The 288358-nt window shown below is 45.0% G+C and overlaps 1 protein-coding gene across 5 annotated transcripts; it reads right to left on the bottom strand.

Annotated features, from left to right (window-relative positions):
* Positions 1 to 58785: 58785 nt before the first annotated feature.
* eepd1 (endonuclease/exonuclease/phosphatase family domain containing 1) lies at positions 58786 to 256421 on the bottom strand. Of its 5 annotated transcripts, none has more exons than XR_013500904.1 (10): positions 256157 to 256315; positions 248454 to 248517; positions 178596 to 180194; positions 129497 to 129548; positions 102852 to 102962; positions 96081 to 96215; positions 92439 to 92565; positions 77131 to 77325; positions 73719 to 73987; positions 58786 to 59199 (listed from the first exon to the last, which is right to left on the bottom strand). XR_013500904.1 is itself a non-coding variant. In XM_078241983.1 (9 exons), exons 3-9 carry the CDS (start codon positions 179456 to 179458, stop codon positions 73788 to 73790), a joined length of 1683 nt encoding a protein of 560 aa, XP_078098109.1. In that variant the 5' UTR covers positions 179459 to 180194; positions 248454 to 248517; positions 256157 to 256421; the 3' UTR covers positions 72792 to 73787. The 5 variants fall into 5 exon arrangements, 2 of the variants coding, with proteins under 2 accessions (XP_078098109.1, XP_078098118.1); XR_013500905.1 differs by lacking the exon at positions 58786 to 59199 and adding an exon at positions 64280 to 64593; XR_013500906.1 differs by lacking the exons at positions 58786 to 59199; positions 256157 to 256315 and adding exons at positions 64280 to 64593; positions 255821 to 255914.
* Between the last annotated feature and the right edge of the window lie 31937 nt (positions 256422 to 288358).

Here is a 288358-nt window from a genome sequence, read left to right as displayed (position 1 = left end):
ACGGTGTGGTGATTGTGCCTTTATGGGCAACATAGCAGAGTAAGGGTCACATGATCCAGGCGGCACGGTAGCACAGTGGTTAGCACTGCTGCTTCACAGCACCAGGGACCTGGGTTCGATTCCCGGCTTGGGTCACTGTCTGTGTGGAGTTTGCACAATCTCCTCGTGTCTGCGTGGGTTTCCTCCGGGTGCTCCGGTTTCCTCCCACAGACCAAAGATGTCTGGGTTAGGTTGATTGGACATGCTAAAAATTGCCCCTTAGAGTCCTGTGATGCGTAGGTTAGAGGGATTAGCAGGTAAATATGTTGGGATATGTGGGTAGGGGCTGGGTGGGATTGTGGTCGGTGCAGACTCGATGGGCCGAATGGCCTGCTTCTGCACTGTAGGGTTTCTAGGATTCTAGGATTCTAGGACCTGACACAATCAGGAGCAAAAAATCTTGGCCAATGTCTTCCCTCTTTCTCCATCTGAACTTCTCTTTTATGGTTGTGTATGCAAATTGTCTGTTAAAATTCACCACATTACAAAAGTGACTATTCTCCAAAAGTATATAATTGGCTGCAGAATTGTTTTGGAACATCTTGAGGTGATGAAAAATGCCTTTTGATTTATCTGTGAAACCTCCTTTCTCATGAAACCTCTCTGTGACGGAAACTTTGCTCTTGTCCTTTGCCTTGCCTCATTCTGTGCCTCGATCTTTCATATAATCTCTTCTGTTTCCTTGTCTTGCTCTTCCATTTCATTACCTTCCTCCTACTCCCTTTCTCTTTTCTTTAGCCTCCCTCCTCTTCTTTAGCCTCCTTCCCGCCCTGACTTCTCAAATCCTTCTCTCTCTTCTTCAGTCTCTCTCTCTTCTTTCTCCCCCTCCCACTCTCTCTTTTCTTCTGCGTCCCTTTCTTCCTTCCTCACTCTTCTCTCTCCTCACCCCAACTCCCTTGTTTCCTTATTCTCTTCCTGATAAAGAAATGACTTATTAAGCTTTTCTGATTTGTCTTACTTAGGCTGTTTTAGCAAAGACCAAGGGTGGAATTTTCCTGTCCCATCCGCCACGGGAATCGTAGCAAGCGGGGGGGTGGTGGGGGTGGACCATGCAAAGGTCCATTGACCTTTATTTAAAAAAATAATAATTTGGGTCAGGGGTCGGCAAAAACTGACCCAATCCAACACCCTAAACCCTTCAAGGGGTATCAAGTGGCAAAGAATGGCTGATCACCCATTCGCAACACCCGCAATGCAAGAGCAATGGGAATTTCCAGCCTTGGGACGAGCATGGATGGCGTCTTAAAATTCTGAGACACAGGGATAACATTGAATTCCAGCTTTTCCCATAGAATCCCTACAGTGCAGAAGGAAACCATTCACCCCATCCAGTCTGCATCAACTCTCTAAAAGAGCATCTTACCAGACCTCACCCTCACCCCAGCCCACCCCAACTACACCCCCTCCACTCCGCCATGACCATGAAATGGTCAAATAATTGATACAACCTTGCTGAGGAGAGGCCAGTGTGGACCCTGTCACAGATGTCCATCGAGCTTTGACCTCTCTTCATTCAGTCTTTGCTGGTCTCAGATTCACGAAACAGCAGCAAGCCCCAGAATATAAAACAGGACAGTAAAATTAACAGCTTCCAAATCCATCTTCATTGGATTGGGTATGAGTTGTCTTGTTTAGAACTGAGACAGTGTAAATTGTCAGACTCTCTGTGACAATAGACAAATAATTATCACCTGGCTTTCAAAATGAACCAGGGGTATTAAATTACCAAACTAAAGACTAGTGTCATGAACCTAACAAATGATCACTTTAGGTTTTATTCGGACACTTGATTGACATGCAACAATGGTATTTTTGTTCATTTTTTATGATAGTGGTCCACAAGCACGCAATGGGAAACTGACAGAAATTTCCTCGTTCTGCTATTCAATCCAGTCACCTGTCCAAGTGTCAAATTTCTAAGTGTTAAATTTAGCAGTTAGCATTTCTGCCGGATGCTGAAAATAGAACGAGGTGCCCAAATTGGAAAGCTTGTAAATATACAACACATAAAGCTCACTATGTAACTGGTTCCGAATGCCTTCAATGAGACCAGTTTTAGCAAACAGGTGTCATAGGACCACAACACCGGATAATACATAATTGACATTCACACTTGGAGAGGCCCCGGGATTACTGAATGGAAAAATGTCAACCTAGTCAGTCAAGGTAGTCTCAGATTGTGCCTGAAGTATATTGTTGGGGTAGAGTACAAGGAGCTTCATTCAGTCCAGGAGGAACTGGAGGAATTTCATTCTGATTCTTGGTGCCCAATGTGGAAGAATTTTCATCTGCTAAAATTCACCAGAAAAAATGATTGACTACGTCACTGTATTTTATTTAATAATGCTGAGACATGATTGTTATAAAGCTTTAATTTAAACACCTTCCAAGCATTCCAGTTTAATGACACAAACAAGGACAGTAATTCAATTATTTCTTTATTTAACACTTCTAGTACCAACTCAAACAGAAACAGTTGCAACTCATTAACTCATTACTGAACTTTAACTTTAACTGAACATCAACTTTAACTAATGATCAAATTTAATAATTTAACTGAAAATAGATATTACCAAGTTTAGGAAAATCTTGCCAAGAAATATCCTCGATGTAGAATCCATCCTTTTGTTCTCTGAAGCATCCTTCAGGGTATACTTCTTCTTGCAATGGTTGGTCTCTTCGAATTATTGCCGGCAAACAAAGACTTGGATGTCTCTTTATCCACAATTCTCCATTCACTTCTGGAAGATTCTCTGCCATCCAGCCAATGAATTGATAAGAAACTGATCACATGGCTCGAACATTCAATGAAATTACTTTTGAACTGCGCCATTATGCTTTGTTCATTTGACATGTCCCATACATAGCAACCATATAAATCGAAGACACACTGTCTCGATTAATGTAAACAACTTCCCTTATTTGGGAAGCTTCAGATCACAGCTCCCAGACTAGAGCAACTTTATGACCTGCATTTGGTTTTAATCTATAAGTTGACCAAAAATCCCAGCATGCTTAGCTCTCAGCCAGAGTAGCCATTTTAAAGCCACTATTGCCATTATTGTTAAATCATTGTTGTAGCTATTCTTTCTCCATCCACAATGATGCAGGAGGGAGGCTACAGATTCCTGGGGCATTGGGAACCGATGCAAGTGGAACCGATTATACGTCAACGGGACTGGGACCAATGTCTTGGCGGAGGTTCACTAATGTGGTTGAGAAGGATTGTAACTAAACTGGTGAGGTGTGGGCACTTGCATATAGAAGTAACAAAGAGGAATAAGGTGCACAAAGTCAAAGAGTTGACTGTGAGTAGAAAAGGAAGTAGTACCTTATTAGATAGGAGCAGACTAACAAGGACTATGAAGGCAGATTTAGAAATTATGCATCCGCATGCACAGTGTGTGGTGAATAAGATTGGTGAGCGAGAAACACAAATATGGGAATATGATGTAGTGGCAATAATGGAAATGTGTCTTGAAATGGTAAAACCGGAGCACTTATTTTCAAAGTGTTCAGAAAAGAGAAAGAGGGAGATGGGTGGCAATTCTGATTAGGGACGATATTGTTGTGTTAGAAAGAGAGGATATCCTTTTGAAGGGTGGGAGCTGGACCCATAGATCCTTCTGTGTCACTGATTTGGATCAATACTACAACTGGGGTAGGGGAGTATAGGGCTCGCCTTCCCCCTAGTACCCACACATCAGTGTTTAGCTGGACAGCACTATGCTGCGGGACTCATGCAACTCTGATTCTGGATAGGAGTGAAAGTAACAGGGTAGTTGTTATGGGGGACTTTAACTTTGCAAATATTGACTGGAAAAGCTATAGTTCGAGTATTTTCGATGGGTCAGTTTTTGTCCAATGTGTGCAGGAGGGTTTCCTGACACAGTATGCAGATAGGCCAACAAGAGGTGAGGCCACATTGGATTTGGTACTGGGTAATGAACCAGACCAGGTGTTAGATTTGGAGGTAGGGGAGCACTTTGGTGATAGTGACCACAATTCGGTTATGTTTACTTTAGCGATGGAAAGGAATAGGTATATACAGAAGGGCAAGAGTTATAGCGGGGGGAAAGGAAATTATGGTGCGATTAGGCGAGATTTAGGATGCATAGGTTGGGGAAAGAAACTGCAGGGGATGGGCACAATTGAAATGTGGAGCTTGTTCAAGGAACAGCTACTGGGTGTCCTTGATAAGTATGTACCTGTCAGGCAGGGAGGAAGTGGTCGAGTGATTTACTAAAGAAGTTGAATCTCTTGTGAAGAGGAAGAAGGAGACTTATGTAAAGATAAGACGTGAAGGCTCAGTTAGGCCGCTTGAGAGTTACAAGTTAGCCAGGAAGGACCTAAAGAGAAAGTTAAGAAGAGCCAGGAGGGGACATGAGAAGTCTTTGGCAGGTACATCAAGGAAAACCCTAAAGCTTTCTATAGGTATGTCAGGAATAAAAGAATGATGAGGGTAAGATTAAGGCCAGTCAAGGACAGTAGTGGGAAGTTGTGCGTGGAGCCTGAAGAGATAGGATAGGCGCTAAATGAATATTTTTTGTCAGTATTCACGCAGGAAAAAGACAATGTTGTCGAGGAGAATACTGAGATACAGGCTATTGGACTAGACGGGATTGAGGTTAATAAGGAGGAGGTGTTAGCAATTCTGGAAAGTGTGAAAATAGATAAGTCCCCTGGGCCGGATGGGACTTATCCCAGGATTTTCTGGGAGGCTAGGGAGGAGATTGCAGAGCCTTTGGCTTTGATCTTTATGTCGTCATTGTCTACAGGAATAGTGCCAAAGACTGGAGGATAGCAAATGTTGTCCCCTTGTTCAAGAAGGGGAGTAGAGACAACCCTGGTAATTATAGACCAGTGAGCCTTACTTCTGTTGTGGGCAAAGTTTTGGAAAGGATTGTAAGAGATAGGATTTATAATCATCTAGAAAGGAATAATTTGATTAGGGATAGTCAACACGATTTTGTGAAGGGTAGGTCGTGCCTCACAAACCTTATTGAGTTATTTGAGAAGGTGACCAAAGGGGTGGATGAGGGTAAAGCAGTTGATGTAGTGTATATGGATTTCAGTAAAGCGTTTGATAAGGTTCCCCACGGTAAGCAATTGCAGAACATACGGAGGCATGGGATTGAGGATGATTTAGCGGTTTGGATCAAGAATTGGCTAGCTGTAAGAAGACAGAGGGTGGTGGTTGATGGGAAATGTTCATCCTGGAGTTCAGTTACTAGTGGTGTACCGCAAGGATCTGTTTTGGGGCCACTGCTGTTTGTCATTTTTATAAATGACCTGGATGAGGGCATAGAAGGATGGGTTAGTAAATTTGTGGATGACACTAAAGTCGGTGGAGTTGTGGACAGTGCGGAAGGTTGTTGCAGGCTACAGAGGGACATAGATAAGCTGCAGTGCTGGGCTGAGAGGTGGCAAATGGAGTTCAATGCGGAAAAGTGTGAGGTGATTCACTTTGGAAGGAGTGACAGGATTACAGAGTACTGGGCTAATGGTAAGATACTTGGTAGTGTGGATGAACAGAGAGATCTCGGTGTCCATGTGCATAGATCCCTGAAAGTTGGCACCCAGGTTGATAGGGTTGTGAAGAAGACGTACAGAGTGTTAGCTTTTATTGGTAGAGGGATTGAGTTTTGGAGCCAGGAGGTCATGTTGCAGCTGTACAAAACTCTGGTGCGGCCGCACTTGGAGTATTGCGTACAGTTCTGGTCGCCGCATTATAGGAAGGATGTGGAAACATTGGAAAAGGTGCAGAGGAGATTTACTAGGATGTTGCCTGGTATGGTGGGAAGGTCTTATGAGGAAAGGCTGAGGGACTTGAGGTTGTTTTCGTTAGAAAGAAGAAAGTTAAGAGGTGACTTAATAGAGGCATACAAGATGATCAGAGGATTAGATAGGGTGGATAGTGAGAGCCTTTTTCCTCGGATGGTGATGGCTAGCACGAGGGGACATAGCTTTAAATTGAGGGGTGATAGATTTAGGACAGATGTCAGAGGTAGGTTCTTCACTCAGAGAGTAGTAAGGGCGTGGAATGCCCTGCCTGCAGCAGTAGTGGACTCACTAACATTAAGGGCATTTAAATGGTCATTGGATAAACATATGGATGATATTGGAATAGTGTAGGTTAGATGGGCTTTAGATTGGTTTCACTGGTCGGCGCAACATCGAGGGCTGAAGGGCCTGTACTGCGCTGTAATGTTCTATGTTCTATGTTCTAACCACTGCAGCAAAGGTCCGAGGATCGACTGGAGTGGAGTGTGAGGTGAGACCAGGGAAGACAGGTGTTGTTGCCTGATGGATACGAAGGGGACAATGTGGAAGGAAGACTGTGCAAAATGGGGAGGAGGGTGAGGCTGAGGGCTCACAATGGTTGGCAGACGGGCAAAGAGATGGGCAAACAAGTGGCAGATGAAATTTAACACAATGAAGTGATACATTTTGGTAAAAAGAATGTCAACAATATAAAGTAAAGGATATAGTTCTAAAAGGGGTGCAGGAGCAGGAGCAGGACTCCTGCTTTATCAGCAGGGGTAGAGTACAAAAGCAAGGAAGTTACCTTCAACTTATTTAAAACACTGGTTTGGCCTCAAGTAGAGTATTGAATCTGCTTCTGGGCAGCACACTTTAGGAAGTATATGAAGGCATTAGAGAGAGTGCAGAAAGATTCACAAGAATGGATCCAGGGATGAGGAAACTCAGTTATGTGGATAGATTGGAGAAGTTGGGGCTGTTTTTTCTCAAGAAGAGAAGATTAAGAGGAGATTTAATGGAGCTATTAAAAATCGTGAGGGGACTGAGTAGATAGGGAGAAATTGTTCCCATTGGTGGAATTGGGATCAATAACAAGAGGACACAGAGTTAAGGTAATTAGCAATGGTGACATGAGGAAAAATGTTCTCATACAGTGAGTGGTTAGGATTGGAATGGACTGCCTTTGAGTGCGGTGGAGGTAGATTCAATTGAGACATTCAAGAGGAAATTGGATTATTATCTGAAAAGAGAGAATATGCAATTTTGAGAAGAGCATTTTGATACTGTGGCAGGGGTGGAAACCTGACTAGGAGAAATTAAATATGAACTGGGAAAGATGGTGTGGATTTGGAAAGTGGAATCATGTTCAAGGACTTTGAAGATAAAAGAGAAGTTGTTTTTTTGTGAAGAGAGAGTTGAGGAATGCAGATTTAAAGGAGAAGGGATAATACCTGGTAGGAGAGAACCATTAAACAATACCTTCACTATTGCTGAGTCAAAATCCTGGAACTCCCTTCCTAACAGCACTGTGGGTGTACCTACACAACATGGATTGCAACTGTTCAGGAAGGTGGCACATTTTCATCTTATCAAGGGCAATTAGGGATGGACAATAAATGCTGGTCTAGTTAACGATGCCAACATTCCATTAATAAATAATTACATTTGAAAAAGGTGACATGATGATCAGGAAGGGAAATTGTTTGGTCAAATGTTTGGTAGGACTAGGATTGGGGGAGCAGATGATGGGTCTTATGGACAAGATGAGCTCGAAAACAGCATGAAGAGAGATAGGAACATAAGAAGGAAGGAAGGAGCATGGCAACAATAGGTAAAGGAGAAGGCCATTCAGCCCATTGAGCCTGTTCCACCATTAAGTATGTTCATGGTTGATCGGACACTTCAATTCCTTTTATGCTCACTATCCCATAACCCTCATCGTTATTGTTCATCAGAAATCTATCGATCTCTACTTTAAACATACACAATGACTGAGCTTCCACAGCCGTCTGAGGTAGGAAAAGGAGAGGAAGTAGAGAAAGATGACATTTCAGGGCTATCATGGGGCAACTTTACAAGTTTGGCTCAATGGGCTAGAGGAAGAAAGGGAAGCAGCAGAGGCAATCGATCAGGCAGTCTCAATCTTATGATAAAAAGTGCATGAGAACCTCACACTTATTGTTGGAGGTGAGGGTGGAGGAGACCGTGGAGTGGGATTGAAGAAGACAGTTTACAGCAGAGAAAAGAAGTCAGATATTATCTTGAATTCCAGATAAAGTCCTGGAATAGTGAGCCATTTTAGCATTCGAGAGCAAGACCTGATAATGTTTCATTTGTCCCAGCCAGATCTAATGGTCAATGACAAAAATAATTGTTCACCATAACTGTTCAAGTCTGCATCCCTTGGATTTAAGGGAGAGGAGATGGGGGTTGTGCCAGGGGGAACCTCCAAGTTGAGAAGGAGGAATAGTTTTGATGGGGATCATGGCATCAAGAATGGAGGTGTGGGTTCAGTTGGACAGTCAGCAGCAGAAATGTGGTGAACACAGAACCAAAGGTGAGGCAGATGAAATTTTGATAGCTCAGTTGGATTTAGGATTTAATTTTTCAATCTAGTCCATTCCAGACTTAATTAAATACAAAAAACTAAGTGATTGTCCTGATGGGAGACTCACTGGGAGTGTCCCTTTAAGAGATAGCAGCGTTTTATAAGGCCATTGGAATAGAATGTCAAATGTCCTACACTTGTAGTTAATAAATCACCGAAAGACAGCAAGTAATTTCTAATTGAGGGTTGAAATACTAAATATAGCAGATTACATAAGCATATTTTGCTTATGATATTGAAATGAAAACTGAATACTTTTTCTTTTGTTTTGTCCTATAGGCCCAACTATCTTCAGCTGCTTCTTCACTGACCTTTCCTCCATCCTAAGGTCAGAAGTGGGAATGTTCACTGATGATTGTACAATGTTCAGCACCATTCACAAACTTCTCAGATGCTGAAGTAATCTGTGTTCGTATGCAGCAAGATCCGGACAACATGCAGGCTTGGGTTGATAGGTGCCACGGTGGCACAATGGTTAGCACTGCTGCCTCACAGCGCCAGGGACTCGGGTTCGATTCCCAACTTGGGCCTTTGTCTGTGCGGAGTCTGCACGTTCTCCCCATGTCTGCATGGGTTTCCTCCGGGTGCTCCAGCTTCCTCCCACAGTCCAAAAACCGTGAAGTTTAGGTGCATTGGCCATGCTAAATTCTCCCTCAGTGTACCCGCACAGGCGCTGGAATGTGGCAACTTGAGGATTTTCACAGTAACTTCATTGCAGTGTTAATGTAAGCCTACTTGTGACACTAATAAATAAACTTTAAAAGTAAAAAGTGTGCCACATAAGTGCCAGACAATGAACATCTCCAACAAGAGAGAATCTCCCCTTGACATTCAACGGTATTACCATCACTGAATTTTTACAAGTTTGTTCATGGGATGTGGCTGGCGCTGGCGAGGCCAGTGTTTCTTGTCCATCCCTAAATGCCTTTGAGAAGGGGATGATGAGCTGCCTTCTTGAACTGGTGCAGTTCATGTAGTGTAGCTACCCCCACAGTCCTGTGAGGAAGGGAGTTCCAGGATTTTGACTCAGTGGTAAATAGGGTCCCAATTAAGTGGTATCTTTGTCCTAGATGGTGTGGAGCCTCTTGTTGGAGCTGCACTAATCCAGGCCAGTGGCAAGTATTTAATTACGCTCCTGAATTGTGCCTTGATGACAGTGAACAGAAGTTAGCAAGGTGAGTTACTCTTTGCAGAATTCCCAGTCTCTGACCTGTTCCTATAGCCACAGTATTCATATGACTGGTCCAATTCAGTTACTGGTCAATGATTCCTCCACTATCAACATCCTGGGGCTACCATTACTTGGTCCTTTACTCCCCGGCATCACCGGTCCCTGGGCCCCACTCCCCAAACTCACAACTTTTAATGTTTACTGCTCCTCCAATCAAAGTTTGCTTCACTCTCACATTTGCTGGGCCTATCAGCAGTGAATGAGGGAGAGAAACGATTTGCGATTGGAGGATCAGCTTCATGCAGAATCCTTCATTCAAACTTCAGCTTTTTGATCCACATTTATTTTGAAAACTGGTTCAGGGAGGGGTCACATGGAGGGGATTGGCAGGCTACATCCAGCCCATGGACTGTACTTTGGACAAGCCTCCACTATTATAATTCAAGTCCATTTACTGTAATAACTGCGTGAGCTAGCAAGCAACCAAAAGCTCATAAAAGGTTGACAGCAGCTGAACATTTACTTCTGAGTTGACTCATTGTGGGAGCAGGAGACCAAAACTGTACATAGTGTTCTAGGTGTAGTAATCAATGCCTTGTGCCGGTGTAGCAAGACTTGCCAATTGTTATGCTCTATCCCTCTTGCAATAAAGGCCAGCATTCTATTTCAGTTCCTCGGCCCAAACCGCCTCCTCTTCACCATGGATGTCCAATCCCTCTACACCTCCATTCCCCACCAGGATGGCCTGAGAACTGTTCGTGTCTTCCTCAACAGAGGCCTGGACGTGCCCCATCCACAACCACTCTCCTCTATCTGGCTGAACTGGTTCTCTCACTCAGCAATTTCTCCTTTAACTTGTCTCACTTCCCCCAAATAAAAGGTGTGGCTATGGGCACCCATATGGGTCCCAGTTTTACCTGTCTCTTTATGGGTTATGTGGAACATTCCCTGTTCCATTCCTATTCCAGCCCCCTCCCACAACTCCTTTATCGGTATATCGATTACTATTTCGGTGCCACTTCATGCTCTTGTCTGGACCTGGAAAAAATTATCAATGTTGTTTCCAATTTCCATGCCTCTATCACCTTCACATGGCCCAACTCTAACACTTCTCTTCCTTTTCTTGACCTCTCTGTCTCCATTTCAGATGATAAACTGTCCACCATATCTTCACTGCTTTCCTCCTCCAGCCTCTGCACCAAGTGATCTCTCATCCTTGGTGATTTCAACCTGCATTGCAATTGACCATGTCCTCTGTCCTCTGAGTTCATTGCACGTCCTTCATCTCTCCCTTCCAATATAGTTCCCCAAGCTATAATCATGGCCACCCTCTTGATCTTGTGACATCATGTAGCCTTGCGACTCCCATTGTAGATAAAGCCATTCCTGATTGTTTCCTGTTATTGCTCACCATCCATATCACGTTCCTCCCTCTCAAACCAATTTCCTTCTGTGTCTGCTCCAGGATAAGACAATCTCCTCATTCACTTATAATTTCATGTTCAAAATCCCTACTGTTGAACCTTTAGCCCTCTATTCATTGTAACCTCTCTTCAACTACCAATCTATAAAATTACTTCTACCTTTTGACACCCTCATTCCCATTAAAATCATGGGCAGAATTGCATAGTCCTGATGGTGGGTTAGCAGGTCAGGGGCACCAGTAAAATTCCTCAGGTGGTCTTCTTGCTGCCCTCCCACTGGCTTCTGACCGGTCTGCATTTTAATGGAGTGGGGAGGGTAGTGAGGCTTGGAGTGACCTGCCTGCTCTCACTCCAACTGAGGTCCTAATTGCCGAATTATTGGCCACCTAAGGCACACCGTGCCTGATATCAATTTTGAGGCTGGTGAGAGTGACTGAGGAGTAGGGAGAAGCCAGGAAGAGACCTTGTTTGGACAAGGTGGGAAGCGGAGTGCGCCTCCCTAGGGGCTCTCCTTCCATATTGGGCACCCTCTGCCAAGGGTCTCCCCCTATCCCCACCACCACTTTCCCCCTGTCCCCAACACCGCATTCCCTCCTGTGCACTCACCAGCACTAACCTGGTCCTTGGCTAAGGGACTGAGAATCTGGGGACTGTTTATGATCTCAGTGCTGACCATTACTACTGGCACTGGGGGGAATCTGATTGGCCAGCTGCTCCCTGAGGTGGCTTTCTTCAGAATGTTAAATAACTTTACGGTCGCCATGATAACCGGGATGCTTCCATGCTGACTTTTCATTGGTAATGTGGGAAGCCCTACCATCCAAAAACCCTTGCCCATGGCTCTCTCTCACCCTGGTTATTTCCCCAGTTCTGCTCCCATCTCAATTCTCTTAAATCAAAAAGACACAAATTTGAATGAAGAGGTGGACAACAGGTTTAACCTCTCATTGCTAGATCTGATTGGAGCACATAAAGCTGGATCAAGTCCTGCTCTCAGCTACTAAAACTAATAACTGTTCATCCTGAAATACAAAGATAACTCTTTATTTTCTTCTGTACTAAAAACTATCTCCCTAAGTTCCCCTCCTATATCTCCTTCACTCTCATCTCCAACAATCGGGCGGCACGGTAGCACAGTGGTTAGCACTGCTGCTTCACAGCTCCAGGGTTCGATTCCCGGCTCGGGTCACTGTGTGTGTGGAGTTTGCACATTCTCCTCGTGTCTGCATGGGTTTCCTCCGGGTGCTCCGGTTTCCTCCCACAGTCCAAAGATGTGCGGGTTAGGTTGATTGGCCAGGTGAAAAATTGCCCCTTAGAGTCCTGATGCGTAGGTTAGAGGGATTAGTGGGTAAATATGTGGGGGTAGGGCCTGGGTGGGATTGTGGTCAGTGCAGACTCGATGGGCCGAATGGCCTCCTTCTGCACTGTAAGGTTTCTATAATTGGTATAAGGAGCTTATGGACTTTGTTAAGTAAGATTCAGGTCATCCAATCAGCTGGCTCTGCCGCTTCTCTCTCCTTCCCAGTCCACCAGGCCAGATGTCCTCTAGCTTGGACCCGTATCTTTGTCTAGTTTCTCTCCTATCTGCCATCATGCCTGCTCCGAGCTCCTCTAGTCCATGCCTCAACCCTATTCCAGCACAACTGCTGACAACCTCCTTTCCGTTCCTTACCCCTGTGTTAGCTGATATTGTTAATAGTTCTCTATTTTCATGTCCTGTTCCCGCTCCTTCAAACCTGCTGTCAAATTCCCTCTTCTCAAAATAATAACCCTTGATCCCCCCACCACGCCCCCCCCCCCCCCCTCCCCGATCCTTGCAAACCTCTGCCCTATCACCAGCCTCCCTTTCCTCTCGTCCTTGAATGTGTTGTTCCCTCCCAAATCTGTACATATCTTCCCCGGAACTCCATGTTGGAAGCTCTCCAATTGTCTTTGTCACAGTACAGAAGCAGCTCTTAACAAAGTCTCCAATGACATTCTATGTTACTGGGACAAAGGTAAACTATCTCTCCTTATTCTTCTTGACCTGTCTGTAACCTTTGGCAGGTTGTCCACATCATCCTCCACCATTGCCTCTCTGTCATTGTGCAGTTGACTGAGGCTGCACTCACATGGTTCTATTCTTAACTATTTAATCAGCTGCAAAGGTTTCTCTTCTCCCTCCTGCACCATTACCTCTGACCTCTCTCAAGGATGTATTCTTGCCCCCCACATACTGCCCACCTCCACATGCTGCCCTTCAGTCACATCATCCAGTCGAAAGTATTTTTCTCCACATGAATGCTGACAATGCAGCTCCCTGTCACATCACAGTCTCTCGATTCCTTCACTGTCTCTATGTTATCAGATTGGTCGTCCCGTATCCAGTACTGTGAGCAGAAATTTCCTCAGCTAAATATTGGGAACATCAAAGCCATTGGATCGAATGTTCCATTTTTGTAGGTGAAGTGAGACCCCAGGCGGGGGGGGGGCTGATGGGGTACCCATGTCAGGGGGAGGGAGGGGGGCGCGGAGGCCACCTAGGTTTCTAAATTGTATGTTGCTTTACGCTAATGCCTATGTCATGGCATTGATGGGGGCTGGGGACAATCGAGTGGGGAAATCTCACCGGTATAAAAGGTGTTTTGGGATTCCCCCTTCAATCCTCCACCTCATCATCATTCCTGCCCATGGGGGCCTCATGGGCCGGAATTTTACCACCCCGTCCGTCACGGGAATCGGAGCGGGCGAGGGAGGTGGACCGTAGACAGGTCCATTGATCTCAGGCAAGATTAGACAGTTTCGGGATGAGCAAGGCCATAAAATCCCACCCATTGTTTTTGGTCCCCTCCACAAACTCCATTTCTTAGCCATTAACTCCATACCTCTCCTTTGCAACTGTCTGAGGCTAAATAGACCGTGCAATATCAATGTCACATTTGATCTTGCGATGAATTTCCAACCACACAACTGTACCATCTACTAACTGTGTAAAGAAGACACTGATTACTCATATAAAATACACCAAATCATAGAATCCCGACAGTGCAGATTACCCCAAAAATCCCCTAACCTGAGACGGCACGGTGGCACAGTGGTTGGCACTGCTGCCTCACAGCACCAAGGACCCGGGTTCAATTCTGGCCTTGGGTCACTGTCTGTGTGGCGTTTGCATATTCTCCCCGAGTCTACTTGGGTTTCCTCCCACACTCCAATGATGTGCACGTTAGGTGGATAGGCCATGCAAAATTGCCCCTTAGTGTCAGGGGTCTTGCAGCGTAAACGTGTGAAGTTGCGGTTACAGGGCCTGTTTGGGATTGTTGTCAGTGCAGGCTTGATGGACCAAATGGCCTCCTCCTGTACTGTAGGGACTCTATGATCCTGGGACACTAAGGGGCATTTTTAGCATGGCCCATCATTAGCATGGCTAATCCGCATATCTTTGGAGTGTGGGAAGAAATCAGAGCACCTGGAAGAAACTCATGCAGACACGGGGAAAACATGCAACATCCACTCAGACAGTGACCCAAGGCTGGAATTGTACCCGGGTCCCTGGCGCTGTGAGGCAGCAGTGCCACCGTGCTGCCATCACACCAATGGAGTAAGATCAGGGGACGTAAATGGAAACTGATATTCATGAGGTGGGCGGTGGTGGGTGGAGAACTTTGCTGATAAATGTTTGGAATAATCTGCCAGGCAAGGCAGCTTCATTTGCTGCAGACAAAATTCAACTGCAAACCATAACAAGAGTCAATGTTCTGGAGAGTGAGTTTTCTTTGGGCCAAATTTAACTTTGACTTTTAATGAGCTCATGATCTGTGTGGGGGTGGAGGAAAGCAGTGTAGTATATATATCAGGATGTTGTCTTCAACTGCGCCCAAGGGAGTATGAATGGCCTCTGAGTGGAATGCTTTCTCCCCCATTTTATTTACACACTGGGGACTGGTTCCAACATCATTTGTTTTATGATACTCTCCTTCTTCATGTAAACATTTTAATGTTTGGGTTTTAATATATTTTATGGAAGGAAGTTCACAACATAAGCTTTTAGCACCTCTGTTTATCTCCACGTTGTGTGATGCTACTTATCTTATCGTGCGTCTTTCTTCCTTCTATGATTTCTCAATGCATAGTAAGTATCTTGCATTATCACATATCCGTTATACGTATTTTAAAAATGCACTGAAATCTTTTGTAAAGAGGTGACATTTGTCACAAGTAATTGCGGATGTTAATTCTATTTGACAATACAAAGCAATCCAAATTGAGGCCACACAGTTAACCTCTCTAATGTGCTGGGTAATGCCTTTGCTATGGGTAACACCCTAAGCTGGTCATGACATTCTTCTTCCCATCGTTACCAGCAGTGGGACAGCAAACCCCGTTCAAAGAAATGCTTAGCAGTAATGTTATCTTGCTGAGCAGATTGTGATTTTGAATTTCAAAGCTTCCTGTTACCAAAACCCAATCACTATTTGAGTTCTCAGCCAAGCCATTCAGTAGAATGTTTGAAGTAGTGTTTCAAATGGATACTGTCAATCTATTTCCTCCACCCACCCATAAATTTGTGCACTCAGGACTTCTAAACATTGAAAATTGGCTGAGGGATTTCCTTCCCCTTTCAAACTAAGATGGTGGCGAAAAAAGATTTTACAAGTTCTATGGGTTACTTTCATTGTTAACATTATATAACTTGAGAATGAATGACTTAGGTTTACTTTTACTTCCCAGCTTAAATTTCCAACAAGGGAGCACAGAAAAATACCTATGCCGGAATTCTGCTGCCCTGCTCACCACGGGAATCGGAGCGGGCGAGGGGCAGACAATGGGAAGGTCTGTTGACCTCGGGCGGATCTGCCGGTCTCAGGTCAAGTGAGGCCATAAAATTCCCACCCCTATTGGTACTTCAGTCGGCCAATGAGATTGACTCTACTCTTGTAATGTGTACAAAGCACATACAGGCTCATGTTGAGTGGATCCAATACAGGCTCATGTTGAGTGGATCTGCAAACACCCAAACCATCAACATCCAAAAGCAATGAGTATTGTACTTGTACAATATATTAGTTTTTCTGTCCGACAAATATATCACCATCTGGCAATGAGGTTAGGATAACCAATTCTCCAGACTAACAGCAGAGAAACTGCAAGGTTTTATTTTGCTGTGGAATAGGCTTAAAAATCTTAGTGCTGAATGGAGCTTTGGCAAGCATTGAGGTTGACATGGGTGCATCAGTAAGTGTGATTCCTGAATCGCCACACCATGAAAAGTTGAGTCAGCATCAGTTGGAGAAATCACGGGTAGAATTATCAAGTTCTGGAGGAGAGAAAATCCCACTTGGTCCCAGTCACAAACAAAGAGCAATGTGCAAATTTGCACAACATTGCAGTGAAGGGTGGAAAAACCAGCCTTGTTAGAAAGGAACCAGTTAACGGCATTTATGTTTTTATTTGATTTATTATTGTCACATGTATTAGTATACAATGAAAAGTATTGTTTCTTGCGCGCTATACAGACAAAGCATACCGTTCATAGAGAAAGAAAGGAGAGAGTGCAGAATGTAGTGTTACAGTCATAGCTAGGGTGTAGAGAAAGATCAACTTAATGCAAGGAATGATCATTCAAAAGTCTGATGGCAGCAGGGAAGAAGCTGTTCTTGAGTCAGTTGGTACGTGACCTCAGAATTTTGTATCCTTTTCCCAAGGGAAGAAGGTGGAAGAGAGTATGTCCGAGGTGCATGGGAACCTTAATTATGCTGGCTGCTTTTCCGAGGTAGCAGGAAGTGTAGACAGAGTCAATGGATGGAAGGCTGGTTTCAGTGATGGGCTGGGCTTCATTCACAACTCTTTGTAGTTTCTGGCGGTCTTGGACAGAACAGGAGCCATACCAAGCTTCAGTTATGAAGAACAAAGAACAAAGAACAAAGAACAATACAGCACAGGAACAGGCCCTTCGGCCCTCCAAGCCCGCGCCGCTCCCCGGTCCAGGATTGAATCCTGAATCCAGGATCCCCGCCCAATTTTCCAGCCTATCTACATACCAATATCCTATCCACCGAGCTGTCCCTCACAGCTACGATGCTTTGTTCATTACAACCTATTAACTTACCCCCACCCCCCCATTCCAGACCATGTGATCTCCAGATGAAGAGTCATATGGACTTGAAACATTGGACAGAGTGTAGCAGTGAGCATGAAAACTGGGGTGAAAGCTGTTGGCCCCAAGGGTGTTTCCTCCACCAAATATTTGGGTTCTCTGTTGAAAAAATGGGAAGGGGCGGGTCCCATGATGCCACACAATTCGTTTTTTAAAATAATCCGGGTGCCCCGATTTAAAAACCATAAAAGCAGAACTGCTACCCCACCCTCACCCCCCACACACGACAGCTACCCCTCCCACCATGGCATTTCTACCTCTGCCCTCCGTCACATCCCCCACCAACAGAACTCCCTGACACCCCCCAACGGAACACTTTGGGCTCCCCGTAGGATTGTCCAAGCCTCCACCGATCCCACCTCCACAAATCAGGAAAATCCCCCCCCCCCCCCCCCCGGCTCCCATTAACTCTGTTTCTCCACAGATGTTGCCAGACCTGCTGAGTTTGTCCATCATTTCTGTTTTTATTACATGCCGATGAGTTTAACTACCAAGAAGTTACCTTTGGCGAACAGGGCTAGATAAGGACATGGAAGAAGCAGTGAAACCGTGTAGCATATGTCAATCAATGGAAAATAAACCACCAAACTGCACATATATTTTGCAGAATTTCATTGTGATAAATTGCCATTTGAAATGTGTTCAGGAATTCCCGATGAATTGAACATTGAGTAGAAAACTCCAGATATTTTGCATCGTTTGTTTGCTGCCCAAGGGTTGAGAGGAAATTGTGTCCAAGGTCTTCATTTTGTCCAATAAACTTTCTATATGTATGATAATGAACAGCTTACACTGCGGTTCCACCATCTCATTGTGGTTCAGATGAAGGAGCAGAGCACACAATACACATTGTCGAACAGGCTCCTGCTCAGAAATGCTAGATCGGAAGAAAGATCAGTTGCCATTGAATTGCAATTTTTAGTTAATTTATCGTAACATATCTTGCACTATCTGGCAGAGCTCCAGCTGAATCATTTCTTGGCAGACAGTCAAGAACAAGATTTTGATTGCCGAAGCCACATTGCTGAAAACAAACAATCCAGACAGGGAGAGGGTTATGATCAGGGTAAGGTGAGAGAAAGAAGTCTGAGGTTGAACTAGGAGGCTAAGGTGAAAGAACATCATCATAAGTGATTGAGTTGGATACTCCGAAGAGTTGTGAAAATATGCGGTTGTTGCACCAATTTGGAAAAGATGTTTGGTAGTGGAAATGATGATGTGGAGATGCCGGCGTTGGACTGGGGTGGGCACAATAAGAAGTCTCACAACACCAGGTTAAAGTCCAACAGGTTTATTTGGCGTCACGAGCTTTCGGAGCACTGAGTGGAGGTTAGTTCACACACACAACATCTATAGGGTAGTGAAAAGGTTAGGTTTGAACATATGGATTTTTTTTTACCTTTAGAGTTTCATGAAGAGAAAGAACGTTGGGGAGAATCAAATTAACCTGATGAATTGGATAGTTGAGATAGGAGTAAGGTATCATTGGTTAATTCAATGCAAATTTGCATCTGAAACTAGTTCAGATCTGAGTCGGAATCAAAGTCATGTCTAAAGTGGAAACTTCAATTGGAGGTCATGGTGAAAATATGTATGTTGGAGAAACATTTCCTCAGACTCAGGCCAAGATGAGTCAAGGGGATTGTCAGAGTAACTTCATTGCAGTGTTAATGTACGCCTACTTGTGACACTAATAAATAAACTAAACTTAAACTTTTAAACTTGTATTTCTGTCCTGCAAAGATATCACAAATGCACCCTATAAAGAATTGAAGGTTAGTTGCAAACATGTGTTATTTGTTAACTACAGAATATCAGAACTAGTTACTAGTCTGTTGCATGAATCATTTTGTGGCTAAAGTCTTTATTTGCAGTGGCAAATTGATATATGCATGTAAGTAACCCAAGAAATAAAATCTTGCAGTATCATGCTAGTTTTTGAAGCTGTAACAAAATCAGTTGCTATGTTTCCAAGGCTTGTTAATGTTCTTGCATTGTTACTTATAGGTAGGATCACCATTGGATCAGTGGGTGTTCACTTGGTGATCCGACTGTGGATTTATGTTGTAACTTTAGGATTGTTGCAAATATGTTTCAGCTTTGCACATTGTTGAAATTGCAGTCAACCTCTGAGTCTCTGTATGGAGAGAGGTAGTGAGGGGGATTTTCTTCCCCTGTTTTCAGTGGGTGGTAAGGCCAGAGGAGGCGTAGAATCCAACAGGATTTATGCCAGTGGGATTTCCCATTGAAATAGTCCCTGCCCCCTGCCAATGATGTAATGAGGTTCCTGCCATGAAAGGTTGGGAACCTCATTATCACACATTTAAATGTTATAAGTGGGCTTCCCTGCTGCCTATTCCCTCACATAAGGAATTCTCTGCCTCCCTCCCCCGTGCCGACGTGACATCACATCGGTGAGGTTTGCAACAGGTCTGGACAAATGGGGACCTGGTGAAAAAACCCCACAGGGGATGCACTGGTAAGTGTAGCCCCTAGGGAGGGGAGGGTCATGCCTCGACAGTATCCTGGCACTGCACCCGGAACAGCCCCTGGCACTGTCACCTGGGGGGGCGTTTGTGGGGAAAGTTCAGATGTGGTGTCCTGTGTCTGTGTGAGGGGGTGGGGGGGAATCCTTTCTTTATTTTTTTCAGATCAGAATGCCATTTTAAATTGTAGTAAGAAGTCTCACAACACCAGGTTAAAGTCCAACAGGTTTATTTGGTAGCAAAAGACACTAGCTTTCAGAGCGCTGCCCCTTTGTCAGGTGAGTGGGAGTTCTGTTCACAAACAGGGCATATAAAGACACAAACTCAATTTACAAAATAATGATTGGAATGCGGCATCCAACGCCGGCATCTCCACATCATTTAAATTGTGCCATGACCTTTCAGGGGCAGACATTGCTGGTGCCAATGTGACACTGTGGGACCTGCTGCCAGGGCTTCCTTGGACTATCTGTCAAAAAATATGGTGGGTAAAGTCAGCAGTGCAGCCAGCGGGCCACACTCCACTTTCTTGCCTGACTAATCCCTCTACTTACACATCCCAGGACACTAAGGGGCAATTTAGCACGGCCAATGCACCTAACCTGCACATCTTTGGACTGTGGGAGGAAACCAGAGCACCTGGAGGAAACCCACGCAGACATGAGGAGAACATGCAAACTCTACACAGACAGTGAGCCAAACCGAGAATCAAACCCGGGTCCCTGGAGCTGTGAGGCAGCAGAGCTAACCACTGCCACCGTGCCACTCACGTGGTGATTTTAATGTTTCAGCCCTCACATTTGCACTTCCTAAACTTTTCAACCAAACCCATACAGACCAGTGTCCTCTCCTGAGCAGAATTACAAGATGAGCCAATAGAAAAGTGGTATTGCCTGACTGACCCCAGTGTCAGCTTGGTATTTATCGCAAATATATGCAATAAAGGAAATAGAGCCTCATTTCGCAGCTTGTGGATGCAATGCCCACTCTAATTAAATGCAATCTGGTTCACCACCCCCCAGAAAAGTGCAGCCAATATTAGCATCCCTATGCCAACACACCTGAGATCATATAACTCTCAGTAGAACAGTGGTCAAATTAGGGACCTTCTCTGGATCATCGTTGGATTGTTTTAATGTGTTGTCAAGGTTAACTTGTCCTGATCTAACATTGATCCTGTCTCACAAACCCCAATGTATTAATCTCCGGAAGCTTCATTGAAAATTATAGCTTTTTAGTCAAATAATCCTCGGATGTCTCTTACTTGTAGTGATTAGTGGACCTTTTCTGTTGAGGGAATTAAAGAATGGATTTCCTGGAACAGTTTTGTAAGCTGTAATAAGCAGGTAGCGTTGGGACATTGCCAACATGTCAATACTTTGGATTATTACTCTATTTTTTAGATATAGGAAATCATTTGCAGCGCTGCTTAACTCATGATGTTTGAATATGATTTTTCTGGTGCGCCAAACAACCTAACTTTTGTATCTCAAAAATACCATTGTATTTAGACCACAAACAAAAATTCAACACAGCAATAGCAATCCACATGTAAGGACAGGTTAGATGTTTCCATCTTTCACAGAATCTGTGGCAACAAAGCAATAGCTACATCTAAATGTCAATTTACACTGGTGTTGGCCATGGTTCCAGGAGACATGACAATGTTACCATTGCTGGGTGCAATAGCCACGGCCTAGGAATGTTATTGGCAACTATATTGTAGTGGAGGGTGCAATGTTAACATCAAAGAACTGATTGATGCATGGGATTGACTACAGATCCTGAATTGTTCTTAGTACTTCGGGATCTAATCCCACCTTCCAATGGCGTAAAAATTAACAACACTGAAGTAAACCATTTGGCCAATTTGTCTGAGGCAGCTGAGGAAGAAACTACTTCCGCTACCCTGCGTCCTCTCTGTATCTCCTAATGCTTCCAATATTCATCCAATTTTCAATTAAATGGTGCAAGTTTTTGAGTCACAAAATAATAAACAAAGCATGAAAGCTAGATGATTTTCTTTCCCCTTCATGCAATGTACGTCTAGGCTATGAACAACGTTTCTTCATCACTGGTTCTCAATCCTGAAACTCCCTCCTAACAGCACTGCGGGTGTACCTACATGGCAATGGACTGCAGCGGTTCAAGAAGGCAGCTCACCATCACTCTCTCAGGGGCACTTAGGGATGGGCAATAAATGCTGGACCAGCCAGCAACACCCACATCCAATGAATAAATGGGTGAGGGGGGAGGCAAAACTAACAAGTTGGCACAGCCCTAAAGAGAACACAATTCAAAAACAGTCCCAAATGTACAGGATACATGAAAACATGGAGTTAGTCAGAAAACGGTGTACATTCTTGTAAATTGAGCAAATTGTAGTGACATAGGCTAAGAGCAAGAATCAAAAGCTGTGACGTTATAGACTGCCTTGTTTAGTTGATGTTTTAAAATAGAATAAGAAACCTATGGTCTTGATTGCAACCATTGATGCTCACTTTGTGACCACTCTTTAATTGTAAATAATAAGCTACCTATCCACAGCCGGGCAAATAGCTGATTTTGTTCCATATCCTTTCCCTGAAAGATCCTTTGAAGGTAGGAATGCATGGGCCTGCTAACCTGACAGTGACCTTTCAGATTTCCCTCCTAATATCATCTCCACGGATCTCACATAATTCCGCCCATAGGCAGCTGCACAGGTTCAGAAGGGCCTTAAGTAAATTGTAACATATTAATACACAAGGGAAGCATGAATTATTTGGTCCAACTGCAAGAAACAAGTTCTGCTAAGTGATCTCTTCAAATGGCTAAAAATTAATAACCTATTTCTAAAAACTCTTGATTCTCCAAGTTATCCAGATGTTTGCTGCTTAGTCATTGCAAACTTTTTTTGTTCATTCATTAAATGTGGCTTTAGCTAGCAAGGTCAGCATTTACTACTCATCTCACCTTAAGAAGGTGGTGGTGAACTGTTTAAACTACTGTAGTTCATGTGGTGTGGGTACACCCATAGTGCTCTTAGGAAGGGAGTTCCAGAGTGTTAACCCAGTGACAATGTGATATATTTTCAAGTCAGGATGATGTGTGACTTGGAAGGGGATTTGCATATTATGGTGTTCCCATGTGCCAGAAGTTACAGGTTTGGAAGGTACTGTTAAAGGTGAGTTGTTGCAGTTCATTTTGTAGGTGACGCAGATTGGTGGCAGTCTGCACTGGTGGCAGAGGTAGTAAATATTCAAGAGGGTGATGCAGTGTCAATCAAGCAGCTTCTTTTCCTTGATTGTGTTGAGCTTCTTGTGTGTTGCTGGAACATGCTCATTAAGTGGGGAATGTTGCCTCTCCTCAGCTCCTCAATGTTACCACTTAGAGGAATCACTAAGGGTGGAAAGGGCACAGAATATGCTTTGTGTGGGGGACTTCAATGTTCATCACCAAGAGGGTCTCAGTAACACCACGACCGAATGAGTTGGCCAAGTCCTAACGGACATGTCTGCGAGATATGTACTGCAGCAAGCAGTCAGGGAACCAACAAGAAGGAAAAACAAAACATACTTGACCTTGTCCTCACCAATCTACCTTTTGTTGGAGGTTAATCATCTCAGTTCCAGGACACCACTGCAGGAGTTCCTCAATGCCAGGAGTGTCCAATGCCAAACCATCTTCAGTTGTTTCATCCATGAACTTCCCTCCAGCCTAAGATCAGGTGAGGATGTTTGCTGATCACTTCTCAAACACTGAAGCAGTCGTATCCATTAACAGCAAGTCCAGAACAACATTCAGGCTTGGTTAGCAAATGCATTGCCAGGCAATGACCATCTCCAACAAGAGAAGATCTAACCATCACACCTTGACATTCAATGCCATTACCATCATTGAATCCCCACTAACAGCAAGCTGAGGGTTACCATTGACCAAAAGTTGCACTGGACTAGCCATATAAATACTGTGGCTCCGAGAGCAGGTCAGAGACTAGGAATCCTGTGGGGAATAGCTCACCTCTTGACTGCCCAATGCCTGCCCACCATCTCAAGGCACAAGTCAGACGTGTGATGGAATACTCTCCACTTCCTGGATGACTGCAGCTCCTGCAACACTCAAGATGCTCAATATCATCCAGGACAAATCAGGGGACCTCAGGAGGAGAGTGAGATAGAAATCCACACCCTTGACCACCAATGCACAGTGGCAACTGCGTGTACCATCTACAAGATGCACTGTAGGAACTCACCAAGGCTCTTTTGACAGCAGCTTCCAAATGCGTGACCTCTACCACCTAGCAGAAGAAGGACAGGTGATACATGGGAACATCACCATCTGCAAGTTCTTCACCAAGCCACACAGCATCCTGACTTGGAAATATATTGCTGTTCTGACACTGTCACTGGGTCAAAATCCTGGAATTTCCCCCCTAACAGCACTGTGGGTGTACCTACACCCCATGGACCGCAGCGGTTCAAGAAGCTAGCTCACCAGCACCAACATGAGTTCTATAGACCAGACTTTAGACCAGTTAGTTTAACATCTATCATTGGAAAATTGTTGGAATCCATTATTAAGGAAGTAGTAACGGGGCATTTGGAAAGTCAAAATGCAATCCATCAGAGTCAGCACGGTTTTATGAAGGGTAAATCATGTGTGACCAGTTTGCTGGAGCTCTTCAAAGATGTAACAAGCAACTGGATAATGGGGGTCCTGTAGATGTAGTGTATTTGGATTTCCAGAAGGCATTTGATAAGGTGCCGCACAAAAGCTTAATACACAAGGTAAGATTCCATGGGGTTGGGGGTAATTTATTAGCTTGAGTAGAGGATTGGTTCACCAACAGAAAGCAGAGAGTGAGGGTGAGTGGGTCTTTTTCTGGTTGGCAAGCTGTAACTAGTGGGGGTGTCACAGGGTTCAGTCCTCTGGTCTCAACTATTTACAATCTATGTTAATGACTTGGATGCAGGGATAGAAGGTACTATAACCAAATTTGCAGATGACACTAAAATTGGCGGGAAAGCAATGAAGAAATAAGAAATTTACAAACGGGTATGGATAGGTTAGGTGAGTGGGCCAAAATCTGGCAGATGGAATTTAATGTGGATAAATGTGAGGTTACCCATTTTGGTTGGAGGAATAAAAAGGTCACTTATTATCTAAATGGAAAGAAACTTCAAAATGCTTCAGTGCAGAAGGATCAGGGTGTCCTCATGTACGAATCGCAGAAAGTTAGTTTGCAGGTGTAACAGGTAATGAGGATGGCAAATGGAGTTTTGGCAATCATTGCTAATGGAATACAATATAAAAGTAGGGAAATGCTGTTGCTACTGTATAGAGCATTGGGGAGAATGCATCTGTGCACAATTTTGGTCTCCTTACTCGAGGAAAGATGCAAATGCATTAGAGGCATTTCAGAGAAAGTTCACGAGATTGATTCCAGGGATGAAGGAGTTGTCTTATGAAGAGAGAATGAGAAGTTTAGTCCTACACTCACTAGAGTTTAGAAGAATGAGGGGAAATCTAATTGACGTATATAAGATGTTAAAGGGGATTACAGATTAGGTGTAAAGTGGATTTTTCCCCTTTTTGGACATTTTAGAAAGAGAGGCCGTAGTTTTGGTCTAAGGGGTGGCAGATTTAAAACAAAAGTGAGGAGGAATTACTTCACTCAAAGGGTTGTGAATCTATGAAATTTTCTACCTAAGAGTGCAGAGAACGCCTGAACACAAAACAAATTTAAGGAGAAGATAGGCTTTTAATTAGTAATGGGAAGAAGGGTTATGGGGAGCAGGTAGGAAGGTGGAGATGAGGCTGAGATGAGATCAGCCATGGTCGTATTGAATGGCGGAGCAGGCTTAAGGGGCTGAATAGCCTACTCTGCTCCTAATTCTTATGTTCTTGCTCTAACATAACACATTAAGAATGACATGTTTCACAATAATACAGCTGAAGTTACTGATGGTGTCCTTGTGGACCATTCATTAACGTTGATACTCGAAGGCCTTGCTTTCTCTCAAAGGCCTGGGCTGATGTATTCCCAAGCTAATACTTCTACCACCTGAATGTTGCTCTCAACTACACCTGTAACCACAATTCCCAAGTGCTACCGTCTTAATGCACAACAAGGTAATTCTCCCAATGCAACTGGGAGACTGCTTCATCCCCTGCTTCTTTCTGATCTTAGTTTATTTTGTTTTCCAACTGTTGAAATGGGGCGAAAGAATGAATGGTAGGTTTTGGATTGTTATAATTTTACAGACGTTTACTCTTTATTTTTATGAGGAGGTCTAACATGGAGCAAAAACAACAGTTGTATTTTCTCCAGTTTACAATCTTTGATCCAATGCCAGTTTTAAGGGGCGAGCAGTTGACTGGGGCCCTGGGCCAATGGGGGATTCCATCAAGTAAAGGCTGGTCATAACTTCAGAATCATGGAAAATGTAAATTTAACTTACATCATCTTAAGATGGCAGAGTCTAGTTCATTACAGGTGGATTCTGAGGAATCGCGGTAGACCATTGAGGTCGGAGATGAGGAGTCATTTCTTCACCCAAAGAGTGGTGAGTCTGTGGAATTCATTACCACAGGAAGTAGCTGATGCCAAAACATTGAAAGTATTCAAGAGGCAGCTAGATATAGCACTTGGGGCAAATGGGATCAAAGGTAATGGGGAGAAAGCACGATTAGGCTATTGACTTGGACGATCAGCCATGATCGTGATGAATGGCGGAGCAGGCTCAAAGGGCCAAATGGCCTCCTCCTGCTCCTATCTTCTATGTTTCTATTGTGCTGTACAGTTTTACCCATCATGGGGAAGGTAGTGGCTGGCTTGGAGATCTTGGTCCAACAGGTTTTAATGGATTTGTACTCAGACCATCAGTACATAACTCTAGGCATAGTGGGATCCATCAGTGGATAGGTGAGAAGGGGACAGGGCACCCTGGACTTCCTACAAGTGCCCCCTTCTCCTCAAGGAGTCAGGCAGGGGCCCTCGGGCACCCAAAGGGAGGAGGACCTTCAAATGGACACCCTGTGGCCATTTACTCAGGAGATACCAAGAGTGTTGAACCCCGATGCCTGTGACACCATCAGGTACAGGCGAGGGTGGTACACCTACCCCACAACAGAAGACCCAAAGCAGGCTGGTAGGTGTTCAGAAGACACCATCCAAGGTCATCACAAACAACAGGGCATAGCAGTCAGCAGGCTACCTCCACCTTTGCTGCAGATGTCGGGGATGCACCTTGGTGTAATAGTAGGGTAAGAAAAGATAAATATGATGCACAATGGTGGCATTGGTGTTCACTCGCTTTATAGATCATCCACCTTTGTAAATACATTTTGAGTTCATGATAATGGTCTCAGCGTGTGAATGTGTCTTGCAGGTGAATCAATGTGCCCTTGTATTGCGAGAATAATCCAGCTCCCACTCCATGATTGGCTCCTTTTGTGTGACTCAGATTCAGATGTTTAGCAAACTCATGATGGTCTCTCACCTCTTGAATCATACAAGTGAGATATAAGCATACCCTGAAAGTGACTGCATGTTGAGATTTATTCCTTTAAGCTTTGTAAAACACCATACAATTATGTGTACTTGTTATGTGTCTTAGAGGGTTAAATGTAATGTTGTTTTATCAACACACGCTTGTGTGCATTGGGAGTGTGAAAACACAAATCCTGGAGCTGTTATGGTCTCTGTAGTCATGTACAAATCTCTGTCAGTGTCTCCTTTGCGTGGCAATGACTGCACGATGTGTGCGGTTAATGCTGGCCGGGTGCCAGTGTGCTGCCTTTCACCTCACACACTGGCTAGATGCAGCTTTGGGTGCTGACCTTTCCAAGAATGAAGTCTTTGTGATCCTTGAGGGTTACAGTTCCAAGGCCGAATGCTGATCTTGCTTGCATTGTCACTGCTTATAAAGGCCTTTCGCACCACTGGCATGGTGCTAAGGGACAAGGAGAAATGCGCTTGGGCCTCCTTGCATTGGACCTTGCTCCAGCTGGAACCTCGTGGCTCTCAATGTGTTGCGGGCACATCTTCCACATTTTGTCGCTGTGTTAGCATCCTCACATTGAAGCTGACCATCACTGTCCTCTTCAGGTTCCTGCCTGCAAAACCTTCCTCGCCTGAGGAACTCTTCGCCTCCTCCAGGTCTCCCCCTGGCAAGTGATCTCCCCTTTTAAGTGCCAGGGTGTGAAGAGTGCAACAGACCATGATAATGCAGGACACCCTCTCTGGAGGATGCTGCAGAGCCCTGTCTGAATGGTCCAAACAACGGAAGCGCCTCCTTTATACATTTATGTGTTAAGGCCTGAGAGATGCTGCGTGGATACTCTGTGGATCAAGCTGCTTGCAAAGAAATTGAGTGTGGTGGTGACTTTCAGGGGCCCTGTCAAGGTATGTCCTCCCTGTGCAGGTGACATCAGATCCTCCTGCAGAATGTATCAGATGTTTCTTCAGGAGGAATTCTTCAAATGCAGACAACAAAAATATAACAAAACTTACTTCAACTTATAAATCAAAGAAAGAGTTTAATAAAGAAACGTCATTACTCCAAACTTGGGGCCTCGCCCTGGGCCACTCCAAGCTCTGCACAATTCCCAGCAGGTTCTTATTTATAGTGAGTCAGCTGACCATCACATCCTTCTGTAATTGGTTCCATGGTTTATTGGGTCAGCTGACCCTTACAGCTTCTTACCATTGGTCACATTACATCCAATACGAAGTTTTACTGGTTACATTCTAACAGATTCCCTATATTTTAATTTTTTTTTCAAAATAATTTAAGACAACCATCCTCCAGTATGCTTAATAACTTTCCAATACCTACGTCCCTTTTCGTATAACAATAGGATACCTGTAGATTTGCACCAACCCAGTTAAGTTTGGAAACTTACTTGTTTTCCAGCATTTGTTTAATGCTGGCCAAATCAATTCTTAGTCGTTTTTCTGTTACACTTTTTGTTGAGTGAACATTGTCCCATAAAGACCGATTGCCCACAAAGCACTCAATTGGTACTTTCTTACCCGATGTGCTCATAAAAAATTATTCTGTTAATATGTCAGACAAATATATCCCCATATCAAACGCCTCCACTAATGCTAAGGTTTTAGCCGCCAATGTATTTTTGACTACCCTTTTTATTTTCTTTGCCTCCCAGGCCAAGAGACAACATTTTCCTTCCTTACCCACCAAGAATATTATGAATCCAGCACCGCTTGAATGTCCATCTGGTAGATTGGCATGTGAAGCATCACTAAACACAACCAACTTCGTATCTTCTGGTTCTCTTAGTACTGAAAATGTCATCACACATTCCTCTAATTTTAACTTTTTTAATGTTTTATTAGCCTGCAAGATCTCTCTGACTGTGGCGCACCTGAACATATTACTGAGCTCTGGGACATAAGAGCTCCCATCCGATCTTGTCTGTGCGCATAGCCAATTTAGCTGTTCTATCATACTCCTCAACAATTCTGTTTCTTTTTCATTGACCCGTTCCTCTTTTTCCATTGACCTTTCACTAGTGATGGGAATGGAATCAATACTGTTTAGATATCCCTGTTGACTCAGCATTACAGGAGAGGTACTTTGTCGGATATCAAGACCAAGATATTGAAAAGCACCATCTGCCTGACTCCCTACTTTAAATTCTGTTTTCAGCTTCTTAATTATCCTTTTTCCAAACTCTTCTGTGTCACCCCATCGGAAATCATCCACATGCATCACAAAAATTCCAGCTAATTTTCCTTTAGCCTTCCAGTAAAACATTGCTGGATCTACTTTTAACTGGACACAGCCAGTCTTCAGCAATACAGATCATGCAGAGAAATACCAAACCCTTGATGCATCACATAACCCATATATGCATTTGTTCAATTTCCACAAATGTCCCTGTGTATTACCTGCTTCTTTGGGCAGCCTCAAAAAAACTTTTCTCTGAAATGTTTCGCCCTGCAGAAATGCTGCTGTGATATCTATTGATTTACACATCCAATTATTAGATGATAGAACAGCGAAAAAAAATTTCAGTGTCACTTTCCCTGCTGTGGGTGAATCAACCCAAATGTCTCTCCCATCCAAATGTTCCTCATACCCAGCCTACTAATCTGGCTTTAGCTTTATACATCCCATCTTGCAAAACTTTCTCTGTGCAAACCCACCTATGGGACAAAGTAGATTGCCCTTCATCTGGCACCTCGGTGTACACCCCAAACTCTTTCCAACTGTCCAGCTCTCTTTGTTGGCCTCTCTCACTTCCGCGAGCTCCATTTTGTTTGTAGCTATCAATACTTCCTCATCGTGGGGCTTCTACTCCTATTCCTATCATTGGCTTGATTCCTAGCCTTCCTCGTTAAACTTCGGCCTCGACTGCCATGTCTGTTTCTGTCAGGGATGCTACTCTCAGACCACTGTTCTTTGTTGACACACCTTTGGTCACAGATTTGTGACCTTTTCCTGGGTTCACGAATGCTTACTGTCTCATCCTCAGGACTTAGGTCTCGCTTTTTTTGCTTTCATCTGTCCACCCCCTTTTCCCAATCTATAGCTTTGGCTTCTTGCCCTCGCTCTTGTATGTTGAGCCAGTGTTTGTACTTTCCTGAGGCCTTTCCTACTTTCCCAATTATAATGGCCTCCCTCCACTCTCTTGATCCTTCGAGTATGTATGATACCACTGTGCCTACTTTGGGCAGCTGAACCTTTGAAGTTGCAGCTTCATTCCCAGGTATGTTGTTGATCATCAGATTCCCTCTCATCCATTGTTGACTTATCTTCACAATAGCTCAGGGTGTGTGCATGTGAGGTACAGGGTGTCTCCTGCACTTCTGCATCTTGCTCAGATGCTCCAAATTCATACCCAATTCCCACTACTCTCGAAGAGTGGTCACGGACTGTCTAGTTACCGTGTTGTACTATAACTACCTTGCCGTCTGTTCCTATCGCTTTCCCAGGCCCTTTCCACGCTTTTTTGCCCTCTCTTTTATAGTAGGCCCTATCCCCTTTCTCGAAGTATACCTCCGATGGTCTTATGCGATGTCTTCGGGCTCTTCTTATCCGTTCTAAAACCACAGCCTTAATGAAGGCCTTTCTCCCTGCATGCATAGTGTTTAAGTGTGCAGAAAACATGGAACTAATGCTTGTCCCTTCTAGCGCCGGGGGAGCATCTGTTAATACTGACGGCAACTTTGGATTCCTCTCATTTAGCAACTGGTATGGACTATCGCCCCCCACCATCTGTAGAGAATTTTTCGCGTGCACTGCCCATGCTAATGCAACCTGCAATTTCCAGTCCAGTTGATCCGCCAAAATTTTATGCAATACGTCATCTATAACTGTGTGATTCCTTGCATAGAGGCCATTGCTGAATGGGCTCTCTGCTGCAGTGTGCATTATTACAATATTTAATTTTTCGCACATACCTTGAAACTCATCATTTGCAAATTCACCCCCATTGTCCGTCAAAAATTTAGACGGTACCCCCAATCCTGTTCCAATCTAATGGGTCATAATTTTATCCATAAGGGTACTCTTTGCTGTAAATCACTGTGGATATGCTAAACCAGGTGGCCATGTCCACAAAGTGCAATAGATAGTCGCCTTTGTTCTTGTCCCATATCTTTAGATCATTCGCCACTACATAATTGAAATCTCATGCTAGCAGTAGACTCATGACTGGGCACGAGGGTGTCCTTCTATATTTTATGCAAATTTCACACTGGGCTGATATTTGTTCTGAGATCATTATATCCTTTGTCCAGCACACCTGCATCCTGCAGCAGTGCTCTCAGTCTCTGTGGTGCTGGATGACCAAACTACTTATGGAGTTTCAGAATAATCTTCTTTTTGTCTATCATGTTGTTGACTGTTAGCGACACTAATGCCTCATGAATCCTTTAGTCCGATAATTTCGGTTCGCTTAAAAGGAAGACAATAATGGCCAGAGCTTGTAAAATGTAGGTCCACAGTTTTCCCAAATACCACAGCTTAATCCTGTTTCAAATCGATGGTCATCTGAGCTTTCTTCATCGCAGACCTGCTTAACAACAAAGGTATATCACTGGAATCTACATCTGTACTTATAAATAAACTGATTCCCGCAATCTTACAGGGAAATATAACCCTTTTGGTGGACATTAAAGTGTTGTCATCTCCAAATTTAAAGCAGGTGGAACTATCATGTTCTTTTACTTTCTTTTGGTCCTTATGATCAAGAGACCCTAAAGAACAATTTAGCCAATCTTGGCCACAGACAGTGGACGTACATCCACTATCGAAAACAGCACAGTTAAAAGAGTCTATCATCAGGATGCTCATTATGGGACTCAACTTCTCTGCCACCAAAACAATGCCTTCCTGGCCCTTACCCTCATCACTGTCGGTTTCCACGTATTCTGTGTCACATGTGGTTTCAACGACACGATTTCTTCTTTTCGGACAGTTTACAATGTAGTGGTATGAGGAATCACGTTGGAAACAGCGATTCACAATCTCTCTAGCATTCCTTCGATTTAAACGTCTTTTATCAGTATCCCATGTGCATCTTCTTTCCCCATTTTCAAATCGGTTATCACTGTTTTCAACACTAGGGGCCCAATTTTACCATTTTCATTCTAAGTGCTGAATCTGGGCGCAATTCAGATCCGACTTGGAAATCTGCTCTCAGGTGCCCCCATACACACAGCCTGAAAAAAAAATTGCGGGTCTGAATCCAGGCTTAGCGCATCCGAAACGATCGGATCTCTGAACTGCGCATGCAGTTAGAAAAAAAAATTGAAAATCGCGCAAAAAGCGGATAAAGCGGCCCGGGAGTGATGGTCCACACAGACATCACCCCCATCCCTACAACATAACTTTCCCCCTTATCCACCCACTACCCCACCCAGACCGATCGCGGCCCTCTGCATCCCTTCCCTCCCACCAATCGCCCGCAGAGTGGCAGCGGACCCCCCCGAGATCTATCTGGCCTCCCTCCGCCAGACAATGATCTGCCCTCTTCCCCCCCACCCCCCCCCCCCCCCCCCCCCGCCACCAGACAACGATCGGGCCTCCCTCCTCCCTCCCCTCTCCCCCTCCTCAGACAACGATCGGGCCTCCCTCTCCCCCCACCCCCCCGCACCCCCCTTACCCCAGACAATGATCAGGCCTCCCTCCTCCCCACCAGAGAATGATCTGGCCTCCCTTCCCCCGCCCCCAAACCCCATCAGAGTCAGAGTGCCGTTGGAAGATCTGAACTTACCTCTTCAGAAGCTGGAGCGCCCGAAACAGGTCTTTGCCGAGCATGTCTGTTTTGTGCCGAATCTGGATGTGCGAACGCGATGGTAAAGGGGGAAATGCTGATAAAGTTGGGCGGGTAGTTGGTTAATTCAATTTAAATGTATGCAAATGCACTTAAATTGCCGTTGCGCCCGTTTCAGGCGTGAATCGGATCGCGGCCATTCCTGGGCCTCGGTAAAGTGGCCATCTGCGCGAACATGGGCATGGATTGCGTTAATGGCCTCACGCCCGACTTTACCAGGTTTTTGGGCCCAAAAACGGGCACAACGCAATGGTAAAATTGGGCCCTAGGTCTGTTATGAACGTAATTGTCTCTGTCTAAGGGCTTTTGTGTACCATTTGGTCTGGCATGTGACTGAGTCACCATTGACTCCTCCGTTCTGGCCGCTATGACATTCCGGTCTGTGTATTGAACAAGGTGGCAGGGAATGATTGTTTCCCGAAAAACTTTTTTAATGATGCTGCCAGTCACTAACAAAAGAGTATCCATTTGCGACAGACATGCACAGTCCAACAACTTAAAGGCCAATACCGCATCTGGAATCTCCCAATTAAATTTCATTAGCCCGTTACGGCCCCTATCAAAATCCATGATATACTCTTCCATGGACTGGGTATCTTGTCTCCTAATCCTGTCAAACATCACCCATCCTTCATAACTCTCTAAGAACTCATCTTTCTGGTAAAACTTCTCTAAGTATTGTAGCAGGAGCTATAGCCCTTCTTCTCTATTTAGGGCATCTGCAGTCCAATCAGAAAATACTTTGCTCCTTATCTTGCTCCTAATTGGAAGTGACAAAGCTAATGCCATACCTTTTTTTTCAGTATCGAGGTAACAAGGGTCCACATTCCCACCGCTGCCTTCCAATGCCGATATGGTTCGGAATCTGAAAAGACAGGGGGACAATCCAATGCCACCGGTTTACTTCTACCTTCTACTATGGGTTGTAGCGCTTCTTCAAAAACAAACACAAAGTTACGATGGGTTTTCCTCTGCTACCAATGTTTCTTCAGAAGGAATTCTTCAAATGCAGACAATAAAAATATAACAAAACTTACTTCGACGTATAAGTCAAAGAAAGAGTTTAATAAAGAAACTTCATTACCCCAAACTTGGGGCCTTGCCCTGGGCCACTCCAAGCTCTGCACAATTCCCAACAGCTTCTTATTTATAGTGAGTCAACTGGTCAGCTGATCATCACATCCTTCTGCAATTGGTTCCATGGTTTACTGGGTCAGCTGACCCTTACAGTTTGTTACCATTGGCCAGTACAAAGTTGTCACCGGTTACATTCTAATATCAGATGTGGGCCACCACATCCCTTGCGCCTTGCTAATCCCACCCATAGCTCCTCCCGAGTCAGTGTGCACCCCTCCCCCACCCCGGTTATTCTTTTGGCTACCAGCCCCCCACCCACCTTCCCTTGTTCATTATACTCCCACCCACACCCAATCATCCTTCTGCTTGCCTTCCCCACCCTACCACCCTAGTTCATAATCCCCCGACCCAACCCCTCAAACTCAGGAGTGAAGTGAAGGTTAGCAGGTGTATGCCATTTATATCCGGTCATGAATCAGACAGGTCTAATTTCCCACTGGCACAGCACACGATTAGGAGGGGGCACGTGATTCCAGTAGGTTGTGTTTTTAATGAGCATTCATAGTATGTTAATGCATGCAAATGGAGTTTCTGACATTGATCAGCCCAAGAGTCGAACTGCCATTAGGCAGCCATGAAGGTGCTGAGGGGAAATTTCCAACTTGCTTTCCCATCACTTTTGGTTTCACTCTGAATTTTCTGCTCCCGCCAGCCATGAGTCCCACCACTGGCGGAACCATAAAATTCTGCCCAAAGTATGAATGTTTCGCATAGCTATTCGAACCTGAGAGGAGCAAAAAGCTTGATTTAAAAACCTCAGGCCAATTAGGGAGAGAATATGCAAACTCCACACAGATAGTGACCCAAGGCTGGAATTGAACCCGGGTCCCTGGCGCAGTGAGGCAGCAGTGCTAACCACTGTGTCACCGTGGACAGGAGCCCGATGTGAAACTGAGCCAGAAAGACTGAGGACTACTGGCTCTACGGTCAAGCAGCCTGCAATAAACTAATTTGAATGTTATACCCATGATCAGTGCCTACATGTGGAAATACATGTTATCAGCCAGGCTCAGAGGATAAATATTGAAGTCTTGAAAGCAAAATTGGAAGAAGAATCATAGAAGCAAGAAGAATGAAACCTCAAGCTCTAAGCTTGATGAAGTCTAACCCCTCTCCACACCTGTCTAGCATGAATGGGTAGAGACACCCCTACAGATCCATTAAATAAGTATTAGTTGTTGAAAATCTATGCTTGTGAACTTATTATAGTAGATTTATAGGGGGTGGAGGAGCATTTACTTGTGATACAGTGTAAGAGAATCAGTCTTGAAGCCGTAATAAGTATTTAGGGTTTCTTTACGTTTTCCAAATAAAGATGTGATATAATTGAAAGATAATAGGGGTGATTTTCCTGGTTAGCACAGCAGGCTGAGAGACTCAAGCAGAGGCCATTTCACTGGCTCACCACTGGGCGCCACAAGTCTCCGGCCACCAGATTTCCAGCACCATCAGCTCCATACCAGAAATTGGCACGGAGCTGTATAATTTATTTAAATGAGGTTTTGCATTTCATTAGTGGGCCTGGGATTGAGGTCTCTGGGCACGCTAGTGTCCCCCCCCCCCCCCCCCCCCCACCCCAACCAGGAGTGTTTCTCTCCAGCGGGGTTTACAAGAACTCACCACTAGTGGGGAGCTGGTGGCCCGACCCCACTGGTGGAGGCCCCCCAGGAGGATGGGGTTAAGAAGGGGGGTGCCCCTGGGCAGTGCCACCTTGGCAGTGCCAGCCTAGCCCTCTGGAACTGTCCAAGTGGCAATGCCCAGAGGGCACATTGGCACTGCTGACTGGGCAGTGGGCAATGCCAAGGGGCAGGGCCTAATGGAGGCAGGGTCTCTGGGAGGGGGCGATCAGTGGAGGTGGGGGGTTCCTGCTATCACTCTGTACTCGGCGGTGACAGAGGGAGGGTGAACAGCGATCAGGGCTGGCCATCGGGGGTGTGGGGGGGGGGGGGGGGGGGGGGGGGGGTGTGGGGGGAGTGCGGTCGGCCTGCCGGGGGATTTCGGACTCGGGGGGTTCGGGGCTGCTGCTGGCGGGGGGGGGGGGGGGAGTCGGGGCTGCTGGTGTGTGGAATCGGGACTGCAGGGAATCAGGGCTGGGCGGGATCAGGAGATCGAGGTGGGCTGGGGCAGGGATTGCGGGGGGTTGGGGGAAGGGGGGGGCGCGGTCAGGGCTGGCCCAGACATGTCCAGGAGGCCAGCAGTGGAGGAGGGGGATTGGGGGGGGTTGCAGCGGTAACATTGCAGGGTTGCGGGGCTCGCCAGCAATGGGGCTTGCCAGCGGTCGAGCTGGCCAGCAATCAGGAGGCTGGCAGTGCACTGATAGGTCAGTGCATGCGCGTTGGCCCACTCAGTGCTATGCTGCCAGCTGTTCCAATGGGAATAGGCCCCTCTTACTGATTTTTAATGATATTCACTCTAGTGCACTCTGCAGTGCACAGATATGGGAGATTCATTTTGAAACTCCCGCTGATAAAAACAACAGGATTATTCCAGTTTTTACACAAATTCGACACTTAGAATTTTTTGGGGAGAATCCCACCCAGTGTTATTGTGTCTATCAATTAACTGGAGCATGGGTCTAGGTTAACAACCTATTTCACAGGTTTCATGTTTTCTGTGAAAAGAACAAGCTCCTAACATCTAATCCAGTTCTGGCCTCACGTTTCCTGCCTGCTAACTTTGTCCAGATCAGCCATTTTGGATTACAATCCTGTGTCAACTTTTCCCATTATTTTCATGTGAAGGGGAGGCGATGACCTAGTGGTTTTATCCCAAGACTATTAATCCAGAAACTCAGCTAATATTCTGGGAGACCAGGTTCGAGTCCCGTGGCAAATGGTAGAATTTGAATTCAATAAAAATATCTGGGATGGGTAATAAACGCTGGCCAGCCAGTGATGCCCATGTCCCATGAATGAATAAAAAAAATCCCATTCAATTTTACAATGGTAACTTCCACTCTTTTGTTACTGCCACATCCAGGATCCCTCCATTGCTTCCCAATATCATGGAAGGTCTTCTACTTATTAAGTTGATTTACCCGGAACCTTACCTTTCCTTTCTCCTCCAAACAGTAGACAAGAAAGTGAAGTTGAGGTAGCAAATCAGCTATGATCACATTGAATAGCAGATTGGCTGAATGGTCTTTTCCTGCTCCCATTCCTTACGTTCTTAGAAGAGTCAACAAAATCAGTGTTAAGTGTATGCATTCAAACTAAGATGATGGCAGACAGGAAGACAGGAGATTAAAAAAGAGGAAGCTATCAGCCTGATCCCTATATGATTGAAAGCTCAAACAATAAGGGTTCCCATTCCCATAACATGTAGGGGAGGCGATGGCCTAGTGGTATTATCGCTAGACTATTAATCCAGAAACCCAACTAATGTTCTGGGGACTTGGTTCGAATCCTGCCATGGCAGATAGTGGAATAAGAATTCGATTAAAAAAATACCTGGAATTAAGTATCCACCAATGACCATAAAACCATTGTCAATTGTTAGAAAAACCCATCTGGTTCACTAATGTCCTTTAGGGAAGGAAATCTGCCATCCTTACCCAGTCTAGCCTACATGTGACTCCAGAGTCATAGCAATGTGTTTGACTCTCAACTGCCCTCCAAGGGCAACTAGGGATGGGCAATAAATGCTGGCCAGTCAGCAACACCCATGTCCCACAAATGAATAATAAAAACCACACCCATCTATCTACAAGCGAAAGTAATAAGTTTATAAAGCCCACCAAGCTCCTCAAATCCAAGGTCAAATCAATCAATAAAACATACTAGATGGTACACAGTGAACGAGCAACTTATTCGTGGCTCCACCAAGCAGGAAGGCAGGTACCAACATGCCCTCTAAGTCAAGAGCAATGATCCATTAATGTTTGTGGTGAGCAGCTGTTGTATGTGGAATCTGAGATGCTCCTTTAAAAACAATAAACCACTGTAAACTGGGAGAGCACAATTCATCAACATCCAAAAACAGAGAAAACAAATAGATCCAAACAGTTAATTTGCACAGCCACAAAATCATCCACAGTTATTTTGCCACTGGCTATTAGCTTTGGATTCCGTTGCTAGATATCACATAATGTGGAAATCTCTCCATCTGCAATGGAAATGGAAACAGAAAATACACTGCATGTCATGGCAAAAGCTGGATGAGATAGTGTGCATCAAGAAAGGAACTGGCTGGGATCTTAGTCCTTGTTCCGATGAGGCACAATGGAGGGGGATGAGAATTCTCCGCTCCCGGTTTTAGCGGCAGGAACATTGGAGGGGGTGTAAAATCCCGCGGGAATCCCAAAATGGCTTTTACCCCAATTGATTGTCCCCCACTCATCGCAACGGCCCAACAGGAACCCCCACTTTGAAAGTCAGGATCTCTATGTGCATACATTTAAATATCGTTATCAGGAATTTACTCTTGATAGTGTCCCCCAACTGGATAGTCCATTCACGTTGGTGTAAGGACACGCTGACCTGAACCAAGACAGATCCCCCAATGCATACCTAGCGAGCAGGGTCCACTGGAGGTGCACAGCTGAGTGCCAGGGAGGAGAGGGTCATGCCCAGGCACTATCCTGGCACTGCCCTGGCACACTGCAGAGATTATCGAGAATTCTAATTATCATTCTGAGAAAATGCTGATACTCTGTCAGTGAGACACAGCCTACCAAACCCACATTACTTCCACAGCATTGACTAATTCACAGGTTCAACATTTCCAATCCAAAATTTAAACCCTGGGTTCTTCAACTCTGACAGGGCAAAAATAAAGATCTCATCTATTCCTGGCTTTTCTTCATATTGCATTTACAAAGTTACAACACAGGAAAATCTAGTCATAGATTATAATGTTAAACCTAATTGTCCAATGTATGTACATCAATATATATCATGGGGCTGTTATGCCAAACCAACCACAGGCCAGGCACAATTGCAGTGTGAAATAAAATAGATCCTCGGATGCAAAAGAAAACTGGCAAATGTTTGAGAAAATTCTGGGATTAGAGAGGAAATTGGCCACCATTTGAAGAAAAAGACCCGTTGCTGGAGATTGACAGCTAGTTGGAAATTTTAAACATTGACCACTCTTCTCTCTTTCCAGATTCTGATTCTTTCCAGATTAAGATTATGAGTGGCATAGACAGAGTGGATAGTCAGATGCTTGTTCCTAGGGTAGAAAAGTCAAGTACTTGGGGACATAGGTTTAAGGTCCATGGGGAAAGGTTTAGAGGAGATGCGAGAGGCAAGTTTTTTACACAGAGGGTGGTGAATGTCTGGAACGTGCTGCCCGGGGAGGTGGTGGGAGCAGGTACGATAGCGGCATTTATGGGGAAAAGGCAGGAGAATGGGGATGAGAAAAATATCAGCTATGATTGAATGGCGGAGCAGACTCGATGGGCCGAGTGGCCTAATTCTGCTCCTATGTCTTATGGCATTTAAAGGGAAACTAGACAAATACATGAATAGGATAGGAATAGAAGGATATGGACTCCATAAATGCATACGGTTTTAGTTTGGGCAGGCATCATGGTCGGTGCAGGCTTGGAGGGCTGAAGGGTCTGTTCCTGTGCTGTACTGCTCTTTGTTCTTTGTGTCTGTCGAGTATTGGCTGCCTTGGCCGATACCCACTATAATCGCCATTAAATGACGACCGGGCCTGTGATACATAAATGTGGCTTTGGAAGAAGGCAGAAATTGGAGCAAATCTAGGGTGACTTTTACAGTTTTCTGAACAACTTACCCCTGAATGGACACCGAAGGTAGGCTCATCCAGTGACACTTCATGCCTGGCTTTGCACAAGTGTGAACTCTGACCTGATTTCAGAATGTGGAGATGCCGGCGTTGGACTGGGGTGAACACAGGAAGAAGTCTCACAACACCAGGTTAAAGTCCAACAGGTTTATTTGGTAGCAAATACCATAAGCTTTCGGAGCTCTGCTCCTTCGTCAGATGGAGTGGAAATGTGCTCTCAAACAGTGCACAGCGACACAACATCAAGTTACAGAATACTGATTAGAATGCGAATCCCTAAAGCCAGCCAGGTCTTAAAGGTACAGACAATGTGGGTGGAGGGAGCATTAAACACAGGTTAAAGAGATGTGTATTGTCTCCAGACAGAACAGCTAGTGAGATTCTGCAAGCCCAGGAGGCAAGCTGTGGGGGTTACTGATAGTGTGACATAAATCCAACATCCCGGTTTAGGCCGTCCTCATGTGTGCGGAACTTGGCTATCAGTTTCTGCTCAGCGACTCTGCGCTGTCGTGTGTCGTGAAGTGTACCGACAACTGCACAACGAGGAACACTACAGACAGTTACCCACAGATCCGACCAAAGAACACACCCGTCAACTCAACACTCTGATCAAAACCTTTGATCCGGAACTTCAAAACACCCTCCGTGCTCTCATTCCACGTACTCCACGCGTTGGAGATCTCTACTGCCTCCCAAAGATACACAAGGCAAACACACCCGGCCGTCCCATCGTTTCAGGCAATGGAACCCTGTGCGAGAACCTCTCCAGCTATGTCGAGGGCATCTTGAAACCCATTGTACAAAGAACCCCCAGCTTTTGTCGTGACACTACGGACTTCCTACAGAAACTCAGCACACATGGAGCAGTTGAACCAGGAGCACTCCTCGTCACAATGGATGTCTCGGCACTCTACACCAGCATCCCCCACGATGATGGCATTGCTGCAACGGCCTCAGTACTCAATGCCGTCAACTGCCAGTTTCCAGATGAAATTTTACAACTCATCTGCTTCATCCTGGACCACAATGTCTTCACCTTCAACAACCAGTTCTTCATCCTGACACATGGAACAGCCATGGGGACCAAATTCGCAACTCAATATGCCAACATCTTCATGCACAGGTTCGAACAAGACTTCTTCACCGCACGGGACCTTCAACCGATGCTATACACTAGATACATCGATGATATTTTCTTCCTTTGGAGTCACGGTGAGCAATCACTGAAACAACTATATGATGACATCAACAAGTTCCATCCCACCATCAGACTCACCATGGACTACTCTCTGGAATCGGTTGCATTCTTGGACACACGCATCTCCATTAAGGACGGTCACCTCAGCACCTCACTGTACCGCAAGCCCACGGATAACCTCATGATGCTCCACTTCTCCAGCTTCCACCCTAAACACGTTAAAGAAGCCATCCCCTATGGACAAGCCCTCCGAATACACAGGATCTGCTCGGATGAGGAAGATCGCAACAGAAACCTCCAGACGCTGAAAGATGCCCTCATAAGAACAGGATATGGCACTCGACTCATCGATCAACAGTTCCGACGCGCCACAGCGAAAAACCGCACCGACCTCCTCAGAAGACAAACACGGGACACGGTGGACAGAGTATCCTTCGTTGTCCAGTACTTCCCCGGAGCAGAGAAGCTACGGCATCTCCTCTGGAGCCTTCAACATGTCATTGATGAAGACGAACATCTCGCCAAGGCCATCCCCACACCCCCACTTCTTGCCTTCAAACAACCACGCAACCTCAAACAGACCATTGTCCGCAGCAAACTACCCAGCCTTCAGGAGAACAGTGACCACGACACCACACAACCCTGCCACAGCAACCTCTGCAAGACGTGCCGGATCATCGACATGGATGCCATCATCTCACGTGAGAACACCATCCACCAGGTACACGGTACCTACTCTTGCAACTCGGCCAACATTGTCTACTTGATACGCTGCAGGGAAGGATGTCCCGAGGCATGGTACATTGGGGAAACCATGCAGACGCTCTGACAACGGATGAATGAACACCGCTCGACAATCACCAGGCAAGACTGTTCTCTTCCTGTGGGGGAGCACTTCAGCAGTCACGGGCATTCAGCCTTGGATCTTCAGGTAAGCGTTCTCCAAGGTGGCCTTCATGACACACGACAGCGCAGAGTCGCTGAGCAGAAACTGATAGCCAAGTTCCGCACACATGAGGACGGCCTAAACCGGGATGTTGGATTTATGTCACACTATCAGTAACCCCCACAGCTTGCCTCCTGGGCTTGCAGAATCTCACTAGCTGTTCTGTCTGGAGACAATACACATCTCTTTAACCTGTGTTTAATGCTCCCTCCACCCACATTGTCTGTACCTTTAAGACCTGGCTGGCTTTAGGGATTCGCATTCTAATCAGTATTCTGTAACTTGATGTTGTGTCGCTGTGCACTGTTTGAGAGCACATTTCCACTCCATCTGACGAAGGAGCAGAGCTCCGAAAGCTTATGGTATTTGCTACCAAATAAACCTGTTGGACTTTAACCTGGTGTTGTGAGACTTCTTCCTGATTTCAGAATACAGGACACCAAGTACTAAGCACAATGAAGTAATTCTGCTTAGCAGGTCTCATACAATCCAACTATTAGCTCATCCAGTATGAGCTTTTAAACTAAAACATAAACTGGTCAATTCAGAGATTGTTTATAATACTCAACATTCAGTTGGCCAGCTAAAGGCAATTGTGTCATTTGTTTGTCTGTGAGCAGTTATTTGGTGTTAATTGAAGGAGTTGAATGTTAATTAAAATGTATGAATCATTCTCTCACTATGAAGTAAGAGAGAAAACGACAATGATCACCTTTCCAGTGTCACTGTGTCTTTGACGCTGTCTAAGTCATTTGCTCCAATAAATTTCTACATTCAATTTCCAACACGCTCACAGTAAAATACACACTCATTATAATAACAAGCACTATGACATTTAAAAATGTCTTAAGCTGCCATTTACAACTTGAAATTCTTATAGCCACACAACATCTAACAAAATAAGCTCCGTAACCTTGAAGTGTGGTGTTCCATCAAAACAAGAGACACACAGACACACTAACAGCAATTTATAGGAGTGAAGCTTACTCATATTGTTCTTCTCAAATTAATTTGGACATAAATACTTTTATTCATTGATGGAATCCAAAGCTTTCAGATAACACCAAGCAGAAGGAACAAATTAAAAGTCATCTTGTTTTCCTACTGGCAAAATACATTTATCCAATGAGTCACTATATACACCTTATAAAGCCCCAGGATTCATCCCTGACCTGTGCTGAATTAGCATGTTTCACTTGGAGTAGTAATAGTGGAACTACAATTGAGCAGCCTTGTGGAATTCATGTGGAATGGAGAGAATGGTTCAGCATCAATCTCTTTCAGATACTCTCAAAAGGAAATGCAAGGATTCACATTCATATAGAGCCTTTCATAGCGTTAGGATCTTCCGAAGCTGCGTCCGTAGCAATGTCCACTACGACTCTCACCAACTTTTACAGACGCACCATAGAAAGCATTCTTTCCGGTTGTATCACAGCTTGGTATGGCTCCTGCTTTGTCCAAGACCACAAGAAACTACAAAGAGTCGTGAACGAAGCCCAGTCCATCACTCAAACCAGCCTCCCATCCATTGACTCTGTCTACACTTCCCGCTGCCTCGGAAAAGCAACCAGCACAATTAAGGACACCACGCACCCTGGACATTCTCCCTTCCACCTTCTTCCGTCGGGAAAAAGATATAAAAGTCTGAGGTCACGTATCAAGAACAGCTTCTTCCCTGCCGCCATCAAATTTTTGAATGGACCTACCTCGCACTAAGTTGATCTTTCTCTACACCCTAGCTATGACTGTAACACTACATTCTGCACACCCTCCTTTTCTTCTCTATGAACGGTATGCTTTGTCTGTATAGCGTGCATGGAACAATACTTTTCACTGGATACTAATTCATGTGACAATAATAAATCAAATCAAATCAAAAGCCCTTTACAACTTTTTGAAGTATAGTCATTGATGTAAAATAGGAAACGTGCCAGACATTTTGTGTAGGTCTCACAAACAGCAACAGGATGATGATCAGATACTCTGTTTTTGGTAGTGTTTTTTGGGGAATAAAAATAATGTTAATCGGGCCAGGGGACGTTCTGAAAGATTAGAAATCATAGAAGAAACCCTACAGTGTAGAAGGAGGCCATTCGGCCCATCGAGTCTGCACCGACCACAATCCCACCCAGGCCCTACCCCCACATATTTACCCGCTAATCCCTCTAACCTACACATCCCTACACATAGGTGCAACTTTGGTTTAATGTTTCATCTGAAAAACATAGAGAATAGAAAATAGAAGCAGGAGTAGGCCATTCGGCCCTTCGAGCCTGCTCCGCCATTCATCTTGAACATGGTTGTTCATCAAATTCCATATCCTGATCCCCCTTCCCCCAAAACAGCATCTCCCATTGTGCAGGAAATGAGTATTACATGATCCAGATTCAAATGAAAGCTCGTCTACCTTCCCAAGGATATGGTTCATTCACCAGTTAACAGAGCTTCCCCATGGAACATAAATAAACCTATATCCCAGATTACTTAAGAAGTCAACTGATGTGGAGTGGTGCTGGATTTGGGAAATAAGATGCCTAGGCTGGGTATTTTTATATATTCATTCACAGGATGTGAGCATCGCTGGATGGTCAGCCTTTGTTGCCCATCCCTAATTGCCGTTGAAAAAGCAGCAGTGAGCTGCTTTCTTTACCTGCGGCAGTCCAGGTTCACCCACAGTGCTGTTAGGAAGGAAGTTCCAAGACTTTGAGCCAGCAACAGTAAAGGAATGACAAAAAAGTTCCAAGTCAGGATGCTGTGTGGCATGGAGAGGAACTTGTAGGTGGAGGCGTTCCTATGTATGTCTTGTCTTTGTCCTTTGTGGGTTTGGAAGGTGCTGTTGAAGTAGCTTTGATGAGTTCCTGCAGTGCATCCTGTAGATGGTATACATCGCTGCCACTGTGCGTCAGTGCTGGAGGAATTGAGTGTTGAAAGTGATGGGTGGGGTGCCAATCAAGTGGATTGCTTTGTCCTGGAGCTTCTTGAGTGTTGTTGGAGCTGAAGCAAGTAGAGAGTATTTCATCACACTTCTGACTTGTGCCTTGTAAATGGTGGACAGGCTTTGGGGAGTCAGGAGGTGAGTTACTCACCACAGAGCTCCCAGCATCTGACTCGTTCTTTGAACCAAATATTTCTATGACTGGTCTGGTGTGCACAATGGCTAATGGTAACTCCCAGGGACGTTGATGGTGGGGGTATCAGTGATGGTAATGCCATTGAATTTCAAGGGAATATGGTTGGATTCTCTCTTGTTGGAGATTACTGCCTGACACTTGTAGGGCACAAATGTAACTTGCCACTTGTCAGCCCAAACCTGAATATTGTCCAGGTTTTCTGCATGTCGACATGGACTGCTTCAGTATCTGAGGAGTCATGAATGATACTGAACATTGCGTAATAATGCCACCAGGTCATCGCCTCCGCTAGAGATAGATTGAGGTGTAATCTGCTGGATTGAGGAGGTGACTTAATGTTGGATGACACTTTGAAAATAGCAACTGCATTGGAAACAGTGGATGGAAAATTTCACAACACGAGACTTGGTCCCACCTCTGCCATTGACACGACAAAAGTTGAAGTTAACTGACTGTCACAATGATATCCAGGTACGTGTAAATGTAAACAGCAAAACTCTGAGAAAGCATGTTTCAGGTATGGCAACTTGGGACACTATGGAAAAAATGCCTGCTATCCTGCTGAGGGAAAGATATGCAGAAAGTGTGGGAGTAAAGACAATTTTGCCAAGAAATGCAAGAGCAAAACAAAGAGAGGGAAGCATGAAGGAAAGAGATGAAAGTATCACAACTGGAAGACAAGTTAGAATCATAGAATCATAGAAACCCTACAGTGCAGAAGGAGGCCATTCGGCCCATCGAGTCTGCACCGACCACAATCCCACCCAGGCCCTACCCCCACATATTTACCCGCTAATCCCTCTAACCTACGCATCCCAGGACTCTAAGGGGCAATTTCTAACCTGGCCAATCAACCTAACCCGCACATCTTTGGCCTGTGGGAGGAAACCGGAGCACCCGGAGGAAACCCACGCAGACACGAGGAGAAAGTTGCAGAAGATGTAGAGTGAGGACATTGATGGCAATCATGGATACATGTTTTCTGTCAATGGGTGCAAACATGAACAAGTGGATTGTTTGTGGCATTGAAGTGAGCGTTGTTGTAGATTCAGGCAGTGACAGTAATGGCATTGACAGAGAACTGTGGGAGGAACTGAAGGCAAAGAGGATCAAGTTCACATCTTGAAAATGTGTCAAAAAACTCTCCCATTACACACCTAAAACTCCCCTTCAAACTGTTCAATGTTTCATTGTGGATGTGAGAGCTGGGGCTCGCAATGTATAGGCAGAAAGTATAGTGATTCGAGGAGGATGGTGAGCCTCCTCTGAGCAGAGAAACTTCCCAGGTTTTGGAGGATGGGTGGGGTGCCACACATCAGATTGAAAGTTAATTCTGTGAAGTCCTATGCAAAGGTTGGGGAGGAATTTGCAGCAGTATTTCAAGAAGTTGGGAAGTTACACAAGTGCCAAGTGAGGTTAACCATTGAGGAGAATGGGAAGCCTGTGGCTCAGGCTTTATACAGAATGCCTTTCGGTCAGAGAGGGAAAGTTGAGGCAAGGTTCAAGGAATTGATCCAATGAGATCTCATAGAGCAGAAAGATGAAGGACCAGGTGAGCATGTTATGGTTAACCCTAAAACAAATGGTGGCATTAGGCTCTGTGTTGATATGCAATAGGTGAATGGAGCAGTAATGAGAGAACGTCATTCAATTCCCATGGTGGGAAAAATCTTTCCAGAGCTGTCAACAAGCAAGGAATTTTCCAAATTAGACTTAACATGGGATACCACCAGCTGGAGCTTTTTCCTGATTCAAGGAAGGTGACGATTTTCATCACTTATTGTGACCTTTACCGATATAAGAGGTTGCTATTTAGCATTAAATTGGGCAAGATGGTGGCACAGTGGTTAGCACTGCTGCCTCACAATGCCAGGGATCTGGGTTCAATTCCGGCTTTGGGTGACTCTCTGAGTGGAGTTTGCATGTTCTCCCTTTGTCTGTGTGGGTTTTCTCTGGGTGCCCCGGTTTCCTTCCAAAGTCATAAAGATGTGCAGGTTAGATGGATTGGCCATGCTAAATTATTTCATGGTGTCCAAAGATGTGTAGGTCAGGTGGATTAGCCGTGGTGAATGCTGAGGGTTATGGGGTTAGGGCTGAAGGGTTACAGGGGTAGGGCAGAGGGATGGGCCTGGGTGGAATGCGCTTTCAGAGAGCCGGTGCAGACTCGATAGGCCAAATGGCCTCCTTCTGCACTGTAGGGATTCTTTATGGATTAATGCGGCACCAACAGGAAACCCATAGGTGGCACAAGGGATCCCAATATCTCACATTACATCATTATTCATGGAGACAATAGAGAGGAACATAACTAGAGGCTGAGATTAGTATCGCAGTTAACAGGAATTAGTGTAAATGCAGACAAGTATTTGCCTGAGATGCCAGAGCTAATCTTCACGCTGCATAAACCCATGAGCTAGAGAATAAATCCAGCCAAAGGTAAGATAGAAGCAATAGCGGAGACACATGGACACAAAATGCCAAAAAAGTGATTCATTTTCTGGGACTTGTGAACTATAGTGCAAGGTATACCCCAAACTTGACTGCCCTGGCTGATCCATTGAGGAATTAACCAGAAAGAATGAATAGTTCAGATTTGCTGAAGAACAGAGGGCTGCCTTCAAAGCTTCTACAAGCAGCTTGACAAGTGCTTGTATCTTGGGATTCTATGATCCAAATGTACTAATGAAAGCCATAGCAGATGCTAGTCCAGAAGGATTAGGAGTAATACTGGTGCAAGTGTGTGTTGCGGGCCTGAGAATCATTGCCTATACAATATATCTCTGACATGTGGGGAGGAGATATTCTCACATGGAGATAGAACGCCTACAATTGGCGCTGGCATGCAAAAGATTCCATGCGTACGTGTTTGGCATTGAGTTTGATTTCATGATGAATCGCAAGCCATTAGGGATGATTTATTTTCCAGTGGTACTGGAATCTGAAACAAGAACAGAGAAAGCTGGAAAAATTCAGCAGGTCTGGCAGCATCTGTAGGGAGATCTCTCCCAACAGATGCCACTGGACCTGCTGTATTATCCAGCATTCCCTGTTTTTTGTGCCGGAAACAGGAGATGGGAATTGGGACTCCAGTAGTACAAGTAAGAGGTGATTCACAATGCTGGGAAAATGAACATCACTGACCCATTGTCACGACTACTGAAGAAGGATCAAACACACAGATCCTCACTGGAGAACAAAGCTGAATTGTTTGTGCTATGCTGTGCAGTTTTGTGGCAGTTTACACTCAGAGCAATGACAGCTACAGGGATTGAAAGGAAGTCAGACAAACATCCAGAATTAGATTATTTCAGTCGAAGAATCCAAGCTGGAAACAGTCAAGGAGTTATATAAGATGAACTGTGCGCAATTGGGAAGTTTGTTCTCCATGGCAACAGACTTGTAGTTCCACAAATGCTTTGGCTGAGAATGGTGGCTCTTGCTCGTGAGGGTCACTTGGGAGTGCTTGGTACTAAGCAAAACCTATGAAACAAAGTGTGGTGGCCAGGGATGGAGAAAGATTCGGAGCAGTTTGTCAAATGTATCATGGTTGTCAATTTGTCAGCAGATCCAATCCCCCGAAGCAATGCACAGCACACTGTTAGCGGCTGGACCGTGGGAGAATGTGACTGTTGACTTCTTTGGCCCACATCCATCAGGAGAGTCTATACCATTGGCAATTGACTACTGCAACCATTACCATAGTTGTGATGTGATGAACTCTACAACAGCAGAGGAAATATGTTCGCAATGACTGAAATATTTGCACGGCATGGTTTACCTTTCACTCTATATTTAGACAATGGAATGGTTCATTTCACAGATGCTTGCAGACCAAATGTAAATCACAGTTCTTCACCATCACAGGGTAAACACTTAAATGGCCACAGGCAACTGGGGAAGTGGAATGACAAAATCAATCCTTCCAGAAACGGATGAGGTCTGTTCAGACAGATGGTGGAGGTTGGAAGGAGGCGTTGGTGTCTTATGTGGCCATGTATAGAGCAACCCCACACACTGCAACAGGAAGAGCCTAGGTCAGCTGCTGTTTGGATGCAAAATACACATCAAGATGCCAAAGCTGAGGGACACGGGTGTTTATCAGGAGGTTCTAGGTCACGAAAAAAGGTGCTGTGAAATTTTATGTAGACCACAGAAAGGGAGTTCCATATCCTGATGTGATGCCAGATGATGAATTACTAGTGAGGCATGATAGTCCGGGTAAGATGGATACACCATTTTACCCCAAGCTGTACACCGTCTTCACCAAGAAGGGAAATAGTGGGTGGAATTTTCCCGTCCCGCCCACCACAGGACCATACAAAGGCCCATTGACCTCAGGTGGGATTTTCCGGTCTGGGGGTGAGTGTGGCCAGAAAGTCCCACCCAGTGTATCTGCATGGTTGCCAGAAGGAGTATCCTTCATGTGTCGGAGAGTATCATGGTAACAAAGACACAGCAGGAGATGAACCAGATGTAGGGGCTGAGGCAAAACCATCATCCGACAATCCAGAGGTCCAAGCCAGTATGTTTATGGCAGGCAGAGAGCTTGCTTTGGAAAAACAATTTGCAAATTTACGTGATTTTAAGTTGATAAACAGCAAAACTTGACACAAGGCGTCAAGTGCCTAGATGTGAAGTTTTAAGTGTGTGGTGATTATGTTCAAAACATTAAGGGTTTGTACCGAATGCTTTGGAAGTTCCTGTTTGTGGCGATTCCAAGTCCATGAAAAAGCATTGGATTGGATCACTGAGGAGCATCAAATTATCTACTGATGGTTATCAGGGGAAGCCACAGTTAAATAATAAAAGATAAATAATCGTTCCAGAAAGTGAAATACTGAAATTATATTGGATTATGATGCATGAAACTTACCTGACATTCGTAATTGAATAAATTCATTTACTCTGTGAGTTTTTAAAAATTTATTCGGGGGGCATGGACATCGCCGGCTGGCCAGCATTTATTGTCCATCCCTAGTTGCCCTTCTTCAGAGGGCAGTTGAGAGTCACCACATTGCTGTGGCTGTGGAGTCACATGTAGTCCAGACCAGGTAAGGACAGCAGATTCCCTTCCCTAAGGGACATTAGCGAACCAAATGGATTTTTCTGACAATCGACAAAGGTTTCATGGTCATCAGTAGATTCTTAATTCCAGATTTTTAAAATTGAATTCAACTTCTGCCATCTAACATGGAGGGAATCAAATGCAGGTCTCCAAGACATTAGCTGAGTTTCTGGATTAATAGTCTAGCAATAATACCATTAGGTCATTGCCTTGCCTAGTTAGGGAAATAATGATTTTTTTATGCTTGTTTGCAAAATTTATTGCAATATGTTTAGCAAGGGATGATGTCTAAGCTTCATCCATTAAGCAGACTATAGGAGGGAAATAAAACGAGTCGAGCCTTGGAGACCATGTTGAACTTCAAGAAAAGTTTTTATTCCACATGCATGAGGGAGAGCTGGACTCTAGGCTGAAATCTAAGGTTGCCTGCAAGCCTTCTCTGCCCCTGGTAGATTTTTTACAGGTTATTATACTTTTTTGAGTCACAAAGGTTTACATTAGCATATTAATTCCTTGAGTTGGATACAAAATGGTTCTTCTAATCTTGTTAAGCAGACTGCATTGTTCAGTACAACTTTGTTAATCAGTTCTTTGGACAGTTCCATTTACCCGATTATACTGTCAAAGCATTGTATTTGCCCAACCAATTTACAACGATGCGTTCATTGTCCCCCCCCCCCCCCCCCCCACCCTGTTAGGTGATCATGTTTTACAGAAGACTATGCCCTCCCTAGACTACATGGAGCCTGGCTGTCATAATACCGGTTCTCCCATTATCATGATCATTCGGAATGACCTCTTGCACGTCAGAAGTTGATAGCATGCGTTACTCATTATCTGTTGGCAGAGCAGGCCTCGAGCTGTCTATGTTAACCCTTTCCTTCCCTCTGGTGAGGCCTGACTCTCTGGGCTTGCTCTATGTAGCCCTGCATGTATTACACTGAAATTAAATAAAATATGAATGGATATACAAATTAAAATATAAAAGACACGATCCCTGATATTGTCCTACAACAATCCCCCCTGATGGCTCTTGGTGATACCCAAGAAAGCCGCTAACAGGCATCTATTGGTGTCCATGTACCCTATGGTATTCTAAACTACACTTTGCCTGTCCTCATGGAAGCTCTCCTGCCTTGATCATTGTTGAAGACACGGTACCGGATCCTTTGGGTGGCCAACCCTCCAGATCATGGAAAGGGTCCTAAACCATTCTGCTCTGAGTAACAGCCACTAGTCTCTCCCCTTCCCGAATGTTAAGGGCTGCTGATGGGGTATGTTAAAGGACAGTCTGAGTTTTACCCATTTTCCGTTGTAGACAGCACATAACCATTGTCCACACCAGCATTATGCCCGTACCGATAGTCATCCCTATTCTAATTATCTCCCACCCGTCTGTTAATCGGTTGCCTGCTGACCGTGGAACGGGTATATCTTACCAACGTTGTGTCCCGGAGGCTCCACCCGTGTGGCGGTCTGGATAGCTAAGTCCACCTGGATCCTTCCCTTGCTTATCTGATCTGTTGATTGCGTGACATATTCCTGAGCGAGCTCTGTTGCTTGGTGCGTGGCCTGTCGGATTATCCTGCCCAGTGTTTTGTCAATGTGCAGTGAGTCATCCCACCAAGCCCCAAATAGGTAGCCTGACATTTGCCCGAGGAGGTGAAATTCCCCCACTGTTAAAGAGTCTGTTACTTGCAGACAGAAGCTGTGCTGTTGCCACACAGGAGGCCCCCTGAGACTATCTCCATATCTGATGTGATGAAAAACCACTGCGTCGGGCCGACCTGTATGGCTTTGAAAGCTTCTTTTATGGCAGAACATCGGCTATTACCTTGCTGTTATTTGACAAGAGTTTAAGGGTCCGACAGGGGCACACTATGTAATGTGCTGACTCCGAACAGCACTCCGCAGTGCTCATGTATGCAGGTCACTTTGATGTGCTATATCCCTTGGATCCAGTCCAGTAAACCCAGCCCTCCTGCACTGTTCCCAATGACTCAAACCGATAGCTGTCCCTAACGGTTCCTTTGGATAGATTCTCCTGTGGGACTGCCATAATAAATTTTATCCCTCCCTCTAATGGCCCGCTGCCTGGTCTAGTGACCACCAGTTCGTGCCTGTCCCTGTGTATGCTAAGAAGGTTTACTTCATTTAGGGAGGTGAATAGGTGCCATGGGATAGTCCCGAATCTCAAGTCTTCAATGTCAGCCCGGATACCATCAATCGAATCTCTAGCCAGAGTAACAGGCTCTCCCCTTTGCTTGTGCTTGGTGGTGTTAATTATACCCGCAGATACCTTGTCCAAGGCCTGCAGGAGCCCCTCTCCTTGTAGAGTCTATGGCAGTCAGTGCATACTCGGTCCCGTATGCACCATATTGTAGCCCTTTTCCGACATCCGCGGCTAACCAGGAGGCATAACTATTTGTCTCAGCTAGCTGCACTGAATTCATGACTGAGTTTGCACTGCCAAATAATCCTCCAATATCTCCTAAAGTGCTCCTTTTACTCCGCTTGCGTCCCCTAGATTCCCTTTTATTATAGTCGTCTATGGTCTCCTGTAGTCTAATTTTTGCCCATTTAATGGCTTTGGGTTGATCATGGCACTTGGAGTGTAAAACTTCCAACAACCTGGAGACATTATATGTTATTTCAAAGGATACCATCGTGACATCGTGTAGTAGGGTTTTAGGTTTCCCTATCCTAACTAGTCCGTCCAAGGGGAGGTCAACCAATTGAGGGCATCGGGTAGGCTTTTGATATCCACAAGTACTAAGGTTATAACATCTAATCTCCCTGCATCCGAGTCTATCTATTACATGGATACAGTATTCCTGACAGTACCGACCTTTAAGGCCGGATTCCCATACAAAGGGAGGGAGATCGGCCCATCCCACCATTAAATTTAAATATGGACCGAATATCCACATCCCCTGTCCTGGTCCCGTAATGTTACATGCATTAGCCCACATACCCAATCCCATGGGTCTGTCATATATCACCTTAATAACCAAGTGTCCCTCTGAGTCCGTTTCTGTTTTTAGTCCCATTTCAGAAGGTGAGGAACCAGTGTCCCCCTCGCAGTTCGTGCAGGAAGCGCCATCCTGTAGAGTGTCTCACAGCTTCCGATCCCCGGTCCATCTTGGCCCATCCGCAGCCCGGGTCTTTGATCCTAATCGGCATTCCAGGTCTCTTGAGGGGCACGTAGACAGTGCGTTTTAGCATGGTTTTTCCCCACACTGGCGTGATCACTTGCGTCCAGTGGCTAGCAGGGATCACTCGATCCGAAATCCAGGTGTCTGGTTTCTTAATCAATTCGCCTGCCCACCCCGCCCCCCCCCCCCCCACCCCCACCACACACCCCCGCACGGGGGGCTGAACGTATTGTCCTGAATGCAGGCACATGTCCCCCTCCATGCGGACTGTCGGTGCCTCCCAAGTCCCCGTATGGCTCACCAACGAAAGTATGAATCTGGGGAGAAAGGGGAACATTATCCCCACCAGTCGGGGGAAGGTTATGTTTCTTTAGGTTATTTGTGAGGTTTTAGTTGTTTATAGTATTTCCACCTCGGTGAACCTTTCATGTCTACCAAGGCGCATGTATCCCCTTATGAGGTTCTACCCACTGGGGCTGCAGACCTGCTCATTCAGGAAGAACTTTGACCATTACCTTATCCCCTGCCTTGGGGTTCTGGGTTCGGATAGTTTCCTTCTCTTTTTCCCAGTCCCTGATTTTTTGCATATCTACCATTGTGCAGCTGGACAGCCAGGTGCCGGACGAAATTGAACACCCCTCCCTTACATTACTGACCTCTGTGCTCCCGGTCACTACATCCTCGGGAAGTGCCATGACCCTCCTGGTCATTAATTCAAAGCGCGTCAGTCCCGTCCCTCTAGCCGGTGTTGCTCGCATTTTTATTTGTATAGCAGGCAAGACTTCCACTAAGGCTTTTGTCAGACTGTTTTATAAGAGTCCTGTTCGTCCTTTCTACCATCCCTGAACTTTGCGGGTGGTGTGGGACATGGAATCGCTGCTTGATTCCCAGCAGGGCACAAGCCTGTTTCATTACTCTTCCTGTAAAATGGCTGCCTTGGTCTGAGTCTAATTGAAGTAGGACACTCCACTGTGGGATTACTTCCTCTGCCAGTGTCCTAGCCACTGTTCTGGCTGAACAGTCCGTGCAGGGAATGCTTCCACCCACTGGGTGAATTTATCCATCAGCACCAAGTAATACTTCTTGTTCTGTGACTGTGGGAGCAGTCCAGAAAAGTCTGCCTATAGTTGTTCCCATAGCCCCTGTGATTGGAGTCAATACCTCAACCTTCTCTCTGATCCTGCCCTCTCTCAATACCACACTCTTTGAGAATGAGGAGCTGAATTTGCCTTCATTGTTAACAGAACAACAGAGGCACAAGTGCTGTGTGAAGGAAAAATAAATGTCAAGTATGTAATAAAAAATTTAATTCCCCAATCACTGGCCTACTAATATACCAGAGGAATGTACATATTCAAACAGTCGGCATAAAGTTCAATCAAAGGCTTTAGGGTATAATTTATCTAGGACATTCATATTGGAGCAAACAAAATGTATTATAGGTGAGAGGGAAGAGAGCAAATGTTCCTCTGCTGTGCACATTGCCACCACATTGAAGCTTTCTTTTCCATTAAATGGATCAAATCCCACAAGGTTGGTCTACATATTATTTTGGTAAATTAGCACTGCAGGAAAAGTATACCAGGACTATGTGGGATCTATCTGCCCTAATGCGAGACAAACAAGAATACATGACAAAGCTTAAGACTGCATAAGCTGATTCTTGGCTTCCTAGAAATTAGAGAAACTTCATGTGATACTAGGATGTGTGAGTCAAATTATTAATTAAGGGCACAGTGTAGTTTTTTTGAAATCTCAAATATTTGATTGACGTGACAATTTCACAATGCTTTTGACAAATTTAAACTTCACAAGCTATAAAAAGGCAAAGCTGGGCTATTCTAAAACAATGCTTTTGTAGGTTTTGTTTTATATAAAGGAAGTGTGGTTCAAAATAATTAAGCTGAATTTGGCCAATTCATCTCCTCACCTTCTAGCATTTTTAAACTGTACATTAAGCCTTATAGGTGCCGGGTTCTGGTATGGTACCCTGCTCGCAGCGCCAATTATAGGAGGGAAATAAAATGAGTCAAGCCTTCAAGACTGTGTCAAACTTCAAGAAAAGTTTTTATTCCACATGCATGAGGGAGAGCTGGACTCTGGCCTGAAATCTCAGGTTATCTGCGAGCCTTCTCTGCCCCTGGTAGATTTTGTACAGGTTATTATACTTTTTTGAGTCACAAATGTTTACATTAGCGTATTAATTCCTCGAGTTAGATACAAAATGGTTCTTCTAATCTCGTTATGCAGACTGCATTGTTCAGTACAACTTTGTTAATCAGTTCTTTTGACAGTTCTGTTTACCCGATTATAATGTCAAAGCGTTGTATTTGCCCAACTGATTTACAACGATGTGTTAATCGTCCCCCCCTCTGCTGGGTGCTCATGTTTTACAAAAGACTATGCCCTCCCTAGGCTACATGGAGCCTGGCTGCCTTAATACCGATTCTCCCATTGCCGTGATTATTTAGAACTCCTGCACATCAGAAGTTGATAGCATGTATTAATCGTTATCTGTCAGCAGAGCAGGCCTCTGCGTTAACACTGTCTGCATTAACCCTTTCCTTCCCTCTGGTGAGGCCTGGCTCTCTGGGCTTGCTCTATGTAGCCCCGCATGTATTACACTGAAATTGAATAAAATATGAATGGACATATAAATTAAAATATAAAAGACACGATCCTTGATATTGCCCTACAACACAGACATTCTTGGTCTAATAAGGAGGGATATCATGATGATAGCTGGTTGTGTGTGTGTACTTGAGTACAACATAGTACTTGGATAAGATACTGTCAGATATCTCTGTACTACAGATGGAATCACTTAACTTGGGGGGGGGGGCATTGAAAGTCATATGATAGGATATTGACCATCATGGTAGATTAAATGATGCTGTTCTTGCTGTTAAATCTGTGATGGTGGGTATTTTTCTTTCAGTCGGAGATGTAACCCAGAGAACAGTGGATGCTCAGAAGAGGAAGATTGAAAATTTCAACATAGAATCATAAAGGTTTACAGCATGGAAACAGGCCCTTCGGCCCAACTTGTCTATGCCGCCCTTTTTTTTGAAAACCCCTAAACTAATCCCAATTGCCCGCATTTGGCCCATATCCCTCTATACCCATCGTACCCATGTAACTCATAGATTCATTCGCATTCATTCCAAATTCGATGAGCCTCCCTGTGTGAATCATTTGCAATGAAAAATTTATCAACAGGAAGAAATCAGGTACTGAGAGGTGTTTCACTTAAAAAAACACAGTTCCTTGGCCAAAGGTTATCCAACCGGAGGAGCCTGAAATAAAGGACTTCAGGAGCTGAAGAACAAGGCAGGGAAATGTAGTGACATGTTCGCCAAGCGTCTGACATCATCAGGCAGCTAAACTGCTGCTATTTTGAGATTGTGAGATGAGAAAAGCTGTTTACACCTGGTGACTATGTAAAAAAAATGCATTATCCATGTCTCATGGCAGCTGTAGAGATTTTAAAACAAAAAAGAAATTATTCTAAAAAATAGGGACAGATTAGTTAAAATAGCCAAAGCTATCACCAGCCAGTAGACTGAGGCCACATAACATGATCCAATTTATACTTATTCTTTCATAGAATGTGGGCATCGCTGACAAGAAGTGGAGATGCCAGCGTTGGACTGGGGTGGGCACAGTAAGAAGTCTCACAACACCAGGTTAAAGTCCAACAGGTTTACTTGGAATCAGGTAATGAAGGAGCAGTGCTCTGAAAGCTCATGATTCCAAATAAACCTGTCGCACTTTAACCTGGTGTTGTGAGACTTCTTACATTGCTGATAAGGCCAGCATTTGCTGTCCGTCCCAACTGGTCCCCGACGATCAAACCAAGAAGAATACTTCTGTTCACTGTGTATCTGCTTTTTCTTCTTTATTCTTTCATGAGATGTGGGCCAGCATTTGTTGCCCATCTCTAATTGCCCTGAGTGGCTTGCTAGGCCATTTCAAAGGGCTTTCACATTGTTGCAAGTCTGCAGTCACATGTAGGCCAGACCGGGTAAGGGTGAGAGATTGCCTTCCCTAAAAGGCATTAGTGGACCAGATGGATTTTTACAATTTGGTGATAGTTTCATGGTCACCTCTACCAAGACTAACTTTGTTGTGCTGGCCATGAAGGACACGGTGGATCATCAGTAGATCTCCCCATGGGCTTTATGGAGCATGATCTCCCCTACTGAACGGGTGGGGGCTCGCCCAATGGGAAATGAGCAACGGGGGTTTTAAACCCGCTACCTCAACTTGGACCAGTAGGTCTTCAGGCTCAGCCTTGTGAGCTGTAAGCATGGACACAGCCCTTCTCCACTTTGTAAGTAAAGGATTATGGTGATGGAAGACTGGTCTTGGCAAGATTATTACATTCCAGATCGATTAACTGAATTTAAATTGCACCAGCTGGCATAGTGGGATTTGAAGCCATGGCCCCTGGGCATTAGGCTGGGCCTTTGGACTACATGATCACCATGCCACCATCTCCTCATAAATAGAAATATGGCGGGGGGGGATGGGGGGGGGGTGATCTGGACCCCGCTTTCTCCATCCACAGGATCAATGGCAGGATCCCCGAAACCCAGAAACCATGAATCTCACCAGTGAGATTGCAGTTTCCAATTTGTGCCACTCCCTCCCCACCCCCCCTCACTGGTAACATAATCAAGTTCACGCCTCTAATGGGCAAGAACCTGATTTTTAATACATTTAAATACATTTTTATATAATAATATATCCCCCTCGCCATTTATTCTTCCTTCACTAAATGTGCATACCTCGTCGATGTGAGGCACAGCTGAGTATAGCCCCTGGGGGAGAGGGACGTGGGCAGGCAGTGACCTGGCACTGCCCCTGGCACAGGCCCTGTGCCAGCGCTAGTGCCAGGGTGGGCCCTACGGGCAATCTCACATGGAGACTCATTTATTTGTGGTGGTTGGTGAGTGGGGGGGATGTAGGAACGATGAGGATACAGGTGATAACTGCTTTTGGAGATGCAGCCTCTGTGGCCTCCCAGGTGAGATGGGGAGAGGTTAACGATCAGGGCACAGATTAAAAAGAGCTCAGCGCAGCCGGCGTGTTTATGCCCCACCCATCAACATGACAGCGTCAAACACCCTCCCCCCAGCCCCCCGTTTCTTTTTGACAAAGTGCCAAAGGAACTGGAGGCAAAACCTGCCTGTGTCTCAGGAGAGAAACATACCGGTTTTCAGTCAGTCCCTGACACTTCGCCATTTTTTTGGTAAGATTCCACCCATCAATTTAGCTCCAGTGAGAGAGTGGTTTGAAGTATGAATTTCACCCAAGGTTGGCTGAGAAGCCAATGGAGCAATGAGAATTTACAGTCCAACTTGACCAAAACTGCAACGTACCGTTCAGATATCAACGACAATCCAAAGAAGTCCAAATGCAGAAATCGCAATAAAAAATGTTCACTTAAGAAAGGAGTTTGTTTTGTTGTTTTAATCTTTTATTAACATTGTACTTGTAAGAAAACTTCATTCAATGAACAATTTCAAAATCAAAATCCTTAAAATGTTGCTAATCCAACGTTCTCTTTTATTTGTGTTAATACATGTGACTATGCAGACGCTACAACAGCGGATGAATGAACACCGCTCGACAATTGCCAGGCAAGAATGTTCTCTTCCTGTTGGGGAACACTTCAGCGGTCACAGGCATTCGGCCTCTGATCTTCGGGGAAGCGTTCTCCAAGGCGGCCTTCACGACACACGACAGCGCAGAGTCGCTGAGCAGAGACTGATAGCCAAGTTCCGCACACATGAGGACGGCCTCAACCGGGATCTTGGGTTCATGTCACACTATCTGTAACCCCCACGACTTGCCTGGGCTTGCAAAATCTCACTAATTGTCCTGTCTGGAGACAATACACATCTCTTTAAACTGTGCTTAACCCTCTCTCCACTCACATTGTCTGTACCTTTAAGACTTGATTACCTGTAAAGACTCACATTCCAACCATTATTTTGTAAATTGAGTTTGTGTCTTTATATGGCCTGTTTGTGAACTGAAATCCCACTTACCTGATGAAGGGGCAGTGCTCCGAAAGCTAGTGGCTTGTGCAACCAAATAAACCTGTTGGACTTTAACCTGGTGTTGTGAGACTTCTTACTGTACCTTACTAGCCAGCTTTCTTCATGAATTTCTGTGGGTTCACCTCCGTCTCCTCATCTGTTGCTGGCTCCCTCATTCATGCCCTTTGTCATCTCTCGACTTCACTATTCCAATGCACTTCTGATTTATCTCCCATCTTCTACTCTTTGTAAACCTGACATCATCCAAAACTGTGCTGCCCACGTTTTAGTTCATTCCAACTGCCATTTTCCTTTCATCCCTGTGCTCACTGACCCACACTGGCACGCGCTAATGCAATGTTCTCAATTTTAAAATTCTCATCCTTGTTTTTAAATCCTTCCATGGCCTCGCCTCTCCCTTTCTCTGTCATCTCCTGCAATCCCACAGCCCTCTAAAGTATCTGCGCTCCTTTATTTCTGACCTCTTATGAATGCAAAATCTTAAATCTATGGACGGCACGGTAGCACAGTGGTTAGCACTGCTGCTTCACAGCTCCAGGGACTTGGGTTCGATTCCCGGCTTGGGTCACTGTCTGTGTGGAGTTTGCACATTCTCCTCGTGTCTGTGTGGGTTTCCTCCGGGTGCTCCGGTTTCCTCCCACAGACCAAAGATGTGCGGGTTAGGTTGATTGGCTATGCTAAAATTGCCCTTAGTGTCCTGAGATGCGTAGGTTAAAGGGATTAGTGGGTGGATATGGGGGTAGGGCCTGGGTGGGATTGTGGTCGGTGCAGACTCGATGGGCTGAATGGCCTCTTTCTGTACTGTAGGGTTTCTATGATTAATTCCTCCACCATTGGTGACCACTCCTTCATTTGCCAAGTTTTAGACTATCCTCCTTATACCTCTCCACCTCTGTACCATGCTTCCCTTCTTAGAACCTACCTCTTTGGCCAAGCTTTTGCTCATCTGACCAAATATTTTCTTGTGTGGTGTCATATTCATTTTTGTAATGTTCTTGTGAAGCATAAGGGCGGCACAGTGGTTAACACTGCTGCCTCACTGCACCAGGGACCTGGGTTTGATTTCTGGCTTGGGTCACTGTCTGTGTGGAGTTTGCACGTTCTCCCCGTGCCTGCGTGAGTTTCTTCCGGGTGCTCCAGTTTCCTCCCACACCCCAAAGATGTGTGGGTTAGGTGGATTGGCTATGCTAAATTGTCCCTTAGTGTTGGGGGACTAGCAAGGTTAAATGCATGGTGTTATGGGGATGGGGCCTGGGTAGGATTGTGGTCGGTGCAGACTCGATGGGCTGAATGGCCTCCTTCTGCACTGTAGAATTCTAAGACCTTGAGATGTTTCATTACATTAAAGGTGCTATATAAATGTAGGTTGTTATTGAGCTGTCGCTTCTTTCATTCCTTTCGAAAGAGATATAATTTTTCTTTAAAATAGCTATTCATTCACATCACTCATCCAGAGTGATATTTAGTCGAACAACTCCATTGCAGGAATCCTCATTTTGTTAATTTCCTCCTTCCAGAACTAATAACCTTGGCTCAATCACTTCAAATGTCTTCTGCAAGAGCTAATTTACCTCGCTTTGAGGAACGGGGCCCATTCTTAAAAGATACATCAAAGTTTCTGGGTAAAAATACACATGTTTCCCAGAAATTGTCTTCACTTGCAAGGCTATCTTGCGTTAAACACCTGAACCTTTAGGGCTTCTTCTTGACAATGGATCCTTGACAAGTACCCTCCTTAAAACACCAAGGGGCTCAAAAGATTGCTTCCTTAATTTGTAATGGCTGCTTTACCCAGATCAATACTTCTTACCCAATGACACATTTTCATAAAGATCAAAGCAAATCTTCTTCAATTTTACAGCAAAGTTGAGTCCTAAAATCGAAACAAAATTTAATCTGGCCAATTTTACCAGGAAGCATATTGTAGAAGCCACCGTTTACTTCTCAACAGTGACTTTAAAACATCAAGCTTGTTGTAAAGACGGATTTAATTGTTGCATTGATAGTTCCTGTTCAATGTCAGCATCATTGATTACAAATTACAAAGATCTGTATGCCCTCTTAAGAACAAAAACAGTCAATGTATATGCTTTTGGTGAACAAAATATTCTCCTGTGAGGCAATGTGCAATTGATTTGCAACATTGTTGTGGGGGCGATTCTCTGGGACCACTAGCCCCAGCCGGGAATCCTGATGGCTCACTGGATCGAGCGAGAGGGTCAAATTGGGATTCCCACCAGGCATCGATCCTGTCCCAAGCTTTCCCCCATGCCCCCCGCTATCAGCATAAACTCAGATTCTTTTCCAGAGCGGGCGAGAATCTGGTTGGACTGATTTAAGGAATCTGGGTGTTGGGGTGCTAGGGGTTGGGTGGGTCTCAGGCTGGTGGGGGGAAGGGCTTGACCTCGGGGGTCTCCCCCAGGATAGGGCTCTCATGGCTGGACTCCTTCTTGTTGCTTTGGGAAACGTGGTAATCACTCTCAGGATGGCGATTTCAGACATCATTCTGGTAAAGATCTTTATTACTGCCTGCGTTCTTCAAAACATTAAAATCCCCTGCACACCTGGAGGCCTTCAGAATCACAGCAGCACTCCATTCTATAGAAGAGATTGCCCTTGGTTAATTTCATAGGTCCGGTGTGGGACTCGGCCTCTTTAAACTGCTCTGATTTAAAAGACCTGTCAGTTTCAGTCGGGTGATCCCCCCCTGCTTTCTCTCATAAGCCCCAGCTGCTCTGAAACCTCTTTCAACAGCTCTGATTGACAGGAGGCTGTCAGTTTCACGAGGGAGATCCTCTTTTAACTTTGAAAGAGCAACAGCTACTGCATGGTCTCTTTCAACTGCTTTGATTGACAAGAGGCTGTCAGTCATTGGGGCTTGTTTATACAACCACTTTTTGCTCCATTGAGTTGTTTGAGGCTGCTTGACTGACAACCCAAACCACATAAAAGAAGGGACTAGCCGACTTGGTTGGCATAAGGAGCAGATGGTGCATTAACAGCTAAAAACTTTCCCACTGACAGCTCCAGGGGAGATCAAAGCCTACATTGTTGGTACAATCACGTCTCAGTAACCCTGAAGTACTTCCTCTTTTCACCACAGCTGTTCTGTCTGGTCCCATTCTTTTAACACTGCACTTCTCTTTCCAAGTTTCAGGGTGACTCTGACTTGGCTTCTCAGAATCACTTTTATCATTGGCTTTTCGCTCTTGCCTGCAAAGCTTCTCAATGAACCCGTTTGCTTCATTTTTCTGCTTTTTCACTTTTTTTTTTCACGCTACCAAGCGTCATGATTGGATAGGCTGGGGTTTTATCTTTGAGATAGAAGAGGCTGAGAGAAGCTTTAGTTTAACTGCATAAAATGATGAGGGAGGTCTCGACAGAGTGGATATGTAAGGATTTATTTCTCATGGCAGTGGGGGTCAGCGGGGGCATGGATTAAAAGAGTATGGCTCAGAAATAAAGGAGAGTTGAGGGGGAAAATATTGTAAGCTAAGAGTCGTGGCGGGGGGGGGGGTGCTGGGGGGATGGCGGGGTAGGGAGGGGATAGAGGCAGACAGCTTATGAAACATGCAAGGCATGTTTATGCATTAAACGTTGCAAGATCTACAAGGCTACAGCAAAGGGCTATGAAATAGCTTCTCTTTCAGACAGCAGACACCTGATGGGCTGATTGGCCACCTCCTCTGCTTGTATTCTCTGTAATCTTTAGCCATTCTCCTCACATCATCCAATGAGATCCTCAGAAGGACCATTCATATAAATTAAGTCAGACATCAGATTCATGTTGTCAATGACATATCAGGTGAGGATGTAGAATCTTGTCCATTTGAACAATGGCTCATGAGGTTAATCATTGGCTCCCAGAAGTCTCACAAGTCTGGCCACTGCTGTGGCTCCCTTGGATTTGAAATTGACCTTAGAGTAATGACAATATTCTACTTAACAAACATGTCAGATCCTTAGTGAAAGAATTGTTAATTGAAGCACCGGACACCTTCTACATGATTTTGCTTTCCCCTGATCAATGTTCACCTCCTTAGACCCTGTTAATACTGTATCAATATCATTCATTGCCATTCTGGGACATCATGAGGACATGACAAGGTGCTATGCAAGAACGCAGGTCTGCTTATTATGGTTCTCTCATCATTAAATGGGATTGGAGACTCATGAGGCATTATATGCGTCAATCTAAATCTCTGCTTTATTGCCTACAAGCTGAAAACCCTGCTTTCATGCACCCCCCTCATGCTCATACACTAGGTCCACTTTCAGAATCACACCTCATTCTATTATCGTGGGTTTGTCCGAAGGGTAGAAACATTAAGATGCTGTTGTCATGGGGAAAAACTACAGATTTGCTTTAGCTACATCACATTTTTTCATGGACAGTGCGTTTAATATCTATTCAGTCTTATAATGAACTACATTTTCAGGGATCAATTCAGTTACAGAAGGCCGGATTTTCCAACCTCACCCGAGGTGGGATCTGCTGCAGTAAAAGGGAATTTGGCTGAGTGCCGGAGAGAATTCCGGCGGAGAATTCCAGCCAGGGATGAATGGTTTTTCCCGGGGTCTTGCTGCAGTACAGACTTTCAGAGGTTAGTCCATAGTACCAAATCAAACAATGTGCTCTGATGAAAGAGATAACATAAGAACATAAGAACTAGGAGCAGGAGTAGGCCGTCTGGCCCCCTGAGCTTGCTCTGCCATTCAATTAGATCATGTGTTGTTTTCTCTTTGGTTTTTTGATTTGATTTGATTTATTATTGTCACATCTATTGGGATACAGCGAAAAGTATTGTTTCTTGCACGCTATATAGACAAAGCATACCGTTCATAGAATACTAGGGGAGAAGGGAAGAAGAGGGTGCAGAATATAGTGTCACAACCATAGCTAGGGTGTAGGGAAAGAACAGTTTAATATATGGTAGATCCATTCATAAGTCTGATGGCAGCAGAGAAGAAGCTATTTTTGAGTTGGTTGGTACGTGACCTCAGACATTTGTATCTTTTTCCCAACAGAAGAAGGTGGAAGAGAGTATGCCCTGGGTGCGTGGGGTCCTTGATTATGCTGGCTGCTTTTCCGAGGCAGCGGGAAGTCATTTCTTTTGACACAAAGAAAAGCAGGGAGTGGTCTTGACTGTCAGCTAAGCAGTTGATGGCTGATTTCAGCGGGGTACACTCCTGGACTGTTCAGCGCAGCGTGATTCCTGATGGGGGGAGAGATAGCTAATGTAAACAAGCTGAATAGGATCAGCGAAACGCTGCCAGGGCCAATGGGAGTGTCTCCGACATTCCCGCTGGTGGCAGCACTTAGAGTGGGATCCGGAGAATTACTGCTTATGTCTGTCAGACACACCACCAGCAAAGAATCTTAATCCGCAAATAGTAACTCACAGAAAGGAACCACAAAATCCTTGAGAAAACAAAAAGGCTGAAATGAGGTTTATTGGTTGATATTCACAAAAATGATTTGGTGTTAATGAAAATGAAGTAAGAAGTTTAACAACACCAGGTTAAAGTCCAACAGGTTTATTTGGTAGCAAAAGCCACACAAGCTTTCGGAGCTCCAAGCCCCTTCTTCAGGTGAGTGGGAACAATGTTTTGTTTCTTAAAGACTTGATTAGCTGTAAGTATTCGCATTCCAACCATTATTCATGTAAATTGAGTCTGTGTCTTTATATGCCCTGTTTGTGAACAGAGTTCCCACTCACCTGAAGAAGGGGCTTGGAGCTCCGAAAGCTTGTGTGGCTTCTGCTACCAAATAAACCTGTTGGACTTTAACCTGGTGTTGTTAAACTTCTTACTGTGTTTACCCCAGTCCAACACCGGCCTCCCCACATAATGAAAATGAACACAGTAAGAAGTCTGACAACACCAGGTCAAAGTCCAACAGGTTTGGAATCACGAGCTTTCGGAGCACTGCTCCTTCATCAGATGAGTGGGGGTTAGTTCACAAACATGGCATATATTAGAATGATCTGCATTCCACCTGTATTCCTGCATTCCAATCTGGAATTATCTTGCAATTGTGTCTTTGCCTATATATGCCGTGCTTGTGAACTAACTTCCACTCACCTGATAAAGGATCAACGCTCTGAAAGCTCATGATTCCAAATAAACCTGTTGGACTTTAACCTGGTGTTGTGAGACTTCTTACTGTGCCCACCTCAGTCCAACGCCGTATCTCCACCTAATGAAAATGAAGCATATTTCCTGTTATCCCGCTGTTTATAGAGATGTCCTTTGTTTGCAATGCAGAGGACCTCATCCTTAGCAAAGTTGAGGACATCAACGTGTCCAGTTATAACAATATGAAAGAGGGGCTAATGCTGATAGTAACACAGCAGTAGTTATGTATGGGTTACTAAAGGAAATGCTTTACATACTCCCTCCGATCCCAATGAGCTGAAGACATTTAATATAAAATGTAAATGATTCTTGAAATAAAGTACATTTGGTTAATGGTTATAATTAGTTTCTGGCCATTCTACAGTAGGTTTTAATGATAGCCTGTATTTTGATTGAAGTGTCTGCCCGAAACCGCGTACTATCCTCAGCAACTGGACCATGAACTGTGGTGAGCTACACAACAAACTCTATACTTAGAATAATTTTCTTTACTTTGAAGAGGGAGACATTAAGATCAAGTTCAATGGGGCCTTTTATGAAAAGGGCCACAAATGAAACCTTTTGTAAGATAATCAGTAGTTAGGACAAAAACAAAATATTGCAGATGTTGGAAATCTGAAATAAAACAACAAAATGCTGAGATGCAGGTCAGGTAGCATGTCTGGAGAGAAGGGCAGAGTTAACAAGGGGTGCACCCCACCCCCTCCCGGCCCCCCAAACTTTGGAGTTGGACTTGGATGTGGGAAGGTCAGGAAACAACAAATGACATGTTGAGTGGGCTCATTGATGTGTTCCCACCTTCTTGCACTTTTCTAGGAGACAGTGACAGCAACATGCAACAGGAAACTGATTAAGATAATTGCAGAGGCAATTAGTGGGCATTTTTAGAAGGCTAGGGAATATAGCTGCTGGTGTTCCGATCCCGTCTGCTAAAACTCGTCTACACTCAGGAGCTGAGAGCAGAGCAGAGGAGGTCAGAGAGCCATGTGCAGTTGTCACTTTAAAGGACAATCCTCAACTCCTCATCCACAGGCAAATCCTTGCTTGATCCACCAGATAGCGGTTTGAGTGAGGAACTGGCTGCCAGTCCCATCAGCAGAACACTGCCTCCTTCTGGTGCCCCGTCTCTTGTGCCATTTACCTCAACAGCACATGATATTCACTGGGGATCGGCCACCCAGCCTTCACTACAAAAGCTCTGATTAGCCCGCTGTGCCCTCAGATCGCTCGCCCACTGTCCTTAATTGGACAGCACTCCCGAGGCAAGCTTCTTAATTGGCCTCCTCCTAGAAGGTTGCACTCAATTTCCTGCCACGCACACATCTGCATGCATGACCCAGAAATCAGCCCAACATTGGGCTTGCGAATTAAACAGGAAAATGGCTCCTGCTCTGCTCAAGATCACAAGAAACTACAAAGGGTTGTGAACGAAGCCCAGTCCATCACGCAAACCAGCCTCCCATCCATTGACTCTGTCTACACTTCCCGCTGCCTTGGAAAAGCCAGCATAATAAAGGACCCCACACACCCCGGACATTCTTGCTTCCACCTTCTTCCTTCGGGAAAAAGATACAAAAGTCTGAGGTCACGTACCAACCGACTCAAGAATGGCTTCTTCCCTGCTGCCATCAGACTTTTGAATGGACCTATCTTGCACTAAGGTGATCCTTCTCTATACCCTAGCTATGACTGTAACACTACATTCTGCATTCTCTCCTTTCCTTCTCTATGAACGGTACGCTTTATCTGTATAGCGCGCAAGAAACAATACTTTTCACTGTATACTAATACATGTGACAATAATAAATCAAATCAAAAATTTCAGCTCAATCTTTCCATTCTGACATTTCATCAAAACTCAGAAGTTTTGATGAAATTGTGCCTTGTAGATTGCACTCAATGACCTGAAACATTGGACAGAATTTTCTCAACTTAGTCCCTGGAAGAATGGCAGGAGCATAGCAAAAAAAGCCCAGCAGAAGGCTTTTCCCTGGCTCTCTAACTGAGCCACTTCAATAGCTTCCTGTTTCTGAGTTCCACAACCAATGAGGGAGGGAGGTGAGTTTTTTATATTTGTTCAAGGAATGTGGGTATTGCTGACTAGCTCAATTGCCCATCCTTCATTTCCCTTGAGAAGGTGCAGGTGTGCTGTCTTCTTGAACTGTTGCATTCCATGTGGTTTAGGAACACACACACTGCTGTTAGGAAGGCAGTTCCAGGGTTCTGACCCAGTGGCAGCGAAGGAACAGTGATATCGGCCAGAATTATTCAATGTTGCATGTCCCGCCATTACTGCCAACAAGAATGGAGAATTTGGGGCTCAGCATAGAATCCCTAAAATGCAGACACAGGCCATTCGGCCCACTGAGTCTGCACCAACTGTCCGAAAGAACATCTTACACAGACCCTATCACTGTAACCCCATGTATTCACCCGCTAATCCCCCGAACCTATGCATTTTGGACAGTAAGGGACAATTTAGCATGGCCAATCCACCTAACCTGCACATCTTTGGACTTTGAGAGGAAACCCTCACAGGCACGGGGAGAACGTGCAAACTCCACACAGTTACCCAAGGCTGGAATTGAACCTGGGTCCCTTGCGCTGTGCGCCACCATGATGTGGGTATGGAAGGAAGGTCTTGTAGATCGTGCATACTAATGCCACTGCCTGTCGGTGGTGGAGGGTGTGAATGTTTATAGTGGTATATAAAGTGCAAATCAAGTAGGTTGCTTTGTCCTGGATGGTGTCAAGCTTCTTGTGTGTAGTTGGAGCTGCACTCATCCAGACAAGTGCAAAGTATTTCATTACACTCGCGACTTGTGCCTTGTAGATGGTGGACAGAATTTGGGGAGTCAGGAGGTGAACTATTCGCTGCTGGGTTCCTAGCCTTTGACCTACTCTGATAGCCACAGTATTTATATGGCTAGTCCAGTTCAGATTCTGGTCAATGGCAACCCTGGGGTGTTGATAATGGGGGATTCAGCAATGTCAATGCCATTGAATGTCAAGGGCCAATGGTTAGATTCTCTCTAGTTGGAGATGGTCATTTTCTGGCACTTATGTGACACAATTATTACTTGCTACTTATTAGCACAAGCCTAAATATTGTCCAGGACTTGCTACACATGGACATGGACTGCTTCAGTATCTGAGGAGGTGCGAATGGTGCTGAACATTGTGCAGTCAACAGCGAACATGCATTTATGACCTTATTATGGAGGCAAGGTCATTGTTGAAGCAGCTGAAGGTAGTTGGGAATAAAACACTATCCTGACGAATTGCTGCAGTAATGTCCTGGGACTGAGATGATTGACCTCCAAGAACCACAACCATCTTCCTTTGTGTTAGGTATGACTCCAACTAGTGGAGAGTTTTCCCTCCGATTCCCATTGACTCCAGTTTTGCTCAGGCTCCTTGATGCCGCACTTGGCCAAATACTGCCTTGATATCAAGGGTAGTCACTCTCACCTCACCTCTTGAGTTCAGCTCTTTTGTCCATGTTTGAAACACGGCTGTAACGAGGTTTGGTGCCGCATAGTCCTAATGGAACCCAAACTGAGCCTCAGTGAGCAGGTTATTGCTAACTGCCGCTTGATAGCACTGTTGATGACCAGTTCTATCACTTTGCCAATGATTGACAGTAGACTGGCCATGATGGTTAAAGCAATCAGAGCCAGAAGAACAAAGAACAAAGTACAGCACAGGAACAGGTCCTTCAGCCTACCAAGTTTGTGCCGATCATGATGCCCTAACTAAAAAAAACCTTCTGCCCATATTCAGTCTGTATCCCTCTATTCCCTCCCTATTCATGTATCCATTCAGATGCCTTTTAAATGTTGCTAATGTGCCTATTTCCACCACCTTCTCTGGCAGCATGTTCCAGCACCCACCACTCTGTGAAAAACCTCCCCCGCACATCTCCCTTAAACATTCCTCCTGTCACCTTGAACCTGTGCCCCCTTGTAATTGACACTTCCACCCTGGGAAAAAGCCTCTGACTATCCACCCCATCTATGCCTCTCAGAATTTTGTTGACCTCTATAATTCTCCCCTTAGCCTCCGTCTTTCCAATGAAAGTAATCCTAGTTTATTCAACCTCCCTTCATAGCCAACGCCCTTGAGACCAGGCAACATCCTGATGAACCTTCTTTGCACTCTCTCCAAAGCTTCCACGTCTTTCTGGTAGTGTGGTGACCAGAACTGCACGCAATACTCCAAATGCAGCCTAACCTACAGATGCAACATGATTTCCCGAGTCAATGCCCCGGCTGATGAAGGCAAGCATGCCATATGCCTTCTTAATCACCTTGGCCACCAGTGTTGTCATTTTTAGGGAACTGTGGACCTGCACGCCCAGATCCCTCTGTATGTTAATGTTCCAAAGGGTTCTGCCATTTACAGTATAATTCACACTGAAATTTGATCCTCCAAAATTCATCGCCTTGCATTTGTCCGGATTAAACTCCATCTGCCATTTCTGTGCCCAAGTCTCCAATTTATCTATATGCTGCTGTATTCTCTGACAATCCCTGGCATGATCAGCAACTCCGCCAATCTGCGTGGTATCCACAAACTTACTAATCAGACCATCCATATTTTCCCCCAGATCATTTATATATACTACAAACAACAGAGGTCCCAGCACTGATCCCTGTGGAACACCACTAGCTACAGATCTCCATTCTGAAAAACACCCTTCCGCTGCTACTCTCTGTCTTCTATAACCAAGCCAGTTCTGTATCCATCTATCCAACCCACCCCAAATCCCATGTGATTTTAGTTTTTGTACCAGTCTGCCATGTGTGACCTTGTCAGAAGCCTTGCTAATGTCCATATAAACTACATTCACAGCCCTTCCCTCATCAATTATCCTTTTTCTTGAGAACAGGAGAAGGCCAGTCAGCCTGACCTATCTGGTGTGGCGGGAGATTGCAGAGGCTGTCTGCAGTCGAAGCGTGGTCCCAATAACCTGGATCCAGTGCCGTGAAAGGTTCAATGACCACATTAGAACTGGCAAACTGTCCTAGCATGTCCTGATGGCTATCATTCTCTCAGCGCCCTCACGTTCTCCTCTGCGGCACTCTGATACACCTCGCAGTAATATACCACATCCCCTCGCTGATGGATGCCACTTTAAATCTCCTTCTCAGCACACACCAACTCACACTACCCTCACTGTTTCACCATCTCACACCCAATTCTTCAGTCACCTCCCTCAAATGTTTTCATTGTATTCTCAAGGGCAATGTGGACAGAACACAGTGGGGGACTGGAGGAAAGACATGGGCAGGGGGAGTAAGGGCACAGATGCTTAGGGAAAAATGATAAAGGCAGGGGGAAGAGAACATGGGTTAGACTGAGAGAGTGAGAGGGGGAACACGGGTCGCAGAGGGGGAACACGGGTCGCAGAGGGGGAACACGGGTCGCAGAGGGGGAACACGGGTCGCAGAGGGGGAACACGGGTCGCAGAGGGGGAACACGGGTCGCAGAGGGGGAACACGGGTCGCAGAGGGGGAACACGGGTCGCAGAGGGGGAACACGGGTCGCAGAGGGGGAACACGGGTCGCAGAGGGGGAACACGGGTCGCAGAGGGGGAACACGGGTCGCAGAGGGGGAACACGGGTCGCAGAGGGGGAACACGGGTCGCAGAGGGGGAACACGGGTCGCAGAGGGGGAACACGGGTCGCAGAGGGGGAACACGGGTCGCAGAGGGGGAACACGGGTCGCAGAGGGGGAACACGGGTCGCAGAGGGGGAACACGGGTCGCAGAGGGGGAACACGGGTCGCAGAGGGGGAACACGGGTCGCAGAGGGGGAACACGGGTCGCAGAGGGGGAACACGGGTCGCAGAGGGGGAACACGGGTCGCAGAGGGGGAACACGGGTCGCAGAGGGGGAACACGGGTCGCAGAGGGGGAACACGGGTCGCAGAGGGGGAACACGGGTCGCAGAGGGGGAACACGGGTCGCAGAGGGGGAACACGGGTCGCAGAGGGGGAACACGGGTCGCAGAGGGGGAACACGGGTCGCAGAGGGGGAACACGGGTCGCAGAGGGGGAACACGGGTCGCAGAGGGGGAACACGGGTCGCAGAGGGGGAACACGGGTCGCAGAGGGGGAACACGGGTCGCAGAGGGGGAACACGGGTCGCAGAGGGGGAACACGGGTCGCAGAGGGGGAACACGGGTCGCAGAGGGGGAACACGGGTCGCAGAGGGGGAACACGGGTCGCAGAGGGGGAACACGGGTCGCAGAGGGGGAACACGGGTCGCAGAGGGGGAACACGGGTCGCAGAGGGGGAACACGGGTCGCAGAGGGGGAACACGGGTCGCAGAGGGGGAACACGGGTCGCAGAGGGGGAACACGGGTCGCAGAGGGGGAACACGGGTCGCAGAGGGGGAACACGGGTCGCAGAGGGGGAACACGGGTCGCAGAGGGGGAACACGGGTCGCAGAGGGGGAACACGGGTCGCAGAGGGGGAACACGGGTCGCAGAGGGGGAACACGGGTCGCAGAGGGGGAACACGGGTCGCAGAGGGGGAACACGGGTCGCAGAGGGGGAACACGGGTCGCAGAGGGGGAACACGGGTCGCAGAGGGGGAACACGGGTCGCAGAGGGGGAACACGGGTCGCAGAGGGGGAACACGGGTCGCAGAGGGGGAACACGGGTCGCAGAGGGGGAACACGGGTCGCAGAGGGGGAACACGGGTCGCAGAGGGGGAACACGGGTCGCAGAGGGGGAACACGGGTCGCAGAGGGGGAACACGGGTCGCAGAGGGGGAACACGGGTCGCAGAGGGGGAACACGGGTCGCAGAGGGGGAACACGGGTCGCAGAGGGGGAACACGGGTCGCAGAGGTGGAACACGGGTCGCAGAGGGGGAACACGGGTCGCAGAGGGGGAACACGGGTCGCAGAGGGGGAACACGGGTCGGAGAGGGGAATGCTCTCTCTCTCTATGTTTTCCTTTTTCCCATTTTATTCTGCCTATTTTCCACACCTTGTTTTCTTTCCACTCCATTATTTTCACATCCTACAAGTGGTAAAATATTCCAGCCTTTTCCTTCTTGGCTACGTCAATAACCTGTGCAGGTCCCAGCACATTACTAAATTACACCAGAGTTGTTGGTGCCAGAACACGCAGGACCAGGAGAGGAATTTCCTTTCCTCCAGAGGAAATCAGAGCTCACTGCAGCATTTGAAAGCTAGCGTTTTGTAATCAACATACGGCGAATATTTAAATGGTCTTTATATCTCTGACAATGACGGGGGCATGAACAATTTGCTCACATTTGTTAAGTTTATTAGCTCTTTAATCAAAGGTGCAATTTCAGAGTAACATACAGTCTCATATTACAAGTTGTAATTATAGTAACAGTCATAAATGGTACCGTTTTGGCATTCTAGTCACAGGCTAACATGAGCCAGTCGACACTCAAACGTCAGACTGTGGAAGTGACTGCACTGTGCTAGCACCATCTTACCGTAGAGCACATATCCTTCCCTTTTAACCCTCTGGGCTCAGGCAAAAGCTACGTTTGCCGACCCCAGCAGTATGTTACTAATGTGCAACAGACGCAATCTTGGCGTACCAAACATTCGCACTCTCTGAGAAAGTACTGTACCATTGCAAACTCAGTACAAATAGAATCTATTATTTATCTTATTTTTTTAATATATTGCTAATACCAGAATAGGAACAAATATATCCTAAAGTTCTGTGCAAAAAGGGGAAAAAAAATAATCACAAAATAAAATCTTTTTCGTTGAACTATTTTGGGGAAGGTTGACATACAAATACAACCTGTTCACTTGTGTTACCCAATGCACAAAATGCTGGCAGCAGCTGTCTCTCTCGTGTTTAGCTTCTCAATTCAAGCTACGTCAGTGGTATTGAATGAAAATAGTGCAGTACTTTGAATATTTTTGAGCTGTAGGGAAGGAGGAAGGAACTAAATGACGCTCTCTTTTTTTTCAAAATCAAGTACATTAATAACGTACTGTTAAATCCCCACTTTGGCATAAAATATCCTTTCTTCCACTTAAAAAAAAAATCTCTCCTCTTCCTAGCTACCCCTCAAAAATAAACAAGTGATTATGTTTGTTTTTTTTTAAAAACATACTTATTTGCAGCAGAAACGAATCACATCACAACCGAAGGTTAATAGTTAAGAGGCAGATTAGATCCTTTCACATTCTGTCACTCACGCGCTTCATGGACGAATAGCGGTTCTGTGATAACTGTCCAGTGACATGGCGGCGCACGGTCGCTGTGTGTCACCGCTCGTCCTTTGTGCTCCCATCTGCTTGCTCAACAGTCACTGCGCTGCCATTTCCAAACGGCACTTTCCTACCAAAGTCTTTATCTATGTAGAACTCGGCCCACAACGGGCAGTGGGCTGATGCGACTCCGCCCCATGACCAGCTGTCAGGAATCCAGGGGTTGGTGAGGCCTTCCCTAACAATGGCCCAATGACCTGCACGAGAGGGAAAACAAAACATACTTAGGAGGGCCAACCGCACACGCAAGGATGAAGGAGCTGCAGGGAGGGAAAGTAAACCCCTTTTTCTTCTTGACCTGATGCAGTAGCATGTGTTTGGCGTGTGTGGCGGGACGGCACAGTGGTTAGCACTGCTGCCTCACAGCACCAGGGACCCAGTGCCGCATAGGAGCAAAAGGAGCCGCATAGGATTCTGTTAAATAAGTGCCCATAGTGTTAAGGGTAAGATCCTGGCGTGGATAGAGGGTTGGCTGACTGGCAGAAGGCAGAGAGTGGGGATAAAGGGGTCTTTTTCAGGATGGCGGCCGGTGACTAGTGGTGTGCCTCAGGGGTCAGTGCTGGGACCACAACTTTTCACAATGTACATTAACGATTTGGAGGAAGGAACTGAAGGCGCTGTTGCTAAATTTGCAGAAGATACAAAGAAATGTAGAGGGACAGGTAGTATTGAGAAAGTAGGGGGGCTGCAGAAGGACTTGGACAGGTTTGGAGAGTGGGCAAAGAAGTGGCAGATGGAATACAATGTGGAAAAGTGTGAGGTTATGCACTTTGGAAGGAGGAATGGAGGCATAGACTATTTTCTAAATGGGAAAATTCTTAGGAAATCAGAAACACAAAAGGACTTGGGAGTCATTGTTCAAGATTCTCTTAAGGTTAACGTGCAGATTCAGTTGGCAGTTAGGAAGGCAAATGCAATGTTAGCATTCAAGTCGAGAGGGCTAGAATACAAGAGCAGTGATGTAATTCTGAGGCTGTATAAGGCTCTGGTCAGACCCCATTTGGAGTATTGTGAGCAGTTTTGGGCCCCATATCCAAGGAAGAATGTGCTGGCCTTGGAAAGGGTCCAGAGGAGGTTCACTAGAATGATCCCTGGAATGAAGAGCTTGTCGTATGAGGAACGGTTGAGGACTCTGGGTCTGTACTCATTTGGAGTTTAGAAAGATGAGGGGGGGGGGGATCTTATTGAAACTTATAGGGTACTGCGAGGCCTGGATAGAGTGGACGTGGAGAGGATGTTTCCACTAGTAGAAAAACTAGAACCAGAGGGCACAACCTCAGACTAAAGGGACCATCCTTTAAAACAGAGATGAGGAGGAATTTCTTCAGCCAGAGAGTGGTGAATCTGTGGAACTCTTTGCTGCAGCAGGCTGTGGAGGCCAGGTCATTGAGTGTCTTTAAGACGGAGATAGATAGGTTCTTGTTTAATAGGGGATCGGGGTTATGGGGAAAAGGCAGGAGAATGGGGATGAGAAAAATATCAGCCATGATTGAATGGCGGAGCAGACTCGATGGGCCGAGTGGCCTAATTCTGCTCCTATGTCTTATGATCTTATGGGTTCAAATCCTGGCTTGGGTCACTGTCTGTGCGGAGTCTGCACATTCCCCCAGTGTCTGCATGGGTTTCCTCCCACAGTCCAAAAGACATGCTGGTTTGGTGCAATGGCCATGCTAAATTCTCCCTCAGTGTACTCAAACAGGAGCCGGAGTGTGGGCGACCAGGGGATTTTCACAGTAAGTTCATTGCAGTGTTAATGTAAGCCTACTTGTGACTAATAAATAAACTTTAAAAAAACTTTGTATTTTAACATTGAAAGAAAAAAAATTGGACTCTTCAGCAAAGGCAAATTCAAATCGCAGGTAGTAGCGAGCACCGAGAGGTGAAATTTTTCTGCATTATTTAATCTCCAACGATGTGCGGGTTAGGTTGACTGGCCATGCTAAATTGCCCCTTAGTGTCAGAGGGACTATTAGGGACAGGTGCCGGAGTGTGGCGACTAGGGGATTTTCACAGTAACTTCATTGCAATGTTAATGTCAGCCTACTTGTGACACTAGTTAATAAACTTGAAACAAACTTAAATTTATTTACCTGATGGATTTCAGACACACTGAGGGAGAATTTAGTATGGCCAATGCACCTAACCAGCACGTCCTTCAGACTGTGGGAGGAAACCAGAGCACCCGGAGGAAACCCACGCAGACACGGGGAGAACGTGCAAACTCCACACAGACAGTGATCCAAGCTGGGAATTGAACTCGGGTCCCTGGCTCTGTGAGGCAGCAGTGTTAACCACTGTGCCACCAAAATCACCCTTGCAGGAAGTGGTGAGACAGAGGAGGATGCTTCCATTGCTCCTAGCAAGAGGAGAAGGTGAATAAATGGTCGTCTGGATTCTTTCAGATTGTTTTCAGTCCTCCCTGGTGGGAAATGCATCTGCTCTGAAGGTTAGGAAAGGACAAGTTCAGGTTCAGCTGAGAAACTTCTGTGGAACACAGAAAGAGGAGTGGGCTACTCAGCTCCTGAGCCTGCACTGACGTTCATGGCTCCATTTACGTGCCTTGGCTCCGTATCCCTCGATTTCCTTGTCTAACAAAAATCTACTGATCAGAATCCTGAAACCTCTAATTGTCCCAGCACTCACTATCTGATTTCTACTACCTTTTGTGTGGAAAAATGTTTCTTAATTTACCTTTTAAGTGGTCCAGCCTTTAATTTTAAGACTATGTCAGCCTCCACCCCCCACCCGCCTTCCAAAAAGATCTGATCTGATTTGATTTATTATTGTCACGTGTATTGGGATACAGTGAAAGTACTAATGGATGGCACAGTGGTTAGCACTGCTGCCTCACAGCGCCAGGGACCCAGGTTCACTTCCGACCTCGGGTCACTGCCTGTGTGGAGTTTGCACATTCTCCCCGTATCTGTGTGGGTTTTCTCCCACAGTCCAAAGATGTGCGGGTTAGGTGGATTGGCCAAGCTCAATTGCCCCTTAGTGTCAGGGGGATTAGCAGCGTGAATATGTGGGGTTGCGGGGATAGGGCCTGGGTGGGATTGTTGTCGGTGCAGGCTCGATGGGCCGAATGGCCTCCTTCTGTACTGTAGGGGTTCTATGATGGGTCGGGAGGGTCGGGCTGTAAAACCCAGCCCCAAGTCACCAAATGACTACATAGCATCATGCTAGTAATTACCACAACTAACTAATTGGAAAAGGACATTCAAACAATTTAATTTAATCTCCAGTTGTTCGTAAGATCTGCAGAGGTTTTACTTAAAATAAGTAACAAAAAGTGTACTGTTCCTGTATCTGTCAATCTGCCTTCATCAGGTCTGATGCATACCTGAATACGTTTTCTTGAGTGAGCGACTGATCCAGATGTTGTCTGTGGACTTTGAACCCTGAGGGTTCTTAGTGCTAATGTTTGTGAAGGCATTGGCTGGAACACAGTGAAGGAACTTCTCTTTGCGTAGAAGGTCAAAGTCAGTCACATCAGGTGACAGGTTGAAGTCCCCCAAAATAACAATGTCCTTTTCGCCTGAAAAAGAAACAAAGCACTTTAACAAATTCAGAGACACTGTCATTACCAGCTGTATCCAGCTCATTAACAGTTTAATAGTCAGTCACAAGGGAACATCCTGGGTGGAATCACTGAGAATGAGAGTGAATTCAGTCTCTTCAGCAGGCCAGAGCTACTACTGAAACTGGCTTTGACTCAATGTATTGTTTTTTTTCCACAATAGAAGCTTTCAGAGATGCAAACTTTCCCCTGCTACTGCTCTGAAGGAACAAACTGGTTAAGTCGGCACTTTGGCACAGTGGTTAGCACTGCTGCCTCACAGCGCCAAAGACCCGGGTTCAATTCCCGGCTCGGGTCACTGTCTGTGCGGAGTTTACACGTTCTCCTCGTGTCTGCGTGGGTTTCCTCCAGCTGCTCCGGTTTCCTCCCACAGCCTAAAGATGTGCGGGTTAGGCAGATTGGCCATGCTGAATTGCCCCTGAGTGTCAGGGGGACTAGATAGGGTAAATGTATTGGATTATGGGGATAGGGCCCGAGTGGATTGTGGTCGATGCTGACTTGATGGGCCAAATGGCCTCCTTCTGCACTGTAGGATTCTACGATTATCTATGAAGTCATCTTGACTTGACGGAATGTCACCCTCATCTTCTCCCCTTCAACAAAAATATATTTCCAAAGATGCTAACCAAGACACAGTGCAACATAAGACATGAACAGGCGACTTTCTTACTGATATATATTAGAGGGGTCCTGACCATCACTGACCTCTTCTTCTCCTCTGGAGATCTTCCCAAACATCCCCTTTCACCCCCGCACCCTAACTCCACCATTGCCTCTGACCTCAGTCCTACACTGCCCACTTCTCCCTCATTTCCAAGATCCACAAACATAATTTCTTTCCTATGGATCTCATTTCTTCCTAGCTTGACTATGCTTTCTCCCATATCCAGTCCCTTCCGACTGAAATCCATGACTCTTTCAACACTACCTGCCCTTTAACAGTTTCCTGGCTCTAGTCATCTCCTTTTCACCATGGACCCATCCATACCTCTGTCCCCAACTAGGCTGGCTTGAACATTTGGTTCCTTCCTTGAACGAAGACCGAACCAATCCCACCTGCCACCATTCTCTCGCCCTGAAATTACTCTTACATTGTCCAAATTTTGTTGACTCCCCTCACTTCCTCCAAGTAAGGGGTTTTTACTCTGGGTACCTGTGTAAGTGCCAGTTAGTTCTGCCTTTTTTGTGATATGTAGAACATTCTGTGTTCCAGCCTTACTCTGGTCCCCTCCTTCAGTGATGACTGTATCAGTGCCACTTCCTGTTCTCATGTCAAACTAGGAAATTTCATTTACATCCCTTCAACTTTCTACACTTTCTTTGCCTTCCTTGGCCTCTCTATCTCCATTCCTGGGGATAATCTGTCAACCAATCTCTACTATAGTCATACCAACTTCCACAGCTACACCTTGACTACATTCCACCCTGTTTCCAGTTTCCCTGTCTCTGTCACATCTATCTGATGATACTACCATCCACACCAGTCCTTCTGATATATCTTCCTTTTTCCACAACCAAAGACTCCCCCACCTCTCCACCCACCCCCGAATCTCTACTGGTGGTTGACAGGGCCCTCAGCAGTGTCTATCCCATTTCTCACACTTTTCTTATGCCTTCCCCTCCCTTCCAGAACCATAATAGGGTTCCTCTGGTCCTCAACATCCACCCAACTAACCTTCACATCCAGTGGATCCTCCTTCACCATTCTCCACCAGGATTCCACCAGTAAACTCATCTTCCCCTCCTTTCTTTCCAAATTCCAAAATGACCTGTCCCTCCAGGAAACTCTAGTCCTCTATCAAAGTGCACTTCCCTTCCCATTTAGCACTATCACATGAAATTAGAAATGTAATACTTGTCCTTTCACTGTCCAAGCCCCTAACAATTCCTGCCAGGTAAAACGGGGATTTAGTTGTTCTTTTAGTTTAGAATATTGTTCAATGCTCACAAAACGGTCTCCTCTAAAATTGGAATGATCATATGGAGATTGGGCGATCTCTTTGCTGAACACATCCACTCAGTATGTTAATGTGACCCTGAGGTCACTTGCCGTTTTAATTTCCTACACTGCTTCCACTCTGATCTCAACCCCCTACAATCTTCCAACAAAGCTAATCAGAAACTCGAGAGCCAGTACCTCATCCTTTGATTAGGCTATTTTACAACTTTCTGATATTTTCCAGATTTGATGAAATGTCATTGACCTGAAATGTTACCTGGCATTCTGCTCACAGATGTTTTTTTAAAGTTAAAGTTTATTTATTAGTGTCACAAGTAGACTTACATTAACACTGCAATGAAGTTACTGTGAAAATCCCCTGGTCACCACACTCCGGCGCCTGTTCGGGTACACAGAGGGAGAATTTAGCATGGCCAATGCACCTAACCAGCACATCTTTCGGACTGTGGGAGGAAACCGGAGCACTTGGAGTAAACTCACGCAGCCACAGGGAGAACGTGCAGACTCCACACAGACAGTGACCCAAGCCAGGAATTGAACCCGGGTCCCTGGTGCTGTGCGGCAGCAGTGCTAACCACTGTGCCACCGTGCTGCCCCTACTATGCATGCATGAATATCAGAATTTCATTTAAGGTAATCCTTTTAATGTTGGTGTCCTCTATTTAGTTAAGTTTGATTTTAACCCTTCAGAGATAATGAATGATGTGATTATTTAAAAGTGTATCATTTACTGTTACCTTTTGGTTTCAAGTACTTAGGTCTGCCTTCCCCCTTCTGCATCAAATTCCCTTTACCATTCTGTATAACAGATTGACCCAACTCTATGCATTGCCCTGTGCATCAGCACTAATAAATAAACTTTTTTTTAAAAATGTGCACATACATACCATTTCAGAATCACCCCACAGCTACAGGAAGATACTAAGACTGCATGGTAGGAAGAGGTTGACCGTACAGGAATCCCCTGGCTGTGTGCCATACTCAAACTGATTTTTGATGCTAATACTGGTGAGAGTGACAACATCTCGGAGAAGTGCAGTCTGGAGGACATCCAAGGCACCATGGGGTAAGTAACTGCACACCACCTTTCAGTAATGCTATGGTCAGAGAACATCTGATATTCAGAGGATAAACAAGTACTTCGGTCTGGGGAATTTGATGCAGAAGGGGCAAGGCAGACCGAAGTACTTGAAACCAAAAGGTAACAGCAAAGAAAAACTTCTAAATAATCAAGTCATTCATTATATCTGAAGGGTTAAAATCAAACTTAACTAAATAGAGGACACCAACATTAAAAGGATTACCTTAAATGAAACTCTGATATTCATGCATGCTTAGTATAGGCAGCACAGTGGTTAGCACTGCTGCCTCACAGCGCCAGGGACCCGGGTTCAATTCCCGGCTTGGGTCACTGTCTGTGTGGAGTTTGCATGTTCTCTCCATGTCTGCGTGGGTTTCTTCCAGGTGCTCCAGTTTCTTCCCACAGTCCGAAAGACATGCTGTTTAGGTGCCATGCTAAAATTCTCCCTCAGTGTACCCGAACAGGCAACAGAGTGTGGCGACTAGGGGACTTCATGGCAGTGCTAATGTAAAGCCTATCTGTAACACTAATAAATAAAGTAAAAGTTTATTTATTAGTCACAAGTAGGCTTACAGTAATACAGCAATGAAGTTATTGTGAAAATCCCCTAATCGCCACATTCTGGTGACAGACACACACACACACACTTTTAGAATCACCCCACAGCTACAGGAAGATACTAAGACTGCATGGTAGGAAGAGGTTGGCCTTACAGGAATCCCCTGGCTGTGTGCCACACTCAAACTGATTTTTGATGCTAATACTGGTGAGAGTGACAACATCTTGGAGAAGCGCAGTCTGGAGGACATCCAAGGCACTATGGGGCAAGTAACTTCACACCACCTCTTAGTAATGCTGTGGTCAGAGGAGATTTGATACTCAGAGGATAAACAGATGTTCCTGTAACCACCACCCAAGAGTTCCACCTGCCTTCCTGAAGACATGGGTCAAGGACATCTATGAGAGGATGTGGAATATTTAGCGGAGTGGAGAGTTGGGGAAGTTAGTGTTAAAACCCTCTTGTCTCTGTTAAAAATAAGTTTAAAGTTTATTTATTCGTGTCACAAGTAAGCTTACAGGGGAATTGAATACAAAAGCAAAGAAATTATGTTAAATCTTTATACTGCTTAGGGCTCAGTTGGAGCAGTGCGTTCGGTTCTGGGCATTATCCTTTGGGAACAATGTCAGAACCTTAGAGGGAGAGAAGTGGATTACTAGAATGGTACCAGGCATGAGACATTTCAATGGTCTGGAGAAACTGAGGTTGTTCACATAAAGCAGAGGTGGTTAAGGTGAGGTGTTCAAAATCATGAGCAACTTGATAAGAGTAATTAAGGAGGAACAGTGTCCGTGGCAGAAATGCCGGTAACCAGAGGACACAGAGACAACACAAAGAAACTTTTGTTTTTAAAAGCAGTGAGTTGGGATCTGGATCTGTGGTCTTCCTGAAAGAGCAGTGGAATCAAACGCAGTTGCCACATCAAGGGAATTGAATAAATGTTTGAAGTGGCAGTGTTATGGGAAAGGGGCAATGAAGTCCGGCTAATTGGATGTCTCTGCACTGAGCCAGCATGGCTATTAACATAGAAACCCCACAGTGCAGAAGGAGGCCATTCGGCCCATCGAGTCTGCACTGACCACAATCCCACCCAGGCCCCACCCCCACATATTTTACCCGCTAATCCCTCTAACCTACGCATCCCAGGACTCTAAGGGACAATTTTTAACCTGGCCAATCAACCTAACCCGCACATCTTTGGACTGTGGGAGGAAACCGGAGCACCCGGAGGAAACCCACGCAGACACGAGGAGAATGTGCAAACTCCACACAGACAGTGACCCGAGCCGGGAATTGAACCCGGGACCCTGGAGCTGTGAAGCAGCAGTGCTAACCACTGTGCTACCGTGCCGCGGTTGAATGGCCTTCTTCCATGCTGTATCCTTCAACGATCGTGTTATTTAAATTGGGAAAAATAATCAACAGAAAGCAATATTGTGCCTTTGGGATTAAATTCCAGTGGCAGCAACTGGAGTCTGCATTATGAATGAAGTCTGACAAATATTTTCTTTTCATTTTTAAAATAACTTGAAGTCTTCCAACTGAAATGTTTTTTGGCTAAACTATGGCCGATTGAAAATACTAGAAGACACAACAAATGATCTATTAAATATTAATTTTCTGGGACTGTAGGCCATCCAATATCCCCACAAGAAAAATAGTCTTTCATGTCCAACCAGACTCCTCCACTCAGCACAATGTAAATAATGTAATGTTGGGTATACTGGCTGTTAAATTTATCATAAACCTGCAAAAAAAAACTTGCATTTCTGTCATTCCATTCACAACCTCACAGCCTCCACTGAAGAACTTTATTGTTAACAGAATTTTTAATAGTGCAGTCACTGTTGTGAAGTGGGGAAAATAAAGAAATGGTTACCTGGCACACAAAATGGTTACCTGGGAAAGGGACATTAACAGGCACTAGCTTTTAGCACAGACAGTTACTTAAAGTTAAAACGTGCAGTAACCGAAATGCTGCAGGAAGGTAGTCAGAGCTTGAGGCACTTTAAGATAAGGGCAGACCCAGAACAATAAGACTGATAATAAGATCAGCCACAGATGGGAACATAAATACATAAATGCAACAACATCAGCCACTGAATGTATAGATCAAATCCAGTCATTGATAGAGGAAATGTATCCATTCTATGAACAATGCTATGTTAACTGCCCATGTCTGTACCTGTCTGCTTGTAATGATGTGTTAACTGTCGATCACCATGATCTGCCTACTCAACCTATAACGATGTGTTAAATGGCTAATATCCATACTACCTATTGTCTAAAAGATATAAAAATGATCAACTGCAATTGTATGATTGAGAAGGTAGCTGCCAAGGACTGCGGAGTACCAGTGCTTTCTCCTGAAGCTTCGTGTCCGAAATAAAACTGTGTTATTGAACCTCCAGTCTGACTCCAGTGGTAAATTTCCACAACAATTGGCGTAGTCGGCAGGATCTTATTACTGGTAAGTTTCGATCGATTGGCCACGATCGGAAAGCCGGGGTAGAGATCACTGAATCTGTGGGAGTCAGACAAGGGCAAGAATACAGTTTGGAAGGGGTTAAACTTAAGGGGTATTTGTAGTAATAAGTATTGAGTGTATATGGTATAGTGATAAGTATTAACTGCTGATAGTGATAAGTAACTGTTACTTGTGCTGACCGACTAGAGGACAAGGTAGTGTCTGTCTCAAACGCGCAGCCTTCGACCGGCTGTTAAGAGGGGAAATCCCCCACACGAAGGTCAGGAACCTGAAGTGGACATAGAGGCACCAAGGGCACTTAGGATTGTGAAGCACAAGTAGCAAAGGTCGGTTAACATCGAACACTGTAGTGGCGAACAAACGCAGAGTTGCCACCTGTTTGCATGAAAGTTTGTAAAGTTGGGTACTGGACTGTCAATGTCGTAAAGCGGTGCAGAAAAGGAGCTGATCAACTCTGACCTAGAGCCGGACTCCGGTGGAGAAGCACATTGCCGAGGCGGTAATAGTGGGAGCCGTGAGTATAAATTGAAACCCTGCGACGGTAGTGAAACACGGTGCTAGAGTAGTAACAGTGGCCGGGGGTAGTGAAGTCCCTACGGTAGAGAGCACACTTTACTAGAGAGTAATCGTGGCCGTACGGTGCCTAAAGCACATTGCCAAGGTGGCTATAGTGACCGGGGGTAGTGAAGTCTGCGAAATGGCAGATAAAGAAGTTAAGAGAGGACCTGCAGGTTCTCTCATTGAAGTGTACATGACAGACAGGCAAGTGTTAATAAAGAGGATGCAAAAGGATGGCTGGGATACTTCTCAGACCTTAGAGCAGCAGAGAAAGTGGATAGATGGAGAAAAGAGAAACAAGACAAAGAAGACAGGGGTATTATTAGTACATCAATTAGCTGGACTAATTGAGCAAGTAGTCGCCTCTAATAAAAAGTGGAGTGAAGATAAAGAAAAGATTAGAGTTAGCATTCAGAGTAAGGGAATTGGAGAAACGAAACCAAGTGTTAGAAGAGAATCAATGGAGAGGGGAAACTGTTCCTCTACCTCCTTATGAGTCCACACAACAGGGACCAACCGCTCCTCCAGAGGAGTGGGAAGTGCTAGCACACAACTTAGCACCAGTAACCCGAGGGGGAACAGATGCGCAGCCAAAAGCGAATTATAATCCCTTCAACCCAGGTGAGAGGCAACAGATAATGGCGTCCCTGGGTAAATTACAACCTAGAAGCGCAAACACTAAATTCTGGGAAGAATTAGATACAATTTGAGTAGGACACCAATTACACCTGAGAGACGTACACCAACTGGTCAGGGCAGCCTGTCCAGCGGATAAGTGAAGGCAGATAGCAGGTGGACCTGCCGCTCCTCCGGCACAGGAATATAGTGGGGGACGGTGGACACATGTAGTTACCCTAACATCAGAAATAGATGCCCAACAGGCACCTTTCACCCAGTTTAAGGCAGAAATTCAGAGAGTATTAGGGAATGCTCCTACTAACTGGAGCAGAATTACCACAACAAAGCGGCTAAAAGGGGAAGGAGCTTCTGAGTACAAGGAACGATTGTTCCAAGTATATCAAGAGTGCTCAGGGCAAGGAAACCCAGGTCGTGGGGATCGAGCGTTCATCCAGGCTTTTAAGGATGGACTCTCTAGTGCTCACCAAACCATCCTAAAAATGGGAGTGATTATGTCCCAAGATTACGATGAATTGGTAGAATGGGCTAGTGGCATACCTGGAGGCGGAGAGGAGAAATCTTAGTTTTTGTATTTCAGTGTGTTTGTGTGGTCTGGTTGCTTGTCGAATGCAGGTGGTTGTTGTTGCATTAGATTGAGAGCAGGAGCTGTTGAAGCCTGCTTGTTCTTGTGGAGTGTTTGTTGCAGGCAGTGGATGCGGTGCTTTGCACCTTAGTTTAACTTCGGGGGGGCTGGGTAAGTGTTAAAACTGTTAAAGATTAAAGTGGTAAGATTTCTTGAATTTACTTCTGTTTTGAGTTTAATTACAGTTTGGAAGAAAGAAGAATAAAAGCGACTGTCTTAATCAACGTTCTGTATTCTCTTTAAATGTTTTACTTTCATCCCAGTTCAAAATGTTAAGTTTGAATGAAAGAGGAAGTGCTGTGGAATGAATGTTGGAAGCTTCCATGTGTGTCTGTGTGTGTTTAACAAAGTGGTTGCATGGATGTTTTTGTTGTTGTTTGCTTTAATGTTTTAATGTTCTTCCCCTAATTGTGATTTTACAACAGTGGGTTTGATACAGAGTTTAAATAAAAATTGGAAAGTAAATTGAAATTTAAGAAAAGATTTAAACCTTGGAGGGAACCATGTGCTCTTTCCTTTGTCTCGAAGTAGAAATTATGGGAGAGTTAGTTGAGAAGTTAGGAGAAGAAAATAAGTAATTCTGTGGAAAAGTAGAAAAGCAGGGGCAAAAGAATGAGGTAAATATATTGTCTCACCAATGCAAATTGCCCAGTTAGAATGCAGTATTAAGGTCCACAGAATATCGCGATTTACGAACGTCTGATAGTTTAGTGTTCTGTAACTGGTTAAAATTATGTACTGCTGTCGTCATGTGCCATCTATTGTTAAAAATAGAAACAACTTAAATTAAAAGGGTTTGGATATCACGGTTACGATGTGCAAAGTGGTATGATACAACTGCCGCTTGATTATTTTTATTATGGAGTATAGCACTGCCATATAGACCCGAGAATAAAATCAAATCCTGAAAAGCCTTAACCAATTTTATATAATATATATTGTGTATTGATAAAAACATAATTCTGTAGGAGCTTCCTGTTTTCCTCAATGAAAAGGCTATTTATTCCAAGCATTTAACCATTCTTTGCTATAGTTTGTAATAACTTGCACAATGCTGCTAAATGTTGGTGCTAGGCATTTGAATGCACTTCTTTGTAGGTAGGGTAGTGGCATTTTGTGAAGTACTGTAATGCGGCGCTTGCATGCAAACAAGTGATCAAATTAGATATAATGTAAGAGTACATCATATAAAGATTGGAGCTGTATGGCACGTGATTTTAATGGGGAAAGCGATGGTCTTTTGATGGGATTACATACAAATGAATGGATGTCCAGCTGCAGCCAAAAAGTCAGTGCAAAGTGTTATTTGATTCACACTAAGCTTTCTATGGAAGGGGGATATGTAATTAAATATTTTGCACTACTGACGCATAAGTGAATTGACTTCAGTATTCAGTATTCTAAGGGTTAATGTGACTTGCCGCTTCTTATGTCTGAATACTGTCCTGGCTTTGTACTTTGATAGAGGAGGAATGGGCAGAGAGAAAAGGCTTCGTATTCTGGTCTAATCAGAGCTACCACAAACCGGACAACTGGATTAACCCCTTATGAACTAATGACAGGACAGGCGATGCAATTACCAGAAAGCATCATAACAGGTGGGACCGATGTAGGTCCACTAAAAGATAAAATCAGGAGATATGTTTTGGAATTAAGCGCCCAACTAAAAGGGATGCGCAAATTGGTAAATGCTCCCTGACGTCCCAACAGCGGGAAGTCGCGCCCTAGTAAAAACATTACCTGACAAACCAGGGTTTGCACCAAAATGGAATGGGCCATATGAACTTATAATTAGTGGAGACACCTGTGCCTGTATAGACATAAGAGGGAAAGGTGTATGGAAACATTGGACCAAGCTGAAATTACACAAAGAAATGAATGAATGAATGAAGTGACCTGATTGCTTTCCTCAACACAAGTGAAGACTGCAAGCAAGAGTAATTGGCGCGTTCGGGTTGACAGTATAACTTTTGAAAATTGTATAACTTACAGTATTAGGATTGATACTTGCGTGTTGCGGATATGTATGAAATCGCGTATGTAACTGTATTACTTTGCGTTGTCTGGGCTGGAGGATAACCTATTTTACAAGGTTCATATACACTTACATGGGAATCGAATTGTATGTTACCCGTTAGCACAATCGGTAGAAGCCCTATTTGTAGCCACACCTGGGTGGACCCCTCATGACTTATATACAGTAGATACATCAGATACACCCTGTAAGGGACAAATTGGCAAATATAAAAGAGGTATACAGGGGAAATGTGTGGGACTTGTAAACCCCACAGATCCTGTGTGCAGGGGCTCCAACAGGTAGGAGGAAAAGCTTGTTCAGATACTGCAAGCTATTCGCTTTGTTTTACGGGGCAGAGATGGGGATGTGCCTATGCCTTCGTCCCCAAGAATAATTCCTGCGTGCAGATGCAGTGTATCTGTCAACATTGTCGGGTTAATAAGGGTCAGTTTACTTGCACTTGTGATGAACAGAAATGCCTGAATGTAACTGCAGGAAGACAGCTCATTTGTGGACAGTGTAATGGGACCCATGTAAGCTCAGCCAAATGGACATACCCATTTGATACTTACCAGGTGGTGGGATCAAACGGGGAGTCAAGTAAACCGCGCAATTGGCAGTATAAACAAACTAATAATCGGGACACTAAATGTTACCGGGCTAAGAAGGGATATGTGTTCCTCTTCAGTGGTACTTACACGACAGAAACACGAAACCTCCCAAACCTTTTTGCAGTAGGAACAATAGGACCACACACTGTTCCATGCCCTCAGAAGGGGCATGTCCGGAGGAGAATAGTAACCCGGGCTATCAGCAAAAGATTCTGCGCTGATTGGGAAACCCTGGGCACAATGGGATCATCACTGGGATATGGGTTCCTTGGAGCTCTATCTCTGGGGGTGGGGGGGGGGGGGGGGGGGGGGGGGGTGGGGGGGGGGCAGCAGGAGTAATTAGTGCAAAAAAAAAAGGAATCATATTGTTTGTGGTCTAACAGTCCTGGGAAACAGCACTTCAAAAGCACTGGAGGCTGTCAACCAAGAAATGGCTGAACTGAGATTATATGCACAGCAGACACGATATGCAGTGGACTACCAGTTAGCACAACAAGGGGGAGTGTGTACAATTATAGGCAATAAATGCATAACCCATGTCACAGACGAATCCTATAACATTACCCAAGTCATTAATAGCATCAGAGAACAACTTGATAACTTCAGACAGAGACCCAAGAAAGGAAGTAGCTGGCTGGAGTGGCTAGTGGGTGGATCCTGGGGATCTTACTATTGTATGGATTGGTCATACTCATTTCAATTGTAATTGTCTGTTGTCTAATTGTCGGATGCCTTAATGTCTGTTGTAAAGTAATGGTAACACAAATTGTGCCAGGAGCCAGTGTAACCATCGAGGAAGAATACATGATGGAAGCCCCTGAAGACACCAGAAGATGTGGAGATGCCGGCGTTGGACTGGGGTAAACACAGTAAGAAGTCTAACAACATCAGGTTAAAGTCCAACAGGTTTATTTGGTAGCAAAAGCCACACCAAATAAACCTGTTGGACTTTAACCTGGTGTTGTTAAACTGCTTACTGTGAGACCAGAAGAAGCAAAGAAGGAAAGATGAAAATCGACCTCTACATGTGAATATGCAGCTGTTGGTCTGGGGATTATTAAAATCATAATCCTGACCAAAAGAGGGGAATGAAGTGGGGAAAATAAAGAAATGGTTACCTGGCACACAAAATGATTGCTTGGCACACAAAATGGTTACCTGGGAAAGGGACATTAACAGGCACTGGCTTTTAGCACAGACAGTTACTTAAAGTTAAAACATGCAGTAACCGAAATGCTGCAGGAAGGTAGTCAGAGCTTGAGGCACTTTAAGATAAGGGCAGACCCAGAATAATAAGACTGATAATAAGATCAGCCACAGATGGGAACATAAATACATAAATGCAACAACATCAGCCACTGAATGTATAGATCGAAACCAGTCATTGATAGAGAAAATGTATCCATTCTATGAACAATGCGATGTTAAATGCGCATGTCTGTACCTGTCTGCTTGTAACGATGTGTTAACTATCGATCACCATGATCTGCCCACTCAACTATAACGATGTGTTAAATGGCTAATGTCCGTACTACCTATTGTCTAAAAGGTATAAAAATGATCAACTGCTATTGTGTAATTGAGAAGGTAGCTGCCAAGTACTGCGGAGTACCAGTGCTTTCTCCCCGAAGCTTCGTATCCAAAATAAAACTGTGTTATTGAACCTCCAGTCTGACTCCGGTGGTAAATTTCCCACAACAGTTGTAATGTAGCAAAGGTTGCTACCGAGATGCACACAGCAAGATCCCACAATGCCACACAATGTGATAATAAAGAGATCATTTGTTTTTGTGATGCTGGTGGAGGGATAAATATTGGCAGGACACCTTGTTTTTCAAGTTAAAGGTAGCAATTTTTAATAGCCATAATTAAATGATAAATGAGATTGACTGCTGGACTCCCACACTGTCCAGCAGTTTTGTATATCATAGAGTGGAATCCCCACAGTGCAGAAGGAGGCCATTCGGACCATCAAGTCTGCACCGACTCTCTGACAGAGTATCTTAGCCAGGCCCACCCATCGCCCGATCTGCGTACCCCAAGCATTTAATCTGCTAATTCCCCTAACCCACACATCTTTGGACACTAAGGGGCAATTTAGCAAGGCCAGTGAACCTAACCTGCACATCTTTGGACCGTGGGAGGACGAAAACCACGCAGACATGGGGAGAACGTGCAATCTCCCCACAGACAGTCACCTAGGGCTGAAATTGAACCCGGGTCCCTTGCGCTGTGAGGCAGTAATGTTAACCACTGTGCCATCGTGCTGCCATTCAGTTAATAACCTTTGCAAATGTTGTTTTTAATGTATTAGGATCAATACACTGGGCCTGGGACTTATTCTGCCATTATTCTTCAAAGTTGATACAATATTAACTACTGGTTGAAGTTAACTAAAAACCACAGAAATATTCCGCGTGTATAGAGGAACAGATTTGTTGTATGTAACATAGTGACCTTGTAGCAAGATTTGTGTCTTCATCCTCCTCACCATGAACATAAAGGATGGACATGAGGTACAGGAAGGTGGAAAGGAATCGATAGGAGCCAACTCCTGCATCATAGAGACAAAAATCTGAGGTCCCTATCTGCTTTAAGAAGACGGCCACCATCCCAGTACCTAAGAAAAACCAAGCAGCGTGCCCCAATGATTATCGTCCGGTGGTTCTGACATCCATCATTATGAAGTGCTTCGAAAGGCTAGTCATCAATTCCAACCTCCCAGACCACCTGGATCCACTACAGTTTGCCTACCGCTGCAACAGGTCCACAGCAGACGACATCTCCCTGGCCCTGCACTCAACCCTGGAACACCTAGATAACAAAGACACCTATGCCAGACTCCTATTTATTGACTGCAGCTCAGCCTTCAACACTATCAGTCCCACAAAATTCATCTACAAATTCCATAGCCTGGGCTCTCGACCCTTTCTACTTCGTCCTTGTAGATTTAGACTGGGTCCTGAACTTCCTAACTCACAGACCACAATCAGTAAGGATAGGCAACAACACCTCCTCCACGATCATCCTCAACACCAGTGCCCCACAAGGCTATGTTCTCAGCCCCCGACTATACTCCTTATACACCAATGACTGTGTGGCCAAATTCCCCTCCAGTTCGATTTTCAAGTTTGCTGATGACACCACCGTAGTGGGTCGGATCTCAAACAATGAAGAGACAGAGTACAGGAATGAGAGAGAATCTGGTGAACTGCTGCGGCAACAATAATCTCTCCCTCAATGACAACCAAACGAAAGAGATCGTCATCGACTTCAGGAAGCGTAAAGGAGAACATGCCACTGTCTACATCTACAAGGACGAAGTAGAAAGGGTCGAGAGCTTCAAATTTTTAGGTGTCCAGATCGCAAACAACCTGTCCTGGTTGTTAGTTATGAAAGTGCACCAACACCTCTACTTTCTCAGCAGACTAAGGAAATTTGGCATGTCAGCTATGACTCTCACCAACTTTTACAGATGCACCATAGAAAGCATTCTTTCTGGTTGTATCACAGTTTGGTATGGCTCCTGCTTTGATCAAGACCACAAGAAACTACAAAAGATTGTGAATGTAGCCCAATCCATCACGCAAACCAGCCTCCCATCCATTGACTCTGTCTACACTTTCCGCTGCCTCGGCAAAGCAGCCAGCATAATTTAGGACCCCATGCACCACGGACATTCTCTCGTCCATCTTCTTCCATCGGGAAAAAGATACAAAAGTCTGAGGACACGTACCAACCGACTCAAGAACAGCTTCTTCCCTGCTGCCTTATATTAAGTTGGTCTTTCTCTACAACCCTAGCTATGACTGTAACATTACATTCTGCATTCTCTCGTTTCCTTCTCTATGAACGGTATGCTTTGTCTGTATAGCGCGCAAGAAACAATACTTTTCACTGTATGTTAATACGTGATAATAATAAATCAAATCAAATCAAACATAGAAAACAGAAGCCTAAGTAGTCCAATTCAGCCCTTCGAACCTTCTCCGCCGTTCATTTTGATCATGGCTGATCATTAAATTCAATATCCTGATTCCGCTTTCCCCCCATATCCCTCAATTCATTTAGCCCCAAGAGCTATATCTAATTTCTTCTTGAAATCACATGTTTTAGCCTCAACGACATTCTGTGGTAGTGAATTCCACAGTTTCACCACTCTCTAGGTGAAGAAATTTCCCCTCACCTCAGTCCTAAAAGGTTTACCCCTTATCCTCAAACTATGACCCCTAGGTCTGGACTCCCCCCACCATCGGGAACATTCTTTCCGAATCTACCTGTCTCGTCCTGTTAGATTCGTCCTGTTAGAATTTTATACCTTTCTACGAGAACTCCTCTCACTCATCTAAACACCAATGGATATAATCCTAACCGTCTCTCTTCATGACTAAACGTCCTCAGGTTAGGAGGGGAGGGAGTTTCAAGAAAAATAACAGTTGTACAGCTGCTGCGCCTCAACCCCGATTCCTCATGAGAAATTACTCCGAGAGATCAGGTGAGGGAGATATTTGTTTTGGAAAGAGTACAGTGCTTTACCTTTCAGTGTTTCCTGAAGAGCGTCTGTAAACAGCGAGACATAATGGCCTTCAGCGTGAGATCGCTCTTCCCCAGGGACCGCTCCTTTCAGATGGATATTTACCAGGGTAACATTGATTGTTCCAACCTGGAGAGAAAAATAGACAAGTATTAGAATGGGACAGTTAAGGCCAACCGTCCGACTTCATACTGGAGCTTAACCTCCAAGACACAGCTCTGGCCATCCCTGAAGGAAAACAGTCAAAGATGGCATTTGATGAAAGAAATGATGGGGGTGATTCTCCCAGCCCGCCTGCGCTGCTCTAGCAGTGAGGTGGGCTGGGAGGCATCCGCGTAGGCCGTGTATCGGGCTTCCCGTTGGGCACCACTGCCTCCGCGCATCTCCGGCCGCCAGATGTCCGGCATCGTCAGCTCCGCACCAGAAATCAGCGCGGAGCTGAATAAATTATTTAAATCGCGATTTGCATTTCATTAGCAGGCCCGGGACTGAAGTCTCTGGGCCCACTAGCCTCCCCCCACCCCACCTCCCCGGCCAGGGGCCTATCACTCCAGCAGGGTTCACAATAGCCCCCCCCCGCTGGGAGCTGGCAATCTGACCCCACTGGAGTGAAGGGAGGCCATGAAGGTCTCGTCTCCCCAGGAGGTTCCCCCAGGAGGTCGGGGATAAGGGGGTCCCCCTGAGTATTGGCAGCTTGGCAGTGCCAGTCTAGCCCCTTGGCACTGCCCACCGGGCATTGGGCAGTGCGAAGGGGTGGGGCTAGAGGGGGTGGGGCCTAATGGGGCAGGGCCTCTGAGGGAGATTGGTGGGGGGGGTTCTGCTGCCAGTCTGCACTCAGGCAGAGTGACAGAGGGAGGGAGGCTAGCAATCGGGGCTGGCCATTGGGGTGGGGGGGGGGGGGGGGGGGGGGAGAAATCAGCCTGCCAAGGGTGGGTTGGGACTGTGGGGTGGGGGGTCGGGGCTGCCGGTGGGCAGCCGATCTCGCCCCATGCGCAGTGGCCCGCTCAGCGCTATGCTGCCAGCCTCTCCAGCGGGAATAGGTCCCAGCTTTTCAGCGTGAATCACACTAGGGCACTCTGTGATGCACAGAGTGGGGGAGATTTTTAAAATCCCGCTAAAAAAGCAGCAGAATTTACTCCAGCTTTTACGTGAATTCGGCGCTTGGAATTATTAAGGGAGAATTCCACCCGATGCGTTTCGGTTTTTTTTGAATACTTTTGTTTGTTAGCTGTGGAAGTATTGGAAACGGTTAGAGGCTGTGCGACTGGGAGAGAAAGTTGAGAAGTCATGTGATAAAAGATCCTGAAATACATCCAAGCCAGGCTGTCAACCCTTTGAATGGCTGGCAGAGGGTGGACACTGAAAATGGGTTACCTCTATAAACATTTCTGTATAAGGAGATTATAGTAAGACAAATCCAGTGCATAATCCCAAAAGAATTTATTGCAATTGACATAATAAATTTAAGTACAAGTACAGAATAATAACTTTATGGAGACTTGCATGATCTCTCTTTTCATAACTTTCAATTTAAAAAGCTCAGCTGGTAATACTCTAGTCTGAGTCAGAATGATGAGGGTTCACATCCTACGCCAGAAATCTGAACACAGAATTGAGGCTGATGCTTCAGGACAGCACTTACGGGAGACAAATCAGAAAATGCTGGAGAAACAGCCTGCACGTTGTCCAGCTCCCTTTGAACTTGGAAATGCCCGCAGCCTCTTCACACGAGGCTGAAAGAAAAATGTGGGCTTGCTCTCCCCCCACCCCGTGCCAGAGATATAGGTGAGTTGGGAGGTCAGAAGTGAAGAGGCGGGCTTGAGGGAGGGTTTAAAGGTCCAAGACACTGAACCACATGAGGAGCGGCACGGTGGCAGAGTGGTTAACACTGCTGTCTCACAGCGCCTCGGGTAACTGTGTGGAGTTTGCACTTTTCTCCCCGTGTCTGCGTGGGTTTCCTCCGGGTACTCCAGTTTCCTCCCACAGCCCAAAGGTGTGCATGTTAGGTTGATTCGCCATGCTAAGTTGTGCCTTAGTGTCAGGAAGATTAGCAGGGTAAATACTTGTGGTTACAGGGATAGCGCTTGGATGGGATTGTTGTCCGTGCAGGTTTGATGGGCCGAATGGCTTCTTTCTGCACTGTAGGGATTCCATGACTCAGCAGGTCTGACAGCACCTGTGGAGAGAGAATGGAGCCACAGATGCTGTCAGACCTGCTGAGTTTCTCCAGCATTTTCTGTTTTTGTTTCAGATTCCAGCATTCGCAGTAATTTTGCCTTTATACTAAAGTTAAAGTTTATTTATTAGTCACAAGGCTTACATTAACACTGCAATGAAGTTACTGTGAAATTCCCCTAGTCGCCACAGTCCGGCACCTGTTCAGGTCAATGCACCCTAACCAGCACATCTTTCAGAATGTGGGAGGAAACCGGAGCACCCGGAGGAAACCCAGGCAGACACGAGGAGAACATAAAAATTCCACATAGACAGTGACCCAAGCTGGGGATCGAACCCGGGTCCCTGGCACTGTGAGGCAACAGTGCTAACCACTGTGCTACCCTGCCGCCCACAGGGAGGTGTTGCCTTCTGGGTGAGATTTTAAACTAAAGCCCAATATGTTTGTTCAGTTGGATATAGAAGATCTGGTGACACCACTTTGAACACTTCTCTGCCTCACCCTCGAGACTGGACAGTTCCATTGCTTTTGAATTTATGCTTTCCTGAATCCACCCAACCACCACAATGACAATGGGGTCCTCTCCCTCCCACTCCAAGTACTTCTTCAACCACAAGGAAATGCCTTGAATCCTATCTTCAGTGCATATACACAATCTCCTCCATCGTCACAACCTGAATCGTTCCAAGGGAACTTGTTTGTAAAAAACAAGTCTTACTTGAAGAGATTTTTTTGACACGGAATAGAAATGGGTATCAATGGGGTGGCACAGTGGTTGGCACTGCTGCCTCACAGTGCCAGGGACCTGGGTTCAATTCCAGCCTTTGGGTCACTGTCTGTGTAGAGTTTGCACATTCTCCCTGTGTCTGCGTGGGTTTCTTCCGGGTGCTCCGGTTTCCTCCCACAGTCCAAAAGATATGCAGGTTAGGCGCATTGGCCATGCTAAATGGTCCCTTAGTGTCCCAAGATGTGTAGGTTTGAGGGATTAGTGGGGTAAATACTTGGGGTTACGGGGAACAGATCAGGGTGGGATTGCCCCTTCGGGTCAGGGGGATTACGTGGGGTTACAAGGATAGGGCCTGGGTGGGATTGTGGTCGGTGCAGACTCGATGGGCTGAATGGCCCCCTTCTGCACTGTGGGAATTCTATGATTCAATTGTTGTTACCTTCCCCAGTTGGTGTAAGTTTTGGATTTGGCACAACCAGAGAGCCATTGTGCACACTGGAGCCACGGGCTGCTTTAATCGGAATGGTTGGAAAATTAAACCCTAGTGCCAACACGTGCTCCCAGTTTAGAATGGATCCCTCCCCCTCGGGCACTGCCATGTCCAATGTTCGTTTGCAGGGTGAAGTAGGTAACTGGTGAAACCCATATAGCTGCTCACAATTCCTTAAGAAGCCAACACAATTCTTTGGGAGTGCCACAAGAGCTGGGGTGTTGAACAGGCACAAATAAAAAGGTATTCACCTTGAAATGTGCAAGATAAGGTTTGGAAACGCAGGGTTTCCCATTCCCGTTGCTTTGCGCACTCTCCAGAAGGTAGGCAGTTTTCAGCTCCACTCCAGCACTGCTGTCCCACAGATAACCAGCATACTCCGTACTCTGTGAAAAAACAAAACATTCATACATCTCAACAGACAGAGACCAGTTTGAATCTAATTGTTGCTCTCTGAACTTGCTGACTTGTGTAGGGATGCATTTCCACAGGCAGTTTCTATTGCCGCATCCAAGTGACGACTCTTCAATTGTGAGTCTGAGAAAGCCAGAAAATAATTTGCACTTATATAGCAGCATTCATTACCTCCGGACATCCAATTGTGCTTTGTAGCAATTAAGTGTAGTTCAGTGCTGTTGCAATGTGGGAAACGCAGCAGCCAATTTGCACACAGCATGCTCTCACAAGCAAAATTAAATAATGACTGCGTAATCTCTTTCCGCAATGATAGTTGAAGGATAAACATTGGCCAGAACACCAAAGAAACTCCCTTACCATTTTGTTTAAATAGTGGTATTGGACCTTTCATATCAAATTGAGAGGACAGCTAGGGCAGTGTGTCGGCATACAAGCTAGAGAGGGAAGATGCTTCACAGCCAAGTAAGATCCTGCCCTTAACACAATAGCTCTATCTGCTATTGCTTCCTAGAAAATCAATCAGGAGTGGAAAAACAGGCTGATTTCTTCTCTTTCTCTCGGTCAAATGTCGATACCCCTACACGGCAAGGTCCAAGGTCAGTTAACTCAGCATGGATCAGATATTGAACAAGAACCTTCTGGTCTGCATTACTGAATAGGGTAGTCCATTTACTCATCCGATTTCGAATCATACAACCACGGTGTATCATTGTTACGGAACACACTCTGTACACAGTGCACTGCAGAAATTTGTGAAGGCTCCTTTGATAGAGTTTCCTAAACTCATGACCACCACGGCCAAATAGTAGGGAATGGGGTAGGTGAACACCATCCCCTCCACATTCTGTGGGTCAAACACCATTGTGACTCGGACCCACGTCACTCGCTGTTCCTTCATTGTCTGGGTGGGGGGGTTGTCAGAGTCTTGGAACTCCTTGCCTAACACCATTGTGGGAGCACGTTATCCAAACAAACTGCAGGAGTTCTGGAAAAAAACAGCTCACAAACACTTTCTCAGGGTAACTAGGAATGAACAATACACGGTGAACATTGATTTCCCAAAAGTTATTTTTTAATTAAAAAGGTCTAAGGATAAGCTTCTGAATAAAAGTTAAGTGATGCCCAGGATAGGAATTACTGCCTCAGCACACTCCCAATACTCTATAAAAAATGATTTGACAAAATTCTGATTACTGAAACCAATTACCAAATGTTATGATTCACCAGCAGTGAAAGCACAGAAATGGCCAGCGCTACTACAAGTATCATGAAATTACAACAGTCACTGCCAAATGTAAAAAGTTGCCACCACAGAGAACAATCCCTGAAATATGTATCACTGCACGTTCCCTGCTGTGCCCAGGGGAAGCTAGTCAAAACATTCACACAACATCCTGGCAGCAGGACTCTGGGTCAACAACACTAAGGTTTCCCTAAGCACAGTGAGACAAAGCAGATCTCAACCCAACAAACAGCAAGAACTTACGACCAAGCAGACTGAAAGAAGCTGCCATTTCAGACCAATGAATTTGGTTGGATTCAAACCAGGCAATGATAAGGAAGACGCAACTGACCCCTAGGCTTTGATGTGAAGAGCCTGCCCCCTGGTTCACAGATGAAGAAAGGATGATCACTTAGCAAATTAAGTACGACTCTCACCAACTTTTACAGATGCACCACAGGAAGCATCCTTTCCAGATATATCACTTGGTACAGCTCCTGCTCTGACCAGGATCGCAAGAAACAACAAAGAGTTGTGAACGTAGCCCAGTCCATCACGCAAACCAGCCTCCCATCCATTGACTCCATCTACACTTCCCATTGCCTCAGAAAAGCAGCCAGCATTATCAAGGACCCCACGCACCCCGACATACTCTCTTCCACTTTCTTCCGTCAGGAAAAAGATACAGAAGTGTGAGATCATGCACCAACTGACTCAAGAACAGCTTCTTCCCTGCTGCCGTCAAATTTCTGAACCTTATATTAAGCTGATTCTCCCTACATCCTAGTTATGACTGTACCACTAACATTCTGCACCCTCTCCTTTCCTTTCCTTTTCCCCTATGTACTCTATGAATGGCATGCTTTGTATAGCGTGCAAGAAACAATACTTTTCGTTGTATCCCAATACATGTGACAATAATAAATCAAATCAAAAGTAAGGTCGCAGACTATGGTTCAGCAAAAATCTAACTGCATACAAAAAACTATCCTTAATTAAATGGAAATCAGCTGGAGTATTGTCTGACAGCAAATATATTTTCAGCATTTAGCATATTTTCCTTTTATGGGGGGGGGGGGGGGGTGAATCAGTCATTTTGTGTTTGCTTCACCTGACTTTGGACAGGCCTGGAATTTACAAGGGGCTGCCAATTTGGAAAAAAGCAAGGAAAGATAGATTTTTGAACAGTAAAGGAATTAAAAGAGTTACGGTGAGCGGGCGGGTAGGTGGAGCTGAGTGCACAAAAAGATCAGCCATGATCTTATTGAATGGCGGAGCAGGCTCGAGGGGCCAGATGGCCGACTCCTGCTCCTAGTTCTTCTATTCTTAAAAACAATCACTACCAACCGTACAATCCCCACTCACTGAAGTTATGAATTGACCAATTTTCCTGCAATTAACCTCAAGAGGGGAGGGTGAGGAGGTATTAGATCAGATGACCAAAAGCTTGGTCAAAGAAGGAGGTTTAAGGAGTGTCTCAAAGGAAAGCAAGGTGAAGAGGTCTGCGAAGGTTTTATTAGAGCTTGCAGTCTAAGCAACTGATGTCTATCAAGGGTGGAGTGATTAAAATCAGGAATGGTCAAGAGGTTAGAAAGGGACTGACTCTCAGTGTGCTGAGAGGGTGAGGTCAAAGTTTGATTTTTTTTTTGAGGAGAGGGGTAATGATGGAAGATAAAGGAGAGAGGGACAAGGAGAGAAAGAACTGTTAATAATATCAGCTACCATGAGGACCAGAAGGAGAAACTGGGTGTTCAGCATTTCAGTGGGCATAGGGCCAATGGTGCAGGTGGGCCTCAGGAACAAGTTGATCTTGGAGAGGGCAGGAGGGGAGCTGGGAGAGAAATTAGAGAAAGTTGCGTACACGGTAGGGCAACAGGAAACTTTGGAGGATGTGATGGAGGCAGCTGATTGGATTGTCGTGAACTCCTCGCAATGATTGTTGGATGTGAAGGTGGAAGAGACAAAGCAGAAAGGTTTAAGAAGACAGCCTGTAGCAGAGAAAAGAAGCCAGTGGTTACCTTTGTATTCCAGGATGATCCAATATGAACAATTCTAGCAGACGAGAGCAGGAGCCGATAGTGCTTTATTTGTCCCAGACGTGTGTGCCAATGGAAGGCTAAATCAGTAGTCCACCATGTCCTTTAAAGTCTGCATCCTTTGGAACTTACCACCAAAATGGCCAGGGTGAAAGAGGTTAATAGTTTTAATGGGGACTAGGACATCAAAGGTGGTGGTGATCTGAGCAAATCTGAAGCTGTAGTAATGCAGTGGAGAATGGAGGACCAAAGGCTAGACAGTTACAATTTTCAAAGTGCAGTTCTAAGTAAATTAAAGGATACCATAAGACCATAAGATATAGGAGCAGAATTAGGCCATTTGGCCCATCGAGTCTGTTCCACAATTCAATCATGGCTGATATGATTCTCATCCCCATTCTCCTGCCTTCTCCCTGTAACCCTTGATCCACTTATTGATCAAGAACCTATCTATCTCTGTCTTAAATACATTCAATGACCCGGCCTCCACAGCCCTGTGGCAATGAGTTCCACAGATTCACCACCCTCTGGCTGAAGAAATTCCTTATCTCAGTTTTAAAGGAGGGTCCCTTCACTCTGGGGTTGTGCCCTCTAGTCTCTCCCACTAATGGAAACATCATCTCCACGTCCACTCTATCTAGGCCTCTCGGAATTCTGGAAGTTTACGCCTTTCCAGGAACTGACACAGAAGGAGGTAGGATTGGGGGGATGGAAAGAGAATGTGGTTAGTGAGTGATACAAGGAAGTTATCAGAGAGGGCTTTGAGCTGATATGCTGGGATTAGCAAAACCACATGAAATGGCAAGATTAAAGTGCTGGCTATGAACATGGGTTGCGGAATTTACATTGAAGGAGAGATTTAACTAAGAGGGAAGTGAACTCAGGGGGAGTTAAAGAGCATTACGAGTTGAGATGGAGATCAAAATCTCTGAGTAACGATATCTCAGAAAATATTTTCTTGCACTTGGGAGGGTGGGAGAAAGCAATGATTTTGAATGAGAAAAGTGAACAAGGTGAGATACTCAAGAGGAGGAGAGAATCCCAGAGGCGTAAGGAGTCAGTCCAAAGTGTGATCAGATGATAAGTACCACACCGTCACCATTAAGATGCAAAGGGTCATCACCCTCAGCCAGGTTTCCATTAAGTTCATGGTGTTGGTGCCATCATTCACAAAACGTTCATGAGTGGTAAGATTCTTGCTCAGAAGTAAATGGACATTCTGGAGGGAGATGTGTAGAGGTGCAGTGAGAATTGACTTTACTGGCAGAATATAGAGAGCAAGCAGTGGGAGGGCTGAGTCGAATCGAAAGGCGTTTGGTTAGATCAGGCCCTAGCAGGGAAAGTCAATGAGAAAGTGGAATGAGAAAATTGGGAGTTGCTGCTCGTAATGAGCCAGTGTCAAATGCTTTGATGAGTCCTTTGGAGAAGACTGAGAGAGACACGGTAGCACGGTAGGGTGGCACGGTAGCACAGTGGTTAGCACTGCTGCTTCACAGCTCCAGGGACCTGGGTTCGATTCCTGGCTTGGGTCACTGTCTGTGTGGAGTTTGCACATTCTCCTCGTGTCTGCGTGGGTTTCCTCCGGGTGCTCCGGTTTCCTCCCAAAGTCCAAAGATGTGTGGGTTAGGTTGATTGGCCATGCTAAAATTGCCCCTTAGTGTCCTGGGATGCGGAGATTAGAGGGATTAGTGGGTATAATGTGTAGGGATATGGGGGTAGGGCCTGGGTGGGATTGTGGTCGGTGCAGACTCGATGGGCTGAATGGCCTCTTTCTGTACTGTAGGGTTTCTATGATTTCTATGACACAGAGGGACTGAACTGCTGTACTGGGGGGCTTCTATATCAGTACAGTGCAGAAGGAGAGCTTGAGTGTTGGAGAAGCCATCTATTAGGTGAGATATTCGACTGAGGCCCTGCTTGTTTCTAGGGTGCACACATAATATCTCATGATGCTGCTTATCCTTCAACCATTTGTGTGTGTACAAATTCATAGAATCATAGAAACCCTACAGTGCAGAAGGAGGCCATTCGGCCCATCGAGTCTGCACCGACCACAATCCCACCCAGGCCCTACCCCCACATATTTACCCACTAATCCACGCGTCCCAGGACTCTAAGGGGCAATTTTTAACCTGGCCAATCAACCTAACCCGCACATCTTTGGACTGTGGGAGGAAACCGGAGCACCCGGAGGAAACCCATGCAGACACGAGGAGAATGTGCAAACTCCACACAGACAGTGACCCGAGCCGGGAATCGAACCTGGGACCCTGGAGCTGTGAAGCAGCAGTGCTAACCACTGTGCAACCGTGCCGCCCAATTGACTGACACTTTTGCCTACAGGAGAAGTGACTGCACTTGAAAATGATTAATTGGCAATAAAGTAGTTTGGGCTGTACTGAGGATGTAAATGACGCTATATAAATGTAAGTTATTTATGCAAAGTGCCACTATTTGGCAGGTTCTTTGGCCAGATTGGAAGCACCAATGGTTTTTCCCTTATTCGTATTGAACGAATGCTCGTCAAACAGAAAATGGCTAGAGTGGGGAAGGGAAGAGAAAAAAAACCAAATACCATAGCGGATCACGGTCATCCATCATCTTGTGAGATGTTCTTGCACAGAAATAAACATACCATATGTTTTTCATACCTTAACGTTGAAAATAAAACCTTACTTCAGCTATAAAATGGGGGCCAATAAGATGAACATCAGTAGAAGACTTTGCTACAGCTGCACAGACAATGCCAGTCAGAAGTAAGTGCTGTATAAACGGGGCGGCACGGTGGCACAGTAGTTAGCACTGCTGCCCCACGGCACCAGGCTTGATTCCAGCCTTGGGTCACTGTCTGTGTGGAGTTTGCACATTCTCCCTGTGTCTGTGTGGGTTTCCTCCGGGTGCTCCGGATTCTTCCCACACTCCAAAGATGTGCGGGTTAGGCTGATAGGCCGTGGCAAATTGTCCATTAGTGTCGGTGGATTAGCAGGGTAAATACATGGCGTTATGGGGATAGAGCCTGGGTGGGATTGTTGTCAGTGCAGGCTCAATGGGCCGAATGGCCTCCTTCTGCACTGTAGGGATTCTATGGAACTTCAATGAAACATGAATCAGAACTAAAGTGATAGCTTAGGTCAATCACTGGCACAACCACACCAGAAATGACCCTTGATTTAGCCAATTTGCTCTCATGGCTAAATTATAGATTGAAAACAATGTTACATATTCAAGTGAGATTGCCTGTTTTTCAACCCATTCAAGACTGGGTGTTTCAATAAAATATTATGCATTTTGCCTGGTCGATAGTTTATATTTAAGCCAACGTTTCCATTTGCTTGCAGAGAGCGTACCTTGTGCATCTGTACTGATGGTTTCTCAGAGACAGCACACTTCCAACATCCTCTGGGGCCTTTCCATTTGCGAACGTTTGGCAGCATTGGTTGATTCAACTCTGCACAAAACTGCAAAACAAAATTTTTGATTGGGTCACAAAGACTTGTCTGTCATTAAAACTGCAACTATTTTTCAACAGTTTCGTAAAACCTGTGAAATATCAGAGCTTCCTCATTTCATGTTGAGGTCCTCCAAGTGTTCATTAAAATTGCCGCAGAAGAGCTAATACTGCTCCATGTTACATAAACCAGTGGAGATTGGTGTTCAATGAACTGCAATTGCCCTAGGTACTGACCTATAATTGCAGTACCATTATACAAGAGATTGAGCTAAGAGCGGTTGGCTTTATTTTGCCCACAAGCTGCTGCTCTACAAATAACTCTAATGATTTCCTGGAGAAATGTTTCATTCATCCCAAATAAACCTCATCAAATGGATGAATATGTAAAATGAAAAAGACTTATTGTATAATGCCTTTCCACAATCTCAGGACATGCCAATGCAGTTTGCTGTGTTAAGTGTTGCAAAGCAGAAATTGTGGTAATCAAACTGTGCACTGCAAATTCCTACCATGAGAAAATGACCGGATAATGCTTCAGTAACGGTGGTTGAGGGATAAATATTGTCCAGGACATCAGAGAGAATTCCCTTCCAAATTGTGGCATGGGCTACTTAACATCCACCTCGGGGGTGAGAGAATCGACAGGACCTTGATTTAACCTCTGATCCAAAAGATGATGGGGGCGATTCTCTGGGGCCACTAGCCCTGACAGGAATAGTCATGACTCGTTGAATTGGGCCTTGGGCAAAATATGGGATTCTTACTGTGGGGTCAAATCTGTTTCAAGCCTCCAGACCCATTGCACTGGCCCTGATCAGGTTCCCAGCCAGTGTGGGCGGGAACCCACTGAATAATCATAATTGGCAATTTAAATGTTGTTATCGGGCTGGCATGTCACCGCCACAGAGCCAGGGCATCATAGCCAGGGTGTCCCTGCCAGGGTGTCAGTGCCACAGTGTGACAGCCAGGGTAACAGGGGAGTGGTGCTAGCCTCTTCTATGACTGAAAGCCACCTCCAACGCAGGTATGCGATTCCAGCATGAGTGTTTGAAGAAATCTCACCATGGAAGAAAAACAGTCAGCCATGGTATTCAGATCAAAAGATCAAAGGACAAATCGGTTTATAATCATTGCAGTTAGAAAAGAGGAAGTGAAATCTCTTGCCTATTGTTTAATAGCCTTGACCTGTCAACCAGAACAAGCCTGTTTATAAACATTGCAGTTAAGAACAAAAGCAAGTACATGAGATGCATTCAAATATGAAGGGAACCAAACACAAACAAAGTTGCTGCTTTGTGTATAATGGCCTCAAGCTGCCAATCAAGAGGTTAGTTAAAGATACTGGAACTTTAAATGGAATTTCAAAGCATTTGAGCTTTCTTGGAGGGCTCAGAGACTTAAAAAGCAGTATTAAATGAATGGGTTGAGTGAGCAGGTGTGCAGAGAAAAGGAAGTTCTTGAATTTTATTGGATTGTATCACCAATAAACTGTTTGATCTGCTCTGGAGTTGTCAATCAGAGCAGTCCAAAGTGGCCGGCTGAATTTGCTTCTCATTCAGGCAAAAAAAGGGAATTCCCCCAGAGTAAAAACTGACATCTCCTGTCACTCAAAGCACTTCAAAGAGGTCTCCTTACACTTGGTGCTTCTGAGAGAGAGCAAGGGAATCCGACTAGTGAAATTGACATCTCCTGTCAGTCAAAGCACTTCAAAAGGGTCTATTCACATCTGGGGCTTCTGAGAGAGCGCAAAGGAATCCCTTCTGCAGAATGGTGTGCTGCTGTGATTATGATGGCTTCCAGATGTCCAGCTGGCATGGATATTAAGGTGACCAGACCACTTCAAAGGTTTCACAGCACACAGACAAGAATGGAGATTTTGAACAGAAAACTGCCTGAGATCACCATCCCAAGAGTGATCTCCACTTTTCCCAGGGCAAGAAGGAGCACTCCGCCACGAGATCCCAGGTGAGAGCCCCGAAGTCAACCACTTCTCCCGCAGTCCAGATCCACCCAAATCCCAGATCGCTTGCTGGACCCCCCCTCTGCAGCTTAGCACCAGCAGAGGGGAACATGGGCACAGGACATACCTTCTTGCCCCACTTGGAGTCCAAGGTGGGTTGTCATTGCCAGTGTGTCGGGGGAGGGGGCAACACAAGGTTGGCACTGCCAAAGGCTGGAGCCTGAAAGGGGGGGCGGGGGGGGAGGCCTGAGGGGACCCCTTATTGGAGCGTCTCTCTCTTGTGGGGCGGGGAGGGGTGAAGCCTCTGTCTGGATTGCGGGGCGGGGGGCTTGGGTCACCCTCATTACTGGAGTGTGTGGCAGGAGTTGGATGCCCCTCTGTGCTGAGGCGTTGGGGATATTCCCCTTGTCAGCGGGGGGGTCGCCATGTCTGTCATTGGGGGCTGGGGGGCGGGCAGGGGGGGGGTGGGGAGACAGGATCTCTGAAAGCTGACATCGGAGCACCCATGATCTCTGTGAAGCCGGGCTGGTCGGCGTGTTTTATTTCTTGTACATTTTTCTATGTCAAAGTTGGTGGAATCCCACCTCAGCAGTGCTGCCAGTGCCAGCGGGAACCATTCCAGCCTTCCCGCTGGCAGTAGTACTGAGAACAAAAATCGAGAGAATCATACCCGACATCTGTTAGAGCAAATGCAGCACACTGCACTGGAGCGCCAGCCTATAGATATTGTGTTCAAGTGGCTGGAGTATCTTTGAATCATAGAATCCTTACAGTGCAGAAGGAGGCCATTTGGCCCATCAAGTCTGCAAAGACCACATTCCCACCCAGGCCCTATCCCCGTAACCCCACATATTTATCCTGCTAATCCCCTGACACTAAGGGGCAATTTATCATGGCCAATCAACCTAACCCGCACATCTTTGGACTGTGGGAGGAAACCAGAGCACCCGGAGGAAACCCATGCAGACACGGGGAGAACGTGCAAACTCCACACAGACAGTGACCCGAGGCCGGAATTGAACCCGGATCCCTGGTGCTGTGAGGCAGCAGTGCTAACCACTGTGCCACCCACTGGGATTGAACCCATGATTTTCTAACTCAGAGCAAGAATACAACAACTGAGACATTGCTGGTATCAATATGAACCAAGGGCTTGGATGCACAGTAGCTCACTCTCCCTGAAAGAGAACACTCAGACTTAACTGCAGATACCAGCTCTGTTGCTTCCCCGGGTTTAGGACAAATATGTTTTCAGGTCACATACTGCAAAAATTAGCTGTGACGTAGCATCTGAAATGCTCAGTCAGAGATAATCTAGATCAGTCTTAAACCAGGAAATATCCTCCATATAAAAGTGATGGTTATAAAAGTTGTACAGAGATTGCTAATCTTATTTAAACAGGGTCAAATACAAACTAATGTTGCACAGAAATCGCTGGAAGGGCGATTGACCAGAAGCTGACCTGGACTCGCCATATAAATACTGTGGCTACAAGAGCAGGTCAGATGCCAGAAACATTGCAGCAAATAACTCACCTCCTGTCTCCTCACCATCTACAAGACACAAGTCAGGAGTGTGATGGAATACTCCCCACTTGCCTGGATGGGTGCAGCTCCAACAACACTCAAGAAGCTCGACACCGTCCAGGACAAAGCAGCCACTTGATTGGCACCACATCCACAAACATTCACTCCCTCCACCACCGATGCATAGTGGCAGCAGTGTGTACTATCTATAAGATGCACTGCAGCAACTCACCAAGGCTTCTTAGAGAGCACCTTCCAAACTGACAACCACTACTATTTAGAAGGACAAGGACAGCAGATGCATGGGAACACCACCACCTGGAAGCCACTCACCGTCCTGACTAGGAAATATAATCGCCATTCCTTCACTGTAACTGGGTAAAAATCCTGGAACACCCTCCCTAACCACTGCGGGTGTACTTACTCCACACGCACTGCAGCGGTTCAAGAAGGCACTCACTACTATCTTCTATAGGGGACTTAGGGATGAGCAATGGATGCTGGCTTAGCCAGGGAAGCCTGCATTGAATTATCTTTTTTTTAATTCTTAATATTAATCAAGCTGTTTTCCATAAGCATGTATGTTCAAGTTCTGGAAATGACCATCTACATGGTTATTGACTTCCAAAGGAACCTGAAGACAGGCATAATGCTGCTGGACTTCACAACAGCCCAGCTACAGTGCAGCACATTAGCCTGCTCATAAAGCTGTTCAGGATGCTTCCAAGCTGGATTGGTACCGTTGTTGAAACATTTCTTCACAACAGGCAATTCAGAGTCCACCTTGGCCAAAGGAGAGCTGCAAAGGGAAGATAGGCCAATGGACTACAACAGGGTTCAGAGTTAGCCCCAATCCTCTTCAATGTCTATACGAATAACCTGTCAACAACCACATCCTACAAGTTCATCTATGCTGATGACATCTGCTCAGCTAATATTCTGGCGACCCCAGGTTCCAATCCTACCACGGCAGATACTGGAATTTGAATTCAATAAACAAAATCTGGAATTAAGAATCTACTGATGACAATGAAACCATTGTTGAAAAAACCCATCTGGTTCACTAATGGTCCTTTAGGGAAGGATATCTGCCATCCTTACCTGGTCTAGCCTACATGTGACTCCAGCTCCACAACAATGTGGTTGACTCTCAACTGCCCCCCCCCCCCCCCCCCCCCAAGGGTAACCAGGGATGGACAGTAAATGCTGGCCAGCCAGCAATGCCCATGTCCCATGAATGAATTAAAAAAAATACTGGGAGTGACTCTAGGTAGGACTCTCTGTCTTTCTGGGAACATTTGAAGGAAACAGCAGCAAATGTCAGAAGCAACTGACTAATCAAACTTGCTGGATCTACCTGGGGTGCTGTTGCCACAACACTCTGGACCTCAGCAATTGCCCTATCACACTCTGCAATGAAGTAGTGAGCATTTGTCTGGCAAAGGTCATCACACACAACTTGTGCTTAATTGAATGCAACAACATCCACCAACTGAAGGAAACCCACAGGCTGGTTGAAACCATTCATACTGCATCGCACTTATCACTCCAAGCTGACCTGTTTAACCCACCTACTGCCCAGCTTCGATCTCAGCACCCCATACAGCACATCCTTCCTGAACAAGGTCTACCAGCAGCCTTTGGATCAAGAAATGGGAAACAGGAGGATCATGGACATGTCCCTTGTGACAAATCCCATCTGTCGAATGGCAGCCTTTGAACCACAATGGTCCTTGCTGAATAGGTTCAAGACGGGTCAGGACCTTAGTGCAGCCAATGGTGGGGCCTCAGTACAAAGCCCTATGCACTTACTGAAAATACACCAACAATGGTGCACATTATTGAGGAGTGTCCCCTCTACAGACTAAGTGGTGAATTCTCAGCAAATGAGGAGACTATCGTTTGGTTTCGGGTGTTTGCATTCGCGAAATAAAATAACATGTAATTTATAGTCCCTCTTTTGTATGTTTTAACTCCTGCCTTGGAATGCCAATGTCTCATCACAAAATCTAATTGGTTGAAGGAGCTCTCTGCTGCATGCTCTACAGTAAGAAGTTTAACAACACTAGGCTAAAGTCCAACAGGTTTATTTGGTAGCAAAAGCCACACAAGCTTTCGGAGCTCCAAGCCCCTTCTCTTCAGTCCACAGCATGCTCTACCCACAGACAATATAGGTCCTCTTCCACAGCCATTTCAGACCATGAATTCTGTCCTCGATTTTGATTATTTTTTTTGCCAAAGTGCGAGTCTGTAACTTGTTTTTATTTTCAGTCCGAGTTGACCTTTATTCTGTTATGAACATCTACATGGGACCTATGCTTTGTTTCTTTACAGCAACCATTACCACTCGGTTGCCTTTTGTTGCAGGATATATGTGATATTTTACCTCCCCCTTTCTCTAACCTATCCCTGACCTTCCCTTTTGTTTCACCTGACCCTTCCTCTTTATTCAACAGCACAAAACCCATCACATCTCTCTTCAGTTCCAAAGCAGAGTTACAGTGGACTCAAAAGGTTAAGTCTACTTCTCTCTGTATAGATGGTTCCAGACGTGCTGCATTTTTCCAGAATTTTCTGTTCTTATTCCAGCTCCTCCTGTGGAACATCCCACACCGGGTCAGACGCTCGATTACTAGAAATTTCTATTGACAAAGCCCTGGGCAACTACATGCAAAGGTGAGCAACAGAATTTGTTCCTTCTACATCCTCAGGAAATTCCAGGCCAACAAATGTCACGTAATGACATAGAATCATAGAAGGACGCCATTTGACCCATCAAGTCTGTACTGATAACAATCCCACCCAGGCCCACTCCCGTAACCCCACACATTTACCCTGCTAGTCCCCCTGATACTAGAGTCAATTTTAGCATGGCCAATCAACCTAACCCGCACATCTTTGAGGACTGTGGGAGGAAACTGGAGCACCCGGAAGAAACCCACGCAGTCACGGGGAGAAAGTGCAGACTCCACACAGACAGTGACCAAGGCCGGAATCAAACCTGGGTCCCTGGCACTGTGAGGCAGCAGTGCTAACCACTGTGCCATCGTGCCATGTAATAACCTGTTTTATTTTGCCACATGAATGTGGCTTTTAAACCAGTGACAGGCAGCTTCTAGATTAATTAACAATCACGTACATTTTTAATGTGCTTCCGCTGGAGAAAGTTTATCAACTCAAAGTCTGCACATCTGCGAACCATGCAAACCTCTCCAAGAAAACCCATGACAAGCTCGAGTTTCGCAACAACACTTTGTCTCATGCGCATAAATCGAAAGAACGAGGAATGATCCAATGCTGCCATGGTGGTGGAAGCGAGTCTTAATTGAAACCAAAGGGCATCACTTAATTACAACAAGTGCATCCAAATTAAAATCAGATCAGCTGCACCGAGGTTCTTGCATATTCTACATGCCGCGTTTCACATTTAACCATTAGTGAGATCCCACAACTGTACCGGAGGTTCAAATGGGCTTTTGGAACTTGTCAGCAAGCTGAACATTGACGGATTTTGACTGCAGCTACAGATACTTGATGAAGTAGTGCCTGTTACACAGCAGATTGCTTCCTGGCTTTTTTTGGCTAAGATCAAACATCAGATCAAGCCTAAGATGAGGCAATGCCTCATCTTGTCAGAATGGATCTTGTTTGTCCTTTTTATGGGGACCATGGATTGGATTCAATTAAATTTTGAATTTGGTGTTTAGAGCAAGCATGGAATGGGTTTGCCCGCTCCATTCTGAGCATTGGCTTTGTAACTTTAAGGATGGAGTTAAAAACTTTTTTTTTTAAAAGCCTCTGTTACATAACATATCCAAAATCTATCTTAGTGTAAATGCTGATAACACCGCCATGGACCATTAAACATCAAAGCTTTTCATTTAATCTTGAAAGAAGACAGAGTATCAGATTACATGATCTGTTATATGAATACCTGATGGCTTCCTACCCAATCATGCTAGACAGTAGGCAAGCGAGCTTTCAGTGGAAGCAGAGTATAACAGAAGTCTCATTTCACGGAATGGACTTCTTTCAAATGTAATTATTGCCTTGTTTCAATAATTCAAAGAAATCATAGAATGCCTACAGTGCAGAAAGAGGCCATTCAGCCTATCGAGTCTGCACCAACAACAATCCCACCCAGGCCCTATCCCCGTAATCCTATTTACCCTACTAATCTCCTTGACATCCCCCTAACACTGAGGAGCAATTTAGCATGGCCAATCAATCTAACTCACACATCTTTGGATTGTGGGAGGAAACCGGAGCACCCGGAGGAAACCCATGCAGACACAGGAAGAACGTGGAAACTCCACCCGACAGTCACCCAAGCTGGGAATTGAACCAGAGTCCCTGGCGCTGTGAGGCAGCAGTGCTACCCACTGTGCCACCGTGCCGCCCCCTACAAATATTGTTGTTTGAAGAAATGTGAACTGTACAATTATGAATTTGAATTAAGCAGGAATTTAGAACGAAAACAAATTAAATCAAGCTCACTGAACTCAAATTGATCCAAATCTTGTTTTCAACTTTCACCAGAGCCAATTAAACTTAATTATTGATTTTTAAATGTTTTACTTAAGCATTTGCTAAAACCAAAATGTCAGTTTCTCAACAACCCTCTACTAGCTGGTCTATTCAGGGTGCTATCCTGCAGCTGCCACCCAGTACAGGGCATTTCACTGAGAAAGCCAATCTCCACATTAGGTTTTGACTCAGGCCTATCAGTAGATCTCTGGAACAGAAGAGGAAGGATTACATTGCATATTTTAATTTTAAAAATGTAATTTCTCCCTACCCAAGCATAAAGCACTAGGAGTTTAAATTCTCTGCTTTCTAAACTGCATGTGTCAGCCATGGCTCAGTTGGGAACCGCTCAATTCTGAGTCAGAAAGTTATGGGTTTAAGTCCTAAAGTTTATTTATTTATTAGTCACAAGTAGTCTTACATTAACACTGCAATGAAGTTACTGTGAAACTCTCCTAGTTGCCACACTCCGGTGCCTGTTCAGGTACATTGAGGGAGAATTTGGCATGGCCAATTCACCTAACCTGCACATCTTTGGACTGTGGGAGGAAACAGGAGCACCCGGAGGAAACCCACGCAGACACAGGGAGAATGTGCGAACTTTACATAGACAGTGACCCAAGCCGAGAATTGAACCTGGGTCCCTGGCGCGGTGAGGCAGCAGTGCTAATCACTGTGCCGCCTGCTCTGTAGCTTGGGTACAAAATTCAAGGCTGACACTCCAGTGCAGTACTGAGGGTGTGCTGCACTGTCAGAGATACCATCTTTCAGATGAGACACCGAATCAAAACCCCTTCTGCGTGCTTGGGTGTAAGAGATCCAACAGCGTTATTTCAAAGGAAAGTACCAGAGTTATCTCTGGTGTCTAAGCCAATGTTTATCTCTCGATCAACATCTCCCTTTGTCACAGAATTATCTAAGGAAGTTTGCGGTGCATCACATTAGCTGCTGTGTTTCCAATGTTACAACGGTGCCTACATTTCAGAGATACTTCATTGGCACTTTGAGATGTTCAGGGATTGTGAAAGGTGATATATATGCAAGATTTTCTTTTCTTTTAAGGCAGGATTGTCCACTGATGAAGTAGTTCTCTTTATTTCAACATGCAAATGGTGGTGACTTGACCTAAATTGCCAAAGTTAAAGATATATAACTTGCATTTATATAGCACCTTTCATGAAATCAGTATATCCCAAGGAGCTTCACAGTCAATGGAGTAATTAAATATTGGCACTGTTTTAATGTAGGAAATACAGATACAAATTTGTACACCGCAAAGTCTCATAAATGGCAATAAAATAAATGACCAGATAATCTGTGTTTTGTTGTGCTGGTCGTAAAGAATAAATGTTGGCCTGTTTCCCCCGTCTGTCTTTGATCAGTGCCATGAGGTCTTTCATGTACAAACTGAAAATGCAACATTCCCTCAGCACTGCAGTGAAGCCTCAGCTTTGACTTTGCATTCACGTCTCTGGCATCGAGCTTAAACCCATAAACTCTGACACAGAGACAGAATTATTACCAGTGAGTCAAGACTGCCACAAGTTGGATTCAAGGAATCTGTAGGAAGATTTCTCTTAATGGATCTTCCCTTTTTGCAACCAAACCATCAGAGGAACACAGCTAGGAAGAGGGAAGACACTTATCAATAAAATAACTCCTTTTAACAAAGCAGAATAGATCATTAAAAATACAAGAACTTTTTATGTGCTCACCCTCTTCATTGGTTGACAGAAAACCTAAAATCATTTGGGAATTATATCACAAGAACTCAGGATTCTTGGAGCAATCCCATAAAAAGAGCTGCATCACATTACAGAATATTCTAGAGCAGTGGCTTTGAAGAAAACAAGCTAAACAATGAATTTGCAACTAGGTACCAGAACAAAGCTGCAACTAAGGTCCCTGAAGGGTTTAAAGTTTAAGCTTATTTATTAGTGTCACAAAGTAGGCTTACATTAATACTCCAATGAACTTACTGTGAAAATCCCCTAGCCACCACACTCCGGCGCCTGTTCGGGTACACTGAGGGAGAATTTAGCACGGCCAATGGACCTAATCAGCACGTCTTTCAGACAGTGGGAGGAAACCAAAACACCCCGTGGAAACCCACGCAGACACGGGGAGAACGTGCAGACTTCACACAGACAGTAACCCAAGCCGGGAACAGAACCCCGATCCCTGGCGCTGTGAGGCAGCAGTGCTAACCAAGACCGCAAGGAACTACAAAAGGTCGTGAATGTAGCCCAATCCATCACGCAAACCAGCCTCCCATTCATTGACTCTGTCTACACTTCCCGCTGCCTCAGCAAAGCAGCCAGCATAATTAAGGACCCCACGCATCCCGGACATTCTCTCTTCCACCTTCTTCCGTCGGGAAAAAGATACAAAAGTACAAAAGTCTAATACCAACTGACTCAAGCTTCTTCCCTGCTGCCGTCAGACTTTTGAATGGACTTACCTTGCGTTAAGTTGATCTTTCTCTACACCCTAGTTATGACTGTAACACTACATTCTGCACTGTCTTGTTTCCTTCTCTATGAACGGTATGTTTTGTCTGTATAGTGTGCAAGAAACAATACTTTTCACTGTATGTTAATACATGTGACAATAATAAATCAAATCAGATGTGCCACCGTGCCACCCATGTCTTTGGTTGGAAGGCCTGAGTGCAAAAGATGAGAGGTCACATGACACCAGTTTGTAATCCAACAGGTTCATTTGAAATCACAAGCTTTGAGAGTGCTGATCATTCATCAGGTGAAGTGGAGAGAGGCGCGGGCACAGGATATATAGGCGGAGTGACGATAGCCTGACATTCACAGGTAAACAAGAGTGTCAAAGGATAAGTACAGACAATGTAGTGCAGTGTAGGCAGGCTGAATAACAAGTCTTTACAGGTAATGGGGAGGTGATGGCCTCGTGGTATTGTCGCTAGACTATTAATCCAGCAACTCCTGCTAATGGGGACCTGGGTTTGAATCCCTCCACGGCAGATGGCAGAATTTGAATTGAATGAAAAAAATCTGGAATTAAGAATCTACTGATGACCATTGTCGATTGTCGGAAAAAAACCCATCTGATTCACTAATGTCCTTTGGGGAAGGAAATCTGCCGTCCTTACTTGGGGTCTGGCCTATATGTGACTCCAGAGCCACATCAATGTGGTTGACTCTCAACTGCTCTCAGGCAACTAGGGATGGGCAATAAATGCTGTAAGTCATCTCACAACACCAGGTTAAAGTCCAACAGGTTTATTTGGTAGCAAAAGCCATTAGCTTTCGGAGCGCTGCCCCTTCATTAGGTAAGTGGGAGTTCTGTTCACAAACAGGGCATATAAAGACACAAACTCAATTTACAAAATAATGGTTGGAATGCGAGTCTTTACAGGTAATCAAGTCTTAAAGGTACAGACAATGCGAGTGGAGAGAGCGTTAAGCACAGGTTAAAGAGACATGTAATGTCTCCAGACAGGACAGTTAGTGAGATTTTGCAAGCCCAGGCAAGTCGTGGGGGTTACAGATAGTGTGACATGAACCCAAGATCCCGGTTGAGGCTGTCCTCATGTGTGCGGAACTTGGCTATCTTGGGTTCTTGTCACACTATCTGTAACCTCCACAACTTGCCTGGGCTTGCAAAATCTCACTAACTGTCCTGTCTGGAGACAATACACATCTCTTTAACCTGTGCTTAACGCTCTCTCCACTCACATTGTCTGTACCTTTAAGACTTGATTACCTGTAAAGACTCGCATTCCAACCATTATTTTGTAAACTGAGTTTGTGTCTTTATATGCCCTGTTTGTGAACAGAACTCCCACTCACCTGATGAAGGAGCAGTGCTCCGAAAGCTAGTGGCTTTTGCTACCAAATAAACCTGTTGGACTTTAACCTGGTGTTGTGAGACTTCTTACTGTGTTTACCCCAGTCCAACGCCGGCATCTCCACATCAATAAATGCTGGCCAGCCAGTGACACTCATGCCCCACAAACGAATTTTTAAAAAATCACGAGGGCTAATAAATAAATGCAAGCAGTTAAGCAGAGGGCAAAAGAGGCAGCAAAATTGCAATTCCTCTATAGATTCCTGGCATCCATCTCACTTCATCCTTTGGCAGTCTTCTACCTGTGACTACAAATTTCCAATCTTGGAACAAGCTAAACTTGAAATGATAACAATATGAGATCAATGCAACCCCAGAAGATAAAAGAGTGGTTGGAAATCAAGAGGCAGGATTCTAGTAGCATCCAACCACCAAATGGTATTCGAGGTACTGAGCAGTGCGGGATTGGTCACCCTACAATTCTCCAGCACAAGAGAGGTTATGAACAGTAGAACTGCCCTCAAAATCACTGCAAAACCAGAAGATATTGCTGCAGCAGGGAATCCCACGATATGTCCCATCAGTTCTTGCTCGAGATGTTCTTGCTCTAGAGGGAATGCAGAGAAGGTTTAACAGACTGATTCCTGGAAGGGCAGGACTAACGTATGAGGAGAGATTGAGTCTGTTAGGATTGTATTCGCTGGAGTCCAGAAGAATGAGGGGGGAATCGTATAGAAACTTATAAAATTCTAACAGGACTAGGCGGGATTGGTGCAAGAAGGATGTTCCCGATGGTGGGGGTGTCCAAAACCAAGGGTCACAGTCTGAGGATACAGAATAGACCACTTAGGACAGAGATGAGGAGAAATATCTTCAGCCAGAGAGTGGTCAGCCTGTGGAATTTGCTACCACAGTAAGTAGTTGAGGACAAAACATTGTAAGTTTTCAAGAAGCAGTTAGATATAGCATGTGAGGTGAAGGGGACCAAAGGAGGTGGGGTGAAGGGGATCAAAGGAGATGGGGGGAAGGTGGGATCAGGCTATTGAGATGGATGATCAGCCATGATCAGAATGAATGACGGAGCAGGCTCGAAGGGCCAGATAGCCTCCGCCAGCGCCTATTTTCCATTTTTCAATGGTCGGTTCATTGGTGCATATTTAGGTTTTTAAAACGTTATCCTCCAAACTGTTGGATATGCGAGCTGACAATGTCGTGGCAAAGGCAACAGAATATCTGGGATCTTTCTGAACAACAGGACAAACATTTCACTGCCTTAACCAATGAGATTTAAGGATTGAGAAATAAATAGAGCACTGAGAAGGAGGGTGAATTAGAGTGGGCAGATCCACCATCAAAACCAGGAACAGAAACAATTAGAAAATTTGGATTAAGGGAGAAAATTAAAAATTGCCATTATTAATTCACAATCAGAAGATGGTGACCCCACACTTCAAATTGTGAATTTTCTGGGCATGAGAGGCTGATTATCATGATCATTCATGATTTACCACATAATTAAAAGGGTACTTGCACTCTTCATTATTAGACATAACTTTGTGGCAAGTTTAATGAGCCATTAATGTACAAAGGGTGAGATACTGTCTGCAAAGATAATGGGAGAGCGGCAAGAACATCTAACGATGAGTTTACGCTGCAATTGTAATGTTTGCAGAACATCACCTTCTCAGTGATGCTGCTGTTTGGGAATGTAATCGCAGACTGGCTCCAGATTCACAGTTCAATCTGACAAAAGGCAAAGGAATGGACAGCAAGATCTCCTGGCAGGGGGAAATCTCTCTGCATTTGTCTGAAAGGTCAGTTTGATTTGTGACATCTGATTTAGGCTAACTGCAAAACCAAAACCTCTATTCTCCACTGCTAAACCTAAAACTCTTGTTGATCTTATAAAAGCAGGTTTGTACACTTAGCAGTTAACATTCTTATAACTGCTTTTTCCCACGTACATAATTTTCCCAATTTTGCAATTTTTAGCACTCTTATTTTTAAAATGAAAGTCATACGAGGAGAGAGTGCAATTTTCTCCAGTGCCTCAATGGGTTTTATACAGAAAACCATTAAACCAATGAGGCCAGGATTGTTCCAGCTTCCAAATCTGATCTGTGGGCTGGAACTCTGCCACCCCGCCCGTCCAGAATCGGAGCAGGCGAGGGTCCGACCACGGAAATCTCCGTTGACCGCGGGCAGGAATTTCCGGTCTCGCCCGAGCAAGGCCATAAATTCCCGCCCCATCTTGCCAATCTCAGCAGCCTTGCATGGACGCCAGGTGAGGACGAGATTGGTTTTGGCCTGGCAACCCCCAAGGTAGAAGATCATGGATCTTTGCCATCACACCTCCCACATGAATAACGGATGCTTGGGTGTGGTACCTGAGGATAGTGGTTAAGGTGCACCTCAAAATTCTGCTTTTCTTTTGGCAGACTGACAGGTGCAGGCTGGGAAAGGAACACCGAGTACCAGAGACAATTCCAAGTTTGTGAAGGAGTGTTGCATGTTTTAGGTGTGGCGTGCTTGGCAGGAACGTTGGACCTACAGTTCCCACAGCTTTCCCTTGTTGGAGGTTTCCTCACTTCATGTCTGTGTTAATATATTGGCAATTACATTGTTAACATTTGTTAATGTCATGTCAGTTACATTCAGACAGGATCAGAAGTGCCCCCACCCTGGCCAACCGGCCTTTGGCTGGTCTGTCAATTTTTCCACAAATATTCCCATTGTGGGCGGGGCTGGATCGGCAATTAGATCGGCTACCCAGCTCTGCCTCTCAATCAGCTCTCTTGACCCTACCACAACGTCTGTGCTTATCGGGCATCCAAATTTAGGTGAGGTTTAATTTTCTTTAGCTAAACACTGGGAAGGTCATTGCAAATTGTCTTTGACCCCATCAGCAAAGCCTTACCAATTGCATTCCCCTCCTTGACCACCGTCTCAAGCTGAAGTCGACCATTCACAACCTTGGTGTCCTGTTTACTACAAGCTGAATTTCCAATCCTAGGCATCCAACATGCAGAGCACCTACTTCCACCTCTGTAGCACTGTCCAGCTCCACCAGAGCCCGTCTCCTTCCCAAACTCTCATCCAGTCTTGAACCCAATTATTCCAGTGCCCTCGTGACAGTCTTCAAACCTCAGCTCTTCTCTCCTCCAAAGCTCTGCTGCTCCTCACTTACCATCCACAAAGTTCCACTCCTCTTTGGCCTCGTTTATCTACATTGCTCCAGGTCCTCCAAGATCTCTTTTAAAATTCCCATCTTTGTGCTTAAACCCCAAATGCTGTCACCTCTCCTGCTCTAGCCTTCTGAAGCCCTCATTTCCAATCTCTTTCTTTCTCGGATGACCTTGTGCATGTTTTCCACATCCTGCGGAACTGACAGCTGTGCCATCAATTCCCTAGACCCCAAACTCCACAATTCCTGCCCCAAGTCCTTCTCTCTGGTAGCATGATGACACAGTGGTTAACACTGCTGCCTCACAGCACCACGGACCCAGGTTTAATTCCGGCCTTGGGTGACTGTGTGGAGTTTGCACGTTCTCCCCATGGCTGTGTGGGTTTCCTCCGGGTGCTCCTGTTTCCTCCCACAGTCCAAAGATGTGCAGCTTAGGTAGATTGGCCATGCTAAATTGCTCCTTAGTGTCCCGAGATGTATAGGTTAGATGGATTAGCCATGGTAAATGTGTGGGGTTATGAGGATAGGACAGAGAAAGAGCGCCTAGGTAAGATACTCAGTCAGAGGGTAGGTGCAGACTCGATGGCCAAATGGCCTCCTTCTGCACTGCAGAGATTCTATGGTTTCTGTGGAAGACACTCCTTAAAACCCAACCTGCTAACTCCTTATTTGGAGTTGCCTCAACATCTATTACTCCCCACTTAAGCCTCTGAAGTTTTCCAACAACAGCAACAACATGCATTTAAATAGCACCTTTAACATAATAAAAGTGATGCGAGGGAAAAGCTTTTCACCCAAAGGGTGGTTGGCGTTTGGGATGAATTTCCTGAGAGGGTGTTGCAGGCTGGTTCGATATGAGTGTTCAAAAGGGAATTGGATTGCGATCTGAAAAGAAAGAATGTGCAAGGTTATGGGGATAGGGCAGCAAAGTGGGTCTTGGTCAAATGTTCTTTCAGAGCCTGTGCAGACTCGATGGGCTGAATGGCCTCCTTGGGCACTGTAAAAATTCTGAGATTCTGTGAAGCATCCCAAGGCGCTTCATGGAGTATTATAACACAGTGTATAACACAAAGCCACTTAAGGTGATATTCTGACAGATTACCGAACGCTTTGTCAAATAGGTTTTGAGCAGGAAAGCAAAGTAGCAAGGAGGCAATTCTGGAGCGTGTTGCCTAGGGAAATGAAGACACAGCTACCAATTACAGAGCGATTATTATTTGGAGTTAACAAGAGGGCAGGATCAGAGCAGGCTATTTCAGGAATTTTTGCTGTGATAAAGGCATTTCATAAATATAAATTGGTATGATAGTGTAAATAGCATGTCATGTTCTTTTCACTGCTTGACTACATTCAATAAGTGGATTATTACACTCCTATTCCCGTTAAGTTTCTGATCGATGGTGACTCCATACCGGCAGCAGCAGTTCATGGTGGCTCACCACCACTCTTTTTTAAGGGATGGATTATAAATGCTGGCCTTGCCAGCGATGTCCACAACCCCTGAATGTACAAAAAAGAAAACCTTTTTTTCCTCAATGTTGCCAATTTCATTAAACAATTTATAGCTTAGATGTGCGGGTTAGGTTGATTGGCCGTGCTAAACTAACACTTAGTGTCAGGGGATTAGCAGGGTAAATATGTGGGGTTACTGGAATAGGGCCTGGGTGGGTTCGTGGTCAGTGCAGAGGCCGAACGGCCTCCTTCTGCATTGCTGGGATTCTACCTATTTACATCTTAATTTAAGAAAAAGCAACATTTAAATTCCATTTCTTATGCTGACTCAAACGATATATATAAAACAATACATATCGTTTTATTTTTGATACAGAGTGATTGGGCTATTTTTGGAATGTTAATTTTATTTTTTAAGGATGTGACAGTCTACCTGCAGTTACTTATCTAAGTGTATAATTATAAACCAAATTTTTTAAAAATCTCTCCTAGTAGCATCAGTCATTTGCCTACTGACAGCATGAACTGCACACGGGCTGATGTTATCGACTTCCTTGTATCAGGCTGGAAGGAGCTGGAAGGCAGGGAAAGAAATCGAGAGTGTAGTGACCTTGACTGAGCAAACTCTAGCAGTGGATTTCAGGTTATGTTGCAGAAGGTGATGCAGTTCAGTCCTAGCCTCCTTATGAACCGCTTCTCAAGGAGCGACAGGTATACTGTGTTGGGTCAATCTGGGAGGGTGTGCTTTCCTGCAAACATAGCCTTTTCTATCTGATCTCTCTGCAGCAGCGCCTGCTTTGTGGGGCGGCACAGTGGTTAGCACTGCTGCCTCACAACGCCAGGGGCCCGGGTTCGATTCCGGCCTTGGGTGACTGTCTGTATGGAGTTTGCACGTTCTCCCCGTGTCTGCGTGGGTTTCCTCGGGTGCTCCAGTTTCCTCCCACAGTCCAAAGATGTGCAGGTTACGTGGACTGGCCATGGTAAATTGACCCTTAGTGTCTCAAGATGTGTAGGTTAGGGGGATTAGGAGGGTAAATATGTGGGGTTAAGAGGATAGGGTGGGCCTGGCTAAGATGCTCTGCCGGAGAATCAGTGCAGACTCAATGGGCTGAATAGCCTCCTTCTGCACTGTAGGGATTCTATGATTGCTCCCATCACTGCTCCTTCTCCTCTAACCCAGTTCTGCACCCTATTCTTTCCCTCTCCCCTATGTATTCTATGAACAGTATGTTTTGTCTGTATAGCGTGCAAGAAACAATACTTTTCACTGTATCCCAATACATGTGACAATAATAAATCAAATCAAAAAAGTGATTCTGTAGCACTGTTTTGAACAACTGTAGGTGACTTCTCCCCAATGTCCTGATCAAGATTTATCAGCCAACAGCCCTAAAACAGATTGTCTAGTCATCATCTCACTGCTTTCCTGGGGAGTTTTCTGTGTGCAAATAGGTTACCACATTTGCTACATTACAGCAGTGACTAGATTTTAGGAGTAGTTAATTGGCTGTAAAGCTCTTTGGGACATCCTAAAGTGCTATATAAATATATGTTTTCTATTGGTACCCAATAAGATGGGAAACCTGCAAGGGTATGCCCAGTGGGACTCCTCCATTTCAGTTAGTGACACTGCCCCCTCTATCATGTTGATGCTCCTCGACTCTCCACCCACTCTTTACCCTCCGCTTCTCCCACTCGACCTGCTTCTCATTCAGACCAGAATCAAACTGTAAATTAGCTGTTCCTTCGAGCGATGGGGAATGGCGTCAATGGTAAGGGCTGCTCCAGTCTCCCAGTGGTACATGCTCTGTACCACTGACCTTCAACCATCACCAGAACAGAAAGACTCCACATCACAACCGTGTCCAGGGTTTAATGAATCAGATCAGGCGGACGGGAATGACATGGTGACGGCGTTGATAACTAAGTGACTGCGGTATCTGACAAGAGACACACTATTGACTATAGCGCGTCAGCAGCAGTGCCAATCATATCAGATCACGATTAATTAACTTGTAGCAATATGTTAGCAGCACAGGCACTTTGAGCATTGGGATGCGGTTTGAGAAGTGCAGTTTCAGAATCTCAATTATAATCTCATGACAGGAACCATTGCAGTGAATGACAAAGGCCTTTTGCTCAAAAGTATGCAGATCCACAGGATATACCCAGCGATGAAGGGTTCAATACAGCAAAAACAACTACAGACAATAAGACGTTGGATTAAAAACCTGTTTTTTTAATTTATCGGGCTTAAAGACTGGAATCTAGCAGGAATTATTTTGGGATTGTGGCCGATTTTGGGAGACCTGTCACTGAGGAATCACTAGCATAAATATGCATCAGCACCCACTTAAAATAAACTTTGGTTGCAATGCCCAAGATGAAATACATTAGGGCAGGCTCAGCATAAAAGGCCAAAGATAGGTGAAAATAGCTTGGTAAGAAGTCTCACAACACCAGGTTAAAGTCCAACAGGTTTATTTGGAATCATGAACTTTCGGAGCACTGCTCCTTCATCAGGTGAGTGGCTCAGAAGACAAAAACTGACATTAGTACATTGACATCTGCATTGCTTTAAAGCAAAAGCCACTCGTCTGAAGAAAGAGCAGTGCTCCGAAAGCTCGTGATTCCAAATAAACCTGTTGGACTTTAACCTGCTGTTGTGAGGCCTCTTACTGTGCCCACCCCAGTCCAACGCCGGCATCTCCACATCATGAAAATAGCTTGGGCATCCTTAAGCAAGAAGCTAAACAACATTGTGCCAGATGAGCTCATATTCCCGTGACTTGTAATAAACAGGTTTCCTCCTCCCCTCCCCTGTAGACTCATATTTTTAGTTTTATTAAAAATGACTTACATACGACAGTTGGAATTTGATTTGGTGCACCAATCCGGCAACAGAATGCGGTAACATATTGGTGCGGCAATCTTTCTTTCAAAAACAATGTAATACCCCAAATTATTCTGCCAATAATCTTACTCCTTGAGAAAAGCCGGAATAGCATGGACCCTCTTTGAGAAGTCAACACATTTGAAAGTAGAGCAAAATGATGTATTATAGAGTGTACTTTGTGAAAGCCCGGGGTTCTTTTAAAACTGCAAACAAAGCAATTTGGCCTGAAGAAAATGGTCATCAACCAGGGATGTGGAGTGCGTTGTTTGGAATGGGTTAACTACTACCTTCCACTTCACGCCTAATTGGTATGCTAATTGTTTAATCATACTCACCGGGATATATAAAGGGGTCACAGGTGACACTGGGTGTTGGATGTGTTTGTGGAGTTGAATCAGAAAATAAAGTGAGTTTATGGAAAAAGAAAGTTTTGATATGCACGTGCAGAAATTCTCCACTGAGCCATTTTACTCAGTGCGGAGTCTGCACGTTCTCCCCGTGTCTGCGTGGGTTCCCTCCGGGTGCTCTGGCTTCCTCCCACAATCTGAAAGACATGCTGGTTAGGCGCATTGAACAGGCACCGGAGTGTGGCGACTGGGGGAATTTCACAGTAACTTCATTGCACTGTTAATGTAAGCCTACTTGTGGCTAATAAATAAACTTTACTTTTTTACTGAGAGTGGGACTGCTTGACCTTGGTTGCACTACAATTATATTATACAACACAGGAAATGGCCAATCAGCCCATGTGTTTGTGCCAACTATTTGAAAGAGCTCAGATGAAGCAATTTTTTAAAACACCATCTCGGCCTTTTGGCTAAGATGAAGCTCAGATCAAACACCGGAGGGGGTGCCAATGCCTGCTCCTATCAGCTTGGATTTTGTTGATTGAGCCCAAGACAGGAAGAATGGGGCCTGTCTTGTCAGCTTGGATCTGCAATGTCTTTCTTATAGGGACTTTGATTGGACCAATTTGGTCTTTGATTGGATAAAAATATTTTTAAAACTATTTGAAAGAGGTCAGAACAGAGGACCGGGACTTCCAGCATGATTCCACAATTTTTCAAGTATATATCTAATTTATTTTTGGAAGTTACTATTGAATCTGCTTTCTCCACTCTTTCAGGAAGTGTATTTCACGCCATAACAGCATCTTGCAGAACAAGGTTTTGCCTCATCTCCCTTCTTCTTTTGCCAATCATCTTAAATCTGCTTAATGTCCAATCCAAATTGGCGGAACAAAGATGACATTTCGGACCTTGTACAACTTGTTCTGCTCAGGGAACCTCTATGAAGCAGTTCACACACAAGATGCCCTGAAGGTAGCTGAAGAAATGTCGCCTTGTACTTTGAGGCAATGCCAGAGAAATGCAAGCTGTTGCATCTTTCAAGTACTGTAGGGCACAGATAACCGAGATGTGTAGTGAGCCACAAAATGGTAATAGAGCAAAAGCTCCCAATTTGAAAAATAGTGACTCACTAACAGTGGTGAAGTGAAGCCTGAAAGAAGCATTCACCCTCCCCACTATTCTCCACCTGTTCCACCTCTGGGACTCGATTCCTAAGAAGTTAAACAATGAGTGTAAACAGTAGTCAAATAAAAGAATTGTGATCATGATGGTCTCGATACTGTTAATATATTCTTAACGTCATCACTGGAGTTTCAACAACAACACAGCACGGTGTTGAGGGCGGCACAGTGGTTAGCACTGCTGCCTCACAGCGCCAGGGACCCGGGTTCAATTCCGACCTTGGGTGACTGTCTGTGTGCAGTTTACACGTTCTCCCCATGTCTGCGTGGGTTTCCTCCAGGTGCTCCGTTTCCTCCCACAGTCCAAAGATGTGCAGGTTAGGTGGATTGGCCATGGTAAATTGTCCCTTAGTGTCAGGGGATTAGAAGGGTAAATACATGGGTTACAGGGATAGGGCCTGGGCGGGATTGGTACAGACTCGATGGGCCGAATGGCCTCCTTCTGCACTGCAGGGATTCTATGAAAAGAAAATTCTGTAAACCTCTCCACCACAGCATACAGTCTTTTTAAACAACTCCAGAGCTTTGCTTGCAATATACTATCTAGAAATCCATTACAAGTATTATCACTGTTCGACTGAAGACCTTCATGACATCAATCCTAAATTTGCCTTTTGTCAGTGTGTGCATTTCCATAATTTATCACAAATGTACTTTGCACTTCTATCTCTCTGACGCTGCTGTTTAATTCTAAAAATATTCTATCACATTTAGCCCACGCTAGCTTCAGTGCAATCTGGGTAGAATGACAGATTTCCTTACCAGTGTCCTGACTCTAAAGCACATTTCGATTTTAGTGCCAGTGAAATAGAGACAGAGGCTGAGAACAGCAAGTTGCTAAATACAGGATAGTTCAAAGAAATGACTGGAATAATCTTGGAGTCAATTATGCAAATGACAGTCTGCACAAATATCTCTATAAGAAGTTTAACAACACCAGGTTAAAGTCCAACAGGTTTATTTGGTAGCAAAAGCCACACAAGCTTTCGGAGCCTTAAGCCCCTTCTTCATGTGAGTTATCTCTGTCCATAGGTCACACAAATCCCTATCGCAGTTTACAACCACAAAGTTAATATGCACTCAATAACGCTAGGCAAAATGAAACACGCTTCCTCTTCTGGTACCCAGAATTAGTCATCTCAAAATCAGAGTCTTCTGCTGTATTCCATTCCAGCTAACTCTCCACATTCTGAATCCCCTCATCTGATTTTCTTGCACTCGGCCAGTCACTGCTACCTCCTTTATACTTGTGAACTTTACAAATCCCGCCTTCCCCCTTCACCTCCCTTTTCATCTATTTTAATTTACATTGCTCCAGTGCAACAAAGGACAACAACTTGGTGGTGGGCGAGTGGAATTGGCTGCCGTCAGTGGTGGTGGAGGCAAACTCAATAGGGACTTTTAAGAGACTCCTGGATGAGTACATGGGACTTAATAGGATGGAGGGCTATAGGTAGGCCTAAAAGGTAGGGATATGTTCGGCACAACTTGTGGGGCCGAAGGGCCTGTTTGTGCTGGAGTTTTTCTATGTTTCTAACTTCCATATTTGGATTTCCAATAAATACACGATATCCATTTATTCATGACAGATCAATGCTCTCAAGGTAACCTCTGACCTTGTTACTAATTTCTGAATCTTTCACACATTAATGATATTGCGTGCCTTAAACGCTGCCTTTTTTTAAAAACAAATTCTCGGACACGGCCAAGAAGTAGTAACTCAACTCAGAGATTATCTCACTTTGCATTGAAGCCTTCTTTCAATTTTATGTTTCCTTATTTTCAGCTGGCAATTTGAAACTTACTTGAACCGTATACAACATTGCTGTTTCTTTTATCAGCTGCAGGTCTTTAAACTGGTTTCTCTCAGATCAGAAGATTGAGAGGAAAGAAGTTGACAGAGACAAGCAGCTGTCCTGTACATAAAATCTTAACTATAAGATAAGGGGGACCTAGCGAGGGTAAATGCATGGGGTAACGGGGATAGGGGTTGGGTGGGATTGTGGTCGGTGCAGACTCGATGGGTCGAATGGCCTCCTTCTGCACTGTAGGGATTCTATGATTCTATGATAAGGGGTGGCATGATGGCACCGTGGTTAGCACTGCTGCTTCACAGCACCAGGGACTCGGGTTTAATTATGGCTTAGAGTGACTGTCTGTGTGGACTTTGCACATTTTCCCCGTGTCTGCGTGGGCTTCCTCCGGGTGCTCCAGTTTCCTCCCGCAGTCCAACGATGTTTAGGTTAGATGGATTAGCCATGGTGAACGTGCGGGGTTAGAGGGATAGGGTGGGGAAGAGCACCTGGGTAAGATACTATGCCAGAGAGTCGGCGCAGACCCGATGGGCCAAATGGCCTCCTTCTGCACTGTAGGGATTCTATAATTCTATTTGATGATTCTATATTGGAAACCCCGTCCAATCATGACTCAAATTTTAAATTTCTAATTCTTGTATTCCAATTGCTCCATGGCCTCACTCCCCGCTCCTTTTGTGCCTTTTGCATAACCTGCATTCCTATGGTCCACAAGCAGCTGGGCCTCCATCCATCCAGGCTTACACTCTGGATATCCTCCCTAAATCTCTGCCCCTTTCAAAACCCTCAATAAAATGTCTCTTTGACCAAGCTTTCAAATCATCTCTCCCAATGTCTTTGGCTCACCCTGAATTTTTTTTCTGATTATGCTCCTGTGATGTGCCTCAGTCTGCTTTTAACCACACTGTGATTGCACGTTGTTGCATTGTCAAAAAGTACCACCATGAAAAATCATACTTGTCGCCAACTCCTGCTATGAACATTTCCTTTAGCCCGAGGGCTCCGGACCATGTTGTGGTAGTACTACACAAAAAATCAGCAGTCCACCTCTACCTTAACCAAACGTCACTTTATTTACACACAGGCAGTACAGACAGTAAGTTGAAAGAGGCTATTCAAGTGTAGATGTTGTTTTGGAGGCATTACAGCTAAGCCTAATCCTACTCTCTCAAGACCCAGACAGGCAAACTAAACGCATCCACACTTGTCAACAGGAGTAATTCATTAGCGATGAGGAGCCAGAACCTTGACAGAGATTTTCCCTCCCTTGCCTAAGGATGTTGAGGTCAATTATAGCATTCCCACTACGGCTAACGTCCGGGCTAACAACAGATAAATCAGAGCAGAGATCAGGTCAGGAATCTTCTGGTACTGTGCAACTTAATGCCATCACATATGGTGCGCTGATCCTCAGGATAACTTGCTATGTCCATTTCTAATGGGGAATGTATTAAATACTAAATCATTTATATATATATATATATATACACATATATAAAGATATGCTGATGACTATAATTGATTGTGTCACACCTTCAATATTTTGCTTTTAAAACGGTTAACTACCTAGCATACACACAATAAAAGCAGCATCAAAATGCTGATCTGATCCTGTTGAATGATGAATTTAGAAGATTAAATAATTAACTGCAAAGCGGATTCCTCCTTTTCATTCATTGGATTCCTGCATTAAAAAAAGCTGCAAGTCCCTAACATGTTTCCTACCATGAATTACAAATTTATTCAAGTCAATGAGTGAAATATTAACTGAGGTTCAAGGGATGCCTCACATCAGCACTGCAGGACAAGGTCATATCAAGGAGTGAGGAACCTGGGCATACCTGTGTTATAGTTTATGATGAATCTACATTACTCCTAAACCTTGTACTTTGTAAGAGAACAACAAAGTAAATGCCTGCTAATGGTATAAAATGCGATGCTGATTATGTAGAGGTCCATTAGTTTTAATTAGGTCACTGAGGTTTACTGGATGTGGGTGTAGATGCACAGTTTGCTTTTGCACAGTAGCTGGGAATGACATGTTTCCTATGCATCTTAAACAGTTTTCATCCTTTCAGCTTCAGTAGTCTGAAGCGTCTGCTTCAATGCCGAGCCACTTCACAGGAGCAGGCAGGCAGGCAAGCTCACAATTTAAGGCCAATGGCTTCCTCCCCACAAAACACCACACAACCAGTCACCCCCACTCCCCCACTCATTACAAATCAGTGGGTGAGGATCCCTTAGTACTGCCGCTGGGAAGCTAAACTGGTTTCAAATCAAACAATGCTTCAACTTAAAGGACCACTCTGAACTGAAAGCAGCATGATGTGTACTTCTACCATTGTTGGAAAACCCATAAGCTCCAAGAAATAAAAGGATCCACATTTGGGTGGTGGAAACTGTCCAGTGGCGAGTTCCTCCTCTTTCCTGCCTGGGAACAGAAACATGTTTCAGAGCAAAGATGTAGTACTGTTGATAAAATGTAATTCCAAATTAAGGCCAAAGAAAGAATCGGAGCTCTCAATGCATTGAGAAAATTGGAAGCAAATGTTCAAACCCCTGTACACAGAATCCAGTTTCTCTGGTTAATGAACCTATAGCCCAGAGGAAATTAGAGTACTTTTTATCGTGCCTAGGATACCATACAACAATTTCTGTATTCCATAATCCTTTACTCATAACTAAATATGAAACCCAAACTGCATTGAATTTGTGCCACATACAGTTTATACCTGCCAAGTTTGTAAATACACTGACGCACTGCCCAAACGGCACTGTTATATATATCACTGAATGTTGGAGTGAACTATAAAACTGTCAATGAACCGAAATAGCAGTATCATGACACTCTGTACTCAGGTCTTTAGTCTTATGGTCATCGGCAAAACACATAAAAATCTTCAACTTTTATTAAACAGAATATGTAATAGTAACCATTACATGCAAGGTGAATCTGGGCTTTCCTGTTCAGGCTGTGACTCTAGGTGCAATTACTGCTCTCATGGCCAAAGCTTACTATGTGTTGGCTCTGTAGTATAAAGGGTTAACAGGTGGATATGTTAAGATATGACATGGACGATGTACCACTGACACTAGTCAGTCAGATGTTAGACTCTCTCTTTCATGCCTACTCTGTAACCTGTTTAGATATAGCACTAATAAGCAGATACCAGAGTATGTCTCCAGTCTGTCTGAGAACCAAGTTCCATTCCCAGTGGTAAATTTTCCAGTCCTGCCCATCATGGGAATCTTCACTGGTGGGATGGACCATTTAAAGGTTTATTGACCTCAAGTGGGAATTTCCGGTCTCAGGACGAGGGTGACTGAAAAATCCTGCCCCCGAGAGTCCAAGACAAAATGACCCATCTCAGAACAGGCTCCACTGGCTGTAAAACACTTTAGGATGTCCTGAGCTTGTAAAAGGCAATCTATAGATGCAAGTCGTTCATTTTTATCTTCCTATAAGTTGTGCTCTGCACCACAGAGAAAGAGGTTATTATTACCACTGTGGCTTCCCCTGAATCATCTCCAAAAAGGAGCAGTGTAAATCAACATGTATGTACCCCGACCTGGGCATTACATTCATAAGAGGACACTGCCCCAACCCCACTGCCGCAATCCATGGCATATCCCAGGGGGTTCAGCTGGTAGACATAAACCATTTTAGCTTTACTCTCGTTGTCTGTGACATTACCTGAAATGGCAAAGGAGTTAATGGTTCTCCACAGAAGTCCAGTCATCCACTATCTGTCACACACAATTATTGACCCACTCCTTAAGATTATACAATGTTCAAAGGCGACAGCTTTTTTCTGTATAAACCTTTACCTTTTCTAGAGCTTCCCGGTCAATAATGTCTTGCACCGCCAATAACTTGATGCTGGAAAATAGGAAAGGCAACACTTCAGTAAATTAAGTTCTCTCATCCAGCATAATATTTGCATATTTAAGACATTTATTAAGGCATCTTTGGGGCTTCCTAGGTCCATCAGGCCACCCTGTCATAAAATTCATGGAAAAGAAGGTAGTGGAAATATTCCCCAAGGGACCATCCAGGCTGCTTTTTTTTTGAAAAGGTGAAGCTACGAACATGTCCCATTGTAGGAAAAATTGTAACAAAAATCAGGGGCAAAAGCATTGCTACTAAATTTTACCCCACAGAAAGTACAAGATTATTTCATTCTTGATGAAGTTGTCAGGGTTGGTAAACCATTTTTTTAATATATTCATTCATGGGATGTTGGCATTGCTGGCTGGACCAACATTTATTGCCCATCCTTGAGGGAATTTGAAAGTCAACCACATTGCTGTGGGTCTGGAGTCACATGTAGGGGCGGCACGGTGGCACAGTGGTTAGCACTACTGCCTCACAGCACCAGGGACCCGGGTTTGATCCCCGACTTGGGTCACTGCCCGAGTGGAGTTTGCACATTCTCCGTGTCTGCATGGGTTTCCACCGGGTGCTCCAGTTCCTTCCCACTGTCCAAACATGTGCGGGTTTGGTGGATTGGCCATGCTACATTACCCCTTCAGGGCCAGAGGGACTAGCTAGTGTAAATGCATGGAGTTATGGGGATAGGGCTTGGGTGGGCTTGTGGTTGGTGCAGACCCGATAGGCCAAATGGCCTCCTTCTGCACTGTAGGATTCTATGGTTCTATGTAGGCCAGACCAGGTAAGGACGGCAGAATTTCTTCCTTAAAGGACATTAGTGAAACAGACAGGTTTTTGCGACAATCGACAACGGTTTCATGATCAGATTCTTAATTCCAGCTTTTTTATTGAATTCAAATTTTAACATCTGCCATTGTGGGATTCAAACCCGGGTCCCCAGAGCATTACTCTGGGTCTCTGAATTATTAGTCCAGCGACAATACCACTACGCCACCGCTTCCGCTACAACCTGAAACAGTCCATATTCCTCTCTCCAATGACACTACCTGACCTGCTAAGTATTTTCAGTATTTTTTACCTTGATTTCAGATTCCCAGCATCCAGAGTATTTTGCTTTTGTCAGCTGCACCTAAAGTGTATTTTAAACAGCAGATGATGTAAAACCCAGACAATTAGATACCGAAGGTTACATTCCAGATGGAATGAGGAAAATTACACAAATTTTTATCCGTTGCGCTGTCATGTCAGCTGTGGTCGCATGGTGTAAAAGCACTTAAAATTGCAGAAAAACCAACATCCACACTTCCAGGAAGGGCTTTTGGATAACAAGTCAGCAGTGGGAACCCTGGCAATTTTTCCCCTGACTCTGGGTGCTGAGGACGGCCGCAACCGGGATATTGGGTTCATGTCACACTATCTGTTACCCCCACAACCTGCCTGGATGTGCAAAATCTCACTAGCTGTCCTGTCTGGAGACAATACACATCTCTTTAACCTGTGCTTAATGCTCCCTCCACTCACATTGTCTGTACCTTTAAGACTTGATTAGCTGTAAAGACTCACATTCCAATCATTATTCATGTAAATTGAGTTTGTGTCTTTGTGCCCTGTTTGTGATCAGAACTCCCACCCACCTGACAATGGGACAGCCTGTTCCGAAAGCTAGTGGCTTTTGCTACCAAATAAACCTGTTGGACTTCAACCTGGTGTTGTTAGACCGTGTTTACCCCAGTCCAACGCCGGCATCTCCACATCTGGGTGCTGAGGCCAGTGGTCACATATTTGTCCCAGGTTAAGACAAGTGCAGAGACCTTTACTCCATCCACAGGTCTCAGCTACACATTGCCATAGAGACCAAGGCCGCAAAACTGAAATGAGTGCAAATGGTACTCCTTGTTTGTTGTTTCTGATGCAGACTGCATGCAAAGTTTGTGCTGCATGCTAATTTAAATGATCACAGAGTGTAGCCAGCACTGAGCAAGCTGTTGAATGGCTATATGCCTGAGGAGGAGATGTAAAATCATGAGAGACTGGCACAAATGAAAGCTAGTCTGCATGGCTCAAAGCCAGTCTGCACCTCTTAAAGGGGAAGTTTATTCTCGCTGGAGCAGGACGTGGAAATCATTCTGCATTGGAGAAAGAATGGTGCAATGAGGCAGGAAGTGGACTCCAAGATTCTCTGGCGTTGCACTAGAGGCCTTGGTGGAGAAGGTTGGAGAGATGTCATCCATCAACAGGGGGGCAGGAGACCCTTGAGACAAACTTTGCAAAGACAGTGAGACCACATGGCCGTGGATGTCAATGCCACCCAGCTAGGCCCTAGGACCTCGAGGCAGTGTTGCAAGAAGTTCAATGACCTCACAAGCAGCCAAGAAAAGCGAATGAATCTTCAAATACCATATCCACTTGCTTCCCACCCTGCTCAATGCGTCACAACCCCCATCACTCACCTACTAACAATTCGGCAGGATTCTTAGCTAATGGCTTTTACTTCACCTCACCTTTGCAAGCTTAGCACACAACCATACCTCAGCTTGCACACACTGCCAGCTATTCAACCAGGACAGCCTCAACACTAAACATACTGCACCACACTCAATTACATTTTGTTCCCTCTAGGGGGACGGGGTGGGCACATAACCAGCAGAGGACAGTTACAACTACAGGCTCAAACCCCAATACAAGAGACACCGATCACCTTCATTGAAGTGGCCATAATTGAGACAAGTGCCAAGTGGCGGGGCTGAAATAATTGAAGATAACAGTATCCATGCAATAATCCCTGTTCACCAGTGAGGTAAATAAGAACTGCAACATTTATTTAAAGATAACTATAATAGAGGCTTGTAGCTTCACAGCTGCAGGTTAGCTTCTAGGATCAAATTGATACAAAAGCCTGCACTTGCTAGGGTGGATACCCCACCCTGGTCCTTGATTGGTTACCTGGGTCACGTGACCCTCTCAGTCGATTTGCCCCTTAAAGGGGACAAACACCACATCCCTCCCCCGAGTTCTTTTATACATTGATAATAATGACTCAGTCCCCAATAATGAGAACATTAAACATATGCAATCTATTCATCATAAGTTGAATCTTTTGGTGGTTTCTGATTTCTAGGGGAGCAGCATAACTCCTCTGTGTTTCCACTGGGGTGCTTTCTGCAGAAACCACTATACCCGGCACTGCCTCAGGTACTGGTACCTCAGCTTCATTCATTTCCATGACACATTGGACAGACAACACTTCCCGCTGGCAACATGCTTTCAGATGGCCGTACTGGCTGCTGGGACAACTCTCATCCTCGTGAATGGTCCACATGCTTCCAGACAATTCTTCCTTGTATATCCACTTCATAACGCAAAGATCCTGTTTTTGATACAGCAACTCTTGGGACCCAACTCGAGCCACATGCAAAATTTCTGACATACTCAGTTTCTTCCAATGAAAGTGACCTTACTGATCTGCCTGAATCATGACTGCTCTTCTGACTACATTGACTGACCTCGACTCTCCCCGGCAAATTCGGAAACACCAGGCTTAGTCTGGTCCTGAGACATTAACAGCTCTGCTGGCACCACTCCCGTTGTAGAGTGCGGAGTATTCTATAGTCGTAGAATCGTACAGTGCAGAAGGAGGCCATTCGGCCCATTGAATCTGCCCCGACCACAATCTCACCCAGGCCCTATCCCCATAACCCCATTGCATTTACCATAGCTAGTCCCCCTGACACAAAGGGGAAATTTAGCATGGCCAATCCACTTAACTAGAACATAGAACATAGAACATTACAGCGCAGAACAGGCCCTTCGGCCCACGATGTTGCACCGACCAGTTAAAAAAAAACTTTGACCCTCCAACCTAAACCAATTTCTTTTCGTCCATGAACCTATCTACGGATCTCTTAAACGCCCCCAAACTAGGCGCATTTACTACTGATGCTGGCAGGGCATTCCAATCCCTCACCACCCTCTGGGTAAAGAACCTACCCCTGACATCGGTTCTATAACTACCCCCCCTCAATTTAAAGCCATGCCCCCTCGTGCTGGATTTCTCCATCAGAGGAAAAAGGCTATCACTATCCACCCTATCTAAACCTCTAATCATCTTATATGTTTCAATAAGATCCCCTCTTAGCCGCCGCCTTTCCAGCGAAAACAATCCCAAATCCCTCAGCCTCTCCTCATAGGATCTCCCCTCCATACCAGGCAACATCCTGGTAAACCTCCTCTGCACCCTCTCCAAAGCCTCCACATCCTTCCTGTAATGTGGGGACCAGAACTGCACACAGTACTCCAAGTGCGGCCGCACCAGAGTTGTGTACAGTTGCAACATAACGCTACGACTCCTAAATTCAAGCTCCCTACCAATAAACGCCAAGACACCATATGCCTTCTTAACAACCTTATCTACTTGATTCCCAACTTTCAGGGATCTATGCACACATACACCTAGATCCCTCTGCTCCTCCACACTATTCAAAGTCCTCCCGTTAGCCCTATACTCAACACATCTGTTATTCCTACCAAAGTGAATTACCTCACACTTCTCCGCATTAAACTCCATCCGCCACCTCTCGGCCCAACTTTGCAACCTGTCTAAGTCTTCCTGCAAACTACGACACCCTTCCTCACTGTCTACCACACCACCGACTTTGGTGTCATCAGCAAATTTGCTAATCCACCCAACTATACCCTCATCCAGATCATTAATAAATATTACAAACAGCAGTGGCCCCAAAACAGATCCCTGAGGTACACCACTTGTAACCGCACATCTTTGGACTGTAGGAGGAAACCGGAGCACCTGGAGGGAACCCACACAGACACGGGGAGAATGTGCAAACTCACACAGAGCCAAGCCGGGAATCGAACCCGGGTCCCTGGCGCTGTGAGGCAGCAGTGCTAACCACTGTGCCGCCCCCAGAAGGAATCGTGAGATTCTGATCTCTGGGGTCACCCTGACTGCTTCTTAATGCCAGCCTTGAAGGTTTGAACTGCTCGTTCAGCCAGTCTGTTGGATGCTGGGTGCTAAAGTACAGTCCTGATGTGTTTGATACCATTTAAAGGAGGTGAATTTTAAAAACTCAGTACTTGGAAAGGCTGTTCCATTAACCAAAACTATAACCTGAATTCTACCCCCCCAACTGCCATGGAGCTGGAGCGGGCGGACAATGGAAATGTAAGTTGACCTCGGGTGGGATTTTCCGGTCTCACTCAAGCAAGGCCGTAAATTCCCACCTATCACCTCAGGTATCCCGTTGGTTGCAAAACACTGATGCAACTTCTCAATTGTAGCGTGCAACGTCATAGATTTCATTTCAAACTCTTCCAGCCACTTTGAATAGCCATCAACAAGGAACAAAAACAGTGTGTCCAAGCATGGCCCTAGATAATCAACATGAACTTGTACCCATGGCAGCCCGGCCATTCCCACAGGTGCAGTGCGGCTGTAGCGGTTCTTGCAATTGGTACTGTTCACAGTGACTCTCAATGTCAACATCGATACCAGGCCACCATATATAACTCCTGATGAGCATCTTCATCTGCGATATACCCAGATGGGCACTGTGCAACACCTTTCCTTGCCCAGGGATGATTACTCTGGCTCCCCAAAGTATGATGCCACCTTCACAACTTAATTCACCCTTTCGTTGATAATATGGTTTCAACTCAATGGTTCACTGGCCCAACCTTTGGTATAGAAGCTGCCCAGTGTCTGGGGGCTGCAGTGGAAGCTCAGACTGCACTCAGCAAGCTCGGTGCTGTCTTCATTGCTGTCATATGAGTATTCAAAGGAGCTTGCAGCATGTCATAGCAGTCCAGCAATCTGCCTTCCAACACATTACTAGAACTGCCCGTGGGACTAGCAGGGATCCCATGGAGCACAAGCTTGCTGTCCTCTCTCAGGATTGCAGCATTTGTCCTCCCAGCACTGCCCCTCAACCAGTGCCCTTGCCCTTTCCCATCAGTCAGGCTGCTGCCACCCATGCCAAGATGGTGCAGTCCAAAGCCGGACCCTTCTGGATCTGGGGATGCTTGGGGTCGTCCACCAAGGCCATCTGCAGTCTTCTCCACTCAATCAGTACTTTAGCACAGACCAGGCTGCAGGAGTAAGAGCACTCGGTCAGACAAAGACAGGCACTGAGGGAATGCACAAGATCATTATCACAGAATCCCTACAGAACAGAAGGAGGCCATTTGGCCCACCGAGTCTGTACCGACCACAATCTCAGCCAGGCCCTATTCCCGTAACCCCACACATTTAACCTGCTAATCCCTCTGACACTAGGGGCAATTTAGCACGGCCAATCAACCTCACCTGCACATGTTTGGAGTGTGGGAGGAAACCTGAGCACCCGGAGGAAACCCACACAGACACGGAGAGAATGTGCAAACACTACACAGACAGTGACCTGAGGCCAGAATTGAACCCTGGAGCTGTGAGGCAGCAGTGCTAACCACTGTGCTACCCTGCCGCCTTTGTTACTTTTCTACGCAATACGGCATGGTTTGATTGATAAATGTGATTTGGAATGTGCATTTCACAGCAGCCTTTACCGTTGCATTGTGGGGAATCAGACACTGTGATGCTCAGCAGTCTGACTGATGGGAAAGAGCGAGGGTACTGGCCAATGGCAATAGTGGGAGGACAAATCCTGTCACCCAAAATTGCGGACAGCAAGCCTGTGCTCAGTGGAATCTCTGCTAGTCCCTCGGGCAAAGATAAGGCGTGGGACTGCGGGCGACCGGGGAATTGGGTTTGCAGTTACAGGTACCACAGACAAATCAATCGTGGACAGCCCGGCTAGTGAGGGGTTGTATTGCATTTCTTATCCATTCCTCCTCCCCTTCAACTTGTTGATGTTCAACTGGTGGTGAGGGCTGTGACCTCACAATGGTCAGCTTGTGCAGCGAGCAGCAGACCATCACAAACCTTGACACCCACTCTGCTGACTTCAGAAGGCTCCTTCAGAATGGTCCAGGGCAATGGAAGCATTAATTAACCACGCAACGTCATTCCATGTGGCAACATCACTTTCACTATATGCAGACTCCCTATGTGAGCATGGGCTGCACATTGGAGTCTTGATACAAAGGACAGCCCTTGTCACCTAATAGCCACTCTCTGATGTGCTGTGATTTCTCAAACGCAGAGCAAGCTGATGCAGAATGAATGCATTTCGAATGCTATCAGGATTGCAGGCATTGACCTTCATGATACATTGCGTACAGTCACTCACCACTTGGGTATTGAGGGAGTGGAGTCCCTTTTGTTTGCAGTGCATCTCACGAGTTGACATGTGGTGCCTGCAAAACAAAGTCCATACAGTGGCACTCTGCACCATGAAGGAGCCTATAATCCTCATGAAGCCACAGGATTACTCTGCCACCTTCCCTCTGTCAAGCTGGAATGAAATGTATTCAGCTCTCTCGAACCCAGAGCTTCAGTGATCTCTACCTTGTGTAACAGTGGATGGCACAAACAGAGATGTTGCGAGTATTGACTATGGCCACAAACTGGAGTAGACAAGTCCACAACCACTGGTACTGCTGCCCTTGCTCTGAGGCTGCAGTTCTGGCTGTGGAGGTCCTTGGTGAAGTGGGGATGTTTGACACTCACTCAACTTTCTGAACATCCTGGGTGGCAATGACCTCCTGCTGTGAGCCCTTCTCCAAGTCCTTTTCCTGCCTCTTGTCTTGCTCTGTGTTGCCTCTGCTCATTCTCCAAGGTCATGCATACCACTGCACCCACGTCTGTGAGCAGAATCCTTGATGTCCGAACAAAGTCCTATAAGTATGTGCCACATGACTCCCTGTAGCTTTAACAACTTGAAACAACTGTGAAAACCACCAAATATTTCAACAATCACAGCAACCCAGCCATTAGAAATCTATCAGCAGCTCTGGTGGGAAGTGGTCGTATAGTGGTATTGTCACTGTACTAGTAGTCCAGACACCCAAGGATAAGGCTGGGTTCGAATCCCACATCTATCCCAGATAGTGGAATTTGAATTCAACAAGAATCTGGAATTTAAAGTCCAATGATGACCATGAAACCATTGTCATAAAAAACACCCATTTGGTTCACTATAAAATCTGCCTGGTCTGCCCTGTGAAATGGCCTAACAAGCCACCCTGTTGTATCGAACCACTAAAATCCTAAAAGAAATGAAATTGAACGGACCATCCAGCATCCACCTAGGAACCAGAAATGACAATGGCAAACCCAGTCCTGTTGACCCTGCAAAGTCTTCCTTCCTAACATCTGGGGGCGTGTGCCAAAATTAGGAGAGATCTGTCTCAAGCAACAGCCTGACATAGTCACACCCATGGAATAATGTCTTAGACACCACCATCACCATCCATGCCCTGTCTCGCCACCGGGACAGACCCAGCAGAGGTGGCAACACAGTGGAGTTGCTCTGGGAATCCTCAACATAGACTCCGGACCCCATGAAGTCTCATAGCATCTTGACAAACATGGGCAAGGCAACCTCTTGCTGATCACCATGTAACGCTGATGAATCAGTACTCCTCCAAGTTTTACAAGGTGGTAAGGTTGCAAAACGTACTCTGGGTAGGTGAATTCAATGTCCATTACCAACAGTGAGTCGATAGCAGGAATACAGGCTGATCTCAAACTAAACTGGACTAGCCATATAAATTCTGTGGCTACAAGAGCACATCAGAGGCTTGGAATCCTGTGGCGAGTAACTCATCTCCTGACTCCCAAATCTTGTCCACCATCTGTAAGTCATAATTCAGTTGCGTGTGTTGGAATACTTTCCATTTGTCTGGATGAATGCAGCTCCAACAACACTGAAGAATCTTGGCGCCATCTAGAACAAAGCACCCCGCTCGATTGGCACCCCATATACAAGAATTCACTCCTTCCACCAACAACAGACAGCAGTAGCAGTGTCTACTATCTACCAGACACACTGCAGATACTCACCAATGATCCTTTAACAGCACCTTCCAACCACAAGACATAGAAGTAGACATAGACCATTCAGCCCATTGAGTCTGCTCTGCCATTCAATGAGATTGTGCCTGATCTGATGTGATAATCCTCAATTCCACTTTCCCAGTTTACCCCCATGACCCTTGATTCCCTTTCTGATTAAAAATCTGTCTATCTCAGCCCTGAACATACTTAACAACCCAGCCTGTATAGCCCTCTGCAGTAAAGAGTTCCACAGCTTCACTGGGAGAAGAAATTCCTCCTCATCTCTGTCTTAAATGGATGATCCTTACTCGGAGATTATGCCCTCTGGTCCTATACTCTCCCACAAGGGGAAACAATTCTCCTGTGAATCCTATACCTCTCAGTCAGGCCCCCTCTCATTCTTCAAAACTCCAATGAGTACAACCCCATGACCAGGACATGGGCAACTGATACATGGAAAACCACCGCCTGTAAGTTTCTCTCCAAACCACTCACCATACTGACTTGGAAATATATCGCTGTTCTTTCACTGACAATGTGTCAAAATCCTGGAACTCCCTCCCTAACAGCCCTGTGGGTGTACCTACACTACATGGACTGCAGCGTTTCAAGAAGGGAGCTCACCACTAACTTCTCAAGTGCAATTGGCGATGGGTAATAAACGCTGGCCTAGCCAACGAGGTCCACATCCCATGAGTGAATAAAAGAAAACCTGAAGATAGTCGATGGCGCCTTTAAATGACAGCGGGGAGTTTATCCAGCTGCTAATTGTATGTTCAGCTATGTAAAGTTAAGAAAAGTAAAGTTGAAGTTTATTTATTAGTGTCACAAGTAGGCTTACATTCACTCTGCAATGAAGTTACTGTGAAAATCCCCGAGCCGCCACACTCCGGTGCCTGTTCGGGTACACTGAGGGAGAATTTCGCACGGCCAATTCACCTAACCTGCACATCTTTGGACTGTGGGAGGAAACCGGAGCACCCGGAGGAAACCCACGCAGACATAGGGAAAACGTGCAAACTCCGCACAGACAGTGACCCAAACTGGGAATTGAACCCAGTCCCTAGCGCTGTGAGGCAGCAGTGCTAACCACTGTGCCTTCCTAGTGGAGCACTGAGTTCCAAAATGGCAGCAGTGACATTGCACGCTGATTGACATTGTGATCTGCCTACTCCTGATGGATGCTCCCTGTGCCCTGAACAAAATAGCATCTGGCGCCGCTGGCAGCAGAGATGTGCATGCCACTGTGGACATCACCTTGGGAGACAAAATGACATTCGTGGTGTGGAGGAACTGGGGGCTATGGAGCTGAATTTCACAGCCCAAGTACCTCAGACAGACTGTGTACTGAACCAAGGAACTTGGCAAGGCTGGCTTTATTTCTGCTGCCTCGAATGAACACCACTGTCTTCTTTCAAAGTTCTGCCTCAATGGACGCTGACTATGTTCTGCTTCTGATTTACTGGCCTCAAGATTGAAGCTCTCCAGTAATCAACACAAAGGCAGATTTCCCTTTGTCCCAGAAGATGATCACATTTAGTTCACTTGACACTGCCAGCTGGCAAGAGTTCAACTCGGTTTTTTTGCACATAGTTCACTCCAGCAATTTGAGGAAGTCTCAAATATTTACGCTAATTTGGGGGAAGTATAAACTAATTCGTGCTCAAATTCGGCTATTAAATGTTCCCAGCTTGTATGCTTCATATATGATACTAAGGCTATCAAGCCAAAGGTATAATACTTTGGAGATAAACATTGGCTTGACAACCACATAAAATTTAAAAGAAGCCTACAGCTTCTTAGCAACATAGACTTGTGAATAAAACCAGTAAATCTGAAGATGATTTATTTAAACAAATGCCTTCAGATAAAGTACATGGTAAATTTTTTCTGTTGCCTTTTATCAAGGGAGCTTCAAATAACTTCGAAGACATTGAACAAATTGTCCATTAATGACGGGGGGAGGGGAGGAGAATAATTTCTAAATTGCAAAGTTCAGCCAGAATTATAGGAAGCACTTGAGTAGAGGAGGTTAGATTGTCCATTGGTAATTCTGAGCTCTCTCGTTGCTTTAACAGTACTTTCACCAGTTCCTTCACTCACACTCAGATAGAATATTCATAGGATCTCTACAGTGCAGGAAGAGGCCACTCGGCCCATCCAGTACGCACCGACAACAGTCCCACCCAGGCCTTATCCCTGTAATCCCACATATATACCCTGCTAATCCCTCTAACCTACGCATCCCGGGACACTAAGGGGCCAATGCACCTAACCCGCACATCTTTGGACTGTGGGAGGAATGATGTGGAGATGCCGGCGTTGGACTGGGGTAAACACAGTAAGAAGTTTAACAACACCAGGTTAAAGTCCAACAGGTTTATTTGGTAGCAAAAGGCTTTTGCTACCAAATAAACCTGTTGGACTTTAACCTGGTGTTGTTAAACTTCTTACTGAGGGAGGAAACCAGAGCACCCAGAGGAAACCCACGCAGACACAGGAAGAATGTGCAGACTCCACACAGACAGTGACCCGAGCCGGGAATCAAACCTGGGTCCCTGGCGCTGTGAGGCAACAGTTTTCACCACTGTGCCACCGTGCCGCCCATAAAGCAAGGCTTCACTGAGATTTCAACTCGGATTGCTAGAATATTGTGTATTCTCCTTTGGGCGAGGAACCAACTAGGAATCCTCTTCCTTTTTAAATTCTAATTAAAATTGCGAACAGCAGAATGTTCCAGAACTTTGGTTGTTGACAGAGTTGCATCGGCAGTCAATTAATCAGAATTTTAAAAAAGGAAGCAGTTTTCTTGTACATGCAGAAGCCCAATCAACAGAATACAGTTCCCTTCTGTCTCTTTCCCCACCCTATCCCCACAGTTTATTTGAAACAAGCCACATTTGCGTCTGTGGGTAAAAGCCTCAAGGTTTAGGGCTGGTGGCCAATAATGTTGAAGTTTTCTTTAAACTGCTTTGGCCAAAGACAAAATTACTTTCATTTCCACCTCTATCAATGTTTGGACCGTTGAGTTAGGATTTGTTGGTGCAACGGAAGGAAATGCCATGGCAACCATCAAAACTAAATGAAACAAAAGGCTCCCAAAAGCTGATGACACAAAATTTCCAGGGGAGAGTTGGGGGTGGGGGAGACAGAGGAAGAGAGCAAATGAGGGGAATACTGAAGAGTAGGAGGGTGCTGGTGATTGAAGTTCTTCATGTCACTTTTGAATGAAACATCAATGAAAGATTCAGCAGAAGGAGTTGTCTTCTACTATGGCCAAGTGGCATCAGGGCAAAATGAATGCTCAGACCGTAATTATTACAACTTCAGACGTGCCGAACACCACCCTGAAGAACTCGAGCAGTGGTTCAAAGCTGTAATGCTCTCAGTATTCTTCAGGTCGCTTAAAGGTGCACTCACTCTCCTCACCAATGTTTGCAATGTGGCCAGCATGTGCCATCTACTGACTCCACCTTTCATTAACATTGACAAACCTCAGTCAGGAGGTCGTCAACAGCTTCACCGACAATGGATCAATGGACCACCAGTGACCTGCCCCTTCATGCAGAGAGCAGCACCAGAGTTGCAAAGGCCGCAGCAAGTCAAAGCTGAGAAGGCAAGAGTAGGCCAACAGCAAACTGCCCAAAAATACAAACGTCTGCATATACTCAACATCATAGAATCCCTGCAGTGAAGAAGACGACCGTTCAGCCCATCGAGCCTGCACTGACAACATCTCCACCCAGTGGCTAAACACTGTGCCACTGTGTTGCCTGACTTGTATTCTCAGTACCATATTTTACAATAGCAAAGCATAAACAACTTACACAAGTCAGGAAAAGTGGCCAAACAGCTTCCATCTCCACTGCCACAGATGAATATTGGGCATCTCCTGGCGGGACAGTGTGCCAAGTACAAAAGTACACCGGCGCGCTGGGATTCCCAAGATGTTGGACCTCTCGAGTCAGTGATGGCTCCATTGGCTGGGCCATATGTGCCAAATGAGTGTTAGCCACATTCCCCAAGATATACCCTGTGGTGAGTTTGCTGGCAGCATAAGGGTGAAAAGCCACCCATGTCTGTGATACAAGGATGTCTACATGTGAGACTTCAAGTTGATCGGGATCGAAGTCAATGCGTGGGAAGTCCTTGCTGCTGACCGGAATGTCTGGAGACAAGATGTCAGGAAGGGCTTGGAATGAGCAGAGAACAAAAGGCAGGTGGTAGAGAGAAAAAGGCAGGTGGAAGGAAAAAGCACCAGTTTATCTAGGGCCAACACTATTTATCTGTGTCAGCTGTGGAGGGGACTACCAGTCATGATACGGCCTCCACAGCCACAACAGACAATGTTCAAGCCAGAAGTGGCTTACACTCCAGACACAGTGCACCGTCTCCCAAAAAGGAAGGAGGCCTACTCTCCTTTGCCATTGGCTATAACGTGGCCACAGTGTACCATCTACAAGATGCGCTGCAGAATCTCTTTTTTGACAGCACTTTAATTGCCACTTAAAAGGACAAAGACAGTAGATGCTTGGCAATAGCATCACCAAGTTCACAACTTGAATATATATATCCTGACATGGCCATATATCCATGTTCCTTCATTTAATTCCCTGCTTAACAGCATTGTTAGAGTCCCTTTCCCTCACAAACTGCAGCAGTTCAAGAAGATATCCCAACACAACCTTCTCAAGAGCAATTAAAGTTAAACAATAAATATCAGCCTTGCCGGTGACACCCACATCCTGAAAATGAATTTTTTAGAAATGTGAATAAAAATTCAAAAAGAGGTGTGTGAGATGTATGAACTTGGGAATATATATTACAGAGATAAAGTCCACGCACTGTGCAACTAGGAGAAAACAAGCTGCTTTAACACGGAATCATATTGCGCCCCGTGCAAGACTATGGGGTGGCTCAATGGTTAGCACTGCTGCCTCACAGCGCCAGGGACCCGGGTTTGATTCCTGGCTTGGGTCACTGTCTGTGTGGAGTCTGAACATTCTCCCCGTGTCTGCGTGGGTTTCCTCCGGGTGCTCCGGTTTCCTCCCACAGTCCAAAGATGTGCGGGTTAGGTTGATTGGCCATGATAAATTGCCCCTTAGTGTCAGGGCAAATACGTGGGGTTACGTGGATAGGGCCTTGGTGGGATTGTTGTCAGTGCAGGCTCAATGGGCTGAATAGCTTTCTTCTGCACTGTAAGGATTCTATGATTGTATGGGGAAAATAGTGGCATAGTCCGACCGTCACTGGTCCAGTAATCCAGATACCCAAACTTACTCTCTGGGAATGTGTTCAGATCCCAGCATGGCAGCTGATGGAGTTTAAATGCAATTAATAAAGTTTGGAATTGAAAGATAGTCTCAGTAATGGTCTCCTACATGAAACTATCACCGTATGTTGTAAAAACCTAATTGGTTCACTAATATCTATGAGGGAAGGAAATCTGCCTCCCTTACTCAGTCTGGCCTACATTGACTCGGACCCACAGCAATGTGGTTGAGTTAACTGCCCTCTGAAATGGCCACTTGGTTCAAGGGCAGTTTGGGCAACAAATACTGGTCTCGTCAGCAAAGCTCACTTCCCAGGAAAGAATAGGTTACAAAATATACCGATCTATCCTCTTATCTGACCAATAGCACCAGGGATCATTTGGCTAGTATTAAGTATCAAGCAAACACTTTTGGAAACATTCAGTGATGATTTGCGCCCTGCAAAGTATTGGAATATTGACGTGTGTGCCAGAAGATTCCCGAAACCTCTGAAGGTTTGAGTGCTGCTTCCTGTTTCCTACATGATGCTGAGATCACAAACCGCATGCATGGCTCAGTTTGCCTGGGATAACCACTGTAGTTCCAGTTCTGTGAAAGTCTGCACAACCACTAACAGAAAAAAAACATTGCAATCCACCATGAGTCACATGCCGTCAACTCAGCTGATGATCCTCAAAAGCTTAACAAATGCAAAAGACTTGTGTTTTGTGGTGTGTCTTGTTTGGCTGACTGTGTGCTGTTTGTGAGCATGTATGGAATATAATAAAGCAATTATCTGTCAATTATACCATCGCTGCTGGTGGGACCTTGGCCTTGGACAAATTGCTTGCTGCATTTCCTACATTACACAGTGCCTACATTTCAAAACAATGCGTGGTTAGCACTGCTGCTTCACAGCGCCAGGGACCCGGGTTCGATTCCCGGCTTGGGTCATTGCCTGTGCGGAGTCTGCACATTCTCCCCGTGTCTGCGGGGGTTTCCTCCGGGTGCTTCGATTTCCTCCCACAGTCCAAAAGACGTGCTGGTTAGGTGCACTGGCCGTGCTAAATTCTCCCTCAATGTATCTGAACAGGCACCGGAGTGTGGCGACTAGGGGATTTTCACAGTCACTTCATTGCAGAGTTAATGTAAGCCAACTTGTGACGCTAATAAATAAACTTTACTTTTCAATGGCTGCAAAATGCTCTCAGATCCTGAGGTCCTGAAATGCACTACAGAAATGCGATCCTTCCTTCTATAATGTACAACTGAAGAGAAGTTGAGCAGGAATCTTTCACGTATTCTGATGACAGGTCATTGACCTCAAACGTTGACTCTGTTCCTCTCTCCACGGATGCTGCCTGACCTGCAGAGTATTTCCACCATTTTATAAAATTTAATACCATCCTTGCACTGACTAGCAGCATACAACGCAATCTTTTCAATTCCATCAACCGTGCCTAAAACCTCCAGTCTTTTACTTGTCTGCGTCACCGAACGACACTGGCTTTTAAGCCCAAAAGAAAAAAAATCCATCTATGATTTATCAAATAAATATTTCTGCATCAAAGACAAGCTGTATTGCTATCGGAGGTTCTGAAGACAACATTTCCAACCACATCTTCCCAGCATTGATCATTCAAATGAAGCTGACTTTGCATTTGACTATGCATGGATCCTGTGGGAACTACTCCAGATACAGCACTTTAACCTACTTAGCTCCACTGAGCTTAGAGTCTTCAGTAAAGGTAGAAACTAACATAAAGAAATATTTCATATTCATATCTATTAGATTCGGCAGCAGACATCTTTAGAATCATAGAATCACTACAGTACAGGAGGCGGCCATTAGGCCCATCGAGCCTGCACCAACAACAATCCCACCCTTCCCCATAACCCCACATTTTACCCTGCTAATCACCCTGACAATAAGGGGCAATTTTAGCACGGCCAATCTACCGAACCCGCACATCTTTGGACTGTGGGAGGAAACCGGAGCACCCGGAGGAAACCCACGCAGACACGGAGAGAATGTGCAAACTCCACACAGACAGTGACCCAAGCCGGGAATCGACCCTGGCACTGTGAGGCAGCAGTGCTAATCACTGTGCACCATGCCGCTCATTGTGCCACCGTGCCGTCCATACTTGCTTATTCACACCTGTTAGTGGTTTACTCTTGGGACATACACCCAATGGCCCAAAATTTCACACTGTACCATGCCTATATGGGCAGCACGGTGGCACAATGGGTGGCACTGCTGCCTCAGTGCCAGTGACCCGGGTTTGATTCTGGCCTTGGGTGACTGTCTGTGTGGAGTTTGCACGTTCTCCCCGTGTCTGAGTGGTTTTCCTCCGGATGCTCAGGTTTCCTCCCACATTCCAAAGGTGTGCGGGTTAGGTGGATTGGCCATGTTCAATTGCCCCTTAGTGTCCCTAGATGTGTAAGTTAGGGGGATTAGTGGGGTAAATGTGTGGGGTTACGGGGATAGGGCCTGGGTGGGATGATCTGTCAGAGAGTTGGGGCAGACCCGATGGGCTGAACGGCCTCCTACTGCACTGTAGGGATTCTATGATTCTATTCTATGATTCCATACCCAAGATAACAGAAGTCAGTGTTAATAAAATGTTAAATAAGAAAATTGTGAAATTATCAAAGGTAAGATGCTCTGATCTCCCTGCGGTGTCTTTCTCGCAGTGGGAGGCAATGCGCTGTTGGCGGGCGTGAACAGCCAGTAAGTTCCAGCCCAAGTTACAGTGATAACACTGCAAGATGTTAACTAGTCAAATTCAGCCACATTTTTGGGATTCCTTTTTGCACTCTTTGGTCTGGATATTTTTGCTTTCAATGTTTCAAATTACTCTTGGAGGTGAGCAACAGTTTCCAAGAGAGTGTTACCTCCTGCTCTGAAATCTCAGTAAAATTCATAGTAAGCGTATGTAGCGAGCAAGGCCCATTTCCGAGACCGTTCCATCTCCCACACGCGATCTTGTGCTCTTTGCCTTCATACCAAACATGAACATGAACATGGGCTTTAGCTACTCAGCAAATTAATTAAACTACAACAGCAGCAGTAGCACAACACATATTTTTACAGGAGTTAAGCTTAGTTAATCTTCACAATGGACTGTAACTGGGACAATGCAAACTGTCTGTAAGAGATAGAGTTAAACAGGCAGAGGTTGCATTCTCCTCTTTGTCACAGGTTTCCAAGCAGCTATTGCAGGAGATGTAGTGGTGGGGAAGGGGCAGTTGATTGAATAAAACGGGGGTCTTAAAGGCAGGTAACTGCACCTTAACAAGATGCTTCAACAGTCCAAATGTGCCACCATGATTAACACTGTTTAAGCTTTGCCTTTGCAACTGACACCTATGGCATTGGGGTGGCACGGTAGCACAGTGATTCGCACTGCTGCCTCACAGCACCAGGAACCCGGGCTCGATTCCCGGCTTGGGTCACTGTCTATGTGGAGTTTGCACGTTCTGTTCTCCCTGTGTCTGTGTGGGTTTCCTCCCACAGTCCAAAAGATGTGCTGGTTAGGTGCATTGGCCATGCTAGATTCTCCCTCAGTGTACCTGAATAGGCGCCAGAATGTGGCGACTAGGGGATTTTCACAGTAACTTCATTGCAGTGTTAATGTAAGCCTACTTGTGACACTAATAAATAATAGTTATAATAAATATCTAAACTTTAAACAGACATCCCCATTTGCCCGATATAAGCATCTGTCAGTTAGAGACGATGGAAGTGGTGTGGTTTCTATATACCTACAAAAATGTGACTCGGACCAAATAGATTTAACCAGCTGGTTTCCAGACAAACTGTTTGATTGTTACAACAAGACATGAAGTTAAACTGAGGTATGATTTGTTTGCGAGGTTGACTTTTAAAACATCAAAAGAATTAAAGCTAATACCAAGCTCCATTTCAAATACTTTTGCCAGTCAATACTGCTTGTTAACTTGGTAATATTTTGTTGGAAAATATTAAGATCAGCCACTTGCATATAATTGAAGCAGATTAGCTGCTAAAAATACACAGTGGTTACTTGTACTTGAGGCGAGTGAAGCAGGTAGGGTAGCATATGTGTGGGTGGGGATGAAGTCTGGGGGGGTAGTGTGGCAGGTAAATGGGTGAGTTAGTTGGATGGCAGGTGGATGGGTGGGTGAGGGGACAGACTGAGCCGGGGAGGAAGTGAGGGATGGGTGATCTTGAGTGTAGTGGCGTGGTTGAGAGGGAAGCCGGATGTTCGGGGGTGGTGGTGGGGCGGGGTTGTCGTCGGGTGTTCGGGAGGGTAGTTGGGGGGGTGGGGGGTGTCCAGTGGGAATAGTTGGGACATGGGGGGGGGGTGCGGGGGTGGAGATCAGGTGTTCAGGAAGATAGTCAGGAAGTCCAGTGGGGAGTTGGGGGGTCAGTAGCGCAGTTAGCCAGGAGTTGGAACTGGTTTTAGTCCTTCTAACGTTTCCTGGGCAACTATTTTGGTAAGTGAGTCGAAACTATCTGAAATCTCCAACTCTAACTCTGAGCTGCAAAGGGTTCCAAACACAGAAGAATTAGCCATCGAAAGTGCAAATATTCAGCCCAATTTTTGCACAGTGGGTTGGGACTTCAGAGGAGAGACCCCGCACATCTTGGAGGCGGGGTGGGCACCTCCAGGATGGGCACAACCATCCAGAGATCAGAGGTTCTGCACCATTTAATTTGATGGGTTTTAAAACACTTTGATTGGGTTAAAGGTATCTTTGTGTAATTCATTCACTTAATAAACCTTGTGCCATTTTATTTTAACATGAATTATCGGTGTTTATTTTCACATGGTGACCACTGAACAGCGGTGGTTCACAGTTTTTATTGGGCAGCAAGTCAAACCCCATCTTTAGGAAGGATTTCTCGAGGCTTCAAAAGGTCGACTTATAAACTACAACCTACGGTAACAGGAAGTCCTTACGAAATTCCACTGGCGTATTGGTAAAAGAAAACACAGAGGGCAATGTTATTTACTCACCAAAAATGAAACTATAAATTAAGAAATATTTGCCTCAAGGACAGCAACAAAAATGGGTTGGAGGGGTGGGGCCTCGGAATAGCGGGGGAGGGGGTCAGACTTCAGGGGCGGAAGAGCTTTGGGGAGGAAGCAAGTGGTCAGAGGTTGAGGAACAATGGGGGGGGAGGGGGATCAGACCTCTGGGAGGGGTGCTGTGAGCTTAGGTGTGGGTCGGAGTTCAGAGGGTGGGGCGGTGTTGGACCTCACGGCAGGTCTGTGGTTGGCAGGGAGTCAGAGGTTGGGGGTTGGTTGGATCTCGTGTGGGTGAGGGTGGATTGGGTTGGGAGGGGGATGAGCCTGTGGCGGAAGGGGTCTTGTCTGGACAGGGGAATCCCATGGGGAGTCAGGGGGAATACCATGGTGTGTGGTTAATATAGGGTGTGGGGGGGGAGGGGAAAGAGTATTTGTAGAGTTCCCTGGGAGGTCAGAGGATGTGAGGGACACTGGGTAGCACCAAAGTTACGGCCTATTATTTCAGTGAGTGAGTGGTCAGTCCATAGTTCAAACTCCCAAGGGAGACAGCGGGAGCAGTTAATGCTGTTTCATTCAAAGTGGACAGATTTTCAGAGAATATCTTTTTGAGATACAGTATGAGTAATATGGGATCTCTCAAGTGTGGCATGCTTGGGAAGAACAACTGACTTTGGATGTTTGAGCCTCTCGGTTGCAGTTCAGTAAAGGAGACGCGAGTTCAGCTTCTTCATAAACCCCCTTTATTTCTTTGATCCAACTCCACATGGGCGGCACGCTAGCACAGTGGTTAGCACTGCTGCTTCACAGCTCCAGGGACCTGGGTTCGATTCCCGGCTTGGGTCACTGTCTGTGTGGAGTTTGCACATTCTCCTCGTGTCTGCGTGGGTTTCCTCCGGGTGCTCCGGTTTCCTCCCACAGTCCAAAGATGTGCGGGTTAGGTTGATTGGCCATGCTAAAATTGCCCCTTCGTGTCCTGGGATGCGTAGATTAGAGGGATTAGCGGGTAAAATATGTAGGGATATGGGGGTAGGGCCTGGGTGGGATTGTGGTCGGTGCAGACTCGATGGGCCGATTGGCCTCTTTCTGTACTGTAGGGTTTCTAAGAATACTAAGACATACAATTCTCCCCAACCCCCAGTGCCACCTGTAACCCGTTTATATATCAGTGATTTCTATTGGATAATTGACATCAAATTAGGACTGAATTGGAAAGTCTGTTAGCCCATTCCTAACAGTGGACATATGGTTCTGAAAGCTCTCAACAACTGGGGTTTCTCTCCCCTCATGACTGTCTCTCTTATAAAGCACTTACATTTATATAGCGCCTCCCATGGCCTCAGAAGGTCTAAAAGCCAGTGAAGCAAATCTGTTGGCACCGATGGAATGTAGGAATTGCTGCAGTTCATGTGCCTGCAGCAAACTACCTCCCAAAGGGGAATGTGAGAATGATGAAATAATCTGAATTAGCAATATGGATTGAGGGATAAATACTGACCTGGACACCAGGAATAATATTCTTCTTCAAGATAGTGCCATGGGAGCTTTTATATCCACCCAAGGGCAGACGGATGGGGGAGGAGGGGTGAATTTTCCCGTCCCATCCGCCAACCACGGGAATTGTAGTGGGTGAGGGGTGGACCATGGAAAGGTCCGTTGACCACAGGCGGGATTTTCCAGTTTTTTAAGGCGGACGCAGGCAGAAAATCCCACCGGGAGTCTCTGTTTAATGTTTCATCCTTGGGAAGGGACCTCGGACAGTGCAGCATTCAGTCCCTCAGTACTGCACTGAAATGTCAGTCCAGGGCTCTGGACTCGCACACCCCGCCACCGCCGCAAGCGGGAACGGAGAATTTGGCGCTCAGCCAAAAACCCATTCGCTGTGTCGGGTTTGGAAAATCCCAGCCAGGTCGGAGAATTCCAGCCTGTATCTTTGTGCTCATGTTCCTAGAGGGAGACTCTAACCCCCAACCTTCAAACTCAGAGGCGCGAGTGCCACCAACTGAGCCACAGTGACACAACCAGTTGTAGATTAATTGGTAAAGACCAACTGATTTGATTATTCAACAACTTCACTGTTATAAATAAGAGCAGGAGATTGGCAGGAGGCAAACTAAATGGACTGCAGTCATTTTCACCCAGTAGCTTCCAACTTAGAGACACGTTAAATATAAATAAATCTCCAGTTTTCTTCAGCAATATTTTCCATTACTGAAAGCCATTTCTATTAAGACTTCAAACTAGAAAAGCTAATGCATTACGTGATGGATCTGCTTTCTAGAGCTATTAGACGGATTTATTTTTCTCTTGGGATTAATTCCACGATGCAAAATAACCACATTGCAATGTACAGCTGTCAGATGAGCTGTTGAGCTTGTGGATGCATCCGCGTGCCATCCCTCCTGGGGCATCTCTGCAACTGCCTGTACACAGGGGGATTCCACATTATTAATACAAAAATAAGCTTTCTTCAAAAAGTGAGGCATCCTTCTGAGATCTTAAACCACTCCCTAATACTTCCGAGCTTTAATCCTCACTGCTGCTGGAGCCTAGTTACCACCGCCTGCCCGGCCCTCCCACCCACACTCCGACTCATGGGCCAGTGCTGACAAATTTATTTACTGGCTCTATTCCTTTTCAGGTTCCAAAATATCACGTGCCTCTTCCTTTATTTAGTTATATTTATTTATTCCTCCTTACAATCTCCCAGCTCTACACAACTAGTTTGGTGAACAGGTTGGTCTGAGTCAAGGATGTCTTCATAAGCTCCCTGCAAGGTTAAGTTCTTGATCATCAGAAGGTGCTCCATCTACCAGTCCAGTAGCAATTCTCCTTCATTCTAATTGTACCGGACCAGAGGATTACCTACCACATTTGAAATAAGGCATTAAGTGAAGAGGAAGTGGGGGAGGCGGTACAGTGGCCAGCACTGCTACCTCACAGCGCCAGGGACTCAGGTTCAATTCTGGCCTCGGGTGACTGTCTCCGTGGAGTTTACACATTCTCCCCGTGTCTGCATGGGTTTCTTCTGGGGGCTCTGGTTTCCTCTCAGTCCAAAGATGTGCAGATTAGGTTGGTTGGCCATGCCAAATTGCCTGTTAGTATCAGGGGACTAGCAGAATACGTGAGGTTACGAGAATAGGGCTTGGGTGGGATTGTTGTCAGTGCAGACTCGATGGGCCAAATGGCCTCTTTCTGCACTGTAGGGATTCTATGATTTTGCAGAGCGGTTGGGTGCACAAGTTAGATTTGCTGCATTTTGGGTTGTGACAGTAACTTCAATGTTTGGTTAGATTTCACATCTGAATTGTCAACCTTGGTCTTTTCCACAAATTTAACATTTCATAGAATCCCTACAGTGCAGATGGAGGCCAGTCAGCCCACTGAGTCCCAGCTCTTCGACAGAGCATTTTACCCAGGCCCACCCCCATAACCCCACGCATTTACCCAGCTAATCCACACATCTTGTTTAGTTTCCTCTGTCAACCGAGCTAAAGTGGCTGGATCTGGGACATAAACTCAGGGTCATCCAGATAATCAATGCCACACACATTAGGCTCCTGGCCTGAGCTACTGCCCATACTGAGTTCTTTGTTCTATTTAACAGAGTAAATAATTATTTCAAACTCCTCTCATCACTGCAAATATAATTTTGAAATAATGTTCAAAAATTGTGCAACAATGTTTGTCGTTAGTTGCTGCGAACTAAATGGAAATAGTATGTGATTCAGTTCTTCCTCATACTTGGTCGCAACTTGCCATTTTGTCTCAATTTCCATCTCTACCTAGATCTGCAGAGGGAAATTCTCTGCCTTCACTCGATACAGTTTGAAAATATTGGATCCAGTCTTGAGGTATTAAACCAAGGTTCAGTCATTACATGCTTGCCTCAGAGTCAGACGGTCATGGATTCAAGCCCCACTCCAACAGACTAGAAGGCACAGCCAGGGGAGACTAACCCAATGCAGTACCAGGAGAGTGCTGCACACTCAGAGGCACTATCATTCAGATGAGATGTTCACCCGAGGGCCCAAGTGAGTGTAAAAGATCCCATGTCACAGCTTTGGCAAAGGGCAAGGGAGTTCTCTCTTTGCAACAAAATCAGAAAATGCTGAAAAATCTCAGCAGGTCTGGCAGCATCTGTGGGGAGAGAATAGAGGTAACATTTCAAGTCTAGATGACCCTTCGTCAGAGTTCTCTCTATGGCCTTTTATCAACATTTATCACCCAACCAACACCAAAAACAGAGGATCCGGTCACATAGCTCACTACTGTTTGTAGAACTTGATGAAGGCAACTGGGCTGCCATATGTCTCAAGTACAAGTAACCACGGTACCAAAGCACTTCATTGGTTATAAAGCACTTTGGGATGCCATGTGATTGTTAAATTTGGAAACAATGTGGGCAAACATATTTGGGCAAAGAAATGGCAGATGGAGTTCAATCCTGATAAATGCGAAGTGATGCATTTTGGTAGAAATAATGTAGGGAGGAGCTATACGATAAATGGCAGAACCATAAAGGGTGTAGATATGCAGAGGGACCTGGGTGTGCAAGTCCACAGATCCTTGAAGGTGACGTCACAGGTGGAGAAGGTGGTGAAGAAGGCATATGGTATGCTTGCCTTTATAGGACGGGGCATAGAGTATAAAAGTTGGGGTCTGATGTTGCAGATGTATAGAACGTTGGTTTGGCCGCATTTGGAATACTGCGTCCAGTTCTGGTCGCCACACTACCAGAAGGACGTGGAGGCTTTGGAGAGAGTACAGAGGTGGTTTACCAGGATGTTGCCTGGTATGGAGGGGCTTAGTTATGAGGAGAGATTGGGTAAACTGGGGTTGTTCTCACTGGAAAGACGGAGGATGAGGGGAGACTTAATAGAGGTGTATAAAATTATGAAAGGCATAGATAGGGTGAACGGTGGGAAACTTTTCCCCAGGTCGGTGGTGACGTTCACGAGGGGTCATAGGTTCAAGGTGAAGGGGAGGAGGTTTAACACAGATATCAGAAGGACGTATTTTGCACAGAGGGTGGTGGGGCTGGAATGCGCTGCCAGGCAAGGTGGTGGAGGCGGACACACTGGGAACGTTTAAGACTTATCTAGATAGCCATATGAACGGAGTGGGAATGGAGGGATACAAAAGAATGGTCTAGTTTGGACCAGGGAGCGGCACGGGCTTGGAGGGCCGAAGGGCCTGTTCCTGTGCTGTATTGTTCTTTGTTCTTTGTTCTTTAAAGGTATGATATAAATGAAATGCTTCCTTTCTATTATTTCTGGGTGATGTCAGGTGGGGACATGTTCACTCTGTCCCAGAGTGGAGTTACTTACTGTATTTAATGGACCTAAACCTCTTTCCTCTCTTTACTTCCTCCAGACCCCCCTCCTTCCCAAAATATGAAAAGCACCGCCACCTAGCCAACAGTAAAAGAACAAACTGACCAACTAGAGGGAAACCAGAACAAATCCACAACTGATAATACAAAGATCCAATTCTAAAAATGGGATTCATCAGCCATGAACCCTCAAAACCTGGCACCTAGATGGGAGCTGTAGGGTGTGAACGGAAAAAGCTTTCTTCTGGCACAAGCCCAATTTAGATGCACTGGCCATGCTAAATTCCCCCTCAGTGTACCCGAACAGGCGCCAGAGTATGGCGACTAGGGGATTTCATTGCAGTGTCAATGTAAGCCTACTTAGAACACTAATAAATAAACTTTAAAAGCAATGGGCTTCGAATACCTGCATGAGAGGGAAGGAAAGTTCAGTGCATTGAAATAACACATCGATTTACTTGGAGGAAGCAAGTTTCTATGTCTCATCTTCTTAAGTGTCTAAAACATACAATAACCGAATTGCAATTGCACAGAGGTGAACACATCATTCAAATACTTTTCTTTAATACCTCCATCCTCTGTCCTCTCATTCCGATTGATGATGGAGTCTCATTTTACAGCAACCCACAAGCCTTTGTTTCTATGGAATTATTTTCACAAACTGAAGAAGCTCCTATCTTAATTTGAAGAAATGAATATAGATCTATGCACTCAGATTTGACACCACAGAAAAAGTCCCCACCATTTACACTGCCCATGTTGGGCACAGGCATTTATTTACCTTTATTGGGCAAATGGTGCAAACCACTTTTCATTACCACAGACAAATGCAATGGCGAAGTTTCTAGAGTACTGAGCCTGCTCACCGTTTAGCGCCGTTCCATCAGTTCTTACTTCATACTTACTCATTTGAAAGATTATAGAATCCCTACAGTGCAGAAGGAGGCCATTCAGCCCATCGAGTCTGCAGTGACAACAATCACACCCAGGCCCTATCCCGGTAACCCCATATATGTATCCCGCTAACCAACGCATCCTGGGACACTAAGGGACAATTTAGTATGGCCAATCAACCTAACCCGCACATCTTTGGACTGAGGGAGGAAACCGGAGCACCCGGAGGAAACTCACGCAGACACGGGGAGAACGTGCAGACTCCGCCCAGACAATAACCCAAGCTGGGAATCGAACCCAGGTCTCTGGGGCTATGAGGCAGAAGTGTTAACCACTGTGCCACCTTGCTGCCCCCATGCATGACTCGGCTAATTTCAGACAAAGTTAGATCTTCAAACAAATATAATCAGCTGTTTGCACCTTGCCTCAAGTCTAGACAAAGCATTTAATTTTGTGTTTTCTAATAATTTATTTTATTCTTTATTCCTTCGCAATACCTGGGCATCATTGTCAAGATCAAGATTTATTGCCCTATGCCTAGTTGCCCTTAAAACGGTCGAGGCCAGCATTCCCCTAGTTCCCCTCAAAAAGATAGAGTCCAGCCTTTTTCTAGAACTGCTAGTCTATGAGGTGAAAATTCACCCACTGCGCTACTGAATCATAAAACCATAGAATCCCTACAGTGCAGGAGGCTGCCATTCGGCACATCAGGCCAACTTTCCAACCTATTCCCGTAACCCCACATTTTTTTCTCCACTAACACCCCTTACCTACACATCTCGGATCACAGAGCATTTTATCATGGCCAATCCACCCAAACTGCACATAAAATCATAGAGGTTTACAGCATGGAAACAGGCCCTTTGGCCCAACTTGTCCATGCCACCCAGTTTTCAATCATTAAGCTAGTCCCAATTGCCCGCGTTTGGCCCATATCCCTCTATACCAATCTTAGCCCTGTAACTGTCTAAATGTTTTTTAAAAGACAAAATTGTACCCACCTCTACTACCAACTCTGGCAGCTCATTCCAGACACTCATAACCGTCTGTGTGGAAGAATTGCCCCTCTGGACCCTTTTGCATCGCTCCCCTCTCACCTTAAACCTATGACTTCTAGTTTTAGGCTCCCCTATCTTTGGGAAAAGATGTTGTCTATTTACCTTATCTATGCACCTCATTATTTTATAGACCACTATTAGATCATCCCTAAGCCTCCTACGTTCCAGGGATAAATGTCCCAGTCTATCCAGCCTCTACTTATAATTCAAACCATCAAGTCCCAGTAGCATCCTGGTAAATCTTTTCTGCACTCTTTCTAGTTTAATAATATCCTTTCTATAATAGAGTAACCTGAACTGTACACAGTATTCCAAATGCGGCCTTAAATGTCTTGTACAAATTCAATAAGACATACCAACTCCTGTATTCAATGTTCTGACCAAGAAACCAAGTATGCCGAATGCCTCCTTCACCATCCTGTCCACCTGTGACTCCACTTTCAAGGAGCTATGAAACTGTACCCCTAGATTGCTTTGTTCTATAACTCTCCACAATGCCCTACCATTAATTGACTAAGTCCTGCCCTGGTTCGATCTACCAAAATGCATCACCTTGCATTTATCTAAATTGAACTCCATCTGCCATTCATCAACCCACTGGCCCAATTGATCAAGATCCCGTTGCAATCCTAGATAACCTTTTTCATTGTCACTATGCCACCAATCTCGGTATCATCTACAAACTTAGTAACCATGCCTCCTAAATCCTCATCCAAATCATTAATATCAATGACAAATAACAGTGGACCCAGCACCAATCCCTGAGGCACACCGCTGGTCACAGGCCTCCAGTTTGAAAAACAACTCTCTACAACCACCCTCTGGTTTCTGTCATCAAGCCAATTTTGTATCAAATTGGCTACCTCACCCGTGAGATTTAACCTTATGCAACAACCTGCCATCCGATACCTTGTCAAAGGCCTTGGTGAAGTCTTTGGAGTGTGGGAGGAAACAGGAGCACCCAGAGGAAACCCATGCAGACACGGGGAGGACGTGCAAACTCCACACAGTCACCCGAGGCCGGAATCAAACCCAGGTCCCTGGCGCTGTGAGGCAGCAGTGCTAACCACTGTGCCACCCCTATTGGATTGAGATTATAACCCAGTGACCTGAAGATTCAGAAATACATGTCTAAGTTGGGATTGTATGTGGAATTGGGAGGACAGCTGTGATGTGATGGTGTTCTCCATACAATTGCTGCCCTTGACCTTCTATCTTGTAGGGGTTTAGAAAGTGCTATGGTGTGTGCCATTTGCTTAGGATGACTGCTCCAATACCTGCATGGTAGGACAGCAGTTCATGAACGGTTCAGTAATCATCTATTTACATTTTAATTTGCATGCTATGCACCATTTGAAAATGAAACCTACTGAGATAAACAAGTGCTGCTTTTACATAATCTGTTCCCACGTGCATTTGCGGCATCTTCGCAAAACAGCAACAGCATCTATTTGTTTCGTACCAACAGCAGGCCACCTGGAACAGAGGGTCAAGTGCAAAATCCAGCAACAGAGAACAATTCATATTAAAATCTTCTGTTCCTTCCTATCTGAACAAACGGTTGTGGCACAATTGTGGAGAAGGGACACGCACGCATATTTTTGTCATTCATTCATGGGACATGGGCGTCGCTGGCTGGCCAGCATTTATTGCCCATCCCTAGTTGCCCGAGAGCAATTGAGAGTCAACCACATTGCTGTGGCTCTGGAGTCACAAGTAGGCCAGACCAGGTAAGGACGGCAGATTTCCTTCCCTAAATGACATCAGTGAACCAGATGGGTTTTTCTGACAATTGACAATGGTTTCTTGGTCATCATTAGATTCCTAATTCCAGATATTTTTTATTGAATTCAAATTCCACTACCTGCTGTGGTGGAATCAAGCATATTTTGTGCTGTCATTCCTGAGGGATGGGGCCTAAAGATGCCGGAGGGTGTCCAAAATTAAATTAAAGGTGCCATTCCCCATCGTCACCAGCATCGGGGCATTGCCCCCCACCCCCAACGTTGGCATCTCTCCACCCCCTCCCCCCCATAATGGGAAAACCACAATGGGTAACCTAGAGGCCTCACACCTGGCCACACCCCTCAGAGTGCCAGGGGGCAGTGCCTCGCTGTTTCCCTCACCACCCGGGGGCTAAACTGACCTTTGAGCCTCAGGCATGGTCATCATGACTGGTTTCCATGTTTGGAAGTCAGTAGTGATTCCATCACACCGGCTGGAGTACGCTATGGACATATGGGAAACCCAGAAGCATTTCTGCATATTTAAATATATTTACATTGATGGAATCAGGGTGTAAAGCTGATTATAGATAGAAGATAAGAGCAGGAGGAGGCCATTTGGCCCATCGAGCCTGCTCCGCCATTCATTATGATCATGGCTGATCATCCAACTCAATAGCCTAATCCTGCTTTCTCCCCATAACCTTTGATCCCATTCGCCCCAAGTGCTATATCCAGCCGCCTCTTGAATACATTCAATGTTTTGGCATCAACTACTTCCTGTGGTAATGAATTCCACAGGCTCACCACACTTTGGGTGAAGAAATGTCTCCTCACCTCTGACTAAATGGTCTACCCTGAATCCTCAGACTGTGACCCCTGGTTCTGGACTCCCCCACCATTGGGAATATCCTCCCTGCACTTATCCTGTCTAGACTTGTTAGAATTTTATAAGTCTCTGTGAGATCCCCCCTCATTCGTCTGAACTCCAGTGAAAACAATCCTAACCTAGTCAATCACTCCTCATACATCAGTCCTGCCATCCCCGGAATCAGCCTGGTAAACCTTCGCTGCACTCCCTCGAGAGCAAGAACATCCTTCCTCAGAAAAGGAGACCAAAACTGCTCACAGTACTCTAGGTGTGGCCTCACCAACGCCCTGTATAATTGCAACAACACATCCCTGCTCCTGTACTCAAAACCTCTCGCATTGAAGGCCAACATACCATTTGCCTTCCTTACCGCCTGGTGCACCTGCATGCTTACCTTCAGCAACTGTGCACAAGACACCCAGGTCCCGCTGCACACTCCCCTCTCCCAATTTACAGCCATTCAAGTAGTAATCTGTCTTCTTGTTTTTGCTTCCAAAGTGAATAACCTCACACTTAACTAAATTATACTGCATCTGCCATTGATTTGACCACTCACTCAACCTGTCCAGATCATTCTGGAGGATCTCTGCAGCCTCATCACAGTTCACCCTCCCACCCAACTTGGTATCGTCTGCAAACTTTGAGATGTTACATTTTGTTCCCTCATCCAAATCATTAATATATATTGTGAATAGCTGGGGTCCCAGCACCGATCCCTGTGGCACCGCACTAGTTACTGCCTGCCAATTTGAAAAGCACCCATTAATTCATACTCTTTGTTTCCTCTCTGCCAACCAGTTTTCTGCCCAAGGTAGAAAGGCAGATGAGCCACTAAAATGTTGGTTGATGGGATGGGTTGGCCCGGTTCAGTGCATGCATGTTGTCTTCCCAACATGTTCAGCCCCACAGTCAGTGTGACTTCATTCAAAATAGGCACAGGAGGCCGCCAGCCCAGACAGGTGAGGGGCTACTTTACTGTCACCACCCCCCCACTCCCCCACCTCCCAAGATTAAATCATCAGCCCAGCATCTCCAGGGCCTCTGATTTTTCTCTGCCCATTTTTCTGAGTAATTCTACCTCCTTCAGCTTACCAAACCGCTCCAGTGTTTCCCCAGATTTACTGTTATGCATTTCGTTCTTGCTTTTAACTAATTCAAGATTTAGCATCTTCCCAATAATCCTTCGCTCATTGTTACTGAGGAACACTCAGCTGAATAACATTTCACTGATCTAATGCTGAGTTTGACTCCCCAAAACTGCTTGGAAGGTGGGCTTGAGGTTTTTCCTCATCGCCAGGTTGATCTGAGTTGGGATTTCAGTGTCTCAGAATCAGGGTTTGGTGAGAAAATGTTTTGCAGGTTCCGATAGCTGGAGAAGGTGGTTGTACAGAAATGCGAAAGAGAACGATGTCAGAGAGTATCAGAGAAATCTAAATCATGCCCTGAAATATTCAGGGTAATCAATACCGAACACTGATTATCAGCGTGTGGAGGATGGATCCCTCACTTACGCTCACAGATTACTGGAAGGAGAAAACATTAATAATGCATGCTTTTCGAAGGTCTTGCAGCATTTCTACAGGAGCCGAATGAATGGAGGTAACTGCAGGTTTGCCACTGTGTGCTAACCACTCAAGTCACAGATTCACATCTATGTTTCATGGCAATTAAAATCATCCATTAACAAGAGTATATGACATCATTTCTTGCAGAATTAAATCACATTTCTATGTAGACAATTTAAGTAAATCTAAACATGAACAACGGATTTCAAATATTAAAATGTGAAATCATCAAAGTTTTTGAGGCACCCAGTGTCAGAATCGCTGTTCCAGAAACATGCTTCAGCTGAGCATGGATTCAAACCCCACATTATGCGGGGACTGAGGGAGTGCCGCACTGTCAGAGGGTCAGTACTGAGGGAGTGCCGCACTGTCAGAGGGTCAGTACTGAGGGAGTGCCGCACTGTCAGAGGGTCAGTACTGAGGGAGTGCCGCACTGTCAGAGGGTCAGTACTGAGGGAGTGCCGCACTGTCAGAGGGTCAGTACTGAGAGAGTGCCGCACTGTCAGAGGGTCAGTACTGAGGGAGTGCCGCACTGTCAGAGGGTCAGTACTGAGGGAGTGCCGCACTGTCAGAGGGTCAGTACTGAGGGAGTGCCGCACTGTCAGAGGGTCAGTACTGAGGGAGTGCCGCACTGTCAGAGGGTCAGTACTGAGAGAGTGCTGCACTGTCAGAGGGTCAGTACTGAGGGAGTGCTGCACTGTCAGAGGGTCAGTGCTGAGGGAGTGCTGCACTGTCAGAGGGTCAGTGCTGAGGGAGTGCCGCACTGTCAGAGGCTCAGTACTGAGGGAGTGCTGCACTGTCAGCGGGTCAGTACTGAGGGAGTGCTGCACTGTCAGAGGGTCAGTGCTGAGGGAGTGCTGCACTGTCAGAGGGTCAGTGCTGAGGGAGTGCTGCACTGTCAGAGGGTCAGTGCTGAGGGAGTGCCGCACTGTCAGAGGCTCAGTACTGAGGGAGTGCTGCACTGTCAGCGGGTCAGTACTGAGGGAATGCTGCACTGTCAGAGGGTCAGTGCTGAGGGAGTGCTGCAGTGTCAGAGGGCTAGTGCTGAGGGAGTACTGCACTGTCAGAGGGTCAGTACTGAGGGAGTGCTGCACTGTCAGAGGGTCAGTGCTGAGGGAGTGCTGCAGTGTCAGAGGGCTAGTGCTGAGGGAGTACTGCACTGTCAGAGGGTCAGTACTGAGGGAGTGCTGCACTGTCAGAGGGTCAGTGCTGAGGGAGTACCGCACTGTCAGAGGGTCAGTACTGAGGGAGTGCTGCACTGTCAGAGGGTCAATGCTGAGGGAGTGCTGCACTGTCAGAGGGTCAATGCTGAGGGAGTGCTGCACTGTCAGAGGGTCAGTGCTGAGGGAGTACCGCACTGTCAGAGGGTCAGTGCTGAGGGAGTGCCGCACTGTCAGAGGGTCAGTACTGAGGAAGTGCCGCACTATTAGAAGGTCAGTACTGAGGGAGTGCCGCACGGTCAGAGGGTCAGTGCTGAGGGAGTGCTGCACTGTCAGAGGGTCAGTACTGAGGGAGTGCCACACTGTCAGAGGGTCAGTGCTGAGGGAGTGCTGCACTGTCAGAATGAATACACTAATTATATATTTGTTTGTTCATTTGTGGGACATGGGCGTCGCTGGCTGGCCAGCATTTATTGCCCAGCCCGAGTTGCCCTTCGAGGGCAATTGAGAATAAATCACATTACTGTGGCTGTGCAGTCACATGTAGGCCAGACCAGGTAAGGTTGGCAGATTTCCTTCCCTAAAGGACATTAGTGAACCAGATGGGTTTTTCTGACAATTGACAACAGTTTCATGGTCATCGGTAGATTCTTAATTCCAAATATTTTTTACCAAATTCAAATTCCACCATCTGCAGTGGCGGGATTCGAACCCTGGTCCCAAACATTAGCTGATGTTCTGGATTAATAATCTAGCAATAATACCACTAGGCCAGCGCCCCCCCAACCCCAGCAGGGAAGTGGGAGGACACAGGGAAGATCCCATTCTGAGATCACCCTGGCACAGATCCCATTATGGCCGTAACAGAATTGGTGTCCGCAGTGAATGGGACTGGAAAATGGTTTCATGTGACGGGGTCCAAGGTAGGTGTTCAAAAGCTTCAAAGGACCAAGAAATCATGAGTCATCTTGCCTACAGTTCGTTTGGTCACTCCTTGAAACCTGCCTCTTTCACGTCAATATATGTAAGCACAGCTAATTATCAAACTTTGTTTGATAATGTACATGTGAAGTACTTGGGATATTTTCCTATGGTAAAGGCACCATATAATTACCAGCAATTGTTATGGAGTTCCTTGCATATGTTCCAGACAAACTACTCATGAACATTCTTGGGCGGCACGGTGGCACAGTAGTTACCACTGCTGCCTCACAGCACCAGGGACCTGGGTTAGATTCCCGGCTTGGGTCACTGTCTGTCTGGAGCTTGCACGTTCTCTCTGTATCTGCGTGGGTTTCCTCCGGATACTCCGCTTTCCTCCCACAGTCCAAAAGGTGTGTGAGTTAGGTTGATTGGCCATGCTAAATTAACCCTAGTGTCAGGGGGTTAGCAGGGTAAATATGAGAGGTTACGGGAATAGGGCCTGGGTGGGATTGTGGTCGGTGCAGACTCGATGGGCCGAATGGCTTCTTTCTGCACTGTAGGGATTTTATGATACTATTCTATGATTCACGCCATATGTTTAGGTTATACATGTCAAATGTTTTACAATCAAAGCAAATACAACATTAAGAGTATCTAAATAATATTTTTCTCCATCACATTGCACCTATTCCCTATCCCTTTTCCAGGCACAACTGGGGAGCTCAAGAGTGGAGACTCATTTTCTCCCCTGTTTGTATTTGTCAGAGAGGGATTGTTAACGCATGAAATATTTTGTATGGCCTTGTTTTTGTCAGTATTGGTGTTTTCTGGCAATCTACCTCACTGCAGCACAAGACGTCAACTTGAAGATTTCACTGACAGTAGAGAGAGGAAATGAGCAAATGGGACGTGATCCAGGCATCAGGAACCTGCTGCCACTTGGAAAAGTTATAAAGAAAGCTGACAACTTCACTAATCTTGGATAGCACTGTTGAAATAACAAAACATTTCACATTAGTGCTCGAGAAGTTGGAAAACTAACAGTGCTTCACTACTTCAAACTTAACATCTTCCTAAAAACATGGAAGGTTATTTAACCCACTCTTCCCTACAACTCCACAACTACTCAAGGATCTAACTGCTTCTTGAATGACTTCAGAATTTCAATCTTCATTTTGATATGCAGCAGACAACAACTTGCATTTATATAGCATCTTTAAATGTAGGCAAATGGCCCGTGGCCCTTTGTCAGAGCGTAATCAGACAAACCTTTGACATGAAACCAAAGTAAGAATTATTCGGACAGGTGACTAAAAGCTCAAGCAAAGAGTTAAGTTTTAAGGCCGTCAGCACAGTAGCACTGCTGCCTCACAGCACCAGGGACCCGGATTCGATTCTCGATTTGGATCACCGTCTGTGTGGAGTCTGCACATTCTCCCCGTGTCTGCATGGGTTTCCTCCATGTGCTCCAGAATCCTCTCACTGTCTGAAAGATGTGCTGGTTAGGTGCATTGCCCTTGCTAAATTCTCCCTCAGTGTACCTGAATAGGCGCCGGAGTGTGGCAACTAGGAGATTTTCACAGTAATTTCATTGCAGTGTTAATGCAAGACTACTTGGTCTAATAAATACTACTTGACACTAATAAATAAATAAAAATGTAAATGTAAAGGGAACTACAGGTGGGTTTCAGGTGGGAATTCCAGGTAATGGGACCTAGATAGTTAAAGGCACAGCATTTGATGGTGGGGTGAAGGGACTGGGGGATATGCACAGTGGAAGATTGCAAGGTTCTTGAAGGTCGATAGGGTTGGAGGAGGAGGTTACAGAGGGGGTGAGGCTAAGGATGAATTTGAACATGAGAGCATTCTAGGTATCAATTTCTCTACAAAAAGTGTATCAGTGTTGAGAGGGACAAGTTGGGAAAGCAAAAGCACCTTTTTTTGAACTTCCTTACTCAAACTACTCCAACATCAGATTAATGACTGCAATGCTAGTAAGTCTCTAGTATTATTGCATGTATTGAGGCAATGGATATGCTGGCTAAGGTTTCATTCTTCTGAGCTCCCCAGCCTGCAATGTCTCCCCTTGTTCACTTTGACATATAGACAGTCACAAGACAAAGGTGTAGAGGCAGAAGGGTAGCAATTTTAAGGGGCATCTTTGGTTAAATATTAGCTAAGAAAATACACAGATTTGAGTGAGAATACAGTTCAATTGAATAATATTGAATTCACACACATCACAATGTATTGGGCATTGTATTATAATTATGGTCTTTAAGCTCCAAAAGTATCAGTAACGTCTGGTCTCAGAAGGCAGAAGAATCCCTTGCCACCCAACATGGAACAGGGTCCGACTTCCTCCTCATCCTTTCCATTCAAATGTATCTGTTAGTTTTCCCTCCCACTCAATGAAAGCTCTCGTTAAAGAATACTCCCACCTTTATTTGCTCTCTTTAGTTATAGTGGAGAAAGGACATAACATTTTCGATGTATTTTTAATAGGGAAAAATAATGACATATTAAAGTTCCCTTAAGTGATCATTAACTCCTCCTCCAAGCCAGCCTACCCACTGACAGCATGCTATTAGAAATTAATTCATTCATTCTCAGTTTGCCTTGAAAATAAGAACCGACAGTGAAACGTTTTCTCAAATCGTGAAGTCAGACTAATTGCTGCTGGCATAAGTATCTCTCTCTTCAGGCCCTTCTTAATCAGGAACTAAACATAACATAAAATTTAATATCTTAACTTTTCGGCCTCAAACATTTAACTGGGTGTCTGTGCTACACATGAGACAGATGTCAGTGGCAGATTTCATTTGCAGATACCTACCGCCGGTTTCTGCCACTCACAATGACAGCCCAAGCCAACATTTGGTAGGTTTCATTTCATTTTCAATTGCTCCCCACTCCGCCCCTCCTGGATCTCACCTTGCCTTAGCTTTGTATGCAAAAAACCAGCCACCTTGAAGCACTGTTGGTTTAATAAGGGAAAGGTGTTTGTCAAAACCAACCTGCTTTCCCATTCTGAAACAGCAGCCTATAAGGTTCCCAGATTGTTAAATGCATAAAGTGGTCTGGGGCAAACTGGTTCTCCAACCTGCAGTTGGATCAATGTGGTTTCTGGATATAAAACATTCCCGAGTAAAGAGGCGGACTACAAGAAAAGGTGTACTTCCCATGTATAGAGTCTCGTGTGCACAAAAAAAATGGTCTGTGGGGAACGAACTGGAAAATGCCCATCCAGGTACATTCCATCTGAGAACCTAAATACTGGCCATCACTGGTCTATTTGGTCCAAAAGACCTTTGTAAAATTCGGAGGTTTCGGAAATGTCAAGCAAAAATAGAAATGAGCAATGAGATTCCAAAACGAGGGGATTGTTTACAAGACAAAAAAAGGTGCAGTGGTATTCTGAAGTGTTGGAGTGGATCATGTGCTTATGAGGCTTGAAGCCTTAAGCCTTTCAACTTCAGAGCTGAGAATTCTATCAATGGAGCCAAGTCAACTGGTGAGTTTTCAAATTCAGTAGCATGACTGATGCGAGTGGGTCATACGCTGTACACCTGCCACCTGATCACTTCTGATTTGTTCATTCTATTTATGTGCAAACTGGACATGAATGAAGCGATCAGTTGGCATCTGGACCTATAACTACTGGGCTGTAAAACACTCTGAAAGTGAATTTGAGTTGGGGCACTGCAATCCCTCGCACGCAAATAGACACCGCACATGGATAGTCAAGTGCTTCTGCCAATCAGCAACATAACTTCCCTATTCGGTTTCTTTCTGAAGTTACCTGACAAAGGGGTCCGAATAACTTTACTTCTATTTGTCCAAACGCACTGCATCCTGTCATAATTATAGTCTGTAATGGAACAGGGTCTAGAAAGATGGAGCCTGCAATTATATAATGCCTTGTAAAAAACCTTAGGATACCCCAGATCGATTTACAAACAATACAGTATTTTAGCAGTGTGTTTGCCATTCTGATAGAGTAAATTAGTACCGAATGATTAATATCTGGAATGGGCAAGTTGTCTTATGAGGCTGGACAGGCTAGGCTTGTATCTGCTCAAGTTTAGAAGAACAAGAGGTGACTTGATTGAAACCTATAATATCCTGAGGCTTGTTGACAGGGTGGATGTGTAAAGGATGCTTCCTCTTGTTGGATAATCTAGAATTAGGGGCCACTGTTTAAAAAGGGGTCGCCCATTTAAAACGGAGATGAGGGGGGAAAAAAATTATCTTAGAGGGTTGTGTGACTAGAATTAGCTTCCTGGCAAAGGTGACTGAGGCTGTCTTTGAATATCTTTCAGGCAGAAGTAGATAGATTCCTGATAAGCAAGGGAATGAAGGGTTAGTGGGGTTAGGCAGGAAGGTGAAGGCGAAGCAAGCTTGAGGGGCTGAATGGCCTACTCCTGCTCCTAATTCCTATGTTCACATGCAAACATGGCAGCTTATTTTAACACAGCAAGATCCCACAAACAGCAATGACCGATAAACTGAATGGAAGGATCCGAGGCGGGATTTTAGGGCCTCGCTTGAGAGGGACCGGAAATTCCTGCTCGAGGTCAACGGACATTTCCGTTGTCGGCCCCTTGCCTGCTCCGACTCCGTGGCAGGCGAGGCAGTAGAGTTCCAGCGCAAGTTTTTAAATGACTACATTACAAGTTTTCTCCACATTCACAGAAACAGATGTCAACAGGGAAAGGAGAGAAAATCGACGCACATTTGCTGCACTTACGAGCTCCAGATTTCACCCCGCACAACACACCAAACAGCAGTTCAGCATTTAGTGCTGGGCACATGATGTGTGCGCTGCGCCGTAAACCATAGCGTTCTGCCAACTTTTCCCTGTTGTCAAAGATCCCTCAGCAAATACTTCACTTGAAACAGATTTAGTGCCAACATTGTGAAACAGGCTGGGAAAAACATTGCCGTCTGGCAACTCCATTACACTGGAACAATGAGGACCTTTCTGTTGCTGAAAGCAAAATTACACTTACAATTAACCTCCAGACAGTTTCCACTTCTGGTTAAATCATTATGTAACTGCAGTTCAACACAGTACAGTTCATGCAAAACTTAAAGGGCTTGTGAGGTGGGGGTGGAGGTGTCTTGTCAGTCTCCTCAGTACCTTTTGTGACAAACGCAAACAGAAGCAGGCCATTCAGCCCATCGAGCCTGCTCCAACATTCAATTAGAATGTGGTTGATCTGCACCTCAACTACAAATGGGCCCTTTCCTCTATATTACGCCAAACCTTTGCCCAACAAAATTCCATTGCTCAAAAGCTCCAACTGACCTCCCTCAATAGCTTTTCCAGGCAGAATGTTCCAGGTTTCCACTAACTTTTGTGTGGAAAGAAAAGTGTTTCTTTTCAGAGTGGCCTTGCTCTAGTTTTTATAGATTACGTCCACTTTTTCTGGATTCCCAGTGTCTATCCTCTCAAATCCTTCAAATATTTTAAACACTTCAATCAGATCACCCCTCCATTGTCTAAACTCAAGGAAACACAAGTTTATGCAACTTGTCTTAATTTAACTGCAAATTTGACCCCTGCTATCATGCTAGCGAATCTGTGCAGGCCCCCCTTCAAAGACAACATAGGTGCAATGCCGCAAACATACAAGTTAGGAGCAAGAGTAGGCCACTCGGCCCCTCGATCCTACTTGGCCATTCAACAAGATCATGGCTGATCTGCCTGGAATCTCACCTCTGCATCCCGACTACCCCCTTGCTCATCAAGGAATATTCAAAGACTATCTTATATTTAAAGTTTATTTATTAGTGTCACAACTAGGCTTACATTAACACTGCAATGAAGTTACTGTGAAACTCCCCTAGTCACCACACTCTGGCGCCTGTTCGGGCACACTGAGGGGGAATTTAGCATGGCCAATTCACCCTAACCAGCACGTCTTTCGGACTGTGGGAGGAAGCTGGAGCACCCGAAAGAAACCCGCGCAGATATGAGGAGAAGGTGCAGACTCCGCACAGACAGTGACCCAAGCTGGGACTTGAACCCAGGTCCCTGGTGCTGTGAGGCAGCATTGCTAACCACTGTGCCACCATGCCTTCTTTTGAGGAAGAGAGTTCTAAAGGCTCACAACTCTCAGAAAAGAAGATTCTCCTGATCTCTGTCTTAAATGGGTGACCCTCTATTTTTAAACAATCACCCCTCATCTTAGATTCCCCCACAAGACGAAACATCTTCTCCACATCTACCCTGTTAAGACCCCTCAGTATCTTATATATTTCAATCATTTCATCTCATACACTTCTAAAACCCAGCAGATACAAGCCAGAACCTGTCCAACCTTTCTTCATAAGACAACCCACCCATTCCAAGTATTAGTCTGAATTGCTTCCCATACATTTACATCCTTCCTTAAATAAAGAGACAAGTATTGTCCACAGTACTCCAGATGTGGTTTTACCATGCCCTGTATAACTGAAGCACAGTCTTCCTTGTTTGATATTCAATTCTCCTCGCAATAAACACTAACGTTCTATTAGTTTTCCAAATTACTTGCTGCATTTACATACTAGCCTTTTGTGATTCATGCATGAGGACACCCAGATCCTTCTACATTTCAGGGTTCTGCAAACTCTTACCATTTAGACAGTACAATTCTGTGTAATTCTTCCTCCCAAGATGGACAATTTCACATTATCCGACATTATAATATATATGTAATATTTTCACTGCAGAAAAAAAACAGGGGCGGCACGGTAGTTTAGCACTGCTGCCTCACAGCGCCGGGGCCCAGGTTCGATTCCCGGCTTGGGTCACTGTCTGTGTGGAGTTTGCACATTCTCCCCGTGTCTGTGTGGGTTTCCTCCGGGTGTTCCGGTTTCCTCCCACAGTCCAAAAGATGTGCGGGTTAGGTGGATTGGCCATGCTAAATTGTCCCTTAGTGTCAGGGGGACTAGCTAGGGTAAATGTATGGGGTCATGGGAATAGGGCCTGGGTGGGATTGTGGTCGGTGCAGACCCGAAGGGCCGAATGGCCTCCTTCGGCACTGTAGGATTCTATGATTCTATGATTCTATACTCTTATACTCTATTTGCCAGATCTTTGCCCACTCACTTAACCCATCTATATCCCTTTGTAGCCGTCTTATGTTCGCTTCACAACTTACTTTCCTCCTCATTTTTGTGACATCAGCAAATTTAGCAACTAAACCTTCCGTCCCTTCATCCAAGTCATTTATATAAGTTGTAAACTGTTGGAGCCCTAGCATTGATCGCTGTGGCACACCACTTATATCACCTCGCCAATCAGAAAATGACCCATTTAGCCTCCTCTGTTTCCTGTTAGCTATCCAATCTTCCATCCATTCCGATATACACCTACACCACACACTTTTATTTTTTTGCAATCACCTTTGATGTGGCACTTTAGCAAATGCCTTCTGGAAATCTAAGTGCAGTAGATCCACCAGTTCTCCTTTACCCGCAGCACGTTACTTTTTCAAAGAACTCCAATAAGTTGGTTAAACAAGATTTCTCTTTCACAAAACCATCCTGACACTGCCTGATTACCTTGAATTTTTCGAAGTGCCCTGCTGTAGCGATTTTCCGACCTTGCCATACCTGGCACAGATCGTGCCGATCCCATAAAATAGCGCATGGGCCTAAAAATCAGTGTCGCACTCAGCGTCAAACGGTTTGCAATCGTCCCAGTCCCGTTCTAATGGCACAAACTGGATCCCGCCCTGAGGCCGACTCGAATATTTACAGCGGCATTTAAATATGCTCAGCACGTTCAACGTCGGATTCTCCCGGCTCCCGGGACTATCTGACCCTCGGACACGTTGTAAGACGGGCGAGAATCATTCGTGGTCTCCACCAGCAGAGACCAGGCATGATGGTCACGCTGGGGGGGGGGGGAAGTGTTTGGAGGCCACTGGAGCCTCTGGGTGGTTGGGGACATGGCTGGGTAGTGGCCATCTGGCAGTGCCCACCTGACATTCTAGCAATTGGGCACTGCCGGTGTGCTGGGCAGTGCAAAAGGGGTGGGGATTATGGGGGCTAAAGTGAGGGGGGGGGGTCATGAATGGGTGGAGCATGAAGGGACTCTTGAAGGGGAGCATGTCGGGGGCCACGAAAGGCACCCATTGGGACAACCGCTTTGCCCTGATGCAGATGACCCATGTTGGCGAGGGGGTGGGGAAACATTCTGCAGGGTGGGGGGGGGGGGGGGGGGGGGGCGTCCCAAAGTCTGTGGGGGGAGAGAGGGGATCTCTCTGTGCACTGCGGGATCGGGGTACTCTTTCAAAACGGCACCTAACTACTTTGCAGCCCGGCTCACTGCTCAGAACTGCCGCATAACTCACCGCTCTCCCAAATAATGACTTGTGTGTGGGACGATTGCGGTGTAAACCGCGCCGGTCTGTTGTGACACTTGGTTTTTTTTGCAAAATTACAACCCACAGGGGGTTGGGATTTCTCCCATCCTGCCCACCATGGGAATCGTAGCGGGCAGGGGGCAGACCACGCAAAGGTCCATTGACCGTGGACGGGATTCTCCGGTTTTGGGGCAAGCGTGGCTGGAGAATCCCACCCCGCATTGTTAATAATACCTTTGAACATTTTCGCTATGACAGACGTTAAACTAACTGACCAGAAGGTTCCAGCTGTCTGTCTCCCTTGCTTTTTCAATAAAGGAGCTGCATTCGCTCTGTTCCAATCTAATGGAACCTCCTCCAAAGTTCGGGAATTTTGAAAAACTTAAACCAATGCATCAACTATCTCATGAGCCACTTCTTTTAAGACAGTAGTTCAGGTGGGGCCTGACAAAGAGATTGTACAGCTGAGGTTCCTCCACTTTGTATTCCAGCCACACTGAAATAATGGACAAAGCCATTCGCTTTTTCTTTTAATTGCTTTTTATATCCACCTACTGACTTTTACTACCTCAGTTTAAAAATGGGAAAACATGCATCTTCAAGCTTAGTGCACCACTCAACCCAATGTGACAAGAGGTTTAAGTCGCCTTTTGGCTTGGGTTAAGCACCGTCAAGCTCCAGATCTCAGGCAGCCAGTGGCAACCATGGAGCAGCCATGCATGAAATGAAACTGGACCGACCACCTGGCAGTGTTTCAAGAAGGCAGCTCACCACCATCTTCTCAAGGGCAACTAGGGATGGGCAATAAATGTGGCGAGTCAGTGACACCCATGTCCCACGAATGAATAAAAACAATAATTAAGTGATTTTTTAAAAACCGGTTCTTCGCAACCATTGGTTTGCAAGTTTACTTTGGCATCTCATCCAGTTACACGAGACAAAACAGGTCAGGAGACAGTGACATGCGAACAGCTTAAAAAATGGACTGAATAGATAAAGGAGAACAGGTTGCATTGAACCAGTTAGTCAGATAGAAAGGGGTATGAGGGAGGTACAATTTCCATTCAATGATCCATGTTAAGTGTGAGCTCTAGACTTGGCAGCGGTGCTTCCCACACCCTTTCTCCGCAGTCAAACCACCTGACACTGTGGCCATCCTCTATATGTCCACGTTGGCCTTGTTCCGGTGGGAAGCCCGAGTCTGGGGAACCAAACCCAAGCACAAGTCTGGTTGAACATCACTTTCAAATTGGCTGTGCACTGCGTGAAGAGTCAGAAAGATCCTGGTTTAGATCCCACAGGGTTCTGAAGTGACTCAGAATGAAGTGATCCAATAGGCATTTCTTGGTTAAAAAAACAGACTGACTTTTGGAGCTAAATTGGCACTGCTCTGCAGGGGTGGGTGGATGATGTTATTTAATTACTGAGAACAATAAAATCTGTCATGCAACTTACAAATCCTTACAATTTTTAACAACCTCCAAATTACTTGCACGTTGATGAAAGCGCACTGGGGGCGCGATCTTACCAGCCGTTCATGCCACGCTTCCGCTGCAGAGAGGTCGGAAAATTTGGCGCCCAGCCCAATCTTTGTTCACTGTAGCGGGATGGGATGCATGAATGGCCATAAGATTCAGGCCAGGAGCTGAGCACAGGTCATACCTCGACACTTGTCGTGCTAATGCAGCCCTTCCTCTCTCCTGTGCTAAATACCCCGACATAGCAGCTTCATATGGTATTCACACACAGGTTGATACCTTGAGATATCTCATCCCTCAAATATGTAATGCAGCATTTCTCATCAATTATTATCCCCATCATTGATTTCCAAAACTGAAACATTTGTCCAATGGATTCCGTTAGCTTCTTCAGTCTCTGATGCCCCACACTCTCACTCCTGCCACTGATTGCCTGTCACATCTTATATGGTGCTGCATTTACTCATAGAATCATAGAATATAGAATCCTACAGTGCAGAAAAAGGCCATTCAGCCCATCGAGTCTGCACTGACCACAATCCCACCCAGGCCCTATTCCCATAACCCCACATATTTACCCGAGCTAGTCCCCCTGATACTAAGGGGCAATTTTAGTATGGCCAATCCACCTAACCTGCACATCTTTGGACTGTGGGAGGAAACCGGAGCACCCAGAGGAAACCCACACAGACATGGGGAGAACATGCAAACTCCACACAGGGAATCGAACCCAGGTCCCTGGCGCTGAGGCAGTGGTGCTAACCACTGAGCCACCGTGCTGCCCTGCATGACTTCATGCTATTTGGAAAGTGAAAAGCCCGTTCAATCTCCCACTGAATGATTCTGGATTATCAGTCAAGCAGCTTCTTAATCTCCAATATTTTCAATGTCCGTATGATTTCCCTTCAGGGCTGCTTGTAGCATTGCCCAGGGGTTTAATGTTCAAATCCTGAAGTCTCTAGGTTAATCCCGGAGGACTGATGACCAATGCTCTCTTTAATGTCTCCTTGGTGTACATAGCCAAGGTGGTCCCTTTATGTTTGCTGTGCTGTTGCATATGCATACATCCTAAATGGAGTGTTGGATGTATGTGGCCCAGTTATTCCCTGCGGGATAAGTTCTGGATTGCAGCATGGCCATGCACCTGCACAGTTTAAAGGGAACACTGAATTCAATCACAATCCATAACCGAATGAGCCAGCGTCTCCCTCACTCCACCATTACCGTCAAACAAGGGAATCAGCCCCGGTTTAATGAACAGTGCAGGACAGCATGAGATGCCAACCTGGTGAAGCTTCAGCGCAGGAATACATGCATATTAAACGGGGAAAGCAGTATGCTACAAGCAGAGTTGTCCCACAACCAAAAGATCAGATCTAAGCCCTGCAGCCTTGTCACATCCAGATGTGAATGGTGGTGGACAATTAAATAACTAACAGAAAGTTTAAAATTTGTTTATTAGTGTCACAAATAGGCTTACATTAACACTGCAGTGAATTTACTGTGAAAATCCCCTAGTCGCCACACTCTGGCGCCTGTTCGGGTACACTGAGGGAGAACTTGGCATGGCCAATGCATCTAACCAGCATGTCTTTCGATCTGAGGGAGGAAACCGGAGCACCCGGAGGAAACCCACGCAGAAACAGGGAGAATGTGGAGACTCTGCACAGACAGTGACCCAAGCCGGGAATCGAACCCAGGTCCCTGGCACTGTGAGGCAGCAGTGCTAACCACTGTGCTACCGTGCCACCCAAGGAACAAATATCTTATTTTTTAATGATGGGGGAGCCCAGTGTGTCAGTGCAAAAGACAAGGCTGAAGCATTTCCAACCATCTCCAGCCAGAAGTACTGAGTGGATGATTCATCTCAAACTCCTCCGGAGGCCCCCAGGATCACAGGCATCAGTCTTCAACCAATTCAATTCATTCCAGGCCAAGAAGAAGCTGAAGGCTCGGTATACTGCAAAGGCGCCGGGTTCTGACAACATTCTAACATTAGTACTGAAGACTTTGTGCTCCTGAACTTGCCACGCTCCTAGCCAAGCTGTTCCAGTCCAGTTACAATGCTGGCAACTACCTGACAATGTGGAAAATTGTCCAGGTATGTCCTGTACACAAAATACAGGAAAGATTCTGCCAGTTACCACACTATCTAGTCTACTCTCCATCATCATAATGATGAAGGTGTCATTAACCGTGCTATTGAGCGACATTTACATAGTAATAACATGCTCACCGATGCTGTTGATGTTCCGCCGAGGACACTCAGCCTTGGCCCAAACATAGACGAAAGAGCTGAATTGCAGAGGTGAAGTGAAAATGACATCCACAGTCCAAAGATGTGAAGGTTAGGTGGATTCGCCATGGTAAATGCTGGCTGGGGCAGAAGGGAGGGCCTGGGAGGGATGCTCTTTCGGAGAGTCAGTGCAGACTTGATGGGCCAAATGGCCTCTTTCTGCACTGTAGGGATTCTATGGATTCTATGACTACCCTTGACATCAAATCTGCACTTCATTGAATGTGGCATCAAGTCAATGGGAATAAAGGCGTAAAACTCTCCATTTGTTGGAGTCATACCCAGCAGAAGATGGTGGTGATTGCAGGAGATTGATCATCTCAGACTCAGGACATCACTGCAGGAGTTCCTCAAGATAATGTTCTAGGCCCAATCATCTTCATCAATGACCTTTCCCCTATCACAAGCAGGGATGTCCGCTGATGATGTTCAGCCCCATTCACAAATCCTCAGATACTGAAGCAGTCAATATCCATGGACTGAATTTAACCATCTCCCATTGACATTCAATGGCATTACAAGGGGTGGCACAGTGGCTAGCACTGCTAGCTCATGGCACTCGGGTTCAATTGCAGCCTTGGGTAACTGTCTGTGCGGAGTCTGCACATTCTCCCCGTGTCCGCGTGGGTTTCCTCCAGATGCTCCTGTTTCCTCCCGCAATCCAAAGATGTACAGATTAGGTGGATCGGCCATGCTAAATTGTCCCTTAATGTGCAAAGATGAATAGGTTAGGGGGGTTAGCGGGGTAAATATGTGGGGTTACAGGAATAGAGCCTGGGTAAGATGCTCTGTCAGAGAGTCAGTGCAGACTCGATGAACTGAATGGCCTCTTTATGCACTGTAAGGAGTCTACGATTACCAACACTGAATCTCCCACTACTAACATCCTGGGGGTGGGGGTTACCACTGCTCAGAAACTGAATTGGACTAGCCATATAAATACTGTGGCTACAAGAGCAGGTCAGAGGCTGGGAATTCTGCAGTCACTCACCTCCTGACTCCCCAAAGCCTGTCCATCAGCTACAAGGCATAATTCAGGCAACTGATGGAATACTCTCCACTTGCCTAGATGAGTGCAGCACCAATAACGCTCAAGAAGCTCAACATCATTCAGAACAAAGCAAACTGATTGAATGGTACCCCAACCACCACTTGCAACATTCACTCCCTCCACCACCGAAGCATAGCACCAGTTGTTACACACTATTGCGTATCATATATATCTTATATACAAGATGCACTGCACAATTTGCCATGCTTCCTTAAACAGCACCTTCCAATCCCACAACCTTGACCACCTAGAAGGTCACGGGCAGCGTGGGAACATCATCGCCTACATGTTCCCCTCCAAGCCACACACCATCCTGACTTGAAACTATATCGCCGTTCCTTCATTGTCGCTGGGACAATATCCTGGAACACTCTTCCTAACAGCACTGTGGATATACCGACATGATGCAAACTGCAGCGGTTCAAGAAGGCAGCTCACCACCACCTTCTCAAGGGTAATTAGGGACGGGTGAAAGAATAAAAAAAATAGAGTTATATCATTCAGGGGTGATGTACGGAAGTATTTCTTCACAGAAAGGAAAGCCTAGAACTCCAAAACAACACCACTGTTGAGGCTGGCTCAATTAACAATTTCAAAACTGAAATTGTTATTACAGAAGGGTAGCAAGGAATGCAGAACTAGGGTGGGTAGATGAAGTTAAGATACAGGAGGATGTGATCTAATTGAAAGGCAGAACAGGTTCATGTAAATGGCTTACTCCCATTCCTCGGTTTTGGATTACTGGCCCATACGTGAAGAATGATGTCCATTTCTGACCACATTATTGAGTTCTTTGAGAAGATGACCAAAGAGGTCGATGAGGGTAAAGCAGTTGATGTAGTGTATATGGATTTCAGTAAAGCGTTTGATAAGGTTCCCCACGGTAAGCTATTGCAGAAAATACGGACGCATGGGATTGTGGGTGATTTAGCGGTTTGGATCAGGAATTGGCTAGCTGTAAGAAGACAGAGGGTGGGGGTTGATGGGAAATGTTCATCCTGGAGTTCAGTTACTAGTGGTGTACCGCAAGGATCTGTTTTGGGGCCACTGCTGTTTGTCATTTTTATAAATGACCTGGATGAGGGCGCAGAAGGATGGGTTAGTAAATTTGCGGATGACACTAAAGTCGGTGGAGTTGTGGACAGTGCGGAAGGTTGTTGCAGGTTACAGAGGGACATAGATAAGCTGCAGAGCTGGGCTGAGAGGTGGCAAATGGAGTTCAATGCGGAAAAGTGTGAGGTGATTCACTTTGGAAGGAGTAACAGGATTACAGAGTACTGGGCTAATGGTAAGATACTTGGTAGTGTGGATGAACAGAGAGATCTCAGTGTCCATGTGCATAGATCCCTGAAAGTTGGCACCCAGGTTGATAGGGTTGTTAAGAAGGCGTACGGAGTGTTAGCTTTTACTGGTAGAGGGATTGAGTTTCGGAGCCAGGAGGTCATGCTGCAACTGTACAAAACTCTGGTGCGGCCGCACTTGGAGTATTGCCTACAGTTCTGGTCGCCGCATTACAGGAAGGATGTGGAAGCATTGGAAAGGGTGCAGAGGAGATTTACTAGGATGTTGCCTGGTATGGTGGGAAGGTCTTATGAGGAAAGGCTGAGGGACTTGAGGTTGTTTTCGTTAGAGAGAAGAAGGTTAAGAGGTGGCTTAATAGAGACATACAAGATGATCAGAGGATTAGATAGGGTGGATAGTGAGAGCCTTTTTCCTCGGATGGTGATAGCTAGCACGAGGGGACATAGCTTTAAATTGAGGGGTGATAGATATAGGACAGATGTCAGAGATAGGTTCTTCACTCAGAGAGTAGTAAGGGCGTGGAATGCCCTGCCTGCAGCAGTAGTGGACTCGCCAACATTAAGGGCATTTAAATGGTCATTGGATAAACATATGGATAATATTGGAATAGTGTAGGTTAGATGGGTTTTAGATTCGTTTCACTGGTCGGCGCAACATCGAGGGCCGAAGGGCCTGTACTGCGCTGTAATGTTCTATGTTCTATGTACATGATGTACCTGGAAAAAGCCTCTAGTTGCTACAAACCAGGTACCAGGAGGGCAGAGATTCCTATTGATTTCTGGAAGAGGAAATCATACTCACCCACCCCTTCCCAAAAATCATTTGCTTTGGAGAAATATTTCATCCCAAAAGTAATGGTAAAGGGCGGCATGGTGGCACAGTGGTTAGCACTGCCGTCTCACAGCACCAGGGACCTGGGTTCAATTCCTGGCTTGGGTCACTGTCTGTGTGGAGTCTGCACTTTCTCCCAGTGTCTGCGTGGGTTTCCTCCAGGTGCTCCAGTTTCCTCCCACAGTCCAAAGATTTGCGGGTTAGGTGAATTGGCCATGCTAAATTGCCCCTTAGTGTCAGGTGCACTAGCTGGGGTAAATACACGGGGTTGCGGGAGTAGAGCCTGGGTGGGATTGCGGTCGGTGCAGACCCGATGGGCCGAATGGTCTCCCTCTGCACTGTAGGATTCTATGAATGCAAAATGGCATTCTAAAATGTGGACCCCCCACCACTTATTGTATTTGACTGGGGGGGGGGGGGGGGGGGGGGGGGGAGGGGCGGGGGCGAGTGACTGAGGGAGGATTTATAATCGCAAAACAACGTGATCAAAAATTAAATCTTGCTGATGAAATGCTGATCAAGCAGAGGCAAGATGAGCTCAGCCGCCGAGGACATGCTCCCTGCTGCTGAACCATGTTTATATATTCATATCCAACTAATAGCAAATACACACAAGCGCGCAATGCCAGTTTTCAGTTTTCTTTTTGTTGAAAAACAAACGGCCAAGGAAGTTGTGACCTGGAGCCCAGACTAAGCTACTTCATAGACAAACGGTTCAGTCAGCAATCCAATGTTAAACTGCATTGTTAAAAAAGCACAATGAGTGGAATGGACTGAAATACAGTTGCTGGAAGCTTGCCAATGGAAAGTGGGCTCATTAAAACCACAAGCATATGACAAGCCAAACAGCTATTAGAGTTCAAGGAGGAACACAAGCAAGCAGGTTCAAAAATCCGAGGAGAACCATCCATTGCCGTGTCTGTTATAAACCAGAAGAAACAGAGCAGGAAACACATCACGACAGCTCACCTGTTCTCCAGAAGGCTCATGCAGACCACCTCTCTCACCCCAGGGTTATTGGCCTTCTCGATCGAGCAGTCCTGCAGATTCCAACTGGCCAGCCTCAGGACGCGCTCACCATCCCTCAGCCCACTGAAAGCCTCCACGTTCGGCCGCGTTGAGATGATCTGAGTGGGGCCGCCCGGGGGCAGGTCCAGGTCCTCGCTCTGCAAACTGAGGGAGGTGGGGCTGGGGCGAGGCTTGGCGGAGAAATCGATGCCGCCGTTGGTGGTGTGGGTGGACGTGGGCCGCGAGCACTCTGCCACAACGCGGGGCCGGACCTTATCCAGGAGCGACGAGCTGACCGACGTCACTTTCACCAGGTCGTCAATGGTTTCGAACGGTCCACACTCTTTCCGGTAGCTCACAATCCCTCGTGCGATCTTGTCACTGATCCCCGGCAGGCTCATCAACTGGGCCACAGTGGCGGTGTTAACGTTGATCCGACTGGCGGAGGAGAGCGTTTCGGAATAGGGGTCCTTCCGCATGGAGCTGGGCGAATGCTGAGCCGAGCCAATGCTCTTACTGTTTGTCACGCAGATCTCCAGTTTGACCTGCTCCAGCCTGGCAGCACCAATACCGCTCACCAGTGCCAAGTCCTCTACCTTCTTAAACCCACCGATGCACTCCCGATACTCCACAATGTTCTGGGCCACCATTCGGTTGACCCCCGGAAGGGTCATCAGCTCCTCCTCAGTGGCCGTGTTGATGTTGAGACGTTCTTGGTTCACCAGAATATTACTGAAGTTGCAGGCTGCACTGAACTTGCGATTCTGGCCAATCTCCAATGGATCTTTGGGGATTGAACGGTGGCAGCCGAGATTCCCTCCCATCGCTAGTCATACATGAGCACCAAAAGTCAGAAAAGACCATTCACTCTTTGCTGCAGTTTATAGCTCCTCTCACACGGTGCACTGAGGCTCAGCAGTCACATTTGTCTGCGTCTACTCATGATACTACTACAGACTGGAAAACACCTCTGCCCTGTAGTTACCCTAGCAGTACAATCAGTCCCCCCCCAGCTAACCACAGCCTACACCAGTTTCCTCAAGATAGTTAATGCTCTCTTTTTCAAATTCCACTTCCTCCACAGCAGTGTGCTTGTTTCTCAATAAGCCGCTTATGTCCTTGTTGCGTTAGCTGCTGAATCCAGAGATGTAAAGCAGGCACTGTGCCAGCTCTGCTGTCAAATCACTGTGCAGTATTAGCATTGCTCCTAAACGCCGATCATCTCAAGTAGGTGGAGCCCAGCGCCTCCAGCTGACAAATCACAATAGCTCCAGGACAAGTCACATGCTATTGGATCTGGTTACAGACATTTCAGAGTGCAGTTTGTCCCAACCAAATGACGAGAGCTTTGCAGTTAAGAGCGAGAGAGAGAGAGAGAGTTTCCGCACCGTGCTTTTGAGTTCCTTAGTCTTTTTTTTGTTTCTTTATTCCTTACGCAGTGAATGAGAACCAGTCGGAATGTGCCTTCCTGCTCTTCCCGGGAGGATTCAGGATTGCTCTTTTTGTTCAGGCTGGTAGCCGGTGTTGACTTGTTTCAGGAGCTGGGCAGTTTCCCGGCCTCTGTGAAAACACACAGGAGTCAGTTAATGTCCTGGAACTACAGAAAGTGCAATTACAAACCCATTGAAACTTAATCTGAGCTAAAATGAGACCGAGCGCATTTGGGTTATCTTTATGTAAAGAATCACAAGCCTGAAGCTAGTCTGTTTCAAACCTCATCATCCGCCTTACTATCTCTGTATCACAATAACTTTCATTACAACCTGAGAGCTTCGAGCTCAACTTACTTAAACTCCAGTATTTTTAGTGCAAATATTTTTTTTAAAGTTTATTTATTAGTGTCACAAGTAGGCTTACATTAATATCGCAGTAAAGTTACTGTGAAAATCCCCCAGTTACCACACTCCGGCGCCTGTTCGGGTACTGTGGTAAACCACTGTTAGCTTATTACCTGTATATGTGACATGCCTGGACACATCCCTGCCGGCCCTTCCCTCCCCCCTCTGGTCCAGGTATAAAGGCGACTGCTCCCCACCCTCCTGCCTCAGTCTGGACCAGTTCATCGGCATGGGTGTGCTCCAAGTCTTTTGCTAATAAAAGCCTATTTGTTCTTGCATACAAACTAGTCTTTGCTCGATTGATGGCGCATCAGGTACATAAGAACATAAGAACTAGGAGCAGGAGTAGGCCATCTGGCCCCTTGAACCTGCTCCACCATTCAATAAGATCATGGTTGATCTTTTCGTGGACTCGGCTCCAATTACCCGCCCGCTCACCATAACCCTTAATTTCTTTACTGTTCAAAAATTTATCTATCCTTGCCTTAAAAACATTCAATGAGGTAGCCTCAACTGCTTCACTGGGCAGGGAATGCCACAGATTCACAACCCTTTGTGTGAAGAAGTTCCTCCTCAACTGAGGGCAAATTTAGCATGGCCAATGCATCTAACCAGCAGGTCTTTCGGACTGTGGGAGGAACCTGTACAGTAAAGAAATTAAGGGTTATGGTGAGCGGGCGGGTAATTGGAGCTGAGTCCACGAAAAGATCAACCATGATCTTATTGAATGGTGGAGCAGGTTCGAGGGGCCAGATGGCCTACTCCTGCTCCTAGTTCTTATGTTCTTATGTACCTGATGCGTAACCTGAAGAAACCCATGCAGACACAGGGAGAACGTGCAGACTCCGCACAGACAGTCACCCAAGGCCAGGATTGAACCCGGGTCCCTGTGAGAAAGCAGTGCTAACCACTGTGCCATCGATATCTACCGTCACCCATTATCTAGCTGTAAGGATACATCGTCACACTTTGATATTATTAAAACCTAGGAGAGAGGAAGCATTTGCCAAAATATTTTCAGCCATACAAATCAAAAATATAAAGTACATTGGCGAGATGATACTAAGCTTGGGTATTCCAATGAAACAGAAAGTGGCATCCTACCTTTTCCATTCATGTGCCATGTCCCAAACTTGTCACAATTCAGACAACTTTAAGGTGAAACAGCATCACCTCCTCAGCCATGGGATAGGAGTGTCTCTGGCTAGGCCAGCTTTTGTTGCCCATCTGTAATTGCCCTTGATCAATTGGGCCAGTGGGCTGACGAATGGCAGATGGAGTTTAATTTAGATAAATGCGAGGTGATGCATTTTGGTAGATTGAACCAGGCAGGGCATTGGGGAGAGTTATAGAACAAAGAGATCTAGGGGTACATGTTCATAGCTCCTTGAAAGTGGAGTCACAGGTGGACAGAGTGGTGAAGAAGGCATTCGACATGCTTGGTTTCATTGGTCAGAACATTGAATACAGGAGTTAGAACATAGAACATAGAACATAGAAAGCCACAGCACAAACAGGCCCTTCGGCCCACAAGTTGCGCCGATCACATCCCCACCTCTAGGCCTATCTATAGCCCTCAATCCCATTAAATCCCATGTACTCATCCAGAAGTCTCTTAAAAGACCCCAACGAGTTTGCCTCCACCACCACCGACGTCAGCCGATTCCACTCACCCACCACCCTCTGAGTGAAAAACTTACCCCTGACATCTCCTCTGTACCTACCCCCCAGCACCTTAAACCTGTGTCCTCTCGTAGCAACCATTTCAGCCCTTGGAAATAGCCTCTGGGAGTCTACCCTATCCAGACCTCTCAACATCTTGTAAACCTCTATCAGGTCACCTCTCATCCTTCGTCTCTCCAGGGAGAAGAGACCAAGCTCCCTCAACCTATCCTCATAAGGCATGCCCCCCAATCCAGGCAACATCCTTGTAAATCTCCTCTGCACCCTTTCAATGGCTTCAACACCTTGTTGAAGTTGTACAAGACATTGGTAAGGCCACACTTGGAATACTGTGTACAGTTCTGGTCACCCTATTATAGAAAGGATATTATCAAACTAGAAAGAGTGCAGAAAAGATTTACTAGGATGCTACCAGGACTTGATGGTTTGAGTTATAAGGAGGGGCTGGGTAGACTGAGACTTTTTCCTCTGGAGAGTAGGAGGCTGAGGGGTGATCTTATAGAGGTCTATAAAATAATGAGGGGCACAGATCAGCTAGATAGTCACTATCTTTTCCCAAAGGTAGGGGAGTCTAAAACTAGAGGGCATAAGTTTAAGGTGAGAGGGGAGAAATGCAAAAGGGTCCAGAGGGGCAATTTTTCCACACAGAGGGTGGTGTCTGGAACAAGCTGCCAGAGATAGTGGTGGAGGCGGGTAAAATTTTGTCTTTTAAAAAGCGTTGTAGACAGTTACATGGGTAAGATGGAGATAGAGGGATATGGGCCAAATACGGGAAATTGGGACTAGCTTAGGGGTTAAAAAAGGGGGTGGCATGGACAAGTTGGGCCAAAGGGCCTGTTTCCATGTTGTAAACCTCTATGATTCTATGACTATGACTCTATAAGGTGGTGGTGAGCCACCCTCTTGAGCCGCTGCAGTCCATCTGGTGTAGGTACTCCCACAGTGCTGCAGGGATGGGAGCTCCAGAATTTTGCTCCCATGACAGTGAAGAAATGGCTATATAGCTCCAAGTCAGGATGGTGTGTTGCTTGGAGAACTTACAGATCGTGGGCGCTCCCATGTGCTGTTGTCCTTCCAGGTCATATTGAAGGAGCATTGGAGAGAAGCTGCAGTCAGTCTAGTACATAAGATACCCTGCTGCCACTCAGCAACAATGGTGGAGCCAGTGAATGCTGAAAGTGGTGGATAGGTGGCCAATCAAGCAGGCTGCTTTGTCCTGGATGGTGTTGAGCTTCTTGAGTGTTGTTAGAGCTTCACTCATCCAGACAAGTGGAGGCTATTCCATCACCCTCCAGATTTGTGCCTTGTTGATGATGGACAGGCTTTGGGGAGTCAGGAAGCAAGTTACTTGATGCAGAATTCCCAAACTCTGACCTGTTCTTATATAGCCACAGCATTTATACAGATGGTCCAGTTCAGTTTCTGGTCAATGATTAAACCTTACTCCCCTTCCCAACTCATCCATGATGTCGACAGTGGAAGATTCAATGATGGTAATGCCATTGAATACCAAGGGCAGATGTCTAGATTCTGTCCTATTGGAGATGTTCATCGCCTGGCACTGTGTGGCACTAATATTATTTGCCACTTATCAGCTCAAGCCTAAATATTGTCCAGATTTTGCTGCATATGGACACAGACTGCTTCAGTGTCTGAGGAATCATAGAAACCCGACAGTACAGAAAGAGGCCATTCGGCCCATCGAGTCTGCACCGACCACAATCCCACCCAGGCCCTATCCCCATATCCACCCACTAATCCCTCTAACCTACACATCTCAGGACACTAAGAGCAATTTTAGCATGGCCAATCAACCTGACCCGCACATCTTTGGACTTAGGAGTTGCAAACGATGCTGAACACTGTGCAGTCATCAGCAAACATTCCACATTCTGACCTCACAATGGAAGGAGGTCATAATGGAAGGAGGCAGCTGGATATGGTTGGGCCCAGGACACTGCCCTGAGGAACTCCTGCAGTGATGAACTGGAACGGAGGTGATTGGCCTTCAACAACCACAACCATCTTCCTTTGTGCTGGGTATGACCCCAACCAGCGGAGTGTTTTCCCCCGATTCCCACTGACTTCAGTTTTGCTAAGGCACCTTGGTGCAACAGTTGGTCAAATATTGCCTTGATGTCAAGGGCAGCACTTCTCACCTATCTCTGAGAGCAAATCTTTTGTCCATTTTGAACCAATGAAGTAATGAGGTCAAGAGCTGCGTGACCTCGGCAGAACTTGAATTAAGCATCAGTAAGCAGGTTATTGCTGAATAAGTGGCATTTAATAGCACTGTCAACATCTTCCATCACTTTGTTGATGATCAAGAGGAGGCTGATGGAGCAAATTGGATTTGTCCTGCTTATTGTGGACAGGACATACCTGGGCAACTTTCCACATTGTTGGATAGATGCCACTGTTGTAGCTGTACTGGAACACCTTGTCAAAGGGAAAGGCTACTTCTGGGGTGTAAGTCTTCAGTACTACTGTTAGAATATTGTCAAGGCCCATAGCCTTTTCATTATATGGTGCTTTCAGCCATTTCTTGATATCATGCGGGGTGAATCAAATTGTCTGAAGACTGGCTTCTGTGAAACTGGGAACCACAGGGCAAGGCAGAGATGGTTGTCCACTCAGCACCTTTGACTGAAGATGTTTGCAAATTCTTTAGCCTTGCACTGATGTGCTGGGCTTCCCTGTCATTGTGGATGGGAATATTTGTGAAGACTCCCCCTCCTCCTTCTTGTTTAATCGCCCACTAGCATTCACGACTGCACGTGGCAGGACTATAGGCCTGCCTTTGATCTGATCGGCCTGTTTCCCCTGGATCCTGGGAACTTACATGTTAAGGGGCACGTCAGAGATTCCTCATAGTCATTGCATTTGTCAATAAATAATGCATCTCACATAATCATGCATGGGTACGAAAATTGTTTTGGGCAACCGATACATTTTCAGAAGTGAAGATGGGGCATCACGGAGTGTGCTACCAAATGCCGGGGATTCCCCCATATTGTAAAGTTAAACCTACTGTTAAAAATGAGGGCATGCAGAAATGCAACTCTACACATGCAGAATACAAGTTATATGTCTTACCATCGACCAAATGTACTGCCAATTTCTATATAGCAAAGTGCAAATAAAATTAAATATGTATGCCAAATGGTGCAAGAGATATTGTTTCCCCCAAGTACACATTTCCAGTACATTGCATACAGTTCAAATTTGACATTTCGATACAGTACATGGGGTGACCTCACTACGTTTGCCGTTGCAAAGTTATGTTTACAATGTACATCTACATGTTCAGTCAAACATTCCCTGGTGCATACAGCCCAAGGGGTTTTACACAGTTTCCAATCTCTCTGTGTCCTATGGTAGAAATAGCCTCAGACGGTGGCCCAATCCCACTGGGCCTTGGGCTTATGCAGCAGCTGCCCCAAGCTTTAGTACATCCCTCAACATGTAATTATGGCACAATAGGTCGCACCACCCCGAGGGAATTCACACATATCTCACACCAGTTTCGCACCACATCTGAGAGGTGCCAGCTGCCACCCTATACATCGCAGCTCATACTGGTTACCTGGTTTTACATCAGTAATGTGCTGCCGTATATTCATCCTTCTCTAACATAACTGATTTCTCTAACACTTTCCTTTTATGACAATTCTTTTTTAATTCAATGACGGGATGTGGGTATCACTGGCTGGGCCAGCATTTATTGCCTATCCCTAACTGCCCTCCAGTTCAGGGGGTAGTTGAGAGTCAATCATGTGGGTCTGGAGTCACATGTAGGCCAGACTAAGTAAGGATGGCAGCTTTCCTTCCCTAAAGGGCAGTAGTGATCCAGATGGTTTTTTTCACGACAATCGACAATGCTTTCATAGACATCATTAGACTTTGGATTCCAGATTTTTATTAAATTCAAATTTCACCGTCTGCCGTAGTGGGATTCGAACCTGGGTTCCTACCGGTCCAGTGACAATACAAACATGTTATCAACTCCCCTCAAATCTCTTAAATTCCTTTTAATCAATTCAGGATTAACCTCTTTCCCAATGTCCTCCTCTTTTCAATCTACTGAAGTAATTATTAAGTAACAGTGTCAACTTACACCTATCCTCTATTAATTACTATCCTCTCGTCCCCGAGTAATCCCTCTTACATTTGACTATTCTCTTTTTATTGATATATTTAGTACAGTATTTTATCAATATTTTTAAAATAAGACTCTTTCTCACAACTCTGTCAGCTTTCCTTATTCTCTTTCTGTATTTTCCCTCTTTAAATATAACCTGAAGGCCACAAGAGCATTAGTAACTGAGGCAAAGCAGTCTGCCGTTTAGCCTTTTCTGCTATTCACTGAGATTGTAGTTGATCTGTGGCCTAATTCTATGGCTGGAATTTTTCCACCGTTCTCGCCTGCAGGATCTCCTAGCAAACCCCCATTGCAGGTTTCCGGGAGACCAGGGGTGTGGGGGGGGAGGTATATAGAATGGGAACCCCCCCCCCCCCCCCCGCACCCCGCCCCCCCACCCCCACCCCCATCCCAATAGGAGCGGGAACAGAAGATCTCGCCTCCAGCTAATGGTGGGCCACCTCAGCGAAACATGCCGCAGGGAGCGTGGAAAATCCTGCTCCTTATGTCCAACATTGCCTCATATCCATTAATACCTTCTTCAATTACGATTTGTCTCTCACTTTGACTTATCCACAGCTTTATAAAATGGAAAGCAGTTTCAAGGTCTTTATTACACGGTACATACTGATTCTGCAACTTTGCAATCTTCTTTTTAAAAATATCCCAGTGTTGATCTACGGTCCTGTGATCCAATTTCTTTTTCCATTTCGCTTTCATAGTTAAAGACAAACATTGACCAGTCATTAAGTTATAATGACATATGGTGCACCTTCATTCTGACCATAAATTGTTCAATTAGCTTCTTCTTGCAACATCCAAGCTCGGAGCAGTAAAGGTCCTTCTGTCATTAATTCTTTTATTTTTAAATCACCCTTTTACTACTATTCAGTGTGGAGAGATAGACTTGATCCTAAATCTCTTTAGTCAAGTGTTCAAGAGGGCGGCACACTGATTAGCACTGCTGCCCCACAGCACCAGAGACCCAGGTTTGATTCCCGGCTTGGGTCACTGTCTGTGTGGAGTCTGCACGTTCTCCTCATGTCTGTGTGGGTTTCCCCCGGGTGCTGCAGTTTCATCGCACAGTCCGAAAGACGTGCTGGTTAGGTGAATTGGCCATGCTAAATTCTCCCTCAGTGTACCCGAACAGGTGCTGGGGTGTGGCGACTAGGGGATTTTCACAGTAACTTCATTGCAGTGTTAATGTAAGCCGACTTGTGACACCAATAAATAAACTTTAAACTGATGTGAATGTCTGAAACGCGCTGCCTGGGGAGGTGGTAGAGCAGGTACGATAGCAGCATTTGATGAATACATGAATAGGAGGGAATGGAAGGATATGGACTCTGTAAGTGCATACGGTTTTAGTTTAGGCAGGCATCATGATCGGCACAGGCTTGGAGGGCCAAAGGGCCTTTTCCTGTGTTGCACTTTGTTCATGTCCAGCAAAATGAGGGCAGAGGAGATGAAAGTGAAATTCTGAAGACCGAAACAGAGTCCTCCACTCAATTTATTTTATTTTTAGAATATTCTCACTGCTAAGACTGGCATTTATTTCCTACCTCTAATTGTTTTGAGAAAGTGGTGTGTAACCTTCTTCTTGAACCGCTGGAGCCGATGTGGAGAAAGTGCTTCCATGGTGCTATTATGTAGTGTTCCAGGATTCTACAATTTGTATTTATAGCGCACTGTTACTGTAGAAAACTGCCCAAGGGAATTCAGAGGTAACTACACCAAACTGAAACTGTTTATTACAGAACACCAGTTGCTACCTGCAACTTCTGCATTCTAGAATACAATCATGATTCGTTTGCCGTAGATGCAAAGAGAAAGGCAATTAAATCCACAGTGTGCATACTATTCAGATTACTTCCCCATTTTTTTTTAACAGAGGAAAAGGAATGTAATTTTCTTCTGCTTTTTAAAAAAATGTCAAGCTCCCTTAGCGGCCGCCTGAAACATTCCAGTTGGATCAGCTGGCAAAGACCTTTGGAGTTTCTGAAGCTGGGTAAACAGGAAGGCCACAAATTTATAGATGTACCTGATGTGGCATTGCAAGATTTAATCGGGTCTGGCAGCCTCTGTGGGGGGAAAAGCAAAGCTAATATTTCAGGTCCGCGACCCAGGTCCTGAGACGTTGGATTTTCTGGCCGTTCCTGCCAGCGGTATCTTCCGGTCTCATCGATGGTGAACCTCCATCCATCACTGGTTCCCTGGTGGTGGGAGGTACAAACAACAGGGAACCCTGTTGACAGCGGCAGGACCAAAGGTTCCCACCGCTGGCCAATGACAGGCCACCTCCACCCCCTACACCTTCACACCACATGAGGAGCAGAAAATCCCACCCGCAAACTCTGCTTTTCTCTCCACGACTGCTGAATATCTCCAATGTTGTCTTTATTTATTTCAGATTTCCAGCACCCCTAGTATTTTGTTTCAGTGTCCCAAGAATTCATACCAGCCACCTACTGGACCTCCAGACCTAATTAAAGGCCTAATTTAAGATTTACTGTCACGTACTAACAAATCTATTAGAGGGTAAAGTCTGAATGCATTGCAACTAAATGTGCTGCACTGTGTGCCATGGTGGCACAGTGGTTAGCACTGCTGCCTCACAGTGCCGCCAGGGACCACGTTTGATTCCCAGCTTGGGTCACTGGCTGTGTGGAGTTTGCACATTCTCCCCGTATCTGCGTGGGTTTTCTCCAGGGGCTCCGGTTTCCTCCCACAGTCCAAAGATGTGCGGGTTAGGTTGATTGGCCATGCTAAATTATCCCTCAGTGTCAGGGGGATCAGCAGGGTAAATATGTGGGGTTACGGGAACAGAGCCTGGGTGGGATTGTGGTCGGTGCAGACTCAATATGCTGAATGGCCTCCTTCTGTGATTCTATGATTCTAAATTAATACTTGATAAAGAACCATTGGCGAACAAATCCGGTATCATCAACAGACTTCACAGAAAGCTACCAATGATCAGGAAGAAATCAAGAATATTACTGCACAACAAAGGAGATTTCTTGGCCAATATTATCTTGTCAACCATAAAAAGCCTCCCAGAAATACTAAAATACTCACCTAATTATTTTTAAACTGGTATCAATTCCACAATGCATCACATAAATTCCTACAGTTTTGGTTCTCAATCACAAGACAAAAGTCCTATTTTGAACATTAACTTTATGCTTCCCTAATGAAAGCCATTTTGTGCATTGCAGAAGATTTATATTTGAGTGCGCGCTGAAGGGGTCTAAGATGAGACATGGTAAGGGAGGCCACTTTGAGCAATATCATGTGGCAGTATGTAGATGCTTACTTGATGGTTTGTCAAAGAGAAGCTTCACTGCTGCCCTTTCCTACCTGCGAGGAAGCTACAATCAAGGAGAAATTCTCTGTGAAACTTAAATCATCCCTCCAGAAAAAGAAACTGGCTAATGATCTACCCAAGGTCAATCAGGTATTATCACCCAGCTCAAAGGCAGCATTTCCCAGGGGAGGCAGGGGCATAATAGCACAGTGGTTAGCACTGCTGCTTCACAGCGCTAGGGACCCGGGTTCAATCCCAGCCTCGGGTCACTGTCTGTGCGGAGTCTGCACATTCCCCCCGTGTCTGTGTGGGTTTCCTCCGGGTGCTCCGGTTTCCTCCCACAGTCCAAAGATATGTAAATTAGATGGGTTAACCATGTTAAATATGTGGGATTACGGGAATAGGCTGGGAGAAAAGGCCTGGGTGAGAGAAAGTCGGTGCCAAATGGCCTCCTTCTGCATTGTAGTGATTCTATGATAATGGTAATGTCACTGGACTAGTAATCCAGAGATCCAGGCTAATGCCCTGGGAACACAGGGCCCAACCCTACCATTCAATTTAAATAATGATAATCTGGAATTGAAAGTGAGTCCCAGTAACTACAAAACTATGGTCTTTAGGGAAGGAAATCTGCTGTCCTTACCTGCTCCGGCCTCATGTGACTCCACACCCACAGCAATGTGGTTGACTCTTAATTGCCCTGGCAAACCAATCAATTGTACCAAGGTACTATAAAGCCGACAAGGAACAAAAACAGATGGAACACCTGGCATCAACCTAGGCACCAAAATGGCAATGTTGATCGTGCCAAGTCCTCCTTATCAACATCTGGCCACTTGTGCCAAAATTAGATGAGCTGTCCCACAGCATCAACTTGACATAGTCATATTCAAAGAACCTACCTTAAATATCCTGGACACCACCATTATCCCCAGCCTTGGGTATCTCATGTCAGCACAGTGGTATACGGTCAGGAGGGAGTTGCCCTGGGAGTCTTCACCATCGACCTAGACCTCATGGAAATTCATGGCATCGGGTCAAACATGGGCAAGGAAACCTCCATGAAAACTACCTACCAGCCTCCCACAGCTGGTGAATCAGTCGTTCTCTGTGTTTTATACCAATTGGTAGAAACACTGAGGGTAACAAGCGCTAGAATGTACTCTGGGTGGGACACTTCACTGTCCATCACCAAAGTAGTTCAGTAGTGCCACTACCGAGCTGCTAGACTATACCGACAGCAGGTGATGAGGGAACCAAGAGGGGAAAACCTAATTCTGCTCATCCTCACCAATCCTCCGGTCACAGATGCAATATACCATTAGGAGTAACCACAGCACAAACCTTGGAGAATATCCTCCATTGTGTTGTGTGGCACTACCACCCTGCTAAATGGGCTAAGAAGTAAAACAAATCTGGCTATTCAAAACTGAGCATCCATGAGGCCCTAAGGGCCATCAGCAGCAGAACCGTATTTAACTCAATCTATAACCTTTTGGCCTGGCACATCCCTCACTCTACCACCAAGCCTGGAGATCAACCCTGGTTTGATGAAGAGTGCAGGAAAGTATGCCAGGAGCCGCCCCAAGCATACCCAAAATGAGGTATAAACCTGGTGAAATTCCAACTAGGACGGCACGGTAGCACAGTGGTTAGCACTGCTGCTTCACAGCTCCAGGGACCTGGGTTCGATTCCCGGCTTGGGTCACTGTCTGTGTGGAGTTTGCACATTCTCCTCGTGTCTGCGTGGGTTTCCTCCGGATGCTCCGGTTTCCTCCCACAGTCCAAAGATGTGCGGGTTAGGTTGATTGGCCGTGCTAAAATTGCCCCTTAATGTCCTGAGATGCGTAGGTTAGAGGGATGAGTGGGTAAAATATGTAGGGATATGGGGGTAGGGCCTGGGTGGGATTGTGGTTGGTGCAGACGCGGTGGGCCGAATGGCCTCTTTCTGTACTGTAGTGATTCTATCAGGACTACATGCATGCCAAACAGCAGAAGCAACAAGCGATACACAGAGCAAAGCTCTGTAGACCTGCTACATCCAGTTATGAATTGTGGAGGAAAGTTAAACAACTTGCAATCCTGAATTCCCTTCCTAACAGTGCTGTGGATATACCCATGCCTCATGCACTGCAGTGTTTAAAGATGGCAACTCACCATCACCTTCTCAAGGGCAATTAGGGACGGGCAATAAATGCTGGCCTTGCCAGCAGTACCCACATCCATGAATAAATAAAAGGAGGATGAGGTTCCAACCTATCCCCATCCTCAATGTTGGGGGAGCCAAGCACTCGAGTGCAAAAGACAAGGCTGAAACATTTTCAACCATCTTCAGCCAGAAGCGGATGATCCATCTCTCTGTCTCCCCTTCAGGTCCTTGATATCATTGATGCCAATCTTCAACTAGCTCCACATGACACCAAGAAACAACTGAAAGCATTAGATACTGCAAAGGCTATCGGCCGAGGCAACTTTCAGCAATAATACAGAAGCCTTATGTTCCAGAACTTGCCACACCTCTCGTCAAGCTGTTCCAGTACAACACTGGCATCAACTGTACCTACTCATTGATCACCTGTTTTCTGATGCTTAGTTTGGATTCTGCCAGGATCACTCAGCTCCTGGTCTCATTACGGCCTTGATCCAAACATGAACAAAAGAGCTGAGCTTTCGAGGTGAACTGAGTGGTGTAGGTGAAGGGAGGCCAATGATCGCAGTATCAGGACATCATTGCACTCCGCAGATTGCAGCGGTTCAAGAAGGCAGCTCCCCAACACCTTCTCAGAGCCATTAGCGATAGACAACAAATTCTGGCCTTACCAGTGATGCTGTGAAAGAATCCCAAAAACAGGTTGGTGGGAGCAGTCATGTGTTCTTTCCTTCAGCCAAGTTCTGAATATCTGGCGATGTAGGTAGCTCTAAGAATGAGCCTTTCCTCTCCAGCCTGCGACTCCCCAAACTGGAATATTTACATAGAAATCATAGAAATCATAGAAACCCTACAGTGCAGAAGGAGGCCATTCGGCCCATCGAGTCTGCACCGACCACAATCCCACCCAGGCCCTACCCCCACATATTTACCCACTAATCCCTCTAACCTACGCATCCCAGGACTCTAAGGGGCAATTTTTAACCTGGCCAATCAACCTAACCCGCACATCTTTGGACTGTGGGAGGAAACCGGAGCACCCGGAGAAAACCCACGCAGACACGAGGAGAATGTGCAAACTCCACACAGACAGTGACCCGAGCATCGAACCTGGGACCCTGGAGCTGTGAAGCAGCAGTGCTAACCACTGTGCTACCGTGCCGCCCTACATAGCCCAACCAAGACTCAGCCCCTGTCATCCTAATGCCCGAGCTCCTCTCCTCCATTCATCCAGGTAGTGGGGGTGGGGACAAGGGGAGAGGGGAAATATTTGTGTTGATTAGCAGTGGCAAATATACAGTGATGATCTGTCTGATAAGTTGAAAGCCTAAAATTGTGAGTCTAGCCCGCTTACCACCGATGCAGATCCCGTCTGTCTTTGGGTTCAGCATTACCTTCAACAGCGAGTGAACACCTTGGCTTGTATATCTCGTTATATCCAGTGCAGAAGTGCCCCCAAGAAAGCTCTTACTAATGGGATAGCATCAGCTACCTGGATATTTTTCAGGAAGACTAGTTTGGAATAAGAGTCAACTTTCTACCTAAGAAATAAGCAAATAACACGACTTCTCCTGTGACGAAGTTGAAACTGCATCTTTACATCTCCACAGCTGTCAAAATGATTTGCTTCATCAATCCAACATTCTTTCTTTAGCCATTAAGTGTTAAAACTATTAAATCCAAAACTTAAAAGCTTACTTAATATTGAGGGATGATCTTTTAGCACATCTTTATATCCCTGGATATGGTTTGTCTTGGAGCGATTTGTCTCGCCACTAACCTCCTTCCCAACCACTTTCACCATTAAATCTTTCTCTTCTTTTGCTGTTACAGTCATAGACAGAACTTATGGGTCGGATTCTCCGACCTCGTCCGCAGCTGGGATTTCCCGGTCCTGCTGCAGGGAATGGCGTTTTAGCTGAGCGCCAAATTCTCCATTCTCGCTGTCAGCGATAGCCAGTTGTACAAGACTGGAAAATCCCGGCCAATATTTTATATGACTGTGCATGTTTTAACATGTGAGGCTAGTCTATTTCTTTCTCCTCGAAGCGGTTGTCTAGATTTAAATAATTTTCAGCAGCAAGCTTTTGCACATTTCAGAAAAATAAAGATTATTTATTACCACACACTTTCCTTGGAGGATTTAAGACGACATATCATGCACACAAGGACAAGATACAGATAAAGCAGAAAGCAATATAAATACAAGTTGCAATGATTTTAATCTCTTTCGTAGCAGCCCTACAATTTCTCAGTTATAGAGGTTTACAGCATGGAAACACGCCTTCGGTCCAACTTGTCCATGCCGCCCTTTTTTTTAAACCCCTAAGCTAGTCCCAACTGCCCGCATTTGACCCATATCCCACTATACCCATTTTACCCATGTAACTGTCTAAACGCTTGTTAAAAGACAAAATTGTACCCGCCTCTACTACTATCTCTGGCAGCTTGTTTCAGACACTCACCATTCTGTGTGTGAAAAAATTGCCCTTCTGGGCCCTTTTGCATCTCTCCCCTCTCACCTTAAACCTATGCCCTCTAGTTTTAGACTCCCCTACCTTTGGGAAAAGATATTGACTATCTAGCTGATCTATCCCTCTCATTATTTTATAGACCTCTATAAGATCACCCCTCAGCCTCCTATGCTCCAGAGAAAAAAGTCCCAGTCTATCTAGCTTCTCCTTATGACTCAAACCATCAAGTCCTGATAGCATCCTAGTAAATCTTTTCTGCACTCTTTCTAGTTTAATAATATCCTTTCTATAATAGGGTGACCAGAACTGCACACAGTATTCCAAGTGTGGCCTTACCAATGTCTTGTACAACTTCAACAAGACGTCCCAACTCCTGTATTCAATGTTCTGACCAATGAAACCAAGCATGCCGAATGCCTTTTTCACTACTCTGCCCACCTGTGACTCCACTTTCAAGGAGCTATGAACCTGTACCCCTAGATCTCTTTGTTCTGTAACTCTCCCCAACACCCGACCATTAACTGAGTAAGTCCCGCCCTGGTTCAATCTACCAAAATGCATCACCTTGCATTTATCTAAATTAAATTCCATCTGCCATTCGTCAGCCCACTGGCCCAATTGATCAAGATCCCGTTGCAATCCGAGATAACCTTCTTCACTGTCCACTATGCCACCAATCTTGGTTTCATCTGCAAACTTACTAACCATGCCTCTTATATTCTCATCCAAATCATTAATATTAATGACAAATAACAGTGGACCCAGCACCAATCCCTGAGGCACACCGCTGGTCACAGGCCTCCAGTTTGAAAAACAACCCTCTACAACCATCCTCTGATTTCTGTCATCAAGCCAATTTTGTATCCTTTTAGCTACCTCACCCTGGATCCTGTGAGATTTAATCTTATGTAACAACCTACCATGCGGTACCTTGTCAAAAGCCTTGCTAAAGTCCATGTGTTATGTAATGAGCCAGACGTGATAAAAGATCTTAAAGTAAGGGAACACTTAGGAAGCAGTGATCATAATATGGTAGAATTCAGTCTGCAATTTGAAAGAAGGAAGGCAGAATCAGATGTGAAGGTTCTACAGTTAAATAAAGGTAATTACAGGTGCATGAGGGAGGAACTGACAAAAATCGACTGGAAGCAGAGCCTAGTGGGAAAGACAGTAGAACAGCAATGGCAGGAGTTTCTGGGAGTAATTGAGGACACAGTGCAGAGGTTCATCCCAAACAAAAGAAAGGTTATCAGAGGGGGGATTAGGCAGCCATGGCTGACAAAGGAAGTCAGGGAATGCATCAAGGCAAAAGAGAGAGCCTATAATGTGGCAAAGAGTAGTGGGAAGTCAGAAGATTGGGAAGGCTATAAAAACAAACAGAGGATAACAAAGAGAGAAATAAGGAAGGAGAGGATCAAATATGAAGGTAGGCTAGCCAGTAACATTAGGAATGATAGTAAAAGTTTCTTTAAATACATTAAAAACAAACGGGAGGCAAAAGTAGACATTGGGCCGCTCCAAAATGACGCTGGTAATCTAGTGATGGGAGACAAGGAAATAGCTGAGGAACTTAATAAGTACTTTGCGTCAGTCTTCACAGTAGAAGACATGAGTAATATCCCAACAATTCAGGAAAGTCAGGGGGCAGAGTTGAATACGGTTGCCATCACAAAGGAGAAAGTGCTAGAGAAACTAAAAGGTCTGAAAATTGATAAATCTCCGGGCCCAGATGGGCTACATCCTAGAGTTCTAAAGGAGATAGCTGAAGAAATAGTGGAGGCGTTAGTTATGATCTTTCAAAAGTCACTGGAGTCAGGGAAAGTCCCAGAGGATTGGAAAATCGCTGTTGTAACCCCACTGTTCAAGAAGGGAACAAGAAAAAAGGTGGAAAATTATAGGCCAATTAGCCTAACCTCAGTTGTTGGCAAAATTCTAGAATCCATCGTTAAGGATGAGATTTCTAAATTCTTGGAAGTGCAGGGTCGGATTAGGACAAGTCAGCATGGATTTAGTAAGGGGAGGTCGTGCCTGACAAACCTGTTAGAGTTCTTTGAAGAGATAACAAATAGGTTAGACCAAGGAGAGCCAATGGATGTTATCTATCTTGACTTCCAAAAGGCCTTTGACAAGGTGCCTCACGGGAGACTGCTGAGTAAAATAAGGGCCCATGGTATTCGAGGCAAGGTACTAACATGGATTGATGATTGGCTGTCAGACAGAAGGCAGAGAGTTGGGATAAAAGGTTCTTTCTCAGAATGGCAACCGGTGACAAGTGGTGTCCCGCAGGGTTCAGTGTTGGGGCCACAGCTGTTCTCTTTATATATTAACGATCTAGATGACGGGACTGGGGGCATTCTGGCCAAGTTTGCCGATGATACAAAGATAGGTGGAGGGGCAGGTAGTATTGAGGAGGTGGGGAGGCTGCAGAAAGATTTAGACAGTTTAGGAGAGTGGTCCAAGAAGTGGCTGATGAAATTCAACGTGGGCAAGTGCGAGGTCTTGCACTTTGGAAAAAAGAATAGAGGCATGGACTATTTTCTAAACGGTGACAAAATTCATAATGCTAAAGTGCAAAGGGACTTGGGAGTCCTAGTCCAGGATTCTCTAAAGGTAAACTTGCAGGTTGAGTCCGTAATTAAGAAAGCAAATGTAATGTTGTCATTTATCTCAAGAGGCTTGGAATACAAAAGCAGGGATGTACTTCTGAGGCTTTATAAAGCACTGGTTAGGCCCCATTTGGAGTACTGTGAGCAATTTTGGGCCCCACACCTCAGGAAGGACATACTGGCACTGGAGCGGGTCCAGCGGAGATTCACACGGATGATCCCAGGAATGGTAGGCCTGACATACGATGAACGTCTGAGGATCGTGGGATTATATTCATTGGAGTTTAGGAGGTTGAGGGGAGATCTAATAGAAACTTACAAGATAATGAACGGCTTAGATAGGATGGACGTAGGGAAGTTGTTTCCATTAGCAGGGGAGACTAGGACGCGGGGGCACAGCCTTAGAATAAAAGGGAGTCACTTTAGAACAGAGATGAGGAGAAATTTCTTCAGCCAGAGAGTGGTAGGTCTGTGGAATTCATTGCCACAGAGGGCTGTGGAGGCCGAGACGTTGAGCGTCTTCAAGACAGAAATTGATAAATTCTTGATTTCTCGAGGAATTAAGGGCTATGGGGAGAGAGCGGGTAAATGGAGTTGAAATCAACCATGATTGAATGGTGGAGTGGACTCGATGGGCCGAATGGCCTTACTTCCGCTCCTATGTCTTATGGTCTTATGTAGACAACATCAACTGCACTGCCCTCATCTACCTTCTTGGTTACCCCTTCGAAAAACTCAATCAAATTTGTGAGACATGATTTTCCACTCTCAAAGCCATGCTGACTGTCCCTAATCAGTCCTTGCATCTCTAAATACCTGTAGATCCTGTCTCTCAAAATACCTTCCAACAACTTACCCACTACAGCCATGAGGCTCACCGCTGTAGTTCCCAGGCTTTTCCCTGCAGCCCTTTTTAAACAAAGGCACAACATTTGCTACCCCCCAATCTTCAGGCATCTCACCTGTGACTATCGATGATTAAAATATCTCTGCTAGGGGACCCGCAATTTCCCCCCCTAGCCTCCCACAATGTCCTGGAATACACTTCATCAGGTCCTGGGGATTTATCTACCTTGATGCGCTTTAAGACTTCCAGCACCTCCTTCTCTGTAATATGTTCAGTCCTCAAGACATCACTATTTATTTCCCCAAGTTCCTTAACATCCATGCTTTTCTCAACAGTAAATACTGATGAGAAATATCCATTTAGGATCTCACCCGTCTCTTGTGGATCAAAGTTGAATTGATACTTTAGTTGGAATGGAGATTCCAAAAAGCAGACATTGTAACTAGAGGGATTTCTTTGCCTATCCATCTGATCAAAAGTTTCCATAGTTTTAAAAACCCTTATTAAACTGGGACTCCTGTGGAAATAGTTCTCAGCGACTGTACACTGCCTGAAGCATTTTCAGCACTTCTGTAATACTAGCAGCCCATGTAGAATGACAAAGGGGGGAATGTTTCTGTTTGGAAAATTATTACTATTTCCCTGTCTCAAAAATTGTTGGACAGTGAAACTTGCAACTCTCGAAAATTGGATGCCCGCAACTAGAAGTTTTTTTTCATGTCTGTGTTTTAGCCTTTCGCGCACTATTTACAAATAAGGGGCCACCCATTTAAAATGGAGATGAGGCAAATTTCTTTATTTTCTTCCTGAGTGGAAGGCAGTGGACGCAGAGTCTTTGTACATTTTTAAGGCAGATGTGGATAGCTTCTTGGTAAGGAAGGTGGTGATAGGTTATCGGGAGTAAGCGGAATGCAGATTTGAGGTTATTATCAAACCTGCTGTGATCTTATTAAATACAGTAAGAAGTCTAACAACACCAGGTTAAAGTCCAACAGGTTTATTTGGTAGCAAACGCCACTGGCTTTCGGAGCACTGCTCCTTCGTCAGATGGAGTGGAAATCTGCTCTCAAACAGGGCACAGAGACATCCTATTAAATGGCAGAGCAGGTTCGAGGGCCTGAATGGCTTACTCTGGCTCCTTGTTCGTATGTACACTGGAATCTTAATCGAGTGACTCATTCAATTCAAAATACCCCCTGAATGCTCTTCATGACTAGGACAATAAATTTCAATGGCCCAGGACAACGAGTCAGCTGATACATGATAGTCTTGTTCTGTTTACAGATAAGCAATGGTTGGAAATAAATTCAAATTCGCTCTGTCACGGCAAGTAAAATATGTCACAAATGACAGTAGGCCACAGGATCAGATTTTCAAAACATCAGCACGTGAAAAAAATATCAGATTAGAGAATTATCCCAGTACTTGAATTTCTCAAAGTCTAATCCATCAAGTATTGAAAGTAATAATTCCACTGACACTGCAGTCTAGAATTGTCAGGTGATTAACTGCTGACTATTATAACAAACGGGTTTTTTACATGATGTAGCGTACCACTCAAGCCATCAAGCAAACATCTGTTACTTTTTGCAAGTCATCTGTATTTCCTTCTGATCTATATATAAACACAAGTGCACTCATGCAAAGGAAATACATATCGTCTCTTTACCGTCAGGGAAATCTACACAATGCTCTTTGACATTACTAATCCTGATGTAATCGTTGAAAACTCAACTAATTAAAGTTGCTTGCACAACCAACACAGGCATCACTTTTACAGCAGAAGGATGAGTTTAGGGACATTTCATTGCTACACAGCGCTGTTGTTAGGATAGACTTTTCAATGTTACACCGTTAAACAAAACAAAGCTAAAATAAGCAAGAATTTGACAAGATCATTCTGCAATAATGACAGGACCCTTCATTTTCTCTAAATTACAACAGAGGTTTTGACTGGGATCCATTAATAAGCAAGCTGTTTCTTCACTTTTCCAAAGCTCCTCCTGCTCCAAGGTTCAGTGGACTTTAAAAGGTGCTATGATATTATTTGATGAGGAACAAGAAAGTCTTGCGGTGTCATGGCCAGTCTTTGGATAAGACATTAAAATAAGACTCTGCCTGCCTTCTCAGCTGGATGTGAGGGATTTACCTTATTTCAAAGGACTACAGGCCGGTGGCACAGTATTTAGCACTGCTGCCTCACAGCGCCAGAGACCTGGGTTCGATTCCCGGGTTGGGTCACTGTCTGTGCAGAGTCTGCAGGTTTTCTCAGTGTCTGCATGGTTTTCCTCCGGGTGCTTCAGTTTCCTCCCCCAGTCCAAAAGACGTGCTAGTTAGGTGGATTGGCCATGCTACATTTTCCCTTAGTGTACCCGAACAGGTGCCGGAGTGTGGCGACTAGGGGATTTTTACAGTAACTACATTGCAGTGTTAATGTAAGCTTACTAATAAATAAACTTTAAAACAGGGCTGTTTCCTACAGCGTCGATATTCGTCTTTCAACCACTATCTTGAAAAAGGACAGATGATCTGATCATGATCACGCTGCTGTTTGTGGGAACATGCTGTGTGCAAATTGGTTGCCATATTTCTTTACGGTAGTACTCAATCGGCTGTAAGGTGCTTTCAGATGTCCTGAAGTTACGAAGGGCGGTACATAAACTTCATTCCTCCCTCAACCCAAATAATGGCCTATGTCTGAAACAGCTGTGGAAAATATTTTAATCCTTTAACACATCCTTTCGATGTGAACAAACTTCACTCCTTTTCTCAGTCAGCATTTTAAATGTAAATCTTGTCACGGACATTGTAGCTAGAGGGATTTCTTTGCCTATCCATCTGATCAAAAGTTTCCATAGTTTTAAAAACCCTTATTAAACTGGGACTCCCGTGGAAATAGTCCTCAGCGACTGTACACTGCTGAAGCATTTTCAGCACTTCTGTAATACTAGCAGCCCATGTAGAATGACAAAGGGGGGAATGTTTCTGTTCGGAAAATTATTACTATTTCCCTGTCTCAAAAATTGTTGGACAGTGAAACTTGGCACTCTTGAAAATTGGACGCCTGCAACGAGAAAGATACTTAGGGACCTCCAAATAATTTACATGGCAAAATATGCAAGAGGCACCCTCAATCCATGGGAACGGTCAAATTTAGAACCATATATGGACTTTAATGTAACAAACTCTCATTCAATTTAAAACCTCGGTCATGCTCTCTTCCATCAGGAAAACGATACATAAATCTGAAAACACGTTACAACAGACTCAAGAACAGCTTCTTCCCTGCTGTCATCAGACTTTTGAATGGACCTATCACATATTAAGCTGATCTTTTTCTTCACCCTATCGAAGTGAAAGTTTATTACAAGTAGGCTTACATTAACACTGCAATGAAGTTACTGTGAAAATCCCCGCGTCGCCACACTCCGGCGCCTGTTTGGCTACACGGAGGGAGAAGTTAGCATGGCCAAGGCACCTAACCCACACGTTTTTTGGACTGTAGGAGGAAACTGGAGGACCCGGAGGAAACCCATGCAGACACGAGGAGAACATGCAGACTCTGCTCAGACAATGACCGAAGCTGGGAATTGAACCTGGGTCCCTGGCGCTGTGAGGCAGCAGTGCTAACCACTGTGCCATGCCGCCCAAAGGTAATTGCAACACTATATCCTGCACCTTATCCTTTCCTTCTCTATGAACGGTATGTTTTGTCTGTATAGTGCACAAGAAACAATACTTTTCACTGTATGCTAATACATGTGACAATAATAAATCAATTCAATTTAATCAAAAAACATGGGACACGCAAGGTGGTAACAGTTTTGTGAAAGAAACGGCTTTTGTGGAATGAGGAGCTCTTTGCCCAACATCTGTAGTGTCAAAGAAACAGCTCTGGATCGACTGCCTCAATGGCTGTAACCCAAGGGCATAACAGTCCCCCTGCTGCCTATATGGATGCAGGGTAAACGTCTCCCCATTCAATAAAGGCTATTTATTTCATAGAATCCACTTCCAACCGCTGCTAACCTGCAAGCACTGACCTCACCTGCCTCACACATCAAGGAAAGGACATGCAACCGTGAGAGAGGCCCATCCTTTGCTACTCCCGAGCTGTGGTCAGACATTTCTCAGCGATTGCTGGAAGCTTTTCTTTCCCCCCATGACCCTGCCATTGAACTCTTTTTGCCCAGCTTCTGATGGTGCATCCACTTCTTTGAAGAGTTCAGGTTTGGGTTGTGAAGGTGGAGCTCCTGTGTCTCTGCCACACTGGAGTGATGGACAGATTTTGATTTGATTTGATTTATTATTGTCACGTGTATTGGGATACAATGAAAAGTATTGTTTCTTGTGCGCTATACAGACAAAACATGCTGTTCACAGAGTACGTAGCGGTGAAGGAAAGGAGAGAGTGCAGAATGTAGTGTTACAGTCATAGCTAGGATGTAGAGAAAGATCAGCTTAATATATGGTAGGTCCATTCAAAAGTCTGATGGCAGCAAGGAGGAGCTATTCTTGAATCAGCTGATACATGGCCTCAGACTTTTGTATCTTTATCCCGACGGAAGAAGGTGGAAGAGAGAATGTCCAGGGTGCGCAGGGTCCTTAATTATGCTGGCTGCTTTTCCGAGGCAGCAGGAAGTGTAGTCGGAGTCATTGGATGGGAGGCTGGTTTGCGTTTTGGATTGGGCTTCATTCACAACCCTTTATAGTTTCTTGCAGTCTTGGTCAGAGCAGGAGACATCCCAAGGCCAGTGAGTCACAGCTATCTGTCAGCCTTCCTGCAGACTCACTGCTCAATTAGAAAATTCAGTATCACATCCACACCCTCTGTTTGCTCACCCAAATGTTCGTAACCATTTTCAAAAACTCTTCTTTGAAAGCTTCGATGTAGCAGCACAATCTGTCTTCACATTTTCCCCTGTTTCTGTCCTCATCAAAGCTTAGAATCATAGAATCCTACAGTGCAGAAGGAGACCATTCGGCCCATCGAGTCTGCACTGACCACAATGCCACCCAGGCCCTATCCCCATAATCCCACACATTTACTCTAGTTAGGTCCCCTGACATTAAGGGGTTAATTTAGCATGGCCAATCAACCTAACCCGCACATCTTTGGAGTGTGGGAGGAAACCGGAGCACCCGGAGGAAACCCACGTAGACACGGGGAGGACGTGCAGACTCCACACAGACAATGACCCAAGCCACGAATTGAACCCAGGTCCCTGCCGCTGTGAGGCAGCAGTGCTAACCACCGGTGCCATCCTGTTACTGACTGCCTAAATACAACGCTAAGTGGAGCGAAGAAACGCAGCTCATGACTGAAGATGTACTCCGCTGTAGGCGAGTGCTGTTTGAAATGGGATTACAGAATGCAAAACTGTTAAACCACAGAACACAGTGCTTGAGAGTGTAATTCTTAGTATTTATGCACTAAATAGGTACTGGAGATAATCGTAGCTGGTTCCTCAAGGTGGTTGTACTGAAAATTGAAAATAAAGGCAACTGCAGATGAAGGACGGCTGATGCCAGTCCCCAAAACGTCCAGGTTTATAGGTTTCCTGTTCTTAGAAAGTGTTCTTAAAGCACGGCGGCTTTATTTCCCCCACAGTTTCTTCCTGGATCTTGAAGAAGTCTAGAAAAATTGCCTCTGACTTTCCCAGACGCAGTGATTAAGAACTATGCAAAGTTGCAACCAATTTAGTCAACATTTAGGTACCAAGAACATCAATGTCAGCACAACACACAAAACCACAGTGGTAAATTAAACCAACATTTTAAGTTCTGAACAGCGCATTCAGTGATCCTGTGAGAGATTAGATGATGGTAGGGTGATGATGACAGCTGAGAATAACACGTTCTGCTCTCTCCTCAGCTCAGAGTTCCCATCAGTCTGATTCTAAAATAGACTCCTCTACTGCTGAACTCACCAGTGTTCTCATCGAGGAAGGCTGGGGTTATTGAATACAGTAGAGTTTCCCTGTGAACTAAGTACAGCACAGTTCGCTGGGAAGCTGCTGTGAAGATGTTCAGTGTGCTGCCCACACTTACAGATGGGCTGCACAACTAAGCTGACCATGGTACAAGAGGGTGAGAACTTGGATAACCACAAGGTGGTAGCCACAACAGCAAATGTGGTTGGTGTAACCATGTTGGCGTACCTCGTTAGCAATTTATTATAATTAGACAAGCATATAGAGACTTTAACTGGTTAACTATATTCACCTGACATCAATGAAGTCATCAGAATTATTAGATGTAATTGGATATCAATGACTTCAAAACAATTGTACGCTTGTGATTGGTATATGCAAATCACTAAGATTAGCAAACAATGTTTATCTACCCATGCCATTTATCACTCAGTAAGCCTGTACGCCATCTTGTGGAAGGCAGACCTCCTCACTATAGCGCTAATAAAGGCCGATTTAAAACTTCAAAAGCTTCCTCTGGTCTGTTGTGGGTGCGAAGTACGGGTTTCGCTGGATAGCGGCGAGATTCCGTATCACCCATTCCCCTCATTTTATAGCAGGTTCTACCAGCAGACATTAGTGCTCCTACGCCACGAGTGTCAAGCTGCCCAGATTTGAATAAATGTGGATTTATAATCATCTTTTTTGTGACAGTTACACAAGGAAGGACTTTCAGATTCTGACCTTAAGGGCTCAGGGCATTCAAAATGGAACTGTGGAACTTAATTTATTCCAAACCTGTACATCTATGTGGAGAAATACACACTATATATAACTATATGGGCGGGATTTTCCAGCCGCACTCGCCCCAAGGCCGGAAAATCCCGCCCGAGGTAAACAGACCTTTTCATGGTCCGTGTCTCGCCCGCTACAATTCCCATACTGGGCGGGACAGTAAAATCCCACCCTCTATTTGAAAAAAAAACCAAGCGACATCCAGCGTACAAAAAGCAATTCAATACCCCGAAGTAGTTCATCTCAGTTCCACAAACACTAACAATCATTTTGAAACTGAGCTTGTTAGAGATGAAGAATTTTGTTCAGAGGAGCCACAGACTGGACTTTATAGAAACATGCCTGCTCCATCAAGCTGCTGTATTTGAACAGAGGGCCAACCAGTCCTCATAGGCAGGACGGATGTCAGAGAAAATTCTTTCTTTTTAAATGGCAGGGCTTTTCTGTTTCTATACACGGCAGTCCATAATATTCCAATCATTGGAGTGAACGGGGAGAGTGGCGGAGTGTAAAACTCCTTTATAACACAAATGTATTTTGCTATAGACCGAAACAAGTCCAACTACCTTAATACCTTACTTAAATATGGAAGAAATTTGGTAATCTCATAATTTTATTGGCGCTGTCTGCTGTGAACGAGAGTCAATTATGAGGTAAAGGGATCGGTGGCGCAGTGGTTAGTACTGCTGCCTCACAAAGCCAGGGCCCTGGGTTCAATTCCCAGCTTGGGTCACTGTCTGTGCGGAGCTTGTATGTTCTCCCCGTGTCTGCATGGGTTTCCTCCGGGTTCCGGTTTCCTCCCACAGCCCGAAAGATGTGTTGGTTAGGTGAACATTTCGGCGCCTGTTCGGGTACACTGAGGGAGAATTTAGCATGGCCAATGCACCTAACCAGCATGTCTTTCGGACTGTGGGAGGAAACCAGAGCGTCCAGAAGAAACCCACGCAGACACAGGGAGAACGTGCAGACTCCGCACAGACCCAGTGACCCAAATCGGGAATCGAACCCAGGTCCCTGGCGTTGTGAGGCAGCAGTGCTAACCACTGTGCCACCCTTGGGACACCAAGAGGCAATTTAACGGGGTCAATGTACCTAACCTGCACATCAATGTACCTAACCTGCAAAGGGGGCACAGTGGTTAGCACTGCTGCCTCTCAGCGCCAGGGACCTGGGTTCGATTCCCAGCTTGGGTCACTGTCTGTGTGGAGTTTACACATTCTCCCCGTGTCTGCGTGGGTTTCCACCGGGTGCTCCGGTTTCCTCCCACAGTCTGAAAGACGTGCTGGTTAGGTGCATTAACCCGAACAGACACCGGAGTGTGGTGACTAGGGGAATTTCACAGTGACACCATTGCAATGTTAATGTAAACCTTACTTGTGACTAAGCATAAATAAATAAACTTATAATAAATAAATCTTTGGACTGTCGGAGCAAACTGGAGGAAACCCAGGCAGACATGGGGAGAATGTGCAAACTCCACAGTCTTCAGGTTAATTTCCTGGATTTTGTGCAAGCAATCCAGATGGAAAATCATAGAGGCATTAGAAAAACATGACTTTTTCCAACATTTTCTTTAAACGTTTTTGTTCATTAGTTATAAAAATATTGAAAAGAGACTTGCTGAAGCACTTGGAGGCAGGGGATCATTAGTGGCAAAATCTACATAAATATGACCAACCAGAAGTGACAAGTGTGCAAGGGTATACAGGCACCATCTACTGGATGGGTGAGTTTGATTGGCCTGAAAGTCCTTTTTTTCAGAATTACGCTATAACTTTACACCAGCACAAAGAGTCTTTGCATTCCAAAGGACAACTGAACATTTATAGATTGCAGTCGGAGACAGCAAACAAAGTTTAGGATGTAATATCGCACCAAGGGAATCGAGAAGACAGATGGATATAATGGGATATACATCTATAAAAATGCAATCTTCCAAATGTCCCAGCAGACATTGCAATCTTCCAAATGTCCCAGCAGACATAAAAAGTTAACCTGGCAAACAACCTCACAAATACAAAGTCAATTCATACTCCCAGGTTTTCAGGCTGTGAAAACCGGTTTTAAAATGGTACAAGTAATGTGGTAAATATTGCACAAGTTAAGGAAACTCACACAAGAGAGAAAGGCTAAACTTCAGAAAAAAGCAAATGGCTTGAAGGACAATCGCATTCCAAGGGAACTGTCCCTCATTACCCACGGCAGTCTTTCAATCTCCCCAATACTCTGCTGGAATAGAACTGACTTCATCATTCCAGTGGCATCATGAATAGGGAGCTTTGACATCCCATTGGTCTTATTCATAATGTCACAAAGGTAACCGCTACTGAGACCCAAGAGGTTTCAACAGCATCGTTTCAATAAAGAAAATACTAACATTTAAAGCTGCCCATGGTTAGACCCCTCAGTTTGAGGTGTTAGTTTTCATCACAATACGTATTTCAAACCAGCCAATTCTATGATGGACCGGAGTTGAAAAGTGCCCCTTCAGTTTGAGAATCAGTGAGACACACCTCTGAAAACCGTCTCACTTTACAAATATCCCAATTTTCCAATTCTCCTCCCACACGTACAGTTGGAAAACAGATCATTGAGAAGAAGAATCAACACTGCCCAGTGCAACACATCTTGTCACAACTGGCAGGTTCAAGCTTTGATCTTGTACGTAGCATACAGGAATAGCCTAGGCATGGGAATATAGATTGCAAAACAAAGGGATGGTCTTACAGACTGGTCCTGCCTGACAGTTAGCATGGCAAGCCGGTAAGATCGGGCGAGAGGCGGAAAATCGGGTTCTCGCCCCACTTTTCGCCTCTCGCGATGTTATCTGCCCTGTTTTGCCAGCGAAATCAGCTTTGCATCCTTTCACCTTAGCAATGCCAAGGGGGTGGGGCCTGAGGGGGTGGGACCTGAGGAGCCGGGCAACTCTGTGATTAAGGGGGTGGGTGGTGTGAGTGACAAGAGGTCAAGAGAAACAAGAGTACAAGAGTGTGTACGCAATGCACTGGGAGATTGGGACGCTTGCACGATGGCGCCCCTCGTGCTGAGCAGCTGGCTTCACCGGCGAGCTGAGTCTCCACCCCGCCCCCTGCTGGCGAGAATCGCATCCTGGCCCTTTCTTCGTGCAATTGCAACTGGGAACTCGCCCATTCTTCCCCATTTCATTTCCATTTTCATGCTCGTTTGACACTTAGGCCGGGATTTTATGGCCTCGCTCGGGCGAGACTGGAAATTCCTGATGGAGGTCAACAGAGATTTCTGTTGTCTGACCCTCGCCCGCTCCGATTCTGTGCGGGTGAGGTGGTAGAGTTCCAGCCCGAGAGTTTATTTGTTAAGATTGCCCCCAAAATGTTATCTCAGACGTGAGGTTAATCAATATCAAACAGGATGAGATTTACGTGAGATAAGTGAATAATTACACCAGATTCTTTATTAAACAGGTACAGGCAGTACTCGACTATATGACCCTTCATTTACCACGTTTATACACGGACACCCTGTTTCGACTTCACAACATTGGTTCTGATTTTACAACACAATGCCAGCAAAATAGTTCACACATTGGTCATGTGTTTTGACATGCAGACCTATCATCCTGACCCAAGACGCTCTGTGGCTGGTCCGATGCATTTTTACTTGGTAGATCTTAGTTTGCAAACTTGTTTTTAAAACTTATATTCTATAATATTAACTTATTGACAAATTACTTTTTTATAGTTGATTAAGTGCAGAATTCTGGGTTATTTTGGTAAAATAGGGTATGGGACCTGGTTCAGGAACCAATCCCCGATTTATAACATTGGGTGAAATCTGAACAAAAAATGTTGTTTCCGGCAAGAAAACGGTTTGTTTCTCTGGAGCGAAACAGGTCGGTTTTCTTTCCAGATCTCACGACACTCTGCCTAAAAAAAATCAAGGGGGCGAGTTTCACATCGTCATGCAGGGGGACGGGGCCTCAACCCGCCGACAAAACCCAGAGGCACTGAGATCGGGGCGCCATCTTTAAAGGGTGCCCCGATCATAACAGGAATAAACCACCCCCAAGCCCACCACGGAGGTCTCAGGGGGTTCCCCTCTCCACCCCAAATCGGAGTCGGTGCTTGTCTCCCCGGCGCCCCCGATCATCGGCCCCTACCCCCCCCCCCCCTACTACGGCCACACCCCCAACCAACAGCCCCTTCTCCCCATACATCGGCCCCTTCCCCCAATTAACAGCCTCTCCCCTCCTTCCCTCCCAATCATCGACCTCTTCCCCCTCCCCCACAGTCAGAGATCCCAGAGAGTGCTCACTAATGACATGCTAATGTATTAAACTGAGCTCCATCAGGCTCCACAGTGTGTTGCAAGCTACTCCGTCAGCGACGGGGTGGAAGATCAGAACTCGGAAACTCGCCGGCACGAATTGCACTTTCTATGTCTCCCTGGATTTTGAGCATGTGCCGCCATTCTCGCACACGGAGAGTGCGAGCTCAAAATCGCCCCCGTTGTTTCCCATTGGGAAAATTGGTTCCGAGTTAAATGCCAGGATTCGCTGGCCTCCCTGCGGAATTTTTCACGATGCTGGGAAGCGGCGCGCCATTAGCTGGAGAGGGGGGATCTTCTGGTCCCGCCATTTTCAGTGTGATTTCCTATTGAATCCACCCCACGCCACCGGGAAACACACGGCAGGGGTGAGCACCTGGCAGGACCAGAAGATCCCACTGGATTGAAGAGCCAAAAGATCTCACCCACAATATTTCGAACCAACTGCGTCAACCGACTCAAGAACAGCTTCTTCCCTGCTGCCATCAGATTTTTGAATGGATCTACCTTATGTTAAGTTGATCTTTCTCTACACTCTAGCTAGGGTGTAGAGCATTCTGGTGTACAGCTAGGGTATCAAGCCTTCTGTCCTCTCCTTTCATTCTCTATGAACGGTATGCTTTGTCTGTATAGCGCGCGTTAAACAATATTTTTCACTGTATACTAATACATGTGACAATAATAAATCAAAAAAAAGTGCGAGGATTCCCTGTAAACCTCACAACCATCGAGAACCAACATTTTAAATTTTCTGTGCCTCACTCCCTATAGCGCTTAACCGTTTTCTCCCTACAACCCTCATTTGTCCTGTCCCTGAAGTGACGATGCTGATCGTCATAATTGTACAACACGTCAACAATAGAAAGAAGAGTAATGTATTGAGAACATGCAATGAAATCATGGCTGATCTGTGACCTAACTTTATCGGCTTGCTCTTGCTCAGGTGTCCATCAATCCCGTTGGTTAACAAAAATCTATAAATCTCAATTTTAAAATTAATAATTGATCTTACATCAATTGTTGTTTGCAGGAAGAGTTCTAAACTTCTAACCGCCTTTGCATGTTAATGTTTTTCCTAGTTTCCCTCCTCAATGTCTGGCTCTAGTTTTCAGGCAATGCTGCATAGTTCTAGACACCCCAGCCAACGGAAACAGTTTCTCTCTATCTAACTCTCTGGGCAGGAATTGCTCGTCCCGAAACCCCAAAATCCCACCTGAGGTCAACGGACCTTCCCATGCTCTGCCCCTCGCCGCTCCGATTCCCGTGGCAGGCGGGCTGGTAAAATTCTGGCCTTTATCTGTTCCCCTTAACATCCTGAAAACTTTGATCAAATCACCCCTTAATGTTCTAAATTCAGGGGAATACAGCCTTAGTTGGTGCAGTGTGGGGGGTGAGGGTCTTCCAGCGATGGCACAGTGCCCTTGGGTAGGATGAAACTCTCAAATGGCCCTTAATTAGTGCTTGGAAGACCGATCACAATGTTCTTCACCCGTGATTTAACTGGGGGGGGGGGATGCAGTCCACAAGCCAACGGGCTCCCCACCTCATGTCTTCCCAGCTGATTAAATGGCCTCTCTGCCTCCCAGCCCAGTGCCAGGGGAGGGGAGCATTAAATTCCACTCAAGCATGGCCTAACTAGGAATTTGTATAGCCAAAGCATGATGCCTATCCCCTTATATTGCTGTATAGCCATGAGTAATACATAGAATAGTAGTTTGTCGATATAAAAAGGCTGCTGTCAGTGCTAAGAATATTTCCCTGTTGTCAAGTGGCTATAAAAAGGACAATGTGATCCAGCATGAATTCTAATGGTCTTGACTCAATTGGAACAGTAAATATCCAGTAAATTGTTACTACGGGATATGGCTCCTCCCTCCTAAACTTTGAATGACAAGTCGAAAATCCCCTTAGTTGTCCTCACCACAAGGTCACCAGCATACAGTCAGTAGTTCATGCAAACACAAACCAGGGTTCAGGGTAAGCACATTCCCTTTGGGGTGAAGGACAAGGCTGGTAGAAGTAGGGAACCCTGGATGCCTCGGGATACTGAGGCCTTGATCAAAAAGAAGGAGGCGGCATATGACATGCATAGGCAGCTGGGATCAAGTGGATCCCTTGAAGAGTATAGAGGGTGCCGGAGTAGAGGTGAGAGAGAAATAATCAGGAGGACAAAAAGGGGACACAAGATTGCTTTGGCAGGTAAGGCAAAGGCGAATTCAAAGAGCTTCTACAAATACATAAAGGGCAAAAGAGTAACTAGGGCTTCTTAAGGATCAACAAGGTCATCTATGTATAGATCCACAAGAGATGGGTGAGATCCTAAATGATTATTTCACATCAGTATTTACTGTTGAGAAAGGCATTGATGTTAAGGAACTTGGGGAAATAGTGATGTCTTGAGGAATGTACACATTACAGAGATGGAGGTGCTGGAAGTTTCAAAGCACATCAAAGTAGATAAATCTCCAGGACCTGATGAAGTGCATCCCAGGATGTTGTGAGAGGATAGGGAGGAAATTGCGGGTCCCCTAGCAGAGATATTTGAATCATCGACAGCCACAGATGAGGTGCCTGAAGATTGGAGGGTGGCAAATGTGCTTCTGTTTAAAAAGGGCTGCATGGAAAAGCCTGGGAACTATAGACCAGTGAACTTAACATCTGTAATGGGTAAATTGTTAGAAGGTGTTCTGAGAGACAGGATCTACAGGTATTTAGAGAGGCAAAGACTGATTAGGGACAGTCAACATGGCTTTGTGAGTGGAAGATCACGTTTCACGAATTTGATTGAGTTTTTTGAAGGGGTAACTAAGAAGGTAGATGAGGGCAGTAGAGTCGATATTGTCTACATGGACTTTAGCAAGGCCTTTGACAAGGTACTGCATGGTAGGTTATTGCATAAGGTTAAATCTCAAGGGATCCAGGGCGAGGTAGCCAATTGGATACAAAATTGGCTTGATGACAGAAGACAGGGTGGTTGTAGAGGGTTGTTTTTCAAACTGGAGGCCTGTGACCAGCGGTGTGCCTCAGGGATTGGTGTTGGTCCATTGTTATTTGTCATTTATATTAATGATTTGGATGAGAATTTAGGAGGCATGGTTAGTAAGTTTGCAGATGACACCAAGATTGATGGCATAGTGGACAGTGAAGAAGGTTATCTCGGATTGCAATGGGATCTTGATCAATTGGGCCAGTGGGCTGACGAATGGCAGATGGAGTTTAATTTAGATAAATGCGAGATGATGCATTTTGGTAGATCGAACTAGAGCAGGACTTACTCAGTTAATGGTAGGGCATTGGGGAGAGTTACAGAACAAAGAGATCTAGGGGTACAGGTTCATAGCTCCTTGTAAGTGGAGTCACAGGTGGACAAGGTGGTGAAGAAGGCATTCGGCATGCTTGGTTTCATTGGTCAGAACATTGAATACAGGACTTGGGACGTCTTGTTGAAGTTGTACAAGACATTGGTAAGGCCACACTTGGAATACTGTGTACAGGTCTGGTCATCCTATTATAGAAAGAATATTATTAAACTAGAAAGAGTGCAGAAGAGATTTATTAGGATGCTTCCAGGACTTAATGATTTGAGTCATAAGGAGTGGCTGGATAGACTGGGACATTTTTCCCTGGAGAGTAGGAGACTTACGGGTGATCTTATAGAGGTCTATAAAATAATGAGGGGCACAGATCAGCTAGATAGTCAATATCTTTTCCCAACGGTAGGGGAGTCTAAAACTAGAGGGCATAGGTTTAAGGTGAGAGGGGAGAGATGCAAAAGAATCCAGAGGGGCAATTCTTTCACAGAGGGTGTGAGTGTCTGGAACGAGCTGTTAGAGGCAGTAGTAGAGGTGGGTACAATTTTGTCTTTTCAAAAGCATTTAGGCAGTTACTTGGGTAAGATGGGTACAGAGCGCGGGCAATTGAGAAAAGCTTAATGTTAAAAACTGGGCGGCATGGACAAGTTGGGCCGAAGGGCCTGTTTCCATGCTGTAAACCTCTATGACTCTATAAACCACATCCAAGTGCTTTTCATATTCATCCTGCAGGATTTTATGATTATTTACTGAAGAGATGGGTGATTGGGAGAACTCGGTAGTTTAATGTCAGAACTGAAACATGAACCTATCCTCAGTCACATCCGATTCCAGTCGTACAAATGCAAGTAGTTTTGAGTTGACAAGTTGCATCACGCTCCGCATCATTTTGAGCCACTCTTAACTGAACAGTCCACTGCAATTGGACTAATAGCACAAGGTAACTTGGAGGAGGCTGGAGTTAATCCAGAGTTTGTGCAGACTGTCTCTGCACAGAGTTCGGGAGTCAGAAGACATTGACAATAGAGTAGAATCCCAGGGTAGAGAGTTAGCTGGTTCTAAACACAGTGCACCAGTGGTAGTAGAGCCCCATCTGGTGAAATACTGAGACATGTTGCAGAAGTCTAGGATGTGTGATAGAACGTTACCCTCCTCCTTGCTCATCAACACAGGGCTCCAGTTGGTCTTTCAATTGTGATAGAAACCAGCAAGCATGTTTCCACTCTTCGAACACTGCCCCTCCCTTAAAAACATAAGCATGCTGAAAGAAGAATGTATCAATGACTATTACAACCAACCACAACTCCCTGCCACCACCACTATCCCGTTAAAGAGGACAATCTATCTTCTGTAACCTGAAAGAAATTCTGTTAGCGAAATGTCAGGTTAGCCGGGGGGACCACATCAATGTGCACAAAATTATGAGGGATATAGATAGAAAGAAATCTTTCCCCTTAGTGGAGGGGTCAATAATTGGGGTGGGGGAAGGGGAAAGAGTGAGGGCCACTGATCATGGTGGGGGGGTGGAGGGGGGGGTGGGCAAGAGAGAAGGGGCCGATGATCGTGGGGGGAGGGTGGGGACAGAGTGAATGCTCGCTCCAATCAGGAGTGGGGAGGCGAGCCCCTGGGGCCTCAATGATGGGGTGGGGGGAGGTTTATTGGAGTTCTGATCTGGGCGCCCTTTAAAGATGGCGCACCGATTCCTGTGCAGCCATGTTTTGCTGGAGTGTTTAAGCCCCCCACCTCCCACTCGCTCTTACGCTGTAAAACACGCCCACTTGATTTATTTTGGCAAAATCTGGAGAGGTCGCCAGAAACTAAGACTCTGCCATGTTTTGGTAAGGTGGCGAAGTGATTTATGTTCCTCGCCCCTGCCACCCATCAGGGAACCTGCGAAGGGGATCGATTCCAGCAGGTCCGGAAGATCTTGCTTGCAGAAAGGGCTGGAGAATTCCACCCCAAATTTTAATTACGAATTTAATTCATGCTACAATAATCTCATGGATCCATCAGTGCAAATCTCTGAGCCTGTTATCAAGAACTGAAGCAGAATGGAATATATTTCAACAACGGCACATCTGACTGTATGCACACGTTATATTCCTGCACTGAGTTATCACGAGCCAAGTGAGCAGACTCCCTCTAACTTCATTAGGAATGTTGGTTACAATTTACGTTCAAAATAGTCCCAAGAGATCAAAACTTAAACCACCACCAAGCAAGAAATCAGACTGAACCCCAGTATCCACTACTGCCTAGAAAGGCAAGGGGCAGCGATGCATGACAACCCCACCATCTTTAAATTTTCCTCCAAGTCACAAGCCATCCTGATTTGGAACTGTATTGCCGTTCTTCCTTCATTGCTGGAACTAAATCATGGCACTTCCCAACTAATTGCACAAGTGTATCACAGTGGTCAGCACTGCTGCCTCACAGCGCCAGGGGCCCGGGTTCAATTCCAGCATTGGGTAACAAGTCTGTGTAGGTAATAGTCTGTGTGGAGTCTGCACGTTCTACCTGTGTCTGTGTGGGTTTCCTCCGGGTGCTCCGTTTTCCTCTCATAGTCCGAAGATGTGCTAGTTAGGTTGATTGGCCATGGTAAATTGCCCCTTAGTGAGAGGGATTAGCAAGGTAAACACGTGGGGTTATGGGGATAGGGCCTGCATGGGATTGTCGTCGGTGCAGGCTTGATGGGCCAAACAGCCTCCTTCTGAACTGTAGTGATTGTGTTATCTATACTGCACAAACTACAATGGTTCAAGAAAGAGATGCATAAAAGATTAAAGTTCATAGATGTATTGCAATTTGACCTACTGATCCATTAAAAGGGATTATCAAATACTTGCTGATCCTAACAGATTCTGAACAATTTTATTAAACTAATTATGAAACTTGTCTTTTACACCTGCTCGTTTCCTGAATGATTTCTATTTTGATTTGAAAATAAGGAAACAAATAACTTTCCTCGGCACAACATCGTGGGCCAAAGGGCCTGTTCTGTGCTGTACTGTTCTATGTTCTATGTTCTATGTTTCCACAAAGAGTCGCAGGTCTGTTTACTCCGGCTCAAATATAGATGAATGGTAGTAAATTCAGGTTGGTTTCTTGAAGTAGCAGAAGAACTGGCGCTTTTCATTACAGAAACATCTGAGAGCTAATGTTGTGGCAGCGTACACAGTTCATTTTTAAATTTATTCTGGGGATGTAAGCATCGCTGACAAGACTAACATTAATCGCTCACTCCTAATTGCCCTTGGCACGGTGGCACAGTGGTTAGCACTGCTGCCTCACAGCACCAGGGACCCGGGTTCGATTCTCGGCTTGGGTCACTGTCTGTGTGGAGTTTGCACGTTCTCCCCGTGCCTGCATGGGTTTCCTCCGGGTGCTCCGGTTTCCTCCCACAGTCTGAAAGACGTGCTGGTTAGGTGCATTGACCTGAGTGTGGCGACTAGGGAAATTTCACAGTAACTTCGTTGCAGTGTTAATGTGAGCCTTACTTGTGACTAATAAATAAACTTTACTTTTTACTTTACTTGATAAGTTGGAGTAAGCTGCCTTCTTGAACTGCTGCAGTCTGTGCAATACAGATACATCCATGCTATTGGTTGGGAAGTGCCATGATGTTGTTCCAGCAATGATGAAGGAATGGCAATAGAGTTCCAAGTCAGGATGGCTTGTGACTTGGAGGAGAATTTGTAGGTGATGGGGTTCCCATGTATCTGCTGCCCCTTCTCCTTCTAGGCCGTGGTGGACATGGGTTTGGAAGTTGCTTTTGAAGAAGGCTTAGGAAATTGTTATAGGGCATCACAGGGTAGGCAGTGGTGCAGTGGGGTTGTGGCTGGAGTAGAAATCCAGAGACCCAGGATAATCCTCGGGGGGTGTTCAAATCCCACCATGGTAGATGATGGAATTTAAACTCAATAAAGCATCTGGAATTAAAGTCTAATGATGATCATGAAACCATTGTCGATTGTCACAAAAAACCAACTCATTCGTTAAGTTCATAAGATAAAATGTAGAAGCAGAATTAGGCCATTTGGCCCATCGAGTCTGCTCCGCCATTTGATCATGGCTGATATGCTCCTCATCTCCATTTTCCTGCCTTCTCCCCATAACCTTTAAACCCATTACCAATTAAAAATGTTTAACTCCTCAAATTTACTCCCTGTTCCCGTATCCACCACACTTTGGGGTAGCGAATTCCACAGATTCACAACCCTTTGGGAGTAGTTTCTTCTCAACTTTGTTTTAAAGTTGCTACCCCTTATCCTAAGACTAGGACCTCTCGTCCTAGAATGCCCCACCAGCGGAAGCATCCGCTCCACATCTACTTTATCCACACCGTTTATCATCTTGAATACCTCAATTTGATCTCCCCTCATTCTTCTAAACTCCAGAGAGTATAGGCCTAAACTGTTCAATCTCTCTTCCCACAACAAACCCCTCATCTCTGGAATCAATCTAGTGAACCTCCTCTGAACTGCCTCCAATGCTACTATATCTTTCCTCAAATAAGGGGACCAAAACTGTGCACAATACTCCAGGTGCAGCCTCACCAATGCCTTGTATATTTGCAACAATACTTTCTTACCTTTATATTCTATTCCTTTAGCTATAAATGCCAACATTTCATTTGCTTTCTTTATTATCTGCTGTACCTGCACGCTAATTTTCTGTGACTCATGAATGAGGACACCCAGATCCCTCTGCATCGGAGCACCCTGAAGTCTCTCCTCATTTAGATAATAAGTCGCCTTCCCATTTTTGCGACCAAAATGCGTGACCTCACACTTAGCCACGTTAAACTTCATCTGCCACATTTTGGCCCACTCTCCTAACCTATCTATATCCATTTGTAAGGTTCTTATTTCCTCATTGCAACTTACTGTCCTGCCTATTTTTGTGTCATCTGCAAATATGGCTATAGAGCCTTCTATCCCTGTATCCAAGTCATTAATATAGATTGTAAATTGCTGGGGCCCAAGGACCAAACCCTGTGGCATCCCTCTAATGTCTTTTAGGGAAGGAAATCTGCCGCCCTTACCTGGTCTGGCCTACATTTGACTCCAGACCCACAGCAATGTGGTTGAATCTTAAATGCCCTCAGAAATGGCCTAGCAAGCCAGTGCATTCAAAGGAAACACTTGAAGATCATTGATCTGAGCACAAGGTTAACTGCCTGGATTTTGTAGTCAGCAGCTAAGTGACAGAGCTTGATGCTAATTCTTGATGTAGACTGTTCAGCAATTTTCATGGCAAAAAAAAGGAGAGATTTCTGTGTGGCGTCCTTTCTCACGGAGCCTAGCTATATTCGCTAATAAACTTGCAAACATCAGATCACAGTCAAGACAAGACACGCTAATAAAATCTAATAAAAGGATAAAACACAACACCACAAATCCGTCAAGGACAGCCGGTGAGGTAGATTAAGTGGTTGAATGATCTTTAAAACTTATTTTAATTGCCAAGGAATTTTTAAAAAATCTTTTTTGTTTAAATGGCAAAGTAAATTTTTTTTTTAAAGATGTGGAAAGGAATTAGCCATTTTCAAAACACTGCACTTACAGAAACAAAGAAAACAGTTAAACGATAGAGGGAAAAAGAAGCACTATAACTCCAGTAAAGATTTCAACACACTCCTCAATGAGATGGAGGTGAGACGTCAAGTGTATCTGGGGCTGTGGTAGTGTGGGGCACCACAAAAGGTTAGCATGTTGGCATGGAAGTGGCACGGCTCTGTGCGTTAACAGCACTGTGCCATGGAGAACAAAACAAAGTCAAAAAACAATTGACATGATTTACAAGTTAATACAATTATTTGAATTCTAAAATTAATATTTCTTTATTTGTATTCATTCGTGGGGCATGGGCGTCGCTAACTGGGCCAGCAATTATTGCCCATCCCTAGGTGCCCTTGAACTGAGTGGCTTTCTAGGCCATTTCAGAGGGCAGTTGAGAGTCAACCACATTGCTGTGACTCTGGAGTCACAAGTAGGCCGGACCAGGTGAAGACGGCAGATTTCCTTCCTAAAGGACATTAGTGAACCAGATGGGATTTTCCAACAATCGACAATGCTTTTATGGTCATCAGTAGATTCTTAATTCCAGATATTTTTATTGAATTCAAATTCCATCATCTGCCGTGGCGGGATTTGAACTCAGGTTCCCAGAACATTAGCTGAGTTTGTGGATTAATAGTCTGGTGATAATACCACTAGGCCATCGCCTCCCTCTTAAACTATTACTAATTCAACGAGTAGCAAAGAATTTGTGGATGGGTGGGGTGATCATGTTTAAATCAAAAGACTGGTTATAGATTCAACTTCCACAGGAGTGGGGCCTCACTGAGTGCTTATTAAGATCTGATATCTGTACTCCACAGATTAGAGGTGTGAAATTACAAGTCGTGAATTACACCCAGTCTCAAAGCACCCAAACTAGTCTCTCTCACATGAATAATGAAACACCAAGCTAATATTTATTCTTCATGTCTGTACAGAGCAAGGTGACTCATGAATAACTGATAGAGGTGTGGCCGTTCAAAGAAGATGAGCAAGCATCAAGAATAAGGCAGCTTGTGGACATCAGCGACAGTCCAATATCTGGTGCCCATTCAGACATTGGAGTAAGGAGACGAGAGTCATATTGTTGCTTTGATCAGATACATATTAAATGCATGTTTGCTGGGCATGAAACGATAAAATGATGAATGTGTTATCTCGGCATATATCAGCTTGTGATGTACCAGGTGGATGAGTTTCACACGTAAATGTCCATTGTTTATTACTTCCCATATGTCGACAGCCATCTTTGGGCAAAAAGATGGCAGATGATGGGCAGGTGGCAGCTGCAGAGGGTATTGACAAGCTGAGGACTGGAGAGGATGTTTGAGATGGTGCGTTCAGTGGAAGTTCATCTGGAAAATGAGCCCAAGGAGGATGAAGAACAAGGGGACAACCAGAGGAGGATGTGCACCCTGGATGAGGCACATTTCAGGGTGCTGACGGTCGGGGAGGAGGCCGCTTTACCACGATTAACCTCAGCTCGTTACCCCTCCATTTCCTTGCCCTTCCGGCTCAATACGAGACACACATGACTGCCCTTTCATAGGCAACCGCCAATCTGAAACCATAGGGTCACTGATACAAGATGTATAGATGAGTCTGGCCAGCCAGGGACTGCCAGACCTCTATTAGCTACAGTAGATGTGTCCCAGTTCCCAGTAAGGCAAGGAAAACATCATTCCATTGGAGATGCTGAGTTGGAAGAGGACCTCATTATTGAAGCACCGAGATGAATATTTGTGGGTCAGCATGTGTTATGTCCTAACTATGTTAGGAGTAGTGGGTTTTAACAGAAAAAGAAAAGATGTGAACTGGAATTCTCTCAAAAAAGTTTGAAGTTTCGAACTCGTGTAAAAACTGGAGTAAATCACGCTCGTCTTTTTCACGGGATTTTCAAAATGAATCTCCCACACTCTATGCACTGCAGAGTGCTCTAGCGTGAATCACTAAAAATCTGTAGGTGGGGCCTATTCCTGCCTCAGAGGCTGGCAGCATAGTGCTGAGCGGGCCATTGCACATGTGCCGATCTGTCATAGCGGAGATTGGTGCATGTGCAGTAGCCCCACACTGCCGGCCTCCCAATCGCTGGCCAGCTCAATTGCTGGCCAGCAAAGCAACCCCCCCATCACTGCTCCACCAATCCCCCCACGGCCCAATTGCTGTCCTTCCAGAAGTCTCTGGGTCAGCCCTGACCCCACCCGCCTCAGCCCTGACCCCACCCGCCTCCAACCCCCACCCTCCACCCGCCCAACTCTATCTCTTCCCCCGACAGTCCTGATCTCCCGATCGCCCCCTGCCCCACACTCCCGACCCACCCCCCTGGCAGATTGCAACTGCAGAGTTGCAGCAGAACTCCCCCCAGCCTGACCGATCGGCCCTTTTGCACTGCCCAATGCCCAGTGGGCAATGCCAAGATAACCCCTTGGAGATTGCCATTTTGCCCCTTGGGCAGTGCCAGGGGTCCAGGCTGGCACTGCCAGGCTGGCTATGCCCAGGGGCACTCCCTTATCCCCAACCTCCTGGGGGCCTCCATGATGGCCCTTCACTCCAGCAGGATCTGACCGCCAGCTCCCTGTTAGTGGGGAAAGGTCTAATACAGATAGGAAATATACAGTAAATGGCAGAACCCTCAAGAGTATTGATAGGCAGAGGGATCTGACTGTGCAGGTACACAGGTCACTGAAAGTGGCAATGCAGGTGAAGGTAGTCAAGAAGGCAAACGGCATGCTTGCCTTCATTAGCCGGGGCATTGAGTTTATAAATTGGCAAGTCATGTTGCAGCTTTATAGAACCTTAGTTAGGCCGCACTTGGAATATAGTGTTCAACTCTGGTCGCCACACTACCAGAAGGATGTGGAGGCTTTGGAGAGGGTACAGAAAAGATTTATCAGGATGTTGCCTGGTATGGAGGGCATTAGCTATGAGGAGAGGTTGGAGAAACTTGGTTTGTTCTCACTGGAACGACGGAGGTTGAGGGGTGACCTGATAGAAGTCTACAAGATTATGAGGGGCATGGACAGAGTGGATAGTCAGAAGCTTTTTCCCAGGGTGGAAGAGTCAATTACTAGGGGGCACAGGTTTAAGGTGCGAGGGGCAAAGTTTAAAGGAAATGTACGAGGCAAGTCTTTTTTACACAGAGAGCGGTGGGTGCCTGGAACTCGCTGCTGGGGGAGGTAGTGGGAGCAGATACGATAGTGACTTTTAAGGGGCGTCTTGACAAATACATGAATAGGATGGGAATGGAGGGATGTGGTCCCTGGAAGGATAGGGGGTTTTAGTTCAGTCGGGCAGCATGGTCGGTGCAGGCTTGGAGGGCCGAAGGGCCTGTTCCTGTGCCGTAATTTGCTTTGTTCTAATACAAAACTGAAAGTAAAACAGCAGCCTGAGCAAGCACCCTAATGACATCATCATCATATTATATTAAAGTAACCTTCAACCCTTTTAAATATATAACAGCATGATAGGCTGTCTTGCCTCCATGAGGCAGGAAACAAAGAACTTGGCATTAAACTTTGTAATCGGTTGGCCATAAACACAGAGGATTAGTGATCAGTTGACCTTTATTAAACAAAATTATCAAAATGTCAGCCATGTTGTATTGAATGGCGTATTACAGTAGGCTCAAAGAGTCTACTCTGCTCCTAATTCTTATAAAGATCATTCGCAATCTGATGGCCCTTAGTAGTCAGACTATTTTGAATCAGTTTGCCTCTGTTACCCGACCTCAGCCAGGTACGTATACAAACATTTGAGGAATTTACATCAGGTATGGTTGTAATACAGATTATGCCCACAGCGTCCCCTTGTGAGCTCCTACTGCTGACACTGGGGTACATGAGCCAGCACCTGTACATCTAATGGATGCAACTCATTACAATGTCGCCTTTCATATTATATTGGAGAATTGATGCTAGGAAGCATGGAGGGTTAAAAATAACAGAGTTTTATTTACAGTGTGTGTTAGCACTGTGGTTAGCACTGCTGCCACACAGCGCCAGGGACCCAGGTTCGATTCCCGGCTTGGGGTCACTGTGTGGAGTTTGCACGTTCTCCCCTTGTCTGCGTGGATTTCCTCTGGATGCTCCGGTTTCCTCCCACAGTCTGAAAGACATGCTGGTTAGGTGCATTGATCCGAACAGGCTCCGGATGTGGCGACTAGGGGAATTTCACAGTAACTTCATTGCAGTGTTAATGTAAGCCTTACCTGTGACTAATAAATAAACTTTAAACTGTTTGTATTATAATTGATTCTGTTGTACTTCAATCTTAGTCTGAAGTCATTTAAAACTGTTTAAAATTTATCATTTTAACATTACGACTGTACACGAAATAGCAAATTGCTTATTTGTATTTAAAGTCTTGTATTAAGCACCTCAATGTTAGTGTAAAGTTCAGCGATAATTAGTTCAAAAGTCTCAGAATAAGTATTTACTTCTTCAGTATAAGTTCAATGCTTCTCTTACAATCTTGTCAGTGTCTCCGAGAAAGGACTCGGAGGAGACATCCCGAGACTCTCATCACTGTTCCAAATGTATGAGCCACCAGCTGTTCTCTAACCATCCTACCCGCTGCAGCCATGGTTTCCTCAGGTGGTCCATGAGGCACGACCCAAGCGATATCAGTGTTGGGATTACCACATCATTCCTTTCCATCGGAATCTCATCAGCAGGGTTAAGGGTGGGTCCTTCCCCAAGTAAAGTCGTGCAATGCGCAACAGAGTGTCCCAATCCTCATCGCTTTGACAGGCGAGTGCTACAGGACATTTGATGTGTTTCAACCCGATCGTCCTCTCCCCCCACTTGCAGCACGCACACAGGGCACAATTGTACCTCCTTTCCTTCGCTTGACCATTGATCCCACAGTAGGGTGTCATCAGCCAAGGCTTCAGCCCTCATTATCCAGGCAGACCCTTGATGCAATCTACTGATGGTGCCGTGTAAGTCTCGAGTGCCAGAGGACAAAAGCATCACGAGCACTTCCCCAGTGATTTTCACCAACATTCAGAATCCACAGTTGGGTATCACAAAGGATCACCGCGTTTAATGAATGAAACCTCCTCTTGTTTATGTACCAGTGCATAGTTCTGTGCCTTCAATGGGAAATGGGTTCCATCGATGGGACCAGGCATTTTGGGGGAGCCAGTGAACTTTTGCTGTACTGGGGCATATCAAAGTTGATGAACTCAGAAGCTTTACAGAATATGCTTCCACAGCCTAATTAATGCAGGTTCTTCTAACTCTCTGGGTAATGTTGCACATCATAAGTGCCTGTCTGAAATGGTCCCCATGCATAAATCGTGAGTGCTGTCATTACCTTAATAGCCATTGGCAAAGCAGTGCAGGATTTAGACAGTGGCCTAAAGGTCCTCCCTCAACATATCAGAAGTGGCTAATTGAACCTTTAATGAAGCGTACACTCTTCACACACAACTCCCCCGTCATCACCCCCTTACATTCTCTGCAGGGGGGTAAAAGTTCCTTCTGATCATCCTACAGGCAAGGTGGTTGACTATTCTTTGTTGTTCCTTGTGTAGGATTTGCATTACACGCAAAACATACAATATTGAGTCATTGAGTGTAAAAGGTGTTTACACTCTCACAAATTTCCCCCTTTAAGCAGTTCCTGCACGTGACCAAAAGTGAAAAGTCATAGAGATAGGAAAGAAAGTTTAAAGTTGTATAAGCATGAACAAAATTTGAATGTTAGCTAATCCCACAGCATTTTGCGCAAGTTTCCCCCATTATTCAGGCTTCACCTGAGGCACTGAGTGGAATCAAATCAGCGTCTGATCTTGTCCTCATCCATGCTTTCCCTGATGAATCATAGAAATCATAGAAACCCTACAGTACAGAAAGAGGCCATTCGGCCCATCGAGTCTGCACCGACCACAATCCCACCAAGGCCCTACCCCCATATCCCTACATATTTACCCACTAATCCCTCTAACCTATGCATCTCAGGACACAAAGGGCAATTTTTAGCATGGCCAATCAACCTAACCCGCACATCTTTGGACTGTGGGAGGAAACCGGAGCACCCGGAGGAAACCCACGCAGACACGAGGAGAATGTGCAAACTCCACACAGACAGTGACCCAAGCCGGGAATCGAACCCAGGTCCCTGGAGCTGTGAAGCAGCAGTGCTACCCACTGTGCTACCGTGCCGCCTCCTGTCCCTCAGAATTGATTCTAATAAGTTGCCCTCCGCCGCTGTCAGACTGACCAGCCTATAAATTATTTGGTCTATCCCTTGCAGCCTTTTTAAACAAACAGTGATACAATGTTCGTAAACCTCCAAAGCTGTTGTACCTCACCTGTATCTAGTGAGGATTGGAAAATGATCCTCAGGGCACCCTTTGTTTCTTCCCTGGCTTCCTCTAACAGCCCGGGATACAATCTACCTGACTCTTTTATGTTCCCCTCAATATTTTGGAATCTTTAGTATACTCCTACTAGTGTCGCTGCCTCCTTTTTTATTTCTGAGCTCCATCCATTTGGCCTCATTTGATGAATCATTTAGCATATCATCCCTCTACATCTTTAACCAATACTGCTACACCCCCACCTTTTTAATCCTCTGTCTGTCCTGCCTGGAAACTATTCAGGGACATTGAACTGCCAATAAAGTGCCTCTTTAAGCCAAGTTTCCGTTATAGCAATGACATCATGCTACCATGGGTCTATTAGTGCCCTCAGCTCACTGGCTTTGTTTGCTATACTGCTTGTATATAAATAAATACCTTTTAACACTGCCAACTTCCTGTGCTGTACTCTTTTTAAAACTTTTGCTTCATCTGTCTTAGAGTCACTCGCTAATTTTCTCTCTCCCACACTCTGAATTTGTCTTATCTCAATTTGTCCTCAGGTTCCCATCTCCCAACCAATCTAGTTTAAACTCTTCACAACAATGCAGACAAATCTCCCTGCAAGGACATTTGTCCCAGTCCTGTTCATGAGTACACCATCTGTAATCATCCCACCTGTCACAGAACCCGTCCCAATGCCTCAGAAATCTGAAGCCCTCCCTCCTATCTCTCCAGCCACGCACTCATCTGGTGACCTTTGACTGCCTATCCATCAGCAAAATAGATAATTTTGCATTGCCACTACCTCCTTTGTTTGAACAGTTTCTCAGTTATCTATGTTCTTATTAAATTGTGGTTTTCAACTCAGCACCATTGCAGGATCTGAACAGAGTGAAGTATTAGTGTGTTCAGGGTTGTAAGGGTTAAGGTATGGGAATGGAGAAAAAGTACCACCCCCATGAAGACTAAGAGTCTAGAAGGTGAAAGCTCATGGCTTAGACTGAGTAACACCTGTAAATAGTTTTGTTCATACAATAAACCAGCTATTGTTCAGACATATTTATGTCTCTGCAACTGTTCTTTAGCCAGTCACAAACAAAATATGACATGGTGGCAGCTGTGAAGTACCTCGAAATCTCCGAAAATCAACTTTAAGAAAGTTTGCAAGTCTGACCTGAGAAAAGATGCCAAAACTGAAGATTTGATTTATTACTGTCACATCCATTCGTATACAATAAAAAGTATTGTTTTTTTGCAAAGCATACCATTCATAGAGACGAAAGGAGGGGGTGCAGGATGTAGTGTTACAGTCATAGCTAGGGTGTCGAGAAAGATCAACTTAATATAAGGTAGGTCCATTCAAAATTCTGATGGCAGCAGGGAAGAAGCTGTTCTTGAGTGGGTTGGTAAGTAACCTCAGAGTTTTACTCCAGTAAGACAGTTGAAAATCTCCAAAAGAGCCTCATTGAAGACATGGAGGCTGAGAGAGAGGCAGAGAAAATAATCGACCGTTATGTGGAGGTCTGTGAAAAATCCCAACCCAGCAGCAGAGTGAAAGGGAGGGTGAGCAAACTTGGGAAAAGGCTGAAAATTTTCCGATTAACGGTGCAGTAATCAGGCAGCATTGAGCAAATTCCATTTTCAACGACCACGGGTTTTGATACACCCCACAGCCTGGGTCTGAGGTCAGCACCATTATCCATGATGACCGAGTGGCAATAATTTGTGGGGAAAGTTACTTCCACAATTTGTGTGTGAAAACGTGTTACTTTTCTCACAATCGATGATGCCTGAGAAAATGGCCTGAATCTGTCTCTTGTATGTATTTTTTAGTTATATTGAATGACAAAATTGTCAGTACTTTGTGTCTCTTACAAATGTGAAACTGACAATAATATCTGGCATCTGCCCATGTGGAATTAAACGTGGAAATCCAGAAATTGGAGTAATTTACACAGCTTCACAGGATGCACTGTTGAAGTCGCCGATTGTTAAGTGAAAGTCATGTCTCACTAATTTACTTGAATTTTTTGAGGAAGCAACAAGGAGGATTGATGATGGTAGTGCAGTGGATGTTGTTGACATGGGTTTTAGTAAGGCATTGGACAAGGTCTCACATGGCAGACTGGTCAGAAAAGGGAGATCTGATGGGATACTGGGGAAGGTGGCGAGTTGGCTCAAAGACAGGAAACTAAGGATAATGATCGACGGATGTTTTAGCAAATGGAAAGCGGTTTCCAGTGGTGGTCCACAGGGCTCGGTGGTGGGTCTCTGGCTGTTTGTTGTATATATTGACTTAAAATGTGGGAAGAAATTTACAGGTGACACAAAAATCAGCCATGCTATTGATAGTGAAGAGGAAAGCTGTCAACTCCAGAATGATATCAATGGTTTGGCTGAGTGGGCAGAAAAGAGGCAAATGGAATTCAATCCAGAGAAGTGTGAGGTAATGCATTCAGGGAGGGCAAACAAAGCAAGGGAATACTCAATAAACAGGAGGATAGTGAGAGGGGTACAGGAAGTGAGAGACCTGAGACTGCAAGTCCACAGATCCCTGAGATGGTAGGACAGGTCATAGAGTCAGAGGTTTATAGTATGGAAACTGGCCCTTTGGCCCAACTTGTCCATGCCACCCTTTTAACCACTAAGCTAGTCCCAACTGCCCGCATTTGGCCCATATCCCTCTATACCTATCTTATCCATGTGACTGTCTAAATGCTTTTTAAAAGACAAATTGTACTCGCCTGCACTAGTACCTCTGGCAGCTCATTCCAGACATTCGCCACCGTGTGTGTGAAAAGAATTGCCTCTCTGGATCCTTTTGTATCTCTCCCCTCTCACCTTAAACCTATGCCCTCTAGTTTTACACTCCCCTACTTTGAGGAAAAGATGTTGACTATCTACCTAATCTATGCCCCTCATTATTTTATAGACCTCTATAAGATCACCCTTAAGCCTCCTACGCTCCAAGGAAAAGAGTCTCAGTCTATCCAGCCTCTCCTTATAACTCAAGCCATCAACTCCCCGTAGCACCTAGTAAATCTTTTATAGTTTAATAATATCCTTGCTATAATAGGGTGACCAGAACTGTACACAGTTGGATAAAGTGGTAAAGAAAGCATATGGAATGCTTTCCTTTATTGCACGAGGTATAGAATACAAAAGTAGGATGTAATGCTGGAACCGTATAAAACGTTGGCTAGGCCACAGCTGGGGTTTTGTGTACAGTTCTGATACAGTTCTGATTGCCACATTGCAGGAAAGACATCATTGCTCTGGAGTACAAGATTTTACAAGAATGGCTGGAAAATTGCAGCAATGGGAAGTGATTACTTAAGCTTGGATTGTTTTCTTAGAACAGAGGAGGCTAAGGGGTGACTTGATTGAGGTGTAGAGAAGACTTGTTTCCCCTAGCCCAGAGATCAATTATCAGGGGGCATAGATTTAAGGTGATTGGTTAAAGGATTAGAGAGAATATTAGGAAAAATTATTTTATCAGAGAAAGGTGGGTGTCTGGAATTCACTGCCCAGATTGATGGTGAAGGCAGAAAACCTTAACTGATTTTAAAGGTACCTTATTGGAAGGTGAGATTAGAATGGGCGGTGTGATGGGCTAAATGGCCTCTTTCTGTGCTATAACGTTGTGATGGCTCTATGTCTCTGCAACTGTTCCTTATCCAGTTACAACCAACATGCAACAAAGCACCTTGTGATACAATGCTTGGGAAGAAAAGATCCTGAAAAATATTTTCTCTCAAGTTATTGCTTTTTTAAATAAAAGGTAGGATTTAAAAAGAGATCACATCCACAAAGCATATTACAGAGCCAATGCTTAGTACTTCATTCAAAGAGCCATTATTCAGGCTTCACCTGAGGCACTGAGTGGAATCAAAGCAGCGTCTGATCTTGTCCTCATCTGTGCTGCATACATATACATTTCCAGAAAAGGGAACAAAAAGGGAAGGGAAAGTGTCAGATCACAATCATACGATTGGATTTCTCCCAATGCAGGAGCATTTGAAGCCAATTATAGCATTCCCACCCACATCCTGACCTGTATCAGCCCATGGCAGAAATGAAACCCGAATCCTTCTTGGTCTATGCGACGCAGCTATTGGCCGGGTGGGGGAATGACTGAGAGGAGGATAGTTTGGAAACCAAAAAGGGATTTCAGAGCAAAGAGCAGCACGCACCAACTAACTCACATGACGGGCCAGGTTTTCCAGAAATTGACAAAAGTCGATAGTGGGCGGGAAAAGTGGCGTTGAAGCCACAGCAGCAGCAACTTTCCCCGCTGTATAGTGCAGGACTTGGAAGTAAAAACATCAAGGGACAGGTCCTAGAACGTATCGCTGGCGGGACGGCCTCTGATTCATCTGCCCTGCCAGCAACTTGGTAACTAGAGGATCAAGTGATATTTTTAAAGGCCACCACAGTGCAATAGAGCTCATCCTGGAACCCACCCCCCGGGAGTCAGTGCCAGGGTAGTGCCATGACCCTCTTCCCCCTGAGCTCTGCATTCACCCAAGCTCCCCAGGTGGATTGGCTATGGTAAACTGCCCCTTAGTGTCCCAAGATATGTAGGTTAGGGGCATTAGCAAAATAAAGATGTGCAGGGATAGGGCGGGGAGGAAAGTAGATGCTGGGTAAGATTCTCTGTCAGAGATTCAGTACAGACTCGATGGGCCAAATGGCCTCCTTCTGCACCATAGGGATTCTATGACTTCTTTGGACCTCTCCCTGACCCCCTCACTTGTCCTCAGATTGAAAACTGACTGAGTAAAAAATGACTGACTAAAAGTGACTGCTCGTCACTGACCCTTGAATTGAGCTGGAGAACCTATCAGCACATTTACTGCTGTTACTAAGCAGGAACCTCAATACCAGCATTGGAACATGCTGTATCCCGAACTGTTCGAACTGTCGGCAGGAACGCAAAGAATTAAGAGGCTTCATCGCAGGCTTTTTTTGCTGATCCAATCAATTATTTCTGCAAAAATATCTCTGCAAACTGTAGCAAAGATTTTAAATTCAGCTCCACAGGCGTTTATTGCAGGTTTTGACGGATTATTAAAACATAACATACTTTCAAAGTAAGAGTATCAAAAGTTTCAAACAGGGAAAACATTTCAGCAATCACAGCAACAGGTAGATTTAAGAATTAGGTAGTGCTGAGCGCATTACTGCTTTGGAAAGGAATGGAAAGCAACAATGCAACAAGTAGGTCGCTGGTGGCCAGGCTATCACAACTGCTGCACGTGCCCATTGTGGAATATGTTGGAACAACAATTAATGGAATCATATTTCCCCATTTTGGACCACGAGCATATGGCCAGTATCAATTAGACCCTTGGAGCCCAGCTCCAATAAGCTGGTGTCCGCTTCAACATAACATCATGCAGCACCAGCATATAACCCTGTGATCAGTTACAGCCCTGAGGTAGGCAATATTGATAGATAAACTCACCAGCACACTGCTAAGGTGAAGGAATTGACCACCCCCTCCCCCCCCCCCCCCTTCACCAGCCCAGTCCCATGATCAAAGTGTTCCTCATTTGGTCACCCTGATTCCGAAGGCTATAGAATATCGAGAAGGGAATTTGAATTGCTGTTCCTCAAGTTTCAATTGGAACATTCAATGGATAGTTCTCATCCGTAGATGACTTGCCTGGTCCTTCTACTAGTCCAAGGATCATCCCAGATGCCTCCTCTGCTCCCCCCCCCCCCCCCCACCCCCTCCCCCACCCCTTTCTCTCATCTTTGACAAGCTGGAGGCAAGGCACAGTTCATGGGCAAAGACTATCCTCATCCCTACCCCAATCCCTGCCTTCCCTTGGATAATTCTGCCAGTCTGAACCCTCATCATTCTGCAGCTTCTGCCCACTTCTCATCCAACTCTCGACAGGCCTATCTCCTCCAAGAGGCCTACTTCTTTAATCACCTCCCCACCAAACATTTTTACTTGCCCAAAGCTCATTAAGACTGCTATCTGTTCCTCTTACATAACTCTTATTCCCAGATTGTTCAAACATGCCGTTATCCTCGTTCCTCAGAAGGCACAGCCTTGACCATGTTGTCCTCTGCCCATCTCTCACCTTCCTTCCCTCTCCAAGGTCCTCAAATGCAACGTGCCACTATCCAATTCATATTCACCTCTTTCACAAATCTGTCTGAATGCTCCAGGTTGACTTTCACCGTGCTCACAGCATTAAGGTCATTCTGGTTAAAGTCAATGATGCCTTTAATGAATGCTCCCCTGGCATGGTATTCCTTCTTTACCTCACAACAGCTAAAAACACAACTTGCTACTCCAGCAAACTCAATTACAGCAGTAGCCAAGTAAATATGCCCACTTTACTAAAGCCACTTAAAAGAAGTGAAACAATAATGTCCTTTAGGGAAGGAAATCTGCTGTCCTTACCTGGTCTGGCCTACATGTGACTCCAGAGCCACAGCAATGTGGTTGACGCTCAACTGCCCTTGGGCAACTTGGGATGGGCAATAAATGCTGACCAGCCAGCGACGCCCATATCCCACAAATTAATTAATTTTTAAAAATAGGGAATGAAAGCACATGACAAAACACGATGCAAACATAAGTCATTGTTCGCTCAGCCTGTGAACTATGGTTACTGACGTAAGCAGATTAGCATCAAATTTGTACAATTGAAAGTACACAAACTCTTTAACCTAACGGACTTTCAGACCAATTTTGTTTTCTCCTACATGGGGTCTCAGTTCATCAAATGGGAGACAGTACTGAAAGCTTACCTTTGGTCATGTTAATCATTGCCACTTTAAATGCAAGTCTGGTTGTCGATTAAAGAATTAAACCCTGCTTGGAAACATGATGAATCATGTGAGCTGGCTGCCAATACATTACTAAAAAAACAATCACAAGGGTTGGAGGTTGAAGAACTAGTTTGCAAGTTGGATTTGTTACAGTTAATGCAGTTGATAGCATATAGTTATTACCAACAATTCTTCCCATAAAATATATTTAGTTCTGATTTTACATGAAGAGTCTTCATGTCTGACCACAATATTTTTTTTATTTCCATTGGCAAGGTTACCCAGTTAACTGACTGGTGGAAATACCACATTGAAGCTTACAAGTGCACCATAGCAAGAGGCTCATCCTTTTTACAGCTTGGAAGAATCTGAACCACTTGCTAAAGGGACCATTTTATGTCACCTTACATAAGCTACGGGTTATGTACCTAAAGAAACATATTTCGCACAAAGCCAATAATCTGCAATAAGGCACAATATTGACCACGTCATGTTCCTATTAAATAGCATTGAGTTTCAGTTGGGGTAGGTAGAACACCCCTACAAGACATCAGATTATGAATTCAAGATCCATTGCAGAGACTTGAACACATAATCCAAGATGAAACTGCAGTGTAGTATTGAGGAATAACACAATAACCGAAGCACTATCAGCCATGGGCAGATGAACATAAAGAATCGCATGGCACTATTTTGAAGAGCAGGGCATTCCCCTTGCTCTCTTGGCCAATGTTGAGTTCTCAACTAATGTTTCCAACCCATGATGTGGACATTGATTTAATTGCAGTCTATGGGAATTTACTGTGTGAAAATTGGAAACATTGCCTTCATTACATATATCATTGCACTTCAAAATACTTGATTGGCAGTAAAGGGCTTTGGAAAGGCCCAAGATAGTGAAAGGTGCTATATAAATGTAAGACCTTCTATTTTTATTTCATTCATGGGACATGGGCGTCGCTGGCTGGCCAGCAATTATTGCTCATTTCTAGTTGCCCGAGAGTAGTTCAGAGTCAACCATATTGCTGTGACTCTGGAGTCACATGTAGGCCAAACCAGGTAAGGACGATAGATTTCCTTCCCTAAAGGACATTAGTGAACCAGATGGGTTTTTTCCGACAATGGTCTCATGGTCATCAGTAGATTATTAATTCCAGCTACTTTTTTCTTGAATTCAAATTGCACCATCTGCTGTGGCGGCACTCGAACCCGGGTCCCCAGAACATTAGCTGAGTTCCTGGATTAATAGTCTAGCAATAATACCACTAGGCCATCGCCTCCCCGTATTAATTCTGAATGATGATTTATAAACCAACCTCAGGTTTAAGGGTCTGGGTATAAAATTACAAGTCCTAAATCATCCCGATTAGTGAATAAACAACTAGCTGTGCATTGTCAATTCAGACAAAATTGATAAGTTGACAAATGAGTCAAATTATCCGAATTCACCAAATCAATACATAAACCTGTGATTTATGGAAAATTATCTCCATAAACAAAAGCTGAGGCTCGGCCCCATTTTTGTCTTCGCTTTACTGTGAAGTATTTTAGTTTGGATATCCTGAGATGGTGAAAGTAACGAGATAAATGCAAGGCTTTTTCATTTCCCCCTCACAAGCTCAAAGGTAACAAGCGTCATTCTCCACTCAGTTTTTGTACGGTCGCCTTGCTACTAATGCCCACCCACCATGAACAAATGCTTCCAGCTACCACAATGATCAGGAGACACAGCAGAAAGGGGTGGGTGCAGGGAGTGCCGGGGGAGGGGGCATGCAGCAGGGAAACTCTCAACATACAGAGAAAAATAAAAAGTGTGCATCAGCGCAGAGTGGGGGGAAAAGGGCAATGGATTAGGTTACAAAATAAGGAAGTTTCTTTGTCTACTTCTCCGCAAGTCAGAGGAAATCAACCAGTAGCTGTTCACTCATCACAACTTTACTTGTGGCATCTTGATGTAGGCTACATAACTGGATCATTTGTACAACATGAGCCATTGCATATCAAAAAGCAATTTGTTGGAAATACATAGAAGCATTTGAGATATTGTTGCAGAGCGAGTGCAGCAAACCACTGGAAGGAATTCATAGAATCTCTACAGTGCAGAAGAGGTCAACCGGTTTATGCAGTCTGCACCGACCCTCCAACAGAGTATCTTACGGTGCGGCATGGTAGCACAGTGGTTAGCACTGCTCTGCTTCACAGCGCCAGGGACCCAGGTTCGATTCCCGCTTGGGTCACTGTCTGTGTGGAGTTTGCATGGTCTTCCCTGTGTCTGCATAGGTTTCCTCCGAGTGCTCGGTTTCCTCCCACATTCTGAAAGACATGCTGGTTAGGGTGCATTGACCTGAAAAGGCGCCGGTCTGTGGCGACTAGGAGAATTTCACAGTAACTTCATTGCAGTGTTAATGTAAGCCTTACTTGTGACTAAGAAATAAACTTTAACTTTTACCCAAGCCCTTTCCCTCACCTCATCCACCAAACAGGCAATTTAGCATGGCCAATCCACCAAACTTGCACATCTTTGGACTGTGGGAGGAAACCGGAGCACCCGGAGGAAACCCACGCAGACACAAGGGGAATGTGCAAACTCCACACAGCCAGTCACCCAAGCTGGGTCCCTGGCACTGTGAGGCAGCAGTGCTAACCATTGTGCCTTAGTGTTTCTAAACCATTTTATTCTGTAGTAAATTCCTGTACTAAATTCCAGGAAACCGAAGACTGGGGAAGCAACACCACGTGAAAGAAAAGCATGGGTTTATCATACACAGATACAATGGCACCAGGGAGGGTAGAAGGCTCAGCTTGCAAGTTAATAGATGAGTAATTTTCTTTGTATGCTAATTAATCCACCTGTAGAAATGGTCTTTATCAGTATGAGTTTTATGGTCCTGGGTGAATGAACACAACTAAGTTATAAATGTAGCTGAGATGTTCTGAAGCTATCAGAACATGTGAAAAACTGTCCATAAATAATTTGTGACATACACAAATCAAAATAGATTGGCCCATTGAAAGGGTCTCTCATGATCCAAGTCAATCCTTCTTAACCAGACATCGTGGTATATGAAGCCCTAAAAAGAAACATGTCAGCGAAATTCAAATTATAAACATTAATGCTCCATGCAGCGACCAATCATCAGTTTGATCAGTTAAGCAAAAAACTCAATACTGTCAGCACAAACAGGCAAATTCTAATTCGGCAGAGTCAGTTCAAGCCAGCAAGACAAGCTCAAGAGTTGAAGTTAGAGCTTTTGCTTTCCACCCAGAGGTAAAATTTGTGAAGTGTGTTGCTACGATGTCTAGGGCTGAATTTCCCCAATGTAGAATATTTATGTCTGTTGGGACCATTTCCACATTCATAACCTGGCTGCGAAAGCATTACAACTTCCGGCTCAAGTTTCAGGAAGGCAACCCATTAACAGGCTGCCTCAGGAAACACCTGTTGGTGATCATGAACGTGCTGAAGAAGCAGATCAACTGAGTGCACACTAATACAATACCAGCCGGCAGCCATGGCTGTGTCTGCAGTCAGTGCTGCGGAGGGGAATGCCACAGGAGGGGAAAGGTCAGAATGCAGGTATGTTAAGGCTGCTGGGAGCAGCAGTCACAATCATCATTCCCTGTACTAGCTGCAACATCAGTCTCCAGGATTTAATCATGCAATGGAATCCTTGGCCTTTGAGGCACTTCAGGTTGCTACTTGGTCAGAATTATCCCCTTCACTGCAACCCAACCTCAGGCTTACCTAGTCAGTCCAGGTTCCTCAGCGTTTGGGACTGCATGTTGTCCCGATATTGGCTTCCAGTGGTGCTGCTGAGAATACAGAGCTGCTGGCCAGACTGGTGAGCAGTTTTCGAAGGTGAAATTTCTTCCCGAGAAAGGGGCAGAAGTCTTGGCTTGAAGCAATTAACCCGGCTCCCAGTGTTAAATTCCTGTGGGGCTGCTATCAAGATCATCGGGGGGTAGGTGGGGGATCCTCTCCAACCTTTTAGCCAGGAGCAGGAACCATAGTGCCCCATTAAATCCAGCCCATGGTGGGAGACTTTTAAGTTATCAAGAAGGTCTTGCCAGTTAGCTGAGTCAGGAAGAGAGGACAATGAACCAAGGTGCCAGCTACAAAGAATGATACACCACAGACCTCCAAAAGTAACTTGATCAATCGGATTACAAACACGACATGTCAAAAAGCCAGGTGATAATTAGTTAGCCATATGGCAACTTCAAACTGAACCATATTGATAGTATAGCTTTGGTAAAATATCAGTGAATCAAATCCCAGGGTAATGACCTCTAAAGGTGTTTAAGCATAGCTTCGTAATAGCTGAGGGAGGCCCCATTCCAACACAAATGAGTCTCTAGGTAACCAAATATACCTGGTTATTATGCTCTGTTTGTGAACAGAATTCCCACTCACCTGAAGAAGGGGCTTGCAGCTCCGAAAGCTTGTGTGGCTTTTGCTACCAAATAAACCTGTTGGACTTTAACCTGGTGTTGTTAAACTTCTTACTATGTCAAAAACAACAGATTCGAAATTTGAATGAAATATAACACTAAAGCAGTAACTGTGTGAAAAAGTCTTTATTAAACTTGTTCACATCTTACAATGACCTGACCTTGCGAAAGGCTAGGAGTTGGCACCGGAAAATCTCCATGATCTTTTTCTGCTATATTGTTAGCGGACGCGAGTTGTCAATGTAGTCGACCATGTTCTTGTGCTGCAGCGTAAAATCCCAGAACATCTCCACAGCCTTTGTGGTATTGGTTAGGGAAATGGGTGGGTGAGTAGTCAGGCATTGAATCGGACAATTCAGGATCACCGGCCTCCTAAGCCTCCTTGGTTGAAGAATGTACTGCACCCATGATGGTATAATCTGTCAGTTCCATCATCATCCATCTCCATGGTTTCCATGGTCCTGTGTGCTGGGATTTCTATACCAACTTCTTGCAGCCCAGTGAAAAGTGCCTCATCACCGGGTTGGTTGGCCTTACCCTTTTCCTCATCATTCTCAAAGTCTTGTACAGTTATAATCAGTTTTAACCCAACATAGTGGAAGCAGTTGGCAATTGTGACTTCCGTCACCATCTCCCACGCCTTTTTCATCATGAACATCAATTGCATTTGGATTGTACTCCTTCTTATTGATAACCTGAGAGATTAGCTGCCATCTTTAGTGGGTTTTCAGGTTAGCAATTGCTCCCGATACATTCAGGATGAGGGAGAGAAACCAGGGACTCTGGTGCTTCTCCTGTTTCTGGGCACTTATTGCTTCCCCCCACCTCATTGCCCTGCCCTCCCACATCCTTCAGCTGCCCAGAATATAGAACCGTAGTCACAGTGGGATTGAATTATTTTTTAATAGGTTCAGCAAAACTTCAAGGTTTTTGTACTGATGCATCTCTATATCAAGCCCATTTAAAGCTTGGGTTTCAATATGATACAATTTTTGGGGCAAATTTTCTCATTCCACCCTCCACAAGAGGGGAGGACCATGGAAAAGTCTGTTGACCTCAGGTGGGATTTTTCGTTTTCAGGACAAGCGCAGCCGGAAAATCCCACCCTATGGCTTTGTCAAGTAATTACATACAACGGTGGCATAGTGGTTAGCACTGCTGCCTCACAGCGCCAGGGACCCAGGTTCGATTCCCGGCTTGGGTCACTGTCTGTTGGAGTTTGCATGTTCTCCCCGTATCTGCGTGGGTTTCCTTTGGGTGCTCCAGTTTCCTACCACTCTCCAAAGATGTGCGTGTTAGGTTGACTGGCCATGATAAATTGCCCCTTAGTGTCAGGGGAATTAGCAGGGTAAATATATGGGATTATGGGAATAGGGCCTGGGTGGGATTGTGGTCGGCACAGACTCGATGGGCCGAATGGCCTCCTTCTGCACTGTAGGGATTCTATGAATGCCATCTCCTCCATCTACACTGAGGATATATGCAGACTGGGTGACCACCGAGTGGAACAGCTCCATTCAGTTCCTCAGTGTGAACTCTGTCACTTGGGCGGCACGGTAGCACAGTGGTTAGCACTGCTGCTTCACAGCTCCAGGGACCTGGGTTCGATTCCCGGCTTGGGTCACTGTCTGTGTGGAGTTTGCACATTCTCCTCGTGTCTGCGTGGGTTTCCTCCGGGTGCTCCGGTTTCCTCCCACAGTCCAAAGATGTGCGGGTTCGGTTGATTGGCCAGGTGAAAAATTGCCCCTTAGAGTCCTGAGATGCGTAGGTTAGAGGGATTAGCAGGCAAATATGTGGGGGTAGGGCCTGGGTGGGATTGTGGTCGGTGCAGACTCGATGGGCCGAATGGCCTCCTTCTGCACTGTAGGGTTTCTATGATTCTATGAAGTGGAGCTAGAGGGAGACAGTTTAGACCCCAAGTCCTGATCGCTAAGGTAAAGGAAAAGGACCAAAGCTGAGTTAAGGAGTTGTGTTTAACTAACAGTGACCTTGTATTCACCGCCAGTGGCACACACTCAAAGTTGGCCTTGGTGAGATTCATACAAAAGTGGGGGTCGGAAACAAGTTTGCCTTCCAGGCAATCCTTCCTGGATTATCCTCCTCTCCTGGACCATGGATGGATATTTGGGGAGGAGGGTAGGGGAAGAGGTAGGGTTGGTGCCCCCGCACCAAGCAGCCTTTGTGTGTTGTATGTGCAGTGTGCACCTGCATGCATGTCTCTCACACATTCACTCTCTCAGGCACACAGAGGAAGCCAAGGCCAGGTTCACACCGTCATCGAGAGACTAAGGTGAGGACAGGAAGGGCCCGGGGCCACAGAAATTATTGACTGTGGGAGGGTTCAGAGAAGAGGTTGGGAAGAGAAGGGCCAAGGTAAAACCACAGACACCATTCATTCAGAGGGAGGGCAGGTCGAGAGAGGAAGGATCAGAGCCACAGACACCATCAACTCAGAGAGGGAGCCGAGGTTGGGACGGGAAGCCAGGGCCAGAGCTACACCATTATCAAGAGACTAAAGAAGTCTTGAAGGACCAGGGGCCACACCCAGACACCATGAACCTGACGCATGCTCCGGGAGAGAGGTCAGGAAGCAAGGGTGTTGTGGGGGGAAAACAAAACATAGAGGCACTAGTCGCTTTACCTTATCTTGTGCTCCTTTGCATTTCATTGGTCCAATATCTCTTTACTTATTAATACTGAAATTTCTAAGAGTATGGGGGTGGCACGGTGACACAGTGGTTAGCACTGCTGCTTCACAGCTCCAGGGTCCCGGGTTCGATTCCCGGCTCGGGTCACTGTCTGTGTGGAGTTTGCACATTCTCCTCGTGTCTGTGTGGGTTTCCTCCGGGTGCTCCGGTTTCCTCCCACAGTCCAAAGATGTGCAGGTTAGGTTGATTGGCCAGGTTAAAAATTGCCCCTTAGACTCCTGAGATGCGTAGGTTAGAGGGATTAGCGGGTAAAATATGTGGGGGTAGGGCCTGGGTGGGATTGTGGTCGGTGCAGACTCGATGGGCCGAATGGCCTCCTTCTGCACTGTAGGGATTCTATGATTCTATGAGTGGTTAGCACTGCTGCCTCACAGTGCCAAGGACCTGCGTTTGATTCCCAGCTTGGGTCACTGTCTGTGCGGAGTATGCATGTTCTCCCCGTGTCTGCGTGAGTTTCCTCTGGGTGCTCCGGTTTCCTCCCACAGTCCAAAGATATGCAAGTTAGGTGGATTGGCCATGCGAAGGTTGCCCCATAGTATCAGGGGGACTAAGAGAGCAAATATGTGGGGTTACGGGGATAGGGCCTGGGTGGGATTGTTGTCAGTACAGGCTCGACTGGCCGAATGGCCTCCTTCTGCACTGTAAAGATTCTATTTTGTTAAGCATGAAACATTTTCCACCACCTACATTTGCTATAGCCTTTCTTTATCGACAAAGTGCTTTTTGACTATTTCTTCCTCTCTCTGCCCAACCTCTGGAAAGTTATGAAAATAAAACCAGTGTGATTTTTCTAATGGATTGCCCACAGCCTGGCCTCTGTGTCTGATCAGCTGAACCAGGAGGCCCACAACACGGCTGGACTACTAATGCTACACGTTAGCAACCCCTCCATTCACACTCGAGTCTGTAAACAATGGACTCTTTGTTTGGGACCTGGCTGCTCCTCAGACTTTCAATGAAAACTATGTCATGCCTAGATTAGTTACTTCTCCATTTAAATCTATGTATCTACCAAATTACATTTAGCACTTACAATTTAAAAAACAATTCTAACAATCATTCAGTGCATTCTCCATCATATTATTTGCTGCTTTCACCCAGGGTGGTGTCACCAAGTTCCTAATCCAGATTCTTTGTAAAGATTAGAATAGGATGAAAATTGAAGATGCAAAAAGGATCCCTAGGATACGATAACATTAAGGTTGTCCATTATTGACTCGTAGACTGGGACTATACTCACTGGAATTTAGAAGAATGAGGGGGGAATCTTATAGAAACATATAAAATAATGAAGGGAATAGGTAAGATAGAAGCAGGGAGATTGTTTTCACTGGCGGGTGAAACTAGAACTAGAGGGGTATAGTCTCAAAATAAGGGGGAGCAGATTTAGGACTGAGTTGAGGAGGAACTTCTTCACCCAAAGGGTTGTGAATCTGTGGAATTCCCTGCCCAGTGAAGCACTTGAGGCTACCTTGTTGAATGTTTTTAAGGCAAAGATAGATAGGTTTTTGAACAGTGAAGTAATTAAGGGTTATGGTGAGCGGGTGGGTAAGTGGAGCTGAGTCCACAAAAAGATCCAAACCTCTGGATAGGCCTCTGGGTAATCATAGAATAGAAACACTACAGTGCAGAAGGAGGCCATTCAGCCTAGTGAGCCTGCACTGACAACTAGGTCCTATGCTCATCATCCCACATATTTACCCTGCCACTCCCCCTGACATTAAGGGGCAATTTTATCCTGGTCAATCCACCTAACCCACACAGCTTTGATGTTCACCTTCCACTGACACTCCGGCTGAGGGGCCTCAGGGCAAATGCTACTGCTGAGTGTGGGAGGAGTGTGTATCCAGTGCACTTACTGACTCCTCAGAATGGCTCACAGGAAATACTCTAAGTATGAACCATCATTACTGAAACTGCACATGCGCAATTAAAAGCAGAAATCACATAAGAACTAGGAACAGAAGTAGGCCATTTGGCCCCTCGAGCCTGCTTGCCATTCAATAAGATCATAGCTGATCTGTTCATGCAGTCAGCTCCACTTACCCGCCCGATCACCATAACCCTTAATTCCTTTACTGTTCAAAAATGTATCTATCCTTGCCTTAAAAACATTCAACTGCTTCACTTGGCAAGGAATTCCACAGATTCACAACTCTTTGTGTGAAGAAGTTCCTCCTCAACTCAGTCCTAAATCTGCTCCCTCTTATTTTGAGGCTGTGCTCCCGAGTTCTAGTTTCACCCACCAGTGGAAACAACCTCTGTGCTTCAATCTTATCTATTCTCTTCATAATTTTATATGTTTCTATAAGATTCCCCCCTCATTCTTTTAAAGTCTAATGAGTATAGTCCCAGTCTACTCAGTCTCTCCTCAAAAGCCAACTCTCTCAACTCCGGAATCAACAGAGTGAATCTCCTCTGCACCCCCTCCATTCCCAGTACATCCTTTCTCAATAAGGAGACCAAAACTGTGCACAGTACTCCAGGTGTGGCCTCGCTAGCACCTTATACAGCTGCAACATAACCTCGCTGTTTTTAAACTCCATCCCTCGAGCAATGAAGAACAAAATTCAATTTGCTTTCTTAATTACCTGCTGCACCTGCAAACCAACTATTTGCAATTCATGCACAAGGACACCCAGGTCCCTCTGCACAACAGCATGCTGCAATTTTTTTCCATTTAAATAATTGTCCATTTTGCTGTTATTCCTACCAAAATGGATGACCTCACATTTACCAACATTGTACTCGATCTGCCAGGCCCTTGCCCACTCACTTAGACTATCTATATCCCTTTGCAGACTTTCAGCGTCCTCTGCACACTTTGCTCGACCACTCATCTTCGTATCATCTGCGAACTTTGACACACTACACTTGGTCCCCAACTCCAAATCATCTATGTAAATTGTAAACAATTGCCGTTCCAACACTGATCCCTGAGGCACACCACTAGTCACTGATCGCCAACCAGAAAAACACCCATTTTTGCCATTCATGAGTTGCCTGCTTCTTCATAGCACACACTGGTGAGCTCCATCTGCAAGGAATCCAATCAGAAATCACTGATTTGGTGTTAAGGTCCACTTTTTATGCTAATAGTCTCAGTGTAAAAACTCTTGAAGATATTACACCTTGTTAAATGAGGGATAACCGTTTTTTTAAATAGAGTGCCAAATCATAATTACTGAACAAGCTCCTGGCCCTGAAAAACTAATTTTATATTTCTGGATTGTCAAATCATAGAATCCCCACAGTACAGAAAGAGGCCATTTGGCCCATCGAGCCTACACCAACAACAATCCCACCCAAGCTCTATCCCCGTAACCCCACACATTTACTCTGCTAACCCCACTGACACTAAGAGGCAATTTAGCATGGCCAATCAACATAACCTGCACATTTTTGGACTGTGGGGGAAAACCAGAGCACCCGGAGGAAACCCATGCAGACACGGGGAGAATGTGCAAATTCCACACAGACAGTCACCCGAGGCTGGATTTGAACCCGGGTCCCTGGCACTGTGAGGCAGCAGAGCTAACCACTATGCTACTGTGCCACCTTCTCGAAATCTCTCCATTCTAGACTAAAAGTTGATTTTAAATATATATGTTTATGATACATTAATTTCTCCCTTAATTCCATATGCATGGAATTCTTATTTCACTTTTTATACAATTATTACAAAAATTAATAATGGAATCTGCAAATTCTTTAATGTGATTGGCTGCTTAGCCAGCTTGATGACATCACTGTTACTGGATATCAAAGATTCCCAAACTGGAGCCATAATAAAAGTATCAGGAAAAGTTGCGAGATCACTAGATTTTTGTGGGCAGCTTTAGATCAGTGGCAATCGTCATTAGTTTGCCATTATTCGGCTCATCGAGCCTGCACCAACAACAATCCCACCCAGGCCCTATCCCCGTAACCCCACGTATTTATCATGCTAATCCCCCTGACACAAAGGGACAATTTTTTAGCATGGCCAATCCACCTAACCCATACAGCTTTGGACTGTGGAAGGCGACTGGAGCATCCGGAGGAAACTCACGCAGACACGGGGAGAACGTGCAAACTCCACTCAGACAGTCACCCAAGGCCGGAATTGAACCCGGGTCCCTGGCGTGTGAGACTGCAGTGCTAACCACTGTGCCACCTTGCCACCCTAAATTTGTCATATAATTGTAAAACATTCCAAACATTTCATACAAAAATTGACACCAAGCCAAACAAAGAGACATCAATACAGATGATCAAAAGTTTGTTCAAAATGGAAGATTGTAGAGGATCTAAAGGAAGAAGCAGTGAGGTGGGGAAATTTCTAGAGCTTCGCTGTAAGGCACAACTAATGTGAATACCTGTATTTTTTTTAAGTCTTGTATTTACATATGACCTCAGAATGTCCCAAAACACTCTACAGACAATTAAAGTGATGTAGTTAGTTATAATGTAGGCAACAGGATAGCCTGTTAATGCACAACGAGCTCCCACTAACAAGTGAAGACAGCAAAACAAGGTTCAACAAAATGTCAGAAGTTTACCATTACTGACTCCCCACTTTTGTCCAATATTTTCTTCCAAACTTCAAAATATTTAACATTAAAAAATGTCCATCACAAAAATGACACTCACCTCATCTCTCACCACCTTTTAAAACCTTCCCGAAATCCATATATTCATGCAAGCTTTCAGTTATCCTTCCTAATCTCTCATTCCATAAGATCATAAGACATAGGAGCAGAATTAGGCCACTTGGCGCATCAAGTCTGCTCCACCATACAATCATGGCTGATTTTTTTTCTTGTCCCCATTCTCCTGCCTTTTTCCCATAACCCCTGATCCCCTTATTAATCAAGAACCTATCTATCTCTGTCTTAAAGACACTCAATGACCTGGTCTCCATGGCCTTCTGCGGCAAAAAGTTCCACAGATTCGCCACTTTCTGGCTGAAGAAATTCCTCCTCATCTCTGTTTTAAAGGATTGTAAGAAGTTTAACAACACCAGGTTAAAGTCCAACAGGTTTATTTGGTAGCAAAAGCCACACAAGCTTTTGGAGCTGCAAGCCCCTTCTTCAGGTGAGTGGGAATTCTGTTCACAAACAGAGCATATAAAGGCACAAACTCAATTTACATGAATAATGGTTGGAATGCGAATACTTACAACTAATCAAGTCTTTAAGAAACAAAACAATGTGAGTGGAGAGAGCATCAAGACAGGCTAAAAAGATGTGTATTGTCTCCAGACAAGACAGCCAGTGAAACTCTGCAGGTCCACGCAACTGTGGGGGTTACAAATAGTGTGACATGAACCCAATATACCGGTTGAGGCCGTCCTCGTGTGTGCGGAACTTGACTATCAGTTTCTGCTCAGCGAATCTGCGCTGTCGTGTGTCGCGAAGGCCGCCTTGGAGAACGCTTACCCGAATATCAGAGGCCGAATGCCCGTGACCGCGGTGGTCCAGGAAGGCGGAACTGATAGCCAAGTTCCGCACACATGAGGACGGCCTCAACCGGGATATTGGGTTCATGGCACACTATTTGTAACCCCCACAGAGTTTCACTGGCTGTCTTGTCTGGAGACAATACACATCTTTTTAGCCTGTCTTGATGCTCTCTCCACTCACATTGTTTTGTTTCTTAAAGACTTGATTAGTTGTAAGTATTCGCATTCCAACCATTATTCATGTAAATTGAGTTTGTGCCTTTATATGCTCTGTTTGTGAACAGAATTCCCACTCACCTGAAGAAGGGGCTTGCAGCTCCGAAAGCTTGTGTGGCTTTTGCTACCAAATAAACCTGTTGGACTTTAACCTGGTGTTGTTAAACTTCTTACTGTGTTTACCCCAGTCCAACGCCGGCATCTCCACATCATGACTTAAAGGATTGTCCCATTAGTCTGAGGTTATGCCCTCTGGTTCTAGTTTTTCTACTACTAGAAACATCCTCTCCACTTCCACTTTATCCAGGCCTCACAGTATCCTGTAAATTTCAATAAGATCCCCCTTTATCCTTCTAAACTCCAATGAGAGCAGACCCAGAATCCTCAACCGTTCCTCATACGACAAGCTCTTCATTCCAGGGATCATTCTTGTGAACCCCCTATGGACCCTTTCCAAGGCCAGCACATTCTTCCTTAGATACGGGGCCCAAAACTGATCACAATACTCCAAATGGCATCTGACCAGAGCCTTACACAGCCTCAGAAGTACATCCCTGTTCTTGTTTTCTAGCCCTTTCGGCATGAATGCTAACATTGCATTTGCCTTCCTAGCTGTCGACTGAATCTGCGCATTAACCTTAAGAGAATCTTGAACAAGGACTCTCAAGTCCTTTTGTGCTTCTGATTTTCTAAGCATTTCCCCATTTAGAAAATAGTCCATGCCTCCATTTCCCCTTCCAAAGTGGATATCACACTTTTCCACATTGTATTTCATCTGCCACTTCTTTGCCCCCTCTCCTAGCTTGTCCAAGTCCTTCTGTAGCACCCCCCTGCTTCCTCAATACTACCTGCCCCTCTACATATCTTTGTATCATCTGCAAACTTAGCAACAGCGCCTTCAGTTTCTTCTTCCAAATCATTAATACATATTGTGAAAAGTTGTGGTCCCAGCACTGACTCCTGAGGCACACCACTAGTCACCGGCTGCCATCCTGAAAAATACCACTTTATCCCCACTCTCTGCCTTCTGCCAGTCAGCCAATCTTCTATCCATGCCAGGATCTTACCCTTAACACCATGGGCTCTTAAACTTATTCAACATTCCACTGCTCACCAACTATTTTTGTTAGTTGCCTCTCTGTAGAAGGACCATATAAATATGAATTGCTGTATGGCTCAGTGCCACCTTATATTTATACTTGGCTAATTAGGGAATCCCAGAGGGAGTAATTCACAGTTAACCACATGTTAGATTGAAAATGATATTGCATGTGGTCAGCTTGTATCAAACCGGCACAGTGACAAAGTGGTTAACACTGCTGCCTCACAGCACCAGGGACCTGGGTTCAATTCCAGCCTTGGGTGACTGGCTGTGTGGGGCTTGCACATTTTCCCTGTGTCTCCTCTGGGTGCTCCGGATTCCTCCCACAATGCGAAGATGAGCGGGTTAGGTGGATTGGCTATACTAAATTACCCCTTAGTGTCCCAGGTTGTGCAGGATAGGGGAATTAGCAGGGTAAATATGTGGGTTGACGGGGATAGGGCATGCGTGGGATACTCTGTCTGAAAGTTGGTGCAGACTCGATGGGCCAAATGGCTTCCTTCTGCACTGTAGGTATTTTATGAAACCAGTGAACCTGACTGGTGAAAATATTTCACATTTATACTCAGCACTAGCCCCATCATGCTAGGTCACTTAGTTACAACACAACTGTTGCAATGCAGATGCTGGAAACAGTCAATTATACTTTGTGACCATGCAAGCAGCCTAGACATGTAAACTTGTGCACATACATGTTCCTTTAGTAAGATAATGCATCATTAAGACTAATTACAAGAGACAACCATGAATCCTAAGATAGAAAATAGTTAAGTCCTTCAAGTTAAAAGGGAAAGAAAAAATATATACTAATCTTCACAAAATCAGAATCCTGCAGTGCAGAAGGAGGCCATTTGGCCCATCGAGTCTGCACTGACCACAATCCCACCTAGGCCCTATCCCCATGCATTTACCCTAACTAGTCTCCCTGACTCTAAGTGGCAATTTAGCATGACCAATCCACCCAAATGGGTACATCTTTGGACTGTGGGAGGAAACCCACGCAGACACGGGGAGAATGTGCAAACTCCACACAGACAGTGACCCAAGCCGGGAATCGAACCCGGGTCACTGGCGCTGTGAGGCAGCAGTGCTAACCACTGTGGCACCATGCCACCCAGCATCTTGTAGGTGTAAGGCATAACTAGTGTGAATGCCAGTATTTTTTTGGTCTTGCATTTACATAGCAGCTTTCATAATCTGAGGATGTCCCAATACACTTTACAGGCAATTAAAGAAACATAGTTACTGTTATAATGTAGGAAGTGTGGTAACCTATTAATGCACAACAAGCTCCCACTAACAAAGATAAAAATTGGCCACAGCAAATTCCACTAATACTGTCCACATTCCAAATTATGACAATGGCCATAGTTGATGCACAACTAACTCTTTTAAATTCACCAGGAGATTGTATATGCATTCCAAATATTAAATCTCAAGAGAGGTCAAATCTAGAGGAAGGCTGACTCTCCACCCCATAATAAATTAAAAGGCTCTCACAATTAATGGCAAAATATCAAGATCTACTGCTTGCATCCGCAAAGATGGCCAAAAATTTGAAGTATTGTACGTACGACAAAATAAATCTGAAGATACTTCCTAAAAAAGGCAAAAAGGCATCAGTGTTCAATGGAACACCAATCAAATACCTTCCTTGGCCCAATTACTCCTGCCTCCCCATCGAGAAGCCAAAAAACATGACTGAATTTCCATCGCTCAGTTGTTATAAGGTACATATGTAATTAATTCCTTCATTCAGGCAACTTCCCTCCTTGAATTGCACCGTAACAATTACGTGCGATATTTTCTTACCAGTACTATTCTTATATTTAGTTTCAAATATGACAGTTCTAGGACTAAAGGCGTGCCTTAATGAATTAATACTAGCACAATTAAGTAGAGCGCACAGCACAGCAAACCTGTGTCGTTGTTCATCCTTCACACAAGCAGTTGCCCTAACTCATATTCTCACTCCCAATCGCCTTGGTCACCTTTTCCATAAATTACTTAGCTGCTCTTTAACACTGTATGGTCTCTGTTCAATTGCTCAACATCAATTGTGCATTCCACAGCCTCATCACTATGTAAAAAGAACGTCTTCTGCTCTTAGTTAAGAAGGCAAACGATACAAGGGGTTGGACTTTAAAAAGAGAGAGATTTTGTTGCAATTGTACAGAATGTTGGTGAGGCTTCACCTGGAATAATGCGTACCGTTTTGGTCCCCTTACCTTAAAGAGGATACAGTAACATTGGAGGCAGTCCAAAGGAGATTCACCAGGCTAATTCCTGGGATGAGAGGGTTGTCCCCTCAAGAGAGAATAAATAGTCTGGGTTCGTATTTCTTGGAGTTTAGGAGAGTGAGGGGTGACCTTATTCAAGCAAATAAGATCCTGCGAGTGCTTGATCGGGTAGATGATGAGATGTTTTCACTAGCTACAAGATAAAGGGCCGGTCATTTAAAACTAAGATGCGTAGAAATTTCTTCTCACAGAGGGTGGTGAATCTCTGGAATTCTCTGCCCCAAAGGGTGGTGGGGGTTGGATCATTAGAAATATTTAAAGTGGAGGTAGATAAACATTTGACAGATCGAGGAAAAGGGGGCAATGGGAAAATGGCACAGAAAAGGAGTGGAGGCCAGCATTGGTCTGCCATGATCGTACTGAATGGCGGGGCAGGCTTGAACGGCCTGGTGGCCACTCCTGCTTCAATTTCTTGTGCGCTGTGCAAAAACCACAAAATTGTGGTCAAACATCTTGATATGGAGGCATTTTAAGAAAAAACTTGTCTGATAAATATTTGTTTCTAGTGATCCTTCTTAAAAGATGTGCTTAAATAAAACACGTAAGAGAAAGTCTGTACAACAATGGTGACCACTTTTGTGACAAAGTATGCCACTTAATTTCGTAGAAAATTTCATAGAAAACCCTACAGTACAGAAAGAGGCCATTCGGCCCATCGAGTCTGCACCAACCACAATCCCACCCAAGCCCTACCCCCATATCCCTCTAATCTACGCATCCCAGGACACTAAGGGCAATTTTTTTTTTTAGCATGGCCAATCAACCTAACCCACGCATCTTTGGACTGTGGGAGGAAACCGGAGCACCCGGAGGAAACCCACGCAGACACGAGGAGAATGTGCAAACTCCGCACAGACAGTGACCCAAGCCAGGAATCGAACCCAGGTCCCTGGAGCTGTGAAGCAGCAGTGCTAACCACTGTGCTACCGTGCCGCCCTAATTTGTAATTAGTAAACTAGCTTCTAGTTTGTGTGGGGAACACATTTCCACAAAATGGTGTACATAACAAAATACATAACAAAATAAGCTAACATACTGATGTAGCAATGGGTGCAAAAAACATTATAAAAAGACAAAGAACTTCGACTTGCGTGCTAGTTGCTGATGGGATTGCAAATCCCAATGATCAGGTAGTCACCTTCTTCAGAATTTAACACATTAAAGGTTGTATTGCAGGGCAGAAAACAATAAATGTAACATTTGACTAAAAAGTTAAATTTTTGTAAAGGATTTTAAGCATAATAATACATTTCTGATGCATTACAAACCATTGGAACTCAGATATGGTGTTAGCAATCTTTAAAGTAATAAAGCATAGTGCTTTAGTTCGAGATGAAAATAGGTTCAGATGGCACGTCACACGACCCAAACCGTAAAACATGGAATCATACAACACAGAAGGAGGCCGATCATCCCATCATGCCTGATCCTTGCTGGGAAGATATTGAGCTGCTGGATCTCCACGACTGAACTCTCAGTAGCAGAACTTGTCAAGGCCAGGCAGGCAGAGTTTGCCTGGCAAAAAATACACTGTACAGAAATAAACACATGGGAATGTCGAGCAAACGAAACTTACTTTATCCTGACTGAAGTGACCATGAATCAAGTCCTCACCAGCATCTTTAAGGCACTGTAGTTTCCTGTAATATTAAAAGGCCGAATTTGAGATGATTCAAGCAATCACTGGCCTTTTAAAGAGCAGCTTTTTATAAAACTGAACTTTGTACAAGCATACAGAACGCATGATGAGGTTATCAAACTGGTCAAAAATCAAATCTCACAATGGGTCATTCACCTTTAGACTCACCATGACAGTTGAAAAATAACCCAAGATAGCATTAGCAGATTTGTTAGATGCACGAAGATACAGGAATAGAGGAATCCAGTTCTCCCTCTCACCAGATGATGTGTGCCTCAATCCTATATCACGCAAATTTCTTCAGACTATTAAATTTCAAAAGATCAAATGTGGCCTCTTCAAAATGTATAAAGCAGGCAAATCCACTTGGAACACAGAGCACTTGCTAATACTTCTAAGGAGGCATTCATACGTCACTTTTAGCACCACTGCAAAAGAGTTTCAGCCTCACGATAACTTTGGAGACTCGCGTGTCCACATGGTCAATGGGGAGATCAATCCGATCTCCAGGCCCCAATTGTGGAATCCCTAACACCAGCTGGTTTCAGATTATCATTGTGAATCTGTGTACACATAGCACCCTGTATTTCAAGGCACAAACACAGCAGCCGATCTGCACACTGCAAGATCCCACCAAATGAGATGAATGGTTAGTTAATTAGCCTTTCAGGTGATGATTAAAGGGCGAATGTTGTCCAAGGAACCAGGATATAATACTTCATCTCAGAAAAAAACATGGAGTTTTTTTAATCTAGACTTGAAAAGGCACATGGGGTCTCTTGTGCAAAAGACAATCACTCAAATGTTAGCATTCTCTGGACACTTTATGCAGCCTTCTCGTCCTGGAGTGAGGCTCAGTCACTTTTGACTCAGAGTTAAGTGTGCTACCGCTGAGCCAAGTTGACATGGTTAATGGTCTTTTTACGCTGTCTCCCTGTGTGAGTCTCCCTTCTCCACTTGCAACCCACACAGCGAGACATTTGACCGATGATTTGTCACGTTTGCACAAGTACGCAAAATTGTCTGTGCTGTTGTCAGTGGTTCAAATTCCACCTTGCAATGTAATCGGAGGTTGAACTTAGGACTTTTCTGATGCCTATGGTTCAGCGACCTATTTTATGGCTTCTGCAATGTGTGACTTGGCTAACTCTGAGCAAACAGGATGTACAATCACAATGTAAGACCCAAAATTATCACATTAATAATTCTTGTCCATCCATTATTCTCCATTCTATACAACTAGCAAATCTGATTGTAAAACGAAGGAAATAGCACAATCTCAAGACAGAGGTCCAATTTGCAAAATTGTTAGCCTGGGATTTACAAATGTTGAAATGCTTAGAAACATTAAAATAATCTCATGAATTGCATTATTAATTTACCTCTTTGCTGGTTAGATTCAACACATATCGTTAGGTTTAAGACTGCAAAGTCAGCACAGGACTTGCCCAGTATGTTGAGATTGGAGATCTGCACTATAAATAGAACGCTCTAGGAACTGTTAGACAAATAAACCAAGGTCCATCTAGCTCGCCTTCATCCAGCCTGGTGGTCACGTAATACAACAATAATAATTCTGAGCGACATTTTAAAAAAGGAAACGAATGTGCCTAATTAGCTACAAATCATGGTGCTACCACACCAGCTATACCATTATTTCTTAAGCCTAAGAGACAGCTGACGTTTGAAATAGTGAGATGCCAGCAAAACCATGATCACCGCTGTCTTCTGGAGTGGTGACTATGAAAATGACAGGCCAACAGAGTGGCGCATAACTTCCAGGAAACTGCACAGTGCCCTAAGTGATATTGCCAGTCACCTATTCTATAATATTCTCTGAGTCATTCAAGTGACTTTACAACCTAGATTGATCATTGTAATGACATAAATCTCCAGGAAAACCTGAATCATCCTTTCAGTTTTCGTAAGACATACTTATTTTAGCAACCCTAACTTTGGAGATGAGATTAATTCACATTTACGATGCAAATCCATCAATTTCTTGACACTTACAAGGAGGCTGACAGCAAGCTCCTGTATGAGAGCCCAAATGATGTGGAGATGTCGGCGTTGGACTGGGGTAAACACAGTAAGAGTTTTAACAACACCAGGTTAAAGTCCAACAGGTTTATTTGGTAGCAAATGCCATTAGCTTTCGGAGCGCTGCTCCTTCATCAGATGGAGTCGATATCTGCTCTCAAACAGGGCATACAGAGACACAAAATCAAGTTACAGAATACTGATTAGAATGCGAATCTCTACAGCCAACCAGGTTCTTTCTTTAACCTGTGCTTAATGCTCCCTCCACTCACATTGTCTGTATCTTTAAGGCCTGGTTGGTTGCAGAGATTCGCATTCTAATCAGTATTCTGTAACTTGTGTCTCTGTATGCCCTGTTTGAGAGCAGATATCCACTCCATCTGACAAAGGAGCAGCGCTCCGAAAGCTAATGGCATTTGCTACCAAATAAACCTGTTGGACTTTAACCTGGTGTTGTTAAAACTCTTACTGTGAGAGCCCAAAGCCAGAGCGGTGCAATTCATCCAGCAATCATGGTAATTTACTAGTCACGGCATATCTCTTCCTCCCACAACTAAGTTTTGTTTTGAATGCACTGATAACAATAGGGCCATAAACTCGTCATTATTTTTTCAGCGAATTCTGAGCCAAAGCTTCATCTAGCATGCTATAGCTTCATACATGATGATCCTCTGTGGTCTGAACTGCTAAGCTCTATGGTGCTGCCAGGGGGATGGTGGTCGATATTTTACCACAGAATGACAAGCCTTTAATAGCTTGCCCACCTACCTTCTGACCTGAGAGTGAGAGGTGAACACCCAAAAGAGTGAAAAAAGGAGTGCAGAACTTTTAAAAACAATCTTCCACTCCCACTTTGTGATGCAGCAAAATCATTCTGTCATTAGCCGAGCTGTGGATTTCAGGTAGGTCCTAGATTTAATTTCTGGTCCGTGCACTGTTATCTTTGCAGCGCCCCACGGTTTACCCCAACCAAGGCCCTCCTCTTCCTCATCCACCTGCGTCCTCTTGGTGACATTATCCTCGGATATGGGGTCAGCTTCCATGTGTTTACTGTTGACATCCCGCTCGAACTACTGCCATCTGCGTTGACTTTGATGCTGTCAAGACTACTTGTCTGACATCTAATCCTGGATGAGCAATACTTCCTCAAGTCAGTTAAATATCAGATGACTGAAGCCACCACTTTTGGCCTTGGTCACAAACATAATAAGTTCTGTTCTCCTCCCCAGGCAATCTTTTAGGCTGAATCAAATTTTTGGTGATCTAGATATCCTGCCCATTCCTATCTCTTTCTTTGTTTCAGTGTCCATTGTTGTCTGATTCCACCTCAAGACATTTCACTAGACTGAAGACACTGTAGAAATGCAAGTTATGCTTTTTTTAAAAATTGAGCCAGTTGAGGAGAATGGGTTCAGGATATTAAGTCAACCAGAGTTCCAGCTTCTGATCACCATTAGATTATGACATGATGAGACAGGACTATAGGGAAAGGAGTAGAACAGGTCCTCAAACTTGTTCTGTCGTTCAATGAGATTATGACTGAACTACACCCTAACTTCATGTATCTGCATTTTCCCTGTATCTCTCCATGCCTGCAATTCATTCAATTTGTTCCTTATACTCCATACAGTAGTATAAAAAACACATATTTTGGACCACCTAACTTGTCCTTCTGCACGAATGTTTTACTCACATTTCTCATTTCTCTCCCTCCTGGCTTAATTACCTTATATCTTTTAGTTTTGCCTTTATCTGCAGTGCCTAAAGCACAACTTCCGACTGTCACTCTACTCTCCTCGCTTTTGTTTGTTTTCAAAGTCTTATCAATGCTGCCTTTTCTACCCAAGTCTCCCGGCACCTCACCCCACCCCGATTACTAGTTTAAAGTCCTTGTGACCCTCCTATCTAGCATTTCCACTGGATTGTCTGGTTCCATTTCAGGTTGAGCCTATCCCAATGGTACAGTTCATTCCAGTCCCAATACTGAAGCCAGTGTTCCATGAAGTGGAACTCCTGTTTCCCACACCACTCCTTTAGCTACACATTCACCTCCACAATCTGCTTATCTCCATGTCACTTTGTAAATGGCTTCAGTAATAATTGAGAGATGATAAAGTAGTTTTACAGCATGGAAAGAGGTCCTTCAATCCATCGTGTTGGCACCAGCCATCAAGCATCTATCTATTCTAATCCCATTTTCCAGCACTTAGCCGTAGTCTTGTATGTTACGGCATTTCAAGTGTTCATCTAAATACTTCTTAAATGAACAGTCTGCTTTGTCTGTATAGTGTACAAGAAATAATACTTTTCACTGTATACCAATACATGTGACAATAATAAATCAAATCAAAATGTTGTGAGGGTTCCCATCTCCATTTCAGCGAGTGAATTCCAAATTCCAACCACCCTCTGGGTGAAAAGACTCACATCTCCTATAAACCTGCTGCCCCTTAACTTAAATCTATGTCCCTGGTTATTGGTCCCTCTGCTAAAGGGAAACGTTCTGTCCCTCTACACCCCTCAGTCAGGTCCGCCCTCAGCCTTCTCTGCTCCAGGGAAAACAATCGCAGCCTATCCAGTCTCTCTTGATGCTGTAAGTAGTCTCCTAACACCAGGTTAAAGTCCAACAGGTTTATTTGGTAGCACGAGCTTCCAGGGAGCGCTGCTCACCTGATGAAGGAGCGGGTCTCCGAAAGCTCCTGCTACCAAATAAACCTATTGGACTTTAACCTGGTATTGTGAGACTACTTACTGTGCCCACCCTAGTCCAATGCCGGTAACTCCACCTCTTGATGCTGAAAGGCTCCAGCCCAGGCAACATCCTGGTGATACTCCTTTGCCTTTTCTCTAGTGCAATCACTGCCTTACTATAGTGTGGCGACCAGAACTGCACAGTTCTCCAGCTGTGGCCTAACCAGAATTTTTACAACTCCATCATAACCTTTATTTATTTCCTTATTTACTTATTAGTGTCACAAGTAGGCTTACATTTAACACTGCAATGAAGTTACTGTGGAAATCCCCTAATCGCCACACTCCGGCGCCTGTTCGGGTACACTGAGGGAGAATTTAGCATGGCCAATGCACCTAACCTGCACGTCTTTCGGACTGTGGGAGGAAATCGGAGCATCCGGAAGAAACCCACGCAGACATGGGGAGGACGTGCAGGCTCTGCACAGACAGTGACCCAAACCGGGAATTGAACTCGGGTCCCTGGTGCTGAGGCAGCAGTGCTAACCACTGTGCCACCGTGCTGCCCACTCTGCTCTTATATTCAATGCCTCAGTTAATAAAGGCAAGCAGCCTACATGCCTTTTTCACCACCTTATCTACCTGTCCTGTTGTCTTCAGAGGTCTATGGGCACGAACACCAAGGTCCCTCTGATCCCCTGTACTTCCAAGTGTCCAACCATTCATTGTATATATATTCCCTTGCCTTGTTAGTCCTCCCAAAATACATTACGTCACATGTTTTAATCCTTAAAGTTCTGTAGTGAAAACGGAGGGCAAATATACGTAAGGTAACGTGGAAAACAGCTTCTGAGGCAATCTGCCAGTGGCTATGGAGCCTAAGGTGACTCGACTATTTCGAATTCCCAACTTTCTTTGCTCAGTGTGAGTGTTGATGAGATACAAGACTACACCATTGTATTTGAGTTCTCCAACCTGCGTTTCAGTCAAATAAAGCTCCCTCCCCATGTAATGGAGAGATTAGTGGATCAAATATTTGCATCATCTTCAGGGAAAAAGGAAAAGAAGGACTAAATTTGAATAAAGGAGGGGAAGAAGAATCTGTCTCTTTGTCGAGACTTGCAGTGATACAGCACCATTCACCACCTCAGGCCATTTCAAACTGCTCTACCGCTTATTATATAAACTGAAGCCACAGTTGTAAAGTCAGAAACACGGCAGGCCCTTTGCATATGTTACACAAATAATCTGTTTTAGTGATGTCGGTCGCGGGATAACTTTGGACTGGGAGAACTTGAAATAGAACCATGGAAATTTTTTCTCATCCAATTCTGACAGCGCAGACAGGGGCCGGGATTCTCCAATCTTGCCTGCAGCTGGAATTCTCCAGTCCCGCTGCAGTAAATGAAGCTTTGACTGAGTGCTAAATTCTCCGTTCTCGTTCTCAGCCGGGCATGCAAGACTGGAGAATTCCGGCCAGGGTCTTGGTTTGATGCCTCATGTAATATTGCCACACTCAGGCGCCACTGCATTGAAGTGTGAGCCTAGATTGTGTTCAAATCTTTGAAGAGAGACTTGAACCTTCTGACTCTGGGGATGGGAAGAGAATGACTCTGGTTTCTGGAGGAATCATCTCCTGCCTCCAACTATTTCAGCCTTTTCTCACCAGATGTCTCATGTTATTCTTAATGACAAAAAAATTCAAAGAAAATGATAAAGCGTAGTTTCCAATGCCCCCACAATTTTTCTCCTGTGTCCAATAGATTTTTAAAAAATTCTTGGATCCAGCACGGGGCAACACGGTAGCACAGTGGTCAGCACTGCTGCCTCACAGCGCCAGGGACCCAGGTTCAATTTAGGCCTCGGGTCACTGTGTGGAGTTTGCACGTTCTCCCCGTGTCTGTTGGGTTTCCTCTGGGTGCTCCAGTTTCCTCCCACAGTCCAAAGATGTGCAGGGTTAGGTTGATCAGCCATGGTAAATTGCCCCTTATTGTCAGGGGGACTAGCAGGGTAAACAGTGGGGCTAGTGCAGTGGTTCCCAAACATTTTCACTGGGCCGCACTTTCGGAATAAAAATTTGCTTGCGCCACACCGAAATTTTTATTAATAAGAAATACATTCAAAAACAAAAAAAAACAACTCCTAGCAGTGCTTGATTCACAACATAGAACACAACTACTTTATAATATGATCATGGGACATCCAGAAAGTATAAAACAATGCTTGTTTAAACCATGTTTGAATGTTTCTTTGATTGTCCTTGAAATCTTCCCGCCAGACTTGCCATCCTCTCTCGCCGCACCAGTGTGGTGCGCCGCACCCTTTGGGAACCACTGGGTTAGTGGGAGAGGGCCTGGGTGGGATTGTGGTTGATGGGCCAAATGGCCTCCTTCTGTACTGTAGGGATTCTCTGACCTCTGGGGCAGAGAAAGTTGACTCAGGTTACTACCCGTTAGCTCAGAAATCCTTCCCTGGACAGTAATAAGATGCACGCCAGATCTTAAGTTTTTGCAAGGAAACGGTAGACCGTTCCAGCATTGTGCAGAAACCCAATCCCACTTTTGATTACTTACGGAGGGGTGGGATCTTAGTCCTTGTTTACGCCGGAGATAAGGATCAACAGGTCAACATGCATGCGCATGAAGGAAGTTTACTCGGTCAGTCTCTGGAGGCAACCAGATAACGAAAGAGCAATTTATCTACAAGTGTTACACGTTTAGACGGCTCAAGATGACACAAACAAGAAAGCTGAACACGCCCCCTGAAATGTTGCACTCTTTCCACCTTTCACTCGCAGTTATAAACGGAGCCATTCTGTTAGGGAAATTCTCAAAAGGGAGCCGTGCAATTGCGTTCAGCAAATGTCAGAGCCCAGACCCCACAGTGTGAAGTTAAAAGACTGCACTAACCTTCAGCACAGAGGGAACAGCAGGCATTCAGGAACAAGTACAAGTCAGTGTAATGTGCTATCCGCTGGGTGTGGGCTTTAACGCCCCTCTCTCGCTGCCGCAGGTTGATGGGCCAGCATCAGCTGCTCTCAGCTGGCCGGTTCCAGGCTGACTCACAGCAGCTTCCCCTGGCCGGTTTCCAGACTGACTCACAGCAGCTTCCCCTGGCCGCCACCGCGCTGCAGACAGCGGCCCTCTCTCCCCACTGCATTCCCCATGCTCTGTCGCCCTCTGCTCGCCAGAAACACTCCACACAACAAATCCCGAAGCAAAGTGTCCAAAAACACACCCAGAACATCCGAGTTGATTTGCTGCTAACAGGTTTGGGCAAGATCACAGAGTCTTGACTGCTGAACAAGGCCATTCAGCCCATCTGGTCTGTATTGTCTCTCTGAAACGGCTTTCTGCCCAGCCCCACTCCCCCGCTTTATCCCTGTAACCGTGCACATTCTTTCTTTTCAGATAGCAATCCAATTCCCTTTTGAATACCTCAATCAAACACCTCTATCGCCCTCCCAGGAAGTTTGTTCCAGACTTCAAACGCCCCCTGGGTGAATATATTTTTCCTCACATCACTATTTTGATTCTATGTCCTCTAGTTCTTGATGGTGTCTTGAGAGGGAACAGTTTCTCACTATCAAAGAATCCCTACAGTGCAGAGGGAGGCCATTTTACCCATTGAGTTGGCACCGACCGCAATCCCATCCAGGCCCTATCCACGGAACCCCATGTATTTACCCTGCTAATTCCCCTGACACTAAGGGGCAATTTAGCATAGTCAATCCACCTAACCCACACATCTTTGGATTGTGAGAGGAAACCAGAGCACCCGGAGGAAACCCACGCAGGCACAGGGAGAACATGCAAACCCCACACGGTCACCAAAGGCCGGAATTGAACCCAGGTCCCTGGAGCAGTGAGGCAGCAGCAGTGCTAACCACTGTGTCATCTGAATGGAAAATTCAGTGTTTTTTTTTTCTCAAAGCAATCAGGATGTCATAGAGTCATAGAATCATAGAGGTTTATAGCACAGAAACAGGCCCTTCGGCCCAATTTGTCCATGCTGACCTTATTTTTTTAAAACCCCTAAGCTAATCCCAGTTGCCTGCATTTGGCCCATATCCCTCTATACCCATCATACCCATGTAACTATCTAAATGCTTTTTAAAAGACAAAATTGTACCTGCCTCTACTACTACCTCTGGCAGCTTGTCCCAGACACTCACCACCCTCTGTGTGAAAAAATTGCCCCCCTGGACACTTTTGTATCTTTCCCTTCTCGCCTTAAATCTATGCCCTCTAGTTTTAGACTCCCCTACCTTTGGGAAAAGATATTGACTATCTAGCTGATCTGTGCCCCTCATTATTTTATAGACCTCTATAAGATCACCCCTCAGCCTCCTACACTCCAGAGAAAAAAGTCCCAGTCTACCCAGCCCCTCCTTATAACTCAAACCATCAAGTCCCAGTAACATCCTAGTAAATCTTTTCTGCATTCTTTCTAGTTTAATAATATCATTTTTATAATAGGGTGACCAGAAATTACACACACTATTCCAAGTGTGGCCTTACCAATGTCTTGTACAACTTCAACAAGAAATTCCAACTCCTGTATTCAATGTTCTGACCGATGAAACTAAGCATGCCAAATGCCTTCTTCACCACTCTGTCCACCTGTGACTCCACTTTCAAGGAGCTATGAACATGTACCCCTAGGTCTCTTTGTTCCGTAACTCTCCCCAATACCCTACCATTAACTGAGTAAGTCCTGCCATGGTTCAATCTACCAAAATGCATCACCTCGCACTTGTCTAAATTAAACTCCATGTGCCATTCGTCAGCCCACTGGCAAATTGATCAAGATCCCGTTGCAATTGGAGATAACTTTCTTCACTGTCCACTATGCCACCAATCTTAGTGTCATCTGCAAACTTACCATGCGTCCTATATTCTCATCCAAATCATTAATATAAATGACAAATAACAGTGGGCTCAGCTCTGGAGGAATACAGAGAGAGTAGGAAAGAACTCAAACGGGGAGTTAGAAGGGCAAAAAGAGGTCACAAAATGTTCTTGGCAGATAGGATTAGGGAGAATCCTAAGGCATTTTATTCATATGTTAGGAACAAAAGAGTTGTCAGGGAAAAAGTCGGACCTCTCAGGGACAAAGGAGGGGAATTATGCTTAGAACCCAAAGGAATAGGGGAGATCCTAAATGAATACTTTGCATCGGTATGCACAAAGGAGAGGGACTTGTTGACTGGGAGTGTCTCAGAGGGAGGTGTTGACCCGTTAGAGAGAATCTCCATTGCAAGGGAGGAAGTGTTAGGTTTTTTAGGTAACATTAAAACTGACAAATCCCCAGGGCCTGATGGCATCTATCCTAGACTGCTCAGGGAGACAAGAGATGTAATTGCTGGGCCTCTGACGGAAATCTTTGTCTCTTCATTGGACACAGGTGAGGTCCCTGAGGATTGGAGGATAGCGAATGTGGTACCGTTATTTAAGAAGGGTAGCAGAGATAGCCCGTGTAATTATAGGCCAGTGAGCTTGACGTCCGTGGTAGAGAAGGTGTTGGAGAGGATTCTAAGAGACAGGATGTATGCGCGTTTAGAACGGAACAATCTCATTAGTGACAGACAGCATGGTTTTGTAAGAGGGAGGTCGTGCCTTACAAATTTGGTGAAGTTTTTTGAGGAAGTCACAAAAACGGTTGACGAAGGAAGGGCCGTGGATGTCGTCTATATGGATTTCAGTAAGGCATTTGGCAAAGTCCCTCATGGCAGGTTGGTTAAGAAGGTTAAGGCTCATGGGATACAAGGAGAGGTGGCTAGATGGGTAGCAAACTGGCTTGGCCACAGGAGACAGAGGGTAACAGGCGAAGGGTCTTTTTCCGGCTGGAGGTCTGTGACCACTGGTGTTCCACAGGGCTCTGCACTGGGACCTCTGCTATTTGTGATATATATAAATGATTTGGAAGAAGGTGTAACTGGTGTTATCAGCAAGTTTGCGGATGACACGAAGATGGCTGGACTTGCGGATAGCGATGAACATTGTCGGACAATACAGCAGGATATAGATAGGCTGGAAAATTGGGCGGAGAAATGGCAGATGGAATTTAATCCAGATAAATACGAAGCGATGCATTTTGGAAGAACAAATGTAGGGGGTAGTTATACAATAAATGGCAGAGCCATCAAGAGTATAGAAACACAGAGGGACCTAGGTGTGCAAATCCACAAATCCTTGAAGGTGGCAGCACAGGTGGAGAAGGTGGTGAAGAAGGCATATGGTATGCTTGCCTTTATAGGACGGGGTGTAGAGTATAAAAGCTGGAGTCTGATGTTGCAGCTGTATAGAACGCTGGTTAGGCCATATTTGGAGGACTGCGTCCAGTTCTGGTTGCCGTACTACCAGAAGGACGTGGAGGCTTTAGAGAAAGTGCAGAGAAGGTTTACCAGGATATTGCCTGGTATGGAGGGTCTTAGCTATGAGGAGAGATTGGGTAAACTGGGCTTGTTCTCCCTGGAAAGACGGAGAATGAGGGGAGACCTAATAGAGGTGTACAAAATTATGAAGGGTGTAGATAGGGTGAACAGTGGGAAGCTTTTTCCCAGGTCGGAGGTGACGATCACAAGGGGTCACGGGCTCAAGGTGAGAGGGGCGAGGTATAACTCAGATATCAGAGGGACGTTTTTTACACAGAGAGTGATGGGGGCCTGGAATGCGCTGCCAAGTGGGGTGGTGGAGGCAGACACGCTGGCATCGTTTAAGACTTACCTGGATAGTCACATGAGCAGTCTGGGAATGGAGGGATACAAACGAATGGTCTAGTTGGACCAATGAGCGGCACAGGCTTGGAGGGCCGAAGGGCCTGTTTCCTGTGCTGTACTGTTCTTTGTTCTTTGATCCCTGAGGCACACCGCTGGCCACAGGCCTCCAGTTTGAAAAACAATTCTCTCCAACCACCCTCTGGCTTCTGCCAAGAAGCCAATTTTGTATCCATTTGATACCTCACCCTGGATCCCGTGAGATTTAACCTTATGCAACAACCTACCATGCGGTACCTTGTCAAAGGTCTTGCTAAGGTCCATGTAGACAACATCAACTGCACTGCCCTCATCTACCTTCTTGGTTACCCCTTCAAAAAACTCAATCAAATTTATGAGACATGATTTTCCACTCACAAAGCCAGTATTTGTGAGTGGACAATGTTTGGTGGAACTGCAACAGATGCTGGTAAGCAGGATAATTACTCATGTTAGCCCTATAATATTTACTTAGAATGAAGCTAATTATGTTTGTTTATAAATGAGAAATGACCCCGAGGGTGTTTCTTTTATTAAAGTAATGGGAGGTGAGTTAAGTATACAGGGTCATATAGTCAGGTGATACTAGAAGTGGGAGCAGCTTGAATTGTAGCAGAAAAACAGCTTACTGTGATTAGTTGCGGTGCTGGGTGGAGGTGTTTTAAGGTAGAAGCCTACAAACTGCTCTCTCTGAAAAGGCTCTCTCCACAAAGACTTAATAATATACTTTGGGGTTTGGGTCTAGTACTCTAACAGTCTGTTAATAAATTCTAAATACTATATGTTTGATTAACTGTTCTCTCAACATGCCCTCCCACCTCCAATGACTCTTCTACATAGGTACCAATGTTGCCCTGTTTCTGTACCTCCTTTGCAGTTTTTCCTTTTACTTTATATTGTGTATTCCAATCTTCCTGCCAAAATGAATTATTCTCTGCATTGAACTTCATCTGCCACTTGTCTGCCCAATTCACCAACATGTCTATGTCCTTTTGAATTTCAAGACTATCCTCATTACAGTTGACAACATTTCCAATCTCTGTATCATCTGCAAATTTTGACATCATGCCTTGAACACCACTGTCTAGGTCGTTAATATATATCGGGGATATATATTAAGGGCAAGGATCCCAACACTGACCCCTGGGGAACTCCGTTACAATCCTTTCTCAAACCTGAAAAACAACATTTATCACTCCCCTGTTTCCTGTCATTCAGCCAATTTCTTACCCAAGTGGTTATCTTTCCTTTTATTCACTGAGCTAGAGTTTGTTCACAAGTCTGTTGTGTAGCACTGTATCAAATGTCTTTTGAAAATCCATGTACAACATATCAACAGCATTGCCCATATCAATCTTCCCTGTTACTTCCTCAAAAAACTCCAGCAAGTTAGTTAATGAATCCACGCCGGCTTTCCTTAATTATCCTATACTCGCCCACGTGACTATTGATTTTGTCCTAAACTATAGGTTCCAGATGTTTTCCTACCACTGAAGTCAAACTGACTGGCCTGTAGTTGCTGACTTTTTAAACAAGGGTGTAACATTCCCAATTCTCCAGTACTCTGGTGCCACCCTTGTGTCTAAGGAAGACTGGAAGATTATCACTAGTGCCTCAATTTCCACTCTCACTTCCTTCAGTACCCTTGAATGCATCTCATCTGGTCCTGGTATCTTATCAATTTTAAGTAACGATAGCCTTTCTAACCTCTTCCTTCTTCTCAATTGTAAATTCTTCTAGTGTACCAGTTACACTAGGCTAAATACCTTTGCTGTTTCACCGCCTCCACATACAAGCCCCCTTTTTAATCCCTAATCAGCCCTACTCTTTCTTTTACCATGCTTTTATTACTTATATGCTTATAGGGGACATTAGGATTCCTATTTTTTAGCTGTCAGTCTTTTTTATGCTCTCTCCTTGCTTTTCTTATTAGCTTCTACACTTACCCTCTGATCCTCGAATATTCAGCTGCATTCTCCATTGTGTTTTCTACCTGACATCTGTAGTACGCACACTACTTTCTTTTCATCTTCATCTCTGTCTTTCTTGTCATCCAGGGCATTCTGGATTTATTTGTCCTACCTTCCCCCTTCACGGGAGTATACCTTGACATTGACTGCAGTACATTTTCTTTGAAGGTGGACCATTGTTCAGCTACTATCTTTTCTGTCAACATTTGATTCCAATTCCCTCAATTCAGATGCATTCTAATCTCATTGAAGTTGGCTTTTCCCTAATTAATTATCCCTGCTCTGGATTGTTCCTTGTCCTTTTCCATGGTCAGCTTAAACGAGGAGTTTGCACATTCTCCTCATGTCTGCGTGGGTTTCCTCCGGGTGCTCCAGTTTCCTCCCACAGTCCAAAGATGTGCGGGTTAGGTTGATTGGCCAGGTTAAAAATTGCCCCTTAGAGTCCTGGGATGTGTAGGTTAGAGGGATTAGCGGGTAAAATATGTGGGGGTAGGGCCTGGGTGGGATTGTGGTCAGTGCAGACTCGATGGGCCGAATGGCCTCCTTCTGCACTGTAGGGTTTCTATGATTTCTATGATACAATGCTCTCCCACTGATATTTGATCTTGGGCCAACCCGTTCCCCAGAACCATGTCCAACAGTGCCTGCTCTCTCATTGGACCAGAAATCTACTGCTGCAGAACATTATCTGAACACATTCCAGGAACTCTCGCCCTCTTGTCCCTTTGCACAATTCGTTTCCCAGCCTATATTTGGATAATTGAAGTCCCCCATTATAATTACTCGATTATTCCTGCATTTCTATAATTTTTTTGCAAATTTAGTTTCTCTCCATCCCTTCCAGTAGTTGGTGGCCTGGACTACACTGATCAATGTTTTTGCTCCTCTTTTCATTCCTTCCCTCTAGCCAGAGAGATTCAATTTTTTTAAAGTTAATGTTTATTTATTAGTGTCACAAGTAACACTGTAATGAAGTTACTGTGAAAATCCTCCAGTTGCCACACTCCGGTGCCTGTTCGGGTACACTGAGGGAGAATTCAGCACGGCCAATGCACCTAACTAGCACGTCTTTTGGACTGTGGGAGGAAACTGGAGCACCCGGAGGAAACCCACGCAGACACAGGGAGAATGTGCAGACTCCACACAGACAGTGACCCAAGCCGGGAATCGAGCCCGTGTCCCTGGCATTGTGAGGCAACAGTGCTAGTCATTGTGCCATCGTGCTGCCCTTGACCCCTCTGGAACATTCTCTCTTTCTGGTACTGAAATGTCATCTTTAATCAACACTGCTACTCTCCGCGCTCCCTTTTCTTCCTTTCCTGCCCTTCCTAAACATCTTGTGTCCAGGAATATTTCACACCCAGTCCTGCCATTCTTTGAGCCAGGTCTCTGTTATCGCAATAATATCATAATTCATTTGTCAACCCGTGCCTGTAGTTCACAATTTTATTAACCACATTCCATGCCTTCACATACATGCACATTAACCCTGATTTAGGCTTTTTCACTTTCTTCCTTACTCTGACCCCATCTAATGACATATTATTGCCTACTCTAATTCTTTTGAACTCTCCACGTATTCTACTTACCGTGACACAACCTACTATCTTTTATATCCTCCTCATCAGTTAATACTTCTCTACTTCCCACTGCCAGTTTTTCTCCTCTCCACTTTGAATTTCCCCTTACATTCCCATCCCCCTGCCAATCTAGTGTAAACCCTTCCAACAGCACTACCAAACATCTCTGTGAGGACTTTAGTCCCAATCCTGGTAAAGTATATCCAGTTCTTCTTATTCATTTATCACCGGCCCCAGAACCTGTCCCAATGCCTCAGAAATCTAAAACCCATCACCCCTACTCCATTTCTCCAGCCATATGTTGAACTGCTCAGTCTTCCTATTCTTATGCTCACTAGCATGTGGCACTGGGAGTAATCCTGAGATTACTGCTCTTGAGGTCCTGTCTTTTAAACTCCCTTCCTAACTCCCTAAAATCTGCTTTCAGGATCTTATCCTTTTCAGACCTCAGAATCGAACATCGGTCCCAATGTGGATCATGACCTCTGGCTATTCATCCTTCCCCCAGAAGAATGTCCTGCAGCCACTCTGTTCCATCCTTGATCTTGGCACCAGGGAGGCAACATCCAATCCTGGAATCAGGTCTATGGCTGCAGAAACGTCCGTCTGCTCCCCTAACTATGGAATCCGCTACCACCATAGCCTTTTTATTCTTCCTCCTCCCCTCCTGTGGAGCTAAGCCACCCATGGTGCCACAAACCTGACTCCTGCCACTGTCCTCTCAGGAACCATCTTGCTTACCCGTATCCAAAATGGAAGATCAGTTAGAGAGTGCGATAGCCTCAGGAGATACCTGCACTACCCATCTGTTTCTCTTAGATATTTTTGAGGTCACCCATTCCTTCTCTGCCTGAGTACTTCCTAGCTGCAGTGCTCCAACCCCTCTAAATGCACTATCCACATAATCTTCAGCCTTGCAATGCACCACAGTGACTCCAGCCACCGCTCAAGTTCTTCAACCTGAAACCTCTGCGGGCAGGTGACACTTCCAACAGGTGTAGTCATTGAGGGCACTTTGTAACTGTGTGACTTCCCACATCTCACAAGATGCACATTCCACATGGCTGAGCTGCACTCACATATCTTAAACTTTATATAAAACGTTTATACAGTATAGTATATTATACCTCACCTGTCACTCACCAATTGTCTCCTCTATGCCAAATCCAGAAAGGTCTATATTTACCAACCAATCTACCTATGGGACATCCGTGATATCACAGTGTTTATCTGTAAATTCCTGGCTCTCTTGCTCTCTCTGCTGCTTTGTGGGCTCTCCTATGAGCTCTCTCTCCCTGAACTCCCTCTGCTTTATGAGCGCGCTCTCTCTCTCTCCAAACCCCCACTGCTTTATGGGCCCTCTCTGTCCGAACCACCACTGCTTTATGGGCCCTCTCTGTCCGAACCACCACTGCTTTATGGGCTCTCTCTGTCCGAACCCCCACTACTCAATGGAAGTTAACGTAGATAAGGGAATTGGACAAATACTTGAAAAAAATCAGGACGAGAGCAGGAGAAGGGGATTAATTTGAAAGGCTGGAAAGCAGTCAAAATTCTGTGTTGTATGATTCTAAGTGCAAAGTACTGCATATAGAATGGAAAAATAAATAGCACCAATATTCTTTGAATAATATATAAAAATATGAAATGGAAAGAGGAATGCCCCTGTTCTTCTTGAACACCAGTAGTCCATGTGGTGTAGGTACATCCACAGTACTGTTAGGAAGGGACCCAAGGTTTTGACCCTGCAATAGTGAAGGAACATGGATTTAGTTCCAAATCAGGATAATGAGTCTGGAGGGGAACTTGCAGGTGTTGGTCCCATGCATCTGTTGCCCTTGTCCTTCTAGGTGGTACAGGTCACGGATTTGGAAGGTGCTGTCAAAGGGAGTTTGATGAGTTGCTATGGTGCATTTGTAGATGGTACACACTGTTGCCATTATATGTCAGTGGTGGAGGGAGTGAATGATTAAGATGGTGGATGGTGAAGGAGGGTAATAGTATAAAAGCTCCTCATTTTAAATTTACTAAAGTAAGTAAACTAGGTTAAGATAAAGATTACAAGGTGCCTTATATATAGAATAAGGATTCACCCATGTGCCTAATACAATATGCAAAGGTATTGTCTGTATGACCACAATTTAACCAAGTATTATGAAATTAAATTGTATTCTTAATGTGTTTTGTAAACCTTGGCCAATGGGCGATCTAACTGCTAATCCTGCTGATAGGTAGAGCATTGTCAGCTTCGGTACTAATGTGTAATATTGTTATTGGACCCTCCAGTTTGGGTGACAAGCTGGGCGGGAAATCAAAGTGTTCAGAAGAGTATAACAATCTCACACTTGTACTGTTACAGCAGAAGGGGTTGCCGGTTCTTGCTGACTATCTTTTCTCCTGATGCGTGCATTAGTAATAAACTTCTTTTCGCTCTTTAACTATATGCTGTCTTTCGTGGTGTCTGTATTGTTGAGTTTAGCTGAGTACAAGACCTCCCAGAAGGGCACCCCAGAAAATTCCTCTTACAGACGGGGTGCCAATTAAGCAGGCTGCTTTTGTCCCGGATCATGTTGAGTTTCAAGTGTTGTTGGAGCTGCACTCACCCAGGCCAGTGGAGAGTTTTCCATCACATTCCTGGCATGAGCCTTATTGATGTTGGACGGGCTTTGGGGACTCAGGAGGTGAGTTACTCTCCACAGAATTTCTAGTCTTTGAACTGCTTTTGTAGCCACAGTCCTCATAGGTTGATCCAGTTGAGTTTCTGGTCAATGGTAAACCCCAGGAAATTGACATTGGGTTTTTCAGTGATGGTAATGGGAAAATGGTCGGATTCTCTCTTGCAGGAGAAGGTCATTGCCTGGCACTTGTGTGGCATAGATGTTACTTGCCACTTATCAGCCCAAGCCTAAATGTTGTCCAGGTCTTGCTACATTTGCCCATATCTGAGCAGTCATGAATGTTGCTGAACATGGTGCGCTCATCGGTAAGTATTCCCTCTTCTGACCTTATGATGGAGGGAAAATCATAAATAAATTACTCTATTGATCCTTGTGGCACTCACCAGTTACAGCCTGCCAACTTAAAAAATCCCCCATTTCATCTATATTCCCTGCTTCCTGTCCATTAACCAATCCTCCCCATATCACTATCAACTTTATGTACCCTAACCTTGCATCTCTGCTCATTGTGTGACACCTTATCAAATGCCTTTAACAAATCCATTCTATCATTCCTTAATTCATTCACTCTTAGCCAAGTGACGGCTAATTTTGTTCAGCACTATTGTTTCTAAAAGCTCCCCTGCCACTAAGGTTAACCTGTCATTGTTTGGTTAATCCTTTTTTTTCAACACGGCTGCATCATTTTCAATTCTCCAGTCTTCTGATAGGCCCCCATATTTACGGAGGATTGGAAAATTATGTACAGAGCCTCTTCAATTTCCATCCTGATTTCATAGAATCCTTACAGTGCAGAGGAAGGCCATTCAGCCCATCGAGTCTGCACCAACCACAATCCCACCCAGGCCCTATTCCCGTAACCCCACATATTTATCCTGCTGATCTCCTGACACTAAGGGACAATTTAGCCAATCAACCTAACCCGCACATCTTTAGATTGTAGGAGGAAACCGGAACACCTGGAGGAAACCCACGTTGATACGGGGAGAATGTGCAAACACCACACAGACAGTGACCCAAGCCGGGAATTAAACCCGGGTCCCTGGCGCTGTGAGGCAGCAGTGCTAACCATTGTGCCAACGTGCCGCCCCCATTTCCTATACCACCTTTGGATGCATCCCATTTGGGTTGGGTGATTAATCAAATTCAAGTGCAGGAGAATTCCAGCTCTAGTCACAGTGTTGGTGATGATGAAACTATCGTTGATTGTTATAAAGATCCATCTGGTTCACTAATAGCCTTTAGGGGAATAAATCTGCTGGCCTACATGTGACTCCAGACCCACAGCAATGTGATTGTTCAAGGGAAACAGCTGCTGGCTTTTCCAGTGAAGCCCGCATCCCATGAAAGAATAAAGAGAACAAAATATCATGCACAGGCTCCTTGGCATCAGCTGGGCCCGAAGGAAGCTGCAGGTGATTCCACTTTTATTTCCAGCAGCAACATTTAATAATTCAGACTTGACTGAGGGATTGAGGGAATCAAGCATCAAATTTCTACCCTCGTATCAAACAAAGTTTAAAGTTTATGTATTAGTGTCACAAGTAGGCTTACATTAACTCTGCAATGAAGTTACTGTGAAAATCCTCTAGTCACCAAACTCCGGCGCCTGTTCGGATATACTGAGGGAGAATTTAGCATAGCCAACACACCGAACCAGCACATCTTTCGGACTGTGGGAGGAAACCAGAGCACCCGGAGGACACCCACGTAGACACGGGGAGAACGTGCAACCTCCGCACAGACTGTGATCCAAGCCAGGAATCGAATCCGGGTCCCTGGCACTGTGATGCAGCAGTGCGAACCATTGTGCCACCGTGCCGCCCTTTGATTGGATCCCAAGTGCACTTTGAGTCCCATTACTAATGGTGAGCGTACTTTTTTCTTTGGACATGAGTGGAATAAGAGTAATTGTGGATTGACCACTCATTCTGCATCGAGTTGTCAACTTAGGTTAGACATGATGATGGTTTCATCACATGATCTCCTGCCTTCAACCAATCCTTCCCCCACCACCCCATCACCATACAGCCAGTTTTACTATCTCCAATATATTTATAACAAATAAACAACAATGTTCAAAGAAAATGAAAAAAAAAATCTTTTCTAATGCCCTATGATTTTCTCGTTGGTTAATACAGCAGTGTCTGTGAGATTAAATTTAAATTTCTACAGACACCAAGGTTGGCAACTCTACTAAACTTTATTTGTAGAATTAGATCACCATTGATCTAATAAGGATAATTGTGCGGGGTATATAACAAGACTCGGAGAACATATAATAAATTCAATACCAATTTTTTTTAGCAGTTGACGGCATGTTGGCACCGTCTACTATGCTAACCTTTGTTGTCCATCCCTAATTTCTGATGAGAAGGTAGTGGTGTTATGACCAAGTGAGGAGGGGCGAACTGACTCACCTTTATTCAGCTTCCTCGGTTGGTCATAACAAAGGCTTTTAAATTTCCTTTCCCCATAGATGCCTTTTCCAATCCAGATGTGTTTACTTTTTAATAAGGAGCCAATCAAACTTTTTTTTTAGTCAAAGAAAGAGTAAGTGTATTAGATATTAAGCCTGAGGAAAAATAATAGAAGAAGTGGACACGCACACACACATACATACACACAATACACACACACACACACCATTAAGTCCTTTGCTTGTTCTTGAGGCATAGATTGTTGAACGTTGTGTCAGTTTGAAGTTAGCTGGTCTCCTTTAAAATTGTGCAGTTGAATTGAAGTTTAGGTAACTGCACTTTGTTGGAGACAATTTCCTTCTTTTTAATTCCATGATCCATCTTCCTGAAATCGATGGAGTTTACCCGAGCTTCTTTCTAATGGACATTCACTATCTCTTGAGATGGATTTTTATACCGTTGACATGGGATTTTCCTTAACTCAAGAGTGAGGAAGAGATTCCTTATGGCTCCCTTCAGCAGTTTTTTCCGGATGACTTTGCTCTGTGTCTGGCTTGGCAAAACCCAGTTCTTTAAACCCCATGTCTGTATATTCCCCAAAAGCATTCAATTAACGTATCTTGCAATCATTGTTGTAGAACAACAAATCACATTTTGATCTTTCATTTCAGAAACATTTCACACATTTTAAGACAGTGGAAGCCACCAGGAGATGGGGTTATTTTGTTCCTCTACAAGGGGGTTAAAGTGTCTGCTGGGTGTACCTGGCTGGTTAGCAGTCTTTGCTGTTGATTAAAAATCAGCACTTTGCATTTTAATTCCTTTCTTAGTTAGAGCGTTGGGTTTTGATGTCTGCAGTTTTCCTTTGAAATCTCTCTCTCTCTTCACCCTTCCTTTCAGGGGAGGTTCTTGTTTATTTTTTTTCACCTTCACCTTGAAAGGTGGCCTCACATTTTAAAGCAGTTCGCTGTCTCATTTTTTTAAAGTACCGAATTTTCAGACGGGAGTTTTTGAAAAAATAATTTCTCAAAAATAATTAGGCATTTTCGTGACAGTGGTGACAGTGCTTTCATGGACAGCTGCAATTCGTGAGGTGTAGGTACACCCATTGTGCTGTTAGCAAGGGAATTCCAGAGTTTTGACCCAGCAAAAGTGAAGAAATGGTAACGTAGTTCCAAGTCAGGATGATGTGTGACTTGGAGGGGGACCTGAAGATGGCGATGTTCTCATGCATCTGCTGCCCTTGTCCTTTTAAGTGGTAGAGGCCGTGGCTTTGGAAGGTGATATCAAAGGAGCTTTGGTGAGTTGCTGCAATGCATCTTGTTGATGGTACTTCTGCCACTGTGCTTCATTGGTGGAGTGGATGTCTAATGCAGTAGATAGAATGCCAATCAAATGGGCTGCTTTGTCGAGCTTCTTGAATTGTTGGAGTTGCACTCATCCTGGAAAGTAAAGACTATTCCATCATATTCCTGACATGAGCCTTGTAAATTGTAGACAGGCTTTGGAGAATCAGGAGATAAGTTATTCTCTGCAGAATTCCCAACCTCTGGAGTGCTCTTGTAGCAAGAAGTCTAACAACACCAGGTTAAAGTCCAACAGGTTTATTTGGGAGCAAAAGCTTTCAGAACAAGCTGTTCCTTTGTCAGGTGGGTGGGAGTTCTGATCACAAACAGGGCACAAAGACACAAACTTAATTTACATGAATAATGATTAGAATGTGAGTCTTTACAGCTAATCAGGTCTTAAAGGTACAGACAATGTGAGTGGAGGGAGCATTAAGCACAGGTTAAAGAGATGTGTATTGTCTCCAGACAGGACAACTAGTGAGATTTTGCACATCTAGGCAAGTTGTGGGGGTTACAGATAGTGTGACATGAACCCAATATCCCAGTTGAGGCCGTCCTCATGTGTGCAGAACCTGGCTATCAGTCTCTGCTCAGCGACTCTGCGCTGTCGTGTGTCGTGAAGGCGCCTTGGAGAACGCTTACCCAGAGATCAGAGGCTGAATGCCTGTGACCGCTGAAGTGCTCCCCAACAGGAAGAGAACAGTCTTGCCTGGTGATTGTCGAGCGGTGTTCATTCATCCGTTGTCGTAGCGTCTGCATGGTTTCCCCAATGTACCATGCCTCGGGACATCCTTTCCTGCAGCGTAACAGGTAGACAACGTTGGCCGAGTTGCAAGAGTATGTACCGTGTACCTGGTGGATGGTGTTCTCGCGTGAGATGATGGCATCAGTGTCGATGATCCGGCACGTCTTGCAGAGGTTGCTGTGGCAGGGTTGTGTGGTGCCGTGGTCACTGTTCTCCTGAAGGCTGGGTAGTTTGCTGCGGACAATGGTCTGTTTGAGGTTGTTTGAAGGCAAGAAGTGGGGGTGTGGGGATGGCCTTGGCGAGATGTTCGTCTTCAAGAACAGGGTATGGCGCTTGACTCATCGATCGACAGTTCCGACGCGCCACAGCGAAAAACCGCACCGACCTCCTCAGAAGACAAACACGGGACACAGTGGACAGAGTACCCTTCGTCGTCCAGTACTTCCCCGGAGTGGAGAAGCTACGACATCTCCTCCGGAGCCTTCAACATGTCCTGCAGGAAAGGATGTCCCGAGGCATGGTACATTGGGGAAACCATGCAGACGCTACGACAACGGATGAATGAATACCGCTCGACAATCACCAGGCAAGACTGTTCTCTTCCTGTTGGGGAGCACTTCAGCGGTCACGGGCATTTAGCCTCTGATCTCCAGGTAAGCATTCTCCAAGGCGGCCTTCACGACACATGACAGCGCAGAGTCGCTGAGCAGAGACTGATAGCCAGGTTCCGCACACATGAGGATAGCCTCAACCGGGATCTTGGGTTCATGTCACACTACCAGTAACCCCCACGACTTGCCTGGATCTGCAAAATCTCACTAGCTGCCCTGTCTGGAGACAATACACATCTCTTTAACCTGTGCTTAATGCTCCCTCCACTCACATTGTCTGTACCTTTAAGACTTGATTAGCTGTAAAGACTCACATTCCAATCATTATTCATATAAATTGAGTTTGTGTCTTTGTGCCCTGTTTGTGATCAGAACTCCCACCCACTTGATGAAGGAACAACCTGTTCCGAAAGCTAGGGCTTTTGCTACCTAATAAACCTGTTGGACGTTAACCTGGTGTTGTTAGACTTCTTACTGTGTTTACCCCAGTCCAACGCCGGCATCTTCACATCATGCTCTTGTAGCCACAGTATTCATAGGCTGGTGCAGTTTAGTTTCTGGTCAATGGTAACCCTCAGGATATTGATAGTGAGAGACTCAGTGATGGTAATGCCATTGAATGTCAAGGAGCAATGCTTAGATTCTCTTTAGTTGAAGATGTCCATTGCCTGGCACTTGTGTGGCGCAAATGTTATTTGCCACATATCAGCTCAAGACTGAGTATTGTCCAGGTCTTTCTCCATATGGACACAGACTACTTCAGTAGCTGAGGAGTAATGAATGGTACTGAATATAATGCAGTCATTAGCAAGCATCTCTACTTCTGACCTTATGATGGTGGAAAGGTCATGTTCAAGTAGCTGAAAATGGTTGGGCCTCGGACACTACCCTGAGGAACTCTTGCAGTGATGTCCTGGGACTGAGATCATTGACCTCCAACCACCACAACCATTTTCCTTTGTGCTAGGGATGACTCCAATCTGTGGAAAGTTTTTTTTTATTTCAAAAATATACTTTATTCACAAAAAAAAACTCTCCAATAAAACATTGCAAAATGACAGATCCAAAAGTCATAAACAGTGCAAAAAAGAATCATTTTTACAGTACAATACAGTGCTTATTTACAAAAAACATTACATTTCGTTACATTTCATTTCTTAAAACTATATACATGTGTCAGAGTTTACTGTGTGCCGTTATTTTTCAGGTTGGCACACAGTTACGCAGGCCGAGGGTATTCTGCAGTTACCCGGCCCTCGGTCTGCCTCGGTTGAGACGCTTTACACGGTGGCCTTTCCCCATTGTACCTTGGTGGCGGCTGCCCCAAGCTTGAGCGCGTCCCTGAGCACGTAGTCCTGGACCTTGGAATGTGCCAGTCTGCAACACTCGGTCGAGGACAATTCTTTCAGCTGGAAGATCAGCAAGTTTCGGGCGGACCAAAGTGCGTCCTTCACCGAGTTGATGACCCTCCAGCAGCAGTTGATATTTGTCTCGGTGTGCGTCCCCGGAAACAGCCCGTAGAGCACAGAGTCCTGCGTCACCGAGCTGCCCGGGACGAACCGCGACAAATACCCCTGCATCTCACTCCAGACCTTCTTTGCAAAGGCACATTCCACAAGGAGGTGTGCGACCATCTCATCAGCCCCGCAGCCGCTTCAAGGACAGCGTGCGGTGAGGTTGAGACCTCGGGTGTGCATAAAGGATCTGACGGGGAGTGCCCTTCTCACCACCAGCCAAGTCAGGTCTTGGTGCTTGCTTGTGAGTTCTGGTGATGAGGCATTCTGCCAAATGACATTGACAGTCCGCTCAGGGAACCAGTGGAAAGTTTTCCCCCGATTCTCATTGACTCCAGTTTTACTCGGGTTCCTTGGTGCCATACTCGATCAAATGCTGCCTTGATATCAAGGACAGTCGCTATCACCTCAAGGTCAACTCTTTTATGCATGTTTGGACCAAGTAATGAAGTCAGGAGCTGAGTGGCCCTGGTCAAATGCAAACTGAGCATCAGTGTGCAGGTTATTGATGAGTAAGTGCCATTTGATATCGCTGTTATCATTCCATCATTTTACTGATGATTGAGAGTAGGCTGATGCAACGATATTTGGCCAGGTTGGATTTGTTCTGCTTTTTGTGGATGAGTCATACCTGGGCTATTTTCCACATTGCCAAGTAGATGCCAGTTTATAATTTTACTGGAACAGCTTTGCTCGGGACACAGCACATTCAGTACTATTGCCGGAATATTGTCAGGACCCGTAGCCTTTGTGGCATCCAGTGCCTTCAGTTGCTGCTTCATATCACATGGAGTGAATCTAATCGGCTGAAGACTGACATCTGTGATGCTGGGGACCTCAGAAGGAGGCCAGAATTGATCATCCACTCGGCAATTCTGGCTGGAGAAGGTTGCAAATGCTTCAGTCTTGCCTTTTGCACTGATATGCTGGGCTCCCCCATCACTGAGGATGGGGATATTTGTGGAGCCTCCTCTTCCAGTGCGTTGTTTAATTGTCCATGGCTGCATATGGCAGGACTGCAAAGCTTAAATCCGATCTGTTGAATGTGGGATTTGCTTAGCTTTGTCTATCATTTTCTGCTTCTACTGTTTGGCATGCAAGTGCTGTTTTCTAACCTCATCAGGTTGACACCTCATTTTCAGGTGCTGCTTCTGGCATGCTCTCTTGCGCTCTTCATTGAACCAGGGTTGATCCCCTGGTTTGGTGGTAATGGTTGGGTGGGGATATGTCAGGCCATGAGGTTACAGATAGTGGTTGAATACAATTATACTGCTGCTGATCGTCCACAAGCCTTATGAATGCCCGGTCCAGTCTTGAGTTGCTCGATCAGGCCTAAATCTATCCCATTTAGCATGATGGTCATGTCACAAAATACGATGGACATTATCCTCAATGTGAAGGCAGAACCTTGTCTCCACAATGACTGTATGATGGTCACTCCTACCAATACTGTCATGGATGCATCTATGACAGGTAGATTGATGTGGAGGAGATCAAATGTTTTTTTCCCCTTTTTTGTTCATTCCCTCAACAATGAGGGAACTGATTCATCAGCTGCATGGTGGGAGGGGCAGGAGATGGTAACGAGCAGGAGGTTTTCTTGCCCATGTTTGACCTGATGCCATGAGGTTTCATGATTTAAGTATCAAATTATTCACTATCCGTATATACAATTGTAACAACAAGTACATGCAATAGCTTTAATACATATAAATGCAAAAGAGTAAAATTAAAGAGTAAGGGAGAATGTTCTTTGTAATTTGTCATCAGGAATAAACTGAGGTAGTGTTGCATTCTCCTTCAATTTGCATCTCAATGGATGGAGAGACCAATGTTATTGATCAACATATGCAAAACAGATATTGTTATTGATTTGTGTTTTTGAATGCTTTATATTGTTTTTCCCTAAATGATTTGCTGACCTGTGTGGATTCTCTCTTTGTTGAACAAAGGCTGCAAACTTTTGAGATTTCGGGTTTGGGAAGGGGAATATGGTGAATCATTGTGTGTGATTGCTGGATATGGGGTTTATACTCAGAAGTGGTTAGTGGGGGAGACTCTGTAGGAACATGGGAGTGCAGACTTTGATTAATGACAGTAGAAGCTAAGTCCTAGACTGATATATGAGGCGGCAGAGTGCTTGGCAGGTGAGGTGTGAGCTGGAAGCAGGGAGGTTACATGCATTGTCAGGCTGAGAATGGACTTGGCAGGAAGCCAAAGTGCTGGCATATAATCAAAGATGGTAACTTTATTATGTTACTTCATAGTTCTGTGTCTCTCATGATTTGATAAACAGGATGGTCAGAAAGGGATTGCTCCCTCTTCTGGCATACAGATACAGGTTTTATGATATACTCTTCAATTCAAGCTCCTAAGACATATGTGCATAGATTATTCTAGTTTATGCTTTTAAAGCAAATTTAAGTCAATCCAGCAATTGATTTAAAACTATCTCAACAATTTATCAATTTGAAGTGTGTAAACTAATTCTAAAATGATTTTGCTTGTTACAAAAATAAACCAAATTGGTTTAATTTAGATTTGTCAATGTATTAACAAATAAATGAAACAAGAAAATGTCAATAGATAAGATCCCATGTGATACAACATTCAAATAAATCCCTGAATTGAAGGAAGGAAGTGAAGAGATAACCCATAGACCTATTAGAGAGAGACAAGTAAAACTATCAAAATTATTCTTCCAGAATTTTTTAATTACCCACTCACTGATTGGGACTGGGTACGTAAATGGAGAAAACAGAATGGAATTTTTAAAAGACTCCTTCCGCAAGCAAGGATAGAGGCAATGGACTGGATTTTCCCTGGAGTTATTTTTTTAACATTCATTCAAGGGATGTGGACATCGCTGGCTAGGCCAGCATTTATTACTCATCCTTAATTGCCCTTGAAAAGGTGGTGAGCTGTTGTTGCGAACCATTGCAATCCATGTGGTGTAGGTACACCCAGAGTGCTGTTAGAGAGAGAGTTCCAGGATTTTGATCCAATGACAGCGATATATTTCCAAGTCAGGATATGGACTGGCTTGGAGGGGAAGTTCCAGGTGATGGCATTTATATGCATCTTTTTTGATTTGATTTATTACTGTCACATGTATCGTGATACAGTGAAAAGTATTGTTTCTTGTGCGCTATACAGACAGAACATACCGTTCATAGGGGAGAAGGAAAGGAGAGGGTGCAGAATATAGTGTGACAGTCATAGCTAGGGTGTAGAGAAAGATCAGCTTAATATATGCTGTCCTTGTCCCTCCAGATGACAGAAATTGTGGGTTTGGAAGGAACTGCTTAAGGAGCCTTGGTGAGTCCCTGCAGTGCATCTTGTAGATGATGCACATGGTGGCAACCATTCGTTGGTGGTGGAGAAAGTGAATGTTTGTGGATGGGGTGCCAATCAAACAAACTGAATGATGTCAAGCTTCTTGAATGTTGTCGGAGATGCGCTCATCCAGGCAAATGGAGAATATTTCATCACACTCCAGACTTTTGCCTTGGAGATGGTGGACAGGCTTTGGGGAGTCAATACATGAGTTATTCGCTGCAGGATTCCCAGCCACTGACCTCTTCCTGTAGCCACAGTATTTATATGGCTAGTCCAGTTCAATGGTAACCCCCAGGCTGTTGATAGCGGGGGATTCAGCGATGGTAATGCCATTGAACATTAAGAGGCAAATGTGTAAAGTCCATTAGCGGGCAGGAAAAATGGTGTTTTGCTGCCCGGCCACAAATGGCAGCTTTTTGCAACAAATTGTCTGCGTCGCAGATGATTAAATATTCAACACGGGAACATACCTTTTTGCTGGTGGGTGGCATCTGATTCACCTGACATGTCATGACCTCTGTGCTGCCTAACTCTGGGCGCCAGAGGTAGGCAGCACCCTTGCACAGCTTTTGCACTCTCTGCAACCCTGGATACCTCCAGTCGTCCAAAAGCAGAAAGCATTCTGCACCTAAATTCAGTGATGCCTCATTGGAGTGCCTGTTGGAAGCAGAACAGGCCTGCCACGATGTCCTCTACCTCTGCTCTGGCTGCAGGCATTCCACCAAGATGACCAATCTGGCTTGGGAGTCATTCACAGTGTTGGTCAGTGCAAACACACTGCAGAAGAGGTGACCCCTATCAGCTCCAACTCCACAGGCCGAGGAGGATGTACTTGTCCCACGGCAAGACACCCAAAGCAGCCTGGGACCCTCCAAGTCTCGGCCCTCTAGAGGACGCCCACCAAGGTCATCACAGACAACAGGGTTCAGCAGTCAGCATGCTACCCCCACCTTCGCTATGGATGTCAGAGGACAACCAAGAACTAGCGGTAAGGTTCATAAATTAAAAAAGATGTAAGTGCACAGTGTTGGCATGTGTTAATCACACGCATATAATGTTCACAAAATATAAATAGACTGACAATCATTTCAGATCTCTTCTTGTGTATGCCTCCTTCTTATGATGAGCTGTGTTACCATCAATCACATGTTAAACCTTTCTTCCTGCACCACTTATTGGTAATGTCACCATCTCGGGCCTCTCTTCTGCGCAGTGTGCTTCCATTTCCCCACAGCATGTGTCCCTTTTTGACATAATTCTCCACATCAGTAATGCCTCCACCTTCTCATTAAGTGTGCTTGTTGCACAAACCTCGTTTCCAAACCTCGAAGGGTCCTGTCATGTGCATCCTTGGCTCTGTACGGCTGAGGCACAGGAGTGTCTCTATCTTGTCTGCGTTCTTGAAAGATGAAGGTGTGGTGTTAAAGGAAAGATGTGTTCACACATGGCAAAGGCTCGCCTACCATCCAACTCCATCTGCTTCCTGCTTCCTGGCAGAGTTTGATGACAAGCCTACATTCAGAGCGAATGCGCGCTGCACTCAGCCAACTGTTTCCATCTTACCGTGTGTCAGTCTGCTGAGTTCACCAAAAGCTGGGAGCACCTTGCCACCTTAAGGTGATGAAGCAATGGTACATTTGTATGCAGGCACTAAGACATCCAACCTTAAGCATCTCTCGCCCTGTAGTTGTGACTTTTGCAGGGACAAAGGTGTTGTCACAAAAGTTGGCCAACAGTGTTGTGCGTTCCATCGCCTTGACGCTTGACAAGGTCACTGGTGCTACTTCCAAATGATGATTTCTGGATGCCAGACCAGCCTTTCAGCATGTACTGGAATTGCACATCTTTGTTTCAGACAATGTGGAGGGAGCGATAGGAGCGAGTGTGTGATTAAGCCCCCCCACATCCTTTTCGACCAGTCACAACCTTTGACCGGATTGACCACAACATCCTCCTCTACTTCCCCATCTTCCAGCTGTGTAGGACTGCACTCACCTGCTTCCACTTTTGTCTATTCTATCATCGTCAAAGAATCACTTGCAATTGATTCTTTTCCCACTCCTGCACCATTTAATAGGAACATTGGCCTTAGCCTGCTGCTAAGTACGTTCAGACCTTAATTCAGCCTGCTCCATCATTCAGTAAGATCATGACTGATCAGGTTGTGATCTCAACTTCACTTTGCTATCTACCTCTCCCATGACCCTTGACTCTCTGAGCTATCAAAAATCTATCTAATACTGCCTTGAATAAATTCAAGGCTGCATTTATTGCCAACGCCGTGCATGCATAGTTCTAATGTTTTACTCTGATTGGCATTGCTAAAATTGACCCTAGTGTCAGGGGGATTAGCAGGGTAAATGTGTGGTGTTATGGGCCTGGGTGGGATTGTCGTCAGTACAGACTCGATGAGCCACATGGCCTCCTTCTGCACTGTGGGCATTCTATGATTGTGAGCAACAGGGTCAGCAGCCAGGAGCAGAGATGCATATCAGAGTTATTGAAGTTGCAGGGCAGTATTTTACAACTCCCGCTGCTTCTTTAACTAGTATTACTCGTCTACTGAACACTTTAGATTGCAATTAAGGTCACAGACTATTAGATGCCGCATAAACAGAGGCAATGATTAGGGATGGATATGCGAATGATCTCCTGCGTCGAGGGCAGTGTCTTTGAATGAATAAATCCTAGTCACTGATTCTCTGAGGATCCCATTGATAAACTCTGCAAAATCATCGGCTTCCTGTGATTAAATAAATCAAATCCACATACTCTTCAAGTAACAAGATCTTAAAGGATCATACAATCACACTTAATCCAAACTGGTTTTAATGACGTGGGTGAGACAATGAACATCAGCGTTGTGGTGTTAAGTTTCTATCTAAACCTTTCTGGCACAGCTGAGTAGTGGCATTAATTTTCTGCACATGCGCAGACAATTTTCAGCAGCCATTTTCTCTGGAGCCCCCATTGATCTATCCTTGGCTCCCTCCTATACCTCATCCACTTGCTGCCTTCAGCTGCATCATCTGAAAATACATTGTTGCAAGAATCTGGCTCATGGTTTATATATTTTAGAAAATAACTTTTAGTTTATTTTTATTGTCATGGAGAATTGGTCAGAGGTGCAAAGTAGAAGTCACATATATTCATACATAGGGCCCTGTCCTTTACAGACAAAAGAAATATGTGCACATTTGCACCTTTTTGATCTAAATGAGAGCTTAGGGAACAGTTATTCCCTGGTGGGTTCCCCAGGGCAATGTCTTGACCAATCCCTTCCCCTTTCCTTTTGTGGTCATGACAACAAATTACTGTGATGTTATACATAAGATCAATAATATTATGATATTATACATAAGATCAATCATAATAATGCACCATTTCTATCAAATACATGACCCCAATATTGGACTGACGTCTGAAAAAGTCAATTTTCTTTCTTGAAGATATTTCAATGTTGCTTCTGACTTATTCAAGTGCTCCTTTTCACTGCACTTTGTAATTAAAATATCATCCAGGTAACATTGTATACCAGAGAGACCACTTAAAATCTGATCCATTGATCTTTGGAAGAGGGCTGGTGTGGATATTTTTCCAAAAGACAATCTTTAATAATGAAAAGACCTTTATGAGTAACAATGGTAAGCAATGGTTGTGATTCAGCAGATACATTAATCTGTAAATATGCTTGTGAAAGATCAATCTTGCTGAATTTCTGCCCACCTGATAACCTAGCAAACAAATCATCAATTAAAGGAAGCAGATATTGATCAGCACAAAAATCATGTGATGATGTGGGGATGCTGGCATTGGACTTGGGTAGGCACAGTAAGAAGTCTCACAACACCAGGTTAAAGTCCAACAGGTTTACTTTTGGGGTGCTGCTCCTTCATCAGGTGAGTGAATAGTGACTGATGAAGGAGCAGTGCTCCGAAAGTTCGTGCTACTAAATAAACTTGTTAGACTTTAACCTGGTGTTGTAAAAATCACGTGATCAGCTCCTTAAAGCAACCATGCAACCAGTTAAATATGTAGCAGACATCTACAGTTGTGAGGTCAGTAATAAAAAGTTGGAGGCTTACATAGTCAAAAATCTAATGGAAGGATTCCTATAGAATCATGCCTTAGAGGCTAACTGGAACACTGAGGATAACTGAAGTGAATTTGGGAGGGCTGTGACACACCTTTGTGTTGGACCCAGGAAAAGTGAATGAACCTTCAAGATTTCATAAGATAAAGGAATTCTTGAGGGGAAGTAAAAGATAAAGCAGAGTTTATAGCATACATCTTTATAAGATATAGTGATAAATTACACTGCTTGCTTTGTTAAATTTTCCTTTATATATAATAAAGTTTATTTTTGTTGAAAAACACAAAATCTTGTGGCATAGTTCTGTTGCTTAATTGCTGGGTGTCTGGAGTTTTCTTTTAAACATTAATGGTCCCTTACACGTTCCTAATAACATAAGATTTCACAATATGCTGATGACACCAGCTCTTCCATACTATCACCTCTCTCAACTATCTGTTGTAGGTAAATTGTCAGACTATTTAACTTATCATGCAGTATTAGATAAGCAGAAATTTGTTCCAACTAAATATTGGGAAGAGGTCATTGTCTTGTCTCTGCCACATACCAGACTTCATCCCTCTCCTTGAAAACAATTAGAGGTTGAACCAAACTGTGAGCCACCTAGGTGTCACCCTTGACCATGAACTGATCTTCTGACCAGATGTCCATGCTCACAAAGATTGTTGACTTCTATCACCATGACATTGCCTGACTCAGCCCCTGCCTCAACTCATCGACTGCTGAACCCCTCGACTGCACAGTTGTTACCTATGGAGTTGACCAATCTAGCATTTCTAGCTACCCTTTCATCTTCCATCCTCTGGAAACTTAAGCTCATCTAAAGCTCTGCTGCATACCTCCTATCTTGTGCCAAATCATGTTCACCCATCAAATCTGTCGTCCTGGTTGAACACTGTCCCATGTTAAAAAATTTATATTCGTTTTAAATATTTCCATGGCCTTGTCCCTCAGTATCTTTCCTCCAACTCTGCGACATACCTGTGATCTTTAGTTATGACTTCTTGTACAACCTTGATTTTAATTGCACCAGCCATCAACTAGCAAGGCCCTACATACTGGAATTACCAAAAGCTCTGTGCCTCTGTACCTCTCTTTCCTCCTCTAAGATGTACCTTAAAATCTATTTGATTTTGTCTGCCCTAATATCTCCTTTTGTGGCTCAATGTTAAATGTTGTTTGGTAATGGTCCTGTGAATTAGGACCTTAGGACATTTTGCTACATTAAAAATATTTATAAGTTTCAGTTTTGTTTTGGTTATTGTGTGAAGAATTTCCTAATGCTCGTCCTAAATTTGACTTTCACCAGTTTGAATGTTTCACCTAGCTTCATGGCATATTTTAAAGTAGTGGTTCTCATTTTGTGCTCTTGTAATGCACTTGTGTCATTCATGGTTCAAATTGCTAGTCTTTGTTAATTCCACCAAAGCATGTTTGCCAAAGATCTCTGTGGAGGATATTATTTTGTAAAGATCTCTATCATCTTCATTCTGGACTAGAAGTCTACAAATTAATGTAAGATTTTAATTTCGTTGGTGCTTTCGCTCCAAAATGATGAAGCATCTCAAGAAATCTGGCATGTTAAAAATATGTTGTGAAAAATTGTGTACAACTCAGACTGCTGAAAAATAAAGACCTTAATCTATGTGGGAGACTTTAATATATACAATGCAGTTCAAGTGACAATCAGTGGACAAATGGTCAACCCTTTGATATTCAGCATAGAGATTAGCATTTAATTGTCCTAAATAAAAGTAAACTGGTAGTTTGATAATAAATCTCACAGTATACCCTTTACAAAATATGTAATTAACCTCAACTTATTTCTGTTTGTTCATCAGCATTTTTGTGAAAGCAATGGTAACATGCGTGCTTGAAAGCTGAAACAATTGGGAGTTATTGTTTTTGGGCCTAAGTATTTTTTTCTCAGATGAGCACTACAATAAAAAAGACTTCAATTTAGTTAACGCTTTCACTACCCCAGGACATCCCAAACTGCTTTACAATCAAAGTACTTTAGAAGTGTATTCACTGATGTAATGTAAGAAATTTGGCAGATAATTTGTGCATAGCAAGGCACCATAAACAAGATTATGACCAGATTATTTGTTTAGTGATCTTGGTTCAGAGATAAACATTGTCTAGGATTTTGGGGAGAACTCTTCTGCTCTTGGAAATGGTGTCATTGGACTTTTGTGTCATATAAGAAAGCAGTTGGTTTAACATCTCATCTAAGAGGCAGCACCACCAACACTGCAGTACTTCCTCGATACTATACTGAAGAATCAGTCTAGATTATATACTCAATCTCTGGATTAGGTCTTGAAAATGTCACCCTCAATAAGAATGTTAGCCACTGAACTATGGCTGATATCACCAGGCAATTTTTTCACCACATTTTAAGTATTGCTACGACCACCAGTGTATGTTTCTGGTAAAATGGTTTTCCATTGATGATTGAGGGAGAATAGCATAGTACACCTGAAAATTATTAGGCAGATGTATAAGCACAATGGGTCGAATGGTCACCTTCTCTGCAGTAAGATTCTGTGCAGGTTGAGTTTTCTCTCATTGCAACTTCTGAGTGGGTATTGAAGAACAATTGGAATCTTGCCTCGCTAAGGATGTGGGACTTGGCTTTATTCCTGTTGGCATTTAAAAAAAGAAAATTCAGGAGATGGGTCAGTGATTTTACAGACCTTCTCCTGAATTATTTATGCTGTCACTTCAATAGTAACTGATTATGTTCAGCCTTTATGCCAACATTTTACCTGGCAGTCATTCTTGCCTCTTGGTACTGGGTAGTTGAAAATTAATAAGGGAGTCCAGACCTATATCTCCATTGAAAATGAAATAATTTTGTTTCCTCAGACAGTTTTCTTTTGCATAGCAATAATAAGGTACAACTGAATGAACTGCAAAGACAGAGATTTAATCTCATTGGTTGCCAGCTTTTTTGTTACAAACCAACATTGATGTTAAATGCTAGGGTATCTCAAAACCCAGAAGGGCAACTTGGAACACCGGTTCATAGTGTTGTATGTGGTTTTTGTTGGTATTATGTGAGGAACGATGTACAACCCAGTGAGAAAACAGATCAGTCATTGTGTGAACAATTAATAAAGAAAATTAACTTAAATCAAAAACACATATAACAAGAACTATAATACACTTTGACATTTAAGTATACTGACGTTTGTACACAATTTTACATGAAATTATCCCTTGGGCCCCAAACTACCTACATTTAACCCGAACTCTGATGCACCTTTTCCCATCAATGTTAAATAATTCTATGAGCAAAACCCAGCAAATCAGGTTATGGTGGCCATGTGTGAGAAATAGTCTTCTGGTTCAGCGTAGGCAGAAAATGGTTGCTTCTCTCAGGAGACTATAGCTGCAACTTGCTGCAGTTCTGATGTTAGCTGTCTCTCTCTTAGTATTCTCCAGTTACACTATTTCATTCACTTTTATTTTATCCACCTGTAGAATCGGCTTTTGGCAAGTACCTGTCAATTTCCTTATCTCTCCACTTTGAAGTTACCACTTCTAAAGCCCCATTGTTTTCTCTAGTTACATATGTAAAATACTTGTTTCCAGATCGGCATCTCATCACTTCTCCAGCTGTCTGCCTCTAATCAACTCCCTGTCTTTACTTGATTTTTTAATTGTAATTTCCCCCAATCCTTAACATTTTAAAGATGTGCAAATTTGTAATAAGATACCATCAGCAAGAACAGCAATCCAGTTAGTTCCATTCCCCCGATCTTTTTCTGTAACCCTGCAATTTTTTCTCTTGTAATATATATCTAATTCCCTTTGAATTCCCTAATTTAGTATCCTTGCTACTATTGGCCGTTATATCATGGGCATCAATTTTGGTAACATGAATAACATGTGGTAGTTACCAAACATCTTTAGAAAGTTCTTACGCAGAACATCAACTGCACAGCCCTCATCCACCCTCTAAGGCATCAAAGAACTCGATTAGTCAAACACAATTTGTCCATAAAAAAATCCTTCAGTTCTTCACATGGTTTCAGGTAAGTGTATATATTGATCGGTTGCTCTTTTCCCTACATGCTCATACTTCAGCACTTATTTTAATTGTTGCCAGTGTTATAATGAAGGAGTGCTGCAGAGTCAGAGGTGGTACCTTAATAGAGCTCTGAATGTTGATATTCAACAGGATATCAATATGTTCTGATGGATGTGGATGCAATGCCTAACTTCCATAACAAAGGCTAGGTGGAGCTAGAGGTTCCACAGGCTTATGTTTGGCTGGAGCCTATCTAGAAGGTACTCCAACAATTAACCTTGAGGAAGACAACGGGTAGCCAATTGAGCTGTTCATCCCTAGTAAGTGGCTGAAGAATTGTGTATGAGAGTTGCCTCTTGCCCTCCATGAGACTCATGTCTTGCAGATATATGTACAAGCCCTCATGCAAGTGAATTGTCCCTTTGAATGTCTGCTAAAAAGCATCAGTTTGAGGCTATTCCCCTGTATTTTTGAAAATGAGTTTAGCAACTGATTGGAAATTTTGCAATTTCAACTGAGTCGGAGCAACCTGCTTAAAAATCCGAGGTCACACTCCAAAGTGAAGGTGATAAACAAACAAATCACCCTCAGGGGAGTGTGAAGAGTGAGACATTTCCTATAATCCAGACAGCCCTCAAAACTTGTAACTAAGGAAAAGACATTAAAAATGTCTTGGATAATGAAACAATGGCTGCTACAAGTAGACACTCAGAACCTCTTGAAAATACACAATGGGTGAAATAGTTCAAGGCAAGGCTACCCAGCCACTTGAGATTGCAAGCAACACAGGTGGTATTATGAAAGTTTTCCATCAGAGGAAACAGCTGAAGGCTGCTCTCCTTTTGAATAAGTGTCATCTGCTTCAAGAAGCCAACTCTACAAGAAACCTACCAGCAAACCAAGATTATGGAATAATTACACCTTCTACATCTGACTTCTTCCAAGAAATGGAGATGCCAGCGTTGGACTGGGGTAAACACAGTAAGAAGTCTCACAACACCAGGTTAGAGTCCAACAGGTTTATTTGGTAGCAAAATCCACTAGCTTTCGGAGCGCTGCTCCTTCGTCAGGTAAGTGGGAGTTCTGTCCACAAACAGGGCTTATAAAGACACAAACTCAATTTACAAAATAATGGTTGGAATGCAAGTCTTTACAGGTAATCAAGTCTTAAAGGTACAGACAATGTGAGTGGAGAGAGCGTTAAGCACAGGTTAAAGAGATGGAGTTGTCCACAGCAAACTACCAAGCCTTCAGGAGAACAGTGACCACGACACCATACAACCCTGCCACAGCAACCTCTGCAAAGACGTGCCGGATCATTGACATGGATGCCATCATCTCACGTGAGAACACCATCCACCAGATACATACTCTTGCAACTCGGCTAACGTTGTCTACCTGATACGCTGCAGGAAAGGATGTCCCGAGGCATGGTACATTGGGGAGACCATGCAGATGCTACGACAACAGATGAATGAACACCGCTCGACAATCACCAGGCAAGAGTGTTCTCTTCCTGTTGGGGAACACTTCAGTGGTCACGGGCATTCGGCCTCTGATCTTCGGGTAAGCCTTCTCCAAGGCGGCCTTCACGACACGCGACAGCGCAGTCGCTGAGCAGAGACTGATAGCCAAGTTCCGCACATGAGGACGGCCTCAACCGGGATCTTGGGTTCATGTCACACTATCTGTAACCCCCACGATTTGCCTGGGCTTGCAAAATCTCACTAACTGTCCTGGCTGGAGACAATATACATCTCTTTAACCTGCGCTTAACGCTCTCTCCACTCACACTGTCTGTACCTTTAAGACTTGATTACCTGTAAAGACTTGCATTCCAACCATTATTTGTAAATTGAGTTTGTGTCTTTATATGCCCTGTTTGTGAACAGAACTCCCGCTCACCTGACGAAGGAGCAGTGCTCCGAAAGCTAGTGGCTTTTGCTACCAAATAAACCTGTTGGACTTTAACCTGGTGTTGTGAGGCTTCTTACTGTGTTCTTCCAAGAAACCAGCTAACAGTCAGCTAGAGTTCAAAGTCTACCCCTTGAGGACAATCAAAGGCCACTAAACTGTTGATTACTTAGCCCTTTTTTAAAAAATTGGACTCTAACTCACATTTTTTTTTACAAGTTTAGTAGTTAATAAATTTGTTTTCTTTGGCTCAAACAAATCTGGCTTGATCGACTTCTTGATGCTCACAACTGAAATACATTCTGATCTGGAAAAGGTTCACCCCTTCTTGCCTGGTAGTAACTGAGCAATTGATGATAGACATCAATCTTAGGTATAGATAGAAACATCAGGTATCAAACAAAAGCCACAAGCAGCATGTGAAGTTTTCCTGCCATCACCCCAAAGGATAGTGTAAATCTGTCCTCCCAAAAAAGCTAAATGAGGCTGGCTAAGTCAACTGATAATTGCAAAACTGAGCTCGAGATTTTTGTTGAGAAGTGATAACAGTTATTGATATCAGCCATGATATAATTAAATGATGGAACAAGCTTGAAGGCCCTGTCATCCCCAAGATTGCTAAAGCGAGTCTACTGTAAGTGATATTGATCTGCATTAGAGAAAACCAGTATGCTAATTGCATGGTTAAGTAGAGATGAAAGGCAATCCATTTATTCAAATGGATTTTGCCTGCAATATTCTGAAGTTTTCTAGGGCGAGAAATCTCAACCACCCTACCACCCCCATATTTCTCCTGGTTTCCTTTGAAAAGTAGTCAAGATTGTACTTTTCACTGCAAATATTTGTGTGTTATCAGCTGGAGTGCACAGAAAAGAGCAACGGATGTCTGGCAGCATGCCTGGTACTTGGCAGAAAACTGTCAATGGTGCAGAATAAAACCAAGCAGATAAGGACAGGATACGATAGAGAATATTTCGTTACTAGATATACTGAATTTGAATGATACCAATGTTTCCACATCTACCCAAGTTAAGCAATATGTAAGTGTGTGCATATGCACTTACAATTTTATAGAACTCCACCCACCTAAAAATTAAAATTACCAATGTTAATATAAACATCAGAAATAGGAATGTTCTGCCATTCAACAAGATCCTGGCTGATCTGTTTACACTGTTCCACATTCCCACCCCCCCAAACCTTTGATTCCCTTGTCCAACAAGAATCTATCGGCTTCTGTGACAGAACCAACAATCCATCCTTTGCTAAAGGTACAAAACGTTAGCTATGTTTTGCTGGTTAATTTCAGCTACAAGCTGAACATGGCACTAGACTTCCCCCTTGAGGTGGAATCACTTCTGTTGAGCTCTATGCTTCAGTGGTACTACAGATGCTGCATCAGATGAACATAAATCATGCATGGCCTGGTGTCTAAACAAGACAGACATTCTCTGGTAATGAAAGCCAAACGCAGACACTGACCAAATTATGTCATGATCCCAATGTTGCTAGTTTTTAGCCAAATTTTTAACCAACCTTTGCTCAAACTTCAAAGGCAGTAGAGGACCCAAGTTTACTTCATTGCAATGAATAGGTTGTGTGTTAGACTGAGGGTTCCACTTTTTTGTGCAATGTGGATGTCACTGACAAGGCCAGCAATTTGTTGCCTTTGAGTTAAATGGCCATTTCAGACCAGGTAAGAGTCAACCACATTTGGTGGATCTAGAATCATGTAGGCAAGAATGGCAAATTTCCTTCCCAAAAAGGAAAGCCACCAACTTCTACAGATGCACCTTAGAAAGCATTCTTTCTGGCTGTATCACAGCTTGGTATGGCTCCTGCTTTGTCCAAGACCGCAAGAAACTACAAAAGATCATGAATGTAGACCAATCCATCACTCAAACCAGCCTTCCATCCATTGACACGATCTACACTTCCTACTACCTCGGAAATATCAAGGACCCCATGCACCCTGGTCATACTCTTCCACCTTCTTCCGTCAGGAAAACGATACAAAAAGTCCTTGACTTTTGAATGGACCTACCTTGCATTAAGTTGATCCTTCTCTACACCCTAGCTAGGACTGTATCACTACATTTTGC

Source organism: Mustelus asterias, chromosome 2 (assembly GCF_964213995.1).
Source record: "Mustelus asterias chromosome 2, sMusAst1.hap1.1, whole genome shotgun sequence".
Classification (NCBI taxonomy): Eukaryota; Metazoa; Chordata; class Chondrichthyes; order Carcharhiniformes; family Triakidae; genus Mustelus; species Mustelus asterias.
This window is presented reverse-complemented; position numbering and strand designations above follow the sequence as displayed.

Bases quoted from the DNA above. Each gene is read 5' to 3' on its own strand.
- eepd1 (XM_078241983.1), bottom strand. From the start codon at position 179,458: ATGGGAGGGAATCTCGGCTGCCACCGTTCAATCCCCAAAGATCCATTG. The intron at 92,566-96,080 runs GTGAATACCTTT...TTTTCTCTCCAG, and splicing joins CTTATCTTGCACATTTCAAG to GTTGGAACAATCAATGTTAC. The intron at 73,988-77,130 runs GTATGCATCAGA...CCTCTCGTGCAG, and splicing joins ACTCAAGAAAACGTATTCAG to GTCATTGGGCCATTGTTAGG.